The sequence below is a fragment of the Asterias rubens genome, chromosome 20, assembly GCF_902459465.1.
Source record: "Asterias rubens chromosome 20, eAstRub1.3, whole genome shotgun sequence".
Lineage (NCBI taxonomy): Eukaryota > Metazoa > Echinodermata > Asteroidea > Forcipulatida > Asteriidae > Asterias > Asterias rubens.
In genome coordinates this window covers 6,161,289-6,389,792 of record NC_047081.1, presented here as the reverse complement: position 1 = coordinate 6,389,792, position 228,504 = coordinate 6,161,289, and the positions used below count along the sequence as shown (strand labels likewise).

General features: G+C 39.4%; 6 protein-coding genes across 8 annotated transcripts; 4 read left to right on the top strand and 2 right to left on the bottom strand.

Moving 5' to 3' along the window:
- Window positions 1-2,271: 2,271 nt before the first annotated feature.
- On the top strand, window positions 2,272-101,014 carry LOC117304113 (WD repeat and FYVE domain-containing protein 3-like). 2 transcript variants are annotated; one of them, XM_033788612.1, is made up of 68 exons: window positions 2,272-2,370; window positions 13,211-13,513; window positions 17,901-18,024; window positions 28,374-28,657; window positions 29,592-29,784; window positions 32,497-32,683; window positions 33,348-33,514; window positions 37,209-37,264; window positions 37,579-37,823; window positions 38,256-38,428; window positions 39,035-39,136; window positions 39,867-40,060; window positions 40,727-40,865; window positions 41,839-41,939; window positions 42,960-43,108; window positions 44,487-44,573; window positions 44,991-45,261; window positions 46,740-46,954; window positions 47,937-48,403; window positions 49,483-49,704; window positions 50,395-50,555; window positions 50,759-50,987; window positions 51,833-51,984; window positions 52,556-52,667; window positions 53,255-53,445; window positions 53,855-54,007; window positions 55,476-55,711; window positions 56,987-57,102; window positions 57,828-57,954; window positions 58,896-59,113; window positions 59,579-59,766; window positions 60,883-61,017; window positions 61,587-61,760; window positions 63,607-63,645; window positions 65,452-65,499; window positions 67,446-67,634; window positions 68,313-68,514; window positions 68,924-68,995; window positions 70,369-70,458; window positions 71,139-71,271; window positions 72,284-72,482; window positions 73,193-73,230; window positions 74,133-74,180; window positions 74,884-74,974; window positions 76,452-76,631; window positions 77,347-77,568; window positions 78,281-78,458; window positions 79,369-79,532; window positions 79,939-80,087; window positions 80,612-80,732; window positions 81,629-81,795; window positions 82,479-82,539; window positions 83,910-84,029; window positions 84,495-84,612; window positions 90,701-90,807; window positions 91,214-91,367; window positions 91,912-92,003; window positions 92,523-92,735; window positions 93,275-93,407; window positions 93,864-94,111; window positions 94,639-94,701; window positions 95,148-95,327; window positions 95,761-95,883; window positions 96,578-96,637; window positions 97,808-98,516; window positions 98,871-98,982; window positions 99,453-99,650; window positions 100,432-101,014. In XM_033788612.1, exons 2-68 carry the CDS (start codon window positions 13,334-13,336, stop codon window positions 100,544-100,546), a joined length of 10,884 nt encoding a protein of 3,627 aa, XP_033644503.1. In that variant the 5' UTR covers window positions 2,272-2,370; window positions 13,211-13,333; the 3' UTR covers window positions 100,547-101,014. The 2 variants fall into 2 exon arrangements, with proteins under 2 accessions (XP_033644503.1, XP_033644504.1); XM_033788613.1 differs by lacking the exon at window positions 63,607-63,645.
- A 4,831-nt stretch (window positions 101,015-105,845) lies between these two features.
- LOC117303871 (visual pigment-like receptor peropsin) lies at window positions 105,846-117,349 on the bottom strand. Its single transcript, XM_033788271.1, has 6 exons — window positions 116,886-117,349; window positions 114,157-114,267; window positions 110,970-111,146; window positions 108,934-109,118; window positions 107,877-108,029; window positions 105,846-107,387 (listed from the first exon to the last, which is right to left on the bottom strand). Exons 1-6 carry the CDS (start codon window positions 116,947-116,949, stop codon window positions 107,100-107,102), a joined length of 978 nt encoding a protein of 325 aa, XP_033644162.1. The 5' UTR covers window positions 116,950-117,349; the 3' UTR covers window positions 105,846-107,099.
- A 12,365-nt stretch (window positions 117,350-129,714) lies between these two features.
- Window positions 129,715-131,827, bottom strand: LOC117303843. The gene has a single exon (XM_033788231.1). It carries the CDS (start codon window positions 130,731-130,733, stop codon window positions 130,008-130,010), a length of 726 nt encoding a protein of 241 aa, XP_033644122.1. The 5' UTR covers window positions 130,734-131,827; the 3' UTR covers window positions 129,715-130,007.
- A 6,202-nt stretch (window positions 131,828-138,029) lies between these two features.
- Window positions 138,030-175,814, top strand: LOC117303977 (E3 ubiquitin-protein ligase RNF181-like). The gene is made up of 5 exons (XM_033788446.1): window positions 138,030-138,037; window positions 167,867-167,911; window positions 168,424-168,515; window positions 169,428-169,612; window positions 175,009-175,814. Exons 1-5 carry the CDS (start codon window positions 138,030-138,032, stop codon window positions 175,066-175,068), a joined length of 390 nt encoding a protein of 129 aa, XP_033644337.1. The 3' UTR covers window positions 175,069-175,814.
- Window positions 175,815-184,838: 9,024 nt separating this feature from the next.
- LOC117303821 (multiple inositol polyphosphate phosphatase 1-like) lies at window positions 184,839-188,484 on the top strand. The gene is made up of 3 exons (XM_033788202.1): window positions 184,839-185,876; window positions 186,885-187,122; window positions 187,719-188,484. The coding sequence occupies exons 1-3, from the start codon at window positions 184,928-184,930 to the stop codon at window positions 188,221-188,223; spliced, it is 1,692 nt and encodes a 563-aa protein (XP_033644093.1). The 5' UTR covers window positions 184,839-184,927; the 3' UTR covers window positions 188,224-188,484.
- A 3,628-nt stretch (window positions 188,485-192,112) lies between these two features.
- On the top strand, window positions 192,113-224,515 carry LOC117303818 (bifunctional 3'-phosphoadenosine 5'-phosphosulfate synthase-like). Of its 2 annotated transcripts, none has more exons than XM_033788192.1 (12): window positions 192,113-192,246; window positions 205,295-205,415; window positions 211,272-211,507; window positions 212,491-212,629; window positions 212,893-213,011; window positions 213,303-213,416; window positions 216,978-217,089; window positions 218,024-218,229; window positions 218,533-218,794; window positions 219,331-219,473; window positions 220,080-220,205; window positions 222,510-224,515. In XM_033788192.1, exons 1-12 carry the CDS (start codon window positions 192,187-192,189, stop codon window positions 222,750-222,752), a joined length of 1,881 nt encoding a protein of 626 aa, XP_033644083.1. In that variant the 5' UTR covers window positions 192,113-192,186; the 3' UTR covers window positions 222,753-224,515. The 2 variants fall into 2 exon arrangements, with proteins under 2 accessions (XP_033644083.1, XP_033644082.1); XM_033788191.1 differs by lacking the exon at window positions 192,113-192,246 and adding an exon at window positions 196,930-197,181.
- The last annotated feature ends 3,989 nt before the right edge of the window (window positions 224,516-228,504 follow it).

Below are 228,504 nucleotides of genomic sequence, written 5' to 3'. Positions count from 1 at the left end.
TATTATCTTGCAACTTCGACGATCGATTGAGCTCAAATTTTCACAGGTTTGTTATTTTATGCATAATGTTGAGATACACCAAGTGAGAGGACTGATCTTTGACAATTGCCAATAGTGTCCACTGTCTTTAAAAATGTGCAGCAGTAGAACTTTTTGGATTAACAGCATCTTCCGTTGTTGATGATCTATGACACAAACTTTAAATCTGTTAAAGAGTGAGCATGCTAGTGCGAAGTCTTAACAGCGTGGGCCGGCGGGCCCGCTTAAGGGCCCGGGGAAATTTTGCATTTTAGTACAGATGCTCTGTGGTGCATTAGGCCTATAGACGCAACATTGGCAAACGAAACAAAACTTGAGCAGAATAATAGTTTGGGCATGGCAGACAGCGCGTCACACAGTAAAGTATTAAACATACAGAAATTAAAAATTCACAGATTTACAAATAACTTACAGGGTTTACAGAAGTTAATGGTGAAAGACTTCCCTTGAAATATTATTTCATGAAATGCTTCACTTTTTGAGAAAACATTAAAACTATCAATTCTCGATATCGAGAACTCGGTAAAATTATCAAGAACCAGGCCTCGTTGGGATTAAACCACAAGTTGAAAACCTCTTATACACGCAATGATGTGGGCCTTTGGATAATACTGTTTACCAATGTGGTGCGATTGCTTTTAAGGCACATGTTAGGGAACATCCCCAACTCCAGGATTGATGCCAGTGACGGATAACAGGGTTTGTTCTTCACAGTGCAAAACTTGAGCCTCATGATAAAGGTGGTAAAAACATGGAGGGACAATTTGAAATACGGTGTGGGGACGTGTCCTTCAACTATAGATTGATGCCATTACGCGGGACACAGCAGGGTTTGGTCTTACACAGTGCCATTCTTGAGTTTAATGATACGGGGACATGATATTTGTGTCCCCCACCCTTCATAAAATGGGGGGGGGGGGGGGGGGGGCAATAATCTGTGAACGATGGAGCATCCGGGTGTAAGCTTTACGGCAGTGGGGTCCGGGCATTTTGGATGCTCTTAATCTTAGGCCGATTTTGAGTGGGGACATTTTGATAAAGTGTCTCCCACCCTTCAGAAAGTGGTGTCATTCGTTTATCCCAGGATTGATGCCCATAGCCGCAGCGGGACACAGTGTATATAGTTGAGCTAGTCAAAAACATGGGGGGGGGGGCATTTGATAGTCCCCCCATCACCCTCCAAAAGTTGGGGATAAGTCCACCTGTTTCCCCTGATTGACGCCCATGGTGGGTTTACAAATTATGATATCATTTTGCCGCAACAATATGTTGTCCTTTTTAGTATGATGCGCCCTCTTGCAGTAATGCATCTTTGAAAGACCCCCTTCGTCTTGGTGATTACATAATCGTTCAATGTAAACGAGATGCCGCGCTTAGCTGTAGGGTGTAGAGCTAATTATGGAATAGGCCCTCTGGAGCCATCAGTTGTGTAGCATAAGGCAGTTTAAAACGGTACATGGTGGTCGCCGAAAAGTGGAAATGGTGCATCTGCCGACTGTGAAGTCCTGCGGTGTTAGGGGAGTAGGCAGCAGCAGCAGAGCTTCTGTCACCGGTCGGTGGACCCCGCCTGTCTCGCGGTTAACGAGAATCAAAGTTGTGGTCCAAAAGTATAATTATTATGACCATCGAAAACATAATCAGATTTTACTTGTTCATCACCTACACGGTCCAAAAGTAGGTTTTTAACTTTTCTGATACGCGCATAATAATTGCCGCCAAACATTCGTATACGGCCTAAAGCTCCGATTACGCCCCCCCCCCCTCCTCCGTAGAACCGCGCCCCTGATCCGGATGCTGATAATCTATTAGTCTTAGCCCACGACGTAAGTGCTCAACATTGACACCGTATAATTATAAGAGGGCGCGCTTTAGCGATTTACAACTGAGCGTAGCGTAGTACACTATCCAATATCGAACACTTGTGTCTTGGGACAAGACTAATTAATCTATACTACTAATCATCGAGCATCTCCATCCATCTTTGAGTGGCCCTCAATACTTTGTGTAGATGTTTAGCTCACTATTATTGTAAACCATTAAAAGCCATTCATATGATTCTCTTGTTCATAATTCAGGTTATTCAGCTGTCTTTTAGTGAAACATTTTTACGTCTCAAAAGTTCACTCCCTAAACAGAAAATTATAAAGTGTCAAAATCCCGAAGCCTAACCATATGTACGCATGCGCAATATACAGATGACCGTGTGATGATCATCACATCCAACATGGCGATCATCCGGGAAAATAGAACGGAGTACTGCAGTTTCAATTAGGATTTTTATTATGTCTGCATACGTTGTCAATCTTCGAGACAAATTTTTCTGAGAGTAAGGTGAGTATGTGTTGTTTAAATGACGTAAAATATGCAGTTGGACGTTTTATTGTCCCGTCTGTAGCCCCGATTGTAATGTTGCTTTTCCCAAAACAATCGCATCGGCATGACTGACTCAGTTTTTCATTCAGTAATGAGACTGATGGGGGGAGTGTCAATCCGCGAATTTGGCTGTGTGTTGAAACAGTGTTCCATTTTGTGTATGTTGCTTTGGTTGGGTTGTGAAAACATCAGAACCCTAGCGTAATTTCGGTCGTCAATAATGAACATTATTCATGTGTTAAATTTGTGCCCCTGTTTCAAGTATGTTTCTTGCTGATTTCACAGCCGTCTGTGTAAGTGTAACTCAACTTGGTCAGTCTGTTCTGTCACAGTGTCTGTGTGTGTGGGCTGCAAGGCAGTGTTTTTTTTATGCAAGGGATGGCATGATCAGGTGATGGAGGACCTTCATTCTATCTTCATGCTAAAACAGTGAACGATTTCCATTGTTGTAATGTGTAGCAGAGCAAAATGCTACGTAAAATGTTTAAGTTGCTACTCAACCTTTAATAAGAATCATCATTTGCTACTCCGTAATTAGCATTCCATTTGCACGAAGTCTGTTCTGTCAAAATATTTTGCTCTTTTGAGAAAGTCAAGTGCTGGATGAATTCGTTCCCTGCTAAAACTTAAGATCTGATTGTTAATCATGTTAATAATGGAAGTTCTGTTTGATGTATCAGTGATAACTTTCACTGTTTTGTTGACTCAAGTATCAGTCAGTAAAAGTAGATGTTGCTTTGTGCCATGAAAAGGCCAGTGATTTTTTAATATTAATTACACTATATAAACAGCTACAGATTATTCTGTCTGTAAGATAAATGGGAAGATGAAAAGGTTCAAACTTCAAGCTGGCTTGATGTTTTTGTATCTTCGGTTCAGAATTTGTTTTTCCTGCATAATACGGATACACAGGGATAAATTCTTTGAATTATTTGTGTGGTTTTCCTCCCCGTCTGTTTTAAAAGTGTTGAGCATTTATAATTAGTTATGTTTGACTTGTGTACCATCTTTCTTGACTGTGAATTGCATCACGAACTGAATTGTATTCCAACAGCAAATTTTTAATAAGCAACTAATTTTGACCTTCCGTCCCTGTGTATGACACAAAACACAAAAGCCAACAGTGACATTAAAACACGATCCATCTAGATCTATCTTCCAATGAGTACATCCCTCCAGAGGAGTAAAGTCGTACTTGGGGGGGAAAAAGTGCTTGGTCATGAGAACAAATCTAAGCTACAAACTTAGGTCAAGGTGCAAGTAAAAAGATTGTGTAAAAGTGTAATCGGAGGGTGAGTAGATTGATGGTAGAAAGCTTAAATGTTAATATCTTTGTGAAAAAAATGTTGTGAATGTGATAATCAAATTGAGCCCTGCATATCCTCAGTACACTGTGCAATCTTATGGTACCATGTAACTGTAGGATATGACATCATTTCATTTGTGGATGGCTTACACTTTGTAATCAGTCATCGTGTGCATGGTTTCCTGCAATTAGCATTGTTGGTTAAACTCGCATTGTTCACAATAATTAAACCCTCCTATTAAAAGCATGACTTCTGGAGACAAATCACATGTATGCCTACACTTTAGAACGCCACAACAGTGGCATTTTGAGGCACATAATGTATTTTCTCAGTAGAGAGTAGAGTTATTGGAATGCCTAAAGTTGCCCAAGGCATCTGGAACTCTCTACCAACTAATCTTAGATCTTGTCTTTGTACCATAAAACTCAAATCTCTTCTCAAAACTGATCTTACATTTGATATACATGTAGCCAGGTTTTCAAGGTCTAATTTAGTTGTGTCTATTTTCTTGCGTTTGTTTTTGTATTTTACTGCTCCTTTAACACCCAGCAGGGTGGATACAATGTAACGTGCTCATTACAAGTCTTTATTATTATTAGTATTGTTATTAAAAAGCGCTTTAATGTCATGCTGTCGCTTCATACAGTCACCTCAGCTTCATTTCTCAAAAGGCCACTTCAAAGCGTACATAAAAGTGAGGGTTGGGTCCAATAGCCATACATCCTACAATGTGTAGTAATAAAAGTGAGGGTTGGGTCCAATAGCCATACATCCTACAATGTGTAGTAATAAAAGTGAGGGTTGGGTCCAATAGCCATACATCCTACAATGTGTAGTAATAAAAGTGAGGGTTGGGTCCAATAGCCATACATCCTACAATGTGTAGTAATAAAAGTGAGGGTTGGGTCCAATAGCCATACATCCTACAATGTGTAGTAATAAAAGTGCTTAATTGACACTTGGATATGTCTGTTGAACATTATGTGACAAATGTATTCAAACCAAGCAAAAACAATAATAAGTACATACACTGTACATAAAGCCTCAAAATTATCCATGGCATCCACAGCAATTGCAATGGTGCTCTGTGCTTTATAGCTGTTTTGGGTCATTCCGTGTCAAATCACCCAATGGGTTAAACCCTACCCTCTTCAAATTTGCTTAAATTTAGTTTATGGGGTAATCGTGGCTCAACAAGCTCAAATTTCAAATTTCAGCTCCATCCGATAAACGGTTTTCGCGCTACGGCATGCTCTTTCTTGTTGATTTCGGTCAAAATGCGCCTGACCATTGACACTCAAACGACCATAAATCGGTAACCTTTGCAGAGATACCAACATACACGATTTGGGCGTAGCAAATACGATTTCGAGCCGTGACTACGACGCCCAATATAATTTTATTAAATCGTACAATACATGCAAACAACTAATGAACTATTAAGTGGAAATAAAAATTAAGAAAAATATCAAAACAATTGTAACAGAAAAGAAAAAAAACACTTTTAATTTTAGAACGCAGTGTTGAATAATAGCGGCGAATTCACTCGAACAATGTACTCGACGTAATGATTGTTGCGTGCCCTCCCCCGCTGGCTGGCCGGCTGAGTGTGCATTTTTTACGCTAGTGCATTTCTGCAAGATCGTACCCATTGATCTCTATTACACGATGGGGAATAGTGCACACGTGTGTGGGGAATGAGGTTGTGTGTGAGCTAACGTGTCACAGTAACCTCATTCCTCATGTATCCACTATTATTGTGCCCACGCTGGCTGTACATGTACTTCATCGAAGCTTGGCAAAAAAAGTACAAAATAATGGCGACAAAAAAAGGAGACCATCTGAACAAAAATACCTTCAACTGAGTGGCCTGTGAGGTCTAAGCTAGACAGTTTCCATGTTTTCCTACCAGTAATTGTAGCGCCGATGTCCAGACAATGCCCAAAATACGGACACGTATTTTTTGCCCAAAATCCGGACACGTTTTTTTTTTTTTTTCTCTCTCTCCCAATAGCTTGTTGTGGCGTTTCTGATCATTAAAACAAAAACATTTAAGTAAGGCCACCCTTTTTTATGTTACATTTAAGTAAGGCCACCCTTTTTTATGTTACATGTATTTTTGAAACATAGTCAGAAGATGAGGGAAATCAGGGTTTTTTTCATTTTTTTTTTTCACTGGCCACTATAAACATTTGTAGCTGTTCTGTTGATGCATACAGGTATTTGTTATTTCACAACAATGCCTGAAAATGAGCTAATTAGCATTGTAGAGAGTAATAGAAAGATCGGTATAGGGAGCCCAAGCTGCGCTCGCCCTTAACATTTGGGAGATGCTACTCTTTTTTAAAATTCAATGTTGGCATCTCTGCCTTTGGGTCAAATTAGTTGAAATTGGTGTCTTTGGAAAGAAAATTGTGTAAGCTTTCCAAATATGTCTTTAAATTTTTTTGTAGGAACATGTTTAGGTATGATAACCTTTTGACCTTGAATTTGACCTTGTGGATCACGTGACCAGGCGCAGACTTCGGTGAAAACCTACCCTTATATATGTTTTCTCCACAATATAGAAAAATTAGAAATACTATAGTTTTTACTTGCCTTCAAGCTCCACTCAAAGTTGCCCTACTTGCCTATCCATATGCAAAGTACATGTACATATACATCATACGCATGTATATCAAGCAAGGCTATGGTCCCCAAGCAAAATCATCATATACATACGTATGGACATGTACATGGATACATACTTAGCACAGGAAAAGTGAAGTAGGACAACTTTGAGTGGAGCTTGAAAGCAAGCCAAAAATATTATATCTCTAAATTTTTGATATTGTGGAGAAAACATATAAGGGTAAGTTTTCACCGAAGTTCGTTGCCGGGTCACATGATCCACAAGGTCAAATTCAAGGTCAAAGTAGAGGTCGGTAAAAAGGTTATCATACCTAAACATGTTCCTACAAAAAAAATAGACAAATTTGGAAAGCTTACACAATTTCCTTTCCAAAGACACCAATTTCAACCAATTTGACCCAAAGGTTACAGATTTATAGTTGTTTGAATGTCAGAGGTCAGGCGCATTTTGACCGAAATCAACAAGAAAGAGCATTGCGTAGCGCGGAAACCATTTATCGGATGGAGCTGAAATTTAAAATTTGAGCTTGTTGAGCCATGATTACCCCATAAACCAAATATGAGCACATTTGAAGGGGGTAGGGTTTAAAATTGCCTTTTTTGGGGGTGATTTGACACGGAATGACCCTTTTGCCCTTTGCAAAGTTCCAATACAAATTCACATTTTCCCCTGTAGAAGTGCCCCCATACAAGAGGAAAATTGCTGCGCCCCTTTCAGAGCGAGTTCAAGGCCTGATAAAGATATCAACAATTTAAGTCACTACGTGTACACCTTTGAGAGGGTGGGGGCATGGTCATGCATAAATTTTGTAGTTGCAAAGGCACTTCATTCAAGCCATTCGCGAGTTAGATTTGAATAATGTCTGTGGTACAATGACTTGCTTAGTCACAATGTACCGCCTACATTTGAATTCTCAGACTGAGGCAGTTGTTACATGTATGTCAAATGGTTCAGGGCAAGCCTTTGTATAGCAACCTCCAGATGAGCAAACCCTGGTACTATGGTGCCATACACATCCATTCAGAATTGTGTAACTGTTCACCATCTCTTACGTAACTACGCAAAAGCTTGCCCCTTATCATGGGACATACATAGCAACTGTCTCGACCGCTGAGGAATTCAAATTTAAGTAATAACTTGTGATCAAGAACGTCACAGTGCCAGACAATACTCAAATCTGACACGCAATATCTTATTGGAAAATCCTAGAGTCTATGGGGAACTTCTGATGGGTGCTAGCCTCGGGCCAAGACCAAGACCAGGGCAACGGAGGCCATGACATCCGTAATTCCACATCAACTCACTCCATGTACTCACTGCACACAAGTTTGTCCAATTAAATTAAGTTCCCCGCAATCCATCCTTGGAAGAATATTATAGTATCTTTTACGGAATTATTATTGACTTGAAAATTCCTTTTCAATTTTAATTTTGATTTCACTGCTTCAAAGGTGGCACCTGTGTTAAGTACGAGTTTGTCACCTGCTTGGTACAATGCTGCTTTAGAAGCAAATTGCCCAACAACAACAGCAAAATGCTTTAACAGCAGTGACCCAGCCATACAAACCACCTGGTAATAATGTCGCTAACCCTGGTTGTTGCTAATTAATAAGCGCAATTTTCCTGTGCTGGGCAAAATTACAGTATGTGTTCGCTGCATTTAGCGTCCCTTTGAAATTGACCCTCGTTCAAAAAAAGCCATCAAATTTTTCTGACAGTCATTGAAATTGCTGACAAAATAATTGTACAGAATGTTCACTTAAGCGTCCATTTACTGCCGTTCAATACAATTGTGTGGGAAATGTGATTTTTATTCACAGTACATCATGGTGAAGAAGACAAACCGAAATGGTGCATAATTACATATTAATTTTACTTCCACGCTAAAAAATTATTTGCTCTGCTTTTTGTCGGCATCAAATCAAACACTAAGTATTGTATTAAATACAATGCTTTTATAGTTGACTTCCCACTTTGAAGGCGGTTTAGGCTTGAAGTGTAAAATTGATAATGACCTTGGCTGGGGCGATCTGCGACTTCCCTGGCTGCTGTGCAGCAATTTGCATTGATCACTTCAGGTGTCTGAGAGCTTAAAAGCCTTTCGCCATGTTCTATAGTATGTACTGGACAAAGGTATGAAAGGGTATACAGTGTGTAAAACCATGGAGGTAGAAAGGTACTACACTGTACAATTAGTTTGTCACCAGGGGCACCAAGGCAATGACAAGGAACATTGAGGCTGGGCAATAGACTGCATTGAAAAACCCCTTTTTTGCTATGAAAGTCTCCATCTTGTAGGGCAATCCATATGCGCGTCCAAACGCTTACACGTACATCAATAAAGCACGCAGCATCCTCGGTTTGATGTCACATGCACGCACACACGCCCGCACGCACACGGGCACAGAAGCCATGTTGTAGGGCAGATATTCGAAACGGTGACGTCATATTCAATACGGTCTGTTGCCACTGTTACCTACCCTGTGAAGTATTAGGCTGTTCACCCTTCCTGGTGTGATTTTGAAGAAAACAAGGCGGATTGGTGGTTACACTAATGTATGTTCTGATAGCCCTATACGTTCCGACACCCCTACGTTCTGACACCCCTACGTTCCGAAACATGTTCCAACACCCCCGTGGTGTATTCTCCTATTCCTAGGAAATCATAACCCTAAAGCCCTAACCCTTACCCTAACCCTAATCCCTGTAAATCACAGGTTTTTTCTGACATGTACGTATGCTGTCGGAATATACAACATTGTACATGTAGGGGTGTTGAAATACATTCATATAATACACAACGTCCGGCTATCGTCTCCCGATATGAAGAGCTGTCACTGGAGGTACCTGTACATATGCACAGTACACACAGACACACATGCAGTGAATGATTTCCCGTATTAGCAGCTTACAATGGTAAACAAATTGTATCAGGGTTTGCATACATGTAACTGAAAAATCATCATTTTTTTTTACTCAGTAGCATTCAGTGTGTTGTGTATAAAACATGTTCAGTGTAACATTTTGCTGTGCATAATGCCTAGCAGAAACATTCACTGTATGACGAACTGTACACTACAACATTTGCCGGGTGTTGGTACACAATGTACTATAGTGCCATGTACACAGTATGCAGAACTACTTTGCAAATGTGTGCTTTAATTTGAAAACATTAGTGTTTGTATCAACATAGGACGAGGTCTTACAACAATAATTATTCATATTAGTAAAATGACTGCTCGGTGTATTTTCTGTTGTCTTAAAGGCACTGGACACTATTGGTAATTGTCAAGGACCAAAGTTCTTTTCTTCTCACATGGTGTCTCAGCAATGCACAAAATAACCAATCTGTGAAAGTTTGAACTCAATTGGTCGTTGAAGTTGGGAGAGAATAATGGAAGATAAAAAATACCCTTGTCCGCACAAATTGTGTGCTTTTAGATGCCTTGAATTAGAGACCTCAGCTGAGGTCTCAGAATCGATTCAAAATGTTTTAGTGAGAAATTACTTCTTTCTCAAAAACTACGTTACTTCAGAGGGAGGTTTTTTTGAAATGTTTCAAACTATCAACAGCTCTTCATTGCTCACTACTTAGTAAGTTTTTAGGCTAACAATTATTTTGAGTAATAACCAATAAGGCCAACCCACTCACACAATATATATACACAGTGTGTACATCTTCAGTTATTTGAAGGCTACACTTAAAAGGAAGAAGAGAGGAAATTAAAAAATGTGTTCATTAGCAAAAATAGAAAGACTATTTTCTTAATCCAGGGTTGATGTTTGCCTCGCTCACTCTACCATATCTTGAACCAATTACTGATTATTAATCCCTATTAGATTGAAGGGGATTAAATATCTTAATCCTATCAAGGTGTTAAATCCACAGTCAAAACAAACAGTTATAAAGAAGAGCTAATTAGGAAGGTCAGCTCTGAAACAGAATGTATTCGGTACGCAATGGCGGTCTGGGTATTTGTTTAACTTGGATGTATTCTAATTTTAAATTACCTCGCATTCGTAGTATGCAAACAGAGTTTATAGTCTAACAGAACAATAATCTACATTATATATATGTCTTATATTGAATTTTTTTGATTGGAAAATTAATTATATCATGTAATTAACCACAAGAGAAACTGACTGGATAAATTTTTAATTTGTTGTGGTTGAACAAAGAAAATTGACTAGAAAATTGAACCAATGACCTCGGGGTTAACATACCGGCTCTCTACCCATCTAGTCTTATAATGGCGATCCACATATAGCACTGCATGTACAATGTACTACATATGTATGTACGATGGTGATCTCCCTATTTTGTCGATCATTGTTCAAAGGTGCCAGTCAGAAGCCTACAACCAATAACTGCCCTATGTAGCTACATAGTACATTAGGTTTCACCACACCTAGGTTTATGATAAAACCTAAAAAGCAACAGCTACATATAGGGGATCATAGACAAAATATTTGAAACAATTTCTGACGGTATCTTGGTTTATCATTTAATATAATACTTTAAACGGTGATCGAACCAGTGGTTGTCAAAATGAAACTTGGTGTACATCTAGCTATTGAACATTAATCCATTGACTGCAATAACATGTTTGTTTAAATAATGTACTGCACCTCAGTCCCCACGTGAGGCTTACACGTCATACAGCATGAGGGGATTTCATACTCTTGGCAAGAGTCCAAAATAAATTTTCAGCCGACCTCTCGGAAATACTTTGATGAACCAAATTCGAAATCATTTTCTTGTCAGCTGTATGAATACGAATAAATTTGATAATGTAGAAGAGACTAGGGTGCAAGTTTCTTAGGCATAGTAAAACCAAATACTGGACTATGTTTTTAGGTCATGTTGAATTCCTGCTTTCACACAATCATAGAGATGGTACAGCATGTACATGTACATCAGTGTTGTACATGAACAAGGGTGGATGGTTCTGGGCGGGTCTGCCCTGCAGCTGATTTCATGAAACGCTAGGATTAATCTTATCTCGTGTAAGAAAGAGTTACCCATCCTAACTTAGGATCCAGGGGTTCAATGTGTCCTAATGTCTTCCAATACGGAACTGAAGTCGTCCTAAGTCCTAAGATTAATCCTAAAGAATTCAAAGGTGAAAACAATTTCTGGCCACACTTCAGCAATAGGCCTAAAAATTGCCACATTATTAAACATGGATAGCTTGGTTGATCTGCTTACCCTTGGTGGACTTCCCAAAAAATGTGATTTATTGCCCACTACTAAAACTGGTCTAGCTTCATGTGTATGATGTACATTACAACCCTGATGTATTAGTGTAACGAGGTACAGGTACATGTGTACGTGCGTCGCATGACTGTATATTGTACTGTACGTACAATATGCAGAATGTCAAATTTCATCCTTGCCTTAGTGCAACGCTCTCTTGAGTGGGTGACAAGTGTTTCAGAAAAAGAAAAAAAAAATACATGAATCAATGAGTATTTGAAGCCAACTCTTGCACATAAATTTACAGCCATGCTCATTTATTCGTGGTCCGTGTTGAATATCCGCAGACATGCAGGGTGTTCATGGTGTGAGCTACATGTACACCAGTCTGACAGGTAGTCTTCAGGGTTATTTACATGAATGACTGTCACATAATGTGAGTCATAACACAGGTGGGTTTTAATGTGCAATGTTTGCGTGCGTAGATCATCTCGTCTTCAGTGTGTTGAATTTGCCGTGTCCAGTGTGTTGGTTTTGACATTGGGCATTGCGTATAGGGAAGAGAACTGTAGGCAGGTCTGATACTTCATGGAGGAAGCGAAGGCGATTGCCTCCATGCCCCTTTGGTCATTGGATCGATGCCCCTCGAAATGCTCCAGAAGAAACTGAAAATTTCCTCATAGGGTGCCCATTACCAAGGAGAAAATGCCTTGGTGCCCTTGCCCTTTTAAAAAACAAAGCATAGAGGCCTGTGTAGTTGCTTATTACATGAGGCAACTTGGAGGCAACCAACTGCAGAAGGGACACTTCATCAGCATTGGGCAGAGTTGCCAACTCTCTGATTCTGCAGAAAGTTCCCTGAAAAGAAACCATCTATCCCTGATTAGGGAAATTCCCTTTTTGTAACATTTTTGTAATTTTTGTCATTAACAACTTATTCTAAAACATAACAGTTGTTTGATATACTTGCAATTTTACTTGCTGTTTGACAGGCAATGCTCCTCCATTTTCGGTTTAGAATGGATAGTACTTTCATTACCCTTGAGATTCAATCATGATAGTAGCCGGTTACGAGGGAAATGAGAATGTAGCCTGATGCTTTCTATCTTGTTGCCGACCCAATGATTGGATTGTCCTATCTCTTTATAAAACTACATGTAACACTTTACAATTTATATAGTTTTGCTTTTTACTGCCTTGTTTGTGGTGTGAACCAACATGACTCCTCATGCCACACCCCACTACTCAACCCATTCTTTTGATTACGTAACGTGAAGAAACCAAAATGACGCTAAATTACCGAGGGCGTTATAAAAACCACACGCTTTAATTTCTAATTGTCATTAAACACCAAAATAATTGGCTATAAAGATTGGTTAGACTGGCTAAGTGATTAAAGCAATTTTAGCCACTATACACAAAGTCCTCAATCCTTGGCACAGACAGTTTAATATTTAAAAAAGGGCCCAGTCTATACGTTTTTTTTTTTATGATACTCGAAGCTGCCATACAGAATGGTGTCATTGTAAATGGACCCCTCCCCCTAAAAACAACAAAACAACAATAACAACAACCTGCCAAAAAAATACATCGTGTACACAATTAGTGTAACAATTACAAGACGTTATTGATCAACTCATTGTGATGTATTCTCTTCTACAGGTAACAACCAATATCATTAGCCATGTGTGACGCCCATCACCCATCTTCCATGTAGCCCTCTGTCATCACCCCCCGACCAACTGACCAATTGGACAGGTTGTCAGGCCCCCCCAATCTACCACGATGAATACAATGCGCAGGATTATGAACCGCTCTATGCGGAGCCCGCCCTCAACGCAGGATAACTCGCTGGGTTTGATGCATTTGAGGAAGCTCTACGTTGAGCTTTGTTGCACGTTGCAGCCGCTGACGCAGAAGGAACAAGAAGATAAACTGTACATGATGCTGCCTCTCTTCTGCAAGGTAAGATGTCCACCCAAACGTTACTTAGCAGAAAATTTGGGCGAAGTAAAACAAAAAAATAAACCACTTTGTAGTAGTTTACTTTGTAAAGTTCTTTGTAATAGTGCCCTGAGCATTTTTGTGGATATATGTGCGCTTTATACAACCTCATTATTATAATTATTAATATTAGCGAGGTAAAGCTGCACGTTACGCGATCAAACACAGAAACGTGAACTTAAACAAATTGTGTGGTTTCTACACTGTATGTAGGTGACGTCACCACAGCATTTTTATGCTCAAGTTTGACGTCTGCGCACAGGTACGTACATGTACCTGACGTGAAAAACAGTAAATTTACGTTTATGTATGCTATTCAAGCGTGAGATTTAAACAATTCAATTTTCTGCCGTTCACATTCACGTTGCTCGCGTAACGTGCAGCTAAACCTCCCTATCACTGTTCATGTACACATTGAAAAACGGAAAACAATGCCCGTACACAATGCTTGCAATGAAACGGTACACATACAGCACACTGCTGTTACAAGTTAACTAAATTACAAAGTGCACTGAGCATGCTGGGTATTAATTATTTGTTCTGTATCACAGATGTTGATGCATGAACAGTTCTTATTGCATTCATGATTGATGAAGTCAATAGGGCAGACCACCTGTGACTGCAATTTAACGCCAAATATTTAAAGGATATTGGTACTTTTTGTAACACAAAACACAATGTCCACAGTTTGACATTAAACTTATACACCATTTGAAGATAATGATAGTAGAAAGCATACCTTAAAATATTAGTTGCTGAGGTGCTGTAGTTTTTGAGAAATGAGTAAAACAATGTCATGAAAATACGCTTTTACATGCTAAAATAATTTTCGTCTCATTATCACTGAGACAAATATTATTTTCATGACATTGTTTTACTAATTTCGCAAAAACTACAGCACCTCAGCAAGTAATATTTTCAGGGAAGCTTTCTACTATCATTATCTTCAAACTGTGTAAGTTTAGTGTAATTCTGTGGACATTGTGTTTTTTTTCCTACAAAAAGTACATTGCCCTTTAATACATGTACGGGTATTCTTCAGAGCTACATGTACCTGTTCTGTTCCTATAAAAACATTTCTTGGTGAAACTTTTGTGTTTTTTCTAAAACACAAAGATAATACGGTAGGGCTTAAAGGCCTGGGTATGGAACTGCCAAAATATTTATGTATTTGTATTCTTCAGAGCTACATGTACCGTTCCTATAAAAACATTTCTTGGGAACCTTTTGTGGTTTTTCTAAAACAAAAAAGATAACACTTCAGAATTCGGGAGACCTCGTCATTGTTCCCCAGCATGGGTTCAAAAGACACATTCATCTCAATGCTGTCCAAAGACAAAGGCACTGGACACTATTGGTTGAGAAAGAAGTAATTTGTCACTAAAATATTTGAATTGAATTGGAGACCTCTTTTTTCTTCCATTTTTCTCTCGCAATTTCAACGATCATTTGAGTTCAAGTTTTTACAGGTTACATTCATTGATGATGAGATGTATACCAAGTGAGAAGACTGGTCTTTGACAATTACCAAAGGTGTCCAGTGCCTTTAAGCATGGCTTCTTATTGTATTTCAAGTGCTTACAATAACTTTCAGACGATTTTGATGGGGGAGATAGAATCCACTTTGATTTATGTTAATATTTGGAGAAGCGAGGATTGCGACACGAGTTGATGATTGAAGAGTTTGATTTGAAAATTAATATTTTCTTAGTGTGAGACTTAAAGGGTAGTTGTGAAATCTATTTGTACTTTGCTCAGTTCAAAAAAATGGTTCTCTGAAATTGTGAGAACATATAATTTAAGCACAAAATAAGGAAGGGAGTGAGGATGTCAGATTAAAGGCAATGCACAATTTTGGTAGTTACTCAAAATAATTGCATAAAAACTTACTTGGTAAACAAGCATTGGAGAGCTGTTGATAGTATAAAACATTGTGAGAAACGGCTCTCTCTAAATTAACATAGGATTCATTGAAAAAAGTGTGATTTCTCACTCAAATATTACAATAATTCAGACTTCAAGCCTTTTATTAGGCATCTGAAAGCATACAAACTTGTGCAACATGGTTGTTTTTTTTCTTTATTTATTCTCTTGCAACTTCGGTGACCAATTGAGTAAAAATTTTCACAGATTTGTTATTTTACGCATACAATGTACGTTGGGATACACTCAAGTACTACACATGTACGCATACTGTTCTTTGACAAAGTGTCCAGTGCCTTTATTAAGCCAAGGCTTAGTAGAAGACAGCCTAGACAGACAAACTACATTTTTACAAACTTTTTGGAGACTAGTCAAACAGATGTCAATACATACGACACATTTATTCTAAAAGAGAACGCTGTAATTATTTCAAGGAACTAAAGAGTAGCCAGTCTTTCTCGGTCAGACGTGTTACAATTTGGTTACTATTGAACAATCTCAATGGCAGGAACAATTAGCCCGAGGATGATATGAGGCGTTGAATCCGCGCGTTGCCTGCCGCTGTAAGAAACATTCAGGGTTTGACTCGACTTGCCAAGGGGGGTCTCCCCCCTGCGTTGACGTCCGACCGTAATATTCCACTGTTACATTCCGCGGCACGTTCTTGTCCATAACACGATTTGTCTGTCATTGGTCTGATGGGACAGGACAGGATGGAGGGTGTGAAAGAATGCTAGTCTCCGCTTCAGGTTACTTTATCATGTGGACCCATCAATCTAAATTAATCGGCTGCGCATAAGCACCACATGCAGTTGTGTCTCTCTCTCTCTCTCGGTATCCTCACACATGATTTTATGTAAGCGTATGCAGAATATGGAAGTAGAGCATGGCTCCAAGTTGCCATGGATACCACTGGAAATGAGGACAAGGGATCATGTACAACATACGATGCGCATTAGAAGAAAAAAAATTATGTCTCTTGAAGAGTTCACCCTAACTTAACTACAGAGCGATCCGTTTAATTTTGTAATAATATGAACAATTCTTCAGCTAAATCAAACTCAAATCTGTAGACCCTGGATGCAAAATACTAAAAATAAGCCACACTGTGCAGGCGTGAATGATACACACTACATGTATGCATTATGTGTTTTGAACAGGGTAAACAGGCAGTTACCTCCATGGCCCCGGCCACGCGGCCTTTGGAATGTCTGCTTGAAATGTTCTAGTAGAAATTTGAAATTCCTTTCTAAGAAAAAACTACTAAGCACTTTAGGAAGTACATGTACAGTACCGTGCAAAGTCATTACCCTTTTTTTATTACAAAAAAGAAGAAGTACATTGTACTGTGTCTGCTGCAGACTGCTTACCAACCAAATGCTAGACTTGACTCAAGTCCCAATCCCGTACTGTTTTGTGATGCTCTGCATTCCGAAACCTGTGCCGCATGCGGGACAGGGACTTGAATCAAGTCTAACCAAATGCACACATGACATTCTTCCTACTTTAACTTCAATCCCATTTTTTTTTGCACTGACAAAGGTTAGCAAACTGGTTATTAAAAAGCAAGAAAACTATACAAAAGCCAGAAGCAATGTTGGCCAGCCCTTGTACTAATTTGTCCTACATGTAATTTTTCAAAGGACCATTTGCTTGCAAAATGAGCCGTGTTATTTAAATGCAAAAGGTGGGGAGGGGGAGGGGGTATATCCTCAAGCTTCCATCCAAGCTTTCTCAAAAGGCATTTGTTCTTCTTCCGTGGTGGGCGCATAATTTTATGTTATCATTTATCACCGTACTTCACCCAAGTACCTCTTGCAGTATTTCATTGCACAAATTGACATTCACGAACACGTTTTGTCGTCGGTGAATCCAGTGAATGTACTCTGACCACTCAGACACTGTAGGCAAGCACCTGCGTACTGAGAGCAAGTACATAAAATAGCCATTAAAAATCCCTTCACAGACCAGGGCTCGATTGTGACACCTTGGACTATATAGGCCAGAGGCCAGTGATTTTAGCATCGGGCCAGTTAACCAAAGTGTTAGCCAGAGGGGTGTCTGGGTGTCCAGGACACTCTCTTTTAAAATATCCAACAAATGTGGAACACAACTTCGTGTGACAAGGGCGTTTTTCCTTTCATTATTATCTCGCAACTTCGACGATCGATCGAGCTCAAATTTTCACATATATGTTATTTTATGCAACGTTGAGATACAGCAACTGTGAAGACTGGTCTTTGACATACCAATAGTGGCCAGTGTCTTTTAAGTTAGCAGTGAAATTATACTGGTTGCTTTGTATTGTTTCCTTAAAGAGTTAAAAACCATTGAGACAACGTCAGCTGCAAAGTTCATTGCGTGTGGGAACATTCCTACAATGAAAGACACTAATTCTACAGACTCTTTGTTGTTCTTTTCTCAGGTCTTTGAAAATAGCGCTGGTCATGAAATGATGGATAAATTTGGAGATGTTTTACAATTTGCCAACCATGTTGCCAGACTCTTTGTAACTGAGGTACGCCGGAGAGCATCTGACCAATCCACAGGTATGTTTCATTCTAAGTTGATGATGTCCAACCCTGCCCTGACCCCACCCTGACCCTGCCCTGACCCTGCCCCTGCCCTGAACATGCCCCTGCCCTGACCCTGCCCTGACCCTAACCCTGACCTGACCATGCCCTGACCCCGCCCTGACCCTGCCCTGACCCCGCCCTGACCCTGCCCTGACCACCTCCCTTAAATGGCAGACAGGATCCTATTGTTGTAAGTGATTGTTTACCTTTGTGCTACTTCTTTCTGTACTAGGAGGGGTACATGTAATTGAGCTTTTCTTGGTAAGGTCACCTGCTGTATATATGTACATGTGTGGCAGGCAACACAGGGGTCGATTTCACAAAGAGTTAGGACTCGTCTTATATCGAGTTAGGACGAGTAACTCGCCCTAACTTAAGATTTATCTTAAGGTCTGCATGCTACAGTGCAGGGTTGGGACGCGTCCTAAGTCCGAAGATTAGTCTTAAGTTAGGAAGAGTTTTGTGAAAAAGACGGCTGGTGCACTGTATGACATCTCATTTTGTAAGAGGGGTACATATGTGGTAACAACTAACATCACTCCTGCAAAGTATATTTCAGAGTTTGTGAGACTGCATCTTTGTGTCACATGGTGTTACCGCAAACCTCTCTTCTTAGTCATTAAAGGAACACGTTGCCTTGAATCAGATGAGTTGGTTAAGCGTTTTGAACCAGTGTTATAAAATGCATGGTTAGAAAGATGTTTTAAAAGTAGAATATAATGATTCACACAAGCACGACTCGAAAATGCACGGTTTTCCATTTACATGCGAACTAACATGGTCGGCTATTTTTGGGAGTCAAAATTTTGACTCCCAAAAATGCCCGAGCGTGTTTTCTTCGTGACGTAAAAGACAAATGGTGCAATTTCGAAGGCATATTAGTGTGGATTATTTTATTCTACTTTTAAATTATCTATCTAACCATTTGCATTTTATAACAAATGGTTCCAAACGCTTTTCAAAGACCAACTCGACCAAAGTGTTCCTTTAAATATGTAGATAACAGCATGCATGAAGTTACAATACAATATCCCTTTTGTTGAACCTACAGTTTATTCATTCGTAGCTGTGGTACAAGTAGCAACATTAGTGTTTCTTCACAAATGCAGAAGCAGTGTTTAATACATGTACATGTACAGGGTACTTTCATGAAGCTTTTAAAACAAAACAGCATCATTGTTATACAAGTTCAGCTTGCGGTTGCGGTATTACCATGTTTACTGGTACATGTACAATGTACTTTGCTGTGTACGTACATGTAGAATTGTTCTTTGAGTATTCGTCTTGCTATTTATTCTACAGAATTTGGGAGACTACGTCATTGTTCCCCAGCGTGGGTTAAAAAGACACATTCATCTCATGCTGTCCAAAGACAAATTAGTCAAATCTTTTGAAATGTCTTACTCTGTCTTTTCATTCTGTCCTGAAGCTGAATAACACATGGACAATGTGATATGCTGGTCAATAATGGCAGAGATTTCTCATGCTTCTCACTGCCAAAACACTGACATTTCATCTCCATTCATTCCTTCAAATGAGCTTGAGGGTGCCGCTGGTGTATTTATAATTTAACAATTCCTGCTCTAGTTAAAGGGGCACTTGAGAGGAATCTGATTATTGATTTATGATACCCAATACCAAAAACCAGGCAGTTCTCAGAAATAGCGAAGGGAACTTGGAAGTAATGACAACTGAAACATCAGTCTTCCATAGAATGGTCTCGGTATCAATTTGATGTCTTTTAATTTAAAAAAGATGTGCACAACAATGGTAATGTATTGAGTAGAAATACATGTTAACAGATCATGCACAAGCCTTTGTACGTATGTATATTTGGTTTGCGGTAACACCATGTGTGTGTCTACTTGCCAGGTAGAGTTGTTCTTGCTTTATTCTACTGCCGTGGAGTAGATAATCGGAAGTTCGGGAGACTTCTCAGTTCTGAAAAGAACTGTCCTGCTTTTTAACTATTACCAAGGCGGATGGTATAGGAATTAGACTGGACTACTACTTTAGCTTATAGGATCGTAATTAACTGTACTGCCGCGGAGTCAGTTCTGAAATTGGTCTCAACGTTTCGACTAGCTTGCTCTAGTCATCGTCAGGAGAATAAAGCAAGACAGTTCCCTAAGAACAACTCTACCTGGCAAGTAGACACACACATGGTGTTACCGCAAACCATATATACATGTACATTGATACCTCACCATGCAATGCCTCAAATCCTTTGTACGTAGTTTACGTATAACATTGTAGGTGGTTATGGTACAAGTGAATGGTGGGAATCCCTTTGAAATGTTTCTGCTCGAAAGAAGATGTTGAGAAATGTGTAAAACAATTGATTTTGATCTTGCGTCAAACATTTAATGTTTGAAAGCAATAATTGAGGATCTTTCCCACCAGACTCCAATCTGCAACTTGACCGATTGCGCTTTCACAGGTTCATTATTTCGTGTACATGTACATGTACATAACACATGGTACATTATGCATGTGTAGGGTCACATGAAGTGTTGGTACTGGTTTTTGTTGCCGTGTTACCGTGGAAAGCTTTCCCCTCTTTTAGGCCTGTTCAATGTCACTATAAATCTCCCTGATTGTTTGACAAAATCTCCTTGATTGCAAAAACAAATGATGGCAGCTATGTTGTAGTATCAAAACTGTACACCTACATGTACCCTTCACTCAACATTATTGTATTGGTAAAATGAAAGAGTGAAACAAAACCCCATCTGTGAAAGACAGTTACATCATACAACCTGACACCCCCTAGACAAAAACCATTTATAAGTCGGGGGATTAACTTATTAAGAGTGTGTGTTTAAGATCTTAAGAGGTTTTCAGGTGATAAATCTCTGATAATTATTTCTTGTGGTTTATTACTTGACGTAATTATTTTTTGTATCACCCTTTAAGGCCAACTGCTCCATGGCGTCGTCCTGACGGATTTTCATAATTTGTCTTCGTTTTGCTCAGTTGGAGATATGGATTTATTTCTCTGATGGAGCACCTTTTTTCGCTCTCGTCACCACTGTGATGGATACAAGCCCTGTTCTGTGGGTACATAGCGCCAATCAGTGGGCGTGATTAAGTGACGTTGGGGGCTCATCATTTCTCTCTCGCATGGTATTTTCATGTCTTTTTTTTCGTTCAACTGGATGAGGGAGATGTGGAAACCATTGGCTGTTGTACAAAATGTAATCTGCAGACAAATTTGTAGTGAATGATTGTTTTTGGGAATTTTCGATTTATAATCACTGGCAGTCTGTTTTTAAAATCGGTTTGGAAATTAAATGGACTTGAAGCATTTTCTTGGAAGTCCTTGGCAATTTCTGTGTGCAGTGTTTGGTAAACATGTATACATATGTACTGTATAGTGGTAGCCCTTAAACTTTTCTCTTGAACATCAATTTTGCACAATAATTTTCCTCTTAATGTAAGGGGCACTTCTATGAGGAAAATGTGTCTTTGTATTTGAACTGGAAAGGACACCAGCAGCAAAAACACAGAGCACTTGGCTAAATAACTCAAATTCTCTGGAAAAAAAAGAAAAAGATTTAGTAGAAAATTAGTTTTGTTTCGAATTTTAGGACTGGGAAAATGTTCCGAACATTCTCGAACACTGTTTTTCCAGGCTATTGGTTGAGTGGAAATTTCCGCCGTCGAATCTTGCAGAGTTTTTTGGTTTTTTTTTTTACGGTAAGCAGAACCATGAAATTGGGCCTAGATGACAATGTTCACTTCCAGGAAGCCTGACAACAACACTTCACATTAATCCCACACACACAGTAGAGTTCAAGTGAATTACACCCTGTCACATGCTACATTGTACATGATAGTTGGATGCAAACCATAGAGTTACATGTTTAAATAAGAACTAGAGGGCGCACTGGTGATGCTGCTTGCACAGACGCAACGGGACCGCAAGATGACAAGTGCGCCATTCTGTACGCGCGGTGAATATGAAATACACAGTTGAGTTTTTTATTGAACGCTCATGCGATGCTGTTTTGTTCAACTTACAAAATGGCCGCACAAACACATGCTGTGAGATGGCTGTTTTGTCAACTTAGAAAATGGCCGCCTGCGCGCATGCCGGGTCGCGTATGTAGGCCAGTGCGCCCTCTAGTTCTTATAATATAACTCTATGATGCAAAAACACGCCACTAGAGCCGAGAACCGGTTTGATTTTATAGGGGGATCTTAAACTGTTAAAGGGAAAGTCTTTTCAAATCTCAATAGCTTGCTGGAAAGAAGTAAAACAGTCACCAAAGGGAGAAAATAATAGTCCACATTGTGCCCCTGGTGATCATATTTGTATCTCCTGCAGCCAAATTCACAAAACGCTAGGATTAATCCTATCTTGAGTTAAGATGAGTATCCCATCCTAACTTAGGATGGGTTCAATGTGCCTCCTAATGTCTTCTGATACGGAACTGAACTCGTCCTAAGTCCTTAGATTAATCCTAAGTTACGAAGAGTTTGGTGAAAACTCTATGGCTAAGCTGTAACATCTGGGAGGTTCTGGGTCTAGAATAAGGGGGATCGTAGGTTCACAAGCCTCCTACTTTTTAGAAACTGTCAAAGTCCTGAAATCTCATCTTTTAAAACCCTGCTGAAATAGGATGTTCTCTTGAATTTCAGAGGATGTGTCCTTCACCAAGGACAAAATCCCAAGGTGTACTGTACATGTATGTTCAAAAAAGAAGTTGGCACGAGTCCATGGAATTTGAATCTTGAAGAGAGGAAGGCCACTTACTGAAGTATGTTAAGAGAACATTTTCAAAACATCTGTGGGAATATTTTTAAGCCAAAGGGTTTGGAGGCTGGGAGTTGTACAGTGCATTTATGCTATGCATTTATAAGCTTAGCACTAACGAATATTGCTGAGGAGGTTATCCGACACAAAATTCCATGTGATTTGCATTGATATGACCGGTGCCCTGCTTGTCATTATTTTACTTTAATAGCAATAGCAGAAGAATTTGCTGAAACTTGGCTGACAGCTAAGTGTACATTACATTGTGTTCTTATGTGTACTTGGTGTACGTACCGTACAATACACAGGGTATTTGCCTACACATTTGAAGAGGTACTTCGACAATGTGTTTTGCAAAATACACGGGCTGTGTTGTTATTAAACTTAATGTAATAGACAATTGATGGAAAACACTCTCAATGGAGCCTAATTCTTAAAACCCTTATTGAACACAAATTGGACAGAATGAGTGAAAGTTATCTTTTGTTGTTAAGTCCGTAGACGCGCCTTCTCCACTACCAAGTTGTCCTCTCCTTTAATTCCACGCTTTTATTTAATTTCGGTCTCGGCAGTCTCTCGTTCCATTCATCCTCAAATAAACTGGCATTATTTATCGGGATTCGTCACTCACTTTCTTGTTCGTGTCCCCCCAGGGGTGCAAGCCCCTGCTCTCTCTCTCTCTCTCTCTCTCTCTCTGCTCTGACACCAGTGCCAAGATGGACGTACGACGACGACACGTACACTTGGGGTATATTTAGAGAGAAAACTTCCTACCCGCTGTGATAATTTTGTACAATGAGAAGTTCCTGAGTCCCTGAATATCTCGAGTCTGTTTACTTACTTGAATCATTCCAGAATCGGAAGGGGGGGGGGTATTCACGAGGAATCAGTGGCGGATAATCACATAATCAGGCAACGTGCTGGTTCCTTATTTATCACCTCCCCCAAAACACTGATTATGGCAGGCCTGGAATTGAATCTTTGAAAGGGCAAGGCCATTTTCATTTTGCAAAGGGCACTTCCATTTGAAAATCTTCAAGTCAATGGGAAGCTTCTGAAGCGGCACCAAGGCTAAGACCAGGGGCAACGTAGGCCGTGGCCTCTGTGGTCTGCTGGTCCATGTAATTCTAGCGTAGGAATTTTGCGGAATTCTGGATTCTTACATTTGATACCCATATTGCAATACATCCACTTTGCCCAGTCCTTCTGTGCGGTTATGTACATGTACATGTAGCTTGGACAAATTGTAATCAAGGACCCACAGAGTACTGTGACTGACAAATTTAATAATCATAATGTCAAATAATATTAGTCTGGAAATTCTGTAAAGGTTAATTTTTACAACTGTGCATTTAGCGAGGTAGATACTTAATCAAGTTGCTACACTTTTTAAAATCTTTAAAATCTCGTAAAACAATTTTATCTGCCATTCTCACATTTGAATTGTTAAATCAAGTGGCTACACTTTTTAAAATCTTGAAAACCATTTTATCTGCCATTGTTTAGGTATGGTATTCCTACATTTTGATTGTAAAAAACATACAAAGTCCTCAAATAAAAATTCTTGGTAAACCCATTCAGAGATGCAGACTTCCGATCAAATTAAAAAAACGAATCCTCAAGGTTTTTTTGAAGTGGATTGCTCCTCCATCTGTCCACCATCGTAATTGTACCACCCCCCCCTACATTTCCAATGTTGAACGAACGTATTTTACTGTCTGGGATCCCTTGATCCTCGCCATGAGATTTTATCCTGTGGTTATTGTTTAACGGGAGAGAAGCGTAGCTGATCCCTGAGGACGGTTTAGTTCCATTAACCCCTGGCTGGCGTTTTAATAAAGGAATGATGTCCGATAGTTAGTTTGCCGTGTCTGGGGGTCTGCTGTTCACAGAAAGATAGCTGTGAAGTATTTGACCAAGGAATATTAAGACTGCTCCCCTTCCCTTCTTGACCGTTTGAAAGAATTCGAAATCTGTTTAGCAAAAACCTCATAATAAATGCTATTTCTTACATGTACATACAAGATCATTTGTTGGTAAATTGTGTTTATTCCATTTTAGTTGTACTAACCCTTTGGTTGGCGTTTTAATAAAGGAATGATGTCCGTTAGTTAGTTTGCTATGTCTGGGGTCTGCTGTTCACAGAAAGATAGCTGTATCGTATTTGACCAAGGAACATGAACATATAAAGACCCCCCCCCCTTTCCTCTTCTTCTCTTCTTCTCTTCATTGCGAACGTTCGGAAAGAATTTGGAATCTCTTGAGCTAAAACCTCATAATGTATAAATGAGACAGTGTTAAAGGCAGTGGACACAATTGGTAACTACTCAAAATAATTATCAGCATAAAACCTCACTTGGTAATGAGTAATTTGGAGAGGTTGATGGTGTAAAACATTGTGAGAAACGGCTCCCTCTGAAGTGACATAGTTTTTGATAGACTTTGATTTTGAGACCTCAAGTTTAGAATGTGAGGTCTCGAAATCAAGCATCTACAATGTACTGTAAACGCACACAACTTCGTGTGACAAGGGTGTTTTTTTCTTTTCACAGGTTTGTTATTTTATGCATATGTTGAGATACACCAAGTGAGAAAAATGGTCCTTGACAATTACCAATAGTGTCCACTGTCTTTAAGTTGTACATGTTTACTGCAGTCCTGCTCAGCCCTTCGATGGCGAACAGCCTAACTCGAAATTGTTTGTTCCTAATGCACATGTAGGCCTATACAGTGTACTTGTAGTAATTTCTAGGCAAATTGAGGGTGTTTTTCCGTTTGAAAGTTTCAAAGGCATATTGTGTCTGTATGTGATTAAGGGAATCAATGTGTGGTGAAGAGGTTTTAAACTAGTGGTTTAATCCCAACGAGGCCTGGTTTTTGATAATTTTACCGAGACGAAGTTGAGGTAAATTATCAAGAACCAGGCCTCGGCGGGTTTAAACCACTAGTTGAAAACCGATTCAACACACTTTGATTCCCACTCATAAATACCTTTTTGGTTAAAAGGCGTAATAAAGTAAGAAAATTATCTATTTCCGAGTGCTTGAGCTCTGTATGTTTCCACCTCCATGGTATGTTCAGTATACGTGTTGAATGTACATGTACATATCACCGACAGCAAATCATCGCCCGTAACAAGAAACGTCTTGCATCAAGACTAGCGCAAACAACCGGTTATAAACACTGGTCATTATCAACGGTTTACACACCCCCACGTGACGCGCTCTCCACCAATAGGAATAGCGAAACTGTCTGAGGTATTTATGAATATAACTTGCCCTACATTATCTCGGCCTCTGTTTACACTTTCATCCCATGTTATGGCAAAACAAATCTACTACGTTTACATGGGGTGTGTGCTGAAAAATTCTCAAAATGGTCATTTTCTGAGTTAAGCTGTTTATAGCCATGGACGTGGCCATGCTATCTCGAAGGTTTTGTCAATTTAAAAAAAACAAATTGTGGAAGGACGTCGACGTTACCACAGCTTCATTGTAGCCCGTATTGAGATATTAATCCCTAATAAGTTTAGTTTATGGAATTTGGGTTTGTGAGGAAATTTCAGATGTTGAATTAAAAAAAAAGATTTAGAAATTATATTTTGAATGTGCAAAGCCTTGCCAGGGGGTAGAAACACAATTATTCATTGACAAAAATTTGTTTATAAATCTTATGTCATATAATACGTACAAAACACTTTGCATCCATATTTTACATTGTACATGTATGCCAAAAGGATGACCAACGTAAACAAAGCACATTAATTGTAATCAATAAAAAACGCGTGTCTTGTTGTCAATAAAACCTTGTTGACAAAAACCAGGTTTTAGTCTCAAGTGTTCATTTGTCACATAAACCATAAGTGACATCTACAAATAGTTTGTTGCCCCTAAATTCTGGAACAAGCTGCCGTGTGCTATCAGAGAAGTGGAATCTACTGCCACCTTCAAGCTTTAACTGAAAACTCACAAAATATCTTGACTAAACATGTTTTGTACGGACACTGATTGCTACAATACTATACACTTTATTTAGTAGTAAATGAGGACTTTTGAAGAGCAACTGAGAATTTTTGTGTCGCATTTTGCTCTGCTAAACAAGGGAGATCATTAATTGGTTATCATTGGTATAATTATAATATGTGCAGTGGATACACATGTACAATGTACTAGTACTATATCAGGCTTTCTTAGAACTTTGCTCTTAAAGGGACACGGCAATTTACCTCTAGTAAGGGCCATCTCTACATGAGGAACATCTTCATTTGTATTGAAACCTTGCAAAGGGCACCACAGTAAAAGCACAGGGCACCGCGGCATTTGATGTGGGTGCTGTGGGATAATTTGAAGCCTGCGACATTGTACTTCTATGACGAAAAATGTAAATTTGGATTGACACCTTGCAAAGGGCACCGCAGTAAAAGCACAGGGCACCATGGCCATTGCTGTGGGCGCTGTGGGTTAAAGTGACGCCTGTTGTATTGTACATTGTACATGATAACGATGAGAATCACATGGCCATCATGTTGACTTCCACAAGACAAATCTTGACAGTAACAAATATTTGTAGCCTTTGGCGATTCGATTCACATCAGAGTTTCTGAAGATTTCTTGTTTTCCTGGATCAGTTTTTAAAACTCAGTATTCCTGGTAAAGGTTACTTAGGTGAACCATTTACAAAATGTAGAGAGCGGATCACAGTGATTGTGAGATTCTCTGATGCCAGGTAGAGGTCTTCTTAAACCACTTCCATTTTGTCCCATTCAGTCAAAAAAATCTTGATAAAGGTCATCCGATGAATTGAGAATTGAGAATGTCTTCGGAGGTATCAAAATTCTCTGAGGATTCTGAATTAAAACAGATATTGCAGTTTAAAGAGGTTGTTTTCAGGAATATTACCGGAAAGGAACCCATAAAGAATAAAGACGGATCAAACGAAATGATGGCATTAGGGATAAAAAGTATCATTTTGGTTTTATCTTTACACCGATTTGTATTTTAAAAGCTCTGTATACTCTCCCGAGTACTTTTGCCAGTTCACGTAAAGTCATTTTTAGGCGGCCCCTATTATCTAGGACTTCTGTTTGTTCTTCTATATTGTTTGGATCCCGTTTGTAAAAGTCCTCGTTTTTGACGGTTAAGGCCGGCTCATACTAACCTGCGAATACGATACGAATGTTGACTTCACATAATCGCAACGAATAATTGGCAGCAGTTGAGTTGTGCTCAACTCTCTTGCGAATATTGCAGCGAAAACAGAGTTGTGGCGTCAAATTTGCGTCAAATTCGCATCACATTCACATTCACAGGAAGTATGAACCTGGCTTAAGATACCCCCTCATATGCATTCATAGTTATACATGTATTCACATCTTTAATATTTTCCCCCTTTTCAATACACCTAGTTTTTCCTCAGCTAAGTGTCTTAAGATAATAAGATCAACATCTTAGCTGCTTATAGAGCAGCGGCAGCTGGCAGAATACCTCCTCTCTAGTAGGTCAGGGGGGATATAGTCGCTGATAATCCACCTCACCTAATCCCTCTGAATCTCTCTCCTTTCCAGAAGCAGCAAGTTGCTCCATCGCCGAGTATCTTGAAATCCGCTCCACGGCCGAGAGCAGTAACGGCTGGATGCTTCTCACGACCCTGAACCTTCTCGCCGGTGGCGGTCAGAGCATCGTCAACATGATGATGATGGCAGCGCTGCCCTCAACGTTGGTCAAGTGTCTGTATCTTTTCTTTGATCTTCCGGAGATTCCCAAGGAGGAGGAGGAGAAGAAGGAGGAGGGGGGAGGGGAGCTGACTCCGACCAAGAGGAGAGAGCTACTCCATAAATATGTTGTGCAGGTCAGTGTTGTAGCCACTGTGGGCGGTGCTAACCATGGCCTGGGCATGGCCTGCCCAGGACTCACAATGTTTGCCCAGTACTCTCAGCAAAATACACTGTGCCGCTTAGCACAGATTTGCCCTAGAATAAATCAAAATATTGTCCAATTGATCTGAGACACGGCTTATACAAGGAGTAACTAATGGTAGAGAGAATAAACACAGTCAAAAGGCCAGTCAACATATTGGATGGCCCAATAACATGAACAGTTTTGAAACCCTGGCATCTTGCCTGAAGCTTGCACTTTGAACAGCAATGATGGCCCCATAATTATACATTATATGTGCATGAATAATTTTGTTGATCCGCTCGCCCTTGATGGAATTCGGAAAAAAAAATTGATTTCTAATCCTCCACTAAAATTGGTCAACACTAGCTATATTGTTCAACCCTGATTGGTGCAGGTCAGTGGAGAAGTGTCTTTAGATTGTCCTCTTTTACCTGTGCTCAGGGACAGGTGTCACTACCGGGAGTCGAACCCACACTCTGCTGAACAGACACACCAGCCGACGATTTCACCAAACTCTTCCTAACTTAAGATTAATCTTAGGACTTAGGACCAGTCCCAACCCTGCACTGTAGCATGCAGACCTTATAGACTGATCCTAAGTACTCGTCCTAACTCGAGATAAGACGTGTCCTAGCGTTTCGTGAAATCGGCTGCAGTGCTCTTATCTTATCAAATTAATAAGAACATGAAAATAAAACCAACTGGAACACCTCAGATTGCAGAGTAGAGCTTTTAAAACCAAAGATAAATGTATGTAAGCAGGCTTCTCACTCGGAAGTTTTCACGCTCGCAAGCTTTCACGCTTTACGATCATAGTTTAGGTTTTCTTCCAACATTCAATCACATCCCTGGACCCTCTTCTCTTATATACCCATCACTTGTAGCTCCTTGTGAAACTGTGCAACTACCCCGCCCCTGCGGACGAGCTCGCCAAGAAAGATGACCTCACCCTCCTCTTCAGCGCTATCACAAGCTGGTGTCCTCCTCACAACAGTCCCTGGAGGAAAGGAGCGGCCGAAGTCTTGACCACCATCTCAAGACACGGACTGACGCAGGACGTCGTGCAGTATATTCACAGTAAGACATTTACCATTTTAAAATAATACCAGCAGCAGCTTGATATTGTAGAACTGTCTCGCAGCGTTTTTCCTTTAAAGGCAGTGGACACTATTGGTAATTACTCAAAATAATTGTTGACAGAAAAACTTACTTGTATCGAGCAATGGAGAGGTGTTGATAGTATAAAACATTGTGAGAAACTGCTCCCTCTGATGTAACATAATTTTTGAGAAAGAAGTAATTTCTCACTAAAATATTTGAATTGAATTCGAGACCTCAGCATCTGAAAGCACACAACTTGTGCGACAAGGGTGTTATTTTCTTCCATTATTCTCTTGCAACTTTGACGACCAATTGAGTTCAAATTTCCACAGGTTTGTTATTTTATGCCTATGTTGAGATACATGTACACCAAGTGATGAGAAGCCTGGTCTTTGACAATTACTAAAGGTGTCCAATGCCTTTATCAGTGGTCCCAAGCCAAATGCCAGCTGAAACACCTCAAGACCAGTCAAAATTCTCTCCAAGTGGTCCTTTGGGCTTGTCTAGTGTTGGAGAGCATTTTTGTTTGATTTGAAATATGGACAAGTGAATAAGCTGATGGAATAGTGCCGTGACAAGTTAATACACCGATCCATTAGGCTCCGCCCACGGCACATGGGTGCGCAAGAACATGTCTGCACAACTGTGCCCTGCGTGCCAAGCATACGCGCATGCATGTCTGACTTTTTGTGTCAGACTTTTGGTTGTGCAATGGGTTGCGATTGGTCAATACGCAATGAGGCGAAGCTTAATGGATCGGTCTATTGGTCCTGCTGGCTAGTCACTAAAAAAGCAGGCCTGGAATTAAACAGAAATGCCTTTGCCTTGGTGCCCCTCCATTTTGTTAAGGAAACAATTTGGATGATACCCATGCCTACTGTACACGGTATTGTTCATCCTTATGATGAGCTGTGAAGAGGTAACCCTTTTTCAGCCCCAGGAGTACATGTACGTAGGTGGCAACGTGCCCCCAGTTGATTTGGGTAATCAGCCCTAAGTGTATGTAGCCCTGACCTGGAAGTGGCCGCCAGGCCTTGTGATGCTCGATGATTTCTCAGAAATCAAAATGAAACAAAAAATAGTTGTGCAGTTGTTACTGATACCACCTGTTCCAATAAGCCTTAAGGATCAGTTCACACGGTAGTTTACAGGCAACCTGTTCCAGGCAATCTCAACGAAGGCAAAACAGTGGCCGTATAATTTCCACATCATTTGTTGATAATAACACATGTACAAGACACTGTGTGAACAATGTCCCCCGGGCCACTGATCAAATAGTCCCTTTTGCATGCTGTGAAAGTTAGATGTCCCGTAAACAAATCATTTTAGACAAGTTACTGTGTACGACAAAACCTCTTGACTTGCACAGTCTTTTCAGATATGAAAATATTTTTTTATTATTTTTTATTATTTATAATAATTATTATATTATTTTTTTTTATTTTTTTTTCGGGGGGGATAACTATTTGAGGTTTAAATATTTATACTTTGAATGTGTTTGGAAGTTGTTTACATACTCGCTTGCTTGACACATGCAGCATTGTCAATTTATTCATAGATTTTCTTCCTCATGAGCTTTGTTGCAATATGTATTCACTGTGAGAATATTTCTTTTGAAAGTGCAATGATTTGGTTCCTTATGAGCTGCATAAGGGTATCAGGATAAAAATAGTTCATTCTAAGAGCGTGCATTTGTGATTTACTATTTGCCCGAGAAGTATCTTTGGATAATGAAACTGGGACTGGATTATAAAACATTGACATTTTTTTCCGCTTAAAATAATCTCAAACGCCCATGGGTCTGATTCAGGAGATATATCGAAGAAATCCCCTAATGGCATTTTGTCCATAAGTTTCCTTCATCGGAGGCGATCCCCATCTCATCTCGGATTTGTTCCCCTCCCCTCATATTCACGCTCTCCTCGCTGCCCTTGAGGGGCTGCTCTCCCGACATAATGAATCATCGTCAAGGGGGAAAGGGAACAAAAACTCTGAGGGATCTTTTAGGATAGTTGATGACAGGAGCTAAAGTGATAAGAACGATATCGTTATCACCACCTTTGATATCTCCCGGCCATTGTATTATTTAAAATTCTTAAAAGGCACTGGGACACGTTTGGGTAATTGTCAAAGACCAGTATTCTCACTTGGTGTACATGTATCTCAACATATTATGCATAAAATTATGAATCTGTGGAAATTTGGACTCGATTGTTCATCGATTTTGCAAGAGAATAATGACTGGAAAAAAACACCCTTCTTGCACAAATTTTAGTGCTTTCATATGTGTAAAGGCTTGAGCTGAAGTCTTTTATTATTTGAGTAAGAAATTATCTCTTTCTAAAAAACTACTTCAGAGGGAGCTGTTTTTTACGCTTATATTCTCCATTGCTTGTTACCAAATAAGTTTTGATGCCATTAATTGTTTTGAGTTATTACCAGTAGTGTCCAGTGCCTTTTAATCAGTGTCACAGCAAAAATGCTGAGCCCCGTAGTGCATATCAATAAAAACAGCACTGTGACGTCACACTATGGACTTGATCAAACTAGACAATGAAAAATGCTTGCCCAATACATTAGCTACAGAAGTTTCCTCAGGGAATATCCACAAGATCGATCCCAGAAGGGACATTCCATTTTTTTAATCCACCCACTTACCTCACCCCCTCCTCCAATCTCTCCTTCCAGACAAAGGATGCCTTGCCCTCTGCGTGGACAACATGCAGCAGGTCCAGGAGCTGACCCCCTTGGAGAAAGTCGAGATGTGCTTCACAGTCTTCTGCTTCCTCAAGGATTCCAGCGATAAGTCCAGGGTCCTTCTGGATGAGTTCAGGTCTTGCCAAGGCTACATCTTCCTTGCGGACTTTGTCTTAAAGTAAGTCTTTTGACGATGACTAGAGCAAGCTAGTCGAACATTGAGACCAATTAGAAGTTAGTGAAGCTAATAACGAGACGTCCCCTCGATCCACTTGAGCTAAAGTAGTAGTCCTGGCCAATGTTCTACCTTCCCCTAAGATAGTAATTAAAGAGCAGGACAGTTCTTTTCAGAACTGAGAAGTCTCCTGAGTTGCGAAAGTCTACTTTGTGGTAGTAGAATATTAAGAAAGATAAGCTCTAAAAGGAACATAATCTACCCGGCAAGTAGATATGTTACCTCACCATGCAATGCCTCAAATCCAATGATAATATCAACTTAAAGTAAGTGAAGATGAAAACTTGATTGAAGATGACAAGATTTATTTCAAGAAGTAATTTGAAGAATCGCAGCTAGAAGTGACAGAAGGTATTGTAAAAAGCATTGTATTGAAGCGTTGGAGGCCGGTTGAGTCAAAGTTATTGAATTTGTTGTTGGCTGACGGCACTATTGAAGTGAAGGCAGTTGCAGTGTTCTTACATGTACCAGAGCCACATCCAACTCTGACATCTCTCAAAATGCAAAGTATAATCTCATCCCAAGTTAGAATCAATGACCAATTAGGACCCCATACATACTTCAGTATCTTCTCCTCGATAGTTAACTTGAATTTTCTTCCTCCCAGATTGGAATCCATGGGCGATCAGGAATCCATTGACTCGTTAAGGAACCTCGTCTTATTGATCTCATCGTTAACTCAGTGTGGTTATAACGAGTTGAGGCCAAACTCGGCCGTTTACGAAGCACCATTCCAACTACCAGGCTTCACACTACCACAGCCAAGCGGCAATGGTGAGTTTACCAGCCATTCAGAACCTTGATGGCTGCCAGCCAATTCTGATGGCCACCAGCCAGATTTTGGCTTTCATTAACAGCTAGATGTTGTTGCTCATTTGGTTTCTGTCATCAGTCAGAACTCGAGGCCACAAGCCACTTCTTGTCTAGGGAGTGTCTCAAAACACTTTTTATGCAAATTCTTTATTCTGGACACACATATGATCCATTGGACTGCCAGAATGTTCTGCTGGACCCTATCATTGTGCTAAAGGACAGGAGCAATCCTTCACGAGTATTTTTAACGTTCCAATTGAATGTTTTGCCATTTCACAAAACAGTCTATGAGCACGCTCTGGATCACTTATCCGATCAGTGAAGAGAGTCCCTACTGTTTTGAACCGCTAATTTACCACCAGTCAGATATGGTTAAAATCACCAGCCAAATATGTCTTTCCTTGTGATCAGTAAGGTTAGACTTTCAATCAAAACTATGCATTAAAAAGTCGTAACTTCAATGGGAAACCACATAATATTTTCGACCTACATGTACCTACTGACTTAAGTGTTAGACTTGTATGTTGCTGGTGTGTCATTGCCGAGTGCTCAAGCGCAGAGGACTCTTGTGTTTCTGATCAGAAGAGTGTGGGTTCGAGTCCCGGTCTTGATGTTTGTGTCCTTAACCAACCATTATTGCTTTGATCTTCCGTCGGGACGTAAAGCCGTAGGATTTGTGTGGTGTGAAACGCACGTAAAAGAACCCAGTTACACCTTGATCGCTAACAGAAGTGTGTTTCTTGCAGTGGCTGTTGAGTGCACCCCAGCATCTTGTAAACCCTTAAAAGGTGCTATATAAATGGGTCTCATAATTCATAAGCTTCAAAATGTTAAAAAGTTTTTTTCAAGCTCCTTGAGCACCTCATTGGTAGATCATCATCAGTCGGCTGCACAGCTGGCGGACACAAGCTTTTCCCATTCTCTTCTGTCTTGTGCTTTTCTCCGAATCTCAAGCGGGGAGAGCAGAAAATACGGGGAGACTAATCTTCCAATGTACTCGGGGTACAGCAGGCGCTGACGACCTTGTTTGTGTTGGCCATGCGATGGGGAGTACAGAGCGTAATGTTGAGTGCCTCGTAGGTGGGTTTCCGCAGGATGTGTCCGACCCATCTGAGTTGTCGTTTTTGGATGGTCTGAGTTAATGCACTTTGGTGGCTGAGGTTGTACAACGTGGTGTTAGTAACCCAGTATGATTCGGAGGCAGTTTGTATGATAGCTATTGAGATATGCATTGGTGGATATTTATGCGCTATCTATGTGCACTCCAGTGTTATTTATACGATTATTTTATATGATTAATGAATAGGGTAGATGGCCTTAGCTTTCGATCCAATCCGGACCTTCTTCAGAGGCATAAAACAAGTACAAACAAATTCATATCCATTTATAGAAAAAGAGAGGGGGAAAGGGATTAAGGAAAGGATCCAGAAAGAAGCGGGAAAATAACAGCCAATCAAAGTTTCTATTTCAGAGACAATATTGGTGGCTATGAACCAATAGGAGTGAAGTGGCGAGGACAAAGGATGTTTAGAATGAAAGGATGGGTTACTGGACCATAAAAGTGGTAAATGTATTGTTCGACAACAATGCAGGGAGACATGAAAGGGTAGGATTAGAGAGCAAGTTGCATCATGATGCAACTAACAATGGTCAATTAATAAGAATAGCAAGATCAAAGGTATGATGATTTTAAAAATAGGTATGAGGGACCTGTGGAAAAAAAGGGGGGGGTTTACTTACATCAGATAGTTACAGTGATGAATTTATAAAAACAACTTTAAACTAGATTAATTTATACTTTATGTACAAAATATATACAACATATAAGTTCTTGGGCAGAAGTGAAGTGGAGGGTAATGAGAAGTTATTTAACACCAGTGTTTATGTTGAGTCCAAAGGGTCTGACTGTCTTGAGTTGGTGGATCCAGTGTGATTCCCTACTCTTGCGGTGTGTGTCATCACCATTGCAAGCTTCAATCACCAGAAGTTCAACATCAATGACACTATGATTGGGGCTGTTAAAGTGGATAGAGACTGGGTACGGTTTCTTAGTCTTTATGGAAGAGACATGATTCGCAAAGGGAAGACTAAGTTTTGTCTTAGTCTCTCCCACATATTGTAGCCCACATCTCTTACATGATATGACATAGACTACATTAGACGTGCTGCATTCAGAGTTGGTCTTGATGTTGTATAAAGAGCCAGTGGTATGACTCTTTACCTTAAGTGAGGGCTTAATGTGCAGACACGTTTTGCATTTGGAACGGGTACATTTGTGACAGCCCAGTATATCTGTCGGGGGTTGTGTTTGGACTGTACCTGGGGGAAGTTTGGCCCTGACTAGTATGTCACCAAGGTTCTTAGGGCGGCGGAATGCAACCATGGGAACCTCAGGGATTGCTGAGTGTAACCTGCTGGAGGAGTGAAGTATAGGCATGTTATTATTGAGAATTGAGGGAAGTTTGGGTAGTTTGGGGTGGAAGGTGGTGACCAAAGCAACTCTATTGGTAGGAGCTTTTTTAGCTCCCGTGTTAGTAAACAGAGTATGACGAGGTATGTTGAGAGCCCTGTTGATAGCAAGTTGGACCCTACGTTCGCTATGTCCCCTAGATACAAGGTGTTTCCTTAGCTCTGATGAGCGCCTCTTGTACAGGGTATCTGTGGAACAGATACGCCTGATACGTAATGCCTGACTGTAAGCAATTGCCTTCTTACAGGGACCAGGGTGACAGCTATTGGAGAGAAGGTACTGGTGGGTGTCGGTGGGTTTACTGTAAACATCTGTGACAAGGCCATTAGGAGACTTGGTTATTGTCACATCTAGAAAGTTCACACTGGTGAGAGATTGTTCGGTAGTGAACTTTATGGTGGGGTGAAATGAGTTGATATGGTCAATAAACTCATCCAAGCTGTCTTGGTCACCACACCAGATGGAGAAAATATCATCAATAAATCTCCACCAAACTAGTGGTCGGTTGGGGGCGGAGGTCAGGAGTCTGTCCTCCAACTGAGACATGAATAGGTTAGCATATGAGGGTGCCATTTTGGTACCCATGGCAGTACCCTGTACCTGTAGAAAATGCCTGTCAGAAAATGCCTGTCAGAAAATGTGAAATTATTCTTCATTAGAATGTGGCTCATGAGTTCCTCACTGAGGGGCGGGACTGATTACTAGCATTGAGGGCAGTAGAGACACATGCACTCATGCCTTCATGATGGGGTATGTTAGTATACAGTGATGAAACATCAAAAGTAACCAAAATGGCAGAGTCAGGTATTTGGTGCTTGACCTCATCTAGTTTGTGGAGAAAGTCTTTGGTATCCTTGATGAAGGAAGGAATACGGCAGACTAAGGGTTTGAGGAAGCTATCGACAAACTCAGAAATGCGCTCTGTGGGGCTACCATTCCCAGATACAATAGGTCTCCCCGGGTTATTGGGCTTGTGTATCTTAGGTAGAAGGTAGAACCTTGCTGTACGGGGGTCATGTGGGAGGAGATAGTTAAATGTGTCTTTCTCAATACCATTGGCGTTATAAATCCTAACCAGGGTGACACTGATATCTTGTTTTATATGATTGATATACATGGTTGTCCAAGTTTCAGAGAGCGTTGGAAGTGACAAAATGCCTTTTTTTTTTTTACAAACTTCTTCAGGTAACAGTGTGAGAAATCTTCAGGCATTCCAAGTACTACAGACCATCTTCTTAAAGGTAAGCATTTTGAAGAAAACTTTGATACATAACTCTTAAAAATGTGAACAGATTGCACTCGGTGCTTGATAAACTTTGCATGTATACCTAGCTGCATACAATGTACATGTCATCATGTATATTGAACACGTTCCTTAGCTGATACAAACATTTTCTAGCATCGGCAGGAACATGATAGGTTGTGAAAACACTGAACTCAAGATGAAATATTGAAATTGAAGTATTTTTAAAATTTTTTATTTGGGGGAGAACTCAACTAATTTAAGGATTAATTGGAGCCCAATTTCAAGCACAAAACCCATCTTGTTTTCCAGGCCAACACAATACAGCTATGCGGCGTCATCCTCGAGGTCATCACAAACATCTACAACTCCGACAACGCCAACTACTTCATCTTGGAGCCGCAGCACACCCTGTCACAGTTCATCGACCGAGCGACAACCAAGTCACCGGACATCCAGCTCAAGATCTTTGAGTTGTTGGAGTTTGTCGTCTTTAATCTCAACTTTGTTCCTTACAAGGAGCTGATCAGTGTGAGCTTACTCATCAAGGCAGGGAGGTAAGAAAGCATGGTTGATTGTCCCTTGTTACAAGGGCCCAATTTCATAGAGCTGCTTAACCAGAGAAACAACAATTTGCTTACTAGAATAAGGTTACCAGCCAAACTACCATTCATGTGTATGATTTGTGACTAGAATGGTTTCCTGCTCGTTTCTGCTCGGCAGAAAATTGTTAAGCATTTTTTGTCTGCTTTTCAAAGCAGCTCTATGAGATTGGGCCCTTGCTCTTATGAAAACTCTGGCCACTTCCCCCAGGTGGTACAACTGAAGCAGTATTCCCATTGGACTTTTTCTTCCGCTGGGCTTCTTAAAGGTGCAACTGCCATCGTTAAAGTTTCCTACAAAAGTTTGGAATTAAGTTTCAGATCTTTTTGTATCATTAGTACCTCTCACCCCTGACTCAATGAGAAATGTACTTTCCCTTTTTTCAGTGCGATAGATTGCTTAATCAGAGCCATCAAGTGTCTGCTGAGAATCTTAAGGCACAGCGTCGTGTACAAGGATGTCTACAGAGAGGTCGGGCTACTTGAAGTCATGGTGACGTGTCTTCATCGATACGCCGCGTCTCTCAAAGATAATCTGCCTGACAACAAAGAGGATATATGTAAGTTGAAGGCACTGGACACTATTTGTAGTTCCTCAAAATAATTGTTAGCAGAAAAACTTACTTGGTATCGAGCAATTGACAGTATAAAACATTGTGACGTATCGTTGAGAAAGAGGTAATTTCTCACACAAATATTAAAAGACTTGAGGCCTGAAGCCTTTTATTGTTAAAAGCATCTGATAACAGTTGTTGTAAAATGTGCTATTGACCCAATTCACCTGACGTCATCATCGGATAACGCCATACTGGTGGGCAATGTCACTGTGCGTTATCTAGTGAAGTGAGCATTTTAAGCGACACTGCGTTTACAGGTATACCTATTGACCACCAAAATGGTGAGCGTGGCACAGTCGCCGCATGTGATGTGCGTGCAAAGGGTCAATAAAAGACATAGTAATTATTTTTATGCGTAAAGAAAAGCCAAGTTATCAGGTAGGGACTGAACAACCAATCCATAGGCAACATGAGCAAGGTTTCTTCGAGGAGGGATTTTAAAACTGGGTTCCACTGAGGTGAAAGTCAGGGTAAGGCAGAGTCAGGGTTAGAAATATTTAATTAGTTGCAAAGAAAAAAAAGTCAAGGTATTTCTTTTCTTCCCTTCAGGTTCTGTACCAGAAGTCGATATCCCAGAGCAGGACCAAAATCTAGCATTCCTTGTGATGGACTGTCTCACATTGTTGCTACATGAAAATGGAGATAACGCTAGTAAGTATGCAGAACAGAGGTCAAGGGTCAGAGGTTAGTCTCTCAGTGGGTCATGCAAGGTTTGTGTCAGAAATGAAGAGCAGGATGAACACTTTGCTTTCCTTGCGATGGACTCTTGCGTACAATGTATTTCACTGAGAAGAAGCCGAGTCATCAGGGTTCAAAGGTCTGATGTGAGGGGGGGGGGTTTCCATCAGGTAAATTTAGAGTTGGCTTTGTGGCCATACAGACACCTTACACCAAGGTCAAGCAACGGTAGGTAATCGTTTGACCTCAACGAGGGCGCTCTTTGAGCATGACATCATACAGAAAGGGTCATGTGGAGAATTGAAGACCTGGTAGCTGCTAAGACAGAATTTCCCTTACAATTGTTGCTGCTTAGCAGAAATGAGCAGGACACCAGTCACAAATTGTACATGTGACATGGTATTTTGGCTGGTAACCTTATTCTGGTAAGCACAATTTTGTTGTGCTTAGCCAGCTTTTGTGCATAAGCAGCTCCATGAAATTGGGTCCTGGGGCCAATTTCACAAAGCAATAAAATTCATCGCAAGACAAATTTTCAGTTTCACCATAGTGATTTGTGTTGTGACATCACGTTTTACTTAGCAACTACGTTTTACTTAGCAACTACGATGTATTTGCAGTTACGATCAATCTTAGATCTTTGTAAAATCGGTCCCAGGTCTGATGTTACAACGTATTTTCTCTCCTTTTTTTTTACTTACAGCTGTGTTCCGTGAGTGCGGCGGTGCTCGGTGCTCGCACAATCTGGTTCCCTACATCCAGTGCAGACAGCATGCGTTGGCTATCGTACAGCAGCTGGTACTCAGCAGGGACGGTGAAGACGACATGGGGACGTTACTAGGGTTAATGAATTCCACTCCGCCCAATCAGTTGCAGCTAAAGACTGATATATTACAGGTATTCTATAAGTTTTTCTGCCCTTTTCACACCCATACACTCTTGATTTGCTGAGATGTAAACAATTTAGAGCTATTACAATAGCTTTATTCCACGTACTGCATCTGTTTGGAACCCCTTGCCTGGTGCATGTTTCTCTCTGTTCGAAAAAGAAAACTACCCTGAGCTTTTTTTTTTTATTAGATAGTTTTACTTCCTTAAGACTGTTAGCCTTGTTCAGGGCGAACTTGCATATAAAAAAAACCAAGGCCAGTAACAAAATTGCTTTGAAGGAAAAAGGCCATTTTCGAAAAATCGGCTAGGGCTACAGGTACAACTATAACTAAGGGTGTTGCTCATGACTTCTTATATTTTACTGCATGATGACATGGTGATCCAAACTAAGCCTTAGCCGTAGTGGTAGCCACTAATAGGCGACTTTTGAGAAACTCGCGCATCAAACAAAACGGCGGCACGCTCAGTATTGCGCGTGTAGGTCTGAGCACGCGCAATACTGTGAAAAGGGACCGTCCAAAAATCTCCCATTCGGACATGCCCCCGGCATTTTATCCGCATTTTTTTCCTTTGATGTGAATTGTTTCATGCAAAGTTACCTTTTGCTGTAGACTTTGTTTAAGACAAAAAGTGCAGGAATCATCTTCATTTCCTTTCTGTTTATGTCCGCAGTCGCTGTTGAACGTTTTGAGGGACAGTCACCGCTCACGGACGGTATTCCGCAAGGTTGGAGGGTTTGTTTATGTTACTACGGTGCTGGTTAGCATGGAAGGAAGCTTGAGTGAATACCTGAAATCTCCATGGGATACTGGTAAGTTATATTCAGTGTTAAAAGTCTAAGATTTGCGTAGAATTCTTTTAGTCGTGGGTGCCTTGCGGGGTAAGCTGTTACAGAAGACTTTTAAGTGGTCAAGTGCAGTGGACCCAATCTCTGGTTGTTCTGATTCACAAAGTGTGGGTTTGAGTTCTGGGCCCAATTTCATAGAGCTGCTTAACCACAAAAAGTATGTAAGCACACCAAAATTATGCTTACCAAAATCAAGGTACCAGACAAAATAGCATGTCACATATATACAATCTGTGACTGGTATCCTGCTTACTTTTGCTTAGCAGATTGATGTCAAGCACTATTTTTGGCTTTAGGAAGCTGATGAAATCTGGCCCTGGTCTAGAGATTTGGCAAGACATATAAAACCATTACTACTTCATCCTTCTGAAGGGCGATAATCTGTAGGTTCACATTGACAAAATTAAAAAAAAAACATTGTCTGACTAAAAACTTGAATTAAAATACTTAACAGACCTGACTGTCATGTATTCCAGGATGGTGTTGCTAACCCTCCGTCAAAATAAATTCCCACCTCAACTCCCCCCCCAAAAAAGAAAGAAAAAAAAAACGCCTTGAAACCACTAACCTCATAAATTTCTATGGATTCAATGATTCAGCCGCAAACCCTCTGTCCAAAAAGTATCCTTTTACAAAAAAATTCCCAAAACATTGCACTACCAAAAGAAGAGCTCACATTTCGCCACAAGGAAGGACAGTGCTACCAACCTGTTGACAAAGTTACACCTTCACAAAACAAAAACAACAAACAGATTTGCCTCATAAATTTCTTCGGATTTGAGGATGGTGCTACTAACCCTCTGTCAAAGAAATTTCACCTAAAAAAAAAAATTTGTTGGCTTCCAGGATAGCACTGTCAAACAAATTTCCACCTTTGTCACAAAAAAATACCCCAAAATATTGCTTTACCTGATAGTTTCCTTCCTCTAATGTTCAGCTTCCAGAGAGCAGATTTTCACCTTCATCCACGTCATGTTCCAGACGCTTGCAGCAGCCATGAGACAGGAACCGGCCAATGCAAAATTCTTTGCCTCAGAGGTAAGGTGTTGCTTCTTTCCATAAACACTGGAAATAGTTTTTGCTTTTATTCGGCATGGCGTGCTGTGGCCAAGCGGATAAGTAAACAAGACTTTGGCTTTGGTGTTTCTGATCAGCAGAGTGTGGGTCCGAGTCCCGGTAATGACACTTGTGTCCTTAAGCAAGACACTTACCCTTTATCGCTGCGTTTTTTGGATGGGAATCCATACTCGTTTCCTTAAGCAAGCCACTAAAAACCATTGCTGCGTCTTTTGGATGGGGCGTAATGCCAGAACCCGTGGTCGCCCTGGTGTTCCTGGTTTGATTGACTGTATTTTAAGACTCAAGCTCTGGTGTTTCTGATAGGCAGAGTGTGGGTTCGAGTCTCGGTCTCGACACTTGTGTCCTTATGCAAGACACTTAACCTTTATTGCAGTGTCCTTTGTATGGGAACCCATACTCATTTCATTATGCAAGACACTTAACCTTCTGGATGGGCTTAAAGCCGTAGGTCACGTGTTCGCCCTGGTGTTCCTGGTTTGATTGACTGTATAGTATTTTAAGACTCAAGCTCTGGTGTTTCTGATCAGCAAATTGTGGGTTCAAGTCCCGGTCTTAAAACTTGTGTCCTAAGGCAAACGATCAACCTTTATTGCTGCATGTGTTTCCTTTGGATTGGAACCCATACTCGTTTCGTTAAGCAAGACACTTAACCATTGCTGCGTCTTTTGGATGGGGTGTAAAGTCATAGTTCCGGTGTTCGCCCTGGTGTTCCTGATTTGATTGCCTGTATTTTGTATGGCTATGTATTGCGCCACAGCAGCTTGTAAACCATTACATGGTGATATAAACATGGTGCAGGAAAAAATGCTGAGTGCTTTGATACACCCATTGGATGTGAAAAAGTGCAATAATATGAGAACCCATTACTATTATTATAACTATTATTATTATCTTTTATCTTAGGCATGAGGATAATTTTCAGGACTTTCAATTTCGTCAATCTCATCCCTGCTTGTAAATATTCTTGTTTTTTTAAAGATTCGTTATGAGAGCTTGACTGATGATATAAGACGTCTCGGTTGTTTGAGTCATGCCACAGAGTTGCTGCCACATTCTCACTTTCAGTCGGTTACTAACGACGGATCATCGAGCACGCTGCCATTCCATAACTTATTTGATATCGATGGGTGAGTAGTGGTTCTCTGTCCTCCTCCAAACAAGGACTTGAAAGTCCCTAACGCTTTAAAGTAGCTATGTCAGATTTTTGGCCCCAAACATTAAAAAATAGATTTTTTTGAGTGAATGGTATTTCAAAGAGTTTCACCCGCTCTAACGAAAAAAAGTTTAACTTTTACTTTTAATGGTCAGGAACCATGACAAAAATTTAAAACGTTTCTTATAAAACACATAAGAATTGGTCACGTGATATATTGTCGGGATCCCGACAAAAATTAATTTTGAGCACTTTATTTCACTGCTACTAAAATTGACAGACTTTTTCGAGCAATGGCTCAAATGAAAGCTTGTAACTTTCTCGACCCCCCTCAAAATACCTATTGAATTTTAAATAAAAATGTTTGGGCCAAAAATCTGACATAGGATCTTTAAAGGCAGCGGACACTATAGGTCATTACTCAAAATAATTGTTAGCATAAAAACTTACTTGGTAACGAGCAATGGAGAGTTGTTGATGTATATAACATTGTGAGAAACGGCTCCATCTGAAGTAACGTAATGTACAAGAAAGAAGGAATTTTCCACAAATTTGATTTCAAGACCTCAGAATTATCTGAAACCACACAACTTCTTGTGATAAACGTGGTTTTTCTTACATAGGCATCACGCAACTTCAATGACCAATTGAGTTGAAATTTTCACAGGTTTTATATTTTGTGCATACATGTATGTTGAGATGCACCAAGTGAGAAGACTGGTCTTGGACAATTACCAATAGTGTCGAGTGTCTTTAAAGACCATAGGGGCCACATGCGGCTTGTACCACAACGCCCATAGCGGCTGCAAAGGGCAGCAAAGTTTGACCTACTTCCATTCACATAAATAGGTCAAAACTAAAGATCACGTCTGTATATGAAATTAATTCCAATATTTCCTATGTTAACATAGCACCCAAACTTCTAAAATAAAAACACACTTTTGTTCTCATGTTATTTTTTTGGACATTTTAAATGATATGGTGTTGAACACAGCTGCCGCTTCCCATGTTGTATCATAAACTTTGGTGTGATCCTGGCTACACTGCAGTTAACTGTTTTATATGGCTTCTGACTGGCACCCCGAACACTGCCAACATAGGGCTAGCTAGCTCAGTTGGTAGAGCGCCAGTACGCTAATCCGGATGTTCTTTTCAGAACCAACACCAGTTCTTTTCCAACACTACTCAAAAGAGATAATCACACAAACCTCTCTTAGTTATACTTCCCCCATGCAAAGTTTTACATTCTGCTTAAGTCGTTGGTTCTAATCCTGCTCAAGTAAACTTTTCTTTGTTCAACCCCAAATCATTTCAAACTTACATGATTTATTTTCTTTTTTTCATCTTTGTAGAAGTCCAGAGGGTATCCCAGACATCTTGAAGTCGGCGTGTTTATTACTAAGATGTCTGTACGACACTGCCATAGACGCATTCAGCAGGTACGTATTCAAGAAAATTTGTTTTCATAATTTGCTGTTTTAGAAAATGAGAAATATTTTGTTGTTGGAGAGGAAATTTAAACCCAGGGCTCCAATTTCGGGTGAACTACGACAGACTGCAGGCAGAGCAACTGTTTTTCTGAGGGGATTTAAACCGTCTCTAGAAAGTAGCGACCAGTCAGCGCATAAAACAGTTAAAGCCTGGTTCTTACCTCCTGCAAATGTGAATTTTGACAACACATGGTTGTTTTTGCAGTGAATGTTTCGCACGAGTTGAAAACAGTTTGACTGTTGCGAATGTTGTTGCGAATTTGTAAAGTCAAAATTTGTGTCGTATTCGCAGGAAGTATGCACTGGGCTTTTTGGAAGGTAGCATTTTCGGCTAACCAATGTTCTTCCTCTTTCCTAAATTTATAGCAAATCCGCTCAGACGCCCATCAACTCGCCAGCTTCCAGTCATCATGTCCACGATTCCTTCCCTCCCCTACCCACCCCTCCCTCCTCCCCATTGAATCCACACTCCACGAGGTTATCACCCCGCCCGTCAAGGGGTCCGCCACCCCATGTGTCGTCACCTCTGACACCACACGCTCCCCCACCCCCAAACCATCCGACCATCGTCCACCCAGGAGCAGTTCTAACCATGCTGGATTTGATGCCGTCTCTACAGTGTGAGAAGAACAGAAAGGTACATGCTTTGTGTCTAACACTAGAGCCCAAATTCATAAAGCTGCTTAAGCAGAGAAAACTGCTTAAAGGCAGTTGACACTATTTGTAATTACTCAAAATAATTATTAGCATAAAACCTCACTTGGTGACGAGTAATGGGGAGAGGTTGATGGTATAAAACATTGTGAGAAACAGCTCCCTCTGAAGTGACGCAGTTTTTAAGAAAAAAGTAATTTTCCACGAATTTGATTTCAAAACCTCAGAATTATATTTTGAGGTCTCAAAATCAAGCATCTGAAAACACAACTTCGTGTGACAAGGGTGTTTTTTCTTTCATAGTCATCTGGCAATGACCAATTGCATGTTGAGATACACCAAGTGAGAAGGCTGATCTTTGACAATTACCAATAGTGTCCAGTGTCTTTAACGATTTTCTGCCAAGCAAAAACAAGCAAGATACTATAGTCACAAATTTTACTTGTGACATGGTAGTTGGGCTGGTAAGCTTATTCTGGTAAGCATAATTATGTTATGCTCAGCTACGTTTTGTGCTTAAGCAGCTCTATGAAATTGGGTCCACAAAAAGTAGATAAGAACAACGAAATGCTTGTCACATAATTTTTGGGGTTGAACAAAGAATTGACTAGAGTGGGATTTGAACCAACGACCTCCGGATTAACGTGCCGGCGCTCTACCAACTGAGCTATCTAGCCCTATATTGGCGGTGTCCCTATTTTGTCAATATCTTTGTTCGGGGGTGCCAGTCAGAAGCCAAACAACCGTTAACTGCCGTGTAGCCAGGGATCACACCCAAATTACGATACAACCTGGGAAGCGGCAGCCAGGGGATCACCTTAAGGGGATGCGACTTTTTGTTTTTAGCACATAATTTGTAAGCAGAATTGTCTGCTTAAGCAGCTCCATGAAATTGGGCCTAGTTCTGTGTTCAGTTTCTCACTCGCAGTAATGGTTGGTCAATGTATTGGGAAATGTTCATGGCTTTCAGGATTTTACAAAAAGGTTTTAGGTACAGAAGTTGTCTGTGGGTAATAGAGGCATTCATTTTTGTAGCTTTGTTTTCCTGTCAGACGATGAGTAAAGTTGAGAAAATAGTGGACAACTTTCCCCGTATTAACAAACCTTCACTTAATACGCAAACAATGTTTTCAATTTTTGTTGATCTCTCTTATGTTTCCAACCTGAAAGCTTGAATATGGTGAGTCAAACAAAGGAACTGTGAAAATCATTCACAATATAATTTCATCCTTTACAAATTAAAACACAACTTGTAACACCAACATTTATCAAATTGTTTCTGGGTACGGCTGGAAATCGGTTGAATTTTCATGGTGCATTGAGGAGTGTATGGCGCTGTGTTTAATATTGCGTGCGTGCTAAAGGGTTAATAATACAGTTTGTAAATGAACCTCACAGGGTGTTAATTTATAGGTTATTTAAAAAAAAAAAAAATCTCGACTGATTTATCTTTTGTCACAGCTTGCCCTCCGACTTCAAATGCACATCGCTGACGTAATCCAAGACCTGGTCAAGAGCGAACGCAACCAGCAGGTGATGTGCGAGAACGGTTTACCGCAGAGACTCCTTCATCTTGCATCTGCTGCTCTCGCTGACGAGGAGCACCCGCTGCACGGGAACCTTCAACACATGCTTGAGAGGCTTGCCTCGCAGGCGCTAGAACCCAAAGATCTCAGGTAGGTTAACAGTTGTCCTGGGCTCGATTTCACAAAGCAATCTATCTAAAATCCATCTTAAAGCCCGGTTCATACTTCCTTCGAATGCTTCGTGCATTGCGAATTTCATTGCGTCACCAAAGGAAATGAAGCGCGTACCAATTGTTGCGTCACCAAAATTTCACAAGGCAATCTATCTAAAATCCATCCCAAAGCCCGGTTCATACTTCCTTCGAATGCTTCGTGCGATGCGAATTTCATTGCATCACAAAGGGAAATGGAGTGCGTACCAATTGTTGCGTCACCAAAATTCACTTCGCATTCCCATTCGCAGGAAGTATGAACTGGGCTTTAGACAAATTGTCAGTATCACCATATTGATTTTGTATTGTGACATCACACTTTGCTAAGCAACTACGATTGATTTGCAGTTTACGATCAGTCTTAGCTGTTTGTGAAATCAAACCCCTGATCCCTGGTGTGTTGTGGTTAACCGGCAAATGCTCTGGGCCAAACTTCAAAAAGCAGTTTAGGAGAAATACTGCTTGACAAGTTTCTTTGCTAAGCAAAAGTTGAGCAGGGTACAGTCACAACAATGTAAACTAATTTTGGCTGGTAACCTGTTTCTGTTAAGCAATACTTTTCTTTGCTTAGCAACTTGTTCTGCTTACAAGCTTTATTAAATTGGGCTGTGGTGTTTCTGATCAGCAAAATTTCGGTTTGAGTTCCGGTCTTGAAACTTGTGTCCTTTAGCACGTACAAAAAACCAAGTTGCTTGAAGTGTGTCTTCTAAAATAGAAGGGTTCGTCCAAGTGTTTAAGTTAGAGGCTGGTTAACAATTACTAGGTGTTACGAATTGAGTCCAAATTTTCTTAGATTTGTTATTTTATGCATATGTTGGGATATACACCAAGTGAGAAGACTGGTGTTTGACAATTACCAAAGTGCCTTTAGATCTTCCAGTGTATTTTAAATAATCCTGCGTTTTGTGCTCTCTACTCAGGGATTTCTTGAGGCTTGGTTGTCCCCTCAACTGCAAGCCCCTCGACGATTGCCCAAACTCTTCAAGCCAAAGTACTTACCTGGACGTACCTCTCAGTGCAATAACAATCGCCACGCCGATCCTGACTCCAGACCAGCCCGGCTACGCCACATCGCCGGATTTCTCCGACACGAACAGCGCAATATCCGAACTCTCAACCAAGTGTCTGTGCAACCTGTGCACGACACAGGGAAACGTTGTCCCCCTGACGCGGGTCAAATGTTTGGTTTCAATGACAACTCCGCGGGACGTTCGTCTGAACAGCACATCGGTGACGCCGGCGTTTGTTGAGTTCGATATGAGCGCTGAAGGTTTTGGGTGTTTGTACTTACCGAGTATTGCTCCGCAGTCTTCGCCATCTCAGACTGTAGTCAATGTTGGCATAGCAGCTACTGTGGACTCAGCTAACATCAGTGGCGTCGGAACAGGTACAATTCTCCTTTTTTTTCTCAGGAATGTGATTTCTTTGTTTGTAATTGGAAATGCATTTTTTCCATCCCCCCCCCCCCCCCCCAAAAAAAATAAATAAATAAATAAATAAATTAAGATAAATTTTATAAACACATGAAAACAAAAACCATACAGAATACCCCAGATTGCAGTGTAGGGCTTTTTAAACCAAAGATGAATCTATTTAAGGAAGCTTCATGCTCGCAAGCTTTCATGCCCACAAGTTTACACGCTATTGAGCTCACAGTTCAGGTTTATTTTCAACAGCCTATCCCATCGTGGCAGGTTTCACGAAGTGGCGTTTAATTCATAAGTCATAATTTTTCTGAAAATTTGTGTAGTCACTATTTAGACTGCAATTATAATTATCTTTCTTTATACTAAATCTTAATCCTAAAAAATGTTTAGTTTTGCACATAAATTATTATTATTATTATAAAGTAAACAACTTTTTATAAAATCTAAGTAGAGTGCTTAAAGGCAAGAAGACCCCCTGACTCTTTTATAATAGATGTTAAATTTGCATTGGGGATAAAGAATATTAATTTTGGTTTTTACCCATACACCGATGTGTGTTAGCACTGTATACTCAGTACTTTCCCGAGTCCTGTGAAAAAATATCACAGGCATGTTACTCGGGTGGGATTCGAACCCACGACCCTTGCAATTCTAGAGCAGTGTCTTACCAACTAGACTACCGAGGTTGCCCGGCAGCCCGGCATACTCTTTTAGTTTTTACAAAGTGACAGTTTGCATTGGGACAGTATACAGGTATGTGGGTATGAGTGCTAATGCGACCCTCAGACACTTTTGAAAGTGACAGTTTTGATACGGGAAACTTACACAACGCTCGCTGTTTTTTTTTTTTACTTTTCAAGAAGTGTCCTGGGTTTTTAAAAACAATTTCTCATATAATGTTGATATATTTTTTTAAAGTAAAGAATTGGCTAGAACATTTAAGGTAAACATTTGTATACACAATTTCTTTTTGTATGAAGATCTGTTCATTTGCCTCATTATTTACACCCATGATTTGTTTTCTTTTCCTGCATTGAAGGTGAGAGGCCGTTCCCTCCCCAGTCAGGCTTGACGTATTCCATCTGGTTCTGCGTTGATCGTTACTGCGCCTCTGAAGCCAAGTCCCATCAAGTCCGTCTACTCACTCTCGTTAGGAATGTTATCAGTACCGACAATCACTCCACATGTCTCAGGATCAGTATCGCTGGACCCGATCGCAAACTGGTCATCAACACGGCTGAGGAATCTCTTTCAAAAACAGGTGATGGTTCAGTGGTTTCTTGACTCTTATATCGGCAAATTTTGCGCTTGTTATTCTTTGCTTACGGTGCAAGCGTCAAATTTCTGGACAAGCGCCAAATTTCTGTGCTACATGTATGTTGTGTGAACAAAATAACTGTAATAATGTTGAGTATGCATGTAAACAAGCAGAACACTTCTGTAAGCGCGGAATCCCCTGCTTCCGTTATTCTCTCTTAACTTCACAACCAATTGAGTTCAAATTTTCACAGGTTTGTTATTTTATGCATATGTTGAGATACACCAAGTGAGAAGACTGGTCTTAGACAATTACCAAAAGTGTCCAGTGCCTTAAAAGCCATTATACACAGGGTTTACAGAAGGTAATGGTAAAAGACTTCTCTTGAAATATTATTCCATGAAATGCTTTACTTTTTGAGAAAACATTAAAACAATTATCAATTCTCGACAACGAGAACTACGGATTATAGTAAACACATGCCATGACACGGCGAACCGCGCAAAAACAGGGGTGGGTTTTCCCGTTATTTTCTCCCGACTCCGATGACCAATTGAGCCTAAATTTTCACAGGTTCATTATTTTATATATCAGTTGTGATACACGAAGTGTGGGACTTGGACAATACTGTTTACCGAAAGTGTATAATTGCTTTAAACCGATCTTGTTCTTTCTCTCCTACTGAACCAACAGATGACAAGCCAAATAATGACCCCTCAGCCGTGCGGGTTTTCTGCCCAGAGCTCGCCCAAGAAGGCAAGTGGCATCATCTCGGCGTAGTGTTCAACAAAGCAGTACTCAAGAACAGCTCAGTCTCTCTGTATGTAGACGGCACTCATATACACTCACACAAGGTAATAACGAGAACATTCTTATTTTGAATTTTGAATTTGAAATTTATTAAGATTGCTAGAGCAGATGTATTACCACTTGACCACCAAGCAAGCTCGGTGGCTAGAGGCAGTTCAAATCCTATAAAAACATAAAACACTTTAATGGGAGTATGCTCCTTTTCTACAGGCGTTGATTTAAATTTTCATATTGGTTTCTACTGCAGATGCCGTACATCCAAACCCACGCTCCGGGTGCATCCAGTTCCCCTACAAACCCAACCTCGGTCTATGCCTACATAGGTACTCCGCCCCCTCAGAGGAGCTCATCTAGGTTGCTATGGCGACTTGGCCCCACCCATCTCTTTGAAGATGCTCTGACGCCACCAACGTTATGTGCAATCTACCTCCTTGGACCAACCAATGTTGGAAGCTTTCAAGCTCCTCGCACTGAAGGTAAAATTTGTTTCTCAAAAAAAAAAAAAAAAAAACATCATTAAAGGGAAAGTATACCTTTGGTTTTTGGAACTGTTTTTGATTTTTTTAAATGTATATGAATATGGATAATATATACATTGAAACTTATCTGTGGAAATTTCTGTTCAAAAGGTGGTTATGTTTTTGAGATATATCGCCCAAAAATCCAGAGCGATAATGTCCACATAGAAAGAATAACCCATAATAGGAATATTCAATCTTAGAACAGTCAATGCCAAAACACTTGGGGATAGAAACTGTTGTATTTTTTCCACTACCTTAATACTTCAAAGTGAAATGATTCTCAAAATGCTTGATACTATCGAAAGCTGCTGTACTGGTAACAAAGTAAGTCGTTATTGGCCTTAAGTTTAAGAGTGATTACCAAATGTATTCCTTCCCTTTAATAGGGTTTAGATACCTTTTGTAGATCAAGTTTTTGTCAATGTATCCCTACTATGATTGACTCACTGTGAATAAAGATGTGCAGTATGTAATATGATTTACCTGTAGAAGTTTCAGATTCGTTAGCTATCAAGTTTTTGAGAAAAAGAGTGAAAATCACAGAGCAATGTTTTCAGGCTAAAATAATTGTTCGTCTCACTGAGACAAACAATATTTTCTTTGATATTGTTTTACACATTTTCAAAACCTACTGCACCCAGCTAGTAATATTTTAAGGAAAGTTTTCTTTGAACCATGTTTAATGTAAATCTGTGAACAATGTGTTTTGTATTGTACAAAAAGTACGCGAACCCTTTAAAAGAAACAGTCCAAAAAAATGAATATTCTAAAAATTCTCACCTTTGTGTTTTTTCTACAAGACTTCAGTCCAGTGAAGATTGACTTGACTGCCCTACAGATCCAAGAGGAGAAGATAGTGATTGGAATCCACGCTCACGCCCTCTCTGTTCTCACCATCTCCAAGATCAGGAAGACGTTTAACAAGTTTGACAGCAAGTCGGTGGCTAAGCAGGTTAGTTTAGTCTTGGTTCATAAGACTTATTGCCATTCCTTTCAAACAAATCCACTGGAAAATTTCTCCCTGTGTCAGTGCAAACACTAAAAGTTATCACACAAGCACGAGTGGATTACGGAAAAATATAGCGCCTCTGCGACCAATATCTTACGATTCCGAAGGTCGCGTTGGGTATGGGATGCTGATGCGCTATATTTGTTCGTATTCCACTCGCGCTTGTGTGACAACTTAATTATCTTCAAGCAAACTTGGTTGGCAGTTAGAACACACAAGATGCAGGGTAGGTTATGGGCTATAGGTTACATCACACTCTTGATGCTATGGATCCTCCAATCGGGATTCAAGCTTACTTGAAGATAAAGGAGTATACAGCCTGTGCTGCCAAGTACATGTATGTAGCGTAAGCTAAATCAATCACAAGAACCATCTCTGCCCTCACAGGTACTCAATTACCCCTTGTTGATAAGAAGCAATTGTAGCTAACATTTCACATTCCATCGCTCAAAATGGATTTTAGAAAATTTTGGGATGAGAAAGTTAAAATTTTGTATTTTTGTGGTGTTCACAGCTTGGACTATCTACCCATGAGAACTCTACCCCAATCCGCATCCTTCACAACTCAGCTTGCCATCTCAGTGGTAGTGGAAGATCACTCGGAGCAGTACTCATCGGAAATATAGGTAAGATAAGAACACCTTCTGACGATGGCATGTCATGGCCTAGCGGTTAAGATCACCTACACGTAATTCAAACTCTGGTGTTTCTGATCAGCAGAGTGTGGGTTTGAGTCCCGGTCATGACACTTGTCTCCTTAAGCAAGGCACTAAACTGTGATTATTTCAGCCCAGTAGGTGGCAATGGTCCTTGGAAAAAGATTGTAGCCTGCACCTTGAAGTGGCCTTCAGGCCTTGTGTGTGTGGCGACTTGCATAAGCAAGGAAGTCAAAGGAAGTATTAAAGGGGCGTCTCAAAAGTCTGAATGGTAGGAAAAATTTAAGTGGATAACATATGTATTCCAGCGCATGCTCATGGACCGTTCCATTGGACCTCAGGGACATTTAAATGTATTCACTCGTGTATGATTGCTTCTGAACATCGATACAATGATGCCGTTCGTTGGAATGTTTTGTAGATTGCAGATGTGTGCCAACAGAGCAATCTTTTGAGCCCAGAAGGTGCTTGACTTTTGAAACGACCCTTAAGATCTGAAAAAGTTCTTCACATGGCGTCAACTTAAGTTGTTATTTTCTTTCCCCGATCAATAACAGGTGTACGAACGTTTGGTCCAAAGCCTGTCGCCAGCACATTAGAGAATATCGGAGGTTCAGCTCCTCTCCTTGGTTTGATCGCGATGTCAACGGATGTGGAGGGATTGTACGCTGCAGTGAAGGCCCTCGTCTGTGTCGTCAAGAATAACGGACCAGCTATGGCCGAGATGGAACGAACGAAAGGGTACCAGGTAGGTAGATGCTCCGGTTCTTTTAAATTTTAAGATGACAATAAATAGAAAATAAATTTTGCTACAATTTTTTTTTCACAGATTCAAATCTTTTGGGTGAAAGATCATCTCTTAAACTAAACCTACATGTACATTTATTCAAAGGGGGTTGTTGTTAACAGTGCTTCAAACAGCTCTGTAGTGCTTTTTACCAAGTATGTTTTTATGGTCATAAATTCCAAAAGTACACACGGCTGATTTCACACTGACTAAAATAAGTATTGTCATCTAGTTACTGAATCACAAATGATTGATTTCTGCAGTTCATTATTGCTACTTTGTGGAGTCATTTACAAAGGTACACTCTGCCTTGTAACAGTGAGCAATCTTTCTGGCAACATCTTGAAAGTCACCTTTCCTACGTTTTCAGATCCTTGCCTTCTTATTGAAGAAGAAGAAACATCTTTTGAACAGTCACATCCTCCATCTGACGTTCTCCTTGGTTGGAACGATCGACAGTGGACGTGAGACCACCATCATCCCTCATAGGATGGCTTTTGAGGATCTACTCGCGGATCTAGAGGTCAGGACACCATTTTATATAGTTTGATTTCCCAAGTTTTGTGTCTGTTTAAAAGTTTTTGAGCAGAAGTAATTGTTCAAGTTATTGGTCAATGGTTCAAATCCCTCGTGAGGAATATGCCATTTTTTTTATACAGAATTTGAGAAAGTACACAGTGCTTAATAATAATACATATCGGTGTAAGGTTAAAAAAAAAACTTAATTTTTTTCTCTTGATGCAAAATGATCTACAATGGCAAAGTTCGTGGCTTCGAATCCCACCTCCGATTTTGTTTTCACAGAATTCGGGGCAGTATCGAGTAAACAGTGCTCACACACATCGTGTAGGGGTGAACAGAAAATATATTCTTTATCCCGATGCAAAATGAACATCTACTGAATTGTTGTGGTATCCACTGCTAAAATGTAGGATTCAAACTGCCTCTAGTTAACAGGCACATCGGTGTAAGGGTAAAACCCAATAGTATACACATAAACCATTGTTTATGAGTGCAATGGTGCGAATATGTTCATGAGTTGAAAGATGGAATGTTCTATTCAACGAGGCGGAGCCGAGTTGAATGGAACATTCCAGCTTTCAACGAATGAACATATTCGCACCATTGCACGAATGAAAAACATTCATTATTTGTTTTATATAACATCCAAGTAGAACTTTGTCATTTTGATTGAAAGAAAAAACTTTCAAAACAAACAATTTCAACTGTAGAAGCCGAATGCTAGTAATTTTACTATGCCCTCTTGCAGTAACACCTGCTGCGTTACCAAAGACACGCGCACGCAGTGATGTTTTTACTCAGCTTTTTGGTTCCATCCGAAAAGTACCATTGCACGCTGGCAGCGTGCCAGCGTGCAATGGTACTTTTCGGATGGAACCAAAAAGCACGGCGAGTGACTCAGCGTGCAATGGTACTTTTATTTGCTATCTTGTGACGGACAATCCTCCAATCAAATGGCAAGGATCTGCTTGGGTGTTATATAATATTCTTTATTCTTGGTGCAAATTTAACATCTACTACAATGTAAATTGTTGGGTATACCTGCTGCTAAAATGTAGGATCCAAATTGCTTCTAGCTACATAATCTACCAAGAAGTAGATACACACATGGTGTTACAACATACCGAATATACACTGATATACCTAACCATGCAATGCCTCAAATCCCATACACTGATATACCTCACCATGCAATGCCTCAAATCCCATACACTGATATACCTCACCATGCAATGCCTCAAATCCCATACACTGATATACCTCACCATGCAATGCCTCAAATCCCATACACTGATATACCTCAACATGCAATGCCTCAAATCCCATACACCGATATACCTCAACATGCAATGCCTCAAATCCCATACACTGATATACCTCAACATGCAATGCCTCAAATCCCATACACTGATATACCTCACCATGCAATGCCTCAAATCCCATGTATCTATATTTTTTTTGTCTTTTAGGTATGGCACAACGCCCCGTACGATCTCCAGCGCTCCCTCTACGACCACTTCTACGAGCTTCTGACAGACTCCAGCGAGGCTGAGAAGAATCGTAAGATGATGAGGCAACTGCGGATGGTGAATCGTCTTCTGTTCATGCTCCATGATCCAACGTTGACCCACGCCACCATTCAGTCCATCGCTAATCTATTGAGTGTTATGCTACAAGGAGGGTCCAGCAGCTTGGACCTACTGCTGTGAGTTCAAACAATAGCTGTCTCCTGACGATGACTAGAGCAAGCTAGTCGAAACGTTGAGACCAATTCAGAAACGACTCCACGGTAGTACAGTTAATTACGATCCTACAAGCTAAAGTAGTAGTCCAAGTCTATTTTCTATACCATCCGCCCTGGTAATAGTTAAAAGCAGGACAGTTCTTTTCAGAACTGAGAAGTCTCCCGAACCCCCGGTTATCTACTCCGCGGCAGTAGAATATATCAAGACAGTTCTCTAAGAATAAACTCTACCTGGCAAGTAGATACATACATGGTGTTACCGCAAACCAAATAATAGCTGTCTCCTCAGATAAATAGAATGTTTTAAAAATGTTGCTTTTGTTCAGCTTCTTTTTTTGTTGCTTAAGCACAAAAAAGTAGCAAAGCATAATGTAATAGATGCTTACCAACCAACATATCCGGTCTTTTTTCTGAGAGCCCTTGGCGTCACAACTAGTTAATAAATGTATATTTGGTTTGCGGTAACACCATGTGTGTATCTACTTGCCAGGTGGAGTTGTTCTTAGGGAACTGTCTTGCTTTATTCTACTGCCTTCTCAGTTCTGAAAAGAACTGTCCTGCTTATTAACTATTACCAGGGCGGATGGTATAGAAATTAGACTGGACTACTACTTTAGCTTATAGGATCTTAATTAACTGTACTGCCCCGGAGTCAGTTCTGAAATTGGTCTCAACGTTTCGGCTAGCTTGCTGTAGTCATCATCCTGAACTGAGAAGTCTCCCAAACCTCTGATTATCTACTCCACGGCAGTAGAATAAAGCAAGACAGTTCCCTAAGAACAACTCTACCTGGCAAGTAGATACACACATGGTGTTACTGCAAACCAAATATACATTGATACCTCACCATGCAATGCCTCAAATCCTATATAGTTAATAAATGAATTGAAATTATAGGGTGTCATGGCCGAGTGGTTTAGAGAATCCAATTTCTGGTGGTTAAGTCGTCGGAGTGTTGTTTCGGGTCCCGGTGGTGATATTTGTGTCCTTGAGCAAGATACTTTGCTATAATTACTTCACTTCACCCAGGGGTATAAATGGGTACCTACAAAGGTTGAGGTTGGTATTATGTAAGAAAAAGCTTTTGGAGTGCTACAGTTGCCTGGGGTTGTATACTCCCCCAGAGAGCTGAGAAAGATCCAAAGGGAATGTTGTTGGCCCAATTACCAGGCACAAGTGTAGGTTATTGTGATATAGTTATTATTATTATTAAGCTTGGATGTTGATTTGTTTCAGTGTTGGTCAGTTCATCGCATCCACCTTGCCGAGTCTATCCATCGATGAGAGGATGGTCACAATGGATGAACTCCAGTGTCTTATCTCAGACACTGATTCACAGAAAGGAAGTAGAGGTAAGGGCTTGTCTAGCAAACTCCAGGTTCATTTACAACCAGGCCCAAGTTCATGAAACCTGTAAGCACCAAAAGTTGCTAGGCACAGAAAAGTATTGCTTAACAGAAACAGGTTACCAGCCACATTGGTTACATTGCACTTACATTGTTGGGACTGGTGCCCCACTTTATTTTTGCTGTACAAAGACAGTGAAGTATTTTTTTCATAGAGCCGAAAAGTAAATAAGCACAACCAAATTGTGCTCACCAAAGTGTCACTTGTACAATTTTTGACTGTTATCTTGCTCATTGCTGCTTAGCAAACAAAAGTTAAGCAGTATTTTCTGAAGAGGTTGATGTCACAACGAATAATTGGCATAGTTGACTTGTGCTCAACTTCTGCAAAACATTTGCTGTGAAACATAGAAAACAGGCAGGTGACGTCTAAATTTGCATTGCATTCGCATTTGCAAGTATGAACTGGGCTTTAATTGCCATTATCGAAGCTTCTCAAAATATTGAAGATGTTGTTATTATTTCTCTCCATCCTTGATGAGAGTATTTTTTTAAACACACCCAATCCTACCTAAGCTCACATAAGCTGTCCTAAGACAGTCAAAGCACACTGACTGAAACCTTGAGCAGTACAAACCGGCTCTTCTCAGAGACACCACAACTAACACAGAGACTTTACATAGTGTCACTGCAAACCTTACTTACTTAGAATTTCTTGTCTTTTGATGTAGATAACGAGAGCATGTCTGAAGACTGGTCTGGATTGGTCTCTCCTCATAACATCCATCTTAGAAATGTCCTCCTCGATGTCATCTTGAAACTTCTCTTTGTTCCAAATACTCACAACGTCAACCCTAGGTAAGTGATCATGGTGTGTTGTGGCCTATCGTTAAGAGCATCAAATTCAAGCTCAGGGCCCAATTTCATAGAGCTGCTAAAGCACAAAATTTTGCTTCAGCAAAAAAAAATCCTTGCTTAGTAAAATTAGATTACCGGCCAAGACTCCACTCAATTGCTACATGTACGTCAAGTAATTAATAGCTAAATACCAGTCACAACCAATGTTTATACTAAATAGCACGGAATTTTGTCCAGTAACATACTTAAATCAAGCAAGCTATTTTGTGCTTAAGCAAATTTTTTGCCTAACCAGCTCCATTAAATTGGGCCCTGGTGTTTCTGATCAGCAGAGTGTGCGTTAAAATCCCAGCCTTGACACCTGTGTCCTTAAGCAAGACACTTAACCATTGCTTCGTCCTTCGGATGGGACATAAAGCCGTTGGTCCTATGTGTTGAGTAAAGCCTGAAAAGAACCCCGTGTACTTATCCAAAAGAGAAGGAGTTTGCCCCGGTTTTCCTGGTTTGATTGGCAGCATATTGCGCCACTGCACCTTGTCTCCTGAGGCGAATTTTTGTTTGGGACTTTGTTTCACTCGATTCTCAGCACCTCAGCAAGTAATATTTTACATGATGCTTTCTACCATCACTATCATCAAACCGTGCAAGTTTATATTGTGTTTTGTGTCGTACAAAAAGTATCCAAATCCTTTTAAACACCACAGCCGTCGATTTCCCAAAACTCTTCCTACATTGTTATTTAGGATCAATCTTATTTTTTAGGACGAGTCCCAGCCTTGCACTTTAAGATTAATCCTAAGTTAGGACTAGTTACATGTCCTAACTCGAGATCAGATTAAACCTAGCGTTTCGTGAAATCGGCTACAGGCCTTTAGAAATGGTACAAACTCTGACAAATTCAAGAGTTTCCATGTTTATTTATTTTGATTTTGTTAACGCAGTATATGTGAAGAGGTTCAGAAGGTGCTTGGCTATGATTGGCTGCTTCTAGTCATACAGAGTCACGTCCATGCGACCACAGTCATAATGGGGTTACGTATCCTAGTAACCATGCTCCACAACCAATCAGCAATCAGTAAGTTCCGCGACGGGTCGTATGGCGGCGGGTGGCTGGACCACACAGAAGCAGTCTTACAGAACAGAATGGGTGTCGTGTTGGGTAAGTCGTTTGTAAAGCAGCCATCTTGAGTGGGTTCCTGTGTTGCAAATACATCCTTACTGTGCTTTAAACCAACACACCAAGAAGGGGCCTGACTATATTTTTGTCTCGGCCTCTCCAATTGTATGCACGATCCATGCACAGATGCATGATATCCACCTATGCTCCTGTATTTGAACACATTATTTTTGCTCCTGTTCACAAGAATAAATCCTTGGGAGATATTAAAAACTACAGGTTAGTTCTAAGTAATAGTATGATTAATTCTTCTTAAAGCGAGATAAGACTAGTCTTAACTCCTTGTGAAAACCACCCCTGTGCCTTTAAGTTCATTACCATTTACCCCATCCCTAAACCTAATTAAAATATTGTTGAATGAGTAATTTAAATCTTTTAAGTTGATGATAAGAACGCAGTAAAGATCATAATTGAAAATATTTGTGTTTACCTTTTGTTTGGTGTCAGGTTTCAATCTTGGAAAGGGCAAGAAGGGTGTACAGAATCGTGAGATCAACCAGGAGACGTGTCACATGCCAGGCTTCACCGTCTTACAGTGGCTTCTCCCTAAACACGCCAGCGTACCAGGGATCTACTTCCTTCTCATGGCCATGTCACTCGGACAGCACGTCAGGGAACTACCAGAGAATTGTCAGGTAAGCCCCTTCCCTCCAAAACCCCACTCCCTTTTGTCTTCCTTTTCGGTTTTTTTACCCCTTGTTTTATTTTCTGTGCGCTTTCTGACTTTCTCTCTCTCTATTCATGTTTTTCCACTTCACTGCTTAATGCTTACACTTACATGTAGTTACCTGTTCATGTTTGTTGTGTTGTCATTTAGCCTTCGAGAAAGACTCCACTAGAGTCAAAACGTCAGACCATTAACTATTTTTTGTAGTTCTTATATAGCGCATTTTACAATAACAGTCTCACACAATGTACTTTACATTTAGTGTCCTGGTCAGTGTGCCAATAACATTCATGTAATCTTTCTCAGCTCCCTTGGGAGTATACAGCCCTTCGCTGCCATAGTGACCCAAAAGCTTTTTCAAACACAATATCAACCTCTACCCATCCCAGGTACCCATTTATACCCCCGGGTGAAGAGAAGCAATTATAGTAAAGAAGCAATTATAGTATCTTGCTCAAGGACACAAGTGTCATAACCAGGATTCTAACTCACACTCTGATGACTTAACCACATTGCTTGAATTCGATGTTCTAAACCATTTGGCCACAAGACCCTTTAGTTCAATTTCAAACTGGTCGAGTTGGCATAGTGGTATCTTTCTTCGCCTTCCACCTCAAAGTTCAAATCACGCCAGGGGGATTGGATTGGGTTTTCAGTCCCTACCTGACTGATGGGTTTTCCCTGGAGTAACTCTTTGGGGTTTTCCTTCCACATCAAAACTGAAACTTCCTTTTGCTTGTCTTCTCCCTGTTAGAATAGAATAGAATAGAATAGAATAATGTTTTATTGTCACTTGTAAAAAACAAATAATGAACAGTGAAATTCGTTTTGGTTTTGCGTGTCTAAAAATATGTAAATATAAAAATACACTAAGAATTTACCATTTATACAAAAATACATCGAAATAGAATATTAAAATATCTGAGTATTACAATATACAGACGAAATACGAAAGTACATTGACTAAAATTGCTTCTCTGAGAGTCTTTGGCTTTACAACCAAAATTGAAATGAAATGAAGTAAAATTATAAAAAATCTTCATTTTTTGATTAGATGGTACATGTTTTTTGTTTTGTTCTTTAGTTGGATTTGAATTCTATGTGGCAGTTTATCTTCGGTGTTCCGACGACTCAGCCGTTGGCGGGTCGGGTGTCAACCAACATCTGCACCGATGCCATCCTCGTCATCCTAGCCACGATCAGAGCGATGCTCAACCATGTAAGTGTGTAGTGAATTCTTCCCTTTCTTGTGTTAACAATGGCCCAAAGATGTGGTCAGGTGAACAACAACAAAGACGTAATAGATTGATTAGTCAATCAATTTATTAAATATATTGATAAGTCAATCGGTTGATTAAGTAGATTTATTAAAGACACTGGATACCTTTGGACAGTCTTCTCACTTGGTGTTTCTCAACATACGCGTAAAATAACAATCCTCTGAATATTTGAGCTCATAATAAAAGTTGCAAGATAATAAACACCCTTGTTACACGAAGTTGTGTGCTTTCAGATGCTTGATACTGGGACCTCAAAATCTAATTCTATGGTCTCGAAATCAAATTAAAATATTTTAGTTGAAAATTACTTCTTTCTCGAAAACTACGTTATTAGAGGGAGCTGTTTCTCACAGTATTTTATACTACATGTATCAACAGCTCTCCATTGCTTGTTACCAAGTAAGTTTTTTTACCAATTATTTTGAACAATTACCAATAGTGTCCAGTGCCTTTGAAGAAACATGTCAAGAGTCAATTTTTTATATATATATTTTTTTAAATGTTTCAGAATATAGATCCAGATGAGAGCATCCCTTGGATTCAAGAATACCCAGTGACTCTGATTCAATTCCTTAAGTACTTGTACCACAACGTGACGGAGTTTAAACCGGTGTGCATGAGCGCCCCGTTCCTGTGTGGTTTAGCGGCGACCTTGTTTCCATACATTGCTAATACTGAACAGGTAAGCTTTTTCGTATGGTCCTCGAAACCCTGATCTTGAATTAACGAGATCCCAGATCTTGTATTAAATGAATCTCAGATCTTGCATTCATAGGATCCCAGATCTTGCATTAACCGAATCCCAGATCTTGCATTCATAGGATCCCAGATCTTGTATTGACCGAATCCAAGATCTTGCATTCGTAGGATCCCAGATCTTGCATTGACCGAATCCCAGATCTTGCATTCCCAGATCTTGCATTGACCGAATCCCAGATCTTGCATTCATAGGATCCCAGATCTTGTATTGACCGAATCCAAGATCTTGTATTGACCGAATCCCAGATCTTGCATTCGTAGGATCCCAGATCTTGCATTGACAAAATCCCAGATCTTGCATTCATAGGATCCCAGATCTTGCATTCATAAGATCCCAGATCTTGCATTGACAAAATCTCAGATCTTGCATTCATAGGATCCCAGATCTTGCATCCATAGGATCCCAGATCTTGCATTAACCAAATCCCAGATCTTGCATTGACCGAATCCCAGATCTTGAATTCAGTGCATGATGATGAGAATTGTGTATTTAAAATACTGATGACTTTCTCATTCAATGAAAGGTCTAAAAGAAAATTTGAGAAATTTTGTTTAGCTTTTTATCGAGCAGCATGAATGTGAATGTATTTATTTTTTTGTTTTCTAAATTCTTGTATATTTTTCCGTTTTTCTTGCATCTCCAATGTTTTCACAAATCTTGCAAGCACCGCACGTTGCTGTTTGCCGAGTTCAAATATCACTTGTTTATTGTTACACCCGCCCATTTACCCACCCGTCTAAACTTAGAGTGCTGTGTCCATAGTTTTTTAGCTTGGCTGTGGCTGTTGGCTTCAGGGAGAGCCATCTCCACAGCCATAGCCATTGGATGTCAAAATGATCAATAACCCAATCCAAAGGTCATGGGTTTGAATCCCACTCGAGTAAAATGCCTTTGAGTTTTTTTCCACAGAACTCTGGAAAGTACTGAGTAAACAGTGCTCACACAAATCTGTGTAAGGGTAAAACCACAGTTCATTAGTTTGGATTTGGCTGTCGGCTTCAGCAGTAAGCTGTCCCACAGCCATAGCCAGTGTCATGTCATAATGAACAATATCCCATCCAAAGGTTGTGGGTTCAAATCCCACCCGAGTAATATTCCTATGAGTTTTTTCAAAGAACTCGGGACAGTACTGAGTAAACAGTCCTCACACAAATCCGTAGAAGGGTAAAACCAGAATTAACTGACCAATCCATTTAGCTCCTCCCCTTTATGTATTGAACAATCACAGGGCATCAAATGGAAAAAGTTTCCCAAAAAGTGTGTGCTACAAAAAGTAAACAAGTTTAGATTGCAACAATGTGTCTGTTGTGCAGAGCAAGACCCATGTCTGTTTGTGCCATTCACATGGATAAACAGTTGCTACTATCCCCCAAAGTCCCCTCACATTCTCTCTTTAAAATTAGATTTTTCCACTGGAAGGTTTTCTACTTTGCTCCCAAGGACCCCCCCCCCACTAAGAAAAAGACAAAGAAAGACAACAAAATAATGATAGAAGTAAAATTGTGATTAAAAGAAAACTACATGTAATGCATTGGACTTGTTCGTAAGAAACCCTTGCCTTTAATACACATTCAAATCCAACCTACATTCCTGATTTATTACCCCCCTCCCAAACCCCAACCCCCCCCCCAAAAAAAAAAAAAACCCCAACCCCAACCCCCTCCCACCCCACCAACCCCAACCCCCTCCCACCCCACCTTGTCTTGCCTCTTGTCATGTATCCTGCATGTGTTTTTGTTGTTTTGTTTTCTTTGATCGACCCTTGTAGGTCCTCTCCCCCATTGATGAGTACGTTAATGTCAGCTTGGTACGTATTCCCCTCTCCTTTTTCGACTCTCTTTGTTTCAAATCACACTTTTATTTCTACACCTCAAGTCATTGGGTGTGCCTGGCAGGATGACTTTCTGTTGTCCCCTAGACAGGTGGACAATGGGAGACTTTTAGATGGTCCTTTTTCACAGTTCTGCGCATGCTCAGACCTACATGTATGGGCGCAATACTGAGCATGTGCGCCCACGCTCACTACTACCTCAGAGCTGCAAAAAAGGATTGCTACATCTGCTGCTGCGAGCGTCTCAAGAGTCTCCCATTCATTAAATGTCTGTCGCGGTTATATTCTTATAGCTCTCGCGACGCTGTCTTAGGAGACTGCTCTCGCAAGACTACTACTCTAGCACAAGGCTGCTGGCTGACTGCCTCATTTTATTGTATTCAAGGGAGCAGTAGTCTTGCAAGCCAGTAGTCTTCCTTTGCCATTGTCACAAGATTCGTGGAGTAAGCTGCTATAACCAGCGACTCTCACGATACTGTCTGGGACGACTGCCCTTGCGCAAGGCTGCTGGCTCCCAATCTATGCCTCATTTAATTGTAGTCACGAGTGTGGTAGTCTCGCAAACCGGTAGTCTCGCGAGGGCATTGCCAATGTCGTAAGATTTGTGGAGTTAGCTGCTATTACCAGTGATTCTCGCGATACTGTCAAGGAAGACTGCCCTCACGCAAGGTTCCTGGTTCTCCACTGCTGCCTCATTTCATTGTAGTCACGAGAGCAGTAGTCGCGCAAACCAGTAGTCTCGCGAGGGCATTACCATTGTTGCAAGATTCGTCGAGAGAGCCTATTCAATAACAATTTAATGAATGGTCCACAAGTCTACCGTACACCCAAAATACAACACTTTGTACTAGCAGTAAGGTTGTATTAAACCAAAAAGCTGTTTATATACAGTTACATGTACTTCTTATTGTCCTACTTATGCAAAGCTTCAAATTTCACTTAATTGGAAATCATTTTAAGTTCTGTGTATTTGTATGTTTCTGTTCTGTTTATTTCGTTTTTAATAATTAAGATGAAACATGTCTAGTTTAGGTGAAAAGTTGATGTACACAATTTAAGATTGACATTCTAATCCTGTTCGTTATACAACGTCTTAATTCAAAATAGTGTACATTTTTAGGTTATTTTATTTGTTCCTTTGATGCATTGGTGTTTTTCTTGCTGGCTCAGTTTGTGTTAATCTTATTTTATTTTTCAACAGAAATGTGACTGGCTTTTTGAAATGTGTTTTTGCACGACAAGATTGTTTGATTTGTTTGTTTAGATGGTCTTCCCGTCAAATAAACTTGGCAAACTAACACTACGTGATATAAACACCAAGCTGGCAACAGCCAAATAAACTTGGCAAACTAACACTACGTGATATAAACACCAAGCTGGCAACAGCCAAATAAACTTGGCAAACTAACACTACGTGATATAAACACCAAGCTGGCAACAGCCAAATAAACTTGGCAAACTAACACTACGTGATATAAACACCAAGCTGGCAACAGCCAAATAAACTTGGCAAACTAACACTACGTGATATAAACACCAAGCTGGCAACAGCCAATCACTCTCATACAAATATTGGTTTTCATTATGAATTGCACGAGTCAAGAGACTGTGATTCAGTAACTAACTAGACGGAAATATTTATTCTAAACCACTACCTTGTTCTTTCAAGTCCTGCAGTCTAACCACTGGACCACTGTGACATTGATCGTCAAGGACACAGCGTTCAAAAACTTTTCAGAGAATTAACTTTATTTTGTCTTTTCCTTTTCCTTTTCCTTATAGCCAAGTGAGGACAACAGTGAGTTATCGTCACCATCAGATGAGATAAAGGTGAGATTTTATATATTGGACATATTCTAACTGTCCCCAACCCTCCAGAATCCAACTTCCTGTTTTGTTTAGTTCTGTTTCAATGCAGACTACACTTGTAAACTGATTACCCCCATAATCAGCTGTTTGGATATCGAGTTTGGTGTTGGACTGAGGACTGCACTAGTAAACTAATCAACAGTTTGGGTGCGGACTGCACTAGTAGTTTGATTATGCCCTACAAGAGATCATACATACCACCATAATCAGGGCCCAACAGTTTGGGTGTTGAGTTACTGAATGGTGTTGGACTGCGGACTGCACTAGTAAACTAATCAACAGTTTGGGTGCGGACTGCACTAGTAGTTTGATTATGCCCTACAAGAGATCATGCATACCACCATAATCAGGGCCCAACAGTTTGGGTGTTGAGTTACTGAACGGTGTTGGACTGCGGACTGCACTAGTATGGGATCAGGCATACCCCCATAATCGGAGTCCAACAGTTTGGGTGTTGAGTTACTGAATGGTGTTGGACTGCGGACTGCACTAGTATGGGATCAGGCATACCCCCATAATCGGAGTCCAACAGTTTGGGTGTTGAGTTACTGAATGGTGTTGGACTGCGGACTGCACTAGTATGGGATCAGGCATACCCCCATAATCGGAGTCCAACAGTTTGGGTGTTGAGTTACTGAATGGTGTTGGACTGCGGACTGCACTAGTATGGGATCAGGCATACCCCCATAATCAGGGCCCAACAGTTTGGGTGTTGAGTTACTGAATGGTGTTGGACTGCGGACTGCACTAGTATGGGATCAGGCATACCCCCATAATCAGGGCCCAACAGTTTGGGTGTTGAGTTACTGAATGGTGTTGGACTGCGGACTGCACTAGTATGGGATCAGGCATACCCCCATAATCAGGGCCCAACAGTTTGGGTGTTGAGTTACTGAATGGTGTTGGACTGCGGACTGCACTAGTATGGGATCAGGCATACCCCCATAATCGGAGTCCAACAGTTTGGGTGTTGAGTTACTGAATGGTGTTGGACTGCGGACTGCACTAGTATGGGATCAGGCATACCCCCCATAATCGGAGTCCAACAGTTTGGGTGTTGAGTTACTGAATGGTGTTGGACTGCGGACTGCACTAGTATGGGATCAGGCATACACCCATAATCGGAGTCCAACAGTTTGAACGGTGTTGGACTATAAAAGCACTGCACTACTATGTATAGGATCAGGCATACCACCATAATCAGAGTCCAACAGCTAGGTCATAGAGTTACCATTATTTTGTTGGAATGTGTTAGAGTGAAGAAGAAAAAACCTACATCGCTCATGTGAGTTAGGGGTTTGGTGAAATACCTGTTAGTAGATTCATCATGTCGGTTTTAAGGCCGTTGTCTAGTCTGTTCTGGGTTGGCCATAATTCATAATTATAATGAAGTCGAGAGGTACATGTAACAGGTATTACAGAACAATCTTTTTACAGAGAGACGAAGTTCTCAGCCATCTTCTTCTGTTTTGCTTTCTTCAGTGCTTGTAGAAAAAAGAAGAAGTTTTGTTTTCTGCACAGCTGTCTCCTGACAATGACTAGAGCAAGCTAGTCAAAGCATTGAGAACACTTCAAGAACTGGCTCCGCGATAGTGCAGTTAATTACCATCCTACAATGTATAAGCTAAAGTAGTAGTCCCAGCGAATTGTCTATACCTTCCGCCCGGGTAGTAGTTAAAAAGAAAGACAGTTCTTTTCAGAACTAAGAAGTCTCCTGAACACCCGATAAATCTACTCTCAGCGGTAGTAGAATAAAGAAAGACAGTTCTCCAAGGACAAACTCTACCTGGCAAGTAGATACACACATAGTGTTACCGCAAACCAAAAATATATTGCACAGCTTTGTTTGCCTTAAGGTTTTTCTGCATTCTCCTCACAATTGACTTTGATTGTTTTCTCCATTGTAGTACTTACCTGGTCTGGATATTCCATTCTTTGGGATCAAGAGTCCAGACAGGTACCCTGGGCAGTCTGGGAACCTGACCTTTCATCCCGCGAGGCGCTGTGTTATGGACTTCTTACGAGTCATCGTCATGGATAGTTTATCGCTCTCAGTACCGAGCAAGACGCCCCCAGTCCTGGATCTATTGCTTGAGGTAGGTTGTCGTGGCTTCGTATTTGGAAGCTTTCGTGCTAGTAATTTGTCACTCTTCGTGCTCATAGTTCAGGGCTTTTATTCAACAGCCTATCACATCATTGAAGTGTGTAGCCAGCCAACATAAGGGTATAGATGGCTCAGTTGGTAGAGCGCCAGCACCTTAAAGGCAGTGGACACTATTGGTAATTTTCAAAGTCTAGCCTTCACAGTTGGTGTATCTCAACATATGCATAAAATAACTAACCTGTGAAAATTTGAGCTCAATCGTTCATCAAAGTTGCAAGATAATAATGAAAGAAGAAAGCGCCATTGTCACACGAAGTTGTGTGCGTTTAGATGGTTGATTTCGAGACCTCTAGTTCTAAATCTGAGGTCTCAAAATCAAATTCGTGGAAAATTACTTCTTTCTCGAAAACTATGGCACTTCAGAGGGAGCAGTTTCTCACAATATTTTATACTACATGTATCAACCTCTCCCCATTACTCGTCACCAAGAAAGGTTTTGTGCCAATAGTTATTTTGAGTAATTACCAATAGTGTCCACTGCCTTTAAATCAACGGTTGCAGGACCAAACCTTTAAGATTGAACACAACTTGAACACAGGGGATAAAAAGCAGAGACCATGTTGGTAGATAAACTGGAGAATCTTACAGTTACTCACACTTTCTGTTGCAGGCCTCTCCAGTTCGCTCCACGCCGATGCAGACAAATGAGTTCCAAACGGAGGTGTTGGCAAACCTGATGGATCGTCTCGTCGCAGGTGATGTTCTTCTGGAAAGAGAGAGCGCCCTCCCGATCGCGGCGGGCGGAAGCTTCAACAATCTTATTAATAACGTCTTCTACATCAGCTCCAGGGTGGTGGATAAACTATGGCAGGGTAAGTTTGGGACGTTTGATTGATTGATTGGTTGGTTGGTTGTGTATTAATTTCCACTCAAGTAAACAACAAGTCATAAAACATTAGCTGGACAAAGCAATAATGGTTAAGTGTCTTGTTTAAAAACACAAGTGTCACGACTGGGATTCGTACCCACACTCTTTTTATTTCATTGTCTAATCATTGCAACTCACAAATGGAGATGCTTTAATGAATAAAAACAAACTTTTATCGACCTGTGAGATTGGCCGTAAGAAACTGTTGCACATTTTAAACTTTTGCACATCTTGATCTTCTCTTTTTTCCATCTCAAAGTGCATAGAGACCTCTCTGTGATTGTGATTATGTGCTACACAAGAATCATTCATTATTATTATTTTAAATTTTCTTTTCTGTCATCACATTGCAGGCGTCTTCAACCACAAATCCAAGGAAGTGTTTGAGTTTGTAGCCCAGTTGATTGGACAGGCCAAACGAAGAGGTACGTTATTAAGGGAATCAATTTGTGGTGAAGAGGTTTTCAACTAGTGGTTTAATCCCAACGAGGCCTGGTTCTTGATAATTTTACCGAGACAAACTTTCGGTCAAAAAACATCAACATTTAAACAAGTAAAATAAATGTAAAAATTATAATTTTTGAATGATTTCTTTCAATACAACACCCCTCAAGCTATGAATTGTAAGGCCCAGTCAAGGCCCATGGGTAAACAACTCCTTATAAGGGAATGCTGTGCGCGTCGTGCGTATCAGGTGATGTGGCACAACTGTTTCAGCCATTGCTCTCGACCAATAAGAATGAAGAAACTGTCTTAACAGAACAGGTGCAAGCTCGCGTGTCACGCCCATGTTTCAACACCTTCTACTGGTCATAAACAAAGGTTTATACACGCCCACGTGACGCACTGTCCACCAATAGGAATAACGAAACTGTCGTGAGGTATTCATGAATTATACTTTCTGGTCCAAGAAGAGATGGGACTTTCATCTGAGTGAAACCCTTATTTTGTCTGCCTGCTGAAGCATCTGTTATTTTCTTCAGTTATAACCCTTATCTTTGATATAAGAGACCCTTTGCATATAATGTCACAAGAAACAAAACAGCGCCCTCAATGAAGTCAATGAAGACCTATCGTTGGCTGACAGTTTCTGCGCTAGCTGTGTAAGCATAGAATGCCTAGTAACATGTACATAGTACATACACTTCAACAAACCTGGCCTGAGTGGCCTCTGCTCCAGCCAGAATCTAACAATCCTTCGCACTCACAAAAGGGCAGGGGACCGGTCCTTCTTAGTTGCTGGTCCCCGATCAACTCACTCCAAAAATCTTTTAAAAGTGTACACTAAAAATGCATCTGATAAACTTACTTTTTCAAAGCTTTCTTTATACCAGCACATTGTATTTTTGTAAACTGCGCTTTATAAGTCTGTTTTATTATTATTATGTTTATTATTACATATCCATACAACCAAAAATTCCCTACTAACCTGTGAAATACGCTCATCATAAGCATGGAATTCCCTGCTTTCTATAGCGCCAATTCTTTGCTTCTCGTAAGCAAAGCCATGAAATTTGACACTGGTTACATTTTTAGTACTTTTAAAAATAATTTTCCCGCAGTTATGTTTTAAGGCTGAGTCACACTGCAGCGATAACAAAAACGACAACGGTCACGACGCAAAGAGAACACATTCTATTGGTTGAATGAGCATGTGCGTATTCTGCGTGGAGCAATTCAACCATTAGAGTGCGTTCTCTCTGCGTCGTGATCGTCATCGTTTTTCGTTATCGCTGCAGTGTGACTCAGCCTTTACTCAGCTGCAATTTAACTCACTGCTTATATGTTTTATTCCTAGGCTCTCATGGGATTCCTTGGGATACCATCTACCATTGTGTGAATCGAACAGTTCTGTATCAGCTCTCAAGACCACATAATACAGTTGCAGGTTTGTGTGCTAGGATTCTAGAAAGGTTTTTTTCTAGCTCAAGACTTAATTTATTTCTGATGTATTTAGAAATCTTGCTGTTTGATCTACTTCTCTATTGCTGAGGCAGGGGGCAATTACATGTACCTACGTTGCCCCTGGTCATTGCCTTTGTGCCCCTCAACAAATCTTGGAATCTATAACTCCAGGGGTTAACAAAGTTAAAAAGGCCACCATTTAAACACACCTCATTAAAGGCAATGGACACCGTTGGTAGTTGTCAAGAACCAGACTCTTGGGTTTTCCCATCATACATGTATGCAAAAAATAACAAATCTGCGAAAATTTTGACTCAAATGGTCATCACACCCTTGTTGCACAAATTGTGTGCTTTCAACCTGAAGTCTTTTATTATTTGAGTGAGAAATTACCTCTCTCTCAAAATTACGTTACTTCAGAGGGCGCCATTTCTCACAATGTTTTATACCGTCAACAGCTCTCCATTGCTCGTTACCAAGTAGGTTTTTATGCTAACAATTGTTTTAATTACATGTACCTACCAAAAGTGTCCAGTTTTCTCAGGAAACGTTCTATCGCCTATTCTATAATTTGCCATGTCTATGGCTTTGCGTTTTGTTGTTGTGATTTCTAGAACATAACCCCCTTCTCTGCTTATATCTTTTTACTGTCCCGTCTCACAGATCAGTTTTCTTTACTGGAGTCTCTACATCAGATAACGGAGAATCGGATTATGCTGTTTGGTTCGAGTAACTCTGAGCAAGAGTTCATTGCGTGTCTGTGCCATCTGCTTTTCAGTCTTACGGATGAATTCAGGTATTTTCGTGTTATAAATTTCGTGAAATAAATTTAGGAATACAGTGAAATTCTTTAATTTTGGGGGGAAGAACATTTTTTTCCATTCTGACTTACAATTGGCAAAATTTAAATTCTCTTAAATTACAAGCACATTTATAATGTGATCACTACTTTATGGCAGAAAACTATTTTACCCATCTCTTCAGTCTCCTGACGATGACTAGAGCAAGCTAGTCGAAACGTTGAGACCGATTGAAGAACTGACTCCGCGGTAGTGCAGTTAATTACGATCCTATAAGCCAATTTTCTGTACCGAGAAGTCTCCCGAACATCAGAAAAAAATCTACTCCGCGGTAGTAGAATAAAGAAAGACAGGTTTCTAAGAACAAACTCTACCTGGCAAATAGATACACGCATGGTGTTACCGCAAACCAAATAAAATTATGTTTTGCTATTGTTGTTAGTCATTTATCATGTCTATTAATGATTTTTAAACTTTAGCAATATCATGTAGTTTGGCGTATTGGTTGTGAGAATTATTTTAATAACCATTTCAATTAAATTCAGCAACTATTTATAATGTCAGAACATAAAGACTCTGGACACTATTAAAACACCAGTCTTCTCACTTGGTGTATCTCAACATGTCCATAAAATAACAAACCTGTAAAAATTTGAGCTCAATTGGTCGTCGAAGTTGCGAGATAATAATGGATGAAAAACACCCTTATCACACGAAGTTGTGTGCTTTCAGATGCTTGATTTTGAGAAACCTGAGATCTCGAAATCAAATTCGTGGAAAATTACTTTCTCGAAAACTACATCACTTCAGAGGGAGACGTTTCTCACAGTGTTTTATACTGTCAACCTCTCCCTGTAACTTGTTACCAATAAGGTTTTATGCTAACAATTATTTTGAGTAATTACCAATAGTGTCCACTGCCTTTAATTGAGTTTTCAGAGTTAGTTTGTAAGAATCTTTTGATATGACGGTCGCCTCAATGTATCCACAATTTGGTTTTGAATTTAGCACCGGTGGAATGTGTCTCCACTGCCAATCAACCGACCTGAATCGTACAACCCAGTGGCACGTTGACCCCATGTTCCCTGGAGGTCACTCGGAGGGCGACTGTCACGAACACGAGAACGCTCACGCCCAGGAAGGCCAACTACTGGTCCGGAAAGCATCGCGGAGAGTCTGGGATGATCTCGTAACTAGCAAGAAACAGGTAAGTGATGTTTGAAGCTTTGTGTGGCGTGAACAGTTTTCCATACAGCATCCCCCACTTTAGCTCACCAGCAGTATTCAAGAACTCTCTAAAAATTCACTTGTTTAATTGATTTGTTTGCTTAATCTGTTTGTTTCTCTTTGCTTGTTATTAATTGTGTTTAAAGCGCTGGGGTACTTTCCTTGGTTAGTTAGAGCGCTATTTAAATGCTTTGTATTATTATTATTATTAAGTATAAGAATAATTTGCTTATTTATTAATTAATTTGTTTCTTCTGAATAGACGAGCAGAGTATACTGTGCGAAACATCGATACCAAACCGGCTCTTTTCAGAGCCAACACTCCCTCAAAAGAGAATTATTTCATGGTTGTACCTGCAATTTTGTTTTCTTGATTTAATTTGATTTGATTTAAAACAATTAAAAATGTATTCGCCGCCAGAGGCAGAATTAAAATTTTTTGTACATTTCAAAACATTAAATACAAAAACAGAAAATAAGATTAACGGTGAAAGAAAAGTGGTCTTTAGCAAATCAAAATTAAAACTAAAATTTAGTTTACTCTTAAGAAACTGGTCATTGAACAGTTGACAGGCATGATACATGTATTCTTCCTACTTTAGTCTGATTTCAAAATTTTTTGCTCTAGGGAAAAATCAGACAAACTGTGATGAAAATGTGATAACATTTTTGTCAAATATTTTCTTTCAGTTTATCGAGGAGATCTTCAAGGTGACGCTTCCAAATTCGTAAGTAAAGAATTATTTGTAAAGAATTGCGTACATTTGTTTAATCATAGTTAGTTCTTATATAGGGCAGGTATCCTAGTAGCAAGACGTTTTAACAACATTGTTATCACTCTTCATTGGGCATACTTGTAGACCATTCCTGTAACTTTCTCAGTTGCCTAGGGAGCATACAACCGCAAGTTGCTTAAAGAGGTTAATCCACAATACTGTCTCAGCCCTCTCAGGTCCCCATTCATACACATGGGTTGATGTATTTCTGTAACTTTCTCAGTTGCCTAGGGAGCATAAAACCGCAAGATGCTTAAAGAGGTTAATCCACAATACTGTCTCAGCCCTCTCAGGTCCCCATTAATACACCTGGGTTGATGTATTTCTGTAACTTTCTCAGTTGCCTAGGGAGCATACAACCGCAAGTTGCTTAAAGAGGTTAATCCACAATACTGTCTCAGCCCTCTCAAGTCCCCATTAATACACCTGGGTTGATGTATTCCTGTAACTTTCTCAGTTGCCTAGGGAGCATACAACCGCAAGTTGCTTAAAGAGGTTAATCCACAATACTGTCTCAGCCCTCTCAGGTCCCCATTAATACACCTGGGTTGATGTATTTCTGTAACTTTCTCAGTTCCCTAGGGAGCATAAAACCGCAAGTTGCTTAAAGAGGTTAATCCACAATACTGTCTCAGCCCTCTCAGGTCCCCATTAATACACCTGGGTTGATGTATTTCTGTAACTTTCTCAGTTCCCTAGGGAGCATAAAACCGCAAGTTGCTTAAAGAGGTTAATCCACAATACTGTCTCAGCCCTCTCAGGTCCCCATTAATACACCTGGGTTGATGTATTTCATGTATTTTATTGGATTTGTAAGGATTTGATGTATTTTACTTGGTGAATTTTTTTTAAAGGAATGCTGGAACCAAAAACGGGGTGTCGGTTGAGTTGAAGATCGCAAGGTAACATACATTAGTTTCTCAAATAAAGTGTGATTAATAAAGTATAATAATAATAATACTGAAGTTTTGCACGGCGCACACATCTATCGAAAAGGTACTCATGGGACTGGCACATAGACACTAATAGGGAGAGAGATTTTTGATAATAAGGAATAGTAATTTGAAACCATGAAAGCACACACTGGGGAAGGGCAGTGGATCCAGACCAGAACACGAGAAACAAGCAGGGCCTGATTTCATGGCTCTGCTTACCGTAAGCAAAGAATTGGCACTTACAGAAGCACAGTAAGCAAAGATTGATGATTACCTTTAAAGGCACTGGACACCTTTGCTCATTGTCAAAGACCAGTCTTCTCAATTGGTGTATCTCAACATACAATGAATGCGTAAAATAAACCTGTGAAAATTTGAGCTGAATTGGTTGTCGAAGTTGCGAGAGAATAATGGAAGAAAAAACAACCTTGTCGCACAAGTTGTGTGCTTTCAGATGCCTTGAATTCGAGACCTCAGCTGAGGTCTCGAATTCAATTCAAAAATGTTAGTGAGAAAATACTATCAACAGCTCTCCATTGCTCGTTGCCAAGTAAGTTTTATTGCTAACAATTATTTTGAGTAATTACCAAGTGTCCACTGCCTTTAAAAATTAATGTAAAATCTGAAATTGCTGACGTACTAAAAAAACTTTTGTGATTTGGCATGACAGATCTTCCATGGGTGAGTCTGCCTCTAAGACTTGGAATAATTACATAACAGCAGAGAAGAAGACATCACAGAGGGAACAGCAAGCTCTGTCTGTAAGTGGTCCACACTCTCATATTGAAGCTCCGTCATAACAAAACGCCAAAATGTTCTCAAAATATTCTCAAATACCTCCAATTTCTTACCAATTAACTCTTAATTGTATGTTATACAAAGAAGTTTTTTGTGACAGTTGTCTCCAAGAACTAATTTCTTTCAACACATCTGTCTATGCCACCCGCTCATCATTGGACTAAACACATCTACATATCCCAAAAGCTAAGTCTCGTACGTGAGATCATGCTTTTTAAGCAGCTGCTCTCCGGCTCTGGAATTCTCTTCCCCGCAACATCCGGGAAGCTAACATATTTCTTCCCTTCAAAAATAGAATCAAAACTCATTTATTTAATTAACCTGGCCATTTTGCTAATGTTTGTATTGTTTTTTGTATCCGTATCATTGCATTGTTTGTCTGAATCGTACATTATAAAGCACTCCATTCTTTGTGGGGCGCTATATAAATGCCTATTGTATTGTATTGATGTAATAGATGAAAAATGAAAAAAATCATCTATTAAATCATTGGGGTACCCTCTGCTAATACATAGGATTGGAACTGGTTAGCTGGGTGGTTTAATAGTAAGACATCTGCTCTGGCAATGCAAAAGTAGTGGGTTCGAATCCAATCCAAGTGATTTGCCTGTGGATTTGTTCACAGAACTCAGGAAAGTACTGAGTATACATGTATAGTGCTGAAGACACATCAGTGTAAGGGTAAAAAAAAAAAAATATATATAGATTATTGTTATTATTATCATTATTTATTCGGCATACAGACAACATTACAATCAAACTAGATGATCTAATTTACGATCACTTTAAGACTAGTGTCAAAGTCGCGACTATTGATTGCTTAGTTGAGTCGCGACTACCGTTTTTCAACTACTCGGTTAACCAAAACGACCAAGACTACTACAAAAGTAGTCATGACTTCCTGCTTGGTAAACCAATTGTGTCGCTCATGACTGTTCGCGACAACATAATTTACTAGTCGCACTTGTCTGATAGTTTTTCAAAATAATAGTTACTGGCATGATGTTTTAATCCAAGCAGAGTCTTTCTTGAAGGCATTTGTAATTGTTATCCTTCGAGAAAGACTCTGCTAGGATCGAATTGTCAGACTACTATCTATTTTTGTGCAGTTATACCATAGGTCCTTTTGGCTGATAAGCAGGGGCAAATTTCATATTGCTTAAGCACGAAAATAGCTTGCTTATTTTACACATGTTACTGGCCAAAATTTCATGCCATATACATTGCTTGTGACTGGTATTTAGCTGTTGTTTACTTAAGCATAACAATTGAGTGGAGTCTTGGCCGTCAATCTGATTTTACTAAGCAAGGATTTTTTTCGCTTAAGCAAATTTTTGTGCTTAAGCAGCTCTATGAAATTGGGCCCAGTTTGCAGCAACAGCTAATAACTATTTTTCATTGATAGTTTTTTGGGTACATTTTTTTTGTGCTAATTTATAGAGATTATCCAGTAAAGTGAGCAATAGTTTTCAGCTGCTGTCGTCAAGTCGTAAGAGTAAACGAGAGAGCGCATCCTTCAAGTACAACCTGCCGTCAATCCAAGAGGCCAGCGTGTGGACCTTTACTCATATTTCAATCGCTAGAGACCTCGTTGAGCATCAGTATAACCAACATCAACAGGTTAGTAAACACCCGAGGTCCCCAAGGGGCATGGTTGGCTTGTGCATAAAGCGCTCGCCTCTCACCAAGGTGACCCTGGTTCGATACCCGGCCAAGGGCCATAGAGTTGTGCGTTGGTTCTCTGCTGTGCCTCATCTCCCTCTTTGAAGCCTCTTTCTTAGAAGATGTGGGTACTTTATGTAACACAAAACATTAATGGCCACAGATTTACATTAAACACAGTTTTAAGGTAATGATAGTAGAAAGCTTCTCTGAAAATATTACTTGCCAAGGTGCGAAAATAATTTGTGTCTCAGTTTTAGCATGTACATGTAAAACGTATTAACCAGTTATGATACTTTACCAAAAGTGGTTAATGAGTTTTTGTATGCTAAAATAATTTTCGTCTCACTAAAACGGAAATTAATTTAGTTACTTGTTTTACTCATTTCTCAAAAACTACAGCACCATAGCAATTCATATTTTAAGGTACATGTAAACTTTCTACTATCATTATCTTCAAATCAAGTAAGTTTAATGTAAATCTGTGGACATTCCGTTCGTGTTACAAAAAGTACCCATACCCTTTAAAACCACCTTGTTCCAGAGCCAGCAACATCTCCATCGTTATTTGTAAAATTATTTGAAGCATCAGCTCCAGTATGGGAATCTCTGAAGCTCCTCTCTGAATGTCTAACTCTGACGCCCTTTTTTCTTAAAACCTCCGTTATTCCAGAGCCAGCAGCATCTCCAGCGTTACATCACAGAGGAGTGGTCCCAGATGGAGATGGAGCTGACGAGAGAGAGGGGACTGTGGGGTCCTCCTTGCGGCTCAGAGCTGGATAAATGGATCTTAGACATGACTGAGGGTCCCTCCAGGATGAGAAAGAAGGTGTTGAGGAATGACATGTTCTACGATAACTACCCTCATCGGGAAGACTTCGATACCCTGGAGAATGTAAGTTGGGGAGGAAAGAGATAGAGAAAGGTTGTGAAACTTAAAGGCACTGGGGTGGATTTCATAAAGAGTTAAGACAAGTGGACTAGCCTTAAGTTTTAAACAACTCCTAGGACTAGTCAAAAATTAGGGACATGTTTTTTATCCAGTTCTTCTCGGTTCTTAATAATAGTTTTGATAATAATTTCAGATTTATATTGCACCCCTTACATTCAAAACAGGCATAACTTTCTTCCTACTAAAGTCTCATTTCTCCCCCCCCCCCCCCCTTTTTTTTGTTTTCCTACATGTACTTGTTTCCAAGGACCAAATATCATGCCTAATAAAAATTATCAAAAGCGCATAACTCATTTAAAATGCACAGAGTGGACGGAAACAAATAAAGAAACAAGACTGGTTACCAGGACAGGGCCCAAACCAAAGTATGGGGAAAACGTCTGTCCAGTACCAGGTATCTAATAGTTACTTATTACATAAGCCTAACCCTGCTGGCATCGCTAATGTTTTGATCTTTTCTGGAGACAGACAACTGTTAACCCTACCTACATGTACATGTGTGTAATGAATCTAAACTGGCAGGGCAGCCATTGAACAAAAACATAAAATACACAATCACCCCTTCTTTTGCATATTTGAGACAAAGACCATCTATCAAAAATACACTTCTTCATTTCTCAAACTTCACACCTTTTTTTAAAACCATTTCTCCCAGAAGCCTTCCAAGGGTCGTAAACCAATCAGCTTTGACAGCAGGAAGTACTGGCTGCGGCAACGGGTCCGGAGTCTTCTAGTCAGAGGGGAGGGGCCGGTGACAGACCCCCTGACAGAACCCGGGATAGATACCGATATATCTATGGATGGGGTGGAGGAAGAGGCTGGAACTAGAGAAGGTGAGAATTTATACATTCTGTTTGTTTATGTTTAGATGATCTTAAGATGATCTCAAAGATTGACAAAAACAAGCTTCAATACGCTTGTCATATATCCAGAAAAGAGGAGGGACAACCTTGAGAAGATCATTGTGCAAGGATGTGTTGAAGGTAATCGCTTTGGTGGCCGTCAAAAACTTGGTTGGACAGTTGGAATTAAAGAACTCACAGGCTTATCAATAAATAATGCATACAGATCTACACTGGATAGGCAGAAGTGGAACTTCATCATAATTACGGTCACAAAGGGGCAGTCATGACTCATAGGAAGATAGGGAGATATAAACGCCATTCGTTTAATGCCTATGATTATGAACTGCACACATCAAGAAATTGTGATTCCGTAACTAGATGACAGATTTTATACTTTTGATTGTGAAATCGGTGGTTAGCTTGGGGATTCAAACCCACAACTTTGTGATTGCAAGTCCTGCAGTCTAACCACTTGACCACGGTGAGTGAATGGGCGCAGAGTTCTTTCATTTCATTTGTTCTGGTTGTGAAGCAGGTTTTTGGGGTGTCATAGCCGAGTGGTTCGGAGCATCCAACTCAAGTTCTGAAGGTTGATGTTATCGTAGTGTGGGTTGGAATCCCGGTCATGACACCTGTGTCCTTGAGCAAGATGCTTTTATTGCTGCTTCTTATCACCCAGGGGTATATACATGTGCATGTAAATGGGTACCTCGAGGGTAGATGTTGATATTGCCATGGCAGCCAGGGGCTGTTTACTTTCCAGGGAGCTGATAAAGATATCAAAGGAATGTATATTGTCCAATGACTAGGGCACTATTGATACAATTATTGTAAATTGCGCTATATAAGAACTACTTGTTACTTAAGATCTCTACATTCTCTCTGATGTCTTGCTTAGGTCTCCGTCCCTCATCTCTCGTAACAAAGCAATTAGGAAACTCCAGACAAGACAAGGAGTGGGAAGATAGTGAAACGCCAGATTTGGAGACGCCGGTGGATAAACCAGAAGAGCCCAAGACGGACAATCAGATGATTCTCAGACTGCTCGAAGAAGGAGAAAAGGTGAGGGATAAGAAACAAAAGCTCTAGAATTTATTTTCTTCTTCAGATTTCAGGGTTTTCTCAAAAAAAGTTAAGGCTTCAGATTTTCTTGAAAAAAAAAGAAAAAAAGATCACCGAATGGAAGAAAAGAGTTTTCCACATTGTGGTCCAATCCTGTATTTACGTATTTTGATGATGCATGGAATCTTGATTCTCAGACTGCTTGAAGAAGGAGAAAAGGTGAGGGATCAGAAACAAAAGATCTAGAATTTTTGAAACTTCACGCATTGAATTTCTCAGGATTTGTTCTTAAAGGGTTTGGCTACTTTTTGTAGGACACAAAACACAATGTCCACAGATATACATCAAACTCACTCAGTTTGAAGATAATGACAGTAGAAAGCTTCCCTTATTTTGTTCTCTTCAGATTCGTCACATGTTCCGATGTGCTCGTATCCAGGGCCTAGACACCAGTGAAGGGCTCCTTCTTTTCTGTAAGGAACACTTTTACGTCGTCGATGGTTTCACTTTACTCAGCTCAAGAGAAATATGTGACATTGATGCAGTTCCAGCTCAGTAAGTCGATCATAATTGAACTAAATAGTTTTCAAAACAAGATTTTAATGTTTTTTTTTTTAATTCAGTACTCGGTATATACAGTGCTAACACATTGGTGTACATGATTGAAACCAATTTGTTTTATCCCCTTGTAAAACGTTGAGGTACCCACTGCTAAAAATCAAAGGATTCAAACTGCCTCTAGCTACCGGTATTATCGAGTGGTCTAGTTGGTACGACACTGCTCTACAATTGCAAAGGTCGTGGGTTCGGATCCTTCCCGAGTAATATTCCTGTGATTTTTTTAAAGATCAAATTGTATAAGAAATGAATTTATAACCATATAGTAACGCCCCAGATTACAGATTAGGGCTGTTAAAACCAAAGATAAATGTTAGTAGTTGGGCTACATGCCCGAGCTCTTATGCTGTCGCGCTTTGCGCTCAGAGTTTTTTTTTTTTCAACAGCATATGTTATCCCTGTAATATTGAGAAATGACTGTAGCTCATGAAAAAAAAACCCACTTTCTTTCACGTTTACAGACATCAAGATCCTATCATTCCAAGAGCCTCTAGGGGTCAAAGGTCAAGCCAGAAGCGGACGTGCAGCAAGTTTGCATATGAAGACATCCGTGAAGTTCATAAGAGGCGGTACCTTCTCCAGGTGGGACTATATTTTTTTAATTGCTTCCAAAATCAGAAGGCTCTTAAAATGTCTTATAGACTGCGATGCCACCATGAAGGAGAAATATTGGGTAGTTGGCTAACGTACATGTAAAATGCATTGTCCGGGGTTTGACTTTTGTCATTTTTTAGAGACAGTATGTGGCGGACGGTCGCTCTGGTGTTTCTGATCAGCAGAGTGTGGGTTCAAGTCCCTGCCCTGGCACTTGTGTCTTTGAGCAACATAATTGCTTTGTCCTCCAGATGCGACATTAAGTTCACAGGTTTCCTCAGGCTTGGGAGCTACCGTGATTACGTTCACTTATGAGACATCCTGGGTTTCATTGCCATATATATAGTAATAGTAATGATAATGCCAGGGAACTTAGGAAGATTTGGCAGTTGAAAGTGACAGTAGTCCCTTTGGTGGTTGAAGCAATTGCCACCATTCCGAAAGCGCTGGTGATACATCTTGATGAACTAGAGACAAAAATGTGTGGGTAGATCTTTCAAATAAGACAACACTTTTGGGAACAGCAAGGATCCTGCGAAAGACCCTCGAGATCTAAGGCTACGGGACGTAGCCCGACTCAAGGAGTTACCAGTGTGGCGGTTTCAGTCTTCTGCCGTGTTCAGTTTTCCGGGACTCAGTACGGCACTAACAATTGACTACTTTTGCTTGCTGTGCGCAGGCGTCGCATGACGTAATGTTACCGTATTTGGTCATTCGGAAAAGTGAACACGGCGGAAAGTTGAAACCGCCACACCGGCACAAAGGAAAATGTGATATTTCTTTTGCATGCTGTGATAAGAAAAAATGATAAATTATAACAATAGTATTAAAGCGAGTGTTAGTGTCTTGGCCCTCCTAAGACGTCCTTTTCTTGTCCTCTTCAGCCCTCTGCCATCGAAGTCTTCTCAGCAGACGGTCGGAATTATCTTCTTGCTTTCCCGCGCAAGGTCAAGAACAAAGTATATGCCAGGTTCGTTGCCGAAGCAACCAGATTAACCGACGATGCGTCATCGGTAGCCGGTCAGAAGAGGAATGTACAAGTGGAAGGAGGGTAAGATGAAATTGTTGATTTACTTGCCAAGTGAGGTTTGTGGAGAGACCATTTAATGATGCTCTTCATGATCAGTGGTGGCACTGGTTTTTAGAACAACTCAGTGTTTCAATCCTTGTGCTCTGCTCGTCTTCATTGCACACTGTGTGAAACGCTGAGTTGTTGAACCACAAGGGAAACTGACCCGGTAAATTTTAATTGGTTTGGGTATGAACTAAGAAAAATTTGCTAGAGCGGGATGTGAACCAGAGACCTCTAGATGAAGGTACAGATGTTCTACAAACTGAGCTATCTAGCCCTGTGTTAGCGCTCTCCTTGTTTTGTCAATATCTATGCTCCGGGTTCCATTGACAAAATAGCTCAGTTGGTAGCCCTGCACCGTTATTTTGGAGGGTGGTTGGTTCGAATCTTGCCCTAGTAAATTTATCTTTGTTCAATAAACCCAATCAGTTTCTCTTGTAGTTTATTTTCTGAAAAAAAGTGGGAAAAAGGAGAAGGTCAAAACAAAAAGTGATTTTATCATTTCCTTCTTGGATGTTCAGACCATGGCACTGAATAGTCCGAAGGAGCCTTATCCACAGTTACTTCAACACCAGATTACATGTACAACAAAATTGTATCTGCCTCGGAGTGCAAGTTTGGGACTCTGAGTTTTAACAAAGTTTGTGTTTTTTGTCTTGCAGGAATAGTTTCTTAGGTCTTGGCAATCTCATCGGAGAGAAGACTGTTACTCAGAGGTGGGAGGTAAGATTGAAATAGAATGATGCAACCATCAGGTGTTTGTCAAACAGTTCGTTTGGAAGTGTCGTGGCCAGGCGGTTGAGAGCACTAAATTCAAACTCTGGTGTTTCTGATCAGCAGAGTGAGGGTTCGAATCACCAGCCATGACACTTGTGTCCTTAAGCTATGTCCTTCGAATGGGACGTAAAGCCGTTGGTCCCATGTGTTGTGTAAGGCATGTAAAAGAACCCAGTGCACTTAGGCTATCGAAAAGAGAAGGGGTTCACCCCGGTGTTCCTGGCTGTGGCTGCTGTATGCGCCGTAGCACCTTGTAAACCTTATAAGGTGCTAAATAATTGGGTCTCAAAATTCATCACTGCAATAACCCATCTTTCTGAAAGTTTGTACAGTATATACTCGGCGCCTTAAGTACTTTGTTTGGTATAGATACATGTACGTGCGCTATGTATGTAAGACTTCGATATTAAATTATTATCATTATTATTTTGTATCCATTCATACATTCATCTTTCTGCAAGAATGTTAAATCAATCCACTCTTAGCAACTGCATCTCTGGCCGCAGAATTTGTGACCAGATCAACCCTCAGAAATCTAAGAATTCATTTTTGCACGAATAGTTTCTCAGACTCGAAGACTTTCTTGCGAAAAATTAAACCAAATCATACTGTGAAGGGAAGCTTTTCTCAAATAGTCTATACTATCAACTACTGTGAAGGGAAGCCTTTCTCAAATAGTCTATACTATCAACTACTGTGAAGGGAAGCCTTTCTCAAATAGTCTGTACTATCAACTACTGTGAAGGGAAGCCTTTCTCAAATAGTCTGTACTATCAACTACTGTGAAGGGAAGCCTTTCTCAAATAGTCTATACTATCAACTACTGTGAAGGGAAGCCTTTCTCAAATAGTCTATACTATCAACTACTGTGAAGGGAAGCCTTTCTCAAATAGTCTATACTATCAACTACTGTGAAGGGAAGCCTTTCTCAAATAGTCTATACTATCAACTACTGTGAAGGGAAGCCTTTCTCAAATAGTCTATACTATCAACAGCTACAGTGCTTCTCACATAAAAAGCACCTTGAATGGTGTTTGAAGCTTTACATATGCATTTTTTCAGCGTGCGATAGGAGTACACATATTTTTTATATTTTTTATCAGCCGAATTGTGTCGGAAATAGGATCTGAACGCTTGCAGGGTGTATAGCTATAGGACCAAACCTAAAAAATACTTGTACTCCTATCGCACGCTGAAAAAATGCACATGTAGTAATGCAGGGGAGTGTTTTCTTAGATAGAATAGGAAAATCTTATAGATTTAGGGAGAATCTACGTGTATGACCCTACCTTTTTTGTTTCTTATTCGTCGTGTAGAGAGGTGAAATAACTAACTTCCATTATCTGATGGCGCTGAACACCATCGCCGGTCGTAGCTACAATGATCTCATGCAGTACCCTGTGTTCCCATGGATCCTGGCAGACTATGATTCTGAGGTATGTAGGACAAGAGAAACACTCATCTGTTGGTTGGTTTGTTTGTTTATTGGGGTATTGGGGGGTTTGTTTGTTTGTTTGTTTGTTTGTTTGTTTGTTTGTTTGTTTGTTTGTTTGTTTGTTTGTTTGTTTGTTTGTTTGTTTGTTTGTTTGTTTTTTTGTTTTTGTTTGTTTGTTTGTTTGTTTGTTTTGTTTGTTTTGTTTGTTTTGTTTGTTTGTTTGTTTGTTAAGATGATCTACACAACAAGGGAACTCAGAAAAGCTCTCACAAGGAGAAACAGAATCTGCAGAAACAGAATCATAAATGAGTGAGAGTTCTAAAAAAAAAAAGCCTTTGAGAAAGACTCTTGCCACCAACTTTTGTTTAGCATTTATACTGTGGGTCCTTTTGGTTTGCAAGCAGTTTCCAACGCTAACACTATTTTCACACAAAAATATGTATACCTTCAACTTTGTTATTTACAGGAACTCCGTTTAGATAAATCATCAACTTTCCGTGATTTGAGCAAACCCCTGGGAGCCCAGACCGAGGAACGACTGATGCAGTTTAAGAAGCGCTATGATGAATGGGAAGATCCTACAGGTGAGAGATCATGGGTCAAACAGGGGGGTCAAAGGTCATACATGAGTCTGTGGGTTATTATTGTCTGTAGTGATGAAAACAGAGTCTGTCTCTGACTTGGGCGTCTTCTGCCATTGTACGATTCCATGTTGTTGTTTTTTCCAAAGATCACAAAGTGGTTGACGGCAGAGCATTGAATTGAAAGAGTTGTGATAATTTGCAATTCAAAGCCGATTTTTCGGTTTCAAAAAACACATGTGTGGACACAGGGTGCCAGACTATACTGCACATTGGGATGTGCTTTTATGTGTATTTGGACCGAAAATGGCAACCACTTGACCAAAGTAAACTGGTCCATCCATGTTGTAACTCTGTCAATAAATAGCTCTTATAGTTGGAACAAAAATTTGAACTGAGTTTTGGAAAAGTTATCAGGTTCAACAGTACTGAAGTTTTCTGAAATTCTTATAATTCATGAACCATGGCGTGAAGGTTTTTCCTGAAAATAGTTCTCAATTTTAACTCTACTGACCCCAAAATTTCATCATTGTTAAAAATAGAAATTTTTATAAAAAGAAAGTGTAAGGAAACCTTTTTATGGGATGAATCTGAAGAAAGAAATCTGCTATTTTCCTTCAAAAAACTGCAACTTCGAGATTGTGTATGAGGCTACATGTACTTACTGTACCCCGGTGTTTCAGTTATACTGCTGTGGTCAGAGACATCTGATCGTAAAGTTGTGTTGCTTTTCTCTTTTTTTGTTGAAGTGCACTAACCATAATGCAGTTGCTTTATTAACCAGCCCAGTCCTGTAGCCACTTTGCATGAATGCTGAGCGAAAAATGAGGTCATGATGTGGCCTAGGTTCCGGTTTGAGACTCTTGCCAAAAACAAATTGGGAATGACTTTGTTTTGTGGGCCGTGGCCAAAATTTTATAGAGCTGCTTTAGCACCACAAAAAGTACAAATTATGCTTACCAGAATCTGGTTACCAGCCAAACTGCCACTCCTCATGTATAATCTACAACTGGTACCCTGCTCATTCTTGCTAAGCAGAAAATGTTTAAGCAATATTATGTGCTAAGCAGCTCTATGAAATTTTGCCCTGTTCCAAGATAGCTACGATTGACTAATGCATGTTGGCAGGGGACCAGCCCCAGATGATGCACAGTCACATGGCAGTTTGGCTGGTGAGTTTTTTTCTGCTGAGAACGATTTTGTGTGGTAGATAAATTTGTGCGACAAAGACGCTATTAAAAAAATATTGCAGTACCCGCTGCTCAAACGTAGGATTCGAACTGCCTCTAGCCACCGGGCAATCTCGGTGGTCTAGTTGGTAAGACACTGCTCTAGAATTGCAAAGGATGTGGGTTCGCATCCCACCTGAGTAATATGCCTGTGATTGTTTCACAGAACTCGGGTAAGTACTGAGTATACAGTGCTAACACACATCGGCGTATATGGGTAAAAACCAAAATGAATAAAGCTCTTACATGGGAACTTTGCACAACCTGTGAAGCCAACCAAAGCGTGTTCAGATTTCGCCCAATCTGTATGTCGCCCTCAAAGTTATCAACTATGAATGTTTGTTGTCAATGGATAACTAACTATATGTTTGCGTTTTCGTATCAAAGCATTTTCCCCCAAACATGTAGAGGCTGGATCACATAGAGATTTCCAAGGTATACTTTTTGTGTTGTTGTAAGCGGGTGCTGAACATCTCCATCTAAACTGCTCACAAAAAGTTAGGAATCAAGTATATCTTTATTGAGCATTACTCTCTTTGTATAATGTATGTTACATTATCAATGCAAAGCTGAAGTGTTCCACTTTAAAATGATACCACATTTGCAATGATTACATGTTGCTGAATTTGGCTACATAAATGCCAATGGGGCATAGTCACAAATTAAATGTGCCGAAATTACCGCTATCGGTGCTAAACAGTCGATAGGTAATCAAATTTGTCAAGCTCCAGAACCATGAATGGTTTACACAAAGATTTGCACCAGTGAGAACACAGACAGTTACCCCCCATCTCTTGAAAAACACCTTGTTTGGGTATTAAAGTTGATTAAGAGCAGTAAGTTGTCTTGCTTGTTTGAATTACTGTCATCCTGTTTGTTCACACAGTAACATAAAATTGATAATTTTGGCACATTTGATTTGTGACTTTGTCTTGTTGTCATTCACGCAGCCAAACTCAGCAACATGTGATCATTGCAAATGTGGTATCTTTTTAAAGAGGAACACTTCAGCTTTGTATTGATAGTATAATATTACAAAGAGAGTAATACATAATAATGATATACTTGATTGAGAAAAGTTTCTAACTTTGTGTTAGCAGTTTATATATAACCCCCATTAAATTCAGCTCCCATTTGTAAACTCAAACTCTGGTTGTGGTGACTAAATTCTCTGCTGTTCACGACCCATAAAAGTATTTTTAATTTTTTCATCTTTTAATAAAGTCCTATTCAGTCTTTAATCTTTTGTATTTGAAAATCAAAAACAAAAAACAGTTGAGGTAATCTTGCTTTAACCCAAAAAATTATATTTGAGACAGAAATAAGCTAAATAAGAGTTTTTGGTTACCAGTTACATAAAATGACAAGTTATGAGTATTGTACATGTAGCTGGTTGTCAGCTGAACATGCTTAGCGAGAATCTTCTGTGCTTATAGACACTTTTGGTAATTGTCAAAGATCAGTCTTCTCACTTGGTGTATCTCAACATATGCACAAAATAACAAACCTGTGAAAATTTGAACTCAGTTGGTCGTCGAAGTTGCGAGATAATAATGGAAGAAAAAACACCCCTGTCATACGAAGTTGTGTGCTTTCAGATGCTTGATTTCAGGGCCTCAAAATCTAATTCTGAGGTCTCAAAATCAAGTTAAATATTTAAGTGGAAAATTACTTCATTCTCAAAAACTACGTTACTTCAGAGGTAGCCGTTTCTATACTATGTATCAAAAGCTTTTCATTGCTTGTTACCGAGTGAGTTTTTTCTGCTAACAATTATTTTGAGTAACTACCAATAGTGTCCAGTGCCTTTAAGTCAGTTCTGCAGTTTTTATAAAAAATAATTGTTTTATGAGGGGCTGAATTTCGGGAAAAGTCAACCACCATCTCGCTAACTTACTCATCTTCACTCATTGTAGTTGATACAATACATAACTGACTCTTCCATTGGATGGCCGAGTAGCGACTACCAGGTGACAACCATTTTTCATCATACAAAACTTAGTTGGTTACCGATGATGTAGACTTTGCACTCATTTCAAGTGTTTTCGAAGTTCAAAAACGGTATGATAGGACAAAAATAAGTTGTGTAAGAAATGCTTTCATCAATTTAAAAGTCGGTAAACTTAGTGTTGGCCCAGCGTTTACCAGTGTAGACATGGTGTTGACACATTGTGTATACAAAATCTTTTAAAGACCAGTTTGAGAACTCACTCCGCGGTAGTGCAGTTAGTAACAATCCTAGATACTAAGGTGGTAGTCCCATCCGATTCTATAGACCAATCCAACGCGCACCGGGCGCGCAAGTGGTGAGCACCACGCGCCATTTGCTGCGGCGTCTTCAATGCCTAGATTGTGCACAAAAAGACACCGCAGTTGTTAATTTTCACTAGAGGGCGCAATCAATTTTGTTTCGTCGGATTGGTCTTTACCTTCCGCCCAGGTAGTAGTTAAAAAGCAGGACAGTTCTTTGCATAACTGAGAAGTCTCCCGAATTCCGAAAATCTGCTCCGCAGTAGTAGAATAATAGCAAGACAATTCTCTTAGAACAAACTCTACCTGGCAAGTAGATACACACATGGTGTTACTGCAAACCAAATATATGTTGATACCTCACCATGCAATGCCTCAAATCATATAAACATATTTTTTCCTTCTAAGAATGGATCTGTTAATCATCTCGATCATTAGTTGAACATTTATAGATCAAGGTAGATACTATAACTCACAAATAACCAAATCACTTCTCAATTCAATATTTAGGACATCATGTCATGATGGTCCTTGAACCCAACCCAAAACAAACTTCTTCAACTGATTCATCGCTTTATAAGTGGATTTATTTTAATTAGAGCTATCTTTGGGAAAGTTAAGGTGACTTCATGGAAAAGCTAAACCCAATATTGGCATCTTTCCAAAGACCCTCATACAACCCCCCTCCCCACCGCACCCTTTAAATTTGTACCAGGGTCCCCCTGTCTGATCTACTATCAACCCAATACTTTCTATACCTTCCGCCCAGGTAGTAGTTAAAAAGCAGAACAGTTCTTTTCAGAACTGAGAAGTCTCCCGAAAAATCTGATAAATCTACTCCGCGGTAGTAGAATATTTAGCAAGACAGTTCTCCAAAGACCAAACTCTACCTGGCAAGTAGATGCACACATGGTGTTCCCGCAAACCAAATATATGTAACTATCAACCCATTATCAAATCAAGTTTGGTGAGTTTGTTTAAGAATGAACTCACGAGACGAAGCAACCTTGATACCTCTTGGAAAGGGATACAAGGTGATTTGGGGCATAAATTGCTGCCATACCGTGCCCTTCTCGTTGCGACAAAAGCTGCTATTCTTTGCACTAAGTGCATTTGGCTCTTTTACATGCAGTACGCAACACACGGGACCAACAGCTTTACTTCCCATCAGAAGGACAAAGCAGTAATGGTCAAGTGTCTTGCTTAATGACACAAGTGTCAATACTGGGACTCGAACCCACACCCTGCTGATCAGAAACACCAGAGCTTGAGTCCGGTGCTCTAAACTTCTCGGCCCAGACATACATGTACCATTTATTTCAACTAGTCTTAAATACATGTATGATCATTCATAAAAGCATTTCACCAAATGAAAACACTTTCAATTAGTACACCTCGTCTATATTGGATTACTTATAATTATTATTAGTTACTCCAAACACTGATTGGCTTTAGGACGTGGTTTTGAAGGAAAATTTGTCCCCCCCCCACCCCCTCTTCCCCTACAAAACTTTCTGTGGCTTCAATTTATCTTATGAATGAATTCCACTCGATATATTAACAAACAAGGTTGCGGTGTATTTTTTATTCTGGCTACTTTTTGATTGCTTTTCCTTTTTTAACACCCAAAAGTTTTCAACTTCTATCCAGATTTTTTATTATTCTCTTTTGGGTTTTGTTGTTTCCCCTGCTGTGCTTTTTATTGCACATTTTTTAAATCTTAGAGGGTGTTGGTGACACCAGACGGCTGTTTCCTGACCTGAAATGTCTTCAGCAGGTTCCTTACAGTACTGGTGCACTATACTGCTATTTTATGAACTACACAGTTAAAATCAATGGTTGCAACAGCTGCTGTTTTATTACTAGATGCAAACCATTTGGTGTACCATATTGCTGTTTTATGACAAGTTAATTCAATGGTTGAACCAACCTGCTATTTCAAGACACTGGTTGAAACGCTTTGTTTGTCTGCAACACAGAAAGAAAGCGTTTGATTTAAAAAAGTTAACTTAATCACTATAAAAGCAATTATGAAAAAGGATGAAAATGCTGCAAGCTACCTACATGTATTTGCATACAGGCCTCGAAATCCCCCCCAGCAATGGGCCCTTTTCATGAAATATGTAAACTGCACATATCGCCTGCGCACTAACGCTAGCACATCGCGCTGTTTTGTACACAGCTAATGGTTGCTCGACACAGACGCTATTGTGCATCTCTATGGCTTTTGCCAACCAACAGGGTCTGTACGCAAGTAATTAGCATATTTCATAAAAAGGTTCCATTGGCGTAGTGCCCTGTGCTTTTGCTGTGGTGCCGTTTGCGAAGTTCCAATACAAATTAAAAAAATTTCCTCAAAGAAGTGACCCATACTACAGTACCCCTTGCTGTACCCCTTCAAGGGACTTAATTTCAATAGACCCATTGCATGTAATGTCACACGCTCTAAAAGCTGAAGTCAAAGGAGGCAAATGTTTGAACGATAGTTGTTCTTTGCCCATAAAAATCGGCGCATGAACTCGGCGTCCCTGTAGCGTTTAAGATTATGCAAGGGGTCTATTTTATGTATAAAGTGCTGATAAATTTGGTTAAACTTTGTATGTATTTAACAGGTGAGACCCCACCATACTACTATGGCACACACTACTCATCGGCTATGATTGTGGCCTCTACCTTAGTCAGGATGGAACCCTTCACTCAGCATTTCCTCAGATTACAGGTAAGGGGAGTCAGGATACTAGACCTCTCCTAGTTTGAATATTAATGCACAACATTAAAGAAAGTGATTTTGTGATTCTCTCTGAAAGGACAAGGTCTAATTTCATGGCTCTGCTTACTGCCAGATTCTGCGCTTACGATCACCATGCTCTGCGCCGAATGTCTGCACTAGCTGTGTAAACGTAGAATGCCTGGTAGAATGCGCTAAAACCGACATTCCTCGCTTACCCAGGAATCATGCTTGACGTCAATACAGAATTTCCTGCTTCCGCAAGCGTAGATTCTTTGCTTACAATAAGCAGAGCCATGAAACTTGGCCCTGATTGTTGACAACTCAAGAGTGTCTAGAGGTGGCTAGAGGCAGTGGATTAACATCTATTTAACCAAATCTCTGTCTTTGTCTTAAGGGCGGCCATTTTGACTTGGCGGACCGTATGTTCCACAGTATCAAAGATGCGTGGTTGTCGGCGTCCAAACACAACATGGCCGACGTGAAGGAACTCCTTCCAGAATTCTTCTATCTACCAGAGTTTATGACCAACCACAATAATTTTGACCTCGGTAAGCTGGCAAGGACTTCCTTCATATTGCCCTACTTAGGAGACTCATCCATTAAAGGGCATGTATACCTTTGGTTTTTGTACCGTTTTTGTGATATCGCACAAAAATCAAGGGCCGTTAAGACCACGCAGGATGAAGGCTCAACAATTTTAGTTACCAATCTGAGATTTCTTTGTCAAATTGAAATTTAGGGTGATAAAAACTTATATTTTTTTCCATAACGGCATTATTTCAAACTTATATTATGTATTCTCAAAATTTTGATGAAGAGTATTATTTGGCTCGTTAATAATAATGCAAATATGTAAGCATTTGTAATGTGTCATTTTAGAGATGTTCATGCTTTACAAATGTGCCACCCATGCCACCAGCTCTAGCTGATTGATTGCACATAGTGTCATCGACCGCCAAATATGATGGAAAAGTGAACGCGTGTGCTCGCTGCACACAATTCTCAGCCGTAGATGGCGGCCAATGATGTCCTGTGCAATCCATCTATTACAATTTGATGAATACTTAATTCATAGTTTGTTTGTCTTTGTAGGAATAAAGCAGAGTGGCATTGAGCTGGGAGACGTTATTTTACCTCCCTGGGCTAAAGGAGATCCAAGGGAGTTTATTCGAATGCATCGAGAGGTAAGTTGTAATCCTTGGAAGATTTCTCCCAAGCATATCATTTTACTCTTCCCGTTAAAGACACTGGACACTACTGGTAATTGTGAAGGACCAGTAGTCTCACTTGGTGTATCTCAGCATGTGCATAAAAATAACAAATCCGTGAAAATTTGAACTCAATTGGTCATTGAAAATTGAAAATGCGTGAGAATAATTGAAGAACAAACACCCTTGTCGCACAAGTTTTGTGCTTTCAGATGCCTATAAAATGGCTTCAGGCCATATTTGAGTGAGAAATTACCTCTTTCTCAAAAACTATGTTACGAGAAAGCTACTATAATGTACAACTACAATAATGTGAAATGAGCCTAGTTACTGGATTAATGGGGTGCCCCAATTCACCTAGCAAAAAATGCGTGATGCGCGCTCACTTGCCGTTACACGATCATTCTTACATCATGCATTGTTCAGCTCTTTTTTGAAGGGTCCACTCACAACAAACCCTGAATCATTTCCTTGGTTTCTTCCTCCACTCTTTAGGCCTTGGAGTGCGACTACGTCAGTGCCCATCTCCACGAGTGGATTGATCTGATCTTTGGTTACAAGCAGCAAGGCAAGGAGGCGGCAGAAGCTCACAATGTCTTCCATCATCTCTTCTATGAAGGTAACGTAGACATCTACAGCATCGACGACCCTCTCAAGAAGAACGCCACCATCGGATTCATCAATAACTTTGGGCAAATCCCTAAGCAGGTAAGTGTACCTCCAAACATATGTACGTAATGGGATGAAATTGCCTGCCCCTTTTTTTGTTACCCTTGTATACCTATGTCCTGCTCAGACTAGGGCGAGTCTAGGATCGGTGGTTGCCTGGTGGTGTGTGATGAGTGGGTGATTGGTAGCAAGCTTTGCAACCAATCACGGCCATTTGAGGAAGGGTTGTCCAGGAGTCGGTAACCAAACCCAAGAAAGTGTTTAGACGCTTGGCCACTGGACACAGACAGAGAAAAGTTGTAAGATTTAACCTCTCAGGTAGTAGTACTAGACTTTGCGAAAAAGTCACAAACCTTGGGGCTTGTAGCTCAAAATTGTCACCGGCAAACAAATTATTTACAGGACCAGAATCTTAATCAACAAATTGTTCTTAATGTATTTTCTGTAATTTTTTTGTTTGTTCAACAGTTCTGGTTTTTCATTCGTGGCTTTCCAAAAGCGCTTTGAGACTTCACTGTCATTTTGGCTATATAAAAACTGTTCATAATGTTATTATTATTATTTTTTATTATTAACAGTTGTTCAAGAAACCCCATCCCCAGAAGAAAGTCAGCAACAAGATCGGTGACGTTAGCGGCTCAGTCATTCCCATCAATAGATTGTTCTTTCACAATCTGGACACCTTGAGACCCTCTCTGCAACCCTTGAAAGGTAAGAAGGAGTCAACGAAAGGCATTTGAATTAAACTGAGGTCATTGCAAAGTTTTAATGTTTTACTAAAAAGAAGCACATTCCATTCAATAGACCCTATGCAGAATGCGCATCACACAACGCATGTCTCCTGTCGCCATTTTGGGTGTCAATGCCCATCTACCATTTCTGCCTTCTTCTTTTTTTGGGGGGGGGGGTTGGGGGGGGGGTTAGGGTTAGCAAACTCAGAGAAATGGTCTGCGCGCTGCGTACGCCATGAAACTGCAACGTTGAGTAAACTGGTTTGGGTATAAACAGACAAATTTACCCAAACCAAATAGTGCCCTACAAAGGAGTCCTATAAGTTCACCATACCCAAAAATGGCTGGAGGCAGACTGGGCTTTTTTTTGTTTTTTTTCAATGGAAATGATGAATGTATAAATGAACCATCTTTTTTTGTCTGAATCACTCCTCAGAGTTGAAGGGTCCTGTCGGTCAAATCATCCCATCAGAGAAGATCCTCCTGGCTGTCGAGCAGAACAAGGTCCTCATTCCACCAGTCTATAATCGATTCCTTGCCTTCGGTTACGCGGATCTCAGTCTGCGTATCGGCAGCTACGATTCAGACAAGGCTACCACTGTGTTTGAGGGGACGCTAAGCGGACAGATTCAGTGTGCGGTGTGTCCAAATACAAGAATGGTGGTGACTGGAGGGGCTAGTACGGTGAGTCAAAAATGTTCGTCAGTAGACTAGCAATTGCTTAGTTATTTGGCGGTATATTGCAGCGCAGCACCTTGTAAACCATGCCGGGATGTGATAGAAAAGAAAAAACTGAACTCTAAGCGCAAAGCATGAAAGCATGCAAGCTTGAAAACTTGCAAGCATGAAGCCCAATGCATTTATCTTTAGTTTTAGAAGCCCTACTCTGGAAGGGCCAAAAAAAAAAAAAAAAACGCATTCCGTTTTAAAAAAGGAATCACATCCCTGACATGTAAAGGAAAAGTACACTTGCACCCAATTCAGACAGTCGCGTCGGACTTGCGTCATGTCAAATAGATTACCAGTAACTTTATTCGTTCCGATCGACCTAACAGTCGATCTTTCAACTTCAAACACGTCAAATCGTTTATTAACTGTTTCAGACGTCAAACTTTTCATGTACTAAATTCAGAATTTGGTTTGCCAAACTGTCACTTTTTTGAAATATTCTTTACAAAAATTTGAGAGAATTCTTTTTCTTCCGATTGTAGGTGGTTCACGTTTGGCAACTTGAGGCCCGTAAGGAACGATCAAAACAGCTGTATCTCAAACAGGTAAAGATTTATCATCTACGACTTATCTTTTCTTGTCATTGTGACTCTTATAAACTTCAGGCCATTTTATACTATCAACCTTTCCCCATTACTTGTTTTCAAGTTAGTTTTTATGTCAATAATTATTTTGAGTAATAACCAATAGTGTCCACTGCCTTTAAATTGTTGACTACTTACCAAAGGTATACCCTCCCAGGGCTGTATGCTTCGTTTTTGAAAGGGCAAGGGCACCAAGGCATTTTCTTCTTTGTAAAGGGCACCCTATGAGGAAACGGCAAATTTATACTGGAGCATTTCCAGGGCACACAAGGCAATCGCCTTCTTTGCCTCCCTGAAGTATCCCTATGAAACTAAATTGTTATTTTCCCAAACAGTGTATAAATTTGTAAAATAGATTTGAGGAAAAGTAAACCAAATGTGTGTTATTTGATGCAAACCTTTCGCAGGCGTTGTACGGTCACAACGACGTGGTGACCTGCCTTGCTGTCTCCACTGCCTACAACATCATCATCAGCGGATCCAAAGATCAAACCTGCCTCATGTGGGACCTGAACCGACTGATCTTCGTTAGGCAGCTCCGGGATCTTGGGGCACCAGTGTCTGCTGTTGCCATCAATAACCTTACGGTAAGCAGTGCATGATGATTTCTTATGGTGTCGTGGTCGAGTTGTTAAGAGCACCGAACTCAAGCTCTGCTGTTTCTGTTGAGCAGAGTATGGGTTTGAATCCTGGTCAGGTCACTTGTGTCCCTGAGCAAGATACTTTACTAGAATTGCTTCTCTCCACCCAGGGGTACACATTTGTTCAATAAATATTATCACAGTTAATTTCATTATTTTCTCCCTTTTCATCACATTTCTTTCTCTCTTTCAAGCGAATAGGGACCTTTTGGTGATATTCAAGATTTAAGTAATGTCTATTATTATTATTATTTATTTCTTCTGCTGCTATCTATCAGCCACATTTATGAAAAAATTAGTCTTCTTTTTAAATTTTACATTTCCATATCCTGATTTTTAATATTATCTCCTGCCTCATGCGCTTTCCTCTAACTTTCAGGGTGACATTGCAACGTGCGCTGGTGCTTTTCTGTATCTATGGAGCATTAATGGTGAACTAGTCGCCAGTGTCAACACGTCTACCGGTCGAGATCAGAGAATCTTGTGCTGTGCGATGTCGGAGGTGAACAAATTGTGGGATTCTGTTCTTTGTTACAATTTAAAACTTCATTCTTTCCAATTTTTGTCTCAATTTTGTTTTTCAAAATAATTAATTAATAGTGTGAATATTCTTTTTGTAACGATTTGTTTAAGGTCTTAACTTGTTTACATAGTCAATAGTTTACCCCCCCCCCCCAAAAAAAGGGACAAAACAAAACTTGAAAGTTAAAGACAATGGACACTATTGGTAATTGTCAAAGACCAGTCTTCTCACTTGGTGTATCTCAACATCTGCATACAATAACAAAACTGTAAAAAATTGGGCTTGATTGGTCGTCAGAGTTGCGAGATAACTATAAAAAAAAAAACACCCTTGTCACACGAAGTTGTGTGCGTTTAGATGCTTGATTTCGAGACCTCAAATTCTATACTTGAGGTCTCGAAATCAAATTCGTGGAAAAATACTTCTTTCTCAAACAATATGTCACTTTAGAGGGAGCCGTTTCTCACAGTGTTTTATTCCATCAACCTATCCCCATTACTCGTCACCAAGAAAGGTTTTATGCTGATAATTATTTTGAGTAATTACCAGTAGTGTCCACTGCCTTTAAATTCTGCGTTTTTTTTTTTATTCTTGTACCAAAACCGATAAAATAGAAAGTTTATTTTGTTCTTGTAAAGCTTGTTCAATTTGGTAATTCCTTATTTTTTTTCAGATGGTGGAGTGGGACTCCCAGAACGTGATCATGACGGGCTCTAGCGACGGGGTCGTCAGAGTAAGTCTACATTCTGAGAATGTGTTTAATTTATTGTCTAACCATGATAACATCGAACCGGTTAAAATTTATCTGTATAAAGATAAGAAAATGATTTGGGGTTGAACTAAGGAAAAATTACTGAAACTGGATTTGAACCAACCACCTCTGGTAACATGTCATCGGGTATGTTCAGACAGCGTATTAACTTAGACCCGAACCGGTTTAACTTCTACGAGCAGCAGGGAGTGGTCGTAAAAATAAAACCCCCTTTGCGTTCAGACAGCACTGAGTTAAACCCGATATGGTTTATCTTTGGTTTTAAGAGGTCAAAGCAAATACGACCCCGTTACTCTAACATCCTGTTTATTGGCCTGTTCATTGGTCACCGTGTGTTAACATAATGATTACGGAGGTCAATGGGTCGTGTGAGTTAAACCGGATGTGGTATTTTTTATTCTGTCCACACACAGTGTTAAAAGATAAACCTGAAGCGGTCTAAAGATAAACCCCCTCCCTGGACGGTTTATCTTTTGTGGGTTGAACTCGATTCGAACTAACTTTAAAACCGTTCAGACACACAGAGTTGAACTCGATCGGGTTGAACCATGAGTTAAACCAACTTAAGTACTGTGTCTGAACGACCTCATCTAGCCCTATGTTGGCGTCAATATGTCAGTATGTATTTTTTGGTCAAGGCGCAGTCAGAAGCCATACAACTGTTAACTGCCTTGTAGCCAGGGATCACACTCAAGATTACGGTACAACCTGGGGATCACCTTACGGGGATGCAACTTTTTTTTATTTCACATCAAATAATAAACTACAAGGGAAGCTGACTGGATAAATTTTAAATGATTTTGGGTTTTATAGAAAACATTTACTGGAGTGGGATATCAACCAATGACCTGTGGATTAGCGTATCAACGCTTTACCAGCTGAGCTATCTAGCCCTAATGTTACCAATGACCTGTGGATTAGCGTATCAACGCTCTACCAGCTGAGCTATCTAGCCCTAATGTTGGCGGTATCCCTGTTTTGTCATGATCTTTGATTTGGGTGCTAGTCAGAAGCCATCGTACTGGTGTAATGGGAATCGAACCTCTGGATTAACGTGCCGGCGCTCAACCAATTGAACTGTCTAGCCCCCTAGCCCAAATAAGTAAATGTCTTATTTTTTGTTGTCTTCAGATGTGGAGTGTTGAGTACGTCCAGGTGCCAGACATATCAAGTTCCAAAAGGTCGTCGACTTCGAATAGCCTACAGCCGGATGACACGTTAGTGTCAAAGGTAAAGGACGAAGACTGTACCTCAGAGAGCCAATCAGAGGACAGTCAGAGTTTCAGTAGCGCCTTGAACGAAGAAAGCGAGGTTTCCACGCCGACAAAAGGCAGCGTCGATAAAGTGATGTCGGACTCGAGTCCGGATGACATGAACGAGGTGCTAATGATGTCCGACGCGGGAGGGTACGACTGCGACACCCTCAAGGCTAATCGAAACTCTAAAGTTAGCGTGAATGAAATGGATGGGCACAATCCGAGACTCACCCCTCCGTCTAGTCTTCCTGTCGAGGGAACTTACATCGATAACAGGCCCGGAATAACTCTAACCCAACCTGGCGATACGACGATGACGACTCCGGATAATCTGGACTCCTGCAGTGATGCGACGAGCTTTACCACGGGGGATGACGTGAGTGACATCATCAACGGTAACCAAGGCGATGAGACGGATAGCCTAGGCAGTGGTTTGAGGGTGGGGGAGAACGGCGTGACGCCACCGAGCCCCATGCAGCGGGGAGAGTACGTCATCCTCTCGGAGAGTGACTTTGATAAATACGATGACGATTTCAAGAAGCGAGAGAGAATGTCGGCTTCTCACAGGAACAAGCTTAAGCCAGGTTGGTATTATTCTTCGCCAACTAGGATTCAAACTGCTTTTGGCCTCCGGGCTAGCTCGATGGTCTAGTGGAAAGACATCTGCTCTAGAAATGCAAGGGTTCTGGGTTCGAATCCCACCCAATTGATTTGCCTGTGTTTTGCTGTCATAGAACTCGGGGAAAGTTTACGGCAAACCATGTGAATATCTCTTTTAGAGTAGTGTTAGTTCTGAAGCGAAAATAACCGGTGGTTAACGAATCAACAGTGAGTTGTTAACCACAGGTTTCAAAACCTAATACAAGAGATATTCAAAGGGTGTTACTGCAAACTTGTCTTAGTTTTTTTTTTAAAGTTTTCTCTTATTTTTTCTCAAGGTTTTAAGTGGCAGCGGCAGTTGGTGTTCCGAAGTAAACTGACCATGCATACAGCATTTGAGCGGAAAGACAATGTACAACCAGCCGCAGTAACAGCTCTTGCAATCTCAAGGTTAGATCATTATTATGCCCCTTTCAAAAGGGTCCCTTGCTAAATTGTAGCATGGTTGTAACATTTTACAAAATGTACCTCGTGTGGAAGGACAGCAATTTTTTTATACTGTCCAAGTTCTCTTGCAAAATCTTGTCAATATTGCTACATGTTTGTACATCAGTCGTGCTAAAATTGAGCAAGGGACCCCAGTTAAATTGCACTTTAGATGAAAATTTGGGAGGGTTTGCTATACATTTTATTACAGTAAATAAACTAAGACATTGACAAAATAGGGACATCGCCAATATAGGGCTAGATAGTTCAGTTGGTAGAGCATCGGCACGCTAATCCGGAGGTCGTTGGTTCGAGTCCCACTCTAGTCAATTCTTTGATCAACCCCAAAAATCAGTAAATAAACTAATAAGAAAACAAGTAGTTTTTTCCTCTTTTTGACACATTCCTTCTTGCGTTCTTTCCTCAACATCCAGGGACCATATGAAGGTGTTTGTTGGTGACGAGAGGGGCCGAGTCTTCAGCTGGTCCGTAGCTGACCAACCAGGGAAGGTCATGACGGACCACTGGGTCAAAGATGAGAGCAGCGATACCTGTGCCTCCTGCAGTGTCAAGTTCACCTTCGCGGAGAGACGCCATCACTGCCGCAATTGTGGAAAACTCTTCTGTTCAAGGTACAATTATTTAACAATTCCTGGGGTAGATTTATGTTTGCTGAGCGGTTGAGTACCTCAGGCTCAAGCTTTGATTAATGGCGTGGGTTCTGGACCCGGTCATGACAGTTGTGGCAATGAGCAAGACACTTTGTCATAACTGCATCTTTCTTTGGATGTACTATAAAGTTGTAGTGGCCAAGCAGTGTAGTTCATCGGACCAAGCTCTGGCAACAGAGTGTGGCTTCAAATAGCGGTCATGACACTTGTGCCCTTGAGATAGGCACTTAACCATAATTTATTCTTTAAAGTTGGGAAGGTAGTGCATTCTGCCCTACCAGCCAGGCTCCTAGTGGATGACACCCACGCCTACATCCTTACGGACTAAGCGTGTAACCCTGTTTTAGAACCCCAGGAGTAGGTGGCAACGTGCCCCTGGTTGCAGTTAATGTGGGTCGTGTAGCCCTCACCTTGAAGTGGCTGTCTGGCCATGTGATGTAAGGCGATCTCTCAGTAAGAAATCTTTAAAAGGTACACTTAGTTTGTCTGTTTAGGCTGTCTTCTACAAGCCTTGGCTCAATCTGTCGGACAGCCTCACACTCTCTTTATTCTGCCATAATTTGTAGACCAGAATCTGGTCTACAAACTCTTTCTCCTCCATCTTCTGTGCTTATTTTGTTGCTTATCTACATGTATGTAATATTTTGTGTACATGTTATATTTTGAGAAGAGCTGTATGAAATAAATGTTTTACTGGAATTGAAATTGAAGTAATTTTCCTCTTGGGGTTTTTAATCATCAGATGCAGTAGGTTTGAGTCTGAGATACAGCGTCTTCGGATCAGCAAGCCAGTACGCGTCTGTCAAGCGTGCTACAATACTCTCAAAGCACCCGCTGACCCGCCATTCAGAACGTGAGAGAAGGATCAACTCATTGCCAGCAATTTCTGCTAAGCAGAAACAGTTCACCTGTGTATTTTAAGCAGTTTGTATGTGCAGCTGGAAACCAGTCTCTCTATAAGTGACTGGAAAGCAATGGTGACCGATAAGCCTGCTTATTGGTTAAGTATTACTGTAAGCAGTAATAGCAGGGGACCAGTATTGTCTTGTGTATAAAGGATGCAGTATCTCAAAGCTGGTAACCAGCAAGCCTGCTTATCTCTTATACTGGTATAAGCAATTGCTTTGCAGGATTGTCGATTTGGTGGTTACCACCAAACCTGCTTAAAGGAGGTTCTTATTGAAAAACGGCAAATGGGCAAATTCTGTAAACAGGAAAATCTGTCAAATTGTACCATTAAAAACTAATGTATTCTATTAATTTTTTTTTGGGGGGGGGGTTTTTACCCATACACCGATGTGTGTTAGCACTGTATACTCAGTGCTTTCCTGAGTCCTGTGAAAAAATATCACAGGCGTGTTACTCGGGTGGGATTCGAACCCACGACCCTTGCAATTCTAGAGCAGTGTCTTACCAACTAGACTACCGAGGTTGCCCGGTAGCTAGAGGCAGTTCGAATCCTATGTTTTGGCAGCGGGTACCGCAACGATATAATAGATGTTAAATTTGCATCGGGATAAAGAATATTAATTTTTGTATTCTATTTTGTTAATTCACCGAGTACAGCCTCCGAAGCTGAAATGTGTGTTTGATCTTCTATTGTAAGATTAGAATAAAATAAAACTTCTGATTGATGCCCCAAAACAGAGATACTAAAACAATTGAGTGAGTGAACCAATAGACATGTACAGGCAATAGCAGCTCTGTTGGTAGAGCACCCTGTAAAGTAGTATGGAGGTCGGAGGTTCGAATCCAGCTTCAGTCATTGGTTGGTTACATTGCAACAGATAATCAATCTTCTTAAAGACACTGGACACTATTGGTAATTGTCAAAGACCAGTCTTCTCACTTGGTGTATCTCAACGTATGCATAAAATAACAAGCCTGTGGAAATTTGAGCTCAGTTGGTCGTCGAAGTTGTGAGATAATAATGAAAGAAACACCCTTGTCACATGAAGCTGTGTGCTTTCAGATGCTTGATTTCGAGACCTCAAATTCTAAATCTGAGGTCTCGAAATCAAATTCGTGGAAAAATTACTTCTTTCCTGTTAACTATGTCACTTCAGAGGGAGCCGTTTCTCACAATGTTTTATACTATCAACCTCTCCCCATTACTCGTCACCAAGTAAGGTTTTATGCTAATAATTATTTTGAGTAATTACCAATAGCGCCCACTGCCTTTAAACGACACAGCTTGTACCAAACTCTTACACACTGAACTCGATAGACTTGGAACTCTAAACCATTCTGATGATAGTCAAGCACTGTTGTGCAATATCATCTGGTAACTAATATGAGTACTTGTTACTAATGTGTGTGCAAATTTTTGTAGAGTCATCAAGGAGGTCATTCAAAGGTCAACAATTTGAACTTTGACCTTGCTTTCAGTATTATACTTATTCGGCCAAAGTTCTTGAGTGTATTTTGACCGCCAGTGACTACATACTATTTAAAGAAGTTAATAAGAATATGCATTTAGAATTTACATCACAATGCTGTAATTTAAAAAGGTTTAACGGAGCAACGAAGTAACAAAGTGTTGCACCATGAAACAGTAAGAAGGTTTCCGTTTAAGGAATCCGGCGTTGAAGCGAATTACTAAAGGTTTGAAGTTTGTAAATATAGTTGTGAAGCCATACATGTAATGATGTGAATCAACTTGTGAGTTGTATATAAAGGAATAGAATCGCTAAATGGGAGATATTGTCCACTCTTGCCAAATTAGGACGAATTAGTTTTTTGTCCACTCTGTGGCTGGTTTTGATTGGCGAACAGCCGTAGTCACATGGTGTTAATACTGGTCAGATTATACTAATTTCTGTATCTTTGGGAAATGCTGGCTGTGGAAAGAACCGATTGGTTTAGTTTGGGGGTGAAAAAAACGAAATCAATGAAAAGTAGACTGGTTATTAGTAAACTGGTCAGGTTCCCTGACTGCAAGAGCATTATTCTTCGTACTGATTCTTATCATAGAAAGAGGACCAAAACTATGAACAAAATCGGCCTTGTGTTGGTCGCACAGATCTTTAATAGGAGAGGAAACACAAAGGTTTTTTCGAGAAAAAAAAACACGTGACGAGATTTATACACATCCATGTGAATGTTCTTAAAGTTGTACCGAAGAGTTATGCTAGTCAATATGTATAATGTGAGGACAGAAAATAGTGTATATAAATCAGGGACGTTTGTGCTAAGATATCGTAGTAGCAATTACTATTTAGCAGTACAAATTCACTCACAAAGTAACTGTGAGTGTTATGGATAACAATAAAAAGGGGAGTATTTTAAAAATGGGAAGCTTCTGCCCAAGTCTGTTGGAATTGATGATAAATATTAATTTTATAAAAGGAAATGTATTTTGTGAGTGATATTGCTGCTGTTTTTTCTTTCACAATGTCACTCTTTTTGGGTGAGAAAAAAAAAGGATTGGAAAATAAAAATTATATTAAAATGCTCAGTGTTTGAAATCAGTGGTAGCGCCCTCTCTGGGCAAGTGTGAGCAAGTGTACAGTACTGCTGACTGTTTCAGTGCAATGTTACTTATGAATATGCTAATCGTGTAATATTAATGTATGCAAATACCATGTATATTATTCTTGTGTAGATTTTCATTTGAGAAGTTCTCATGTTTCTAGGGTTTTTATTTTAACAAGGCTGAAAAAAATTGAGGACTTAGAAAGACAAAGTGATTGTATATGGTGGTGAAGTCTACAGCTTCTGGTTCCATGCGGTTTAAATAATGCCACAATGGATTTTGTGCATTACCATTTTGGAAAAAAAGCTGTGAGCAAAAGATATAAAAAACTTGTGAGTTTATATTCCGTTATTTGTTTAAGAGATCAATAATTCCATTTAAGGATTTTTTAACTTGTTATTTTTGAGATCATTGTTGTGATCACGAGTAAAATTTGTACATAATTATTACTGTTTAATATGAATGTTATTCCTGCAACAATAATGGGTGATTTGCCCTTCACTAGTTAAAGGGGCAGTTTCGTCATGTTTAATGCAGGACTGTGGCCATTATGGAATCATAATAATAACAATAATAATAATAATAATAATAATAAAGTCTTGTATAGCGCACGTATCTACCAAACAAGGTACTCAAGGCGCTCAAAGTACTCAAACTTTCAGAAAGATAGGTAATTGCAGTGATGAATTCTGAGACCCAATTAGTTAGCACCTTAAGGGCTTACAAGGTGCTCTGGTGATGCAGCAGCCACAGCCAGGAACAACGGGGAGAACCCCTTCTCTTTCCGACAAGTGCACTGGGTTCTTTTACATGCGTTACATAACACATGGGACCAACGGCTTTATGTCCCATCCCAAGGACAAAGCAATGGTTAAGTGTCTTGCTTAAGGACACAAGTGTCACGGCTTGAGAATCGAACAGACGAACAGTGAACTTTCACCCGGTTTCTGCTTGCGTGCACTCTCTCCATGGATGTGATATGAAGTGAGGGCGCATGGAGTATAGCTGGATGCGAGAGTTCACTATTCCACGTACAGCCACAGGCTTGCTATTAATATGGTGAAGCTGCCCCTTTAAGTTGAAACAGATTTGTGTGCTCTTGTTGGGGGGGGGGTCCTTGGCTGGAATAACCACAAATAAATACACAGATTGACGTTTGGCTGGGAGGTCGTGGGTTCAATTCCTGTGCCCAATTTCATAAAAATTGTTCGGCAGAAAATACTGCTTGGCAAATTTCTATGCTAAGTGAAAAATTTGTGGGGCACCTGTCACATCAATGTAAACTTGTTGGACTTTTGGCTGGTAGCCAGTTTATGCTAAGATATAATTGTCAGTGCTTATTAAGTTTTTGTGCTTACATGGGTGGGTTTGACGAAGAGTTAAGACTATAGTCTTATCTCGAGTTCTAACTTATAGGACTAGCCTTAAGTTTTTTAATATCTGTGCAAGTCTTTTGCGCATTCGAACATTGTTCCTGTGCTTGCGAAGTGAATTTTGACGTCACGTGGCTGTGTTCACAGCGAATGTTTAGCAGGAGTTTAGCACAGCGAATTATTTGTGACGTAAAAATTTGTATCGCATTTGCAGGAATCATGCTTTAGATGTTAACGCGCGAAAAACTGGTTCACTCGAAATAACGTCGACATGTCTTGCAAAAGGACATTTGTTCATTGGGCAATCTTGTGCGCCGTGCGTACAAATCTGCACGTTTCCATTGGTTCATTTTTGGTTTACCTCTAAGGTGGCAGCTTGTAGACGTAAGGCAATTCGTCTAAGTCGATTGTCACCAAAACATTTCTTTGATGTAGAGATTAATTTTGCAATATTCCGGAATATATTTTGCTTTTAAAGACACTTTTATTAACAATATAATTTTAAGTACATAACTGTAATACGACACATTTACAAACAGTATTTTGTACTATTTTTTTTACCAACTCGACCAGTTTTACTGGACAACAATTTGTTTTGTTTACTATTTAACCAGCCATCTAAGATATAACAGTTTTAGTGTGAACATTTCGGGAAACTAACTTGTGTTACCATAGTGGTGGCCCTTTGCTCCGATTCTTATGTTCAACAAATTTTCACACCAAAACTCTACTCGAAACAAAATTTATTAAAGCTACATAAAAATTAATAACCTCCATTCCTTGCCCAAGTTTATAATACTACTCAGCCAAAATACTATCTAAGAAATGCTGATGAGCGGGATAATAAATTTGTTTCGAACAGTGTAAAACATTAGCTTAACATGTGGTGAACATATGTCTATAACTCTACAGTGAATTGTGTGCACACTATCACTCAATCATACAAACGTACGGTTTTTAAGAGTTAATCAACTACCGTCAGTTTCAAACTGTGAGTTTTTTGCTTAAAGGCTTTGGGTACTTTTTAAAACACAATATCCACAGATTTACATTAAACTTACACAGTTTGAAGATAATGATAGTAGAAACCTTACCTGAAAATATTAGATGCTGAGGTGCTGTAGTTTTTTGAGAAATGAGTAAAACAATTTCATGAAAATACGCTTTTACATGCTAAAATAATTTTCGTCCCATTATCAGCGAGAAGAAAATTATTTTCTTGACATTGTTTTACTCATTTCTCAAAAACTACAGCACCTCAGCAAGTAATATTTTCAGGGAAGCTTTCTATTATCATTACTTTCAAACTGTGCAAGTTTAATGTAAATCTGTGGAAATTGTGTTTTTTGTCCTACAAAAAGTACATAGACCCTTTAAACGTAGATATTAATCAATATTTAATCAATATTAATAATTTATATTTTATCTAAAGATGGTAAATTGATATAATTTAAAAAACATCAAAGATAATGCTGAGATTTGTGTTGTGTCACATGAGCAGTCAATATTGACTTTATGTATGTGTTTAAATTTGAATTGCTAATAATTCAAACGTTTTAAGAAACTTTACATGTTTTGATCTGTGTATACGAGACACAGATAACTTTCTGTATACAAATTCCCAATATTGGTCTGTAAATTAATTTAATATTCCTTTATAAATACTTTATCCCTATGTGGAAAGAAAAAGATGTTTTGCAAAAAAAATACTTATTCATTATGTGGAAGTAAGTCGTGTGTCAGTGTCTAGTTAATATGCAGAACTGGCTTACGGTCGTATAATATTAATAAAAAACTAAATGAATTAATAAAACACACTCGTAACCAAACGTGTTTTTGTTTTAAGTCACTTTGTTCGTGACTTCGCAAATTGTGACGTCATATGAGTTTCCTCTTCCTTGAGGGGAAAACAAACCGACAACAGCAAAACCCTTACCCCGCCCCTAGAAAAAAAAAACAATAAACAAACAGACAGACAAAATCACAAAAAAACACAATCAAACAAAACGCCTACGATGGAAATTCAAATGATACACCCACTTTGAATTATTTTTTTCTGAAAGGTACAGGGTTGGTATAGAGCTTGCAAAATAGTCGCAAAACGGGTCTTTGTGTGCAATCAACCGTGAAATAACAAGTGCAGATTGTTGGTCTCAATTTTTTGTGAGTCAGATTTCGGAAAATATTGGAAAAAACACCCACGATTGATAAGCTTACAGACCTTTCCAATTGTTGATAAACAAACATAGCTGGTTGGCATGGACGGCCGTTTGTTAGTAAAACACTCAATCGTGTTAAACATGTTTTAACCAAAATAATTCAATATGTTATGCAAACTTTCAATAAAATACCTCCCATTACTGTGTACTTTGTTTCCAACCAGTTCAACACTATGTTTAAATTGTGTGTCAAACATTGTGAAAAACAGTAGCTGTCTGTTTTAATTTGCATTTATGGCTTTTCTGTAGTTTTCCAACCTCAGTTGGCAAAAACTCGGGATGTGACGTTGCAGTGAGAACTGCTACATGGAAACAAATTCAAACCGGCGGCTTAGTAATGACGTCACAGCGCACGCTCGACCGCTTGTTGGTCACTGGTAGTCTGCTGCGTGAGTTCGATGGTCTCCACGTGCGTCTTGCAGCACAGAATCACCAGGGTGTAATCGCGAAACCTCTTGATGAACATTACGAACATGAGGGGGTTTAGAACCTGTGACCATTTTGCTGCGAAGGGGGCTATGACTGCAAACCAGTGGGGGACGTTGTGTGGGTCTCCTATGGCACCCCAGATGCAGATGATGGCGAAGGGGGACCATGTAAACAGGAAGACGACGATCAGGGCGACGCCAAGCTGAAGTGTAAATATGGGTCATGATGGTAATTAATCAACACTGAATTGAAATGAAAGAACTCTAAACAAGTAAGATTTGAAAATCTGCATGATCATAGTATAACTAGGAGAGGTTTGCGACAACACCATGTGCATGTCCCTCAAGTGCTGTGCGGGAGGGAGATATTCCAGACGAGCAACTGTTTTCCAACCAAAGCATTATCAGAAATGGTTATCTTTGCCTACAGTAATGCAGAAAATGTACAAAACCGACAGTGCATGACAATGATGAAGCGGTGTACTTTTTTTTTCCTCCATGGTCAAATCGAGGATTCTGTCCCCCATATATACGGCGAACAGCGAACTGTGTACAAAGCACTAATCGATCGCGCCCTGTTTTGAACCATTTTTTTTTAAATAGCAATACTGTGTTGGCTATCGGGCGGACTAAAAGCCACGATCACATACTTGGAACCAGGTCTTAATAAAATACAACATGAATTTACGTACCATCGTGACTTGTTTCTGGTTAGCCCAGTCGGAGTTGATGGGAGTAAGATCGTTGTCAGAGGAAGCAGCGTGTACCTGCTCACGCTTCACCATGACGGCGTGTGCTCGACCGAAGCAAGTGACCATCACTATTAACGGTACGAGGAAGTTAATCTACAGCACGAAATGACAACCAAAAGAAATGTTTGTCTTTCCATGAGATCGATCAGTAACTATGAATAAGTATTTAACATAAAACACAAACAGAACTTAGTGTACACTAAATTAATTAAGATCTGCTTTTGGTACTCCTGAGTAAGTTTAAGGATTTTATACGGCATTTTTCTGTTTGACACTTATCTTGAGAAAATAGAATAACCCTTTGCAAACTACCCACCAAAATGACGGGTGTACGTTTGAAATCTAGTATCTTTGGACGGTGTCTTGACAGCAAAGCACATGACTCTGTACTTGGCCTACGTACGTCATTATTACGACAGAAGTCAGATGCTAACTTCATAAAAACCGACAGAACTGGTAGCAATAAGCATACATCATTATTACCAGCATTTGTAACAAGCCTACGTCATTATTACCAGCATTTGTAACAAGCCTACGTCATTATTACCAATCAGAACCCAAGCCTATACGTCATTGTAACCGACAGCACTAACAAGCCTATGTCATTACTACCAATCAGAACGCAAACCTACGTCATTATTACCGACAGCACTAACCATCTTACGTCATTATAACCAATCAGTAGTAAAAAGCCTACGTCATTATTACCGACATGCACTAACAAGCCTACGTCAGTATTACCAATCAGTAGTAAAAAGCCTACGTCAATATTACCGAGTAATAAGCCTACGTCATTGTTACCGCCTAAACAAATCTGCGCTTCCCAACTGAGGCCACAAGCGAAAACAGTCTGCCCCTATTTTTTATTTATTTTATTGCTACTGAACAACACAAGGATTCAGACCTGCTGGCCGTAAGCGAAAACAGTCTGGCACCTGTTACAAAGAGTACTTGAATTGCTACTGATCAACACAAGGAATCAGACATGGTGACGTACCACAAAGAGGGTGAAGAGGTAGGAGATGTAAGAAGCGCCCCCTCTGTTCCAATCTAGAGCGCATCCACTTCCGGGATCCTCTTCGTAACGAGCCCAGCCAAACACCGGCATGATGGCCCAGAACAGGGCATTCACGTAGGCCGCCAGAGACATGTAGTTGTAATGGACATGGGTTAACATAGAGGCTGAAGAGAGAGAAAGGTTATCATTATTTGTAAAAACTCTTTTAAAGTTTACAAAATCCGCTAAACACCAGAGTTTATCAGTGCTTGATTTATTCGTATTCAAATAAACGGCCATCGCGGACGACCTGTTGCAGGAGTTAGAGGAACACGTTGCCTTGGATCGATCGAGTTGGTCTTTGAAAAGCGTATGTAACCGTTTGTTGTAGAATGCATATGATTAGAAAGATTTTTTTTTAAATAGAATGTAATGATCTACACAAGTATCACTAAAAACTGCGTGGTTTTTCCTATAATCTCGTCGACATACACGGTCGGCCATTTATATTATGGGAGCCAAAAATTTGACTCCAGTGAATGGCCGACCGTGTTAGTTCGCAAAGTAAAAGGAAAACCACGCAATTTCGAGGCAAATGTGTGTGGATCATAATACTCCACTTTTTAAACATCTTTCTAACCATGCATTTTATAACAAACGGTTACAAACACTTTTCAGAGACCAACTCGACCGATCCAAGGCAACGTGTTCCTTTTAAGACCGAAAGTTAAGCCGTTTTGCACAAGCGATATTCGATAGCTATATAAAAAATGCTCAAAAGACAAAAGTCAAAGTCCATTAGCTTCCCCGGGTAGACCCCGATCTGCCCCGGTACGTTTGAATAGCTTTGACGTCGTTCCAGGGGCTCACCCGGGTCGGCCCCAAGTTCCCTGCTTGTGGTACGGGTCATTTTTGGGCTGGCCCGAGGTGTATGACGTCACCATGAGAGGGTGAGTGATCGTTCGATTAGCTCTTGTCAGGGGCTCACCCGAATGAGCACCGCGGGGTCGACACAGGGAAGGTAATCGAACACAAACACAGGGATGGCGCGCATTCGAACTTTGTGACTACTTTGTCTCGTACACTGCTTTAACACGTGAACCAGACAAACTCTCGAGGTTTACCACGGGTCCCATTCGAATACGCGCGAGACTTGCCAGTCTTTTACGCTTGTGATATATTTTGGCAGCACATTGTATAATACTATAGAGATAAGTTTCTATGCTGACCTTTTTTTGTTGATAAACAAACCGCCTTTGGTTGGTATGGTCAGCCGAATGTTAGTAAAACACTAAATCATAAAAACATATGTTTCAACAAAATTCAAAATTTTTTGCAAACTTTCAATTAACTATAATACCTCTCATAATTGGTTGTTTTGTTTTTAACAAAATCAACAATTTTTTTTACATTTTCTTCACTTGATTTGCATTTATGGCTTTCCATAGTTGTTCAATCTTGGTTAGCAAAGACTTGGGCTGTGACGTTGCAAAAGAAAGGTCTATAGCCCATATATGCACATGGTCATTTTAAAATTAATAACACAATCATGGAAAACTGAGTAGACCTGGGGCCGATTTCACAAAGCATTAAAATTCATCGCAAGACAAATTTTCAGTATAACCATAGAGATTTGTATTGTGACATCACACTTTACTTAGCAACTACGATTGATTTGAAGTTACGATCAATTTGAGACCTTTGTGAAATCGGCCCCTGGAGTGCGTTTTGGATACACCCCAACCAGAAACATTGGTCACCGGTTGAGCGTCACGGTTTTTGCGTGTTCGGTTGAGCGCGGTGACGATGCCGTTCAGACCAACCGGTCTGGTAACAAAACTGGTGAGTCGGTTGGGCTTTGGTTGGTGTCGCCAAAACGCACTCCTACAGTAAACATGAATACGCTGTCAAGATGGACTTCATGCTTAAGTTTGCGTGTAATAATGCCAGTTTCTAAAATTACTCGGACTTAACCCAAAATCCTCTGCGCACCGATCATATTGGAACAGACTCTCTGTTTAGGCGAGAAAACTTACCGAGTGATCTTCGGCAGACGACAAGGTATCGGTCAATGCTGAGACAAGTCAGGATGCCGATAACAGACAGACCGAAGAACATGCTCGCAAAGCCGTAGAATTTACATCCAGACGTGTCGAAAACCCAATGGCCAGCGAATGTCGACGCAGTGGAGAACGGCATACACAAGCACATTCCTTATTAACGGCGAAGAAAAGTTTGAATTAACACAGTTTGAATTTCATTTTTATTGTTGCCACTGGTATGACATTACATGTTGGCAAGAGCCTATGGGCCTACCTGCTTAGCAAGAATGAGCAGGATACCAGGCACAAATTGTACATTAATATTTGATATGGTATTGCGGTCGGTAACCTTATTCTGGTAAGCATAATTTGGTTTTGCTTAGCTTATTTGTATGCTTTAAAGGCAGTGGACACTATTGGTTATTACTCATAATAATTATTAGCATAAAACCTCACTTGGTAACGAGAGAGGGGAGAGGTGGATAGTATGAAACATTGTGAGAAACGGCTTCCTCTGAAGTAACGTAGTTTTCGAGAAAGAAGTAATTTTCCACGACTTTGATTTCGAGACCTCAGATTTAGAACTTGAGGTCTCGAAATAAAGCATCTGAAAGCACACAACTTCGCGTGACAAGGGTGTTTTTACTTTCATTATTATCTCGCCACTTCGATGACCGATTGAGCTCAAATTTTCACAGGTTTGTTATTTTATGCATAATGTTGAGATACACCAAGTGAGAAGGCTGGTCTTTGACAACTACCAATAGTGTACAGTGCCTTTAAATCTTGTAGCCAGAACATGTTTTTTTCTTCTCCTTCCTCAACACTGTCTTGGGGGGTAATATTTGTTTCGATAGATTATAGTGTACTGGATGTAGATTGTCCCAAACGGCCATCTGCCATCAAAGCTTCACCAATCCATCTGATGACTTCCTCTATTAAAAAGCTCCAAGACATTTCTCCGATTTATCATCCTCTTTATCTCGTCATTATTTTAAACAAAAACAAAAACAAAACAGCTTCAACCTGAAGACGCACTCAGTCCCTTCTGCCGTCTACTATCATTATCATCATCTCACACCTCATTAGCAAGCTGGCATCCTCATCTATCTCAGCACGCCGTAACTCCAGTATTGCATCAACATTACACCATACTATGGTGGCCCTGAAGGGACACAGCCAGTCGTGAATATTTTTGCGACGTCGTGAATATTTTTGCGACGGATTTATTCACGACAAGTCGCGAATAATGTTTGCAACGTCATGAATATTTTTGCGACGTCGTGAATTTATTCACGACAAGTCGCGAATATTTTTGCAACGTCGTGAATATTTTTGCGACGTCGTGAATTTATTCACGACAAGTCGCGAATATTTTGGCGACATCGCGAATTTTTTTACGACTAGTCGCGAATTTTTTCACGACTAGTCGCGAACATTTTCATGACGTCGTGAACATTTCTGCGACTAGTCGCGAATATTGTTTCAGTAGCTTGAGTGTGTAATTACTGTATTCACGTTGACGGCTTAGTAAGACTAAGTAAAAGCTGTCCCGTACGATGATGGATCCGGAGGAGAATTCCGACTCTTGCAAATCGATGGTGGGTTGTTTAAACAAAACTAACGTTAACGTATGGCCCTAACGGTAGGCCTAGGCCTAACGTTATAGTTTTACTAGTACTTTAGTAGGAGTAGGCTATCCTATGCTAGGCAATAAACGTTGGCACTTTCACTCTTCAGAAAAAAACATAACGTTATATGTCACCCGCTCCTTCGTAATGATGAATATCGAGTAAATTTCATTTTTGAGTTTATCATAATAATCCCAACAAGCAAGTCTCAACATTTTAAATGAAATAAAAATTATGATCATACGACCTTCCTGTCCAAAATACTATGTTATTTTCGATGACCTTGACACTATAAATTTTACGACCCGTTTTGAAAAACATAAACGCTAGAAGAATTTACTTTTAAAAGTGCGACGTCTCACACACTCATTAAAACAACTATTTTTTACGAAATGAAAACATCAATTTTTAACCCCGGCGTAGTCGGACCAACAATAGGTAAATTTTACAAACAACCCAATGATAAGTTTAATTATAATGTGTTGACAATTTCAGCAATAAATTTGACAATTTTACCTGAAATGTTAGAGCAATTTGCGTTGTTATTTCCAACTTGAAACGCGAGTTCGTTCCGTCACGGCAGGGTGCAACGCATCACGTAATCCCCCACCAAGTTTAACTGAAAGATTAATCCTTTAGCATTCAGAATTATTTGGGTTTGGAGTAATTCAACCTTGAAAACCCCCGAAATATTGATGAAAAACAGACACTGTTTTTTCGAACTTCGATAACAATTCTACTGGATAAAACATGGGCCCCATACACATAGCCGAGTGGCAACAATCGTCATAGCTTGGCTCTCTACGCGTGCCGTGTAAGAATTACACACTCAAGCTACTGCAACAAATATTTACGACTAGTCGCGTATTTATTCACGACTAGTCGCAGAATTATTCACGACGTCGTAAAAATATTCGCGACTAGTCGTGAAAATATTCGCGACTAGTCGTGAAAAAATTCGCGACGTCGCCAAAATATTCGCGACTTGTCGTGAATAAATATACGACGTCGCGAAAATATTCACGACTGGCTGTGTCCCTTCAGGGCCACCATTCTCTATACTCTAGACTTGCTTAAAGACACTGGACACCCTCGGTAATTGTCAAAAACCAGTCTTCTCACTTGCTGTATCTCAACGTTATGCATACAATAATAAACCTGTGAAAATTTGGACTCAATTATTGGTCGTGGAAGTTGCGAGAGAATAATGGAAGGACAAACACCCTTGTCGCACAAATGTTGTGTGCTTTCAATGCTTGAATTCGAGAACCTCATCGGCTGAGGTCTCGAATTCAGTCAAAATATTGTTTTGGGAAATTATCTCTTTCTCCAAACTTACGTTACTTCAGAGGGAGCCGTTTTGGAGAAATTTGGTTCAAAAGAGGGCGAGATCAGACGGAATATCCACACAAATCGCCACAAGGCGACACAATCTCAGAGACAGAATCCTGCAACACCGGCCCTTTACAAAACATAATCATATCAACTTATTCATTCAAATGGACTTTATATGTCATAGGTCAAGGGTCATATAAAGTTAACAGACTCACCTATGTTTGCAATAGAAAGGACTAGTAGCAGATTGTTGCTAGGCGTCCGTAGCTGCTTGAATGTCCAGAACATCCTGATGATGACGGAGTTACCAAATAATCCGGCAATGGCTAATTGAGGATACCGTAGCAATTAGCAAGATAAATTATTACAATAAAGGCGTTTCTACTAATTGGAAATTCAGAGTTAACATTGTTCTAAAAGCTGCCTATATCAATCACTGTTAATTTCAAAGCAAGTTGTGGTGCCACAATACAAATTATGAATCTAACAATATTGCTTAGAGAGATCAAGCACTACTGAATTCATATTCATTTTATTAAATAAGCCGATAAGCTATATTTAACCAAAACTGTGACGTCACTCTATTGATGAAAACAGAAGGCTAAAACTTTACATACACAATTTATGAAAAGTTAAAGATTGTTCAAAGCTGTTAATCGCGCTTCTCAAAGCAAATTGTAATGTCACAATGCAATTAATTAGTCTGGTGACATTAAAAACTCATTATAAGATGAATTTGAAATGTTCTGTAAAATCAAGCACTAATTACTGAATTCATTTTCTTTAAATGAGCTGATTGGCTACAAAGAAAGTCGATGGAATGTTATATACAAATATTAAATACAATGATTTCAAAGCTGAAAGCTTGCCGTGTTTAGAGAGAAAGAGCGCCAATCCGCCAGAAAAACAATTAACTGGTTGGACTGCAGGATTTGTAATTATATGACTGTAGGTCACTGGCCAAGCTGATAACATTTCACAATGACTATAATTTAAGTATTGCCGTCTAGGTACTAAATCACAATGTATAGTTTGCATAATCCGGTGTACCACGATGAGTATGGTGGCATGGACATGAAGATATTTTTGATATCGCAAATTATTTGCAAAGGTATCTGCGATGTGTGATGTCCCTTCAGAGCCACCATGACAGAGACGGGCTGTTCTCAGCTTGGTATACTTCCTTACGGAGCTAATTACCACCTCCAATTTGGGACTATTCTGAACAATAACAATACATTTATCGCTGTTTTCCTTTGAATATACTATAGGTGACCACCAACGTGGATAACATTTCATTGATTGTTCGTTTTTAGCTGATTGAAAAAAAAAACACGAGGATTGGTAATTTATTCAACTGTTCCGAGAAAAAAAAAAAAAACAAAGATGCTCCTTCAACTGAAGATATACATTTAACTTAAAGACAATGGACACTATTCGTAATTGTCAAAGACCAGTCTTCTCACTTGGTGTATCTCAACATATGCAAAAAGTAACAAACCTGTGAAAATTTGAGCTCGATTGGTCGTCGGAGTTGCGAGATAACTATGAAATAAAAAACACCCTTGTCACACGAAGTAGTGTGCTTTCAGATGCTTGATTTCGAGACCTAAAATTCTAACTTGAGGTCTCGAAATCAAACTCGTAAAAAATTACTTCTTTCTCGAAAACTACGTCGCTTCAGAGGGAGCTGTTTCTCACAATGTTTTATACTATCAACCTCTCCCTATTATCGTTACCAACCGAGTTTTATGCTGGTATTAATTATAAGTAATTACAAATAGTGTCCACTGCCTTTAATCGATATTATTTTTGCATCGGGGATAAAGAAATAAAATTTTGGTTTAACCTTTTACAACACAGATGTGTTTTAGCACTGTGTACTCAGTACTTTCCCCAGCTCTCCAAGTGCAGCACCAAACACAGACTGGCCTACTGAGTAACAGTGCTATAATACACATTGGTGTTTAAAGGAACACGTTGCCTTGGATCGGTCGAGTTGGTCTTTGAAAAGCGTTTGTAACCGTTTGTTATAAAATTGATATGGATAGAAAGATGCTGTAAAAGGTGGTTTTCGTTTTACCTCGTCGACTAACACGGTCGGCCATTTATAGGAGTCAAAAGGTTGACTCCCATAAATGGCCGACCGTGTTAATTCGCGACGTAAAATGAAAACCGTGCAATTTTGAGTGATACTTGTGTGGATCATTGTATTCTACTTTTCAACCAAAGTTTCACGTTTCCAACCATATACATTTCATAACAAACGGTTTCAAACGCTTTTTTATAGACCAACTCGTCCGATCCAAGGCAACGTGTACAATGGACACTATTGGTAATAAAATTGTCAAAGACCAGTCTTCACACTTGCTGTATGCATAAAATAACAAACCTGTGGAAGTTGAGCCCCAATTGGTCGTCTAATGTGCAAGATAATAATGAAAGAATATACACCATTGTCACACGAGGTTGTGTGCTTTTAGATGCTTGATTTCGAGGCCTCCTAATATTATAATTATTTCTTCCTCGAAATTCATGTCACTTCAGAGGGAGCCGTTTCTCACAATGTTTTATACCATCAACCTCTCCCCATTACTCGTTACCAAGTAAGGTTTTATGCTAAATTTTGAGTAATTACCAAAAGTGCCCACTGCCTTAAAAAGTAATTTTTCAACGAATTTGATTTTAAGACCTCAAGTTTAAAATTTGAGGTCTCGAAATCAAGCATCGGAAAGCACATAACTTCGTGTGACAAGGGTGTTTTTTCTTTCATAGTTATCTCAGTCGCAACTCCGACGACCAATTGAGCTCAAATTTTCACAGGTTTGTTATTTTATGGATATGTTGATATACACCAAATGATCGGGAAGACTGGTCTTTGACAATTACCAAAAGTGTCCACTGTCTTTAAGATTAAAACCATAATTAATATTATATAACTCACTCTGAAAAATCATGAACCCCCCGACGATTATCTTCACTGTGTCCGTTGAGCCATCATCCGCCATCTTGGTAGGTAATTCTCAATCAGAGATAAAGATGTACCAAATCTCATACACTCTTACATCCAAGGAATGCACATCATCTTTTCCTCAAAAGACACCCCTCTCTGTCACAGATTACACACGGCCGAAGAATGCCAAGAAATGTTTGGGTAATAAAATACTCTCATCAAGAAAGCCCCCAGCAATAATTGTTTGTCTGCTTATTTCGTAATCAGTTCACAGTGCTTATTTCGTAATCAGTTCATAGCGTGATAGGCCTATGTGTGTATTTGTAGACTGCAACCTTATAGTTCATTAAAATAACTACGATGCTTGTGTTTTGTAATAGCTAAAAGTTCGTGGCTTCGCACTGTGTGCGATAAAATACGCTGAGTGAAAAAAAAAACGACTTGCGCTTTTTCGAAAACAAATCTGACAATTTCGTGTGTGAATGTTGCCAAGAACAAGAGTTGCTTTTTAATCAAAGTCGGATCGCAATGTCTGTCCTCGACACAAGGAAAATCTTTCAGGTGTCAAACACCCGAGTATGATAAATATATTATTCAATCTTTGCGGTTTAAAGATTTGATCTGGCTGCCCGAGAAGACTCGCGTCCAACAGCTGTCCGGTGAGGATATGGACAGATGTACTCTGATTAAATCTTTAAAACAAATATGGACTGTGGGGATATCTTATTGAGGAGAAAGCTTCCACCTGCCTTGGCAATATAGACGGATCGAATCTGATTACGAGAGTCAAGAAGGTGATGTTTTGACCGATTAGTGCGCGCTACCGAAGCACAAAGCCACTCACAAACACAGATTATGATCGTTGAAGACCAGTCGAAACGTCGATAAGTTACTAGTCAGTTCAGCCGTGTTCTCATTTAACTTTTTGCGTTATGTGCTACTCAATATTTTGAAAAGATTCACAAGAGAACTTGGGCAGAAGACAGAAAATTTTGTTTTTTCACACGAGGTGCATTTTGTAAAATGTTAAAGTCATGCTACAATTTAGCAAGGGACTGGCCCTTGCTAAATTGCTCTCATAACGGGCTTTAGAGTACCGCAACTTTTTTGTAGATATGACAACATTAATGCAAATGGGGAGGCATTTTAAACTGACTGTTTTGTGATCATAGTACAAAATGGCCTCCTTGTTAATGCCACGTTAAAGGCAGTGCACACTATTGGTAATTACTCAAAATTAGTATTATTAGCATGAAACCTCACATGGTAACGAGTTATTGGGAGAGGTTGATGGTATACAACATTGTGAGAAACGGCTCCCTCTGAAGTGACGTAGTTTTCGTGAAAATATGTAATTTTTCACGAATTTGATTTCGAGACCTCAAGTGTAGAATTTGAGGTCTCGAAATCAAGCATCTGAAAGCACACATCTTCGTGTGATAATTTTTCTCTTTCATAGTTATCTCGCAACTCCGACGACCAATCGAGCTCAAATTTTCACAGGTTATGCATATGTTGAGATACACCAAGTGAGAAGACTGGTCTTTGACAATTACCAATAGTGTCCAGTATCTTTGATGAGAACAGATGGTGTGCTCGCAAAGGTTCATATCATTGCTTATTTTTAGTGACATTCTCCACGGAGGAAACCAACAAGTCATTAGACACAAGAGCTCATTATCTTGTTGTAAGTGTTCGGGGGATTGATGGGATTCGAGAGGAGTTTCGGAAGAGAATGCTTTAATTAGTTTTATGACCTTAAAGGCAGTGGACACTACTGGTAATTACTCAAAATAATTGTCAGCATTAAACCTTACTTGGTAACAAGCAATGGATAGATGTTGATAGTATAAAACATTTTGAGAAATGGCTCCCTCTGAAGTAACATAGTTTTCGAGAGAGAAGTGATTTTCCACTAAAATATTTGAATTTGATTTCGAGACCTCAAAATTAGATTTTGAGGTCTCGAAATCAAGCATCTGATGAAAGCGAACAACTTCGTGAAGCAATGGGGTTTATTCTTTCATTATCAGCTCGCAACTCCGATGACCAATCAAGCTCAAATTTTCACAGGTTTGTTATTTTATGTATATGTTGAGATACACCAAGTGAGAAAACTGAACCTTGAAAATTACCAGTCCAGTGTCTTTAACAAAACAATAATATAAATAATAAAAAATGATAAAATTAGTGATTTTTGTTGTGATTATGGTTCAAGAGAATTAAAATTTGTATTGCATGTGCCGAAAATATCCTTAGCCGATTTTATAAAAACGTTGTGTTTTTTTGTAAAACTATCAACAGCTCTCATTTGCTCGTTACCGAGTATTATCTGTAATGCTTACAATTATTTGTGTGTGATTGCCAACCGCGTCCAGTGCCGGGGATGTGTAGGATCGAATAAAATCATACTTGCACATTCAACAAAAGATGTTCTGTTTGGCTAGTTGAGACCCAGAGCGCTGGGCCATTTTACATGCTTAAAACGTGAACCAAACACACTCTGACTATGTTAAAATTAACATTGGTTGTATTCATGGAAATCGAATCATATCCTTTGGGAATCTCCTTTATTAACGATTTCAAAACTAGATATTTCATTTCTTCTGTATCTTAGAATTACATTTGAGCCTGAACACCTGCGTCTCCACGGCCCGTATGCATGACATTAAATTTGATTTAATCAAGCATCTGAAATCACACAATTTTGTGTGACAAGGTTGTTTTTTCTTTCATTATTATCTCGCAACTTCGACGACTGATTGAGCTCAAATTTTCACAGGTTTGTTATTTTATGTTATGTTGAAATACACCAAGTGGGAAGACTGGTCTTTGACAGTTACCAAATTGGCAGAATTTGGAATTTGGGGTCTCGAAATCAAGCATCTGAAAGCGCACAACTCTGTGTGACAAGGGTGTTTTTCTGTTGTTGTTATTATTATCTCCCAACTTTGATGATCGATTGCGCTCAAACTTTCACAGGTTCTTATTTTGCATATGTTGAGATCTACACCAAGTGAGAAGACTGGTCTTTGACAATTTTGACCAATAGTGTCCAGTGTCTTTAAGAGGACGACCTCGATTTAATCAACCACTCTCACTGGAAAATCTATTTACACTTTTATATGAACGTACTCTCAATTGTGGACAGCACCATTAGACTGGCTAATGCATATAAATACAAAGAGATTTAGGTAAAGACGCTTTTAAAATAATGGTTTTTCTTCAAGGCAGAGTGCTGTCTCGACTACATGAATATTAATCAGTTTTTTTTGTAATCCGCCCTAAGAACTGAATAAGTTACAATAATCCCACCCTGAAAACACACACACAAAGAAGAAGAAGAAGAAGAAGAAGAAGAAGAAGAAGAAGAAGAAATGGGTAGACTTCTTGGCTTCATCATCCGTGCAGCCTTGGAGAGAATTATGCATGGAACATGTACAGTGCCTCAAGAACTTCACTGGCAACCCATTTCAGAGGTTCGGTAAAAACAAACAAGCAAACAAACAAACAAAAAAACACGAGAGACTTGCCCTATAGATACAATAACACTATATATCTTGTTGAATATTATTTTTAGGGTTAATTTGTTTCCATTATTCTCTCGCAACTTTGACGACCAATCGAGTTCAAATTTTCACAGGTTTGTTCTATGCTGATTTATGCATACGTTGAGATACAACAAATAAGAAGATTGATCCATGACAGGATACCAAACGTCTCCACTCTGCAGTGGCTTTAAAGGCAATGAACAATATTCAACCTTGTTTGACGAATTTGTATGATTTCAGATAGGAATAAAAGACTTTCAGCTAGAAGTCTTTTAATATTTTAGTGAGAAATTACCTCTTTATCAAAAAATCAGACAATTTCGGTGTCCCATGGAATTCTGTACGCCGGGCATTCGGCCACCCAATAGGAAATTAACATTGGGCTGAGGAGGATGTTTCAGATATAGGTTCAAATTTGATATAACATTGCTGGACTTGTTGTGTTTTTCTTAGTGTTCTGCCTTAAATTTGTTGTTGTTATTTTTTGGTCCAAATTAGATACAAATGCTGAATATTACCCCCTTTTGATTGTTTAAAATCGAAGCCAACATTTGACAAAAAAATTGGCGTAACCCCTTGCGTTTTTCTTAAATTCGGCCCATAACTTTTCAATTATGGGTTCAAATTTGTTTGATAAAATTGCTGGACTTAGACCTTCGTATTGAGGAATTCCGGCCCAATTTTCGGCCCAAATCTGATATAAATGCATGACAAATGCCAAATTTTATTCACCGGTTTCACTGTGACTCTTATCAGATAAACACTCACCCTGGAACCCACTTCCAGTCATCCAGAACCACCAGCCAAGTGCTGCGGTTGTTGTTAAATAACTAAACGCTCAAGAGCAGAGAGAAAGTCCCACCGTTACCTTTTCGATTTCTCAAGATTTATTTTGTCAATTTGTACAATTTAAAACAGCTCCCACGATAACAAATCTTTTCCAAACTTCACATTATTAACCCCACCTGTAATTCCGTCTATAGTTGCGTGTTTAATTTGGTTTGGTATTGAAATTTTGTTTCAATATAATATTATTTTATAAAAAATAAATTAAAAAAACTACAGCCAGATCGCACCGTAGCTACATGAGGTGCGAATTGGCTGGGAGCCTCGAGGCCTGGGTTCAATACCCGGTAGTATTTCTTTGTTGTCTATTTTGCTTATAATTATACGCCAGTGACTTTATTTTAAGTAGTAATAAAAACCAGCTTCAAACACCAACGGGCACTGGCAACGGTACACTGGATAGTTCAATTGCGGGCTTTCCAGAGCTGGGACGTCCTGTTCGAATCATATTCCCGTACCAAAGGGCATGACTTTTACTGCTGGCACCAGTAAGTGATTGGGGTCCGTCATGTCTCTCCCCAAACTAGGAAAGGGTGATTATTCCGGGTGGGAAAGTAAAGGCGGACACAACTGCATATACAAATGTGTCGTGGTGGACACAATTGCATTATGCAGCAGCGTCCGGGCGGACACGATTGCATATGCAAAACCGTCCGGCGGACATAATTGAACATACAATAATGTGCTCCAGATAGTATTGCATAGAGGTCAAAACATACGACACCGGCACATAATATTCTGGAGGTTGCGAGTTCAAATCCTGTTGCTCTGGTAATTTTGTCTTTGTACAACCCAGATTGAATGATTTCACATTAAATGAATGCATCTTACAATAATATTTACATTTCATGGTTTGCATTTCATTGCTGCGGTAAAGGTCCTTCGTTTTCTTACACTTTTTAAGAACTCCCCGCACGGTTTTGAGTTCATGCCACTTTCGGACGACAGACGATCAAACACAGATCTTTCCCGCGCTTTTGCGACCTGTTGGTTGTCATGGTACCAAGCATTAGCCGGAATACGTGGTTTGCCTTTCCTGCTGGAATCCAAATCGTTGCTATTATCTTTTCCAGAGCGCATTGATGCTTTATTCTGTTTATCTCACGGGTCATCCGTTTGTCTAAGAACAGGTCTTTCTTGACTATGCTGCTGCTCCCGTCTGGGAAGAGAGCAGGCAGTGAGATGCGTCTGGCGATTGCGTCTGCAGGCGTAGCCGGAGTGAAGCTAAATTTCCTTTTGCGCTCGCCCGTCGGCTTAAATGCCTCATCAGTTATAGTATCTCCGTTGGCGTCTTCATTTGTCTCAACTTCTGAGAAGGAGAGCCTGCCGAGGTCACGCACGAGGTTCTTCTTGTATCTTGAGAGAGAGCAGATCTCGATGTGAGATCTTCGAATGCACTTTTCCTGCTCCTTGTCGAGACGTCTTAGCTCCTGATCAAGACGCTCCCTATGGATGGAGTTCCTCCGGTGCAGCTTCAGTGATGTTTCGTGTTTCGATGACACGAGACCACGGTCCTTGGTGAGCGGGTCAGAGCTGTTCATCTTTGCCAATCAAAGTCCATATAAAAATATATCAACTGGCCACCGTCAGGCAGCCACAAAAATACAGCTCCTTGGCACCCTGCTTCACGCCTTTCGAAATTTCCCGTTTCCAATTGGCAGTTGAATGTTACTTTCTGTTAATGAAGGTTCACTTTATTTCACATGGAATAATTATTTCCAAGAATTATGACTTTTTGTGTATGTTCATGTCATTGTTTCATACATTGTTGCCCTTACCACTTTGTTGAGTATCCAGAAATTCTGCGATGCGAGTAAACAACATCAAAGATCATGACGAATGCTCATAATAGGGATACACACGTTTGGAGTCCAGTATAAAAAGGAAATACGACTCAATGCCCCTCTGCTGCCAGTTGAATTAGGGAAAGCACCGTTGAACCCCCATCTGATTCATTGTATCCTCTGGATCCTGGTCCTTTTCGACTTCGGACAAAACTTCATGGCCAACTCATTATAATTATATGGCTGCTGAGTTTGAATAGAAACAAATTCCAGGTTGAACTCGTTGTTTATTTCAGGATCTGATGTTCGTTTCATTATTGTATTGGACATCGACTGAGACCGGTTATAAATCTGAAAGATTTGAATACTTTTGTAAGATATGAAAATTTTAAAATGGAAAATATAAAACTTGTTAAGGGAATTATTCAATCCAATGACCCTTAATACTTCCATTGACCTGAAAGATGCGTACTTCGCAATCCCAATGTGTGAGATTGATCAAACAATTATCTGTGCTTTTCATGGGAGAATCAGTTCTATAGATTCACCTGTTTCCTTTCGGGCTGAGCTCAGCCCCTCGAATTTATCACAAAGGTGATGAAACCAGTCATTGCAGCAGCAAGAAGTAAAGGAATTCGGTTGGTAATTTTTATTGACGATAGTCTGATCACTGCTTCATCGGAGAATGAAAGCAATGAACAAACAACCTTTGTGGTACAGTTATTGGAATATTTGGGATTCCAGATAAACAAGGGAAAATCCTGCTTGAAACTGCAGACCCATTCAACGTACCTGGGCGTTGAGATCGATTCCAAAACAATGACGATCAACGTTCCAAAGTCGAAAATACACAAGTTAAAATTGGAGGGAACACAAATTCTGGAAAAGAAAGTCTTGACTTTAAGGAATCTCGCAAAATTCATAGGCATGATTATTGCCACATTTGATGCTTTTCCACGAGGAAAATTGCATTTTCGAAAACTCGAATCTGCCAAATTGAATACCCTAGAAAATGAGTATGGCAATTATGATGCAAATATTGCAGTAAACCAAACTATAGGAGAAGAGACAACATGGTGGTTGGATATTCCATGCGATGATGTAAAATCGTCAATTAAAAAAACACCCAATACTATTGTTATCTGTACAGATGCCAGTAATACCGGCTGGGGGTCTCCGAAACGGACAACTCTTACACACACATTGTCAGTGGTCCAAAACACAACAACAGTTGCATATAAATATGTTGGAGTTATTGGCAGCTCAAAATGCACTGGTAACTCTCTGTGAAACTCTCAATAATGTTCATGTTCTGATCAAATCAGACAATAGCACAGCTGTGTCTTATATTTCGAGAAAGGGGAACTGTTGGTCCCTTAAATGACCTCGCATCAAAAATCTTCCTTTGGTGTATCGAAAGAAATATTACTCTATCCGCAACCCATATCGCGGGAGTACATAATACCACTGCAGATTACCTTTCTCGTAACAAATTGAATAAAGAATTGAGTCTCAACTCACGTATATTCTGGGATGTTGTCAACAACACACAAATATACCCAGATGTTGATTTGTTCGCATCTTATATTAATAACAAGATAGATTGCTATGTGTCATGGAAATCAGACTCTAATGCATGGGCCATTGACGCTTTCTCAATGCAGTGGTTTGGTATAACACCTTACATTTTTCTGTTTGCTCTGTAGAATTTTTGACAAAATATCACGAGAGCAAACTCCTGTTTGCCTTCTCATCGCCCCTCTATGGAAGGCCCAACCGTGGTTTCCACAGTTGCTACAGATGGTAATTGCAAACCCAATCAAACTACCAGAGTTTTGTCTGATGCATCAACCACTACTGCCAGTTCCAAACCTGCACCTGGTCGCTTGGGTCATCTCAGGGAATGTTGGAAAACAAAAGGCATTTCGGCAGAAGCTTCCAACCTCATCGCAAACTCATGGCGGTCAAGTGCAAAGCTGCAATATGAATCAGCTTGGAAAAGCTGGACTAGTTGGTGTTGCGGACAACAAGTTAATCCATTATCTCCCACTGTAAATTTCTTAGCCAATGCTCATTCAACGGGTTAGCGGCGAATTTGGGCTTCTGCGCGTGCGTACTTCACTTTCCTTGGCATTCTACGCTTACTGGGCTAGCGCAGAAATTCGGCGCTTGCACGTAAGCGGGGAATCGCGATCGTATAAAGCGCAGAATTCGGCGATAAGCAGAGCCGTGAAATTGGGCCAAGCTCTGTCTTCAGCCCTACTTAGAATTGAGGGACATGTAGCGGGTCAACACCCTCTAATAGTACGTTTAATGAGGGGAGTATTTAATAAAACACCTCCGAAACCGAGATACTCAAAAACATGGAAAGTTTCAATTGTTTTAGATAATTTAAAATATTTGCCAGTTAACAATTGAACTTTCTTTATTAGTTTTAAGTCAGAAACTTTTAACTCCAATGCTCTTGTATCAGCTCAAAGAACCCAAACGCTGGCTAGTATAGATACTAGTCACTTGAATATTTTAGTTAATTCCTGTGTTATTTCCGTTTTGGATTTATTGAAAACGAACTGCCCAAAAAGAGGATTGGGACATAACAAAATAGTTATACCAAAATTTGATGAGAACACAAAGTTATGCGTTCTCCGCACATTGAACGATTACTTGGATCGTACTGAGTCGCTTAGAACAGTTAGTGAGGAAACTAAACTGTTTATATCAACCAAAAAGCCACATAAAAAAGTAACCACTGGAACGTTGGCTCGATGGATGAAAGCCGTTTTATGTGCAGCGGGAATAGATCCCTCTGTTTACACTGCTCATAGTTTTCGCAGTGCAGCTCATCGGCAGCTTTTGCGCATGGGGTAAAGCTCCAAGAAATTTTGAAAACAGCCGACTGGTCAAATGCAAGTACATTTGCTAAGTTTTATAATAAGCCAACCGAGGAAGTATCCTTCGGTAAAGTAGTGCTAGGTTCTATAAGAGTTCCTCATACGGTTTGTTGACCTGGTTTTTCATTTTTTGACCATCACAGATTATTTATCTACTTTGAACATGCAATCCCTCTGAAGACTTGTACAAATATTATGAAATCGAATTTAAAAATGATATGAATGAATGAAATATAATTGTAATTCTATGAATAATAGTGAAGTACAAGTCGAACAGGGTCCCGCCCGCTGCTGGGTTTTGAACCCTCCCAATACTGTTTGGTCCAAAAAATATATGACCTCAGAAAAGATGGCTCAGGACTTGTGTCCGGGCCTTTATATACGGGCATCGCCCCATGGACTTATTGAATAACAATACAATCTTTGAATGTATTGTGTAATCTGCATGCCATCACGTAGGAATGAATGCAATCCCTCTTCTTAGATCCAGCGATTCCATTGGATACAATGATATCATTGGATACGTGCAGTGACATGAGCGTTCCATGCCCAACAGTCCGCCTGTCGTCGCGAATTTCTATGTGAAATGAGGGAGGTCAAAGGTCAAACTACACGCCGGTTTTTGATGCCGGTGTCGCATGCAATTATGTCCTCTATGCAATACTATCCGGCGGACATTATGCAATAATGTCCGCCAGACGGTTTTGCATAATATGCAATCGTGTCCGCCCGGACGCTGCTGCTAATGCAATTGTGTTTTACCGCCCGGACACATTTGCATATTCCCCCGTTTCGCCGTGTCATGACATGTGTTTAAAATAAATCCTTAACTCTTTTTCTCAACGCCCTTGGTCGAAGGAACACTCTCGCCATTTGTTTTACAGGCTAACTAAGTGCATGTCATGAATTACATGGGAAATGTTCGGCCGTTGGGTATTCGCTGCAATCATAAAATACGTGAATATTCATGCTGTATTACGTAGGTTCAGTGCATGCACGCTCGCTTGCGCACACATACATGTACGGTAATGACGGTTTTTGCATAGCCCCGGACACGATTGCATATGCAAAAGTGTCCGGAGTGGACAGTATTGCATGGCGGACACAATTGCATCTGAAGAGTCTTATCGGATAAGAGAAATTCACGCTGTGAACCCCCTGCCCCCTTTCAATGTTTGTTTAAATTGTTGTTCAGTGGGGCAAGTACAGCATTTTTATCCAATTTGAGCTCCAAAACAAAACGCAAGTCCATCATGCCTAAGTCCATCATTTTTATTTGTGCCACCATTTAGGAAAAATGAGGAAAGCACAGCATTGTGGAAAGGCTGGACTTTCCCCTTGTATTTTTTCTTTCGTCATAAGCCCCCTCGTAATTTGAGCTAAAATGACACGAAGCATCTAAATGAATGCATGACAAGAATTTTCCAAGTACACGTAGTCAAAATGTCTTAATTTTACTCACCGGTTTCACTGTGACTCTTATCAGATAAACACTCACCCTGGAACCCACTTCCAGTCATCCCGAACCACCAGCCAAGTGCTGCGGTTGTTAAATAACTAAACGCTGTAGAGCAGAAAGAAAGTCCCAACGTTACCTTTTCGATTTCTCAAGGTTTGGTAAATTTGTACAATTTAAAACCGCTTCCACGATAACAAATCGTTTCAAAACTTCACATTATAAACCCCACCTGTAATTCCGTCTATAGAGGTGCGTGTTTAATTTGGTTTGGTATTGAAATTTGGTTTCAATGTAATATTATTTTATTTCAATATAATATCTCAAAGCCAGGTCGCGCCGTAGCTACATGAGGTGCGAATTGGCTGGGAACCGCGAGAACTGGGTTCAATACCCGGTAGTGTTTTTTTTGTCTATTTTGCTTGTAATACGCCAGTGAATTGTAGTATTAAAAACCAGCTTCAAACACCAACGGGCACTGACAACGGAGCACTGGATAGTTCAATTGCGGGCTGTCCAGAGCCGGGATATCCGGTTCGAATCCTATTCCCGTACCAAAGGGACATGACTTTTACTGCTGGCACCAGTAAGTGATTGGGTCCGTCAAGTCTCTCCCTAGGAAAGGGTGATTATTCCGGGTGGGAAAGTAAAGGAGGGATCGGAAATAGCCACCCCTTAAAGGTTGTAAAGGGTGATCACCACGCTGGTTTCGACCAGACTTTGAGTCCCCTGAATGCCTGGTCTTCACTCCGACTAAATTTCTGCACAAATTTATTTTAATTTTAACCAACTTTACGATCTGTATACTAAAGTACTGAGACCGGAGTTTTTTTAATACAATTTCAGGGGTAAGTACAGACATTTCATCAAATTTGACTCAAATTAAAATAATCGCAAGGGGTAAGCCTAGGTCCAGCCATTTTTAATTGTGCCAACATTAGTTCAAAAAAATATACGAAGAAAAAAATCCAGCATTTTTACACAATAAGGGCAAACATAATTCACGAAAGAGAAGCAATCAGTCTTTTTAAAGCCTTATTTTGTAATATTTAAAAGAAAAATTCACGCAGAAAAAAATCAGACAATCCCGGTGTCCATTCAGTTCTGTACACCGGAGATTCGGTCCACCAATAGGAAATTAACATGGGCCGAGGAGGATGTTTCAGATATAGGTTCAAATTTGATAAAAGTGCTGGGTCAGACCTTCTACTGAGTATTTTTTTTAATTTTTCGGCCAAATCTTATATTTTGAAATGTTTTAAACAAAATCGACGATGAAAAATTTCGGACATCCCCGGCCATTGTCGTTGCCCCAACGTTTTAATGAACATAGTAGGCCTATATTATACATAATCCGTCTCCTTATCAAAACCGTCAGGGCCGTGACACATGAGGTAAGTTTTACAGGCAACTTGGAGGCAACTAACTGCAGTGCAATGCCACAGGACCACCTTGGTAGCACATGAGTCATTTGCAAATAATGCCTGATGATCTTAAAACAATATGTGAACATTCAAAATGTGAATGAATCCTTTCTTGGCGACTGCGTGGAACTGGTTGCCTGTAAATTGTATCTTGTGATATGCCCTAAGATTAATTGAAGTTATTATAATTATGATCTTTTAATAAGATGAAGTTATAAACCTTTCTCGGCCTTCAATGATTGTTGCTTGTTTAAAGGCAGTGGACACTTTTGGTAATTATTGGTAAAAATAATTATTAGCAGAAAACCTTTCTTGGTAACAAGTAATTGGGAGAGGTTGATAGTGTAAAACATTGTGAGAAACGGCTCCCTCTGAAGTAATGTAGTTTTCGAGAAAGAAGTAATTTTCCACGAATTTGATTTCGAGACCTCAGATTTAGAATAGAATTTGAGGTCTCGAAATCAAGCATCGGAAAGCACACAACTTCGTGCGACAGGGGTGTTTTACTTTCATTATTATCTCGCAACTTCGACGACTGATTGAGCTCAAATTTGCACAGGTTTGTTATTTAATGCATATGTCGAGATACGCCAAGTGAGAAGACTGGTCTTTGACAATTACGAATAGTGTCCAATGTCTTTAAAGACACTGGACACTACATGTATTCGTAATTGTCAAAGACCAGTCTTCTCATTTGCTGTATCATAACATAATATGCATACAACAATAAACCTGTGAAAATTTGAGCTTTATATCGGTCATCGAAGTTGCGAGATAATAATGAAGGAAATACACCCTTGTCACATAAGTTGTGTGCTTCAGATGCTTGATTTCGAGCCCTCAAAGTCTAAATCTGAGGTCTCGAAATCAAATTCATGGAAAATTACTTCTTTCTCGAAAACCATGTTTTTCAGAGGGAGCCGTTTCTCACAATGTTTTAGTATTGCATAGGATAGAGGTCATTGCATACGACACCGGCACATAATATTCTGGAGGTTGCGAGTTCAAATCCTGTTGCTCTGGTAAGTTTGTCTTTGTACAACCCAGATTGAATAATTTCACATTAAATGAATGCACTTGCCTATCTTACACTAATATTTACATTTCATGGTATGCATTCACTGCAATCAACTTTGCACCTCTTACTGTCCAAACCAAGTTTTATTTATGTTCAGATTTCCTTGATGATTTTGGCGAAAGTGGTACGTTAAAGGTCCTTCGTTTTCTTACACTTTTTAAGAACTCCCCGCACGGTTTTGAGTTCATGCCACTTTCGGACGACAGACGATCAAACACAGATCTTTCCCGCGCTTTTGCGACCTGTTGGTTGTCATGGTACCAAGCATTAGCCGGAATACGTGGTTTGCCTTTCCTGCTGGAATCCAAATCGTTGCTATTATCTTTTCCAGAGCGCATTGATGCTTTCTTGAGTCTGTTCATCTCACGGGTCATCCGTTTGTCTAAGAACAGGTCTTTCTTGACTATGCTGCTGCTCCCGTCTGGGAAGAGAGCAGGCAGTGAGATGCGTCTGGCGATTGCGTCTGCAGGCATAGCCGGAGGGAAGCTAAATTTCCTTTTGCGCTCGCCAGTCGGCTGCAATGCCTCATCAGTTATAGTATCTCCGTTGGCGTCTTCATTTGTCTCAATCTCTGAGAAGGAGAGCCTGCCGAGGTCACTCACGAGGTTCTTCTTGTCTCTTGAGAGAGAGCAGATCTCGATGTGAGATCTTCGAATGCACTTCTCCTGCTCCTTGTCGAGACGTCTTAGCTCCTGATCAAGACGCTCCCTCTGGATGGAGTTCCTCCGGTGCAGCTTCAGTGATGTTTCGTGTTCCCCATGACTTGACACGAGACCACGGTCCTTGGTGAGCGGGTCAGAGCTGTTCATCTTTGCCAATCAAAGTTCATGTAAAAATATATCAACTGGCCACCGTCAGGCAGCCACAAAAATACAGTTCCTTGGCACCCTGCTTCACGCCGTTCTTCGGAATTTCCCGTTTCCAATTGGCAGTTGAATGTTACTTTCTCTTAATGAAGGTTCACTTTATTTCACATTGAATAATTATTTCCAAGAATTATGACTTTTTGTGTATGTCCATTTCATTGTTTCATACATTGTTGCCCTCACCACTTTGTTGTGTATTCAGAAATTCTGCGATGCGAGTAAACAACATCAAAGATCATGACGAATGCTCATAATAGGGATACACGTTTGGAGTCCAGTATAAAAAGGAAATACGACTCAATGCCCCTCTGCTGCCAGTTGAATTAGGGAAAGCACCGTTGAACTCCCATCTTGGATCCTGGTCCTTTTCGACTTCGAACAAAACTTCATGGCCAACTCATCATAATTATATGGCTGCTGAGTTTGGATAGAAACAAATTCCAGGTTGAACTCGTTGTTTATTTCAGGATCTGATGTTCGTTTCATTATTGTATTGGACATCGACTGAAAGTTGTGGCTGGTACACGAACTTCCATCGCAGTTTACGTATAGATCGAGTGGAGTAGAGGAATTCACGAAGTCAAAATCCCGCACTGGGGGACAATCCACTTCCAGGATGCTTCAATTAAATTCCACCTTATTTTATCGTAGGCATGGTTGGCTGCTGATCAAAGGTGTCCTTGTATGTCGCACCTCCTGACAGGAGCTTTACAACTCTTTCCACTGTGTTGAGTTTTGTTGTGGTTGGCTTTTGTTGGATTAGTGAACCACAAGTGGCCTATTTTTGTATAATACAGTAGCCAAATCAGGCCCCGATGGCTGGACGTGGTGGGGGGTGGAAAAATAAATCAGTCCTTTCTCCACGCATGAATGAAGCTTACTGATCCCTTGTAGACTGGTAAATGTTTTATGATGAGCAAGTGTTTATATATCGATCGCCATCTTGATCCTTGTCATAAAAATAACCTTGATGCAATGCCGATACGCAAAACACCACTCAATAAGAGTCACATGCAAAAGTTCATTTCTATGCAATTTCTATTCCGGTCGTAGGCAGTACATGTATAGGGCCTACTCGTTGGAAGAATGTTCAGCAACTTTGACCCTGCGATGCCCCCTGTCACATATAATAACAAGGATACACATTCACACTGTGATTGGGAACGCAGGAAAACGAAGTCGTCCTTCAAAAAGACAACTAATCCGTAGCATTACATCGGAGTTTTCGGCAACTTCGGTTAAGTTCATCATCGCTGACTGTTTACAAAATTCACTAATGGGGGTATGGAGTTCTCCCCGTACACCTCGTTCCATTTTGAGTTGAACTGTGATTTGCGTCATTATCACCGTAGTGGGAAGCCGAAATAGTCGCCACGGCAACGCTGACAAGGAAATGATTGATATTGCAACTAAACAATCAAAAACTTTGTTGGTCACGAACTTTGCTGTATGTGGGGTCGATCGTGTCCCATCCGTCTGACGAAAAAAACACGTCCTGTGCCAGAATGTACATGTATTCAATCGTAATTCAATGTGTTCATTGTCCGTGCGAACTGGAACATAAATAAATATATGTTTTATTCTCACAGGTATTTCCCCGATGAATGAGAAATAAATTGGTAACTTTACATTGACTGAAATGTTAGGCACACTGTCAACTTTTTTGTCAGTTAATAAAAGTACACCATGATCTCTCGCAGTAATAGCAATGGCGAGTAGGCCTACACTGGAATGGTGTTAGAAACTTTGCATGGTGTGAAGTAAAGAAGCAATTCTACCTCCATGGTAGAAGTAGGCTAACCATAAATACACTTGGCCTGTGTTTTACATGTATATGCCAATACTATAAACGAGAGCTAGTACGACAACTGTGGTGAATGGAAAGAGATGTGGGCCATTGACGACTGTCACTCCTAGGCTGTTTCGAAAAGTGGTAGCAAAACATCACTCCTTAGGATATAATCTCTCAGTTAGAGTGCTACTTAGTTGACATAACTTAAGCTCACTAAGAGGTCTTCAAGATGTTGCCAAACATACCCAAGGAGAACCATCATCACCTAGAGACCACGGGTCCTTAAAGGAATGGTTGAACAAACATATATACATTTTCAAAGCATTCAAGTTAAGATTTGTTTTTGTAGAACTATAGGCTATGAAAACAAAGGGAGACATAATACTAAGAGGTGGTATATCACTATGACTGTTTTTGCAAAGTAATGACTTATGCCTTTGAAGTCCTAGCCTATTTCCACCCAAGTTCCACCCTCTGTCCTTTCTTTATGCTTCCACCAAGTGTGACCCAGGCTGGTTTTTAACAACCTTAGGATATACGGTGTATCTCCTTATGAAAACTACAACACGGCAGTAACATAGAACACTAAAAAGCAAAATTCCATAATAATGCATTCAACATTGTTTCATTATTTATTAATTATTAAAAAGATTTCTAATAGCGCATTTCCAAAATAGACCAATCCGCTTTAATAAAAATTGATATTAAATACAACAGAAAGCAAAAAAGCACACACATTATGGGAACTATAACTTACCAAAAACTAATCTGATTTTTGATAGCGAGCATGGATCAGTGTGCCTTATAGCTTTCGCTCGCTCCATAGCAAGCGTCGAAATGAAAAAAAGTTGTTCCAAACAATAATTGCTTATAAAATAAGTATCATGAGTTTACCATTTCCCCACTTCTAAAATAATGAACAATGTTCTGGTTCAACAGTTGGGGCTTATTTTGTACCCATCGTGATTCAGCTCCTTTAAAACATGTCAAGAAGTTTACATTGGATATTGGGGCTTGAGAGAAACACACAATGGAACGGAGAGGACGCGATTAGCAGCAAGGCAAAGACAAACACTCGAATAATGAGATGCAAACACACACATCGGCACATTCAAATTTGTCTTCACACAAACTTATAATAATTTTTTGGAGTGTGGTCAGGCTGGAAAAGTCAAGACTCCTGTATAAACTCTGAAGAGGGTTGAACTAAGACCAGAGTGACTGTATAAACTGCAAGATCCGAAATAGGAGGTCTAAATAAGCCTTTTATAGAATGGAGGTCCGAGCAAAGTCGCCGTTTACTTAGTTTTCGAGAAAGAAGAAATTTTCCACTAATTTGATTTCGAGACCTCAGGTTTAGAACTTGAGGTCTCGAAATCAACCATCTAAACGCACACAACTTTTTTATTTCATTTAGTATTATCTCGCAAGTTCGATGACCGATTGAGCTCAAATTTTCACAGGTTTGTTGTTTGATGCATTTGTTGAGATACACCAACTGTGAAGGCTAGTCTTTGACAATTACCAACATAGTGTCCACTGCCTTTAAAATTATTCTATAGTGGCATAGGCCCACATAAAAACATTGCCAGTTGTTGATTACTGGGGTTGTTGACTTCCACCTTGGAGTATTCTGGATGGCCGGCTGTAGCCTACCCTGAAATAATTGGTCATACTTTCCACTATAGAGGCTGGGCAGTGATATTTCGAAATTGACGGCTTGGCGTTTTGTACACCGGTATAAGTGAGTAGGTATGGCACTTCCAAACCGAGGACCTACGACAAAAGAGAATAGTGTCAACCGCTCGGCCAAAGGTCCACAGTTGGCAAAGAAAGCCAATGGGAGCTTTTACAAAAATAAAGGTATAAATATTGCAGCAGGTGGTGCGTAGCGTATGCCTAGTGCTACACTTGTTTGCTTTTGGCTCCAAGGAGGGCCATGTGATCCTCATAATATGAAATATTGAGCAGATCATTACAAGTTTTAGAGTCACTGAATAATCGCCCATTTACGAAATGTGTTCAGAATATTTATAGCTATTGCGTCGATACCGAACGCATTTGTCTAGAAGTTTCGTTCGGAAAAGTTGTCAAGTTCATTTACCGCGATCAATCGGATGTTGGTCCCCGGCCTCAAAACAGACGACGCGGAGAAAATGTGCCACTTCGGTGCATAGCGCCCCCACTAGTCTGAACAATTTCATGGGTGACCAATTAATTATTGCACGTAAAAAAAAGTATTAATCAAATTTCAACGTAAATAATGCGTCCTTTAAAAGTTCTTAAAATTCTTTCTTGTTGATTTAAAGTAAACAAAAACACATTTTTACTAAAACTATTTAATTTTTGTGGTATTTTATTAGTTCTAGTTTAATTTTGTTTACGGGCAAAGTGAGTTGAACAACCAAAACAATGTGACTTCAGATTTTGCTGTCAAAATAACAACATTGCTCCAAGTTCTGCGAAGTCATTCATTCTTTGACGAAATGTTATCCTGGAAAAGGGGGATTTGCTAATAACAAAAAGGTATAGAAAATAACTGAGCTTAGAAGCAGCCGCAGACTTTAAGCAACTGCGTCTTGAAACTTGGTTATTCGTCATTTTGTTTGTTTTTTTGCTGGTAAACTCAACTTGAAAAGTCCATCATTCGTACATATTATTTGTACATCAGCAGTAATTGTATTGTATTGTTACTATTTTATAACACACAAAAACAGTTATACACCGTACACGAACGAGTGCCCGATTTGTATTTAAAGTCAACTTGAGAAATGGCTTCATATTTTGATGAACACGACTGCCAACCTACCAATGGATCAGGTCCAGATGCAAGCACGCTTATACGATGGGCAAGGTTGGTATTATATACTCAAACAAACAAAAAATCACATTTTTAATAATTAAATTTTTTTTAAGTTGAAAATTAATAATAACTGTAGAGTGTAGGCCCTAATTTAGGTCAAATATGAACTAAACTAGGATTAAGTCTTGTGACTGAGACAAACATGTCAACTTAGACCTGTAGACCACTAACCTAACTGGAGCTGTGCTCCCTTTTTTGGTTACAATTTTGATGACATCAGTTGTAATTAATTGTATACTCTTGTCTTGTCTTTACTGCACAAACCGCCGCCACTGGGCTATAACTGTGCAGACCCTCATGCATGCATGCTCCCTACTCAAATGGTTTATTAACAAGGAGGGACTTAAAATTATTAGCGTCAAGGGCTGATTTAACTTGCGGCGGGAGTGAGTTCCAGATTGGTATAGTTCTTGGATACAAGGAGTAACGGTAGCAGTCTTTGTTTGATGGGATGGTGTTATAATTTAGGGTCTGATTTTGACCGGCTACTTTGTGGGCTTGAAGATTTTTCAGTAATTTTTCTACCCCAGAAGTTGTAATGTGAATGTCTGGCATGCATGGGATTTTACTAGTACCAATATGAGGGAGTGATGATAGATCTTCTTTGGTGAAAACTGAGATAAATTGTTGGTTTAGTGCCTTGGCTTTGTCTTTAGCACCCGACACAATCTTTCCCATTGAAGTTAAAGGAGAAACACCAAATACTGCCCTGCGAATCGCTTTCACATAGTTCCAAAAAGGTTTGTTGTTTTCAGTCTGAAGGCTTGTACCAATTTTGTGGACATAATCTTGATGAAGTTTCCTCAGTTCTTTGTCAACCTTACGTCTCTGATCTTTAAACTCATCCTCTTAAGGAAAAATCACCCGTTTGGCGTGCCCGATTGTACAATTTGCGTTTTTTCCTGATACTTCTTTTGATGGAAGCATTGACCCATGGGAGGCTAGACTTAGATGAGCTAGTTTTATGTGGGATATTTTTGTCCATCGATTTTAACATGGTATGCGTAAAGATGGTCCACATTTCATCGTCATTGGAGTTTTCATAAACATCACCAGTCAGCCGGCAATTCAGTTCATTTAGATCCTTTGAAATGTTGCTGTAATGGGCTTTGGCATAAATGAAGATCTTACGTTTAGGTTTCTTGAATATCTTTGGTTTGATGGTGGCTTCTACTGTGACGAAATCATGATCACTAATACCTGCTTTTACATTGGTCCTGCAAATGAATCCCGGGTTATTAGTGAAGCACAAGTCAAGGATACTCTGTTCTCTTGTTGGTTGAATGACAGCCTGATGAAGATTATGGTCATGGGCAATATCAATCATGATTTTACTTGGCCCGGCATATCTACCACCAGGCAAAAAACTGTTTGATGCCCAATCAACATCTGGCAAGTTGAAATCGCCGAGCAACCAAATGGAGGTGTGCCCTGGGATCTTCTTAATGGAGCTTTCGAGTAGACGCATATAGTCATTATCTGTCTTTTGTGAACGATAAAAGGCCCCTATATAGACCGGTGCTATCCCCTTGACATGGATACTAATCCACTTCATTTCACAATCGGTTTGGTCCAAATTAGTTTCATCCTGTGCAATCAGGTTGACCTAACAGCAATAAATACACCACCATGTGCATCTCCTATACGATCCTTTCGGAAGACTTGAAAAGTAGAAGGGAAAATCTCTCCCATAGGAATGTTCTCATGTAACCACGATTCTGTGCCTACCACTACATCAGGGTCTTCGGCCTGCAGGAGGTGTTGGAAACCAGGCAGTTTAGCACGCACACTTTGACAGTTCACATTTACAAACTTCAGAGGGCGTTCCTTAGGTTTTCGTGCAGATTTACCGACCTTGGCTTTACTCTGTGCATTTTCAGCAGCATGTTTACTAGGGCTAGATGAGTTTAATGGTTTACCAAGAAGCATATCTGGTGGCAGACTGTCAATGCTAATGCTAGAGAGACTGTCAAAAATGTTACTATCACTAAATTTGTTTAGCGATCCAAAGTAGGAGGTGTCAAAATTGGGCATTCCGCAAGTACAATAGATCCAGGTGTAAGAAGAATGTTGTTCAAAAATGTTATAGATGTTCCTATCCATACCTAAACAGTGTACATGGTACCATTGCTGACAACAATCACATTGTAGGCATTCCTGTCCCCATTTGGCTGCTTTTGTACACACTTGGCATGGGTATTAATTAGGCTGGTACGCTGGTCCTGGGTTAAGGGCAACATCACCAGCCAACATAAGAAGCATAACAGTACCAATACAAGAACGGTTTTTAAGTTGTACTTTAGCAGTGTTTGGCTGATAGTATGGTTGATTATAATCCAAGTTCAAAAGAGTAGCATGGAACTGACTCACCGGGGTTTGAAGACTAAGGTTATCTGACGAGATATTTACTGGTGCAGACCAATGCTCCACAAAATGCAGCGAAGGTAATGAGGGTTGACTGACACTGTTAATCCTGATTAAGACTAACATCAGTGAGGCTATGAGGGTTTTCCAGCAGGCTTTAGAGTTTTCCATCATGTGTAAAAAAGTCTCAATCAAATACGAAGACAAAACGACGACGACGATGACGCAGTAAGAAACAAAAAGTCTATCAAGGGGTTTAAAATGGCCGCCGTAGCAAGGCAGACAAACAGAGAATTAAAAAATTAAAACCGACGACAAATTACACCAAAACGATGAGAGTTTAAAAAGCACGATCCAGCGGTAGCTAGGAGGGATAAAAAACACCAAGAATCAAAAACGAGAGTCTAAAAACAAAACAAAAAGTTAAAGGAACACGTTGCCTTGGATCGGTCAAGTTGGTCTTTGTAACCGTTTGTAACGGTTTGTTTTAAAATTGATATGGTTAGAAAGATGTTGTAAAAGTAGAATACAATGATCTACACAAATATGCCTCGAAATTGCGTAGTTTTCATTTATACTCAGATACGAATAAAACAAGCAGACAAATTATTTTTTGATTGATTGCCACAGCCTCTGAAAACTGTTTTATTTTCAAAACAAAAATTGTGAAGGTTGCCGAAAAACTTATGGCTAGCCAGTCGCACAGATAAAAATAGCTTAGGGTACACATGACCCCACAATTGTTTGGCCAGTACTTGGCTTCTTCTGCCCAGTACCTGGATTCTTCTTCCCATGAACACATGACCTCAACCATTACTGGGCACCACGCCCGAAGTAATTAATTGGCAAACATTTGCCACACCACAACAAATCTGGCCAACATGGCTTCTTCTTCCAATGTACACGTGACACAACCATTAATGGGCACTTCGCCCCTATTACTTATTTGGCACACAAATGTTATATTTGTTAACTGGCACCTGGCCAAACATTAATCTGCATGCCCACCTGACTCCAATCACGTGGGCACACAGTCAGAATGCACTAAAACAATTATTGAAACTAGTCATACCTTACACAATGAGGTTAACCCATCAATCAATTAATTAAGCTGTAAAATTCCACCTTGAGACATGAGGTCGGACTTAGCCCCTAGGGAACCTCAGAGCGCTAACACAACTTAATGTTACAATACTTTAACTCAATATTACGAATGGGCGTGTAAGTTCCTTGAACAAGGTGTACAAAGTGAAAGAAATAATTTGACAAAGTACATTTACTTGCAACTATAACCCCCAAAACAGAAACACTGTGTGAATCCCGTAAAAAACGCCATACCGCAATGACAAGTTAAGATTACTGACAAGACCTTTAGGGTGGGAGTTAAATTGTGTGAGTATAAAACTCACACAGCCTCTTCACTTTGAAAGGCAGTGACAAAGTGACTTTGAAGTGAAAGCTAATCCCGCGCTAATTAGTGCGTCCCCAACAACGCAAGGTAAACAAAAACATTCATTGGCCAATGTTGTCCTATTAAACACCCTATTGGCTAATTGAAAACACACACAATGTTTATGCACAGAGGACTGTAATTAAAAACCCAGGCATACCAACATATTTGCCCGCGAACAAATTACCTAAGTTACTCAGTATTAGTGCACGGCACCTGGCCGCGCATCCCTGCACACAAGGGAATTACCCCTTAAGCTTGTACAATTTTAACCGCACTTTGGCAGCACACGCACCGTGTGTAACTACACTTTCGCCCTGTGTATAAAGCATTTTATCCTTGAAAGATAAAATGTGTTAACCTCGTCGACAAACACGGTCGGCCATTTATGGGAGTCAAAACTTTGACTCCCATAAATGGCCGTCCGTGTTAGTTCGCGACGTAAAAGGAAACCCGTGCAATTTTTAGTGATACTTGTGTGGATCATTATATTCTACTTTTAAAACATCTTTCTAACCATATGCATTTCATAACAAACGGTTTCAAACGCTTTTCATAGACCAACTCGTCCGATCCAAGGCAATGTGTTCCTTTTTTCGCGGAGCTAAAACTGTAGGCATGCGAGCATGATGAGGGCGTTATTTATGTATGGCGCCAATGACTGACGATCGCAATGTCATATATTCATGATCATTGTCATTGAATTGATAATACGACCATCATATAGGCTATATAATTATAGGCATAGATCAGATTAGTTGTGATAACGTAACCCTCCCCACCATCAAGAGGAGGGTTATGTTCGTGGGAGGAGGGTTACGTTATCGCAACTTCTTAAGATCAGAGATGAAAATCTTGAGAGACAAAAATAGGAGTACAGCTAATCTCAAGCTACTTATCGTGCTTATATGGGGGTCTACTCTATTGGTACAAAGTTAAAACCAATGTTTGTATGAGAAAGATTGCCCGCTTGGCGTTTATATCCCCCTGTTGTGTTCGCTTGACGGGAAGATCCTCTTAACTAACAATCAAACAAACAGGCAAAATAAAGTGCCATTATGGGGAGATGGAGGGTCAGGATTATCACAAGTCATGGTACAGGGGGCATGTAGGTGGTTACTCCTTTAACTATGAAAGAGGTTTGTTCAGGTATCATCTCAGTGGAAAGAACCTTACTAGTTCTAGGAGGTACATGTAGGTAGTAGTAGTAGTGTAAAATAAAGGTCTGTATTGAAAAATGGAACATCAGCCAACTTCTGATGATATCCAGATCTGGGTATCGCTCTCAGCTAGTTCAACTCAATTCAATTCAATTTCTTTATTTCATCACAGATTCCAAGTAAAAAGTGAAAACAAAATCCCTGTGTGCACTAAAAAGAATCAGGTTAATTTTCATTAAAAAACAAAAACATTACAGTTTATATACACTTGAATTAATTACAAAAATTTAGTTTTAAGTAATAAAAAGGCTAGTTTATTTCAAAAAGAGAGAAACATTGTCAAAATCTCACCATCACTGATTTAAAGGCAGTGGACTGGACACTATTGGTAATTACTCAAAATAATTATTATCATAAAAACCTTACTTGGTAACGAGTAATGGGGATTTTTGCGCGAATTTGATTTCGAGACCTCAGATTTAGAATTTGAGGTCTCGAAATCAAGTATCTGAAAGCACACAACTTCGAGTGACAAGGTGGTTTTTTTTTCATTATTATCTCGCAACTTCAACGACCAATTGAGCTCAAATTTTCACAGGTTTGTTGTCCCATGCATATTATTAGCTGTTCCGATCCAGTCGGAACAGCTATTGTTTTCGTCGAGATTTTTATTATTTTTATTATTATTATTATTAGCTGTTCCGACTGTCCGTCGGAACAGGTATTGTTTTCGTCTAGATTTTTATTAGCTGTTCCGATCCAGTCGGAACAGCTATTGTTTTCGTCGAGATTTTTATTATTTTTATTATTATTAGCTGTTCCGATCCAGTCGGAACAGCTATTGTTTTCGTTGAGATTTTTATTATTTTTATTATTATTAGCTGTTCCGACCGTCCGTCGGAACAGGTATTGTTTTCGTCTAGATTTTTATTGTTTTTAGCTGTTCCGACCGTCCGTCGGAACAGGTATTGTTTTCGTCTAGATTTTTATTGTTTTTATTATTATTCTTTGTTTCTCCCTAAATCCCATAGTGTTTGTACACGTTTTTGTGGCAGCCTAATCTCCTAAACCATAATACGAAAGAGTGAGTTTATTATACCAAATTGAAGCTTAGAACATAAGCTTAATTCTTATCGTAAAAAATGTTAAAATTGTTAATTAATAAGCCTTAATTAAGCTTATGAATATTTAATTAGCAAACCTTGTTAACACCATATCTCAAAAAGTAGACCGCCGATCCTGAAACTTTTCTCAGCTATATACACTAGTCAGGTCCTGTTAATGTGATTTCCGACATAAAATTCTGGACGACGTCACCATGACGTCATGTAATGCACGTTTTGTGTCTGTGCACAAACACAATGGCTCTTGAAGTGTAAACAAACCCAGCTTTCCAAAACATAATTTATTCGATTAAAATTAAATTACATGTTGTACACTTCCCAAAATTGCTTTAGATTAAGATATATTTTATTGATTGTCATTTTAAAAGCATCAGAACTTATAGAAACAGTGTAATTATTTTAAAAAACCTGTATTTCCGGGGAAGTTTTTTCAAAGATCATGGGTACGGCGTAAAACTTGATTTGAATAGTCAAAATTGTAAAAGTGTTAACTTGACCAAGTCCTTATACCATTTTCGACCGGTGTTATTGCGTTTTTTTGTTCAATATACATAGATTTCTTACGGTAACCGACTAGCACAAGTCTAAACTTGTTCCCAAAATTTGACAAGCCTGAGCATGGTGCGTCGTGGACCGGGTTCATTTCAGCCGACGAGCGTGGACGACGAAAATAGACCGCCCGGGATTTGGAATTATTTACGGGTAAAGTCACCTTGTTCGCGCCGGGGAACATTTGCCAAAACTAATTCCAGTATTTCGCGTTACGTTCGGAAATTAGACCATGACAAACAAAAACTCTTTGACAGGAATACAAAAGCAGAGATTTTATTATGCTGACGTTTCTCTGGTGGTTGAGTGGCTCAGTTTTATAGAGCTGCTTATAATAAACAGGCAAACATTTTGCTTTACAAAATTGCAGAAATTGAGCAGAACACCTGGATTCACAACTTAAACATGAGGCATGTTTAAGCTGCTTTTTTTGTTTAAAAAGCTATTATGTAGTTTGGTCCTGGGCCAATGGCTTTTAAAGGAAAGAATCGCAGCGCTTACATAATCAGGGAACTGTGCTTACGCTAAGCGTATTTTACAGCTTAGCAGGGAATGTGTTCTTCACTTCACAATTGGCATCAAACAAATTGCTACAGTTGACTAATTGTGCTCAACTCCTGCAAAACTTTCACTGCGAAAACAGTGACTAAAAAATTTGATTTGCATTCGCAGGAAAAACCGTGCTTTACTTGTGACAAAAGTAGGCAGGGGCGACTAGTGTGCTTTAGTGTTAAAGCCGCGACCACCAATTATAATTTGAGTCGCGACTACTGTTTTTATCTCTATTCAGTTATAATCGTGTCCACACATTGACTACAAAATTTGTCCCGACTACCTGTTTGGTGAACCAGTTGTGTTGCTTACTACTATTCGCAACATAATTAATATTGCCCTTGCGGCCCAAATCTTGAGAATCTGTACTTTATCTCGACAAGTGTCATAGTTAGGTTTGAAGTGCGACTAGTCGAGTAGTAAATTTCACTAGTCACACCCATTCGCAACATAATTAAAAATACAAGTGTCGTAGTTAGGTTTGAAGTGCGCCTAGTCGAGTAGTAAATTTCACTAGTCACACCCATTCGCAACATAATTAATATTGCCCTTGCGGCACATAGCGGTACAAATCTTGAGAATCCGTATTTTATCTCGACAAGTGTCGTAGGCAGGTTTGAGGTGCGACTAGTCGAGTAGTAAAATTCACTAGTCACCCATTCGCAACATAATTAATATTGCCTTTGCGGCACATAGCGGCACAAATCTTGAGAATCTGTATTAATTTTATCTCGACAAGTGTCGTAGTTAGTTTTGAGGTTCGACTAGTCGAGTCATGATGGGAACTTGCTTAATGAAAAAGATTCAGTGCTCTGCAGAAGCATTGAATTCTGCGCTTACGTCAAGCGAAATAGACTGCTTATAGCAGGGATTTCTTTTGTTAGTGTGCTTCCAAGTTCGCACATTATTTTCCAAGCTTGCACATCACAGTAAAGCGAAAATGGTGATCGTAAGCGCAGACTTTGGTGGTCATGAGAACCATGTAATTTTGCCCTGTAAGTAGGTTTGGTAAGGCCTACACTTCAAACATGTAAAGTCAAAAAAGATTGTTAGTACATGAGGGGAAATCTTGTGAAACTGGTCCAATTTGACTCTGATTCACTGCGTAAGCAAAGAATTGTCACATCGGAAGCGCGGATATTATCGCTAACTTAAAGCATATATCACAGCTTAGCAGGGATATTTTTGCTTGTGCACGGGGAAACTTATCATATGTAATCTTTGCTTTGAACTAATTGTACAGATATTTCAGCGCCTGCACAGTAAGCGGAGAATGGTGGTTGTATAATAAATGGGCAGAGTTTGGTTGAAGCAGACAGAGCCATAAAACTGGGCCCTGTTCTCTAGGGGAAATTATAGCTTGACATTTTGTGACAGTTTTGGTCTCTGCGACGTACACATACAAATACAGAGTCAGATACAGACATTACGGTGCAGAAATCGTGCAATGGGAGACTTTCTGGGACGATAGAGGGCAGCAGACTTACCGGGTAAATCCATTGTTCTCAGAATTATGCGCATGTTCAGAACTACGTAAACAATGGGAATTTACCCGGTATGTCTGCTGCCGCCTAGCGTTGGAAAGTCTCCTATTGAAATGTCTCATAAGAGCGCCCCCTATCGGCAGGAGTAGGGAAATAAAGGAGTATCCTACAAATTAATTATGTGTTTTTAAACACGTAAAATAATATCAAATGGAAGCTTTAGGATGTTTAGCTTAATTCCTATCATAAAACATATTAAAATTATTTATTAATTAACCACCAGTGACCCTCATATGCATATTAATTAGGAAATCTTTGCAGCATCATATCTCAAGAACTTCACGGCCGACTTTTCAACTGTTTGTTTTTAAATACTCCTTGGGGGTTGGAGATTAATTTGAAAAAACTGTGACCTCAAGTTGACCTCTACTTCCGCGTCAACCGGAAGTGTCACCATATCTCAAGAACTATACAGCAGATTTTCAAAATATTTTCAGTTATAAACTCCTTAGGCATAAAATATTAACTTTAAAAAACCGTGACCTCAAGTTGACCCCTACTTCCTGGTCAACCGGAAGTGGGACCATATCTCAAGAACTATACAACAGATTATCAATTTTGGTTCAGTTATAGACATCTTGGGCATTCAAGATTAGTTTGAAACAACTTTGACCCCATGTTGACCTTTACTTCCGGGTCAACCGGAAGTGAACCCATATCTAAAAAAGTACAAAGCTAATGTTCAAACTTCAGTTGCAGACTCTTAGGCAATAAATATTAGCTTTGGAAAACTGTGACCCCAAGTTGACCTCTACTTCTGGGTCAACCGGAAGTGGGACTATATATCAAGATCTACACAACCGATTTTATAGACTCCTTGGCATTGCAGATTAATCTTTGGTAGCTGTGGGCCCATGTTGACCTTTACTTATGGGTCAACCGGGAAGTAAAACCTTATAACAAGAGCTACACAACTTTTTTGAAACCTTTTTTTCAGTTATATATTCCTTGGGCAATGAAGCACATAATCCAAGCAAAACAACAAGGAACAGCTTCGTGTTTGTTCACAAACACTTAATGTCTAGTTAGCTGTTCCGACCGTCCGTCGGAACAGGTATTGTTTTCGTCTAGATTTTTATTGTTTTTATTAGCTGTTCCGACCGTCCGTCGGAACAGGTATTGTTTTCGTCTAGATTTTTATTGTTTTTAGCTGTTCCGATCCAGTCGGAACAGCTATTGTTTTCGTCGAGATTTTTATTATTTTTATTAGCTGTTCCGATCCAGTCGGAACAGCTATTGTTTTCGTCGAGATTTTTATTATTTTTATTAGCTGTTCCGATCCAGTCGGAACAGCTATTGTTTTCGTCGAGATTTTTATTATTTTTATTATTAGCTGTTCCGATCCAGTCGGAACAGCTATTGTTTTCGTCGAGATTTTTATTATTTTTATTATTATTAGCTGTTCCGATCCAGTCGGAACAGCTATTGTTTTCGTCGAGATTTTTATTATTTTTATTATTATTATTATTAGCTGTTCCGACCGTCCGTCGGAACAGGTATTGTTTTCGTCTAGATTTTTATTGTTTTTATTATTATTATTCTTTGTTTCTCCCTAAATCCCATAGTGTTTGTACACGTTTTTGCGGCAGCCTAATCTCCTAAACCATAATACGAAAGAGTGAGTTTATTATACCAAATTGAAGCTTAGAACATAAGCTTAATTCTTATCGTAAAAAATGTAAAAAATTTTAATTAATAAGCCTGAATTAAGCTTGTGAATATTTAATTAGCAAACCTAGTTAACACCATATCTCAAAAATTAGACCGCCGATCCTGAAACTTTTTTCAGCTATACACTAGTCAGGTCCTGTTAATGTGATTTCCGACATAAAATTCTGGACGACGTCACCATGACGTCATGTAATGCACGTTTTGTGTCTGTGCACAAACACAATGGCTCTTCAAATCTATAATTTAAACTGGTCAAAAACACAATAACTTCTAAATAATTTATTTGTTAGTTTCCTAAATATCATATTATGTGTAGAAAAATACACTGATTCTAATAAGATTTGTTTCAGTCCATAAAAGCAATCAATGTTCGTCTATTAATTATTAATCAATTAGAATCTTGGCATCATGGGTACAACGTAGTACTTCATAAATTGGGTGCAGTCACTCTCATTGCAATTATGTAGACAGCTCTATGGTTCTTGCAACACACTGCGAACCTGTGTGGGTTGAGCACTCTCGGGGAGAGTCTGAGAAGACGATGTCGTGATATTTGCATCTTTAATTTGTTTTTGAAAAATGGCAACTAGTAACTACTTAACCACATGACCCTCATTTGCATATTCAATTCAGAAAATCTTTGCAGCACCATATCTCAAGAAGCATACAGCCGATTTTAAGACTGTTTGTTGCTAAAGACTCTTTGGGGATTGGAGATTAATTTTGAAAAATTGTGACCTCAAGTTGACCCCTACTTCCGGGTCGACCGGAAGTGGGACCATATCTCAAGAACTATACAACAGATTATAAAACTTTTTCAGTTATAAACTCCTTAGGCATAAAAATATAACTTTTGACAAACCGTGACCTCAAGTTGACCTCTACTTCCGGGTCAACCGGAAGTGGGACCATATCTCAAGAAATATACAACCGATTTTCAAACTTTTTTTCAGTTATAGACTCCTTGGACATTCAAGATTAGTTTGAAACACATTTGACCCCATGTTGGCCTTTACTTCCGGGTCGACCGGAAGTGGGCCAATATCTCAAGAAGTACAAAGCCAATGTTCAAACTTCAGTTATAGACTCTAAGGCAATAAATATTAACTTTGAAAAACTGTGACCCTATGTTGACCTCTACTTCTGGGTCAACCGGAAGTGGGACTATATATCAAGATCTTCACAACCGATTGCTTAAACTTTTTCAGTTATAGACTCCTTGGCATTGCAGATTAGTCTTTGGTAGCTGTGGGCTCATTTTGACCTTTACTTGCGGGTCAACCGGGAAGTGTGACCTAATACCTAGAGCTACACAACTTTTTTGAAACTTTTTTTCCCAGTTATATATTCCTTGGGCAATGAAGCACATAATCCAAGCAAAACATCACGGAACAGCTTCGTGTTTGTTCACAAACACTTAATGTCTAGTTATTCTTTGTTTCTCCCTAAATCCCATAGTGTTTGTACACGTTTTTGTGGCAGCCTAATCTCCTAAACCATAATACGAAAGAGTGAGTTTATTATACCAAATTGAAGCTTAGAACATAAGCTTAATTCTTATCGTAAAAAATGTTAAAATTGTTAATTAATAAGCCTTAATTAAGCTTATGAATATTTAATTAGCAAACCTTGTTAACACCATATCTCAAAAAGTAGACCGCCGATCCTGAAACTTTTCTCAGCTATATACACTAGTCAGGTCCTGTTAATGTGATTTCCGACATAAAATTCTGGACGACGTCACCATGACGTCATGTAATGCACGTTTTGTGTCTGTGCACAAACACAATGGCTCTTGAAGTGTAAACAAACCCAGCTTTCCAAAACATAATTTAGGGCCACTGATTTTCCGCGATCGCGGAAAACGGACGGAATTCGCGGAATCCGCCCTTAGAAACGGAAAACGGGATTTCAGAAAATTTGATTTTTTTTTTTTTTTTTTTTTTTTTTTCTTGACGCAAAAACTATTGATATTGCATTCTTTATTAAGATTACTAAAAAAGCATCAGAAATCAGACCATTAAAAAGTACGAGATCGTAACCGTGGATCATTCTGTTCTACTTCACACCATCCTCCATGTTTACACACATGATGTACACACGTTGTTAACATGGTTAAGCGAAGGGCATTATTCGCGGCACGTTTTTAACATTTTTTGTTCACCCAAATTGCATTTTCTCCCTCTCTTTTACCAACAATAATACACAAACTAGCTTACCTATGATGTATAAGAACACATACAATGTTTTTTCATCTCGGAAAGGTCTAAAATAAAACCGTAAACTGTCAACATTCTGTCGCCAATGCGAAAACAAAATGGCTGACATTTTGTTTGTGGATGGAGAACGGTCACGTCCATAGACTTGTTCCCAAGTCTTGGATCATGCTGAAACAGCGCCCTCTTGTGGATTACACTCCTTTCATTAGCCTACAATGTGGCTGATGCAGAGAATCAACTGCAGTTTTAGACTTGGAATCAAGTCTATCACATCATGTGCATTGATACTGCAGTCACAGTGCAACCTTTTTACCATGACTACATGTTTTTGTTTCATCGAACAGCAGTATAAAAAAAAAAAAATTAAAGTATTTTTTTGAAATTTGTCAGTTCAAATGAACATTTTACGAAGTCAGCAGTGCAACTTATCTCAAATTGATTTTTATAAGTGTGTCCCTGGGTATTAAACAACCTTTTATCTAATTAAAAAAACATGAAACGGAATTTTTTGTGCCTGAAACGGAATTCATGTTTTTGCCAAACGGAATTTGCACTTTTCTGAAACGGAAAATCAGTGGCCCTAATAATTTATTCGATTAAAATTAAATTACATGTTGTACACTTCCCAAAATTGCTTTAGATTAAGATATATTTTATTGATTGTCATTTTAAAAGCATCAGAACTTATAGAAACAGTGTAATTATTTTAAAAAACCTGTATTTCCGGGGAAGTTTTTTCAAAGATCATGGGTACGGCGTAAAACTTGATTTGAATAGTCAAAAATTGTAAAAGTGTTAACTTGACCAAGTCCTTATACCATTTTCGACCGGTGTTATTGCGTTTTTTTGTTCAATATACATAGATTTCTTACGGTAACCGACTAGCACAAGTCTAAACTTGTTCCCAAAATTTGACAAGCCTGAGCATGGTGCGTCGTGGACCGGGTTCATTTCAGCCGACGAGCGTGGACGACGAAAATAGACCGCCCGGGATTTGGAATTATTTACGGGTAAAGTCACCTTGTTCGCGCCGGGGAACATTTGCCAAAACTAATTCCAGTATTTCGCGTTACGTTCGGAAATTAGACCATGACAAACAAAAACTCTTTGACAGGAATACAAAAGCAGAGATTTTATTATGCTGACGTTTCTCTGGTGGTTGAGTGGCTCAGTTTTATAGAGCTGCTTATAATAAACAGGCAAACATTTTGCTTTACAAAATTGCAGAAATTGAGCAGAACACCTGGATTCACAACTTGAACATGAGGCATGTTTAAGCTGCTTTTTTTGTTTAAAAAGCTATTATGTAGTTTGGTCCTGGGCCAATGGCTTTTAAAGGAAAGAATCGCAGCGCTTACGTAATCAGGGAACTGTGCTTACGCTAAGCGTATTTTACAGCTTAGCAGGGAATGTGTTCTTCACTTCACAATTGGCATCAAACAAATTGCTACAGTTGACTAATTGTGCTCAACTCCTGCAAAACTTTCACTGCGAAAACAGTGACTAAAAAATTTGATTTGCATTCGCAGGAAAAACTTGTGCTTTACTTGTGACAAAAGTAGGCAGGGGCGACTAGTGTGCTTTAGTGTTAAAGCCGCGACCACCAATTATAATTTGAGTCGCGACTACTGTTTTTATCTCTATTCAGTTATAATCGTGTCCACACATTGACTACAAAATTTGTCCCGACTACCTGTTTGGTGAACCAGTTGTGTTGCTTACTACTATTCGCAACATAATTAATATTGCCCTTGCGGCCCAAATCTTGAGAATCTGTACTTTATCTCGACAAGTGTCATAGTTAGGTTTGAAGTGCGACTAGTCGAGTAGTAAATTTCACTAGTCACACCCATTCGCAACATAATTAAAAATACAAGTGTCGTAGTTAGGTTTGAAGTGCGCCTAGTCGAGTAGTAAATTTCACTAGTCACACCCATATAATTAATATTGCCCTTGCAGCACATAGCGGTACAAATCTTGAGAATCCGTATTTTATCTCGACAAGTGTCGTAGGCAGGTTTGAGGTGCGACTAGTCGAGTAGTAAAATTCACTAGTCACCCATTCGCAACATAATTAATATTGCCTTTGCGGCACATAGCGGCACAAATCTTGAGAATCTGTATTAATTTTATCTCGACAAGTGTCGTAGTTAGTTTTGAGGTTCGACTAGTCGAGTCATGATGGGAACTTGCTTAATGAAAAAGATTCAGTGCTCTGCAGAAGCATTGAATTCTGCGCTTACGTCAAGCGAAATAGACTGCTTATAGCAGGGATTTCTTTTGTTAGTGTGCTTCCAAGTTCGCACATTATTTTCCAAGCTTGCACATCACAGTAAAGCGAAAATGGTGATCGTAAGCGCAGACTTTGGTGGTCATGAGAACCATGTAATTTTGCCCTGTAAGTAGGTTTGGTAAGGCCTACACTTCAAACATGTAAAGTCAAAAAAGATTGTTAGTACATGAGGGGAAATCTTGTGAAACTGGTCCAATTTGACTCTGATTCACTGCGTAAGCAAAGAATTGTCACATCAGAAGCGCGGATATTATCGCTAACTTAAAGCATATATCACAGCTTAGCAGGGATATTTTTGCTTGTGCACGGGGAAACTTATCATATGTAATCTTTGCTTTGAACTAATTGTACAGATATTTCAGCGCCTGCACAGTAAGCGGAGAATGGTGGTTGTATAATAAATGGGCAGAGTTTGGTTGAAGCAGACAGAGCCATAAAACTGGGCCCTGTTCTCTAGGGGAAATTATAGCTTGACATTTTGTGACAGTTTTGGTCTCTGCGACGTACACATACAAATACAGAGTCAGATACAGACATTACGGTGCAGAAATCGTGCAATGGGAGACTTTCTGGGACGATAGAGGGCAGCAGACTTACCGGGTAAATCCATTGTTCTCAGAATTATGCGCATGTTCAGAACTACGTAAACAATGGGAATTTACCCGGTATGTCTGCTGCCGCCTAGCGTTGGAAAGTCTCCTATTGAAATGTCTCATAAGAGCGCCCCCTATCGGCAGGAGTAGGGAAATAAAGGAGTATCCTACAAATTAATTATGTGTTTTTAAACACGTAAAATAATATCAAATGGAAGCTTTAGGATGTTTAGCTTAATTCCTATCATAAAACATATTAAAATTATTTATTAATTAACCACCAGTGACCCTCATATGCATATTAATTAGGAAATCTTTGCAGCATCATATCTCAAGAACTTCACGGCCGACTTTTCAACTGTTTGTTTTTAAATACTCCTTGGGGGTTGGAGATTAATTTGAAAAAACTGTGACCTCAAGTTGACCTCTACTTCCGCGTCAACCGGAAGTGTCACCATATCTCAAGAACTATACAGCAGATTTTCAAAATATTTTCAGTTATAAACTCCTTAGGCATAAAATATTAACTTTAAAAAACCGTGACCTCAAGTTGACCCCTACTTCCTGGTCAACCGGAAGTGGGACCATATCTCAAGAACTATACAACAGATTATCAATTTTGGTTCAGTTATAGACATCTTGGGCATTCAAGATTAGTTTGAAACAACTTTGACCCCATGTTGACCTTTACTTCCGGGTCAACCGGAAGTGAACCCATATCTAAAAAAGTACAAAGCTAATGTTCAAACTTCAGTTGCAGACTCTTAGGCAATAAATATTAGCTTTGGAAAACTGTGACCCCAAGTTGACCTCTACTTCTGGGTCAACCGGAAGTGGGACTATATATCAAGATCTACACAACCGATTTTATAGACTCCTTGGCATTGCAGATTAATCTTTGGTAGCTGTGGGCCCATGTTGACCTTTACTTATGGGTCAACCGGGAAGTAAAACCTTATAACAAGAGCTACACAACTTTTTTGAAACCTTTTTTTCAGTTATATATTCCTTGGGCAATGAAGCACATAATCCAAGCAAAACAACAAGGAACAGCTTCGTGTTTGTTCACAAACACTTAATGTCTAGTTAGCTGTTCCGACCGTCCGTCGGAACAGGTATTGTTTTCGTCTAGATTTTTATTGTTTTTATTAGCTGTTCCGACCGTCCGTCGCTATTAGCTACAAGCTATTTTGACAATCTATACATCATATGAAAGGGCTTTACGTACGTAGTCTGTTTTCAAGGTGTTTTCAACAAACATTTCCTTTTCGGTTAGTTAGTCTCTTCTCCAGTCGTCATTATGCATAAGTTCCTATGTCCTCAACCACACAAGCTATTTTGACAATCTATACATCATATGAAAGGGCTTTACGTACGTAGTCTGTTTTCAGATGTTTTCAACAAACATTTCCTATTCGGTTAGTTAGTCTCTTCTCCAGTCGTCATTATGCATAAGTTCCTATGTCCTCAACCACAAAAGCTATTTTGACAATTTATACATCATATGAAAGGGCTTTACGTACGTAGTCTGTTTTCAAGGCGTTTTCAACAAAGATTTTCCTCCTAGTTAGGCTCTTCTCCAGTCGTCATTATGCATAAGCTCCCATATCCTCAACCACACAAGCTATTTTGACAATCTATACATCATATGAAAGGGCTTTACGTACGTAGTCTGTTTCCAAGGTGTTTTCAACAAACATTTCCCTTTCGGTTAGTTAGTCTCTTCTCCAGTCGTCATTATGCATAAGTTCCTATGTCCTCAACCACACAAGCTATTTTGACAATCTATACATCATATGAAAGGGCTTTACGTACATAGTCTGTTTTCAAGGCTTTTTCAACAAACATTTCCCTTCTGGTTAGTTAGGCTCTTCTCCAGTCGCCATTATTCATCAGTTCACGTTTCCTCAACCACAAAAGCTATTTTGACAATCTATACATCATATAAAAGGGCCTCACGTATTCCACAAAAATGGGTGTGTTGGTGATCTTTTCTTGACTTTTTGACCTTTTTAAACTGGAAGAGCCTGTAAAATGCTTTGAAAAGGCAGTATTTAAAGGCTTTTAGGTTGAAATGTACACTTTTTGATGCTTTTTCTATAAATTATTACACATCGAGAAAACTGTTTGGTTTTGATTTCTTTGTAATTTGACGAGCTATTAACAATACTTTTTTCATTTATTCAAACACTGACCCAACAATAGCCGAACACCTAGTGTTTGTTTGTACAAACACTATATCTAGTTTTTTTTTTTTTTGGTTTTTCTTATTCTTCTCGCTGTCGATTGTCCGCAAGAAAAAGCATAGATGCGAAGCTTGCATTAAGTTGAAACTTTGCACACAGGTAGACAATAACCAGTAGATGATACAAAAGTTCTTACGTCACGATTATGTCATCAGTTGACGAGATACACTCATTCAAAGTTTATTATTTCAAAAAATCATAACTTTTGATCTGCATGAAGGATTTTTACAATCAATACATCATCGGAAAGGGCATTAAAAACTCCGTAAACACCTCACAGACATGACCCCATTTTGATCTTGTCTTCCGGTTCAAAATCGAGGTTGAAAATTTCAATATTCATGTACACTGTATAAAGACTACAAAATTCCCCCATTGATTGCGCGTAAAGATTTTACAATTACATGTACATGTACTTTGTCACCACGTGTAAGCATGCGGTGCATTGCGGTCACCACGTGTAAGTATGCGGTATTATTTCAAAAAATCATAACTTTTGATCTGCATGACGGATTTTGACAATCAATACATCATCGGAAAGGGCATTAAAAACTCCGTAAACACCTCACAGACATGACCCCATTTTGATCTTGTCTTCTGGTTCAAAATCGATGTTGAAAAATCTAAAATTCACCTATAAAGCACTACAAAATTCCCCCATTGATTGCGCGTAAAGATTTTACAATTACATGTACATGTACTTTGTCACCACGTGTAAGCATGCGATGCATTGCGGTCACCACGTGTAAGTATGCGGTGCATTGATGAGCGTAGTCACGCTCTGCACCACGTGTTGATCGTTTTAGTCTGCGTACCATACTGCGTTGATAACACCTGTCACTAAAGTTAAGCAAAATCGAGCCCAGTCAGTATTTGGATGGGAGACCACTTGGCTACCAAAATTTGTACGATTTATTTTTGTATTTAATTTTTTTTTCTCCTATAAATAGCTTCGCTTTAGTCTGTTTTCAAGGCGTTTTCAACAAAGATTTTCCTCCTAGTTAGTCTCTTCTCCAGTCGTCATTATGCATAAGCTCCCATATCCTCAACCACACAAGCTATTTTGACAATCTATACATCATATGAAAGGGCTTTACGTACGTAGTCTGTTTTGAAGGTGTTTTCAACAAACATTTCCCTTTCGGTTAGTTAGTCTCTTCTCCAGTCGTCATTATGCATAAGTTCCTATGTCCTCAACCACACAAGCTATTTTGACAATCTATACATCATATGAAAGGGCTTTACGTACGTAGTCTGTTTTCAGATGTTTTCAACAAACATTTCCTATTCGGTTAGTTAGTCTCTTCTCCAGTCGTCATTATGCATAAGTTCCTATGTCCTCAACCACAAAAGCTATTTTGACAATCTATACATCATATGAAAGGGCTTTACGTACGTAGTCTGTTTTCAAGGCGTTTTCAACAAACATTTCCCTTCTGGTTAGTTAGGCTCTTCTCCAGTCGCCATTATTCATCAGTTCACGTTTCCTCAACCACACAAGCTATTTTGACAATCTATACATCATATGAAAGGGCCTCACGTATTCCACAAAAATGGGTGTGTTGGTGACCTTTTCTTGACTTTTTGACCTTTTTAAACTGGAAGAGCCTGTAAAATGCTTTGAAAAGGCAGTATTTAAAGGCTTTTAGGTTGAAATGTACACTTTTTGATGCTTTTTCTATAAATTATTACACATCGAGAAAACTGTTTGGTTTTGATTTCTTTGTAATTTGACGAGCTATTAACAATACTTGTTTCATTTATTCAAACACTGATCCAACAATAGCCGAACACCTAGTGTTTGTTTGTACAAACACTATATCTAGTTTTTTTTTGGTTTTTCTTATTCTTCTCGCTGTCGATTGTCCGCAAGAAAAAGCATAGATGCGAAACTTGCATTAAGTTGAAACTTTGCACACAGGTAGACAATAACCAGTAGATGATACAAAAGTTCTTACGTCACGATGACGTCTTCAGTTGACGAGATACACTCATTCAAAGTTTATTATTTCAAAAAATCATAACTTTTGATCTGCATGACGGATTTTTACAATCAATACATCATCGGAAAGGGCATTAAAAACTCCGTAAACACTTTACAGACATGACCCTATTTTGATCTTGTCTTCCGGTTCAAAATCGAGGTTGAAAATTCTAAAATTCATGTATAGGCCTAAAGGACTACAAAATTCCCCCATTGATTGCGCGTAAAGATTTTACAATTACATGTACATGTACTTTGTCACCACGTGTAAGAATGCGGTGCATTGCGGTCACCACGTGTAAGTATGCGGTATTATTTAAAAAAATCATAACTTTTGATCTGCATGACGGATTTTTACAATCAATACATCATCGTAAAGGGCATTAAAAACTCCGTAAACGCCTCACAGACATGACCCCATTTTGATTTTGTCTTCGGCTCAAAAGAGAGGTTGAAAATTTCAAAATTCACGTCTAAAGAACAACGTAAATCCCCGTTGGTATGTGCATAAACATTACACTTAGGCATACACACAACGTGTAGTGTATTAGCTGTGCGGGAGAGTCACGCTCCAGTGATCATCCATAGAGCGCGAAAAACCTTCATGTAGAATAGTCTTCGTTCAAGGCGTTTAACCTTTTGATCTTGTCTTCTGGTTCAAATCGAATTTATTGTACACTATCTACGACCGTACTGCGTTGATAACACCGGTTCCCGTCCGATCACTGAAGTTATGCTAAATCGGGCTTGGTCAGTACTTGGATGGGAGACCAATTGGCGACCAAATTTTGTATTATTTTTTTGTATTATTTTTTTTTTCTTCTCCTATAATTAGCTTCGTTTTTAGTCTATTTTCAAGGCGTTTTCAACTAACATTTCTTTTCCGGTTAGTTAGTCTCTTCTTCAGTCGTCATTATGCATAAGGCTCCAACCACAAAAGCTATTTTGACAATCTATACATCATATGAAAGGGCTTTAAGTGCGTAGTCTGTTTTCAAGGCGTTTTCAACAAACATTTCCCCGTCCGGTTAGTTAGTCTCTTCTCCAGTCGTCATCATGCATAAGTTCCTATGCCCTCAACCACAAAAGCTATTTTGACAATCTATACATCATATGAAAGGGCCTCACGTACTTCACAAAAATGGGTATGTTGGTGACCTTCTCTTGACCTTTTGACCTTTTTAAACCTGAAGTGCCTGTAAAATGCTTTGAAAAGGCATTATTTAAAGGCTTTTAGGTTGAAATGTACACTTTTTGATGCTTTACCATAAAATTATTACACATCGAGAAAACTGTTTGGTTTGATTTCTTTGAAATTTGACGAGCTATCAACAACACTTTTTTCATTGGTTCAAACACTGACCCAACAATAGCCGAACACCTAGTGTTTGTTTCTACAAACACTATATCTAGTTTTTTTTTTGTTTTTCTTATTCTTCTCGCTGTCGATTGTCCGCAAGAAAAAGCATAGATGCGAAGCTTGCATTAAGTTGAAACTTTGCACACAGGTAGACAATAACCAGTAGATGATGCAAAAGTTGTTACGTCACGATGACGTCATCAGTTGACGAGATACACTAATTCAAAGTTTATTATTTAAAAAAATCATAACTTTTGATCTACATGAGGGATTTTTACAATCAATAAATCATCGGAAAGGGCATTAACAACTCCGTAAACGCCTCACAGACATAGCCACATTTTGATTTTGTCTTCCGGCTCAAAAGAGAGGTTGAAAATTTCAAAATTCACGTCTAAAGAACAACGTAAATCCCCCGTTGGTATGTGCATAAACATTACACTTAGGCATACACACAACGTGTAGTGTATTAGCTGTGCGGGAGAGTCACGCTCCAGTGATCATCCATAGAGCGTGTAAAAGCTTCATGTAGAATAGTCTTCGTTCAAGGCGTTTAACTTTTTGACCTTGTCTTCTGATTCAAATCGAATTTATTGTATATTATCTACGACCGTACTGCGTTGATATGACCGGTTCCCGTCCGATCAATGAAGTTAAGCAAAGTCGGGCTTGGTCAGTACTTTGATGGGAGACCAATTGGCGACCAAATTTTGTATTATTTATTTTTTTATTTTATTTTTTCTTCTCCTATTAGCTTCGTTTTTAGTCTGTTTTCAAGTCGTTTTCAACAAACATTTCTCTTCCGGTTAGTTAGTCTCCAGTCGTCATTATGCATAAGTTCCTATGCTTATGCCCTCAACCACAAAAGCTATTTTGACAATCTACATCATATGAAAGGGCTTTACGTACATAGTCTGTTTTCAAGGCGTTTTCAACAAACATTCCTATTAGTTAGTCTCTTCTCCAGTCGTCATTATGCATAAGTTCCTATGCCCTCAACCACAAAAGCTATTTTGACAATCTACATCATATGAAAGGGCTTTACGTACGTAGTCTGTTTTCAAGGCGTTTTCAACAAACATTTCCTTTCCGGTTAGTTAGTCTCTTCTCCAGTTCTCCACAAAAGCGGTTTTGACAATCTACATCATATGAAAGGGCTTTACGTAGGTATGTAGTGCCTTTAGAATGCTTTGAATGCTTTGAAAAAGGCGTTAACTAATGGCTTTTAGGCTGAAATGCACACATTAATGCTTGTGTATAGTCGCGTTCAAGGCGTTTTCATAAATACATTTCCCTCTTTTAATAAGTTAGTCTCTTCCACAGTCGTCAATATTTAATAAGTTCATATTTCCTCAACCACAAAAGCTATTTTGTCAATCTTTACATCATACGAAAGAGCTTTACGTACTTCATAAAAATGGAGATGTTGGTGACCTTCTCTTGACCTTTTGACTTGTCTTAAGCAAGGCTATGAAATGAACAATTTGCTAGGTGCGCCCAGTAAGCACAAAATCGACCGTTAAGCAGCTCTATGAAGTTGGGCCCTGCTCTAGCAGCGGTAAGAGATCTGCTCCAGCAGTGCAAACCTTGTAGGATCAAATCCCACCAATTTTATAAAACACATTGTGTTAGGATTAAAGGGGTTAAGTTTTGATTTAAAAAAAATAGATATGTACACCGAACAAGTGTTTGTAAATATACAACCACTACATGTAAAGTTTTTCTTTATACATCTTTTTCGAAAGAGCCATATACCTGGAGATACTCGTGTAGTGGTTAAGAAATGTCAGTTTTAGATGTTGTAGGCAACCATTATAGAGGGAAACCCCAAACAATCACGTAGGGTCTGAACAATCAATCCACACGATTCAAGCCTTCGTCCCTAGATTTTAACTGGGGTGCACTAAAAGTTCACGTGCTAAAATTTTCACCTAGTTTGTATTTGTGAATTATTCGTGTTTGGAGCATTATCAAGGGTTCCAACAGCCGGTGTGGGCGTTTTTTATTGTCATTTATGAGCTAGCAACTATTAGTGCAACTTTTGACATTACAAATAATATTAGCTCCCCGTTTAACTGTTTACATCTGTTTCAATAAATACACAAGTCATTAATAAAAACTTAATAAGTTTTTTTTAATGACTTGTATATTTATGAAAACAGATGTAAACAGTTAAGTGGGGAGCTAATAGTTGCTAGCTCATAAATGACAATAAAAAAACGTCCACACCGGCTGTTGGAACCTTAACAATGCTCCAAACATGAGTAATTTATAAATACAAACTAAGGTGAACATTTTAATAATATTATCTGCGCAATTATATCAATCTGAAAAGTACAAATCAGTACTTGTAGTAAGTGGAATAATTATGTCAAACAGCAGTGCAAGATGAAATTTGAATTAACTCCAGTTTGTAGAACGGAGACCTAATTATAATTTTCATTAATTTTTTTTAGCATGAATACATTAAATGTCAGGTCAGGCGTTTAGTAAAAACAAATTCCTACGATATTGGCCAAGAGCTAAGCTATTTCTTTATTCCTTACGTTTCCTGACATTTTGTTCAAAGATCATTTCGACAAGCGTAATTACACCGACCGAATTCAAAGGTTAAGGAGTCTCGAAACGGCCTGAATTGTGCACCACTGCATGAAAACGGCTTTGATCTGTACCCATCATTTTTCATCTTTTGGCATCGGCTCGGAAATGCGCCCAACGTTTCCCATACTTTTTGGAAGCGTCTTGGATAAGCACGGACCGTACCACTTCTCAATGCTTACTTTATTGTACAATGCCTGGAAAATTGCTAGAATCATATGAAAGGGCCTCACGTATTCCACAAAAATGGGTATGTTGGTGACCTTCTCTTGACTTTTTGACCTTTTTAAACTGTAAGAAGAGCCTGTAAAATTCTTTGAAAAGGCAGTATTTAAAGGCTTTTAGGTTGAAATGTACACTTTTTGATGCTTTTTCCATAAAATTATTACACATCGAGAAAACTGTTTGGTTTTGATTTCTTTGTAATTTGACGAGCTATTAACAATACTTGTTTCATTTATTCAAACACTGACCCAAAAATAGGCGTACACCTAGTGTTTGTTTCTACAAACACTATATCTATTTAATTTTTTTTTGTTTTTTCTTCTCCTATAAATAGCTTCGTTTTTAGTCTATTTTCAAGGCGTTTTCAACTAACATTTATTTTCCGGTTAGTTAGTCTCTTCTTCAGTCGTCATTATGCATATGGCTCCAACCACAAAAGCTATTTTGACAATCTACATCATATGAAAGGGCTTTACGTACGTAGTCTGTTTTCAAGGCGTTTTCAACAAACATTTCCCTTCCGGTTAGTTAGTCTCTTTTCCAGTCGTCATTATTCATCAGTTCACATTTCCTCGACCACAAAAGCTATTTTGACAATCTATACATCATATGAAAGGGCCTCACGTACTTCACAAAAATGGGTATGTTGGTGACCTTATCTTGACCTTTTGACCTTTTTACACCGGAAGTGCCTGTAAAATGCTTTGAAAGGGCATTATTTAAAGGCTTTTAGGTTGAAATGTACACTTTTTGATGCTTTACCATAAAGTTATTACACATCGAGAAAACTGTTTGGTTTTGATTTCTTTGCAATTTGACGAGCTATCAACAACACTTTTTTTCATTGATTCAAACAGTGACCCAACAATAGCCGAACACCTGGTGTTTGTTTGTACAAACACTATATCTAGTTTTTTTAGGTGTTTGGGCAAAAGCCCGAACAACTCATTGATTTTGTTTGGTTTTTTTTTTTTTAGGTGTTCGGGCAATAGCCCGAACAACTCATTGATTTTGTTCGTTTTTTTTTTTTTTTTAGGTGTTCGGGCAACAGCCCGAACAACTCATTGATTTTGTTCGTTTTTTTTGGTTTTTCTTATTCTTCTCGCTGTCGATTGTCCGCAAGAAAAAGCATAGATGCGAAGCTTGCATTAAGTTGAAACTTTGCACACAGGTAGACAATAACCAGTAGATTATACTAAAGTTCTTACGTCACGATGACGTCATCAGTTGACGAGTTACACTCATTCAAAGTTTATTATTTCAAAAAATCATAACTTTTGATCTGCATGAAGGATTTTTACAATCAATACATCATCGGAAAGGGCATTAAAAACTCCGTAAACACCTCACAGACATGACCCCATTTTGATCTTGTCTTCCGGTTCAAAATCGATGTTGAAAATTTCAAAATTCATGTATAAAGACTACAAAATTCCCCCATTGATTGCGCGTAAAGATTTTACAATTACATGTACATGTACTTTGTCACCACGTGTAAGCATGCGGTGCATTGCGGTCACCACGTGTAAGTATGCGGTATTATTTCAAAAAATCATAACTTTTGATCTGCATGACGGATTTTGACAATCAATACATCATCGGAAAGGGCATTAAAAACTCCGTAAACACCTCACAGACATGACCCCATTTTGATCTTGTCTTCTGGTTCAAAATCGATGTTGAAAAATCTAAAATTCACGTATAAAGCACTACAAAATTCCCCCATTGATTGCGCGTAAAGATTTTACAATTACATGTACATGTCTTTTGTCACCACGTGTAAGCATGCGGTGCATTGCGGTGCATTGCGGTCACCACGTGTAAGTATGCGGTGCATTGATGAGCATAGTCACGCTCTGCACCACGTGTTGATCGTTTTAGTCTGCGTACCATACTGCGTTGATAACACCTGTCACTAAAGTTAAGCAAAATCGAGCCCAGTCAGTATTTGGATGGGAGACCACTTGGCGACCAAAATTTGTACGATTTATTTTTGTATTTAATTTTTTTTTCTCCTATAAATAGCTTCGCTTTAGTCTGTTTTCAAGGCGTTTTCAACAAAGATTTTCCTCCTAGTTAGTCTCTTCTCCAGTCGTCATTATGCATAAGCTCCCATATCCTCAACCACACAAGCTATTTAGACAATCTATACATCATATGAAAGGGCTTTACGTACGTAGTCTGTTTTCAAGGTGTTTTCAACAAACATTTCCTTTTCGGTTAGTTAGTCTCTTCTCCAGTCGTCATTATGCATAAGTTCCTATGTCCTCAACCACACAAGCTATTTTGACAATCTATACATCATATGAAAGGGCTTTACGTACGTAGTCTGTTTTCAGATGTTTTCAACAAACATTTCCTATTCGGTTAGTTAGTCTCTTCTCCAGTCGTCATTATGCATAAGTTCCTATGTCCTCAACCACACAAGCTATTTTGACAATCTATACATCATATGAAAGGGCTTTACGTACGTAGTCTGTTTTCAAGGCGTTTTCAACAAAGATTTTCCTCCTAGTTAGTCTCTTCTCCAGTCGTCATTATCATAAGCTACCATATCCTCAACCACACAAGCTATTTTGACAATCTATACATCATATGAAAGGGCTTTACGTACGTAGTCTGTTTTCAAGGCGTTTTCAACAAAGATTTTCCTCCTAGTTAGGCTCTTCTCCAGTCGCCATTATTCATCAGTTCACGTTTCCTCAACCACAAAAGCTATTTTGACAATCTATACATCATATGAAAGGGCCTCACGTATTCAAACACTGACCCAACAATAGCCGAACACCTAGTGTTTGTTTGAACAAACACTATATCTAGTTGTTTTTTTTTTTTGGTTTTTCTTATTCTTCTCGCTGTCGATTGTCCGCAAGAAAAAGCATAGATGCGAAGCTTGCATTAAGTTGAAACTTTGCACACAGGTAGACAATAACCAGTAGATGATATAAAAGTTCTTACGTCACGATGACGTCATCAGTTGACGAGATACACTCATTCAAAGTTTATTATTTCAAAAAATCATAACTTTTGATCTGCATGAAGGATTTTTACAATCAATACATCATCGGAAAGGGCATTAAAAACTCCGTAAACACCTCACAGACATGACCCCATTTTGATCTTGTCTTCCGGTTCAAAATCGAGGTTGAAAATTTCAAAATTCATGTACACTGTATAAAGACTACAAAATTCCCCCATTGATTGCGCGTAAAGATTTTACAATTACATGTACATGTACTTTGTCACCTCGTGTAAGCATGCGGTGCATTGCGGTCACCACGTGTAAGTATGCGGTGCATTGATGAGCATAGTCACGCTCTGCACCACGTGTTGATCGTTTTAGTCTGCGTACCATACTGCGTTGATAACACCTGTCACTAAAGTTAAGCAAAATCGAGCCCAGTCAGTATTTGGATGGGAGACCACTTGGCGACCAAAATTTGTACGATTTATTTTTGTATTTAATTTTTTTTTCTCCTATAAATAGCTTCGCTTTAGTCTGTTTTCAAGGCGTTTTCAACAAAGATTTTCCTCCTAGTTAGTCTCTTCTCCAGTCGTCATTATGCATAAGCTCCCATATCCTCAACCACACAAGCTATTTTGACAATCTATACATCATATGAAAGGGCTTTACGTACGTAGTCTGTTTTGAAGGTGTTTTCAACAAACATTTCCTTTTCGGTTAGTTAGTCTCTTCTCCAGTCGTCATTATGCATAAGTTCCTATGTCCTCAACCACACAAGCTATTTTGACAATCTATACATCATATGAAAGGGCTTTACGTACGTAGTCTGTTTTCAGATGTTTTCAACAAACATTTCCTATTCGGTTAGTTAGTCTCTTCTCCAGTCGTCATTATGCATAAGTTCCTATGTCCTCAACCACAAAAGCTATTTTGACAATCTATACATCATATGAAAGGGCCTCACGTACTTCAAATAAATTGGTATGTTGGTGACCTTCTCTTGACCTTTTGACCTTTTTAAACCGGAAGTGCCTGTAAAAGGCTTTGAAAAGGCATTATTTAAAGGCTTTAAGGTTGAAATGTACACTTTTTGATGCTTTACCATAAAATTATTTCACATCGAGAAAACTGTTTGGTTTTGATTTCTTTGCAGTTTGACGAGCTATTAACAACACTTTTTCATTGATTCAAACACTGACCCAACAATAGCCGAACACCTAGTGTTTGTTTGTACAAACACTATATCTAGTTTTTTTTTTTTTTTTTTTTCCTCCTTGCCGCCAAAACTATTGAAATTGCATTCTTTATTAAGATTCTTTTTGTTAAACTAAAAAAGTATCAGAAATCAGACCATTAAAAAGTACGAGATCGTAACCGTGGATCATTCTGTTCTACTTCACACCATCCTCCATGTTTACACACATGATGTACACACGTTGTTAACATGGTTAAGCGAATGGCATTATTCGCGGCACGTTTTTAACATTTTTTGTTCACCCAAATTGCATTTTCTCCCTCTCTTTTACCAACAATAATACACAAACTAGCTTACCTATGATCTATAAGAACACATACAATGTTTTTTTCATCTCGGAAAGGTCTAAAATAAAACCGTAAACTGTCAACATTCTGTCGCCAAAACGAAAACAAAATGGCTGGCATTTTGTTTGTGGATGGAGAACGGTCACGTCCATAGACTTGTTCCCAAGTCTTTGATCATGCTGAAACAGCGCCCTCTTGTGGATACACTCCTGTCATTAGCCTACAATGTGGCTGATGCAGAGAATCAACTGTAGTTTTAGACTTGGAATCAAGTCTATCACATCATGTGCATTGATACTGCAGTCACAGTGCAACCTTTCTACCCTGACTACATGTTTTTGTTTCATCGAACAGCAGTATACAAAATAATCCACATTACAATTATAATTAAAAAAAAATTAAAGTATTTTTTTGAAATTTGTCAGTTCAAATGAACATTTTACGAAGTCAGCAGTGCAACTTATCTCAAATTGATTTTTATAAGTGTGTCCCTGGGTATTAAACAACCTTTTATCTAATTAAAAAAACATGAAACGGAATTTTTGTGCCTGAAACGGAATTCATGTTTTTGCCAGACGGAATTTGCACTTTTGTGAAACGGAAAATCAGTGGCCCTAAATATACATAGCTTTCTTACGGTCACCGACTAGCACAAGTCTAAACTTCTTCCCAAAATTTGACAAGCCTGAGCATGGTGCATCGTGGACTGGGTTCATTTCAGGCGACGAGCGTGGACGACGAAAATAGACCGCCCGGGATTTGGAATTATTTACGGGTAGAGTCACCTTGTTCGCGCCGGGGACCATTTGCCTAAACTAATTCCAGTATTTCGCGTTACGTTCGGAAATTAGACCATGACAAACAAAAACTCTTTGACAGGAATACAAAAGCAGAGATTTTATTATGCTGACGTTTCTCTGGTAGTTGAGTGGCTCAGTTTTATAGAGCTGCTTATAATAAACAGGCAAAACATTTTGCTTTACAAAATTGCAGAAATTGAGCAGAATACCTGGATTCACAACTTGAACATGAGGCATGGTTAAGCTGCTTTTTGTGTTTAAAAAGCTATTATGTAGTTTGGTCCTGGGCCAATGGCTTTTAAAGGAAAGAATCACAGCGCTTACGTAATCAGGGAACTGTGCTTACGCTAAGCGTATTTTACAGCTTAGCAGGGAATGTGTTCTTCACGTCACAATTCGCATCAAACAATTTGCTACAGTTGACTAATTGTGCTCAACTCCTGCGAAACTTTCACTGCGAAAACAGTGACTAAAAAATTTTATTTGCATTCGCACGAAAAACCGTGCTTTACTTGTGACAAAAGTAGGCAGGGGCGACTAGTGTGCTTTAGTGTTAAAGCCGCGACTACAAATTATTATTTGAGTCGCGACTACTGTTTTTATCTCTATTCAGTTATAATCGTGTCCACACATCGACTACAAAATTTGTCCCGACTACCTGTTTGGTGAACCAGTTGTGTTGCTTACTACTATTCGCAACGTAATTAATATTGCCCTTGTGACAAAGCGGCACAAATCTTGAGAATCTGTACTTTATCTCGACAAGTGTCATAGTTAGGTTTGAATTGCGACTAGTCGAGTAGTAAATTTCACTAGTCACACCCATTCGCAACATAATTAAAAATTTGTCCCGACTACCTGTTTGGTGAACCAGTTGTGTTGCTTACTACTATTCGCAACATAATTTATATTGCCCTTGCGGCATAGCGGCACAAATCTTGAGAATCCGTACTTTATCTCGACAAGTGTCGTTGTTAGGTTTGAAGTGCGCCTAGTCGAGTAGTAAATTTCACTAGTCACACCCATTCGCAACATAATTTATATTGCCCTTGCGGCACATAGCGGTACAAATCTTGAGAATCCGTATTTTATCTCGACAAGTGTCGTAGTCAGGTTTGAGGTGCGACTAGTCGAGTAGTAAAATTCACTAGTCACCCATTCGCAACATAATTAATATTGCCTTTGCGGCACATAGCGGCACAAATCTTGAGAATCTGTATTTTATCTCGACAAGTGTCGTAGTTAGGTTTGAGGTTCGACTAGTCGAGTCATTATGGGAACTTGCTTAATGAAAAAAATTCAGTGCTCTGCAGAAGCATTGAATTCTGCGCTTACGTCAAGCAAAATGGACTGCTTATAGCATGGATTTCTTTTGTTTGTGTGCTTCCAAGTTCGCACATTATTTTCCAAGCTTGCACATCACAGTAAAGCGGAAAATGGTGATCGTAAGCGCAGACTTTGGTGGTCATGAGAACCATGTAATTTTGCCCTGTAAGTAGGTTTGGTAAGGCCTACACTTCAAACATTTAAAGTCAAAAAAGATTGTTAGTACATGAGGGGAAATCTTGTGAAACTGGTCCAATTTGACTCTGCTTCACTGCGTAAGCAAAGAATTGACACATCAGAAGCGCGGATATTATCGCTTACTTAAAGCATATTTCACAGCTTAGCAGGGATATTTTTGCTTGTGCGTGGGGAAATTTATCATATGTAATCTTTGCTTTGAACTAATTGTACAGATATTTCAGCGCCTGCACAGTAAGTGGAGAATGGTGGTATAATAAATGGGCAGAGTTTGGTTGAAGCAGACAGAGCCATAAAACTGGGCCGTGTTCTATAGGGGAAATTATAGCTTGACATTTTGTGACAGTTTTGGTCTCTGCAACGTACACATACAAATACAGAGTCAGATACAGACGTTACGGTGCAGAAATCGTGCAATTGAAATGTCTCATAAAGCGCCCCCTATCGGCAGGAGTAGGAAAATAAAGGAGTATCCTACAAATTAATTATGTGTTTTTAAACACGTAAAATAATATCAAATGGAAGCTTTAGGATGTTTAGCTTAATTCCTATCATAAAACATATTAAAATTATTTATTAATTAACCACCAGTGACCCTCATATGCATATTAATTAGGAAATCTTTGCAGCATCGTATCTCAAGAACTTCACGGCCGACTTTTCAACTGTTTGTTTTTAAAGACTCCTTGGGGGTTGGAGATTAATTTGAAAAAACTGTGACCTGAAGTTGACCTCTACTTCCGCGTCAACCGGAAGTGTCACCATATCTCAAGAACTATACAGCAGATTTTCAAAATATTTTCAGTTATAAACTCCTTAGGCATAAAATATTAACTTTAAAAAAACGTGACCTCAAGTTGACCCCTACTTCCTGGTCAACCGGAAGTGGGACCATATCTCAAGAACTATACAACAGATTCAAGATTAGTTTGAAACAACTTTGACCCCATGTTGACCTTTACTTCCGGGTCAACCGGAAGTGAACCCATATCTAAAAAAGTACAAAGCTAATGTTCAAACTTCAGTTGTAGACTCTTAGGCAATAAATATTAGCTTTGGAAAACTGTGACCCCAAGTTGACCTCTACTTCTGGGTCAACCGGAAGTGGGACTATATATCAAGATCTACACAACCGATTTTATAGACTCCTTGGCATTGAAGATTAAACTTTGGCAGCTGTGGGCCCATGTTGACCTTTACTTACGGGTCAACCGGGAAGTAAAACCTTATAACAAGAGCTACACAACTTTTTTGAAACCTTTTTTTCAGTTATATATTCCTTGGGCAATGAAGCACATAATCCAAGCAAAACAACAAGGAACAGCTTCGTGTTTGTTCACAAACACTTAATGTCTAGTTATTATTATTATTATTATTATTATTATTATTATTATTATTATTATTATTATTATTATTTATTTGACCACTACCAATAGTGTCCAGAGTCTTTAAATAGAAAAACAACAACTAAGTTACATTTTGAAAAGTTGTTGCAATGATTGTAACACTCCATCCTCGCGCCGGTCATAGAGGATGGAATGTTAGTTACGATCATCGCAACGTGGTCTAAGCCTAAGAGTATTTTTACAATATGGCTATGTTTTCTCATATAAATTCTCCCCATTGATCAATTTCTAAAATGATCCCTTTCTCAACAGGTTACTACTAAATGATGTCCGATCTTTTGCCGCCAGCTTTGAAGGGTAAGTTTTCATTCAAGGGTTTTGATAGCTTTTGTACATTTTTGCCATGTCATGAATCCCTACTCACTGTGAATGAAATTGCATGCAAATTTACCTGTAGAAGTAATGTATTTTCAATAGTTGTTAAGTTTTTGAGAACAAAATTGAAAATCACAGAGCGCTGTTTTTGGGAAGGTTGGCGTTATCTGTTGTACATGCTAAAATAATTTTTGTCTCACTAAGACAAACAATCATTTATGTGACATTTTTCTACTTATTTCTGAAAAACTTGAGCACCTCAGCAAGTAAGTTTGTCAGGGAAACTTTTAACCAAGATAATCTCCAAAATGTTTAAGGCTATTATAAATCTGTGGACATTGTGTTTTGTGTCATACAAAAAGTACCCAAACCCTTTAAGTTGTCAGAAATGCAATGTAAAGTGCTTGTAAATGTTTGCAATTTTCAACTATAACTTGGTTGCCAGTTGAAGAGGATCAACAGTTGTTTATTCGTTTTCGTTCTTTTTTGTTTAGATTTGATTTTTGGGGCGAGGAGAGAAAAGGTCCTCCAGCCTCTAAGGATGTGATTGCAAAGTTACAAGAAAAAGTTGTCGGTGTAAATGAAGGTAAGTCGAAAAGTGTCACTTCTTCCTCATTAATGTACATTCTTGATCCTTTAATCATACTTATGGCGTGTAGTAGATGAGTGGTCTAGTGCAACGGATCCAAGCTCTGGTTGTCAGCAGCAGAGTGTGGGTTCGAATCCTACTCATGACACTTGTGCCCTTGAGTAAGGCACTTAACCTTAAAGGAACACGTTGCCTTGGATCAGTCAGGTTGGACTTCGAAAAGCGTTTGAAACCGTTTGTTATGAAATGCAAATGGTTAAATAGTTAGTTTAGAAGTAGAATATAATGATCCACACACACATGCCTCGAAATTGCACGGTTTTCGTTTTACGTCGCGCAGAAACATGGTGGGCCATTTTGTGGAGTCAAAGTTTTGACCCCAAAAATTGCGGACCGTGTTAGTTCGCGACGTAAAAGGAAAACCGTGTAATTTCTAGTGAAACTTGTGTTCCACTTTTAAAATATCTTTCTAACAATATGCATTTCATAACAAACGATTTTAAACGCCATTCAAAGACCAACTCGACCGATCCAAGGCCCTGGTTCCTTTAATTGCTGTTTAAAATGGAGGGATGGTATTTCATTCTGCTCTACCAGCCATGCCCGTACCTATGCCTGCATCCTTACAGACTGTGAAGGGGTAACCCTGTTTCAGCCCTAGGAGTAGGTGGCACCGTGCCCCTGGTGACAGTTGATTTGGGTCGCTAGCCCAAGTCAGTTAAGTGTCAGCTCACACCTTGAAGTGGCAGTCTAGCATTTTGATGTATGGCATCTCACACGACGATTGACTTGCGTGTCGGACTTACAACGTGTATTATGAAATGAATTGTGGAACTCGTCGCAGCCGCGACACATTGCGTTCTATTGAAATTTGAAAACTTATTGACTTTTTTTTTCTTTTTTCCACAGATTCCAGATGTCCAATTTGTCTAGTTGAATACAGCGCCGGTGAAAAATGCAAACAGCTTCCCTGCAAACACGACTTCCATCCGACCTGCATCTTGCCGTGGCTTGGACAAACCAACACATGTCCCGTCTGTCGACACGAACTGCCAACTGACGATGAAGGTTATGAAGAATATAGGAGAGAAAAGGTGAGATATTTTCTACGAATAATGAAGCGCTTTTCATGCCTGAAGGCGTCCCAAAGCTCTTTACATTATTTCCCCTGGACACTGGGCCTTAATTCACTCCTTAAACCATCTCAGCTCCCTGGTGGGGAATATGCAGCCTGTGCAACATTGATATGCACTACTCGGCTAAATCAATCACAAGAACCATCTCTGCCCTAATATAGGTACCCATTTCCCCCTGGGTGGAGAGAAGCATGTAGTTAAGTGTCTTGCTCAGGAACACAAGTTCCGTGTCTTCGAACCCACACTCTGCTGAACAGAACAGTTCTGTGTTCTTGTCCGCTCAGCCACGACACCATACAACACACTTCTGTTATGGCCTAGCTGTTTTTCTGATCAGCAGAGTGTTGGTTTGAGTCCTGGTCGTGACACGTGTTTTCTTAAGCAAGACACTTAACTATGATGCTTCATCCTTCGAATGTAACGTAAAGCCGTTGACCCGTGTGTTGTGTAACGCAGGTTAAAGCACCTAGTGCATTTTATCCAAAAGAGAAGGGGTTCGCCTTGGTGATCCTGGTTTGCATATTTTGCCACATCACCTTGTAAAGCTTTAATGTTGCTATGTAAAAGGAGTAGATCTCATAATTCAAACAAAGTCCCACATACTGTATGTTAAAGCGCCTTGAACATCACTGAGTGACGAATATATGCGCTATATAAGAATAGTATAATATCAAACACAACAAATGCGACCAACGCCCCTTCCGAAGTGTTTTGCTTAAGGACACAGGTGGCACGACTGACCGGACAAGTCTGTTGGCTTTGTGTTCACAGGTGGCACGACTGACTGGACAAGTCTGTTGGCGTTGTGTTTTTCAATTGAACAATTGTGCTACACTGTGTAGTAACACCTTCCTTGAACACAAGTTGAACATGAGCAAGTTGTGTTCAACCAATTGTACTTCACTGTGTAGTAACACCTTCCTTGAACACAAGTTGAACATGAGCAAGTTGTGTTCAACCAAGTGTTGAATTTTATCCCGAATCTGATAAATAATTGGGGACTCTTGGCAACACTAGGTGGCAGCAGACTTTACCTGATAATTTCCATGGCTTTCAGAAACATGCGTATGCTATCTAGAGTTATATAAAAGAACAAGAGGGTGTACTGGTCTAGATATGTGGCCCGGTGTGCTGCCATTTTGTAAGTTGAAAAAAACCCAGCACTGCATAGCGTTATCATAACACACACACTAACTTGATATTCAAGGCACGTACAACGCTCTTACAAAATGGCGCATGGGTCTCCTTGTGGTCTCGTCACATTTGTGCATGCAGCATCACCAGTGCGCCCTCTAGTTCTTAAAAATAACTCTATAGATGGCGCATGCTCAGATCTATGTAAACAATGGAGATTTACAACGTACCTGTTATGTCTGCTGCCACCTAGCGTTCCAAAGTCTCACATGACCTTTCCACTCTATTGACTACTGGGGTATAGCCTACTTGGTCGAACGCATAAGAACAGCAAGCGATGAATTTTGATTATCAACTGATACATGTTGTTCTGCATAATTCAAAGGAAATTGCTCATCGATCTTTGTTGTAATGGGTTACACCAATACCCTTATGTACTGAAGACATACTTTAAAGGCACTGGACACTATTAGTTATTACTCAAAATAATTGTTAGCATAAAAACTTACTTGGTAACGAGCAATGAAGCTGTTGATAGTATCAAACACTGTGAGAAACGGCCCCCTCTGAAGTAATGTTGTTTTTTGAGAAAGAGGTTATTTCTCACTCAATTAATAAACGACTTCAGGCCTGATCGCATTTTATTAGGTGTCTTAAAGCATACAAATTTGTGCGACAAGGGTGTTTTTTCTTTCATTACTTTCTTGCATCTTTAATGATCAATTGATGTTTTCACAGATGCATATGTTGGGATACACCAAGTGTGAGTACTGGTCTTTGACAGACCAATTGCGTTCAGTGCCTTTAAATCCATCAGACTCAAACTGCGTACATTTGCCAAACTTGCTTTAGACGTACTTGGCAGCCCCTAATATTTAAGGTTCATCCTATCATCTGCTGAGACACTTTGATCTCTTTGTGCTTGCAGGCTCATCCTTGCGACAAGGTTTTAGCCAGGATTTGGTGTAAAGGTGTCCAAATTTGCTGGATTGGAATTCATAAAAACTGGATGTCTTATATGCTTAGCGTCCAAACTGTGTACTTACAACACATTAAAATGTAAATGACAGAAAAAAACAGGATTTGAAACTTTGCATGGTGGAAGTATGACTATAAGGGAGGTTTGCAGAAACACCATGTGAATATCTCATTTTTAGTAGTGTTGGTTTTGAAAAGAACCTGTGGTTAACAACTCACCACGGTTCTTTTCAGAACCAACACTACTCCAAATAGAGGTACTCACATTGTGTTACAGGCCTGTATGCTTTGAAAGGGCAAGGGCACCAAGGCATTTTTTCCTGGGTAAAAGGCACCCTATGCGCGTATGCTTGGCGCCAACGTGTTAGCTAGCGAGCCGTGCACGCCGTGTTAGCACGGCCAGTTGGGCTAAAAACACGGGCAAAAATTTGATGCACGGCTTGGGTGAAGCCGTGCTGTCTAATAATTTCAGTGAAAATTGCTGAACTTCTTTTATTCCTTTTTTGTTGTTGAACAGTTTAAAACAGCAGTGAGTAAAATTAGATTTGGTTTTACCAGATTTTCTTCTTCTTTTTGAATCAAAATTTCAACGACGCAACCATAAAACAGTCACTCGAAGTTGCCTCGAAAACGCTGACCACATTGCAACCACACAAAACACAACGCACAAACCACCCATTACACAACGCACGTGCAAATTACACAACGCAAGCGAGACACGTAGACTTCGTTTTAACAGTCAGTCGTCGTCATCGACCGTCATCAGCAGGCAGCATGAACTCCATGCACGCGTGGTATGATAGAGGCAAATTCACACGCGTTTTCGTTCAGATTATTTTAGGTACCAATCTCATCTCCACGATCCTTCAAACCATCGCGCTCTGGATTTTTCTACTATGACGTCAGTATCGGTAACTGAGTGACACGCGGCGCAGTGCACCTTTTACCGCATACATTCTGCAGTTGCACGGGGGCAAACATGACGATCTTTTTTCTTTCTAGAAATTCAAGGGCACATCGTTTGTTCGTTGTAGAGTTTGTTTGAAATATCGACACTTTTTGGGATTTCAATGTTTGCATCTCTTGGGTGTTAATGCAGTTGACAAAACAATGGTTATTTTCCGCTCGAAAGGTTCAAAAACTGGTTCATGTTTCTTTTCAAATCTAAAGTGGGTTTTGCTGTAGACCTCCCAAATTTATTTTTCAATGCAATTGCAAGTACGTTTTTTTGCTCAGTGGAACAACTTAAATGGCACTGTCTTTCGTAACTGTTTGTTCTTTATTCTCCGCAGACTGTTTACAAATTGCCTTTGACCCAGTTTCAACAAATAAACAACCTATAGGACTTGAGCGATATGAAACCTAAACAAATACTAAGGAAAATATTAATTACCATGATCAGTCAGTTTAAGTTAAGCAAATAATTATGGTACATGTAAATCACTCTTGACATTTTGATTGGTTGCAAATACTTGTGTGAATTTGTTTAAAATAAATACAAAAACTATTATCAGCTTCTTGACATAAGGCCTATAGTTCTGAAATCAAATGGACAAGAATGGATAGAAAATTAATAAATGATAACTCTTAATTTCTTCAATACCTCTTCATTTTTGTTTTAGTCTTAAAGCAAAAATTTGTATCAAGAGTAACACATGCCCAAAAATATTTTGTTGACAGCAAACTTGTACTGCATTAATTGTATCGCTTTTGAATCATTTCAGGCTAAATGGGTCCAAGCTCCATGGTCCAAGTAACTGCTTTGAACTGGCCTAATATTGACCCAGAAACATTTTATAGAGTTTAATAATGTATAGTGGACGTCGATCACCTTTACAATATCTGTGCTTTAAAGCCTCATTTTCGAGTTGAAAACAAAACAAAAATTAAATCAAAATAGTTTACTTGTAACAGAGAAATAGGTACCAGAAATGCATCAGAAACCACCAGAGAGGACCTACAGTAGCCAGAGCTTCCAGGGCCCTTAAGAGGGGGGGGGGGGGCAGACTTGGCGATGCACGCTCGTGTTGTGTGCTACGCACACAATGTTTTTATTTTTTAGTAGTGATTTTAGGTTGCACTCCCACTTTTTCAGTTTGCACTCCCACTTTCCAAATTCCTGGCTAAGACACTGCTTGGCGCGCATGGCAGAGTTGTGCAGAATGGCATTGGAGAGGTTCTGCTGTTCTTGTTCACATGAGCACCATGGGCGGAGCCTATTGGATTGGTGTATTGCTGTGGTGCTAGCCGTTTTGCTGCATGATGCCCCTTGCAAAGTTCCAATACAAACTTACATTTTCCTCATACATACATGTAGAAGGAAAACTGCTGTGCCCCCATTCAAGAGCGAAGTTCAAAGCCTGGATAAAGACTCTTCTTTTGATGTTAATATCACCAGCACCATATTGTCCCTTCAATCTCAAGATCCTGTCCTTCCTTCCCCTGTCTCTGCTTACCATGTTTCCTACTGCTCTAAGCCCACTCATCTGGACCGGGTGACTGCGCTTGTTGCTAATACAATCATCTCAACAGTCATTGCTTTCTGCTACTAGAGCTTCTTCCATTTTTTATGGCCACAGATCTTTTTCTTACGCCGCACCGTTTCTTTGGAATAGTCTTCCTGTGCATATTCGCCAAGCTAATACTTTACAATGTTTTAAGTCCTTGTTGAAAACTCATTTGTTGAAAGCTTCTTTTTTGTAATTTGCCTATTTGTATCTTGTATCTTTCTCTAATTGTTTATTTTATTGTTTCTTTAATGTGCTTAGAGGCTTTTGCATTATGTCTTATTATTATTATTATTATAATAAAAAGCGCCTTGACTAGGGTGTCGTGGCCAAGCGGATAAGAGCTCTGGTGTTTCTGGTGTTTCTGTTCAGCAGAGTTTGGGTTCGGGTCTCGGTTGTGACGCTTGTGTCCCTGACACGACACTTGTTGGCTCTCCACCTAGGGGTAAATGGGTACCTGTGAGGGCAGAGATGGTTCTTGTGATTGATTGATTTAGCTTAGTGCACTAAAGAATTTGGCTGCACAGGCTGTATACTCCCCAGGGAGCTGAGATGGTTTAATGAATGAATTAAATGGTCCAGTGACCAGGGTACTAATGTTTGAAGCACTTTGAGACGCCCTTCAGGTGTTTAAAGTTCTATTACCTAATGGTAGATAGACACGAGCGCTGGAATAAGACTAATTAACAAATACAACTTATTACTAATATTCTTGTTCTCTTTCTTGTCCTTCAGGCCAGAGCAAAACAGAGGGAGTTTGAAAGAGAATCTCTGCACAGCGCTATGTATTCATAATAGAAGAGTTTGAAGGTGTGGCTAGGAATGTTTTAATGTAGAGAAAGTGAACTAAAGGAGGAACATTGAGTTACATCGGTAGGTGATGTATCAAAAGTATTCTTCCAAAGTTCAGAGGGGGTGACAGGGTTTGCCCAAATCAGCACCTCAGCAAGTAATATTTTAAAGGAGCTTTCTACCATCATTATTTCAAACTGTGTGAGTTTAATGTAAATCTGTGGACATTGCGTTTTGTGTCCTACAAAAGTACCCGGACCCGTTTAATTTTGTGGTTTTTTTCTGGCATTCTTTAATTGCGAGCAATGTAAGGCAACTTTATTTTGTAGTCAGTGACTGTTCGAGTGATAAGATATCTAGAAGATCTTTGACCCTGTGACTTTTAAACGCCTTGCCGATCTCGAGTCCATCAGACAAATGTCAACTTTAAGGCCAGTATTCGCACTTAAAGGGAGGGTACCCCTTTGGTAATTACTCAAAAAAATAAATTGCCATAAAAACTTCCCTGGTAAGAAGCACACTTGCAGCTGTTGGTAATGTGTAACAATTTGGAAACAACTACCTTCAAAGGAATGTCAAAGAGGGATTCAAAATTAATATTTGAAATATTTCTCAGTCTTCAAGTTTGTTAGAAAAGAAAGTTAAAATCTCAGAGCAACGTTTCAGGAGAGTTACGTATACGTTGTCTCCTGAGACGAAAGTTATTTTCCTGACATTGTTTACTCATTTCTCAAAAACTACAACACCTCAGTAAGTTATACTTAAAGGAAGCTTTCTACCATCATTATCTTCAAACCATGCAAATGTAATGTAAATCTGTGGACATTGTGTTCTGTGTTATACAAAAAGTACCCAAACCTAAGAAATTACCAAAAGTATACACTGCCTTTAAGTCTGTCTCCGATAGCCCACTTCTTAAAGGCGTGTCTTACGACGCCATCTGGTTTATATTAGAGACCTTCTTTCATCACAGGATGTACTGATTGTCGCATCCTGGAGACTTTGTCCGTGACCTTTGCAAACACACGCTTTCTCCTGTTACACCGCTATAGAGCAAGGATGACGAACTCTAACGCAGTGGTGTTACTGTCCTTCACCCCTTCCTACAGAATAACTACCCCTCCACCCCCCCCCTCACCCCCTCCACCCCCCCCCCACACAGATCACACCACTTGAAGTGAAAAACATGTCTCTAATAGCTGACATTATTAGAATGTTGTTAAAGAAAGTTTGCTTGGAACACTTGTCATGCCGTCATGCCTACATTGTTAGAACTGTTGAAGATGTTTATTTTGACAAAATGTTCTGCGTAGACTGTTTCAGATCCCGCTTGTTTTTGTGATTTGTATGGCTGACAAGAGCATTGTGTTGGTCCAACAAAATAGATTATGTATTTTTTTTTAAATAATACAGAAGTGGTTCACTGGGTCATTCTGACTGTGTTGAGGGCTCTTAGGTGTTTGGGCACGTCTTTGAAAATGTTTTTTTCTCTCCTTTCTTTCTTTCCCGTGAAATTTCTCTGAAAATGTTTTTATACTTGTACTTCCAAAGCTCAACGTTTCTTAAACCTGGTACATTGGCTACAATTAGTAGATGATGTTGGCATGATAAGCATTACATCATGCGGATGTCACCAGTGCCCAATTTCAGGAACAGAAAAGGGTCAGTAAACGAAGAATTTTAAGGCACTGGACAGTGGACACTATTGGTAATTCCTCAACATAATTGTTAGCATACAAACATACTTGGTAATAATATTCATTCAAACCTACTCGAAGTCCCTCAACAAGAGAAAGGTGTGTTGCAGCAACTAAAAAATTTCAGTAAATGTGGAGAATTTAATCACTTATTTTGGGAGGGAGTTTAGTTCCTAAATATTGTTATGTATCCTGATCATCTGATTCTAAAAACCTGATTCCTTTCCAAACCTCATAAGGGAATTAATTGGCATTACATATTTATGTATCACACTTCCCCTTCAATTTGAATTATTTTTGTTCTTCAATTCATTTATCCTGGTTGTTAAGCCAACAGAGATAAGACCAGGAAGGAAGTTTGAAGTTGTTTGAAATTGATGTGGAGAGAAAACCCTAGAGAATTGTTCCAGGGAAAACCACGCAACCCCGAATCAAATTTTTAAAACCAGTTTACCATAATACAATATTGCAATAAAGAAATGAAAGTTTCCTTTCGCAAATTGCACAAACAAAAGTTCACAAACACAAAACTATGTGTATTTCTTGAACACGAGACGAGACCAAAACAATGTACTAAGCGTTATAACGTACTAATAGATTTCATTTTGGAGGCAGCTTAAAAACCAACACAAATGCACAATTTCAGTAACTGAAAGTGTCAACAAAAATGAAGAATTTAATGTTTGATTATTTTAAATTGGTTATCAGTTTGTGTGGTCTGGTTGGCTTAGTTGTATCTTTCCTCGCCTTCCACCTCTAGGGCCCGGGTTCGAATCACACTGGGGGCACTATGTGGATAAGGTTTTCAGTCCCTGGTTGCAAGGTTTTCCCTTGAACAATTCTTTGGGGTTTTCTCTCCACATCTAAAATTGAAAAACTTCCTTTCTTGTCTTATTTGATATTTGGTTTTTGGTTAGTGCAATGATTAAGCTTTCACTTTTCTGAGAGTCCTTGGCTTCACAACCAGGATAAATGAATTAAATAATTTTTTAATAAAATGAAGTGTGATTTTCGTTATATAGAAATTATGTTCCTCGTGCTTGTCTAGTTTGGCAAGTTATCAAGTTTTCTTTTTTAATCAGATGATCATAATACATAATAATGGGTGCGTACGTTTAGCTTCCCTGGGTCGACCCCAGTCTGCTCCTGGTGCGTTCAAATAGCTTTGACGCCATTAATGCCAGGGGCTCACCTGGGTCAGCCCCCAGTGCCCTGCTTGTGGATTGGGTCACTTGGGGGGTGACCCGATGTGCAAGAGGTTTATTTTGACAAAATGTTCTGCGTAGACTGTTTCAGATCTCGCTTGTTTTTGTGATTTGTATGGCTGACAAGAGCATTGTGTTGGTCCAACAAAATAGATTATGTATTTTTTTTAAATAATACAGAAGTGGTTCACTGGGTCATTCTAACTGTGTTGAGGGCTCTTAGGTGTTTGGGCACGTCTTTGAAAATGTTTTTTTCTCTCCTTTCTTTCTTCCCCGTGAAATTTCTCTGAAAATGTTTTTATACTTGTACTTCCAAAGCTCAACGTTTCTTAAACCTGGTACATTGACTACAATTAGTAGATGATGTTGGCATGATAAGCATTACATCATGCGGATGTCACCAGTGCCCAATTTCAGGAACAGAAAAGGGTCAGTAAACGAAGAATTTTAAGGCACTGGACAGTGGACACTATTGGTAATTCCTCAACATAATTGTTAGCATACAAACATACTTGGTAATAATATTCATTCAAACCTACTCGGTAACGAGCAATGGAGAGCTGTTGATAGTATAAACCAGTGTGAGAAACCACTCCCTCTGAAGAGAAAGAAACAATTTCTCACTCAAAAATTTAAAGGCAATGGACACTATTAGTAATTACTCAAAATAATTATTATCGTAAAACCTTACTTGATTACGATTAACGGGGAGAGGTTGATGGTATAAAACATTGTGAGAAACGGCTCCCTGTGAAGTAATGTAGTTTTCGAGATAGAAGTATTTTTCCACGAATTTGATTTCGAGACCTCATATTTAGAATTTGAGGTCTAGAAATCAAGCATCTGAAAGCACACAACTTCGTGTGACAAGGGTGTTTTTTTCTTTCATTATTATCTCGCAACTTCGACGACTGATTGAGCTCAAATTTTGCCAGCTTTGTTATTTTATGCATATGTTGAGATACAACAACTGTGAAGAGTAGTCTTTGACAATTACCAATAGTGTCCACTGTCTTTAAATTGTGTTCTAGACCTCAGCTGAGGTCCCAAATTCAAAACATCTGAAGTCCCTCAACAAGAGAAAGGTGTGTTGCAGCAACTAAAAAATTTCAGTAAATATGGAGAATTTAATCACTTATTTTGGGAGGGAGTTTAGTTCCTAAATATTGTTATGTATCCTGATCATCTGATTCTAAAAACCTGATTCCTTTCCAAACCTCATAAGGGAATTAATTGGCATTACATATTTATGTATCACACGTCCCCTTCAATTCGAATTATTTTTGTTCCTCAATTCATTTATCCTGGTTCATAAGCCAACAGAGATAAGACCAGGAAGGAAGTTTGAAGTTGTTTGAAATTGATGTGGAGAGAAAACCCTAGAGAATTGTTCCAGGGAAAACCACGCAACCCTGAATCAAATTTTTAACACCAGTTTACCATAATACAATATTGCAATAAAGAAATGAAAGTTTCCTTTCGCAAATTGCACAAACAAAAGTTCACAAACACAAAACTATGTGTATTTCTTGAACACGAGACGAGACCAAAACAATGTACTAAGCGTTATAACGTACTAATAGATTTCATTTTGAAGGCAGCTTAAAAACCAACACAAATGCACAATTTCAGTAACTGAAAGTGTCAACAAAAATAAAGAATTTAATGTTTGATTATTTTAAATTGGTTATCAGTTTGTGTGGTCTGGTTGGCTTAGTTGTATCTTTCCTCGCCTTCCACCTCTAGGGCCCGGGTTCGAATCCTCGCCTTCCACCTCTAGGGCCCGGGTTCGAATCACACTGGGGGCACTATGTGGATAAGGTTTTCAGTCCCTGGTCGCAAGGTTTTCCCTTGAACAATTCTTTGGGGTTTTCTCTCCACATCTAAAATTGAAAAACTTCCTTTCATGTCTTATTTGATATTTGGTTTTTGGTTAGTGCAATGATTAAGCTTTCACTTTTCTGAGAGTCCTTGGCTTCACAACCAGGATAAATGAATTAAATAATTTTTTAATAAAATGAAGTGTGATTTTCGTTATATAGAAATTATGTTCCTCGTGCTTGTCTGGTTTGGCAAGTTATCAAGTTTTCTTTTTTAATCAGATGATCATAATACATAATAATGGGTGCGTACGTTTAGCTTCCCTGGGTCGACCCCAGTCTGCTCCTGGTGCGTTCAAATAGCTTTGACGCCATTAATGCCAGGGGCTCACCTGGGTCAGCCCCCAGTGCCCTGCTTGTGGATTGGGTCACTTTGGGGTTGACCCGATGTGCAAGAGGTTACCACGAGAGGGCGGGTGTGATCGTTTGATTAGCTCTTGTCAGGGGCTCACCCGAGTGAGCACCTTGGCGTCGACCCAGGGAAGCTAATTGAATGCACCCAATATTAAAGAATTAAAATTCCCTCCACAAAATGCAGGAAAAAAACCAAACCACAAAACTATGTGTGTTTATTTTTAAGTTGTCACATTAGGGATCAGGGGTAAAGCATTAAATTCTCAATGTTAACTGACATTGTTAGTTCCTGAAACATAAATTAGTGTTTGGAATCCTCCAAACACTTAATTTCTAGTTTGAGTGAGTTGTACTTGTTCATAACATTTAAAGGCAGTGGACACTATTGATTGGTAATTACTCAAAATAATTGTTAGCATAAAAACTTACTTGGTAAAAAGCGATGGAGAGCTGTTGATAGTACAACAATATTTTGAGAAACGGCTCCCTCTGATGAAACGTAGTTTTTGAGAAAGTGGTAATTTTCCGTGAATTTGATTTCGAGAGCTCATAATAAGATTTTCAGGTCCCGAAATCAAGCATCTGAAAGCAAACAACTTCGGGTATTTTTTCAAATTTTCACAGGTTTGTTATTTTGTGCATATGTTGAGATACACCAAGTGAGAAGACTGGTCTTTGACAACTTCCAAGGGTGTCCAGTGTCTTTAATTTGGAACAATTTCTACAGGAAAGTTGTAATTTGGGAAAGTACATGCAAGGTTTCGAGGTTTATTGTTTGCACAGTAACATTGTTATACAGGCAATAATATATACACTTCTTGCCTATATTGTGGTGCTCCTTTAAAAAGCTTACTCACACGGCCTGTTAAAATTAGTCATTCTCATTGACAATTTTGTCTTTGAGCCATGAGACAAACTTAACCCTTGTCTGAAGTCAGACACAAGGAATATTTAGAGGAATGGTATTTGGGTAATATCTCAGTTGTTTTTGCAAAATTATTTAGGGCCTTTGTGATATTTGGTTTTGTGCACAGCGACAATTTAATCATGGGTACATTTCTTTGTTACCAAGACACCAAATTAATAACATATAAATAATAAGTAACTCTTTGCAGATCTTGTATTCGACAAATTTTTGCACTTTTGATTATTATAAGACATTTTCTTCATTCCTATTGGTCGAGAGCAACGGCTGAAACAGTTGTGCCACGTCACACGATACGCACGACGCGCACAGCATTCCCTTATAAGGAGTTGTTTACCCGAGGGCCTTGACTGGGCCTTACCATTTCATAGCTGGAGGGGTGATGTGTTGAAAGAAATCATTGAACAGTTATAATTTGTGCATTTATTTAACTTTTTGACCAAAATTGTTGATGTTTTTTTATCGAAAAGGTATTTATGAATGGGAATCAAAGTGTGTTGAATCGGTTTTCAACTAGTGGTTTAAACCTGCCGAGGCCTGGTTCTTGCTAATTTACCTCGACTTTGTCTCAGTAAAATTATCAAGAACCAGACCTCGTTGGGATTAAACCACTAGTTGAAAACCTCTTTACCTCACATGGATTCCCTTAATAACATTGAGATAACTGCTACAGCAGTAGTTTTCAAACTGTTGGGCATAAAATGGACACCGGAAATAAATGTGTGTTGATGATTGTGACTGTGCAGTGCTGCAAATATGCAAAGTATTTTTGTTACTCTTGAAGACACTGGACACTATTAGTTATTGTTAAAGACCAGTCTTCTCACTTGGTGTATCTCAGCAATGCATAAAATAACCAACATGTGAAAATTTCAGCTCAATTGGTCATCAAAGTTGCGAGATAATAATGAAAAAAAAAACACCCTTGTCACATGAAGTGGTGTGCTTTCACATGCTTGATTTTGAGACCTCAATTCTAAATCTGAGGTCTCGAAATCAAATTTGTGGAAAATTATTTCTTTCTCGAAAACTACATTACTTCAAAGGGAGCCGTTTCTCACAATGTCTTATACTATCATCCTCTCCCCATTACTCGTCACCAAGTAAGGTTTTATGCTGATAATTATTTTGAGTAATTACCAATAGTGTCCACTGCCTTTAAAACAAATTACTATAACTGTTTTAAATTGTACAATTAAATTGTTTTACCAGAGATTGTAAAACCTAAATTGTGAATGGAATTTATTTATATTATTGATCAACCGTTTTCTTACCTTAAACAGTATTATATATCCATTCACTCTCTTAGTGTAAAAGAGTGAAAATTTCACTCCCTTGTCCGAGTGGTGTTAGTTTCACTCTTTTGAGAGTGAAAGTCAATCTGTGTCACTCTTTTTGAGTGAAATTGGAACAAACTTCACTCTAACTCGATTTGAAAGTACCCGTCTTTCACTCTAAAAAGAGTTGTCCACCATAATTTTTATGGCTCTTTGCAAGAGTGGTATGGCGGACAAAACGACTGGTTTTTCACTCTTTTACATTAAGAGAGCAAACTAACTTATTTTTGTGTAACATTAAAGGCACTGGACAATGCGCACGTTTGGTATTGTCAAAGATCAGTCTTCTCACTTGGTTTATATCCCAACATATGCATAAAATAACAAATCTGTGAACATTTAGGCTCAATTGGTCATCAAATTTGCAAGAGAATAATGAAAGAAAAACCACCCATGTTGCATTTCTTTGTGTGCTTTCAGATGCACAGTATAAAACAATTATTTTGGATCCATTTAAAGGCACTGTCAAAATAATTGTTAGCATCAACACCTACTTGGTAAGAGCAAATGGAGAGCTGTTGGTAGTATAAAACATTGTGAGAAACCGCTCCCTCTGAAGTGACCTAGTTTTTGAGAAAGAAGTTATTACTCACGGAAATATTTGAATTGATTTCACTGTGGTCTGGAAATCAAGCATCTGGATGAAAGCACACAACTTGCGCGACAAGGGTGTTTCTTTCATTATTCACTCGCACATTCGACGACCCAATAATTGGGCTCAAATTTTCACAGGTTTGTTAATTTATGCATATGTTGAGATACACCAAGTAAGAAGACTGATGTCCAGTGTCTTAAAACTGACACCTAAACTTCGTCTTTTATACAGTTGCCACATTAAATCGCTTATTTCGGACCCATCTACAAATGATTTAGTCTGTAAATAGATTATACTTCATTTTTTTATTATAATGATTTGGAACAGTTTTCCTTTCATCGGAAGGTTAAAGTGTAGAGCAGCTTCAGTTTACTGCGGGGGTGGAACAAACTATAAAGACGTCATTGGAATATCAAACACAAGACATGTAACCAAAGGTTGACTTGTGTGTTATGATTCATAGCTTGTATTGTCACTCCCCTAAACAGGAAATGTACCCTTCCTGGCTCTTTAATTCAATTAAAGGGGGTGTTATAGGGACGATTCAAATAATGGGAGTGGTTCATACAGAAAAAAGGGAGTTTTAAGCACCCTTTGCAGATACACTGGACGATGTGCATGTATTTTGTTTTTATTATTCAAATGCATGACCAATTGAGTCAAAATGTTCACAGATTTGTTGTACCAAGTGAGAATACTGACGGCAATTTCACCAAACTCTTCCTTAACTTCCTAATTAATCTTCGGACTCGTGACGAGTTAAGCTCCGTATCTGAAGACGTTAGGACGCATTGAACCAATTAGGACGAGCCTTATTAGGGCGAGTTACTTGTTCTGAACGGGTAGGATTAATTCTAGCGTTTGGTGAATTCGCCTGCTGCTCTTTGACAATTACCAAAGATGTCCAGTTATACTCTTTGCGATAATCTGAACGATGTTTGTTTGGACATAATGTACCGATGAAAAGCTCTATTACCGCGCCTGTCCCTTCCCCGAACACACCACTCTCGAACAAGTTCCTCGGACATAATTGGTAAACGCTGAGGCTAGTTAATGCACTTCCTCATTTTGTCTTTTGTCTTTAAACCACCATCTCCAAGTCTTGAGAAAGACCTGAATTTCTTAACAAGGTGTTTCCTCAATACTGCCAACAGAAAAAGCCAAGTCATTGTTTGTAAACACTTGTGGGATTGTAACTTGTAACTTTGAAGACTGGGCATTTGAAGTCCAATTCTTGTAAATTCAATGTAAGGTTACAAATTAGAACCACCTAAGCCACAAAATGAGTCAAAAAACTAATTTGGTGTGCTTTGAAAAAACGCCAGATGTATCGTTTATTTGTGTGGAACTTTTTAATGAAAGACAACAAGGCTACGTCTACGGCTAGCTATGACATGGCTATACGGCTGGATCCGAAGCATTGACTTCTACTGTACCAACGAACCCTTGAAGCATTAACAAAACTTTTATTATCAATTATTATTATTGGTTTATTTTAATATTTTAAACTTGTACAAAATACCAATGAAATCAGGCACCGCCGTCCGTAGACTCATGTCACTTTTTTGACCTTTGAAATTCCGTTTATAGACGCGCCTTATTTGCAGAGAAAACGTTTGTTGTGCTCAAGCTTTATAATCTATGGAACGCGAACGAGGAATAAACTCCGGTAAATTCATGAAAAAGACAGAGCGATTGATGTAAAGTACTATAAGCTATACAAGTTGGTGTCTTGATAGTTTATGACTCTTTGGCATTCTATATAAATCATAATGCCCCGTTCTAGTAGTTTCCTTCCTACATGATGTGACTAATACAAAAAGGGCCACGTGAGTCATTCTCAGAAGTCTGTTTAATACACGTTCCTTGATGACCGCTCCCTTTTTGCACTCGCTGTCGAGCCCTTGGTCGCAACACATCCTTTTCGAGAAACTTTCTCTTGTTAAGTTTAACACTTTCAACCGCTTTAAAATGACGGGATTAAGGTCGTTTCTTGGGGCGACCCTCACACTGGGATTCTTATGCACGGTTTGTGCCCAGATGCCCCTCTTCTCGACAGAGACTGGCTACGATTTGATATTCAGCCCCGCCGAGTCGGCCCAGCGTCAGCTTTCATGGCTGAACTTAGCGAGGCAGAACGGGGTGGACGCACCGGAGGGTGTGGAGAACTGCTCACCAATCGGGTCATACATGGTGATCCGAGAGGGGACAACGTTCCCAAGTGAGGCTGAGACCATGTCGCTGAATTCCCTACAGCAGAGGATGCGATCGCAGCCCATCAACTCAGCCCTCAGGTATCTCAACCAAGTACCCGATAGCAGGCTGCCGATGAACATGGCGGGAAAGCTGTCCGAGGCGGGGCGACAAGAGATGAAGATGATCGCCATGCGACTCAAGTCCCGCTTCACTGAGCTCTTCTCAGGACCAGACATTGATCTATCCCTGTTCAACTTCCAGTCCATGAACACCAATGCTAGCATCGAGAGTGCCGTGGCGTTCGTCCAAGGACTCGTTGGCGAGAACCAGATCTGTGAGACCATATCGATGGAGAAGAACGTCACGGTCAACTGCCAGGAGAACCCCAGGACGACCCGCTTCCCGACACCCACCTCGGCGTATATCCCCAACCAACCGATCTTCATGGACCCCCTTCTCCGACCCTATTTCACCAGAAGGAACTGTCTGAATGTTGCCAACAAAGGGAGAACGAACAGGGAGGTACGAGCTTTCCAGATGGGCCGCGAGATGGAACAACTGAAACAGAAGATTGTCACCAAGTTCACACCCCCTCAGGCTCAACCGTGGAACATCACCCAAAGTAAGTTAATGCTTGAAATCCAAGTTTGGGATAAAAGCAAAACAAACAAATTACAAACAATTTGTCCCATTGATTGGAGAAGCTCAATACAAAGTGAGCCCTTGGTTATAACTCTACACGATTGCGACGATAGGCGTAGCCTTACACGATTGCGACGATAGGCGTAGCCTTACACGATTGCGACGATAGGCGTAGCCTTACACGATTGCGACGATAGGCGTAGCCTGTTTCTACAGTGTGAATACTCTTGTGTCCAACTCACACGCCGCAAACAATGCCACGTTTTATCAATAATTAAAATTTTCAAAATAAAGAACTGGGTGCAGTTTTTAAATGTGGCTAGCCATGCCTAAGATGTTATATTGAAAGCTATACCATCCCCGTGTTCCCTTCCAAACCTCTAACACTGATCTGTGGTTAAACGGACCCAATGTTGTGCTTAAAGCTCACAAACCAAAAAAAGAGAAGGTTTCAGCCGAAACACAATCATTGTAGCGTGTGCGACTGTTCGGTCCTAATAATTGCTGAGATTTATAAAGGAATAATAATCTGCTTGTGAAAATCATAGTATGTAATTTGTTTAGACTCCCTGCACTTGATGCCACAAGCCCAAAAGAGTGCCCTCATTGAGGTAAATAAAGAAGATATATCATTGGCTGAAAGTCGTGCACGTGTGCACTTCTTCGTTGTTTGTCATCAAAGATGGCGGCTAAAGATCATAGGGCCCTAATAATTGCTTTAAATGGCTGAGATTTATAAAGGAATGATAATGTGCTTATGAAAATCATGTTATGTTAATCAATAGACTCATTGCATATGACGTCACATGCCCCAAAAGTGCCCTCATTGAGGTCAATAAAGAACTTAGATATCATTGGCTGAAAGTCGTGCGCATGTACACGTGTGCACGTCTTCATTGTTCGTCATCATAGATGGTGACCAATGCAATAAGCAATTCTGTGAGAAATTTCATGCAAACAACAATAACTCCCGGGGAATTTATTTCAGGCGAGGTTCAACTCCTGTCCAAGATCTGCGGGTTCCACAACGCCCTGTTCAAGGACAACAGCACTTGGTGTCAACTCTTCGCGTACGAGGATCTCAATGTGGCCGAGTACGAACGAGAACTTCAGCACTACTGGGACGAATCATACGGATTCCCGGTCAATTCGCGGGTAGCCTGTCCGCTGATCAACGACACCTTCGAGTATTTGGAGCGATTCACCGCAAGAAGTCCCAGCCCCATGTAAGTGCATCTCTTTGGAACTCCTTGCATGCCTGGTGCATGTTTCCCTACAGCCTACAAACTACATGTAGACTGTTTTGAGAGGAATATTAATTCCTACCTTTCACCTCCCCTGAGTTCTTTCCACTTTAAATAATATATTTGTTTTCTTCTTTTTGTAGCCCCGTACCAAGAGTGTCTTTTTTTTTAAGTCGAAAGTTCATTAAAAATGTACTCTTACCGGTGTTTTGACAACTTTTAGGAGGTTAACTAATTCTGTCATATCTGTTGATATTCCACCAAACTACAATTAAAACTACAACAAATTTTTTTTTTGACGCGATTTTTCATCAATGACGGGAGTAAGTGAAATCCATAATAATAATAGACAATAATAGCAAAATTAACTGTCAGAAAACGTAAAAAGGGGGGAGAGGCACGTATCTATTTCCGTGTGGTTAACCTGCAGTTTACTTGCAATCTATTTTTTTATATTTTTATATCAGACCTCCTTGTCCAAAGGACAGGCAGGCTGTGGGAATCCGAAAATTTTGGGGTTGAGTTGAACCGTGTGTTCCCTCCGTTATTATGTGATATTTTTTTTCCCTGTACTACAGTCTCCCCGTGATGAGCATCAAGTTCGCCGATGAGAACACTCTCCTGCGGCTCATTAGTCTCCTGGGTATCAAAAGAGACCAACAACAGCTCGCGGCCAACAACTACGCACGCAACCGCAACCGTGAATTCCGCTCAGCAAAAATGGCGCCATTTGCCGGCAACCTCGCCATCAACCTCTTCCGTTGCCAGGAGACCGGCGGCATCTTCTTCTCCGATCAGACCTACAGGGTGAACGTGATGCTGAACGAACGTCCGATCAACGTCACCTACTGCCCGAACGGTCTGTGTGACATCAACGTCTTCAAGAATGGGTTCATGAAGCAGGCTGGACAGTGCATGGTCGACAAGGAGTGTCACAGAGCTATGGGGCTTGGACCAACTGGTGGGGGAGGAAATGGCGGTGGAAAGAGAGGAGCTGCTTCGAGCTTTGCCCAATCACCGCCCAATGTCTTCTTTGTTTTGGCCGCAATAGTTACGGCAAAGATTGGCTATGGTGGATTATAGAGGGCGCTTCTTATTCTGTTAGTCGTTTCCGCCAGTCAGTTTCAGCAACAACCAATTCAGTTTCATTAACACCACGTGTTCAATATTCAGCATGTTTCTCTGAGCACTCAAATTAGGGTGTATGTTTAGTTACTACTGCATTCAATTTAGTTGTCATGCACACACGATTTTGATCCTCCTTTTAAACATTCATTTCTAGGGAAGTTGTTCCCCGGAGATTTTGTCACCCCCATCCCCCCCCCCCCCCCCAAAAAAAAAAAACTTACATGAGCTAGAGGAGGATGATTCAAGGGCATTATCTGAAGAAAAATGTGTACACCTCTTGCGTGGGGAGAAAATCTCCTGCATTATCAGTTAAATTTCTGCTTCCTAAAATGTGTAACATTGAATGGTTGTCGTGCCTTCAGCTGTTGGCCTTTTCAAAATCTTATGGATCTTTGCTACCTGATGAATTTAATGATCTTAGATTCTTCTTACCTTGAATAATAGGCCCTAAACTTTTAGAATTAAATGACTCACCGATGCATGCAACAGAGCATTCGTTTTTGAAAGAATTTGAATGAGCTGGATTTTAAATTGAGTGAATGTTTGTTGAAACTGGCGGAAAAATAAAACACCCAACGGCATGGATTGGGTCCTACAGCACCTTCCGAAGTTGGTTTTTCCACAAGAATGTTTTGAAGATTTTTGTTTTGAATCGGTTATTGTTTGTATGACTTAATTTGATTCATAAGTTTGTGAATAGAACCCTTTCTTATCGTGTATAATACACAGTGATTAAACTAGAGTTGCAATGAGTAAAGATTCGACAACTATTTTATTCAGTATTAACATGTTTTTCAAATTATTAATACACTAACTCTTTCCATCCAGCAGATGTCCAAAGTGACCATTTTCGGCCTCAGCTATGTTGCTTTGATAATAATATAAAACGCACAAAATGATCAGGCCACAAGTTCCAGTTTTGTTTAATTGTTATTACCAAGTCGAAAATGTTTTACTGATTTTTAAGGATTAAACAAAACTTTATGGTTTTCTGTAGCTAACAATCGATGGATGGATGGTCAACCATTATTTACAAGTAAATTTCTGCTTGAGACGTAAGTTCGTAAGAGATATGTTACGGTTACGAATTGCTCAACAATTAATTAGTGAAGGGGCTGTGTCGCCATGATCTAATACTTAAACGGGCGCTGTCATAAGGGAGGTTTAGCTGCCGTTCCGCGTAAACGTGAACGTGAACGTGAACGTGAACGTGAACGTGAACGTCAGAAAATTGTATCGTTAAAATCTCACGATTTAGCATTGTTCACGTCAGGTACGAACGTGTGCGCAGACGTCCTACGCGAGCATGCAATAAGCCCAAAGTGGCTACATCACCTATAGAAACAACACCATTTGTTGACGTTCACGTTTACGTTTTTGCTTGCTCACGTAAACGCGCAGCTAAACCTCGCTATTGTTATCATCACACGTGCGGGAGAGTGAGATTTCGCAGAATTCAATGTTTGGCCATGCATGGAGGAAGAAGGGCCATGAGACTCGTTGTGAACAAGACAACCTAGCCCCTTTAACCTTTAGTTTAGAACTCTCCATAATTATTACAAAAAAAATTGTATAGGTTGTTTGTTTATTGGAAACAATGATAGATTAGTTTGCCAAAGTTCAACTGCTTATTAAAAAATACTCGTATGCGGAACACAACAGGAGCATGATGACGCCAGATTAACTCTGGTATCGGAAATCTTTACTATTATTAATTAATACAATTATTTTAATGCTCAAACGCTACGTTTAATGTAATAATGATAACCCAAGTGCCTTTACATTCGTCATTAAAATAAAATAAAAGTGTAGAGATTACAGAACACCATTGTTATTAGTGAATAATTTGAACCGAGTTCCCCGCCATTTTTATTGCGTGACCAATTGGCGAGCGCACAGCGGCCCGCGCAGGTTTATCTCCTTTCATGTTCCGAATCTGAACTGAATTATTATAGTCAACAAAAGCGCCCCCTTGAGGAAATATTACATCAACTATCTGTTAAAAAGACAGTGAAGAAATTTTGTTTTTTAGGGGTTGTGGGTGGGGGGGGGGGGAGGGGTGGGGGTCGATCAAACCTACACAGTCGGGTAGGGACTGAAAACCCCAACCCACATCCAAGGTTCCGGTATGGGTATCGAGACCGGCGTCCACACAGAGATGAGAACCTTGGACAAACCATTGAGCCAACCCGACTGCCGATGAACATCATTCAGTTGGCTAGCCTTTCCTGAGTTGCGGACTCTTATCTGCTGAAGGGAGGAAAGAGGCATTGAGGGAGGGGGCAGGTAGGGGGAGATCAATGAGGGAGGGGGCAGGTAGGGGGGAATTGCATGGACCATCGTGGTGTATCAAGCAAGACATTCAATTAAAGTTACGTTTAATATTGTCCTCGTGAAGGTTGTTTTCATCAAGGTTGTGGCGTTACCACCAGGGATATTGCAGACGTAATTGAAATGGCATGGGGAGCCAAAACATTTTCTCCATGCACATGTAAAGGGCATCCTATAAGGAAATGTAAGTTTCCACCAGGGGAACATGGAGGCAATCACCTTCGTTGCCTCCTCCGTGAAGTATCGGGCCTAGCCCGCTTTTGGACCCGGTTTCCGGTGAGATGCTGACCCCAATCACGGGCAAAATGTGTAGAAACTTCTTCTGATTGCGCCCTCTTTTGAATCAACATCATTCAGTCCATGTTGATATTTTCCATACAGAACAAAAATATTTTTGGGGGACATCTGAACGTTAGGCACTACTCTCGTCACAGCAACAAGATGCAACTGAAAAGTTTCCTTTTTTTTTTTTTTTTTTTAACAGAGTGAAGCATGCCTCAATTGATAAATTGAAAAGTTTGACGATTTGACGATTTCTGAGAATTTATCTCATCGGCGAACCGCTATATCCAGTTTCCATCAGTCAGACTGATTGACAGTAACCGGTTTGTATGTGCATGTATACCGTCCTCTCTTGAGCCGGCCACAGGTGACACAATGGGTGTAGCCTGAACGTCTGACGTCATTCTTCGAGGCTCGTTGCGGATAAAGACAGGGGGGATGGGAGGGATGGGAACTTTCATGGGCTGGCAATTGATGATAAACGATCCACGGAGATCGTCATGATCGCTCTGAGCCAAGTTATTTTGAGTATTTTGAGCAGCCTCATGAGCTGAACTGTATCAAAAACGATTTAAACTTACACAACTGAGATTATTATATTAAATGCAGGGTATTATTTGTCTACATGAAGACCGGCATGCCTACTTCGTATAAACAAAACTTATTTGTAAGGAGCAATTGAAAGAATTTAGGCTTCATGCAAGCTTTTACAGCACACAATCTATGCAACAATGATGTTTTCCTTTCGTTGTTGTCGTGGGACTTCGAACTCGATGAGTCACCCGGAGACCAAAATTGAGGAGCCCAATTTCTTTACAAGTTTATATGCACTCTTGATACACCATGGTGAATTTACTCCCAGAATGTTAGGTAATTTCGGAACCCAGTTTCAAAACTTCATCCCCAAAGTTCTTTTACACCCTTCCCTTCCTACATATTGAAAATCTCACTTTTGAAAATAAACAATCAACTCCGATCGATTGGAACTTGCAAATAGAAAGTTATCGATTTTGTTGTTTGTTTTGTTTTGTTATTCAGTGTTTGTACATGTCGAACTGTTTATCCGGTTTAAGTCAACGGAAAGTTTATGAGGGAGCGACTCAGAATTAACAATTGAGATCGATCACGCAGCTATAAGTCGGCGTCCCTGACGCGACCAAAGGCGATATTGTATTGTATATTCTGAGCGCCTGTCTACACACAGAGGCAAGCAACGTGTACACATTTTCCGAACCAACGTCACTTTCACACTGCCCCCTGTACTTTCACCAGTTTGTAGCGGACCAAACTTGTAATTCAGCAACGATGTCCTTTATAAACAGTCGTTTAAGCAGCCCGGAGCACAAGAAACAGAGGATGGAAAATGTAAGTAAATTTGTGTTGTACTTTGATAAAAGATATTCGACATTTTATTCTGCAGTTTCTGAAATCGGTTCGGTTTTCAATCAGTGAATCGTCGAAATTTTTTTTAAAACTTCTGGGGGAAACTTTATTTTACGTGTCGACACCGGACCGGAAGTGACTGTCGCTGCACGGACCACTGTGCTCGGACCATCCATAGTCTACATGTACAGATCATTATTTAGACAGGTCCTAGATGACGGAAAGAAGCAGTTTCTGAACTTTGAACATTGAGTTACAAAATACATAATGTATATTTTGATATGTAAATAAACAAGTTGTCAGTGGTAGATTTGTTATCTTGTGTAATTTTTGTATTTTACGAAAGCCGTTTGTGCTACTTCTACTACAGTTCTAGAAACCATGGCGGATAACTTTCCGTATGGCGCCACCACTTTTTCACTTATTTTTACAAAAATGGATATATCAATGAGGTAAATTAGATACTATATTATTTCATATCGAATGAAAAAGTGGTGGCGCCATGCGGAAACTTTTCCACCATGGCTCCCCGGTGAGCCTTTAAAAATAGGGGTCACATATTTAGGGCTTTTTTAACGCTATACATTTTTCAAATCGGCGTTGATGGGTGAAAGTTTTGCGACTGTTAGCCAGCAAGAACTGAAGTTTCATGTGTACTGTACACCTAAAGCATAGGTTCTATAGTTTCTAGAAGTACGTTTGTGCCATCTTTATTTTATTTTCGATGTAAAAAAAAAATGGACGGCCCCTCCTACTGCCTTTGTGAATCCTCAAACGGGGGTCATTGAACTCCAACTCCCGGCCTGCATCAGCAGAAATCATTAATTAGTAAAAAAGAATTATGGATGTTATGAATTAATTAGGAATTCCTATTTCCCACGGAAACAAATTCTGTATGGCGCCACCACTTTTTCATTCGATATTTGTGTGTATGATTTGGTGTGCGTACGAGTTTGGTTGTGTACAAGTTGGTTGGGGCATGGGTTGACCAATTGGTGTATGAATTGGCAGGCGTACGAGTTGGCGCGTGTACGAGTTGACCCGCTTCCTTCTATTTTTTTAAAAGTATTACATGAGGAAAATTTAAAATACTTTATTAACCTTGAACTTTGCGAAGCACAGGGCACCACGACAGTTGCTGCGGGTGTCGGGGGTTAATTCAAGGCCTGCATAGGTCAGGTTTCCGGTTTGCTGTTATTGGTTGTGGATGCAGTGTTGTTAGTTTTCATCATTGATTGATCCATACTTTGGATTATTATTGATTGGGGTCAAGAGCAACAACTGTTACAACAATGTTACTGCTGGGATTGGAGGGAATATATGTAATGGTTATCGCGGTTTAGTTTGCGGTTGTACACCATGTGTACTTGCCAGGTAGATTTTGTTCTGGAAAGAACTGTCTTGCTATGTTTTCTACTACAGCAGAATAGATTTTCAGAACGCTGGAAACTCCTCAAGAACTGTTCTGCTTTTAACTATCACTCGGCGTAAGGTAGAAAATTGCCCTTGGGTCGTTATGAAAGACACTGGACATTATTGGTAATTGTCAAAGGCCAGGCTTCTTATGTGGTGTACCTCAACATGCATATTAAAAAAAAAAACAGTGAAAATGTGAGCTCAAAGAGTCGTCGAAGTTGCGAGATAATCATGAAAGGAAAAACACCCTTGTCACACAAAGTTGTATGCAACATTTACCTGTCACTCTTATCGCTCAGCTTTGACAATGTGCAGATGATTGAACATCACTCTAGAAATGTTATACTGCCCTCATTTGCTAGCTATTATATTTGTTTGAGTTGGTTTTGTGTCATGAAAAGACAAACAGTGACAAGACAAATCAAGGCAACTACCACCAGTAACATGGTGCAATAAACTATACTACAATGTACTACTACTACTACTAGGCCTGTTGTAAAATGTCAGTGTTTAAAACAGCACACTGAACAATGAGCTGATTACAGATTGTCCTTTAATCTTAGGATTAGTGCTAATCCTGGTGGAATTATCTAACACTTATCTCTTCTGAGACAGAAAATAGCACTTTGGGTTGGTTTTGGGTTATAGATCTTCTGCCACTGTTAACCTGAAAAAAGTTTATTGACCTTCCCTTAAAAAAAAAATGAAATCTGCTGGTCACTGTTGGCATGATTTCACAGTATTCATCTTCAGATCAGTTATCAATATTGTGACTAAAATCGCAGTTTGCTTAGCACCCAATCAAGATTGATCCATAGCTTAATTCTCTTTGTGGAGTCGACCCAAGGTTGTCGACCTTCCTTCTCAGGGAGGGAACAACAGGCCGTTTGCTTTGTTCTTGGAAGGGCACCAAGGAATGTTCTACTTGGTATAGAGTAATGTGAGACTTTGGGACGTTAGTGGGCAGCATACTTACCAGGTAAATGTCCGTTGTTTACGTAGTTCTGAGCGAGTGCACATGACCGGGAACAATGGATTTTACCTGGTAATTAGTCCCAAAAGTCTCCCATTACTTAATGGTTAAAGACAGTGGACACTATTGGTATTTGTCAAAGACTAGCCTTCACACTTGGTGTATCTCAACATATGCATAAAATAACAAACCTGTGAAAATTTGAGCTCAATCGGTCATCGAAGTTGCGAGATAATAATGAAAGAAAACAACACCCTTGTCACACGAAGTTGTGTGCGTTTAGATGGTTGATTTTGAGACCTCAAGTTCTAAATCTGAGGTCTCAAAATCAAATTCATGGAAAATTACTTCTTTCTCGAAAACTATGGCACTTCAGATGGAGCTGTTTTTCACAATGTTTTATACCATCAACATCTCCCCATTACTCGTCACCAAGTCAGGTTTTATGCTAATAATTATTTTGAGTAATTACCAATAGTGTCCACTGCCTTTAAGGCAGGGCACCTTGTGAGGGAATTGTACGTTTCTACTGGAGCATTTCAAGGGTCAAAGGCATTGACCAGGGTCATGGAGGCAATCACCTATGTTGTTGTTGCCTTCATGAAGTGCCAGGCCTGAAACAAAGAGGAGGTTCTGGCAGCTTGAGTCTACTCAAAGGTCCTGCTAAGGCAATGGTCTTTGTTTTAAACCATTCGGTTGTTTCAATCATGTATAAATGTAGATTTTGTAAACAATCAAATTTACCTGTAAAAATTTAATTTCAAATAAGGCGGTCGCATTTTTGAGATATCGCCAAAAACTCTGGAGCGAATTTATCCATGTGGTTTTGTGATTGAGAGTTCAGTTTTATTTTTTCTCAACAGCCTATCACATCCCTGATTTAAAGAGTATTGGAGTATGAAGATATTATTTACTGGTACCATTTAAACTTTAAAATTTGTACCACACGTAGAAATGTTTACGACATACACCCACTTAGCTGCTAGTGCTGCAGGATTCAGGACTGCTTAAGGCCCACTGAAAAGGGAACAGAGTTTTGATTCTACATGTACATGAAATGAGAAAGACAAGTCTCGAAAATATTGTTTATCCCAGTGAGACTAAAATTATTTTACCATTTAAAGCGTATAAATTCTGTGACATTGTTTTTTTCTCAAAAACTATCAGCACCTCAGCAAGTAATATTTTAAGGAGGCCTTCTACCATCATTATCTGTGTAAGCTTAATGTAAATCTGTGGACATGTTTTTTTGTGTTACAAAAAGGTAAAAAAATCCTTAAGTACTTGAGCCCAGTATCACAAAGCACAAAGATTCATCTTAAAGATGAGTTGTCAATATTACCATAGTGATTTGTATTGTGACATCACACTTTGCCTAGCAATTAAGATTGATACACACTTAAGATGATTAGAAGCTTTAAAACTCTAGTGAAACCCAGCCTTTGGTTTGTTTGCTAATGGGGTGGGTGTTGGGTGTGTTCGTTTGTATGTTTGTTCATCGGCCGTTTGTATTTGTGTTCGTGGGCAAAAGGTCTTCTTTAAAAGGTGGGTTGTACTTTACTTGTTTTTCTGTTCATTCATGTCAGTTTGTTTTCTTAATTTTTGTTGTGTATTGTAGTTTTGAACATGAAGCTTAATACAACTCTTTTTTTTTTATAAACAAATTATTCATGTAAATGGCAGATATTCGCTGTTGGTCATTGAATTTTAATGAACAAAATTAATAAAAATACCCATCTGTCCTCCATGGTGAAAGCTCTGAGCCTCGTGTTCTGAGCAAGGAACAGAGATTAAAGCAACTTTGCCCAAAAGTTCCTCCTTGTATAAATATTGGTTATTTGTTGAGTTCCTACATGTACATGGACTGTCTGGAAAGGGGAAGGTTTTTTTCTACTATAAAAATAGTCTATTGATGGCCCACACCAGCCACAAACAGCTTGGTTTATAAGTTCAGGTATTGCATCATAAACCAACAGAAGAATAAACCTCTAGGCCCTTGCATAATCCCCCATGCCATTTGGTGCTATGGTACCAGTGTGAGCCTTCCCAACCTGTGAGAGGAAAGATAAACAAAGTGCCACATCACCACCAAACATCTGCCTGATCGACCAACCCATTGAGTTGAACCATAGAGAAAGAACTGAACCAACAGGTTCAGTATTTAGACCTGCAACATATAATACAAATACCTGTACACGTGTATAGCAGTAGTTGTCACTGAGGGGGGCGTGTCGACTAAATCGTTCAACCTGAACAACATGTAATAAGCCCAATGTACCTGCTCACTAAATCACAGATCAAGGGTCGAATCTAGACACAAGCACCAAAGTTCGCTCGATCTCCAAAGCAAAGCATTTATTTAATCACCGCTTGCCGTCATTGATGCCGGTAGAGAGCTCAGTGCATGTGGAGTTGCTTTAGAAGTACTTTGGTAAAATATTACTCTTGCCAACATGACGGAGCAAGTTGCAGTTAATAATAATTTGCTCAATGGTAAACCTGATCCCTATGGCATACGACAAAAAAAGGTTAGTTTCTAGTTCGTTGTATTGTTTTTACTGATTTTTAGAGATTTCTGTGATGATGTAAAGTTTTTTTTTTGGTCTATGAAAAGTGAGATTTTGTACATATGAATTATTTTTTTCTCAAAATTTAAGATTGAATGATGAAGAGTCGGTTATTTAGCTCCTTGTGTAGTCATATTTGTTGAGAAAATTTATTATGTTATGGGTTTTAAAAAGTTTTTGAAAACTGAAACAGGTAATTGGTTCGGGAGTCATGGCACTTAAAGACAATGGACACTATTGGTTATTGTCAAAGACCAGTCTTCTCACTTTGTGTATCTCAAAATGTGCATAGAATAACAAACCTGTGAAAGCTCAATTGGTCGTTGAAGTTGCGAGATAATGACAGAAAAAAACACCACTGTCACACGACGTTGTGTGCTTTCAGATGCTTGATTTCAAAACCTCAAATTCTAAATCTGAGGTCTCTAAATCAAATCCGTGTAAAAATGCTTCTTTCTCGAAAACAACGCCACAATGTTCTATACTATACTATCAACCTCTCCCAATTACTCGTTACCAAATAAAGTTAATGCTAATAAATGATAATTTTGAGTAATTACCAACAGTGTCCAGTGCCTTTGCTTTAAGCAAGACACTTAACCATTGCTTTGTCCTTCTGATGGGAAGTAAAGCTGTGGTTGTTATAACAACTATCAATGCAAGTAACAGACCACAGTACACACTTATCGCAAAGAGAAGGGGTTCGCCCCGGTGTGTCAGGCAGTGCGACTATCTTCAGTAACGAAGGCTGTACTAGAAAGGAAGAAGGAGAAGAAATATATTTTGAATGAGTGAAATGTTAAGTTCAAACACTTTGCTAAAGTTTGCCCTTAATCTTTTTTCAGTCACTGGCTAGCCAGGACCATTTATTTAGATAATAGTCATTTCACTGGTCCGTCAGGCTACTGGCTAGTCCTTATTTCAAATGGAATGGGGATGTTTTCAAGACTTTTAAGTGTTCAAAACTAGCCGGCCTGAATTTGAAGTGCATTTTGTTTGGTGTTAAGCTACATGTTTTGAAGCCCTATTATTGGTACATGTAACTACTCAAAATTGTTTTAAACATACAAACTTAATATTAAAATATTTCAGGCCTGAAGCCTCTTATTAGGCATCTGAATAAGCCTTTAATTAGGCATCTGAAAGCACAAACAATTCTTTTGTGCAAGAAGAGATTTTGTTTCTTCATTATTTTCTTGCTTCTAAGATGACCAATTAAGTCCAAATTTTCACAGGTTAGTTATTTAGTGAGAATAGGTGTTCGGTGCTTTTAACTGACATACAGTGAGGAAGAAAATAGTAGACCAAGGGACACTATTAAACTACATTTGCATGAGGGGGTTGAGGGAGGGGTGGGGGGCGTAGATGTAAGGAATTTCAAATTGAAGTTCTTGTGTGCGCATCCGCCTTCTTTATTATAATCAGCCCCTTTACTACACCTACAGCTGATTAGTCTACCTGCAAGAAAATAGTTAGCATACAAATGTATGTGATTCATTTAAAACTGTATATTTTTTTATACTGGTGGTTCGGTTACTGCACATAGAACCATTGAAATGGAATATATGTAGGTCTAATAAAATTGTTATAAATTGCATGAACAAAAACAACCATCTGTCTTGGAAACAAATTCTACTTTGTACTACTTTTTTAAAAACCATCTTTAACTCATTATGGTATAAACTGTGCATAATCTATAGGAGTTTATATGGTTTCCAGGATGGCTCAATGAACAGGGGGGTAGTGTAATGTGCTTTGGCTTAATGTATAAAAGCGCCTAATAAGGCCTGTATTATCCTATTATTTTTTCATATTATTTATCAATTTTCAGGACAATTTATCCATTCTGATTGGTCGAGAGGATATTAAGTGACCCTGTTTAAACTTGTGGGGAAAAAAAAAATAGTGAGTGGGGCTGCATCAAGCTTACGCTTAGCACTTATTTACGCGCAACACAATCAAACATACCGGTATTATTGTAAAATCTATCAGCACACGCAGGTACACTCAACCAAAGAGCAACCCTCACTCACTAAACGGAGCCTTAAAGGATTTCAAAATTTACTTTCCAGCATTACATGTATTACGCTGTTTAAAGTCATTGGACGCTTTCGTTAAACAGTATTGTCCAAGGGCCACACTTCGAATGTCACAACTTCTATATAAAATAACAAACCTGTGAAAATTTAGGCTCAATTGGTCATCGGAGTCGGGAGAAAATAATGGGAAAACCCACCCTTGTTTCTGCAAGTTTTGATGTGTCATGACATGTGTTTAAAATAAATCCGTAATTCTCGATCGAGAATTGATATTGTTTTAATGTTTTCTCAAAAAGTAAAGCATTTCATTGGGATGATATTTTAAGAGAAGTCTTTCACCTTCTGTAAACCCTATAAGTTATTGTAAATCTGTGAACTCTTTTTTTTTTTTTCAGTACCGAAAGTGTCCAATGGCTTTAACAAACCTGGCATTATGAATGAGAAAAAAGGGCTGTGACCGGATCAAAACTTTGCAGAGTCATGACTGTGTGACAAATGACCTCATGAAACATAGATTTTTCAAGTTCATGTTCGACACAATAAACTTAACACTGAGTGCACATTAACGTCCGTCGATATATCGAAAATACTCAAAAACTCGATATTTTTTTGACATCGAAATCGCCGATGTCACTTTTATAATCATATCGTAATATCGGATTTTTCGATATATATCGAAAATTTCGATGTTTTGAAAATGTCGATGTTCCTAAATGATATCGAAAATACCAAAAGAGTGTCCGATTATTTAAAAGAAATCTGTGTTTGAGTATTAGAAAAGCTGTCGTCGTTATGTAGTTTCATCATTTTGAGTTGCCCTATTAAATAAAATACGTTTTACAACCAAGTATGTCTGCATGTTCTTTGTGTTTTCGCCATCAGCCGCCGGCCCGCCGCAGAAGTTCACGACCCCGCGGCGAGCGCACGGTAAAACCTCAAAAGAAACCGCCGCTGCTGCCCTAGCCTATCGGCTGTTTAAGATGCAACTTCCCATTGTGCATATGTGATCAAAATCAATGCGTCTTCATCACAGCATTATTGACTTTGCAAAATTACCCCGCAAAAACTTCCCCGAATCAACAAGACAAAACAAAACAAGGAAGAAAACAATCTTACGTTATACAGTAAAATAATCTTTCTATCAATCCAAGGTATCGTAATGGCGTCATTTTGGTCAAATAAAGCCTACACGTTGTGTTGTTTTCGGTAAACAAGCTAACATTTCCGAGGAACTATATGCTTCGCAGACCACGCTGTCGGCGGCTATTGCGTGCGTACCAGCGAAGACTATGCTGTTGTACGGTTTAAGCGTGCACACCAGCGTGTATGGTTATTGCAATTCGGGGGGAAAACCCGTTTGCCCAAGCATGCGCAGACACGTGCAGTCTTTGGTCAAGGCGGTATCGCGTGATGCACTGCGTTATTTCGACAATAGAGGGCGTTCTAGCATTCAATGTTTCTTGCCTTTGTTATAGAATGCAAAGTAAAAAGACTACGAGCCTTTATTGGAGACTATGTGACTGCATGCTGCGTGCGTTGTATATTGTGATCGCTGAGTGGTAGGTCTGTGTTTTGCGGGACTTTCTAGTGATTTTTTTTCGATGATTATCTCAACCATTTTCAACCGTAAAGGTAGTCCACGCGCCCGTCGTACAACTTGATTGACACTTCTACGTCAATGCATCGGCAACTGACACCTTAATGTCGGCGAGTCACGCAACTCACAAAGGCTCTGTGTCATTTTGAGACAGCCAATCATGGTCAATCACGAATCGAGAATTGTGGTGAGCGTTCACCAATTGGCCAAGCCAGCGGTAGCGGCGATCATACTTTGTTGTAAAACCAGAAATAATCGGGGCGGGACTACGCAATCTGAAATTGTTTGGACTACAAACAAGTTCGGGGAATCAGACAAAAACAGGTTGAAATGTAACCCTATTAAACTGTCAGTCTATGGTATATATATTTCTACCTCCATGAGTATACCAAGTGGTGTTTTTAGGCTTCCATCTTGCGCGCGGGAAATACTCGATATATCGAGTATACTCGATATTAAATTTTTGATATATCGGTTATGGGAAAAAACCGACATCGACGGACGTTAGTGCACATGACACAATCCATTTATAAATGAAAGTATCATGTAGTGCATGTGTACAGTTCATTCTTAACAAAGTATATGTAGGAATACATGCAGTGTAGGTTCAATAGGCGCATACAAACATTTCACTTTACAGTAGGTCAGTTGCTTTTGTGTTCAATTGTTGAGAATTGATACGGTTTGCTGGTCATGACCCTAAGGCAATCAGGGGTGTTTCAACCCCTTGTCTGGTGGGTGTGTCCACTAGACTTACATGTAACAATGATTTATACAGGCACAAAATCACTGCCCCTTGCTTTAGGCCTGTACTAAGATAGTCCAGTGTACATTATATTTCAAGTAATTGGACTGTGCTCAATTTTATTGAGTAAATGAGTGGTAGTTAACATGATTAGTTTTTTTTGGCTTTAAAGCTATTATACACTTTCGGAACAGAAACAAAAATAAAAGTTCACAGATTTACAAATAACTTACAGGGTTTACAGAAGGTAACGATGAAAGACTTCTCTTGAAATATTATTCCATGAAATGCTTTACTTTTTGAGAAAACATTAAAACAATTATCACTTCTCGATATCGAGAATTGCGGATTGAAAAATAGCCCAGCCAGATGTCTTAAAAAAAATGTTTTGGGCCAAAATTTTCTAAACTAGTTTTGCTGCATCCCTAAAGCTCTAGATTATATTGACCGTGAACTCCTGGTATGCTGGTCTGTTTTTTTGTGTGAAACCTCGTTGGACATTATTTTAGTACAGAGATTACACAAACTGTCTAGTTTTGGAAGTACACGTGTAAATTATACCGGATACACAGAGGAAATTAAAAAAGTTTTGTTTTTTATTCATTAGGTTTTGAGTTAAGGTCTTCCTCTAATACAGGGTGGGTACTTGTTAAATGTAACATGCCTGTGATAATTTTTTTCACAGGACTCGGGGAAAGTACTGAGTATACAGTGCTAACACACATCGGTGTATGGGTAAAAATCAAAATTAATATTCTTTATCCCCGATGCAAATTTAACATCTATTATGTTGTTAAATGTATGTTAAACAGCTACCTGAGCGGAATGTTTTCAACAGAAATGGTATTATTTCTTGTTTAATGCACTTGTTCACCATTTTAATGTAATTTTGATATGTGTACACTTCTAAACTTTTCGTAATTATCGACTAAAAAATCAGGCCCCTACCTAAAAGTTTTTTGAAAAACTAAAAACACTTCTGCCGTTGAGAGCGGGCGTCAAAGGACAATGCCGCTGACGTCATTTGTGGGAGTTTGCTTTGTTATACATCCACGCTGCAACAAAGCGGCTTTATCTCCTTATGACGTTTTGAGAGTGATTATGTAACGGGGCTTTTCGCAAATCTCGCAGAAAAGCTCTGGACAAGGGCATACAAAATGATTGGTTTTTTTACACAATTGAAACCTATTTATAATCATATGACTCGATTTCCTTATTCATCGAAAACATTTTAAGTGGAATTCAGCAAAGTTCACGACTTGACATTTTCGTTCAAGCAGGTTTTTAACAAAATGAACAAAATCAGGGATGAGATGGTTCAGACTTTTGTCTGAATTCAGACTTTTTATGTCGGTCTGGTGAAGAAAATCAGGCAATATTTGTTTCCACAAATAAAGAAATCCTGATCATTAATCTACTTCTCTAGTGCTTTGGATACTGTTTCCAAAAGCTCCTTGGAATCTATAACTCCAGGGGTTGCCAAATGGTAGAAATGGCATCATTTCAACATACCTTTGAATTTGTATCAAAGTTTCAGACCTGTTAGTGCACGGACATCACCATAATGGTGTTGATAATGTTAAAATTTAACAATAATGTAATAATAAAGAATAATTTATAAAGGACAAAACAGAAATTAGAAAGATTCCGCCTCAAGGCACTGGGAAAAGTAACAAAATTTAAAGTCTAGACCAGACAAAGCAAAGTATGACACAGTGAACACATGTTCATAGAGAAACTAGATAATTCCATACAGAATACTGACAACAAGTTACAATGTAAAACAACCTGTTTAAAGGCAGTGGACACTATTAATTGGTAATTACTCAAAATAATTATTAGCATAAAACCTTACTAACATGTAGGCTAGTAGGTAATGAGTAATGGGGAGAGGTTGATAGTATAAAACATTGTGAGAAACGGCTCCCTCTGAAGTGAAGTAGTATTTGAGAAAGAAGTAATTTTCCTCGAATTTAGATTTCGAGACCTCAGATTTAAAGCGCATTTTGCATCAGCGTCTCAATTTGCTTTTCATTAGTGCCCTGGTCATTGGGCCAATAATGTTCATTTAATCTTGGAGTAACATATGCATGTTACTGACTCTGCAAAAAGACTGAGGGAAAACAAAAGTTTCAAGAGGTCTCAGCGAGTTAATGAATTGATAAATGTAGTTGTAGAGAAGGAGGTACATGTAATATAAAAAAAGATTTAAACAGAGAAAAACTTCAAACAATTCAATGCAACAAGGAGGAGGGTGCATGCATGGTTATTCTTTCATTATTTCCTTGCAACTTCAATGACCAATCAAGCCCACAATTTCACCGGTTTACTATTTTCTGCATTTGATCAGATACACCAAGTGAGGATACTGGGGTCGATTTCACAAAGAGTTAGGACTAGTCCCAACTTAGGAATAGCCCTAGGAGATACTAAGGCTAGTAATAAGTTAGGACGAGTAACTCATCCTAACTCGAGATAAGACTAGTCTAAACTCTTTGTGAAATCCACCCTGAGTCTTCGAAATTTACAAAAAGTATTTCTGCCTGTAAATGTGATCTCTGGGGTCGATTTCACAAAGAGTAAGGACTCGTCTTATCTCGAGTTAGGACGAGTGAGTATCTCGTCCTAACTTAGGATTGATCTTAAGGTCTGCATGCTACAGTGCAGGGTTGGGACTCGTCCCAAGTCCTAAGATTAGTCTTAAGTTAGGAAGAGTTTTGTGTAATCGACGGCTGAACTACAAAAAAACATCTTTTACAAACAGCATGTGTTACGTCTTACATTGTGTGCTTGGTTTGACTGTTAAATTCTTAATTACACAGTTCCAGGCATGTAGGTAGAAATTCCAACGTAAGTCAATTGTCAATATTTGCAAGAGGAGTGGAACCCCTGCAGTACAATAATGACCATGTTTGTATAACTTGAGCAGACCAGGCATGGATGTAACACATGGCGTAGTAATGAAAGAAAAAAGGGTGTACGTGGCATGTAAATATGTAACATATGACTATGACATCATAATGAGTTCTGACTCTTATAATGTGTACTACGTACTTCTAACAAGGTGGGGATTTTCTTTGCAAATAAATTTCATGGTACAGTTGATATTCCCATTTTTTCAGGCATCTGAAAGCACACAATTCTATGCAAAAGTAGGGCGTTTTTACCATCATTGTTTGCTTGCAATTGAGCTCACATTTTTACATGATTGTTAAGTGAGAGACAATTTCCTAGAGTAAACAGGGTTCTCCCCACGATTTTTCAAACTATAAGGGTGGGAGGGGGGTGGGGTCATTGTGCACCCAATTTTTTTGAAGGTTTTGGGCAAAGGATGTTGAAATGAAACAAGGTACAATGTATTAAAAAAAATTGAAGTGTTTAGTGTTTATGACACCTTGGTGTACATGTACATGTAATGACACCTTGGTTTACATGTATGGTAAGAAACGGTGACAACTGGTGTGTGTTAAAAACTTAAATATAATGGTTTTATTCTTTCCTTGATGCAAACTGTATATATTATGAACCATTTGTAATTTTTATTTTGTAAGTCTCATTATGTTGTGTTTGTGGAAGGCAGAACCATCGAACATCGTTCATGCGTTCACAACCATGATCAATTATTTATTTCACTCTCTCTATATTTCTTAACCAACTTTTAATGATTATTCCATTGGTTTGCTTATTTTCCAGCAACATAACAAGGCGATCGCCACCAACGTGACAGAGCAGATCCATCATGTGTCTCGGGACAAGCGAGGGCAGGTTATGGGCATGCGCGGGGGCTTCCGTGGCTGCACCGTCTGGTTCACCGGTGAGTAATCTTTTGCTATCAATATCTGGGCCCGATTTCACGGCTCTGCTTACTGCCGAATGCTACGCTCACATTCATCATTCTCCGCTTATGTGCAAGCGCCCAATTTCTGCGCTAGCTGTTTAAGTGTAGAATGCCTAGTAAGGTTGGAACGCAAGCGCAGAAGCAAAAAATCCATTCCAACCCATGAAATATGCTTGCCGTAAGCACAGACTTCCCAGCTGTGTAAGCGTAGAATGCCTAGTAACGTGGAGTACGCAAGCGCAGAGGGCAAAATTCCATGTTAACCTGGGAAAAACGCTTGCCCTAAGCACAGAATTCCACTTCTGTAAGCGCTGATTGTTTGTTTACGATAAGCAGAGCCATAAAATTGGGCCCTGTTCAAACTGCAGATCTCATATCCCCTTGAAGACATGTATCCCTGGGGAGGCCCCTGGAGGTTTCTACTCAGAGTGAGTTACCCTGGCGCACTTTCACACTGATCGAGTTCGGGCGAAGTGCTCTTGGATGCTTCAAAGAGGCCATTAGATTTGACAAGGCATCCTGATTCAGGTTTTTACTTTGTTTTACTTTCTGTTTCTATTTCTGTATATATTTTGGCACCCACAGAGCCCACAAAACTGTCCAACGTCGGCAGCTGCTCCCTCATCTATGCTGAATAGGCTTTGACAAGTAGCTGAATAGATTTACGTGTTTTTTTAACAAATTATGTAATAAAAGTATTGAATTAAAAAGATGATTCGTAGTTTTATACTCTGTTGCTAATGAACAGTCAATCATAAAGTGAGGGGGACATCTGATGTGTAAAAAGTGAGGGGACAAGTCTCCCCTGTCCCCCACTGTGACTCTTGCAGCGGACGACTGTTTAAGGCAGTGGACACTATTGGTAATTCCTCAAAATAGTTATTAGCATAAAACCTTACTTGGTAACGAGTAATGGGGAGAGCTTGATAGTATAAAAACTTGTGAGAAACGGCTCCCTCTGAAGTAATGTAGTTTTCGATAAAGGATAATTTTCCACAAATTTGATTTTGAGACCTCAGATTTAGAACTTGAAGTCTCGAAATCAAGCATCTGAAAGCGCACAACTTCGTGTGACAAGGGTGCTTTTTTTTTTTTTCATTATTATCTCGCAACTTTGACGACCGATTGAGCTCAAATTTCCACAGGTTTGCTATTTTATGCATTAAGTTGAGATACACGAAGTAAGAAGACAGGTCTCCAATAGTGTCAAATGTCTTTAAGAGAGAATGCAGGTAGGATTGAAAAAAAACTATCCAAGTGCACTGGAAACTAGGTCCATCAGATAAGGGTACTACTATACGAGCCGACCCATGAGTGACAAAAGAAGCATGCTGATTAATTTCTGGTTCCAAACAGAAACTATGCCCTTAAAATATTATTATTTTTAAATACTTATTACATGGTTGGAATCACAAAACTAGTATTTTTAGATGTTTGTTTGTTTTGTGTGAGTTTTGATAACAAGGTTGGGTCAAAGGTTGAATGATATGCCGTTCTGGAAGTTCTGGAAGGACACAGAGGTTTCAAAATGTTATGTTTTTGTTTGTAGAACGACAGAAAAATGCGTTGGGGGTTTCTGAAAATAGATTGTGGCGTGACATCTTGCTATCTTGAGAGTTTTGTGGCATGACCCCAGAAAGTTTGTGTATTTAATATACACATGTTGACTGGCAATGAGGTAACTAGTGTACGTCTATTCCCCCGAGGAACTTGGAGTGACCAGAAGAGCGACCTATTTCCCGAGTCCGAAAACACAGCTCGGTCTTAAATGTGAAATAAGAACAGAAATCTGGAAAAGAAAGAAAGTTTTGTAGTTGCTGTTCACGGTTCAAGTCAAGAGAGGGCACTGTAACCGGGCACTATTTTCAAAGACTAGTGCCCGCCCAGGAACTAGTTCCTGCGAAACACGAGCGCGCGGTCACTAGACTATATTAGTTCATCCCACGTGACCATGTTTCAGCCAACCGGAATACAGAAAAAGTATGAGTATAGTGAAGAGAGTTTTATATAGTACCAGGCTTGGAACTAGGCAATGTAGAGGCCATGAACTCTGATTGCACTGATCTGGGCCTACATACATGTACATTGTAGGTGCCCCTCGAAAAGTTTGAAGGTTCTCCAGTGGAAATGCCCATTGTTAGATAAAAAATGGCCCTGCCCTCTCAAAGATGAAATCCACTCAGTGTACAGTGTTCACCATTCTCTTAGGACTGGAATTACACAAAGGCCATGCCCTCTGTTGCCCCGTGTCTTTGTCATGGTGCCCTTACAAAAGTTTCCCATAGACTCTAAGGCTATGTAAAAATAAAACAATATGTTTAGCGTCCGGGTTTTTCTAAAAAAAAGGAAGGAGGAGGGGCTTTTTATTTTTTATTTTCAAGATTAAAAAAAAAAGGAAGGAAGAGGACCCTTTTTATTTAATGACTGCCCGAATTTTTTTTAAAGTTAAGTATTTTCTTGATGAGACCGTTAAAATACATCCCTTTTTCCATTTACAAAAAACAAATCATAAAAAAATAATAAAACAAGAGGAGGCGGCCGGGGACGCTAAAAATGTTTCTTTTTTTACCTGGCCTAACCAAGATTTTCCAATGGAAGTGACCTTTGCAACTTGAGAACAATGTCACAGACTCTGATGGTTTTTGTATAATAAATATTCCCTTCGAATATTAAAGCCATTGGTCACTTTTGATTAACAGTATTGTTCAAGGCCCACACTTCGTGTAGAACACAACTTCTATATAAAATAACAAACCTGTGAAAGTTTAGGCTCAATCGGTCATCGGAGTCAGGAGAAAATAACGTGAAAACACACCCTTGTTTCCGCATGTTTCCTTGTGTCATGACATGTGTTCAAAATAAATTTGTAATTCTCGCTATCGAGGATTGATATTGTTTTAATGTTTTCTCAAAAAATAAAAGCATTTCATTGAATAATATTTCAAGAGAAGTCTTTCACCATTACCTTCTGTAAACCCTGTAAGTTATTTGTAAATCTGTGAACTTTTTTTTTTTTTTCTGTACCGAAAGTGTATAATGGCTTTAAGACTATTGAACCGTGAAGACATTATTTACTGGTACCATCTAAACTTTAAAATTTGCATTAACTACATGTAACCATTTTTACGACATTAAAAACCAAGTGCTGTACTTTTTTTATTGAGCCTTAAGCATTCCTGAAACATCGTTGAACTCCTTTGGAGTATACCAGCAGCTAAATGGGTGCATACAATTTTTATCATTCCCACAAACAACCTCTACCCTTGATTTATACATGTACAAATGTATGGTTACTTGGTACATGTAAAAATCTGGATGATGAGTGTAGAGTTGAAGTTAAAGGCAGTGGACACTATTGGTAATAACTCAAAATAATTATCAGCATAAAACCTTACTTGGTAACGAGTAATGGGGTGAGGTTGATAATATAAAACATTGTGAGAAACGGCTCCTTCAAACCTCAAGTTTAGAATTTGAGGTCTCGAAATCAAACATCTGAAAGAACACAACTTCGTGTGACAAGGGTATTTTTTTCTTTCATAGTTATCTCGCAACTCCGACGACCAATCGAGCTCAAATTTTCACAGGTTTGTTATTTTATGGATATGTTGAGATACACCAAGTGAGAAGACTGGTCTTTGACAATTACCAATAGTGTCCAGTGCCTTTAAGTGTCTTTATCAGGGACACAAGTGACCAGCACTTCGACCCTTCGTGCCAACATCTAAAAATTGGGGTCCTGAATACCCACAGTTAAAAAAAAAAAAAAAAAAACGACTGCTCAGCAATGATACCATCAGGACTACATATCATGGAAGTCCTCCTGAACATTTCGCGCTTAAAGGAACACGTTGCCTCGGATCGGTCGAGTTGGTCTATAAAAAGCGCTTATAACCTTTTGTTATAAAATGCATATGGTTGGAAAGATGTTTTAAAAGTAGAATACAATGATCCACACAAATTTGCCTCGAAATTGCGTGGTCTTCCTTTTACTTTGCGAACTAACACGGTCGACCATTTATGGGAGTAAAACAATTGACTCCCATAGATGGACGACCGTGTTAGTCGACGAGGTAAAAGGCAATTTCGAGGCGTGTTTGTGTGGATCATTGTATTCAACTTTTACAACATCTTTCTACCCATATGCATTTTATTAAAACCGGTTACAGACGCTTTTCAAGGACAACTCATCCGATCCAAGGCAACGTGTTCCTTTAAGACCCACAGAATTTAGTAAGCGCAGAATTGTGCTCTTTTAGTCTTGGAAGTGTCTTCAAATTAAGCAGACATTTATAATAATAACAGCTTCCTGATGTGTTTATTGTCTCTGGACAAGCTTTATGCTTCTGAGATTTGCATCAAAACAGTCTGAACAAAGATGCCAAGTGGATATTAATCTAGCCACTGTTACAACAATACCTGTGTTACAACCCCATGGTATTTAAGAGTAGAATATTGATCATTCTCTACACTTATGTACCCTATACGCCATTGGGTAAAAGGAGGCTCCTTTTGACCAGAAAATCAATGTCCCCCTTCGGGGTCTCGGGTGCTGCATGTTTCAGACTAATTCTTATCAACAAGTGTCAAGGAATAAAGAATCTGGTCAAAGAGTTTGTATCGTTCCGCTGCCTCTGGCGACTAATACTAGGATTTCCAGTCTTAATTAGTTTTGTAGGAGGCCATGATCTTGAATAGAATAGAAACGCGTTACTGTACTCTAACAAAATGCTAACGAGAATAAGGTTACCAGCTGAAATACCATGTGGCAGACATGACCACCTGTGACTGGTGTCCTGTAGTTAAGAAGAAAAAGCAAATTTCTGAAAATAGTTTCTTGAGGTTTTTACTTACATTTAAAGGGTTAGCCTAACTAATACATAGAAAGCAAAATAGATTTTTTTAAAGAGAAAGGGAAATGACCATCTTAGATTTATGATGTACTCAAATCCAAAAAGATAATTTCACTTCGCCAACCCGACCACCCATATTTTCAATACTCTATAATAAAAAAGTCCTCATCCGGATGGAAAAAAAATAGGCTGTATTTTTCACTAGTGTAAAGGCACTCTAAAAATATTTTCACTGCATGCACCTCATTCAACGCCAACAGCACGTGTACTGAATGTTTGCGATAAGGTCTATGCCAGGCCTACATCTACAAAATTCTCTGCAACAAACACTGCTTCAAATATTCATATCATACCCCTACACAGCCAAAGACAACATTTTCAGCACGGACAATAAGACCTTAAAACCAACTTTTTAAAACTTATTTCTCACAGCAGAAGCGACAGATAAAACTGTAAAGGCAAGCAAGTACAAAAGTGATACCAATTTTTTGTATAGCGTCCCTCATGCTGTCCAAAAGTCGCTCATTACAAGTCTCTCATGGTGATGCTTCTTGTGCAAACGTGACGGGACAGCAAGGAGACATGCGTGCACCATTATGTACGCGCGTTGTACAAAATGTATATGAAGTACACGTTGGAATTTGTGTTTATTGAACGCTGACATGATGCTGTTTTGTCAACTTCACAAACACACGCTGTGCTATGCCTGTTTTGTCAACTTAGAAAATGGCCGCCAGCGTGCAGTCCGGGTCATGTTTATAGGCCAGTGTGCCCTCTACCTCTCATAATAACTCTATGATTACGGTCAAACTTCGGGTGGCATTTGAACCGACGATCTTTTGCCAGACGTCTTACCAACTAGACCACTACGATTGCCCAGGAGCTGAAGGCAGTTTTAGCAGTGGGTACCGCAAATGATTTAATAGATGTTTGTTCTTCTCTACCTCTCCCCCCCCCCCCCTCCCTCCCCCTTTTGCAGGTCTCTCCGGCGCCGGTAAGACGACGATCAGCTTCGCCCTAGAGGAATACTTATGCCACCACGGCATTCCAGCCTACTCCCTGGATGGTGACAACATGAGGCAGGGCTTGAACAAGAACTTGGGTTTCTCCAGCGAGGATCGCGAGGAGAATATCCGACGTGTGTCGGAGGTCGCCAAGCTCTTTGCCGACGGCGGAGTGGTGTGTTTGAACTCCTTTATCAGCCCTAACGCAAAGGTGGGTTTTTTCAATCTTTTGAATTATTTCCGGTGCTTTTTAGTCTTAAGTTATTGGTTCGAACCCAAAATCATTTAAAAAATATCCTTGTCAGTTTTCATTGTGGTTTCAGGCCTGACACTTCATAGAATTGAATTGAATTGAATTGAAGCAACGAAGGCAGGTGCCTCCATGCCCCCTAGTCATTGCCTTGAAATGCTACAGTAGCCCTTGAAGTGCTACAGTAGAAATTTGCAATTTCCTAATATGGTGTCCTTGACCAAGGAGAAAATGCATTGGTGTCCTTGGCCTTTCAAAAACGAAGCAAGCAGGCCTAGTGGTTTATCATTGACATCTGAAGAAGAAAAAATTATTGCACTTCTGCCGCTTCCAAGGTTATACCTTAAACTTTGGGTGTGAGCCCTGGCTACATGGTAGTTAATGGTTGTATGGCAACCCTGAACAAAGATATTGACAAAATAGGGAGACTGCCAACATAGGGCTAGATAGCTCAGTTGGCAGAGTGCAGGCACGTTAATCTGGAGGTTGTTGGTTCTAATCCTGCTCCATAGTCACTTTGTCTTTGTTCAACCCCACATGAGTTAAATAGTTTTAACAAGTTATTGTTAAATTGCTAGGCCTATATATTATATCATTTACGACTCTTAGAAAACTCCATACGTATACTTCATTTTTGTGAAAGGTTTTTAGTGAAGTTTAAATAAAGTTATCCGATTACTGCCATGCCATATCGAAAACAGTGTGTGATCCGTGGCTAATTAGGCAGTAACGAGTTGTATGACTTCTAACTGGCATCTGCCCTAAAAACAAGAAGATGCTTTCAGAAAAGGGAAACTGGCAACATATGGCTCAATTTATTTAGTTGGTAGACCAGTGGTAATGTTTGTAAACTCAGTGGTCAAGGTTCAATTTCCGCTCTAGTAAAATTTGTCTTGGTTCACTCCCATAATAAGTTTCTTGAATTCTGAATATTCGTTTTTCAGGACCGTGAGGCCGCTAAGGAGCTTCATCAAAAGGGTGGTCTTCCCTTCTATGAGGTGTACGTCAGTACGACTCTGGAGGTGTGCGAGGCACGAGATGTCAAGGGACTCTACAAGAAGGCGAGGGCTGGCATCATCAAGGGTAAGTCAGGGCTGGAAGTTGGAGGGGGGGGGGGGAACCAAAACTTTTACTGGACTCAAAAATTTGGTACAAGACAGGTTTAAAAGGAGTAAAAGCACTATCTAACAGGCCTGCATGCTTCGTTTTTGAAAGGGCAAGGGCACCAATGCATTTTCTCCTTGCTGAAGGGCATTCTATGAGGAAGGCGCTTTAACATACAGTTTATTCCTGCAAGGTATGTGAGACTACATTTGTAACAATTTGACCTTTGACCCCTTGAACAGGTTTCACCGGTATTGACCAGGAATACCAGATTCCCCAGAGTCCAGACGTCAATCTCAACGCAGGCAGGGACAGCGTGGACCAGTGTGTAGAGAAGCTCATCAAGTTCCTACGTGAAGAGGTGAGGGACTCTGGGCACCAGACTGAGTTCAAGGCAGTGCTTATTCGTTTCACCCCCCAAAAGATTTCATGCCTGAAGTATTTCTTAGATTCACACTTTTTGTGACAAATTGCCTCTTTTCTCTAAAACTACATTTCTTCAAAGGGTGTCATTTCTAACACTGTTTTTTATATAAACGGCTCTCCAGTGCTCTTTACCAAGAATGTTATTTTTTTTTAATGGTGATTTTCATTATGTTGACAAATTTGTTAACAAAGTATTTTGTTGTTAATTATTTTTTTTGTGAAACAGGGTATCATTCCAGAGTCTGCTGTCGACAGCGTCAAGGAGCTGTTCGTCCCAGAGGAAGCCCAAGAAGCTGCCAAGAAGGAAGCCGAAACCTTGGACAACGTGGAGATCAACAAGGTGAGAGATGGTTAAGCTGGTTCGACGGCCATCGTGGCCAGTGTGTTATTCTAGGCCTGGCGTGTCATTGGCGAGCAGTCAAGCGCATTGGACTCATGCTCTTGTTTTTCTGATCAGCAGTGTGTGGGTTTTTAGTCCCAGTCGCGACATGGTGTGTTGCTGAGTGTGCTACAGCACCTTGTAAGCTATTACAAGGTGCTACATCAATGAGTCTTATAATTGAAAACATAGCTCTGCTTATCCTTGTACAGAATGCTGCAGCATGTCTCCTAACTGGTACTAGAAAGTTCAATCACATCCCCCCCCCCATACTCTATAAACTACACTGGCTACCTGTCAATCAATTCAATTCAAAATAATCATACTCACATTCAACCCTACATACACGATCTCTTGACACCCTGTACAACTAGACCAGGTCTAAGATCTATCAGCAATACGCTCCATGTTCCTCGAACTCGCCTGGCCAGTTACGGGGACAGGGCTTACTCCAACATAGCACCCAGCCTCTGGAACTCACTTTCGGAATACCTCGGACAAATCCACAATATCCCTCTTTTTCAGCAGAAACTCAAAACACACTTGTTCTTGCTTGCTTTCCAACATCTTGACAAAACTTGACCGGGGCCTTTGAATGTTTTCCTTTTTCAGTAAAGTGTGCCTTATAAATGCTGTAGTTTATTATTATTATTATTATTATTATTTATCCTGTTTAAAAACAAAAATTATCGCTTGATGTGCCCCATGGTGTGAAATGAAGTGCTGTATTATAAGAACCAAGGAGTAATAATAAAACTGGTTTTGGGGGGAATTGTTGGGAGATAATCCGTCTCAAGACCTATCAACTGGGCACAATTTCATAAAGCCTGTAAGCACGAACATTTGCTTAGCATGAAATTTCTTCCTTGATATAAACAGGATTACCAACCAAATTTCCATTTGTTGCATATTGCTTGTTACTGGTATTTAGCTGGTGTTCGCTTATCCTAAAAATCGCGTGGAAATTTGTATGGTAATCCTGTTTTTATCAAGGAAGAAGTTTCATGCTTAGCACACGTGGTTACAGTGGTTACAGCGTTTTTTAAATCGGGCCCTGCTGCTTTCAAGAATGGCGAAGTATTTGGATCAAATTTTGATAATTGTTCCGGTATCTTCTCTGTTTTTTCCTTTCTTATCACCATTGTCTCTATTCACTCACCACAACCACTCAAAATCCATTGGCATGTTTGTTTGATGATTACTGATTACTGGTCAAGGTCCGCACTCAAACACTGAAAAAGCCTTTTCTGTGAACAGAGGATGTACCACACCTGAACGTACCAGCATATTTATTTTACTTGTGGCTCTACTGGTCGATAAAATCTGGACTGACAGAGTCTCGTAAACATTACAAGTTTGACTACAACTTGACGCAGTTTATGGTGGGCGCTGACTAATGAAAGATCATACACTGCAATGAAAAGACTGAAGCCTGGTTCATACTTCCTGACTACAACTTGACGCAGTTTATGGTGGGCGCTGATTAATGAAAGATCATACACTGCAATGAAAAGACTGAAGCCTGGTTCATACTTCCTGTGTGTCATACAAATTTTGACGTCACAAATCCGCAATGAATAATTTGCAACAGTTGAAATGTGCTCAACTCCTGCGAAACATTCGCTGCGATAATGGCAAAGTGACGTCAACATTTGCTTCACGTCTATCAAATGCAGTATTTGTGGATCATCATCGTTTGACTAAAACAAGCGTTTACATTAGTTTCATGATCATAGGTGGGCACAAATGATTGTTTTTGTTTACAAGTAAGTGGAAGCTAAAGTTAAATTCTCGGGTTTTCTTCTTTTTATTGTTGAATTGATTTACTTTCATATTTGTACGGTCATAAACAACCTTAACGAAATGAAATCTCTCCTACGCTAATCTCCAAAGTGGTTGGGGGCCACAATGTGCCAGAAGTCTGAATAGGTGTAACACTTGCACAGTCTGTTAAAATCCGTAAAATCTGAGCTGCTATAAAATATACTCGCGAAAACATATTGAATACAGCTTTGTGAGCCTTTTTGAGATATGGCGGACACAATGCTACAACACTACAAGGTTTGGATAAACTTGTCTGCGCACACCCAAACCAAACAGAACACTCCTATCACGTCCGCCATACCTCAAAAAGGCTTTAAGAGATGCCGTTTACAATTGCCGTTCCTTACATGTATGTGTCAGAACAAAGTATGAGGCATAAAACATACCAGCATATTTTGGTACTTAATATTTGAAGATGACCTGCAAAAAAAAACCAAGTTCTTATTTGCTGAATGCATCCGGCCTCATTAGACATGGTAAGATGCACAGTTACAGGATGCGGGTACTTTTTCAAAATATCCACAGATTTACATTAAACTTAAAGGGTTTGAAGATAATGATAGTGGAAAGCTTCCCTCCAAATATTACTAGCTGAGGTTGTGTAGTTTTTGAGAAATGGGTAAAACAAGTCACAAAATAATTTTCGTCTCATGAGACGAAAATTATTTTAGCATGTAAAATCCTATTAACCAGTTATGATATTATACCAAAACCATAGCATAACTGGTTAATATGTTTTTACATGCTAAAACTGAGACAAAAATTATTTGTTTTACACATTTCGTAAAAACTACAGCACCTCAGTTAGTAAAATTTCAAGGGAAGCTTTCCACTATCATAATCTTCGAACTGTGTAAGTTTAATGTAAATCTGTGATCATTGTGTTTTTTGTTAGGAAAAAGTACATAGACCCTTTAAAGGGTCTATGTACTTTTTTTGTAGGACAAAAAAACACAATGTCCACAGAACTACACTAAACTTACACAGTTTGAAGATAATGATAGTAGAAAGCTTCCCTGGAAATATTTCTTGCTGAGGTGCTGTAGTTTTTCAGAAATGAGTAAAATAGTGTCATGAAAATAATTTTCGTCTCAGAACACCCCAGATCGCAGAGTAGGGCTTTTAAAACCAAAGATACAAAAATGTTAGTAGGCTTTGCTCTCGCAAGCTTTCATGCTTTGCTCTCATAGTTTAGTTTTTTTTTCAACAGCCTGTAACATCCCTGAACTGCTGTTGGGTATTTCTGGCTCTAATTTAATACCCCAGTCACCAGTTACCAATGTTACATTACTACCCCTGCAGTGTTTTTTGTTTAAAGTGGAATTCTTTAGGAAAGTGAACCCCGATCAACATTGGAAGAGCGGTAAAGCCAAGGGCGAGCAGTTCAACAAAAATATTCATGTTTAGATTTGGGGCCATCAATGCTGAAGTGCAATCTGGAGGAATTCTGTGCTGGACAGCACAGTGGTTTTTTGCTCAAAGTGCAGAGCAAAATTTGTTAGTTCTGGATAGGCCCGCCCAGCACTGCCCACCGTAGCTACATCAGCCCCTGTTCAACTTGTATTTCTTGTGTCAATGTGTATTCAGAATAAATAAAAAATAAATTCAATAAGACTACCCCAGACCACTGTATTAACTCTGAAGTGTAGTATTTAAAGAAGGTTAATGATTCCGAGTCTATGTTGATTATGTTTCTAGGTGGACATGCAGTGGGTCCAAGTTCTAGCTGAGGGCTGGGCCTCGCCTATGACTGGATTCATGCGAGAGAGAGAGTTTCTACAGTGTCAGCATTTCAACTGCATCCTTGACGGTAAGAAGATCCCTTATCTTAAAGATTTCTGGGAATGAAAATAAGAAAAGGGCGAGTGGTCGATTTCACAAATTTATTAAGTTAGTAACTCATCTTAACGGAGTAGCTTTAAGTTTTTAATATCTCCTAGGACTAGAGGACTAGTCCACAATCTTTGTGAAATCGGCCCAAGGTCCCAATTTCGTAGAGTTGCTTTAAGGCAGTGGACACTATTGGTAATTACTCAAAATAGTTATTAGCATAAAACCTTTCTTGGTGACGAGTACTGGGGAGAGGTTGATGGTATAAAACATTGTGAGAAACGGCTCCCTCTGAAGTGCCATAGTTCTTGAGAAAGAAGTAATTTTCCACGAATTTGATTTCGAGACCTCAGATTTAGAACTTGAGGTCTTGAAATCAACCGTCTAAACGCACACAACTTTGTGTGACAAGGGTGTTTTTTTCTTTCATTATTATCTCGCAAGTTCGATGACCGATTGAGCTCAAATTTTCACAGGTCAGTTATTTTATGCTTATGTTGAGATACACCAACTGTGAAGGGCTAGTCTTTGACAGTTACCAATAGTGTCCACTGCCTTTAAGCACAAAAAGTAGCTGAGCACAACAGAATTTACTTCCAGCCAAATTACCCCATGTCACATGTACAGTTTGTGACTGGTTTCATGCTCATATCTGCTAAGCAGACAATTGTTAAGTAATATTTTTGCAAAAGCGGCTCTATGAAACTGGGTCCTGAATTGAATTGAGGATGGTTACGGTGATTCCACTTCAGGCATTTACACTTAAGGTTGGTGGAAGTGTATTTTGTGATGTGATCGAGCTAAATAAGTTGTTTGTTTGAAACGCCATTGTGGAGAACCAAGGCGAAACAAAAAATAGACGATTTAAATGCCAAAATTAAATTTTTCGTAAATGTCTGAACTTCTTCTCATAGGCGGTGCGATCAACCAATCAGTGCCGATCGTTCTGTCCATCTCTACGGAAGACAAGGACCGACTCGCTGACAAGAATGCCTTCTCGCTGTCTTACGAGGGTCAGCGCGTGGCTATATTACGTTCTCCGGAGTTCTACGCTCATCATAAGGAGGAGAGATGCTGCCGTCAGTGGGGGACTAGTAATCCTGGCCATCCGTACATCAAGGTATGTCTTATTAATTTTGGTTTTTATCCATACACCGATGTGTGTAAGCACTGTTTACTCAGTACTTTCCCCGAGTCCTGTGAAAAAATTACAGGCATTTTACTCGGGTGGGATTAGAACATTGCAAGGGTCATGGGTTCTTATGTCATTGCGGTACCCGCTGCCAAAACATAGGATTCGAACTGCCTCTAGCTACCTGGAAACCACGGTAGTCTAGTTAGTAAGACAATGCATCTCCAGGTTTCTTGAGGAGACATTTTGTCTTGAAGATGAATAATCATTTTAACCATATCTCAATCTCAGATGGTAATGGAAAGTGGTGACTGGCTCGTTGGAGGAGATCTAGAAGTTCTGGATCATATACGCTGGAACGACGGGCTCGATGAGTACCGTCTAACACCCAATCAGCTGCGGGATAAGTTCCGTAAACTCGGCGCCGATGCGGTCTTTGCGTTCCAGCTGCGTAATCCCGTGCACAATGGCCACGCCCTGCTAATGAATGACACTAAGAGACGTCTGAAGGAACGTGGATACAAGAAACCTACTCTGCTGCTTCACCCTCTAGGTAAGGTCCTCCGACAAACTCTCAACGAGAGGGGTTTTTCCCCACTTCATGATCTTTTTCAAAGTTGCATTGGTATAAAAGCACCAGTGTCAATGAATATTTACTTTTTCAACCAGGAGAAATTAGACTTCTATCTATTCAAGATGGCGTCGTTATATGGCAACACGGTTTTGCAGGCTCTCTTTGGTTCTGAAGTGTAAAAAGTGCAATGTTTTAAATTTCTTGGATTACATTTATCATCAGATTTGAAATGGGGATGTAATGCCGATATTGTTGTTAAGAAAGGTCAGCAAAGATTACTTTTCTTGAGACAGCTGAGAAGCTTCCATGTCAGTCAGGCACATCTGTTGAAATTCTACCGAGCGATGATAGGGGCAAAGTTTAGGCCTAAAATACAGGGGGTTATCTACAGTAATGTGTTTCCCTCTGACATATTATCAAATAAACTAACTCATAAATGGCTTATAAGTGTCACATTAAATCAATTCTTTGATTGGAATCGCTGATTATTATTATTATTATTTCCTCTCTTTTAGGTGGTTGGACCAAACAAGATGACGTGCCTCTTCCAGTTCGTATGAAGCAACATCACTCTATCCTAAGCGAGGGTGTTCTAGATCCAGATAGCACCGTACTAGCAATCTTCCCGTCTCCTATGATGTATGCAGGACCAACAGAGGTGAGCAACAATGTTTGGGTCTTGTTCCCTTACTGTTTTGCTGTTTGCAGATGAGAGATGTTTTGTGCTTGTTGTGTTGAGCAATCAGTACTCGGTTATTTAAGACAAATTGTTTTTATGAGGTTTGGAATTAGGGTGTATCAGTTGAGGTGACCAAGCCCGACACTGAATGGATAATTTCGTCATCATTGCCTTGGTGCCCCATGACATGTTCCAGTATCAGGCCTGATACAGTACTTCACAGAGGCAATTGCCTCATTGCCCCTGGTCTTTGCCTTGGTACCCTTTGAAAGGTTCAAATGGTTGGGTTGGCATAGTGGTATATTTCCGTGCTTCCATCTCTGGAAAGTATCAGGCCAGGCTTATGTTATTTTATACAGAAAGACTTCTCCTCCTGACTGACTCTGTTTGTATAACACTGGTTGGTATCACACTGCTGTAGATGCAAAGGTCGTGGGTTCGAATCCCACCCGACTATTATATGCCGGTGACTGAGTATACAGTGCTAACACACATCGGTGTGTACTGGTAAAACCAAGAATGAATATTCGTTATCCCTAATGCAAATTTAACATCTATTGACTATGTTTGTGTTTGAATCTCCAGGTACAATGGCACGCTAAAGCTCGTATGGCTACTGGGGCGAACTTCTACATTGTGGGTCGCGACCCCGCTGGTATGCCGCACCCGGACGGTAAACGAGATCTGTATGATCATTCCCATGGTAGAAAGGTATGTACGAATCATAAATGATAACAAAAACTACATAAATCTTGCCCTCTTAAATTAAAAATCACAAAAATGTTGCCCTCTTGCATTTGTTGCCATCACTGGGGTCAAACAAAAAAAGCGTACCGGTGCATTTACGCCATTCACAAGCCAATGATAGGTCAACCTTTGACCTCAGTGAGGGTGCTGTTTCAGTTTGTGATCAGATGAAGAACAAAAAGCCACTCCAACAGCTTTGTTTCACTTACTGCATTTCTTTGAAACTCCTTGCCTGGTGCATGTTTCCCTCCATCCTAAAGAGGAATATCAATTCCTACCTATGGGCAGTTCCACGGGGTCGGACGTACATTTCGGACACTTTAACAAGTGTATTATTACAGTGGTATAAATAAAAGGAATTTTTATTCTGGATAGAGGTATAAGGCAGTCACTTAAGTTATTTCATCAAAAAATTATTCATCCATGTCTTTGGATATGGACGCCATTCGCCCAAAACACCATGGTGTCGGACGTACTCAGAGAAATGCCTTTTTATGAAAACCAATATTTGTTGTTCAAACTCTGTGATGTGTTTGAACTTTAATGCAATTTTTTCTTATTTATGGATTCATCAGACCTCTGTCATTACACTTTACCATAAGTCATTTGGTTTTTAAATTTGAATTTTAAGGAAAGGCATTTAATATATTGGTGTCGGACGTACATTTCACAGTGTCGGACGTACTTGTCCGAAATTGCATTCAAAAATAGGTAACAATCAGTTCAACTTTTCACTTTTGTTATAAAATAATGATTTAATCTACCAATTTGGTGTTGTAATATCAGATTAAATCATTATTTGTTGAAAAAAGTGGTTTAATTGTCAAATTATACCACGTTTTGAGATCAATAGAAACAATGTGCATGTGTAATGCAACTTGTACATGATGTACATGCGTATCCTTATGCATTGCTGTGGCAACCAAAACTGGCAAAACACCCAAGTTTCAAAATGTTGCCTAACAATGAAAGATATGAGTCTGCAAAATAACATTTGGTCCAAATATATTGTAGATTGGACTTGTGTTTAAAAAAATTAAAGTTTAAAGTTCTTGGTGGGTAACTAGTGCCAAGGTCAAAGTTCACCAAGAATTTTGGTATTAAATGTTTTGATATTTTCTCTCAAGAACCAACTTTAGAGCATTGTCAACAGTTTACTAAATGAATGAGAGCTCTATCCTTGCTTGGGGGTTACCACATGTACCTGAATTTAACAAATATACTGCAAAAACCAAGCTTTTCTTATATTAATTATAAGTACCAGTGGGTTTTGGAAATGGAAATTACAATTTTCTGCGGATTAAAATTATTGTGTTTTTAACAGCCAATAGAAAAAAAGGGGAATGAAATACACTTGCTTTGAGGCAAGATTTGAGTGATTTGGGTGAGAGTTACCCTAGGTACCAATTTATAGCTTTGTATGATATTTTAAAGGCATTCAAAAAGGCTTTCACATAATTATTTTGGAGGTGTCGGACGTACTGGTGTCGGACGTACGAACAAAATGCACGTCCGACACCAGGATTTTGTACGATTAAGAAGATTTTTTTAAAGAAATAATTCCATGGTTAGATAGAGGGCATCAATTGTGCTTTGTAGTGTAAATTTGAAAATTTTCTGCCCACGGTTGAAATAGGGAGATTAAAATATTCACTATTTTGGTGTCGGACGTACATCGGAAAAGTAAGTTTCCTAAAATATTTAATATCATAAAATTTTGAAAGAAATTTTTTTTCCATCATTGTGTTGTTACCATAGCAAACTTCAACAAACACCAAAACACCAAAACAAAACACTATTTAACCACAGTAAAAATTTTGATTAATTTGGCAAAACATTATTAAAGTATTTTTTCAGTCGAAAATAGCACTTGAGCCGCTGAATATTTTCAGTAAAAAATTATATTTTATTAAAATTCATACAATTAGCTACAAAATGATGCCTCATTTGCCACATTAGTGCCATTTTGAAATTTTGGCACTGAGGTATACATTTCTTTGGAACTGCCCCTTTAGCCCTCTTTGATTTATTTTTTATCTTGAATATTTTCTTTTAGCCCCTTACCAAGAGTAACTCTAAGACTCCATTGGGCAAACTTGCATATATATATAATATAACAAAAATTCAAACACAAGTCAGCGTGTTAAAAAAAAAGAAATTTCAGTTGTATCTGTTGTCCGAGTGTGAATTGTAACTCAACAAAAGAGTGGATGACTTAAGTTGGAAACCTCCCCTTAATTCAAAGTTTTCTTGATGTCTTATTCTTAGGTGCTGACTATGGCCCCTGGTCTAACCCAGCTAGAGATCATCCCATTCCGTGTCGCTGCCTACAACACCAAGAAGAAGGCCATGGACTTTTTCGATCCGGAGAAGAAGGAAGACTTTGACTTCATCTCGGGGACTCGTATGCGCAAGTTGGCTCGATCAGGTGATATGCCGCCAGACGGTTTCATGGCACCTAGAGCCTGGGAGATTCTCTGCAATTACTACAAGTCGCTACCATTGAAGTAAAATGGTTATACTGCCCTCTAACTGTTGAGAGAGATGTGTTCAGAGACATCTCTTCTGAAGTGAGAATATTTTCAGAGCCATGATTTTCCATATTTTTTAAAACTGTTATATGAGACTGTGACACCTGTTGTATTTGAATACTTCAAATGAGGTGAAAGTTGACTTATATCAAGCGTCAGTGCAAAAACGTTGTGTCTAGATTTCGCAAAATTTGTGTCTCGCACAAAAATGACAATTTCAATCTCATGCGTATGGAAAGTTCTATTGCAAGAGATGCAACATTCTTGACAATTTCAATCTCATGCATATAGAAAGTGCTATTGCAAGAGGTGCAACATTCTTGACAATTTCAATCTCATGCATATAGAAAGTGCTATTGCAAGAGGTGCAACATTCTTGACAATTTCAATCTCATGCATATAGAAAGTGCTATTGCAAGAGATGCAACATTCTTGACAATTTCAATCTCATGCATAAAGAAAGTGCTATTGCAAGAGGTGCAACATTCTTGCACAGACACATCGATTTGATCTTCTAAATCCAGTAAAAATTTGGAAAGTTTTAATTCTCATTTTGGGGCGGAATGTCAAGTCTGAATGAATGGCTTCAGCTGTTGCTACGGCTGTTGATAAGTCCTATACTTTCATACTGTCATTGCAGCCATTATGCATAGTCATAGTCGAAGTCACTTGATTCAGACTCAACATGATGTATCTGAACAGCTTTTCTTAATTGATGACAAGACTGCCCTCGTGAGGTGACCTTTGATGAGTCTGACCTCACCATTCTTTTTAGAGTCTTTCTTCCATTTTTAAAAGTTTAACTATTTAGTTTATTTATGTACATGTTTCTTCCATGGATCAACTTCCTCAATATTCATAATTCCAGTTAATGTCATTCCAATGAAATGTCCAAACACTTGACAATGTCCTAATGAAATGCCGAACAAAACCTGATGAATTAAAAAAAAAGTGTCTACAAGCTACGCTTTATTTAAAGTGATTGCACCTGAACATTCTTCAACGATAAAGTGGTGGTCATTTAAAAACTGAAACTGAATTATGGTCGTGGGATGTACGTAGAATAGGGGTACTGTTTAAATGGAAATTGTAGTAAATTCAGAAATTTTAGAAACATGCTGCCTGCTGCTCTTCAAGATGGTTAGTCGTAAAAATATTCATATTTTTGCGTCAGAAAAACATAAGTGAGCAATCACAGCCCACTGGTAAAGAGTGGTTCAAAGGTCGAATCAAGTTTAGTGATGCACTTATTTGTCAATGAGAAATAGAGTCCTTGTGAAAATGGAACAACAAATTAGAAAACTTTAATGGTTTATAATGCTAACTGTGTTTGAGGCAAAATTTGACAACATCAACAACATTTGATTGTATTTGAGGCAATTTTTGACATCAACAACATTCAATATCATACATTTTTGAATCTGTGGGTTTTTATATTTTTTCATACAGGAACAGTTTCTGTTCATTCCATAATATGGTGTTCAATTAAACTGGCTTTGAACTTGACCTTTTGATTTACCCCAAAATGTTGTTTTGGACTGACAGACTCACTCATTGTTGATAAACAAAGGCACAATGTTTCATAAATATTGCTCTTAAAAGTTTCATAAGGACTTTTACTGAAAAATGATATTACAAAACTGACCAAAATATTTACCTTTGGACCGCCTTTTAAAGGAACATGTTGCCTTCGATCAGGCGAGTTGGTCTTTCTTTGAAAAGCGTTCTGTAACCATTTGTTCTAAAATGCATATGGGTAGAAAGATGTTGTAAAAATAGAATACAATGATCCACACAAATATGCCTCGAAATTGTGTGGTTTTCTTTTTATCTCGTCGACTAACACTGTCGGCTAACACTGTCGGCTATTTATGGGAGTCAAATTTGTAACTCCCATAAATGGTCGACCGTGTTAGTTCGCGACGTAAAAGGAAAATCGTGATACTTGTGTGGATCATTATTTTCTACTTTGAAAACATCTTTCTAATCATTTGCATTTCATAACAAACGGTTTCAAACGTTTTTTATAGACCAACTCGTCCGATCCATGGCAATGTGTTTATTTAATGCCTAGCATCAGAAACGAAACTGAAAAGTCTGTCAAATTAATATTATTTCCATGTTCTTATTTTCTTGTTGGAAGGTCTTTGGAGTTTTAAGGTTAATTTTTTTTAATAAACAGAAACACTTGTAGATTGACAAATATACTATTTTTGGTATTAGCTCGCAATTTGCATGTTTCCCAAATTAAACTGTATACTCCTTGCGCAACGTGCAGCATGCTAACATACGCCTATCTTGTCCGAAGTCTTTTGGAAATCAAGATTTTGCAAAAGAATATTGACTTCCAAAAAGGTGGATGCGCATTCTTTTGGGGTGTGTTCGCGTTGTGCAAAGTGTCTACTTACAAATAATGGAAATGCTAGACTTGTTCAAGTCTTCCCAGTATATCGTTCTGGGAAAATATTAAAAGGTGCTGCCAAATTATTTTTTTGATTAACTTTGACATAATGTGGAAGAGACTTTTAATTATTCGTCATGCTCAGTTTAATGAGTGTGCTCCGACCACAGTTGAGGGGTTTTGATTTTAAACAATCGAACAATAAAATTGACGAATAAATGGAATTTTAGGGGCCCAATTAATAGAGTTGCTTTAGCAGAAAATATTGCTTGACACTTTTCTGCTTAGCAGAAATGAGCAGGGTACCAGTCACAAATTGTATTTGTGACATGGTAGTTTGGCTGGTAAACATATTGTGGTTGTACGCTTTAGCTTTATTTTGTGCTTGAAATTGGGCCCAGTTTCTTAGCACCTTGGAATTTATGTAAAAAGTATGGAACCATGAACAATACTGAGGAGACTTCAACAAGTCTAACACTGCATCATCTTATAAAATTAAAGACTATATTTTCTGTACTGTTGCTTTTTGACCTTCTGGTCAAAATTAATAATAATAATAATATATAGCTTGGATCATGAATATAAACAAATAGAATAAATAAAAGTATTGGTATTATAAGGCAAGAAGAAATTTGTGTCCACTTGTTTTGTTTTACGAGATTTTTACTTGGTTTGTAGCATTTTGGTTGTAAAAATATATTTTTTTGGAAGGAGTAAGATTTCATATTCTGAATTATGTTGACTTGTATTTTTTGGTGGTGGGATGGGGGGGGGGTGGGCTAGAGGGTTATCTGTCGTCACCTGGAAATATATATATAATATGTTTCTGAACTTTTTAATTTTTTTAGTAATTGTTTTTAACGATTTATATGTTTAAAAAAATAAAGTTGTGTGTGGGTGACTCCGCCTACCCTTTTGTGACGTTAATCGAGGCAGACTTTGCCTCGATCGAACATCGAACACGTACGTGCAAGTACACTCAAGTCCTAGTCGTGAGTTTGTACGTTTCGAAAAAGGTTTTTTTCTTGCATTTTCCCGGCAAAGTTGACCAGGTGTACTGCTGCTGGATGCACCAAAACAACTAAATATGGGGTCAGTTTGCAAAGTGGTCCGGTCCGAGGTCTTTTCCAGCGCTGTGCAGCAAACACTTCCGAGCCGTCATGCTTCGAGAATCCGGAATACACTACACACATTGACATGAAGAGACGCCATTCCAACAATTTATCCAGCTTGTGTGGAAGTCAAAGAAGATACATAAAAGATGTGACGAACCTGAAGGAGCATTTGCCCAACGTGAAAAAAATCAGGTTTTGTTTCAACCTTGAGGGCAAGTTTTTAGCTTGCGCTAAGCGTCACTATCTTGTGTTGGTCTCGATTGACGTCACGAACAGCTCGGGTCGGGCTTATTTTCAAATCTGTAAATAACATGGAAACTACTTTTTTTAAACCTTATTAATTGTTTATTCATATTCCACTCATCAAAACACATATTTTAGTGACAAAAGCTTTATTTTGACAATATACCACTTCCTGGTAACTTTAAGGTTGAAATAAACAAAAGTGTTGTTCTTTAAGGACTTGTGTCTTTCGGAATAACGTTTTTTTTTGTCTGTCACTTTAAAGACACTGGACACTATTGGTATTTGTCAAAGCCCAGTCTTCTCACTTGGTGTATCTCAACTATGCATAAAATACCAATTCTGTAAAAATTTTCAGCTCAATCAGTCTTCGAAGTTGCGAGATATTAATGAGAGAAAAAACACCCTTGTCGCACCATGGCCATACGAAGTTGTGTGCTTTCAGATGCTTGATTTCGAGACCTCAAATTCTGAATTTGAGGTCTCAAAATCAAATTCGTGGAAAATTACTTCTTTCTTGAAAATTACGTCACTTCAGAGGGAGCTATTTCTCACAATGTTTTATACTATCTACCCATTATCGTAATCAAGAAAGGCGTTATGCCAAAAATTATTTTGAGTAATTACCAATAGTGTCCACTGCCTTTTAAGTTGAGTTTGAACTTGAATTTGCGACCTCTATAGTAGTTCAATGATGAGTTATTATCAAATGTAGTACAAGCATTATACAGTATACAGAGTTGAGACATAATTCTAACATGGCTAAAGATACTCCGTTAAGTTATTACCAACATGCAGGGGAAATTTGAAGCATAGTGCTTTTTAAAAATGTACCCTGGGACAGACAAGACTGGGACTAGACAAGCACAGACAGACGGACGAGACCAGTCAGATAAGTAAATAGGTACATTGTTTTGAGTGAAACAAGATGATTACAATGACATTTAACAGTTATCACTATTGGCCTAGTAAATACATGTTTAAGAAAGACGTTTTAAGAATGTTCCTTGAGAAACTTTCAAGCGTCAGGGATTGCTTAATGTTGGTTTGGAGGTTGTTCCAAAATATTATACCATTTGACATAAGACTATTTTTAGAGTATGAAGTTCGGCTGAAGTTAATATGAAAATCACCCTTTGATGCACCACGAGTGTTATGTGAATGAACTGATGAAGATAGGGTAAAACAATCATTGAAATTGGCAGGCAATGTACCACAGTTATATCTGTACATGAATTTACCTAAATTAAAGCTATACAGGTCAGAGCCAATTGCTTATTTTGTGAAGTTCTACATTCAAAGTATTCATAACCACATCTACATTGTCATGAATATATAGTAAGTTTGTATCGTCTGCAAACAAACAGAATGAGATCAAATCGGATGAATTACAAATATCGTTTATATAAATAAGAAACAATAACGGACCTAGTATAGAACTTTGTGGAACTCCACAAGAAATTGATTTATGCAATGATATTGATGAATTATATGAAACAAATTGCTTTCTATTTTTCAAATAGCTCATGAACCAGTCCAGGGGTAATCCCCGAACAGCAATGTGTTCTAATGTTGCTATGAGACAAGTACAAACAAATACATATCCATTTATAGAAAAAGAGAGGGGAAAGGGATTAAGATCCAGAAAGAAGCGGGAAAATAACAGCCAATCAAAGTTTCTATTTCAGAAACAATACAATGTTGCTATGAGAATATCATGGTTAACCGTATCAAGGCGCCTTGGACAGGTCCAGGAAAACACCAACTGAAATTTGTTTATTTTCAATTAATTTAATGACTTTATTAAGTAAACTCGTAATTGCTAATTCAGTGGAGCGTTGTGCTCTGAAACCATATTGTGATTCTGATAGAATATTGTGCTTGTTGATAAAATCTCCGCTTCAGTGACAGGGGCTAGAAATAAAGAATGTGGACACCTGTCACCGAGGAAGGTATTAAACGACCGGTCGGAC

Bases quoted from the DNA above. Each gene is read 5' to 3' on its own strand.
- LOC117303818 (XM_033788191.1), top strand. From the start codon at position 197,107: ATGACGGAGCAAGTTGCAGTTAATAATAATTTGCTCAATGGTAAACCT. The intron at 205,416-211,271 runs GTGAGTAATCTT...CCCCTTTTGCAG, and splicing joins CTGCACCGTCTGGTTCACCG to GTCTCTCCGGCGCCGGTAAG. The intron at 218,795-219,330 runs GTAAGGTCCTCC...CCTCTCTTTTAG, and splicing joins TCTGCTGCTTCACCCTCTAG to GTGGTTGGACCAAACAAGAT.
- LOC117303871 (XM_033788271.1), bottom strand. From the start codon at position 116,949: ATGGCGGATGATGGCTCAACGGACACAGTGAAGATAATCGTCGGGGGG. The intron at 109,119-110,969 runs GTAAGTTTTCTC...CTCTCTCTTCAG, and splicing joins CGTCTGCCGAAGATCACTCG to CCTCTATGTTAACCCATGTC. The intron at 108,030-108,933 runs GTACGTCACCAT...TTCGTGCTGTAG, and splicing joins ACCTCTTCACCCTCTTTGTG to ATTAACTTCCTCGTACCGTT.
- LOC117304113 (XM_033788612.1), top strand. From the start codon at position 13,334: ATGAATACAATGCGCAGGATTATGAACCGCTCTATGCGGAGCCCGCCC. The intron at 39,137-39,866 runs GTAAGTATGCAG...TTTTACTTACAG, and splicing joins TGAAAATGGAGATAACGCTA to CTGTGTTCCGTGAGTGCGGC. The intron at 78,459-79,368 runs GTGAGAATTTAT...TGTCTTGCTTAG, and splicing joins AGAGGCTGGAACTAGAGAAG to GTCTCCGTCCCTCATCTCTC.
- LOC117303977 (XM_033788446.1), top strand. The intron at 168,516-169,427 runs GTAAGTCGAAAA...TTTTTTCCACAG, and splicing joins AGTTGTCGGTGTAAATGAAG to ATTCCAGATGTCCAATTTGT. The intron at 169,613-175,008 runs GTGAGATATTTT...CTTGTCCTTCAG, and splicing joins AAGAATATAGGAGAGAAAAG to GCCAGAGCAAAACAGAGGGA.
- LOC117303821 (XM_033788202.1), top strand. From the start codon at position 184,928: ATGACCGCTCCCTTTTTGCACTCGCTGTCGAGCCCTTGGTCGCAACAC. The intron at 185,877-186,884 runs GTAAGTTAATGC...AATTTATTTCAG, and splicing joins ACCGTGGAACATCACCCAAA to GCGAGGTTCAACTCCTGTCC. The intron at 187,123-187,718 runs GTAAGTGCATCT...CCTGTACTACAG, and splicing joins GCAAGAAGTCCCAGCCCCAT to TCTCCCCGTGATGAGCATCA.
- LOC117303843 (XM_033788231.1), bottom strand. From the start codon at position 130,733: ATGAACAGCTCTGACCCGCTCACCAAGGACCGTGGTCTCGTGTCAAGT.